At 40.0% G+C, this 223937-nt stretch overlaps 10 protein-coding genes across 17 annotated transcripts; 5 read left to right on the top strand and 5 right to left on the bottom strand.

The window, feature by feature from the left end:
- Positions 1-18384: 18384 nt before the first annotated feature.
- pde9ac (phosphodiesterase 9ac) lies at positions 18385-33356 on the bottom strand. Of its 4 annotated transcripts, none has more exons than XM_074679933.1 (20): positions 33107-33338; positions 32605-32774; positions 30973-31043; positions 30406-30483; positions 30016-30059; positions 29518-29572; positions 29206-29276; positions 28976-29063; positions 28816-28897; positions 28636-28710; positions 28454-28540; positions 28263-28367; positions 27079-27161; positions 26660-26816; positions 26440-26553; positions 25075-25179; positions 24814-24942; positions 24632-24727; positions 21685-21761; positions 18385-20904 (listed from the first exon to the last, which is right to left on the bottom strand). In XM_074679933.1, exons 2-19 carry the CDS (start codon positions 32671-32673, stop codon positions 21717-21719), a joined length of 1554 nt encoding a protein of 517 aa, XP_074536034.1. In that variant the 5' UTR covers positions 32674-32774; positions 33107-33338; the 3' UTR covers positions 18385-20904; positions 21685-21716. The 4 variants fall into 4 exon arrangements, with proteins under 4 accessions (XP_074536034.1, XP_074536032.1, XP_074536033.1 ...); XM_074679931.1 differs by having other exon boundaries at positions 21685-21767; positions 33107-33335; XM_074679932.1 differs by lacking the exon at positions 21685-21761 and having other exon boundaries at positions 33107-33336.
- Positions 33357-35666: 2310 nt separating this feature from the next.
- On the bottom strand, positions 35667-48923 carry hepacama (hepatic and glial cell adhesion molecule a). The gene is made up of 7 exons (XM_074678641.1): positions 48650-48923; positions 45063-45410; positions 44249-44530; positions 39798-39888; positions 39457-39524; positions 39247-39317; positions 35667-38315 (listed from the first exon to the last, which is right to left on the bottom strand). The coding sequence occupies exons 1-7, from the start codon at positions 48747-48749 to the stop codon at positions 37953-37955; spliced, it is 1323 nt and encodes a 440-aa protein (XP_074534742.1). The 5' UTR covers positions 48750-48923; the 3' UTR covers positions 35667-37952.
- A 3151-nt stretch (positions 48924-52074) lies between these two features.
- On the bottom strand, positions 52075-56380 carry LOC141798302 (neurogranin-like). Of its 2 annotated transcripts, none has more exons than XM_074680181.1 (3): positions 56164-56380; positions 54435-54636; positions 52075-53054 (listed from the first exon to the last, which is right to left on the bottom strand). In XM_074680181.1, the coding sequence occupies exons 1-3, from the start codon at positions 56176-56178 to the stop codon at positions 52999-53001; spliced, it is 273 nt and encodes a 90-aa protein (XP_074536282.1). In that variant the 5' UTR covers positions 56179-56380; the 3' UTR covers positions 52075-52998. The 2 variants fall into 2 exon arrangements, with proteins under 2 accessions (XP_074536282.1, XP_074536281.1); XM_074680180.1 differs by having other exon boundaries at positions 54481-54636; positions 56164-56368.
- A 1327-nt stretch (positions 56381-57707) lies between these two features.
- LOC141798301 (uncharacterized) lies at positions 57708-61297 on the bottom strand. The gene is made up of 4 exons (XM_074680179.1): positions 60840-61297; positions 60673-60752; positions 60528-60565; positions 57708-59957 (listed from the first exon to the last, which is right to left on the bottom strand). The coding sequence occupies exons 1-4, from the start codon at positions 60991-60993 to the stop codon at positions 58175-58177; spliced, it is 2055 nt and encodes a 684-aa protein (XP_074536280.1). The 5' UTR covers positions 60994-61297; the 3' UTR covers positions 57708-58174.
- Positions 61298-61520: 223 nt separating this feature from the next.
- On the bottom strand, positions 61521-63703 carry LOC141797846 (uncharacterized). Its single transcript, XM_074679530.1, has 9 exons — positions 63424-63703; positions 63238-63291; positions 63063-63098; positions 62861-62977; positions 62716-62740; positions 62587-62627; positions 62439-62489; positions 62197-62309; positions 61521-61661 (listed from the first exon to the last, which is right to left on the bottom strand). Exons 1-9 carry the CDS (start codon positions 63701-63703, stop codon positions 61521-61523), a joined length of 858 nt encoding a protein of 285 aa, XP_074535631.1.
- Positions 63704-72978: 9275 nt separating this feature from the next.
- Positions 72979-81480, top strand: LOC141797845 (uncharacterized). Its single transcript, XM_074679529.1, has 14 exons — positions 72979-73123; positions 73272-73412; positions 73513-73698; positions 73979-74050; positions 74161-74287; positions 74376-74509; positions 74909-75106; positions 76763-76912; positions 77447-77626; positions 77961-78077; positions 78637-78786; positions 78913-79065; positions 79345-79554; positions 81467-81480. The coding sequence occupies exons 1-14, from the start codon at positions 72979-72981 to the stop codon at positions 81478-81480; spliced, it is 1977 nt and encodes a 658-aa protein (XP_074535630.1).
- A 1107-nt stretch (positions 81481-82587) lies between these two features.
- On the top strand, positions 82588-91877 carry LOC141797844 (uncharacterized). The gene is made up of 13 exons (XM_074679527.1): positions 82588-82609; positions 82928-83026; positions 83424-83523; positions 83744-83916; positions 84127-84363; positions 84485-84672; positions 85106-85226; positions 85562-85712; positions 87697-87836; positions 88076-88210; positions 88551-88679; positions 89111-89266; positions 91732-91877. The coding sequence occupies exons 1-13, from the start codon at positions 82588-82590 to the stop codon at positions 91875-91877; spliced, it is 1797 nt and encodes a 598-aa protein (XP_074535628.1).
- Positions 91878-91990: 113 nt separating this feature from the next.
- Positions 91991-123618, top strand: LOC141798463 (uncharacterized). Its single transcript, XM_074680425.1, has 51 exons — positions 91991-92085; positions 92259-92477; positions 92782-92952; positions 93296-93430; positions 94878-95093; positions 95749-95927; positions 96200-96302; positions 96390-96548; positions 96720-96882; positions 97234-97337; positions 97443-97622; positions 97717-97938; positions 98289-98468; positions 98579-98770; positions 99939-100088; positions 100219-100322; positions 100552-100754; positions 103408-103628; positions 103727-103873; positions 104024-104188; positions 104336-104487; positions 105877-106045; positions 106203-106311; positions 106781-106917; positions 107097-107222; positions 107776-107955; positions 108573-108797; positions 108952-109078; positions 109226-109425; positions 109523-109738; positions 109858-110003; positions 110610-110737; positions 110891-111035; positions 112854-112986; positions 113120-113287; positions 113379-113505; positions 113617-113828; positions 113896-114058; positions 114132-114220; positions 116369-116529; positions 116650-116764; positions 117289-117470; positions 117557-117605; positions 117691-117837; positions 117960-118295; positions 118449-118546; positions 118632-118738; positions 118829-118908; positions 120773-120801; positions 120899-121030; positions 121447-123618. The coding sequence occupies exons 1-51, from the start codon at positions 91995-91997 to the stop codon at positions 121942-121944; spliced, it is 8190 nt and encodes a 2729-aa protein (XP_074536526.1). The 5' UTR covers positions 91991-91994; the 3' UTR covers positions 121945-123618.
- Positions 123619-125528: 1910 nt separating this feature from the next.
- Positions 125529-137351, top strand: scn3b (sodium channel, voltage-gated, type III, beta). Of its 4 annotated transcripts, none has more exons than XR_012599113.1 (6): positions 125529-126281; positions 127704-127870; positions 127970-128198; positions 129088-129133; positions 132246-132384; positions 136388-137351. XR_012599113.1 is itself a non-coding variant. In XM_074679571.1 (6 exons), the coding sequence occupies exons 1-5, from the start codon at positions 126227-126229 to the stop codon at positions 134682-134684; spliced, it is 654 nt and encodes a 217-aa protein (XP_074535672.1). In that variant the 5' UTR covers positions 125529-126226; the 3' UTR covers positions 134685-134704; positions 136388-137351. The 4 variants fall into 4 exon arrangements, 2 of the variants coding, with proteins under 2 accessions (XP_074535672.1, XP_074535673.1); XR_012599114.1 differs by lacking the exon at positions 136388-137351 and adding an exon at positions 134621-134704; XM_074679571.1 differs by lacking the exon at positions 129088-129133 and adding an exon at positions 134621-134704.
- Positions 137352-164721: 27370 nt separating this feature from the next.
- Positions 164722-216525, top strand: drd2a (dopamine receptor D2a). Its single transcript, XM_074680281.1, has 8 exons — positions 164722-165121; positions 188829-189133; positions 202677-202786; positions 209190-209326; positions 211595-211800; positions 213025-213111; positions 213572-213962; positions 214995-216525. The coding sequence occupies exons 2-8, from the start codon at positions 188861-188863 to the stop codon at positions 215189-215191; spliced, it is 1401 nt and encodes a 466-aa protein (XP_074536382.1). The 5' UTR covers positions 164722-165121; positions 188829-188860; the 3' UTR covers positions 215192-216525.
- Positions 216526-223937: the final 7412 nt, after the last annotated feature.

Here is a 223937-nt window from a genome sequence, read left to right as displayed (position 1 = left end):
ATATTTGATTTTTGTAGCTGATGTGTGAAATTTCGACTTGTAATATGAAAACCAAAACATCAGCCTCCTTCCACAACCAAATAAACCTATTAAAAATCTGCTATCATTGCAGCATTTTATTTTTGTTGTTCCACTTAACTCTTTCTTATTTAGACACCCACATTTTTTTTCATTAGTCTTACTAATGGATTTAAACTTTCTGTCACATTTTTGGTCCCATACCTTCAGAAATAAGTATCTGATAATTGTTCCCTTTGATGAGAACATACTGTTGATGAACCGGTTCCAACTCTTCATAAAAAAAAGATACAGTCACTGCTTTGTACTCCTGACACATGCTATTTATGATGTCCTCGAGGGAAAGCTTGATAAACCTGAGTAAGAGAAGAGGCGCTGCCTATCAGACAGAAGATCTATGAGCCAAATTAGATGGTAGATTGTCACTCCATGTGTGTGTGTGTGTGTGTGTGTGTGTGTGTGTGTGTGTGTGTGTGTGTGTGTGTGTGTGTGTGTGTGTGTGTGTGTGTGCGTTGAGAGTGCAGTAAACCACCTGAGAAGGTGTGTTGTTAGCTCTGGAGGCTGACACACTCTTTTCCTGGTGGGTGGGCTCACAAGTGACCCCAAATGTGGCAGGACGTCTTGAGTGCAGCGGAGACAGAGGGAGAGAGCGGTGGTCGCTCCAGTGAAGGGGAAAACAAACAGAGGAGCTGTAAAGCAGAGTAAACATTGTTTTGCCAAGGCCTGGCAAAACTAAACCAAGCCCTGCACCCTGATAGACAGGAGGAGTGGAGGAGGTCAGGCAAACACTGCTCTTTGTGATGGAGTTTAGTCCTTGAGTATTCTCAGTCTACATCTTAGTTACAGCATTTAGAGATCTGCAGATTAACGCTGGAGGTGATGAGATGAGATCTGCCAATGTCAACTTCATTTAAACCCTCCTGGGCTGACTGCAAACATGTAAACCTAACTCCTTGCTTCACTCTTATAATCAGCAGCAACAGCAGTTGTGGAGCTTGGTTAAAAAATCATGCGCTCACTTGCTGCCCTGGCTTCTGCATCCACACGCAGGTACACACACAGCAGTCCAAAGTGCAGTAGCTCTATGGGATTATTTGCTAACGGTAACTCAGGAAGATAGCAAAGACAGGCACAAGCTTTAGTGTACTTGGGGTGTTTATGATTAACTAGCTATTGTGCTGTCCTGCAGTAATCCCTGACACAATGAGCAGTGTACTGCTAGCTGTGTCAACACCTCATCACTGGTGTTTAATGACACACTGGGCCAGACGAAGGCACAAACTGTTTTATACCACTAAAGAAAAGAAGAACAGCATCTTTCTGTGTATGTATCAGTTAGCCGCCATCCCTAGTTTCTGGTGAATTTGCTGGATTTCTTGTTGTGGTGACCACATGTTGTCAACTTTCTCTGTCCCTCCTTCTTTTATTTAACATTTCTTCAGGAAAAACATGGTCTGTGTTTGCATTCCTAAAGCAAAAACCTGTGAAAAAGACACCACAGTCCTGTCTGCTCAGCCTCCTGTATGTGTCTGCTTTTCAGTCAGACAACACAGCTGCAGAGGTCTTCTTATCTGAACCCATGTAGCCTTGAAGAGTAATGCACCTACTTCATATAAAAAATATAAAAAAGGAAAGTATTTTACTTTTTATACTGATTTAACTTAAAACACTTATGATTTTTGTCAAATGTAGAGAGAACCATTTCTGCAGTACGATGCTACAAGAACTATTTCAGCAGCGATGTAGAACTTAGTTTTAAGATTTAAACCACAGCACACGGCCAAATGTCGGTTAAAAGAAACCCTTGGTGTGCTCTTGAACTTTAACTGCTAAAAATGTGAAGTATTTGCACCTTTCATGAGGCAGAATCATGCTTATTTGTGAGGCATTCATCTTTGACTAGAGCACAGGGTGCTAAAGCTGCATTCCAGTCATGTGTGTGTTTATGTGTGCGCATGTGTACAGACTTGCACAGCATTAGCTTAAAACTGGTACATTTGCATGGGATTTGTGCCACCCATATTGAGCTTCTCACCAAAACAGTAATTTTCTGCTGCTGAACTGAACAAATAACCTTACTCTCTGTGTCTCTCATCATCAGATAAGTCATGTTTTGAAAAAAATCAGTGCTGGATTAGGAGGATATTCCTTAAACTGGAACACATTGCTTTCATAGCAGGGATTGGATACATCAGATACAGTAAAACAATATTTGCATTGTGGGCTGATCGCCATCACATGCTGCCGATCTCTAATACTCCTAATACTCTTGAAAAGATGTAATATTTGTGCCCGTAATGGTTTGCTTGAACAAAGAAGTCAGGAGCAATCAGAGGACCTCCAAAACCAACAAGCTGGTGATGTTTCACCTCTGCAGGGCTGCAAAATGAGGATAGAAAGTCAGAGAGAGCCAAGCGCTGTGGTTGTTCTAGTTGATTCCTCCTCCAGACATATGCAAGAAGTGTCTGTGTGTATATGTATGTGTGTTCCTGGAGAATGCGTAGACTATTTACACAAGGATTTTAGGAGCTGGAATCAAGCAGCTTTCCAGTGCTCTGATGATATTTTCATATCTTTACTCTCCGTATTTTCTTCCCTCTAACTGCTTTCCCTGCATAGTGTTGTGGCAGCAACAACATCTCTGGGTTAGCTCCCTGCTGTAGGCTGACCGAGGAGAGGAGATATCCCCTTACACATGTGGAGCTCTAGGGCCTAAGTAACTCTATGGAGCGCAGGCTCACATGGAGGAAGAGAGGGTAAGGAGGAAAAAAGTTGGACAATGGAGGGGAGACGAAGAACATGTAGAATCTGAGAAAGAGTCTTTTGAAAAATGCTTTTCAAATTAAGGGTTAATAACAGAATTAAAATTCAAAGAATTTGGATACAAGAGAAAATCAGTAGTTCTACTTTATGTGAGTATAACCTTGTCACTTTTCTAATGACAAGTAATGCTCTCCATTGCCTAACAAAAAGCTAATGCTCAATAAGCTAATTCTGCTAAAGATTTTCAAGAGTCTTCATCAAAAAAGCGTTTAGAGCTGAAAACCAGTCATAGCACTGAAACACATGGCAGATCTGGTCCCTAGTAGACTGAGGCCCCGTTTACATGACGCCGAAAACGGTCGATTCCGCTAACATTTTGTTGCATTTTGGCCTTCCGTTTAGACGAGACCACGTTGCGTTTTCAGTGAAAACGCAAACTTTTGAAAACGCTCCCCAGAGTGGAAAGATCTGAATCCGCTCCTCCATCCAGCTTCGTGTAAACACAGAGCGGAGCGTCTCAGGGTGAAACGCTGACGTCACCGCATGCGCACTCGCAGTTTCAGGTGAAGGTTCCGTGCTCAGCCACATTTCCAGTTGAGCCAGTAGGTGGCGGTAATGCGCGCTATGGTTGGATTGCCGACTGTCTCACACAACAAAACGGCAGAAAAGAAAGAACAGAAGAGGAGACTTGTCCTCCTGGAGTCGTATGAACGCGGATCATTTTCACGCCGTCCTCATGTAAACGCGGGTGGCTTTTGAAAACGCAAAGGAAGAATCGTTGCGGGAGTCTCAGTGTAAACGGGGCCTGAGAAACTAGTTTTAGACTTTATGTGAAAAGTAGGACTAGCCTCCTGGTTTCAAATGAGATATGAAGTACTTTGCCCTGCCTGTAATCTTGAGGTATATGTAAATTAGGACTAAATACTCTGCAGAATATGAACACAGTCTCAATGACATTTTCTGTTTTCCTGAATAGTTGTTTTAAGGCCATGTGAAGGCGGACTCCATGTTGGAAATGTTGACCCTACCAAACAGAAACAAACAAAGACGTTGAGCTGAAGTAGGCATTCGGCCTACTCATAAACAACTACACTGTGCTTGCCTGTTAGTCAATTTAGCTCGTAATTACATACATTAATGCGTTTTTCTTGGTCTTACTGTCTCAAAAGGAGGTCGGTTGTAAAAAAGTAAGAAACAAAAGGAACCATGTTTTCTCAACATTTTGAACCAAACTGTAAAGGCCCATTTAAGCTGCGTTTCCACCAAGCAGTCCGGGTCGGTTCAGTACGGTTTGGGACGGTTTGGTACAGTTAAGCCTGATCCTGTTTGTGTTTCCACAGCAAACTGTGCCCTCTTGTGGTGAGCAGCGTGTAAGCCAGATGCCGGAAACCGCAGCTGTCAAACAATAGCGCGACGCCGTGGCAGCTTACCCCGCTATTAAATCCAACAAAGAAGAAAAACGTGACTCAGTAAACAAAGAGCAACGATGGAAGACATGCAGCATTTTGTCCTCTGTGATTAGCATGTAACTCTCTGTTACAAAGTGCAATCAAGCTTCATTTCTGAGAAGTCTGTGAGCCACCAGGAGAAATACAGCTGCTGTCGGGGTAAGTGACGATTCTTTTGACCAATCAACGGTCTGTAGTGTGTTGCTCCACCTTCTGAGAGCAGATCGGTTCAGTCTGACACCCATACGAAAGGGTCCCAAAAAAGTAGGTCGGCTCGTCTCGGTTTTTAGGGATCCGTCCCGGGATAAGTCAGTGGAAACGCCGCAAAAAGCGCGCCGTACCGAGATGAACCGAACCGGTCTGCTTGGTGGAAACGCGGCTTTATACTTCCTTTACGTGCAAAAAATGTATCTGTCCTCATCAAACAATGTTACCTTCTCTGCTCTCAAATTTCTGTGCATCCTTTACGTTGGTGTTACTGTCAACCAATACATCCACCAGGTGGGGCAGCCCAGAATCATAAGTTTACGACAACAACAAACTCAAAAACAAACATGGCGTCATGGTGGAGGAGGTATTGCTAATGTACTCCTTGCATAAAAGAAAAAAAAAAACTGAGGCAGCACTGAAGGAGGTGGGGGTCGGTGAGGCTGTTAGATACCACAGACTGTATAAAACATGGACGTAGTCTCTCGACGTCACCCGTCTGTGTCTGAAATGGTAAATTAAGCACATTGGCTATAGCGGCCATATTGGTAGTGGCAAGGGCCTGTCGATCACGTGACTATGAGCTGTGCCTCTGATTGGACGGTCTTAATATTCTCTGGCTGGCCGAATTAAAAAAAAAAAAATTCACCCCCCTACAGTGTGTGCTGATAGTAAACTTAGCGACTCAGACAGGAGACGTTTTTTGAACCAGGCTGTAAACAGGTTAATTTCTGCTGTGAAAATGGCTTTTTTTGGCTTGGTATGTATGTGACTTCTGGTTCTTCTGGAGCCAGCCTCAAGCGAACACTCGATGAACAGCAGATTTTTGCACGTCCGCATTGTGTCATATTCTTAGACCAGAGCTTGCCGCTTGCTGAATACAAAGGGAAAGTTCTGCCATTGTTATTTCTTCTTCGTGTCTCACTAAGCTTTACAATATATTAGGCAGTAACAGCCACACTGCCCCCAAGGTTTCTGGTGGTACTGCTCCGTTTGATCCGTAACTGTAAGCTTTGTGGAAACACGCAGAAACACAGACGAAATGAACACAGGTCACGGACAGGGGGCTCCGTCTGAATACGGGACCATAGGTAATGTTGAGCAGAAACGGGCCTTAGAAGTGTTGTTACCAAAGTGGACATTTAAACATAAGTGTTTGGAAGGTCTACTTTCGGAGCCAGCTCATATCAAAATCCAAGAAACTGTAGTCTGAACTTCTGCCCTTCCTGTACTTTTTAACATCAGGAGTTTCTCCTGGGGTATGATTGGTGCATATGCTGATTGTGGTCCCATCAACACTGAAACAAGGGAGGCTCAAGGATAAGAGGCCACGCGATGAATGTCCCTGCAAGTCATGAGGTGGAGTTGCACCCACTTTCTTCAACACAATTTTCATCTTCATGCTGTTTCACATATAAATTCACAAAAGAAAGTTTAAAGACACTGTGCTTCTGAGTTTTTCAAATTTGTTACACCTCACCCGTGTTTTTTCCTGTTTTACAAGAGGGGGGGAGTTTTTTACGAGACAGGACATAGCACATGTATTTAGATGTATCCTTAATCAATCTGAGAGTGGAAAAGAACATGTTTTGGAAAGGAAAAGAGTATGGAAGAGGAAGCATTATGTGCACAATCCAACAATACTGCAGAACACTCCCTCACAGTGAGTTTTCCGGCTATTTACCTGCTGTGTTTAAACATCAGCTAACCCCAACTTCTTGCAAAACCAGCAATGTATATGTATGGATATAATTTGTTTTACTTATTTCATTATTTTTTTGTACATTACTCACTCTAAAAAAGTTCAAAACATTGTGGAATTTAATGCACCTAATGCATTAAAACAGTCATTGACAGGAATTAAGAGGTTAACACTCAGCATTACAGTAAAGTGAAACTCATTGTCTTAAACTCAACTTGGTTTGTTTACATCTTTACTTTAATGAAAGCAATAGATCTGTCTGACTTTTTTCAACACTGTAGATCAGGCACATGTCCTGACCTTTTCCTTCTAGAAAATCCAGACCAGTTTCATTGACCCTTTGTACAGACTGAGGAGCGACAGAAAAGCTTGCCAGGAATTTTATTCACGGCCTTTGTTTGTTGATCTTTGTTACATAATCTCGTGTACACAAATGTTTGAATGCTGTTAAACGATTCCACATTATTCAGAAACATGCACAGGGAGAGTGGCATCCAGATGTGCAGATGTCATTACTAGTAGGGCACAGTTCAAAGAAAAAAACATGGTCAAATAACGGAGCAGGGATCATTTAACCCCTACCTTTCCAGGAAATGCATTGCAGCAACACACACAAATTCCTTGTTCTACACAATTACTTACATTACAAAAGCATTTCATGGAAATTCCCATAAAGTTAATGACAGAGAGCCAGAAAAAGATACACAAGTGGAAAAAGGGTTCTTTTGAATTGTTAAAATAAATAAACAGGTTTGGGCTTATGGCTCCGAGCGTTAAACTCCACAGAGGGAATCTTTCCTGGCAGCGTCCCAGCAAGAGATGAAAGACAATCCTACTTTAAACACATACACAGGAACGTACCATTTATCTTTCCTCCATTATAGGAGATCCAGACTGTTGTGATCTAATAGCTGAGGTGGAGCTACCTCTCTCTTTCTTTCTAGAAGCTTCATGTACAAATACTGTAAGCATTTACATTAGGGTGATAATTAAAGAACACACGAAACTTGCTTCATGCTACCTGTGTGTATGAATCTGACAGCCATGATGGCACGTAAACAAAAACATAATACATACATACACAAAATCCTTAACTTGAAATGTAATCTATCGTCTGTGTAGACTGATAAGTAGGGCTTGAAGTTAGATGATACTCTACCATTGAGCCCTAGAAACTCTCCATTCATCAGATGGTGTTGATTAAAGTCCTGGTTCTGAGGGAGCGCATGACTCAGGAAACATCTGTTCGGGATACAGGGAAGATCTCCTCGGTATTTAATTAATCAAATTCTCGGCCTGCTGGGGTTAAACCAGAAATTACGGCTAATTCTCTGTGGGGGAGGGGGAATTTAATAAGGTCGCTGGGAGTCATTCAGAGGTAAATCAGTTCTACAGTTTTCTTTGCGATTAGACCTCCTTTTACAGGCACAATAACTCATTGTGTACAAGTACTGCATTTCTGAGTACAGCTGTGGTTACATTACTTTAAGTTTTCTGGTGTTTGCTGCTGCACTGGAATAGAGCCTTTTCTTTGTGTAACATGTGTATCTGCATGATCTTACAGTTTGTCATTTCATGTAACTACAGGATACCTGTTCACATGCTACCCTACACATACTGTTCGGGTTTAGTCAGAGCTGTTTTGTGCAGTAATCAATTATTTATAATGCACATTTTCATTGCACAAATTAAGACTAGAGTGGGTAACTAATGAGACTATCTCAAAATCTGTGGGTATAAATTTATTGTCTAAGTGTGTATTTCCTTTTTTTAAAGTAACATGTGTCAGTACAAACTGGAAAAGTACAAAAAAGATAAGTTTAACTGTGCACATCATGGTGCGTCATTTAGTGTCTGGAGTGTTGTTTTCAGCCTCAAAAAAAAAAAAAAAACTGGCTGTTGTCCAGAAATGGAGTCCAACATATACATCATGCTACTATCACACAAATATTGAGCCAGTGTTGCTTACTTTCTAGAGGTTTTCTCCAAAACTAATAACAGCCCTCCCAACATGCAACAGATTAAGATTTCTTTCATTAGTTCACAGAGTGGGCTGTTCAAACCTACTTGCCCTCAGATGAATGGAAGAAGTTACCTATATGTTGAAATATACACGAATCTTGAAAAAGCCTCCCTTCTTGATATATGCCCAGTCAAAATCCACACTTTAAAAGTCTTTAAAGGTCCCAAATTATGCTCCTTTTCTGCAGATTAATATGGATCATTAATGTCTTCATGAAATGGTAGTAATGTGTTTTGGTCCAAAAAGCCAATAAATCAAGCACAGCAGCATTGTTTCCAGGCTCTCATAGCCCCTTTGTTCAGAACACTCTGATTTAGTGGGCGTGACCTTCATATGTAAATGAGCTACCACTGATACCGCCCCACTCTTCAGCGTCACTGAGAGCGGCCCCACGAGCTCCGAGTGCACAATGTTTAGAAAACAGCGAAGCTCGTTTACTGTGACATTACAGGCTAAAACAACAGGCTAACCGCAGCTACAGTTAGCATCCTGAAGCTAACACAGAGACAGGGGGCACTGAGGAAAAGCTCTTACATCTGCTCCACAGCACACAGTGCTGGGGGGTGAGTATCTGCTCCGGTGGACCAATCAGGTCAGACTCGCTCCTGATTGGTCAAAAAAGGGACTGGTTGACGGCGGCAAATCCCCAAAATCCAAACAGCTCGTTTTAGGTCGGGATTTTATATTCACAAGCACTACTAAATGCAGGTTTTGTTATTAAATATCACATTTTGTGGGCTGGGAGAAAAGCCAAAGACCCACAAATTTCACTAATAGACTTAAAGTGATTTTTTCATAATATGGGACCTTTAAAAGTCAGGTCTTCACAAAAGTGGCGAGGCAGTCCAATCAAAAAACAGATCCTCTTCCCTTATCTTTAATGGGAGAGAAATGAAATTACCTCAGTTCTGTTTAACTTGTTCATTAAAAAAAGGGAGAAAAACAGGCAAAATGTTCACAAAAGAGGCAGCTGTTCTGACACAACACTAGCATGGCATTATCTTAGTTTGTAGAAAATTTTTGGTGTACGAAAGTCACACGTTTCAGTTCTAAGACTAAGAAAAGTAATAAAGAAACACACAGAAATATCATGAGTGTCTTTAAGCCTGTTTGTGACATAAGTGTAGAGGGGATCTGAGATGGTCCATGTCAACTAATAAACTAGAAGATGTCAGACATAAATTCAGAAGAAACAAATTAAATAAGAGTACTGATCTCTCTCAGGTTTTGCTCTGATATCATTGAGTTTAGGACACAGCAACTGTGTCCAACAAAAACCTCTGAAAACAAACTGCACACTACCTGGTTTGCATCAAATGTCAAATGGGAGGAGTAAGCAGCTCACTGGGAACATAGTGAAACATTTAGCAGATTAAGAGCCAGATAATCCCTGCAGTTCAGATTGGACACCAAACATTTAAATGAAAAGTCATTTCTGGACTCAGGTTTGTAAAGCAGCCAGACTCATAATTCATGATAAAAAAAAAATAAATAAATAAATAAAAAATTGTTGGTTCAGTGTCCCACTATGTTTGATCCACGGACATAAATGTGACAATAAATCAATGCTGTTTGTAGCTTGTTTCAGCTGGCCACAACAGCAAATCAAAAGGCTGATGAAGATTACTTTCAGACTTGTACTTTTACCCTATCGATCTATGAGTATTTTGAGGCACAACCAAAGAGCAGTTTTCACTGCCATGCAAAGCTGAGAAAAGCAGCTTTTTAACCATGATTAGCATTACTTAAAGCAAACTACCGCTAACCCAATTCCACTCCAGCACCACACTATAACCCAGCCAGAGATTAGCGAGAGAGCAGGTACTTTCTTTTGGTGGATGTAGCGGCGAATCCTTCCAAAGCATTTCAAAAGCCACCTGAATGGTAGGAGCTTTTACTGCTGTCCTGACGTGTGCCCACTTTGGTTTCAAAAAATAACTCCATGACTGACCTAATAAATAAAAAATCCACCCATAACCAAGCATTTTTCACACAGATCTAGATAAATCTGTAAATTAACATAAACCACCTGCTTAATTATTTTGAAATCAATACATTTGCAGGAATTTGATCTAAACAATAAATCATATCTTAAAATGTTAGTAAGTTTGCTTAAATGTTAAATTTGAAATGGCCTCTACAGGTGGCCTTTTTTGTATTTTTCTTTTCTCCTTTTTTTTTATTTTTGTAGCCTTACTCCATACGTCCATCTGTCATTAAACCCGCTATTCACCCAGATAAGAGGCCAGCGTAATTGCCATGTGGCCCCGGCAGTCACGGCACGGCCGCTGATGTTCTGCCAGCACACAATCAAGATGCCTGCTTCAGATTATCACGCTGTAAACAAACTGATGCGGGCCTCTCCCTTAGAGAGCTGTCAGGCCTCTTTCATGCGCTGGGATTAGCATTTAAAACTGTCAGCTGCCACACCGAGCTCCTTGCTTCCCGCCTAACATACTGAATAGATGAGAGTGGCAGAAAAGACTCAGATAAACAAATAAACAAACTCAAGCCAAACAGCTCTCCATATGTGTACATATTTAGAGCATTTTACATTGCTCATTTTGTCTGGACAAACCATTAGTTTGACGTCTTCACTTAAGAAAAACGGGCACAGCAGTTAATGTCTGTTTTTGGAAAAGCTGTTAAAACTAAATGAGGGGAAACAGGCTGTTTTTTTTATGTGTGCTTCGTTTAATGAACCAAAAGAGGCTGCAACACCGTAAAGAGTAGACACAGGATAATTGCTCCTGTTTCAACACATGAAAAATGTTTAAGAGTGAAGAAATAACCAAAGGGAGTGTGCCTCTAATACAAGTTTGCAGCGAAAAAAATGTGTTCAGAGAAGATAAAACTGGAGTTGAATATGCTCTCAAAATTGCACAAAAACCATGACAGATTGTGGAAAAAACATCTTTCTATACCCTGGTTTTTGTTGTTTGCATGCATCAAATATTTGTCTGAGACAAGAGAACTCCAAGCTGTTTTCTATCAAAAAATAAACAAGTGTGTTGGAATAGAAGTATATTATTCACAGCAATACCCCCTTTTTAGAAAATAGACTTAGCCCTCTAAGTATTTAATGTCTTACTCGTTGACTGAGCATGGTTGACCTTTGCAACCCGAAGAACAAAATCTGTTCACCTTTTTTTACCGACACATTTTAGGCACATTTTGGGTCAAACACAGTCCAACTGAGCGTGCAGGCTGATGTAAAGCTTTTCACTGACTGTATGGGCTGTCAGATCAGAAGTAACCTATAGGGGTCAAGCCTGCATGAGGCAGCAAAGACAGCCGAGGAAACAAGCGAAACAATGCTGGTATTCAGGAAATGGATACTCGAGCTGAGATAGTCTTTATGTGCTCAGCTCTTTAGAAATCAGATCTTTCAATATTTACTTTAGCCGACGATTCCTTTGATAGTTCAACCCTGCAGTGAGTGACCTGAAAGAGAACAAACTGTACAGATGCTGGATAAACTCATGTCACACGAAGAGAAGGGTGGAAGCTCTAATACAAAATGTGAAGAAGGTTTTTTTCTCTTTTTTTTTCAGGTAGGTCAAAGTTTAATAGAGAGTTTGATCTTTGTACACTGTTAAAAAGTTTAAAGTAATAGGTTTATTTTTGGTTGCTCTTCTTTTTTCCAGTTGGAGGGAGGCCAGAAAAGGTCTGTGTGGAGAAAACAGAAAACTATCCATCAAAGTGAAAAACTGAGAAACACAAAACAACTTTGAAACTTTGAAACACTTTGCAATACTTGTATAAATCAGAATTATTTAAAGCATGAACTGATGTAGGATGTGCCATTCATTCCTATTGCTCAACATAGCTAATACTTAAGTCCTTGTTTGTAATATTCAGTTATAATAAAAGGATAATAAAAAAAAGTGAAGTTATAGTGGTTGCATCAATGCTATATCCACTGTACTTTAACATTAACAATCATAAGAGCCATAAACCAATTTGTACAGCTCCTTTTATGGATAAAAACAGCCCAATGGGATGTACAAAACACAGCAGAAAATCATAAAGATACTGCAAGGAGGCTCTGTTTTAATTGGACTCGCCACATTTTGGCCTGTAGTGTCACATACACTGTCCTAAAGATGTGACTTTTAACAAGGCGTGTGTTTGTTTTGGAATTAAATGGAGATCTGAATGAAACAAATTTTCTTTGTTCAGTACAACTTTTTACTGTGTGTGTGTGTGTGTGTGTTAAGGTAAGGCATTTATTAGTAAAGTTACGTAGCACTGTTGTTTAAAATGAGACAAGAAGCAAATGTAAGCTTGTACTGTACGTCAGTGGCCAGCTATGTGTAGCCCTACTAGCAGTCCAGTGCTGTGAGTTGTGTCAGTAATGTGTTATGTTAATGAATCCTGGTCATGTCCTGCAGGTCATCTACCAATCAGAGCAAGGTTAAAATAGTTTTGGATTTGTCATTATAGTTTAGTTTTAGTTAGTTTTGGCATTTATTTTTCCATTACAGTTTAGTATTAATTAGTTTTAGAGTGGGCATTCTATTTTTTAGTTAGTTTTGATTTTTGTAACAAGGCTTAGTTTTAGTTTAGTTTTAGTTTTTTTCATACCTTATTTGCAGGTGCAGGATTCAAAAAGGTCAGAGTAAATATTTTGTAATACTGTTTATTTTCAAGTCTATCATAATTCTCACAGCTCAGTCAATGCTGATGCTGAACTGTTGGCTGCTGCCTTCAACACAAAGAATGATATAAACTTAGATAAACAAATGTACACATAAATTATGTAAAACAATAAAATATGAGCTTTAATAATTAGAAACTTGGACTCTGTAACAATAAAGTCAGACTCACATGCAATGAAACTATTACAGATGCTCTAATTCATTGCTCCTCTACGTTTTGTCATAGCACAGCCAGTCAGTGCAGTAAACAAGCACGTCCCAGTACGTCACTATGATGGTGCCGTACGGCGCTGACAACTGCCGAAAACTGTCTTAAAATTGGTTGGGAAAATGTGTCGGACTAATTGAAATTCTAAATGCTATTAATATTGTCAGAAACTATAACTAAGGGAATTTTGTCAATAATTTTAGTTAGTTTCAGTTAGTTTTTTGAACACGAAATACAGTTATAGTTTACTTATCTTTTTTGTTTCCTTTTCTAGTTTTTATTAGTTTGAGTTAACTGCAATGGATTTTTAAGTTTCAGTTTTCGTTTTTAGGTTCGTTTTAATTAACTATTATAACCTTGCTACCAAGCACAGCTAACGTAACCTCACTCTTCACTTTATTGATAGACTCAAGTTTGAACAGACCACTGCAGAATAACTGCTGACTGTGAGTTGGAATGAACATTAGCAAAAACAGTTTAGCCCTGTGATAGCTTTTAGCTCGGGCTGTATCACTCTCCTGTTTAGCTTTCTTTTGCTCTTTTGTCCCTTTTCTGCCAGATAGTTAGGCTCCAGTGTCCACCATTACTATGAAATTGATTGAAGAAATTGTTTTCAGCAGAGAAAAACACAGATCTCTCTTCTTGCTCCTAAACTTCATCAGCTGACGTGGCGTTGTCATAGGGACCTAGACGTGTGGTAAATTAATCTGCTTGACCCAATTAGGAAGCTAAGACGCAGCATTTAAAAAAAACCTATACTGGCTCTGATAATCTAATTTTAAAGTGTGGATTACGATCAGGCAGATATCATGGAGATTTTTGTAAGATCACTCAGAAACTCCTCACATCCCCTTCAAATAAAGATACATACCCCAGTTTACAGTTTCTGCAACTTTTCAGAACAGGCATCTTTATGCTTTTTTGTGAAGACATTTCCCCATTAGTCATTTAATGTATGTCATTTTAACAAACAGTGTATTGTGTTCTATCAGAGAGCAGAGTTGGATTGGTTTGGCTTTATGCAGGCCATCAAATGAACAAGAGGTTTGAATACGGATGATGGTATTTTACATAACTGGTTCCTTTGTGTCGAAATCGAAACAAGATGCCAATAAAGAGTAAAGACAAGAAGTCTTAAAGACTTTTAATAGAAGGCAAAGTTATAAACCACTGCCAGTTTTAAAAGGTCAGGCAATTAAGACATTATTTACCCTGTAGCTTCACCTCTCAAGAGTGAGACCAAGTCTACATAAAAAACAAACTGCTAAAAATACTATTGTACAAAATAGTTTGTGCTCATATTTTTCCTGCAGCGCTGGGAGCCATCTTTTTATTGCTCACCCAGTTGAGTCATAGTCTGCGGTTAGCACCTTACAGAAACAAAAAGTTTAAGACCTGTTTTCTCTCTCAGGTGTCTCTGTCAGCCCTGTGGCTGAGTGTGTGAGGTCTACTCACCTTGTAAAATGTAGCTTTTAAACCAACTTGAGACCGATAGTGAAGAAGACACTAAAGCCAGTGTTGGTGCTTCTGAAGGCAGACATGAAAGAAAAACTAGTTTGTTTTGGTTACTTGATTTACACCGGCTTCTCTTTGTTCCCTCTGTTGCGAAACGCTCCCTGACACAAAAATGCAGGAGCAGAATTCAGGGTTAACTCTCTTGTCTGACCTTTGGCCCCTCACCATTCTTTCCAGGGATGTAACTGTCCTCGGTAAATCTAACTCGTGTTCTCACAGTCCAGTCATCAAACAACAACGGGCATTCTTGAATGTGGGAGTCGGGGAGAATGGGACATCCGTGATGATTTAACTGCCTCTCCTACAAGCGTGGCTTTGTCTGTGTGCGTGTTTGCTTACATGAACCAGGTCTGGGGTTGTTACTGTGGTCTGGTCAGCAGAGAAAAGCTGCGTTTGGCTGAAACATTGTCCTACATACAGTCTGATCTTCAGTCAGAGAAAAGATAAATGTAAACTTTCCTGTGTCGTCATCCCCTTTGAGAACCCTAAAACACACATATTTGATTCAAAGTGGCGTAGAGGCTGGGTGTACATAATGAAGAACAGACTAACAGACAGTGAGGCCATAAAAGAGCCACGCAGTACTACACAGACAGACTTTATTGAGTTCCATGTGTTTCATATTTTATCTGGCTCCATGTGTAGCTGGGCCATATATCATCCTCGGCTTCCTGCTGCAAGGCTTACATTTTGGAGAACCTGTTGACAGCATACACACACCCACACAATGACCCACACATACAGAGAATGCCCTTTTACTCTCACCCCTGCAAGAGTGCATGCTGGGAGGAATTCTTCATGGCATCCTCTAAACTGGAAGTCGAGCACAATACTGTGAAAAAATACAGTGGCCAGTGTTAACAGAACCCCTACGTGCTTCTTATTTCTAACAGGAGTTCTTCATGACGTTTTGAAGCTTTCAGAGTTTAATTCCCACAAACTACAGTGAATGATTGTCTTTACTGACGCTGAGCTATAACAGACTCACATTTACAGAGACACCTCAGGCACTGGATGTTTCCTCACTTCTCTGTGCTGCTTTGCTATCTGAATATTTTATCATTGTTGATCAACATTCCTCTGACGTCTTTCTCACAGCTTTTTATCTGATAAGCTGCAATCGCTGTAGATGGAAAGACTTAAGTCGGATCAAATTACCTCTCACAGGGTTTTAAACTTTCCCCTGGCCCACACTCAGGGTTTGTTGGACCACCTGTGCAGTAAAAGCTATGGGAGGTGCCCGCTTAGTTCATTACTTTTGACAGTTGCAAACAATGTTGAGGGAATTTGCAGGGATTGTACGTATTGATGATAAAATAACTCAAACAAACATAATTCGACTCTTAGTTAAACCCCAGAAAAACTGCAGAAAGTAATCATGAAAGAAGAAAGAACATAGAAAGGATACTAGAAAAAACAAAAGCATTTTGTCAGTCTCCTGCCCAGGGGCTGCAGATGTAAATTAACTTATAGCTAACCATGGAAAAGCCTAACAGCGTTACACTGTCCCTGACAAAATAGACCATGAGTCTGCAACCCTCACATTCAAAGGAGCCATTTTGACTCATCTTACCTGGATTAAAGTCATTCTGGAGCCACAAAATTTACTTTTGGCCAACACTGTGTATAAAATTCAATGCATAGTTCAGATAATACTAAATAATTATTTGAACAAGATTTTTGGGAGGTTTTATGGAATTTTAGAACTACAAAGAAGACTTAAATTTGATAACATATTCTTGTTTAACTCATCTTTTTTTTTTGTTTAATAATTTTTGTCACATATCAGGCATGTGTATTGAGCCAGCACGTTGGCAGTTAAATGAATCCATTCACACAATTAAAATCTCTATTTTCTTCCAGATTTGCCCTTTTTGTAGATTTTACCAAGGTGGTAAAACTTGAGGTTAGCAACAGGTGCATGGGAAGTTGGTGGGCTGTTGATGTTGGAGGAGGTGAAGTAGAGCGGTGGCAGGCTCTACTGGCAGATGTAATATAGATTAAGTTCAAGAAAATGTTAACTCGTGATTTTATTCAGTGTCCGCGTCATAACTGTCAATATCCTCTGTAAGAAAAAGAAGGAAAAAAAAAACTTTGTTTCAGTATTTCTTTAAAGCTACAAGGAGCCACTGCAAATGAGTCAAAGAGCCGCATGAGGCTCCAGAGCCGCAGGTTGCAGACCCCTGAAATAGACCAATGAATATTGAAAAAATAAATAAAAAAGTGAAGCTTCTTTGTGTTGGGTTTGATTGCTTTTAACTTTGTCACCCCCAAGTGGAAAGAAAAAGACCAAAGAAATGAATACCTACCTGCTTTGAACTTGAATCTCCTACAACACAATTTTATTTCTACTTAACAGAATACTTCTTATTTTAAGAGTTTATTTCACCCTTAAACTCCTACATTATAGTCAGGGGAACTTAAGAAAATCTGCCAAATAAATTGTTACCAAACAAGTTCTTCACCAATATGTTTGTAAAGGTGTGTACTAACATGTTTGAAATGTTGAAATCTAATTCCCGTGGGAAACACTGAAGAAACCTGCTCAAGTTAGGCCTTCGATAAGTGATTGTTGATTTTTTTTTTTTTTTTTTTAACTGAGCCTTCAGTAACTTCTGAGGGGTCAAATCAGTTTTTTTTCACTCTTAGTTTTACTACAAACACTACTTTGTGGAAAAATAATTTCTAAATATGTCTCATATTATATTTTGGAGTCTATTAATAGGCTATGGATGAAGATGTAACTGCCTACGTTCAATTGCTTTATCTGTGAAGGCCTGGACACACCAGCTCACAGGCTCTTTCAGGCAAAGGGATTTTTAGCTGGTTGTGAAAAATACTGAAATTAACAGGGATGCTTTTTTTGGTCAAAAAAAGTCCATTAAGAAATCAAGAAAAGTTTTTTTTTTAAATTGCAAACACATCTTATTCATGTTCAAGAGAAGATCAGCAGATTCTAGAGAAACAGCCTAGTCTACAGGGGGCGCCAAAACTAACACAGAGAGTTCCTTGTCAAGCATTCAAATATTATACTCAAAGTATGTTCTATAACATCTGCTGTCACTGTTTACTTCACAATAACTCTGAGTCTTTAAATTGTGTTGGAGTGTGAAATCCTGGGAAGTGGAGTACACTTTTGTGTTATCTTGAAAGAAAATGTGTGAGGCCAACTCTGTTTCTCTAACACATCCATAATTTCTTCAACAAGCTGGTGAAACATTAATGTTTTTCTTTGGCAATCGTCCAGAATCAAGGAAATAACATCAACATAAAAAAAAAACTAAAATTTATGACAACTGTAAATTGTAAATGAAGAGAACTACCATGGAGTATCAGTAAGGCAAGATATATGAAGACAAAAATAGTTATGCAATATGTCCAGTATGAAACCTCAAAATCAAAGACTCTTGAAACTACTCTCATTTTTAAATCTATCTTTGATTTCTGTCAAAAGTGTTTTCTAACACCCCTATTTTGGCGCTCAACTTGTTTGGAAATGTAAAACCCCTGGGATCAAATGTCACTTCAAACGTGCCACACCTTTCTTTGCATGCTAAAGTTCAATCTCGTGCAAAGAGTGGATGAAAAATTAAACACTTTCTTGTTTAACAACCATCAAGGCACTTTTAGGAGAGATACAGTATTTAATTTCACATCAACAAACAGGCCTATTGAAGTTCTGTGACAGTTAAATGCTACGTGACACCAAGCCTCAAGGCAAGGAAAGACTGTGAGTATCAGGCATCACATTTGTGTTGCACTCATGAATGTAGAAGCTGAAAGGTAAGGAGATTTTGAGCTATAAATGAGCTCAAAGAGAATTTAAAAAAAAAAAAAAAAAACTGTACTGTGTACCAAACTGTCAGTCATATCTAGGGAAGGTAACACTTCTGAACAAACCCCATGCATTATGTTTTCATAGACAAGAAAGAGAGAGATGAAATTTAATGAAAGTCTCGCACATTGTCTCAACTTGTCACTGAAAGCTCCTTTTATTTATGGTCTGCTGTGCTTTAATCTCTGAGTGCTGTGCAGAATCCCTCCATGATAAGACAATGTGTTTTTCAATCAGAGCAAAACAGTGTCAATACACTCTGTCACGCTATGTGGAGACTGTGACGGGTAATTACAGTCATTCAAACGCTCAAATCTGTTTACTGACTTTCTCCCCTATCTCATGTGCTCTGCTGTGTTCTTTTTTTATTGTGCTCAGGTCATTAAAGTACATGTAAGATTAAAGAGGTGAGCTCACAAAAGGGTCTGATTTCATCAAAACAAACTACTAGACCAAGAAAATGTGAAAGGACAGTGAGATTGAACACGTTAAGCTACATATTTAAGGTAAATTGCGAGTTGAAGTTTATTGGTTCTCCTACTTGAGTTTTTGGAATGCACAAACAAACCCAAACAAAAAGTGAGGTACGAGTGGAGCCTTTGGCGATTCAGACTGTTCATTCTGTGTTATTAAAATGGTTTCATCAGCGTTATCTCTGTGGCTGCGTAGGTGGTTTTTTCATCCTGTGAAAAGAGGCCAACAGGGGAGGTGATAGTTGTGCTAAAGTAATTGGCAACATATTGCCAAAAGACACAAATAAACACTGTGGAGTAGCTTCAGGACAACCACCCAGATCTGACAGGGAAGGTGGGGCGAGAGAGTTGGTGGGTGTGGTGCAAGATGAGGTAAGTGGCACCCTTGGGTGGTACACAGCAGGATAAAAAGTCATATTTCAACACATGGCGACTGGATACTAGCCTGTGAGTCTGAAATGTTGCAATAAAACTCCTCTCAATCAGAGTGAAAGGTGACAGGAGTGTCTGCAGAACAGCTGAAACATGAAATTCATGCAGACTTACAGGGTGGAAAAAAAAGATGCAGGAGGTGTTATGAAAAAAGAGGAGACATTTGAATGTTAGCGCTACATCTACATGCTACATCTTAACTGCAAGTACAAACAAATCATCAGCAAGAAATGTCAGTCTTAGTAAATATGTGTACAAAAAGTAGTTCACACAAGTGTTTGATATGAGTAGACAGACTGTTTTGCAAAGTTTGTCAAGTTAGAAAGTAAAACTGAACAAGGTGTTGATTTCATTCACACAACCTGAAGATGCTTTCATTGATTAGTTGACACCAATTGTGCGACAAAATGTAAAATTGTCTGTAGTATAACACCTGAAACACACTTCCTGTAAGTTGTTATGGTATCATAACATGATTTTATGGTACAGATGCAGTGATGAAGGAAATTAGAACTGAAAACTCAGCAAACTCTAGCTGCTGATGAAGAAAGATTGTTGGGAAAAAGTAAGAAAATTAAAGTTTTTAAAGTCAAGGTTTTCAGTAGGACAGAGGATATGACCAGGTTAAAATGATAATAATAATTTAGGAGGATCGTTATAGTCATAAATTTACTAGATTAATTCCATAAATTTACAAGAACAGGTCATAAATGTTCCTTTTTTGTATAAATTTATGACTTTACTTTCATAAGTTAAAGAGATTAATCTTATAAATCATTTTTTTCTTCAACATGGCCCCAATCCTCTGTTTTTTTTTAGCCTCTGTTCACAAATTATTCTTTGTTTCTTCATTTAAAGCAGAAATGTCAATGTAGTTTATATCTCAGGCCGTCTCATGGTTTCTATTTAGCAGTTATAAAAGCTCACAAATCAAATGGAGCCAACTTTATTTAGTGTTTTCAAACCAGGTCAGCATGTCAAACTTTGTAACACTTCAGGCAGTTCACTACTCAAATGGTGAAAAGTGAAGGGCACAGACTCATGGTGTTTTACTTACTGCTTATCATGGGTGATCAAATGAAAATAAAAGGTGAAAACCATCACTTAGAACACACTCAGTGCATCATGTCGATCACACATGTATTGCTACGTTGAAGTGAGAGTATAACTATGGTACTTTTTTTTTCTACCATAGTAAAATGGAAACAAATCAATAAAATTCTTCATTATCCTGAATATGTGAGACATGACGCCTCATCTGCTGCCATCTTATACTTTCAAAATGCTTTGATGTAAAAGTTAAAATTGTTTAATTTTTTGAGAAAGTGGTCCTTCGTACTTTTGAGACACAAAAAATACAAAAGTAGACAGTAACATAAACCCCATAAATAAGCAGAGAGGTCACAGGGCCCCTCTCTGTTACATTCAGTGCAAAAGTCTAAGTCAAAGTTCAAGATCTGCCACATTGACGCCTAAGTTTAGCTCAGTATGTAGCCATGAAGTCTCTTTCCTTTTCCCCCGTTCCATCTGTCATCTGGGTACGGCGCACATTGTCGTCACCAAAGGCCTCAGTCAAGTTTTTTTAAGTCTGTCCTTAATCTGAACACGAAAGAAGACCCCTGGAGAAAAAAACAAGAGATGGGATTAGGGAGAGAATGAAACAATAGCATGTTGAGGAGGAAAGCTGGAGCTAAAACTAGGTTTACACATCAACCCATTGATTAAGAGTCGGCCTAGATCAACACAAACCAAACCCAACCACCGCAAGATGGGTGGTTATCACCAATGACAGCCAAACAAGTTTTTGATCTGAAGCAGTCTCTCATTGGATCTGTGAGTGAGAAATGGCTTTCCTGATCACTGAAAGTCAAAATGTACACAGAGCCTAGTGGCTGCTTTGTTTCGTATCTGTGGAAAAGTTTTACGTACAAAGACAAAAAGAAGGTTAAAGTGTCTTAGAACTGTGACAAAAGAAAACAAGTTGTTTAACATGAAAAAAAAATCAGCAGCAATTTCATCACTTTAGCTCCAGACTTCAAATCATCAAAGTTTTAGCCATTTTTAATTGATACATAGTTTTTTTTTTTTTTTTTCATAATTTGCTTGCTTATGCAGTTTGGTTTAGGTTTTCTTTAAGTTAAGATGGATTTTTTTTTTCATCCACTGCAAAGGTCACCCAGTTTGGTTTTCCCTTTCTTCCAGTGAAATGATCTAAATTTCTTATTATAAGCTCAGATAGGATACCAAAGTGATGAAAGTGTTGCTCATTCATAAAGTTTTGGCTTTAAGAGAGGAAAGAGTTTCTGTGGAGAGCTCAGAGAGAGGCAGAGACAGAGTGCACTCATGACACTAACACTAAACACTAAAGCACAACTAAGGAGTCATTTGCTTTTACTTACACAGACACCACTGCACTCACTCACTGCAGAGCTTACTTCTTCTTCCCGCCTAATGACATATTTTCAGTTTTTTTCTTCTGTGCCTCATTGAACAAAAGACACACCTTTATGTTAGCAAGTGGTTTGATGCATGTGCGACCCCACCCAGCTGTAAAGAAATTACATGACTGAAAATATGTAGTGTTTGGTAAGGGTGAAAAGCATAAAAGACTATCCACACATACACTTCACTCCTGGAAATTTACCCAGGATTTTGTGAGGAGGAAGGACATTCTCAAAATCAATTACATTTTTTTTTACTCTAACTGTACAGAGGCTTTTTCCCATCAGCTCCCAAACAAAATTTCTGCAAGAAGTTGGGGTAAGCTGATGTGTGAACGCAGCAGGTCAAGTTGTGAAAGTTTACCATGGGCAAGAGGGAGAGGGTACTGCATGTAGCCTACATCACACAACCAGTTAATGTGAATGTACAACCAGCTTTATAGTATTTTCTTTTTATATTGAATACATTCTACACATAGCGTTTCTACAAAGGCAAATAAAGTGATGAAAGTTTTTGCCTTTGTTTCGCCTGTCATCTAATATACATTTGGCCGTGACTACTGCTTCTATTTCACGTCATATTCTCCCTTCAGACATTTATCTGATAAGAAGAAACTTTATGATGTTCGGAAGATATGTGAATTGAAAACTCGCCTGATGTCACAAAAGAAAATTGTAACCTCTGCAAATACAAATATTGAAATTGAAATTGTTGTTTATATTATTTTATGTTCACCACATCCCAAAAGTAACAAATGTGCTTGATAATTATTACGTGTAAGTAATTTTTTTCTTCTCAGAACTGATTGGATGTCTCTGCATTCTGTCTCAGAGCATGGGTGTACCTCAGGGTTCAGTTTTAGGCCCCCTACAGTCAATGCTACATTTATAACAAAAAACATGTTTGTCTACAAAACAAATTGTACATTTAGATCCCTCTTCATCATCTACACTGCTCATCTTAAACCACAGTTCTTACACAGGACAAGCTGTTACATGTTATTCAGTCAGGGTAGCCTTACAGTTTTTCCCAGTTGCCTTGGTACATTTCTTGAATTATCCTTGTTGTTGGAGCCATAATTTAGTTTTGTTTTCTTCTAGGTTTCTTTTGTTTGTTTGTATTTTCAAGAACATTTTTGTATGCATTTTTTTTGTTTTGCCAGTAGGTGGTGTTTTAAATGGATTTAAGAAGCCTGGGTTAATGAGCCAGGTGTGGAATGGGAGGCATACAGTTTCAACCATGGTTTGATGTAACGGGCGGTGAACGTTTTGGTTATTTGTTTTATCGTGGATTATCTGTTGTTTTGGGGTTAATAATAAACACACATCCAAAGCTCTAAGGACAATGGTATCATTTTTTTTCTTGTTTTTATTTTCTTTACTACTTAAACGTGCGTCTGAGAAGTTCTTCCCTTCACACCGAAAAAATGTAGTCTTATTGGAAGACTCTATACTCGGCATTTGCAAAACAGTAAGTGCATTTCTCAAAACAGTTCGTACATATAGCAAAACACCGTGGGTTACCTGCAAAATCTTTCTCAAAATCCTTAGTTCATCTCTCAAATGTAAATACCTGTGGAAGTGAACATGACAGAGAACAGCAGGCTGGACAAAATTCATGTTTTACGCTTTCATTGTGCTGTAATTTGTTGACTGGCCCCATCATTGTGATACAGAAAGGAAAAGAAGGCACTGCATTGCACAAAGTAAAAACTAAAAAAACAAAAGTAGAAATGTGAACATAGAACAGTCTCTTTAGGGAAAACTGTACATGCAGTGCTGTGGGAATTACAGGTCAGTGCAGTCCTCCTACTCCTCCTTATGTTCCTGTATGTTGGACCACAAATTCTCATCCACATCGTAACAAATATCTGCTCTGTCCACAAAACATCTGAATGATAAAGGACACAGCTGTTATCCCAGCTTTTAGCTGTATCCTTCAACCAACCTGGGCCATCGTAAGTTTATGATTGAGAACATGGGCCAAAAGTGTGACAGATCTTTATTGTCCTTTCACAGGAAATGCGTTGCCACTGTCTGTACAGAGGAAAGTACACATCAACTTGCCAGTTTATGGTTCGTGAGATGAACCTTTGAACAGTTTCAGAAAACGGGTTGATCATTGGTTGATCTGATGCTTCACACGTCTCCATTTGTTAGAGTTAGTCAAGATTGAGCATGGAGCAATTTACCAATCCAGACAGATTTAGAAAAAAGAAGCTAATGGAATTGTGTGGAAAGATGCTTGACATATCATGATAACTTGTTCAACTTTTTTTTGTATTTAAAGACTTACGCAGTGAACTCATGACAAAATGGTGTGTGGGGGTGACACTATTTAACAGAGACCAACGATAATCCATCTTGATTAACACGACATTAGCAATTGTTAAAGTAGGGAAGGGCAGAGAATTGTCCACAATCATTTGCATGGATGTCCTAAAGCATTTGCAATTTGTTCAAAGAAATGAGAAACTGCTTTTTTAATGTTCACATGTGACACAATGATGTGAAGATTGAACAAGTAGCTTTGAGAATTTAAATTCTGATCTGAGAAATGAACCAAAGCAACTGAGAAAAACTGTATATTTGATGATTACTTATTTTCGTGGCATGGATTTTCTTACTTTTACATAAAGGTTCAAGGTTTAAACAAAAATTCATAAAATCATATTTACATTATTTTCTTATTTATATTTCTCATTTTTATATTTTGTTGGAATATTTGAGCTAATGAACATGCAAAAACATGAAGAATGTCAAGTTACGGATGTATGGATTAGTGAATGGATAGATAGATAGATAGATAGATAGATAGATAGATAGATAGATAGATAGATAGATAGATAGATAGATAGATAGATAGATAGATAGATAGATAGATAGATAGATAGATAGATCCTACCTCTGTCATGGCATCATCAATCTGTTTCAGCTCCTCGTAGTGGTCTCGTGAGTCCCTCAAGGGTTGAACCATGATCTCCTCAATCTGAGGGAAAAGCTGGAAACACCCAAGAAAGATTTTTATGGGTTACTCAACGAGTGATTTTTTATTTTTTGATGACGCTGTTACGAACAATAACCTACCTTCATGACGGTCTCAAACATGGGAATGAGCACAAACTTGATGAATCCGATCTGAGCAGTGGGTTTAGTGACTTTATCTCTGTCCATGAAGGGAGCCACAGGGAGGCCCTCGGACTTCTCCCTGTCACTCTGGAAAGCCCAGAAGTGAAAACATTGATGTGATGCAGCCAGCTTCAGGTTCATGGTTCCTTTTTTCTCTTATCTGAGCTGTCTTGACTGATTTGATTGTGGGTTTTCCAGTGAGGAAAAGAATGAGGTCACCTGCATGAAGTACTCCTCCAGTAGACAGTCCACCCATGGCTCTGCGACCTCAGTTGGCCTCACTTCATTGGAAATATCGCAGCACTTGATCAAAACCATCTTCAGCTGTGATCACATGAACACATGCAGTCGTTAAACCACTTGAAAGAAACTGATTCAACACCAGTGTAAGTGACCTTTCCTAAGGGCATTGAATGTTTTGCTTCTACAACTTTTCCAATTCTGCTAGTACAATCGGATTAGAAGAGTCAACAGATAAAGGCCTGCTTATGTCAAGAGAACAGCTTTATGGGTCCCATATTATGCAAAAATCACTCTATTTAGTCTTTTAGTGAAAATTGGGGGTCTTTGGCTTTCCTCCCAGCCCACAATTAGTGATATTTAACGACAAAACCTGTTCTTAGTAGTGCTTGTGAATGTAAAATCCTAACCTAAAATGAGCTGTTTGGATTTTGGGGATTTGCAGCAATTCCCTTTTTTGACCAATCAGGAGCAAGTCTGAGCTGATTGGTCCACCGGAGAAGATACCCCTGAACCTCCTCCCCACCCGCCCCACTGCTGAAGAGAAATCTCTCCAGCAGCGGGGAGGAGAATGCCGAAGATGAAGAGCCATCACTGCGCTATTTTTGGCTGTAAACAGCCATATAGTTCCACGCACAAACTTCCCATCTCAGGAAAAAGACAAGACTAAGTGGCTTGAGTTCATTTATTAAGGAAATGTTCCAGCTACACCCAGTAAAACTGTGCATGTGTGTGCTAGTCACTTCACGGCCGACTGCTTTTCCAACTTTGGACAGTACAACAGAGGGCTAGCGAATAGACTGGTCCTGAATCCAGGCGCATTACCAACCATCCACCAACAAACCTCGGACCCTGGAATGTGAGTATTTTAAATGCTGTGTGCTGTGGAGCAGATGTAAGAGCTTTTCCTCAGTGGCCCCCCTGTCTCTGTGTTAATTTCAGGATGCTAACTTTAATTGTGGTTAGCCTGTTGTTTTAGCCTGTAATTTTTCAGCAAACGAGCTTCGCTGTTTTCTAAACATTGTGCACTCGGAGCTCGTGGCGCCACTCTCAGTGACGCGGAAGAGCGGGGCGGTATCAGCGGTGGCTCATTTACATATGAAGGTCACGCCCACTAAATCAGACTGTTCTGAACAGAGAGGCTATGAGAGCCTGGAAACAATGCTGCTGTGCTTGATTTTTTGGCTTTTTGGACCAAAACATGTGACTACCATTTCATGAATCAATGATCCATTTTGACTGCAGAAAATGAGCATAATGTGGGACCTTTAATATGTATGACAGTAATCAGGTGATGTCAGGTAGAGAAGCAGTGTAATTTCATCAGGCACCGTGTATACATACACATGTAACATGCTCTTCGTTGGTGAAATCAAAGTTGTCCACTTTGTGCTTGAAGGAGTCTAGTATCTCACCATGTCTGGCCATGTCTGTGGCCAGAATGAGGGTGATGATTGCCTGGAAATACCATAACACAACAGTTTGAAGCCCTTATGTAATGAAATCCAAAGAGTCTTTAGAATTTTACGTAAATATTTTTGTCTCGTGAGGGTTTATCACTCACCTGTCGGATCTGTTTGAATGCCTCAGGATCCACATTTGCAAAGATGTTGCACTCTGGCAGAGAGAGGATTTGGAAGGCCACAGCACAGTGGTGGTTCTCCAGCGGTGAAATGTCGTTGTAGCGCACTGCCAGATCTGTGCGAGCATTGATTTGGTACCTGATGAACAGATAACTTAGGTTGAATGCATGGATGGGAAGCTTATCCTCACAAAGTCTCCTCGATAAGGGAAGTCCTTGCCTGCCTGAACCTCGATGTGATAATCTGAGTGTTTTCATACCTTAACTCGCTTCAGGCAGAACTAGTGTCACTGTTCATTGGCAGCAGTGTTGTGCAGAAGATGTCAAAATATACTGGGGTCACTGGGCACCTGTAATTCAAATTCTGTCAACACCTCTACAGACGGCACAGTGAGTCTTACGTGTTATTGTAGCCAGGGTGGTCCAGGTCGTGACACACGGCTGCTGTCATCAGAATACCCATGTCTGTAAGAGTCAGCTTCTCCTGGACAAGACAAGAAAAAGTTTTTAAAGAAATTGTTATGTTATTAACCTGGAAACATAATAATTCAGAGTATGACAGGAGCAGTGTTAATTTTGACAGCAGATTCTGATTTAATCTCAATCTTGGTCTTTTGATAAACACAACACTTGGTTTTAGTCTTACTTTAATCATCTGAAACCTTTTAGCCTTAGTTTAGTTTTAGTGGGCCAAATATTAGCAGATTTTAGTCAAATATCATGTTAACAACCCAACTGTTGTGAAAACATCTTTTAAACTGTGTGAAGTCTGCAAACTCATCTGAGTTCTCCTGTGTAACTGCTTCTGAGGGGCTATAGACAAAGACTTTTGCCTGTTAAGTTATCTGCATCACATCATACCATTATTCAAATTACTTGTTAAAACGATACACAATTCATAAACTTGGATTGTAGTTGCCAGTTACAAATTGTTTTTTACATCTAGTCCAGGGGTTTGCAACCTGCTACTTTGAAGCCTCCCTTTGACTCCTTTGCAGTTGCTCCTTGCAGCATTTAAATATATTTCAAAGAAATGTGTTTTTTTTTTTTTTTTTGACAGTGAATATTATTTCTAACGACACAGACACTAAGTAAAATCATAATATAACATTTTGTACTAAAAATGCATCACCTGTTGAAATAAAGCTATTAATTTTTGTAATTTTTTGCCATTTTTTATTTTGGGATTTTTTTATTTTCATTTTTTTGTAATTTTTGCTTTTGCAAACTAAGAAAAAGAACTCCACATTTTTTAAAGATTAAGAAAATTTTAAATTTTTTGATGTAAACCCCCCCCCCCCCACACACACACACACACACACACACACACACACACCTTTTTTTTTTTTTTTTTTTTTTTTTTTTACAATTTTAGGAAATTGAGCAAAACTTTGTAATTGCATTATTTAGGTTTTTTTTTTTTTTTTTGCAAATATATGACATTTCAGAATTTTTGGGGAAATTTTTCACGTTTTGATTTAATCTTTTATTTTGCATTTTTTTTTTCCAACTTATTGAAATTTCATAAATTTTGTCAATTTATAAAATCTATGACATTACAAATACCAAAGCACATCCTCCTCACCTGTAGGTTGCAGAGATGGATCATGCCATACATCATCTGACTCACACAGAAGCAGTGACGGAAGTTGTGGAAAGGGTTGTTACGATAGTTCTCTTGAATCGCCAGCTAGAAGAAAGGGGATTTTAGATAAGCGACTAAAAACTGTTGAACAGAAATACTTTCATCCTTGTTTAAGATAGTTTGCGCTTTACCAGCCAGCGTTTGAGCGTAATAGGGTTCATGTTGAATTCCTTCACCAGTCCCAAGTCATGGTACATGTACTCCAAACAGCTCAGCATCTTCAGCCACAAAGAAAGGGTAGGGAAACGCTGGCTTCACTTGTTTGTTTTTATAGAAGGTAAACAGCATTTAGTGAGACACAATATCAACAAACCTCATTATGTTCCCAGTGCCAAACATCAAATGTTGGCTTCTTGAGTGCCTCCACAGTCTCCTGAGACAGTGTATACTGCACATGACAAACAGAGGAAGTTGTTCAAACTTCTAAAACCGTGTGAAGGTGAATGTGGTGAACTTCATTCAGCCATGGTAAAGATAATGCTTGTGGACATACCTTTGGATAATTTGGGACGTCTCGTCGAGGAGTGACTTTTTTACCATCGTCTGAGAAGTTGTATTTGCAAGGGCAGTTGACTCTAAATTAAAAAAGAAAACAGTATTTCTTTCAGTTGACTTGTTTTCTGATTAAACAGAAGTATGTCTGCTTTACTAACCTGCCACCACCTCTTGAAGTCATCTCATCTCGGAGCTTCTTCAGGTCATTTTTACACTTTTCGATCTCCACCACCTTCAGCCCTTCCACTGAAAAGATGAAACAACAACATTTACTTTAGCTTGAGGAGTCTGTTTTCCCTTGTTGTGTTTCATAATCTTAGACACGTCACATTGACATCCACCAGGAACGCCTGCTCATGAACTATGAACGTCAAGAAGTAACACTAACGTTCCACTCTTTTCTCCAGCATTGCCAGCCTGTTGGTAACTTCAGTCTTCAACTCATTGATGCGAAATGCTCTGTAAACAAAGAACAAGTTAGAAATGGAGTCAAAGTTTACTGTCTAAGTTGAGGACAAACTGTGATCAGGTGTAAATTATGGTGACAGAACTTGTTTTCTAAATTAAACCAGCCTTTGTGGGTTTCATCATGTTTTATCATTGAAAGTCACTGCTGTCAGGTATGTGTGTGTGAGGTATGTGTGGGAGCGACAGATAGCTGGCTTTAGCTGTTACATAACATGAATGACTGAGGTGTTACCTGCTGAACTGATCTGCCACCTGGGACAAAACATTCTGAAACATGTCCTCCTTCTCTGTAGACATAAATAAATCATTGTGAAAGTCAGCCTAATTTTCACATTTGTTATTTTCAGGCTAACTGTCACTTCTATGGTGGCTACAGTATGCCGTTGATGCATGACTGTACTTATAGTGGACATGAGATAAAATAACTTTTTTTCTGTTTTCTTTTCTTCTTCTTCTTCTTATTTTTTAAGTCTCTTTTTACGCTGGTCAGCATCTTTTTTCAAAGTCCTACATTTTATTGCAGACACTGATACCATCCTTTGTTTCTAATGGTTGCAATATCTTGGATTGAACACTGAAACTTCTGTTTCAATTTTAGAAGCATAACGAGGGACAAGGGTTACAAATTCGTCATACATGGCATCGGCTTTGTGGACTTCATGTTTTATATTTTTTCCCCTTCAAATGAATGAGTTCATAGAATAAATACAATCATAAATAAAGCTGTTACCTCCAAGTTGACCAGTAGACAAAGGGACAACTTTATACAAGGAGCTGTGGGGAAATCAGAGGTAAGTTGTTGCTTCTCATCTGGGATATCAGCTAAATAGTTTCAAAACATTTATTTAAAAAAAAAAAAAAATAAATAAAAAAAAGGTACTACAGAAATAAATTGAAATAGAAATTGTTTTTTTTTTCTGTGTTGTTTGCAGTTACAGTGGAAGGCTTTACAGCTAAATAGATATGAGAGTGTTATGCTCGCTAAGAAATCTTGACCTCAATGTGTTAAAGTTATTCAGAAGAAACTTTAGATGTGTTGAAGCTTTTGTGGAGCTAACATACAAGGAATGAAATGTGATGATTACAACACAAATACAACATCAAATTGATTTTGCGTTACTTCGGAGAGTTGGTGGGCATGGTGGGATCTATGGAGACCAAGGCACCGTCTGGATCCACCATCATGATGGCCGTGTTCCTGGATTGGATGATGAGAAAAAATAACTATCAGAACAACACAGATTTTTTTTTTTAATTCCTGAGTTCAATGCTTTAGACTTTTCCTCTGTGGAGTCTTTGGGAAATATTTTTAATGCTTTCTTGTAAGCTTGAAGCTATGTACAAGAACTAATAAGAAATTATGGAAATTTGGCCAAAAAAGTTTTTCAGCTATGGCAAATCAAACAAATTAACTACAAATCAAACTTTATAGGTGTATTATATTAGAAATCTCATAAGGAATTCTTTCTTTTTAAATGATATGTTATTGGGGCAAAGACAAAAACATTTTAAAGTGTTTTTTTATACATACAAGCAAATGAAAAATTACCCATTTAATTTTTTTGCATTTGTTTGCACAGTCGATATATATACCTATATCGCTATGGCAATGAAATGTTCTAACTGGAAAATTTCCGGATCACAGAAAGGGGAAAAATTTCCCGTAAAAAAAGTCATAAAAACAAACCTGGGAATATTGGATGAGGAACACAGCAGCTCCTTGATGTCACATGGGCTGCAGTGCCGACTGAACACCACCTGTGAGGTAAAATAGTTTTTAATCAACCTTCTGTCAGAGCACACTTTTTTTATCGTTCTTTTTACTATGTGACTGAGATGAAGGCCAAAGTCTATAGATTCATACTGATGACAAAAGCTTTTCTTTGACTCAAGAACTTGACACTGTGCCATATGTATCTGTGTTTTTTAGAAGCACACCTGCACACTAACAGCAGCTGTGCCTCTGATTCAAGGCGACAGAGCTCTTTAAGGAGGGTTATCAAGTTTCATGTTTTCAAGACAATAATGTAACATGGGAATGCAGAGTACAAGTCAGTTTGTTTTATGGTTGAATAAGGCTGAAAAAGGAGGATGAGCAACATTATCTGTGTCTGTCATGCAATCCGCCTGGTCAAAAAGCCTTATTACTGTTCATTTTCAGAGAGCGCATTGCCTATCCATAGAGGCTGTGATAACAAAATCATTGTGCAGATCAACGTGCAAAAATCTCCAATCTCAGAGCGAGCAGGTGTCGCAGACAAACATTCAGACACAGGCTCTGGGCTTTGGGCTCTTGAAAAGACATGTGTCATCTCCAGCTCTGTACTTGAACCACTCTACTTCACCAGAACAGCAAGTGCTCCATCCATTTGAATGTCAGTATGTTTGGAACGCTGAAATGTGAGCCTGAAGTCTTGAACCATCTGTCACGACTGTAAAAATGCTCCCAAAGCTGTTACTCCACTGCAATTATGACGAATCAGTCTAAATGAAAAAACAAAAAGTGTTGTCCTGTCCATATGTTTTTCTTTCTGTTTCATCTTTGATTTACATCTTGACTTATGGAAATTTGCATGTAAGAAGAAAAGTAAACCTTGTTTCATATTTTAACACATATACTTAAGAGCTTTAAAGCAGCAGTTAAGACTGTTGATAACAGGTGTTTGATTCTGTCAGTAACACCTGCGAGGCAAACTGCTTTGCGTCAGCAGCTAATTTTAGCTGCAGGTGAGGTTAGTCCACTGGGAAAACCTGCCATGTAAGTGAAGAGGGGGGATTAGAAACAGAATAAGTTACCTGCTCATAGTAGAAATGTATTATGTCCGTATTTTTAAATAAACCATTTTTGTTTTTGTTGTTTGTTTTTTGTTTGTTTCTTGAACTAGAGCAATTGAAATCCAAACAGATGAATTACAATTTGATGATGATGGTAAAAGTGATGAGTTTTAGCAGCTTGTGGGTTTTAATTAAAAGATAATCTGATCTCTCTGGTTTCATGCCTATTGGGCCATTCTCTGTTTTAATACTGTGAATATGATCTGAAATTATTTAGGTTATTTTTGAGGTCCTGTTAGTGCCTAAAGCAAAGTAAAGATACTGTATATGTAAAAAAAAAAATGTATTAAATATAAAAAATCAATACTTGATCAAAGCCTGACTTTTTTTGTTCAACATATTTCATACAAGAGGAAATATTGTTTAATAAAATATTGTTTGTTTCATTACTGTACTTACAAGGGCTGAAAACAGAGTTTAACATGAAAAACTTTTGAAGTAAAAGAAAATAATATTTCTGCATATTTACAGGAGCTGCGCCCACCTTTTGCACCTTCCCGTCCACATCCAGGTAAATGATTTTGGGAGCATAGGAGGAGGAGCTGGAGCCCATGATGACCTCCCTCTCCTCTCTTATGCACCTGCAAAGATTTGGATAAGCCCACCGAGCAGCAAACCTGAAGAACCAACAGCTGGTGTTTTCACAAGGAGCAACTGAAGAAACAAGTGAGGGGAGAGCATACACTTTTCAGTTTCATATTCATGAAGGGGTGTACAAAATCACTTTGAAAACAAAGTCACGAGAGAAAACTATCAGTTCATTATCTGAAGTGCAAATAATAATAATAGTAATAATACTAATAATAATAATAATAATAATAATAATAATAATAATAATAATAATAATAATAATAATAATAATAATAATAACAGTTTCCATGATGCAACAAAAACTAATAACAAAAAAACTCAAGCACAGCCAAGTGACAGTCAAAGATATGGCTAAATTGATCAATAAACTGCAACAACAGATCAGTAACACTCACAGTCAGTGATGCAGGTTGTCCGGTGCAAACTGGAGGTTAATGTCCCAGGTGCTGAGGATGAAACTGACTCACATGCAGACACGCTCAGGTACAAACTCTAATGCACAAAGGAGAGCTATGAGGAGAGAGGGAGGGAGGAAGTGAGTGATGGAGATGGTGAGGAAGGGTGTGTATGAGGACGCTGAGGGGGCATGAATACAACTGGCACTCTTAATGGTTGCCAGGGGATGGTTACTATGGAGAGAGAGAGGAAAAAAAGACCTTTAATATCTTAAGTGGTGCAAGGCTTTACCTGTGCTGATCCTTATCTCTGTAGCCTGGTTTACTGTGTCTCAAAGAAAACATGTAATTATCTTATTTTATCTCAAACACACTTAAAACCTGAAACCTGACCAGAAAGTGATATTATACTGTCTGTTAAAAAGGGTTATTTTTGTTATTCAAAAAGATAATAATGCATAAATAAACAAACAAACAAAAATAAATATATAAATAAATGAATAAATAATAGTATTCAGTCTTACTCACTCTTTTCTTGTTTTCTATGCATGTGTATGCGCGTGTGTGTCTGCATGTGTTACACTCATCTACATCACTGTTAAGAACAGGTCCAGCAGCTGGTTTGGTCAGCTGAGTTCAGTAGAGCTCTTAAGGAGTGCAATTTATTTTTAGCAACAAGCATTACATAAAAATAGATCAAAACACATGGTGGGAGAACAGTTTAAGACGAGTCAGACCAGCTCCAACACTGGGCAAAGGTCTGATCTGTCTTGTCCTGATGCCTTCAGTTTCTCCTCCAAAATATTTTTCATGACACAACCTTAGAAAGACACCCTTCCTCTTTTCAGATCCTCAGCTCTGTATCAATACTCTGACATATGCTCCAAGAAGACACCTGAAAAGGACTAAAATGTATTTGTTGATAAAATTAAAAGACTGCATCCAAAGGAATAAACAACATTTAAAAAGAAATTTATTTAAGTGTCAGACTTGTATTTTCATCCAGCGCTCACCAACCCAGGGTTGCCCATGTCCCATGAATTGCAAATCATTATTATACTACCTGAGTGGTGTTAAGTTTGGTCTAGAAACAACCCCAAATACATTATGTTTGTAGAGTGAGAAAAGCCTGAAGTTGCCTAAACAATTCTCAGTGTCACCCTCGAATTAGATGCTACATAGAGGATCTGTTTTAACTGCACTGCATAGCCAACTGTTGGCCCAGAGTCTCACACACACTCATGTGAAGATGTGACTTTTAAAAAGGCCTGTTTGTTTGGGAATTAAACAGATAAAAAAAAAAAAAAAAACATAATTCAGGACAACTTTTAACCGGGCACAACGTGCTGAGGCATGGTAGTTATAAACAGTTATGTAGCATTCTTGTTCAAAACGCAACAACAAGCAAACATAAGTTCATACTATAGTAGCAAACTATATTAGGCGTTGCTGTCGACCTGGTGCTCTAAGTGAATCCTGATGCAGAGCTACTGTAACTTCACTCTTCATTTTATTGATAGACTCTCAAGTTTGAAGAGATCACTGTAGAATAACTGCTGACTGTGGGTTGGAATAAACATTATCACAAAAACTTAGCCTGAGTTTTAGCCTTTAACTCGGGCTGTATCTCCCTCCCATACAGCTTACTTCTGCTCTTCTGTCCTTTTTCTGTCTGACAGTTAGGCACCTGTGTCCACCATTAATCACAGAAATCATTTTCAGCAGAGAAAAACACAGATCTCTCTTTTCACTATTAAACTTTGGCAGACTGCATGGTGTTGTCATAGAGACCTAGACATGCTGTAAATCAGGGGTGGCCAACCAGCCAGAGACCAAGAGCCACAAAAACTACCGTGTTACTACAAAGAGCCACACACCACACACACACCTCCTCTCACACATAAACGAAAGGACATACACTAAAAGTAAATACATTTCCAATTTTCAAAGCAATATTCAATTGTGTTTTTAAATGTGTTTAAATTCATACTTGGAGCCGTGTCAAAGACAAGTTTCTGTTTTTACTGCTGAAGACATTAAGTTCCAACTATCTAGATAGCTATGAGCACGATAGCGATGTAGAGAAAAGAAACTGAAACTAAAGTATCAATCAATCTCATCACCCAAGTATTGATAAATACTGATCACAATGTTGGCATCAATATGATTGCTTGGCACACCACTACTCATAACAATATATATATATATATATATATATATATATATATACATATATATATATATATATATATATATATATATATATATATATATATATATATATATATGAATGGACCAAAGAGCCGCACACCAAAAGGCAAAGAGCCGCATGTGGCTTATGAACCACAGGTTGGCCACCCCGGCTGTAAATCAATCCAACCCTGCCCGACCTGGTTTGGAAACTAAGAAGTAATATTTAGAAATAACCCAAACTGCTGCTGATAAGTATGGGTTAAGATAGAAGGGAGTCTTTTTTAAGATCACTTTAAAACTCTTCATAGTCTCTTCAAGGAATAAAAAGTGTTAAGTTCAATATTGATCTTGGATTAGATGAGTATGGTTACTGAAGAACACTAGGTATCTTTATTGGTAATGGAACTTTAACTTAGTGCATCAATAAAGTAGTGAATAGTTGAGGTAAATTTTAAGCTCCTTTGGGTTATATATGCCCCTATATAAGCCCCTATGCCACTTCTGACCGCTCTGACCGTTTCCACTGGACACTAAGTGCCAGTCAAAAACTATGCTTGAACTCTCCAGGAAGATGCCATTGTCATCACTGGCACTCAGTTCCTCGATACAATGCAGAAAACACTTTGTTTACCCAAATGATGTGCAGAATAAAATGCTCTTTTTTGCCTTTCAAATAGTGCATCTAAATGTCTGAAATCAAAAATCTTGGAAATTAGGCCAAAGAGCCTGTTTTTTGGGGGGCTGCCACTTTATTCACTGTTCTTTCAGCGGGCTGGAATACATCAAGACCAGACCACTCTAACCAGCCACCTACCCATTAAGGACTTCAGCAGGTTATGACCAGGCAAACATAAAAAGCCAGATAATAGCTTTCTAACAATACTGTCACCCCCTTCTACTGGGAATTTCACATCAACAAGTTGGTGTGAACAAGGGCATTAGTGCAAACGCTCGACCAGTCAGGAGAAATGAGGTAATTAATTAGAGCTGGAGAGCTTCATACATCATCTCTGCTCTCACAGGATCTCATAGACACCCACTTAAGCACACAGATGTGGTCCTGTTCCCAAGAGTCTAATTAGAACCTGGGCTTCCAAGCTCCACTCCCACCCCGGTGGTAAGGTGAGCCAGACAAACAAAAAATGTGAAACACAAATGGATTATAAAAGCTTTTTCCAAACACATCAAGAATGGACCCAGTTCATTAGCTGAGGACATTTAATTTTTCCACTTAGTGTTAACCACAGGTGATTATGTGATGCTCTATGTGTATTCATGAGCCTGTGTGCCAATGAATAAATTTAGTTTCAAAAAGAACAAAGACAGAAAAGCCCAGATCAAAACAGGCGGATCTCTTATGCTTATGCAACCGCAAGACTCATTGCACCTACAGCAACAGAAGATATATCTCAGGATAAAAGCAAATAAATGATATCCAGCAGATTTTCATGACAAAAGAGGGCCAGCTGGACCTCCAAAGGGAGCACATTACCCTGATAATAGTGACAGAACAGGTCGCTTTGTGTTTATGTACATAAACCCTGATGCCGTCTTCTAAAAGCTTGTACCCCACACCTGAATACAGTTTTTATCTTAAACCCTTTCCGTTCTTTATTCTGTGCTCCCTCAAAGCAACGTACAGGGTGTTGGGGGGTAATCAGGCCCTACATCAAGTACTTGTCTCTGTTATTTATGGAAACAGTTTTTTACATACTGTGGAGCCACTTGTTTTCCCTTAATCAAGATGAGATGAGACGGAAAATCAAATGACGACGACCAAACTGCACGGCTTATGATAATCTAAGACTGATTGCAATAACATTAAGTCCTGTGCAAACAACCTGATCCTTAGTGACCTCTGACTGTCATTTGCTGAGCAACATGCATTATTTGTATTATCTAACAGGTTGCAATCCTGTAAATCCCGTAAATTACCCGTAAAGTGATATAAAAGCACAGTGCAAACACAACATTATAAAACCTGCAAAAGTGTCATATTAACTGCTGTCATAGCTTAAAAAAAGATAAAGTTAAAGGTAATATGTGTATACCGCTCCCTTGTATGCTTTAAAAAAATGTATGGGCACCATCTAATGGACAGAGATGGTATTACAGGAGTTATGAGTTAGACATGGAGAAGATTAAAAACATGCTAGGGTTGTTGTTTAAAATTGATGACAGACCACAAACTACCTTGACAGCTTTTATTACTCTTGACCTATGCTGTAAATGAATACTTTTGTAGTTGATCTTTTTTTTATAAAGACAACACCCCTTGACAAGGGAATAAAAGAGAAAACACCAGACCATAGAGAATAAACTGACATATGTACAGGGTCTTATCAAAAGTTCTGATCCAAAATATATACCAGAGTTGGACATCTTCGCTCTCTCAGCCTCATATTCATGATAAACTACATGCTGTTGGAAAAAAATAACATAGAAATTATGAAGAGACTAAATAATTGTGCATAGCTTTAGAGAAATAGATGATAAATAATGGAAAGTAAAGAAAAGAGTTAGCTGGATGTGAATTTATCGTTTATCCTAGCTCATGAAATCCATTATCCCAGTGGCAGGATGCAACAGAAAACCAACAAACTATACATGTGCTTTACATTTCACAGAAAATAAACATACATCCAAGCAGCTGTCACTGCTGTGGTGGACACTGAGTCTGATCACTTGGTTCCTGACACTCTGCCTCTACGGGCAGGTGGCTGGTCGGGATGCCTGCTGGAGGACGGATTTTTCTAATGGGGCTGAAACTGCGTGGAGATGAACCTGGGGACTGGGCAGGTGAGCGCACAGGGCGTAGAGGAGGACCTGGGAGTGGCTGTGGGAGAGGCTGTGCCAGTGGAGAGGGGCTGCGGGGGTATCTGCGTGGGGCAGACCAGATGGGTCGGTCAGTCCTGTTGGAGGACGGAGGGAGGACCGGAGCATAGGTAGCAGGGATATTTATTTCTGATTGGCTGACAGTGATGCCAGAACATTCTTCCAAACGCTCCAAAGTCTCCTGAAAAGATAAGAAACTTGTGTTAAAACCAACAGCAGCTGCCATGTTTGTCTTTGATTCTTAATGTAGTGACGCCACAACTATAGTACCAAACCATCAACTGGATGTTTTCAGAAAAAGTAGCATACCGTCAAACTCTAGGGTCCCAAGTGCAACATGTCTATGTTTCTAACAGGCATAGGACAGAGATGTTGTTTTTTGTGTATGTAAAAATTTAATAAAATAATAATACAAGATTATTATACAATAAGATAAAATACAAGAATAAATCAAGGAAACGTTTAACAAGACACTGAACACGTAGGAAAAAACAGATAGAAAAATGACAAATAAAATTTGAAAAAATAAAACAAAACAAAACAAAAAATATGGAAAATAGATGACAGTGAAATGTTGCTCTTTGAATAAATAAGTAGTCATTGGAAAATTAACTGTGTATACTTTAGGGGTACAGTGACAGTGATGGAATAAAGTTACATGGAGCGTCAGGCATAGTCCAGCATAGTGCCAACAACTAGATTTTTTTGATCGTTTATGACTGTGTTTCTAGTTGTAGCAGTCTGAAAACAGTTGGGTGGCATGAAAGTGTGTTGAAACTTCAGCCTTAGAGATTTTTTTTTTTTTGTTAAAAAATAGTTTTATATGACAAAAAAAAAAAAAAAAACATCTCCCCCCCCCCTTTTTTTTTAAAAAAATGTTATTTTTCAAGAACATGCAAATAAAAGCTTATTTTTCTGCTCTTAACTTTCTTCACTAGCCCCCTACTGTATCATATGATTTTGCATAAAATGCTTATTTAAAATTTGTAACATAAAAACAGCACTTTAACCCAGTTTACCATTAACATGTTGGCAGCAAACATTTACTTTTTGTTAAGTTACATAGCTCAGAGATGCTAAATTAAAATATAAAAACAGTTTGAGTGACTTACATCTTCATTGAGAACATAAAGAGGCATGGGGCTCCTCCTGCCCAGAGTAGATGGTTTGGGAACAACATCAACTGAAAAAAAGAAATATTTATGTACATGCTTCTATTAGTTTCCATTCACTTTGAGGGCTATGTGAGTTTATACTAAATTATTCTCAAGTTTGCAAACATGTTGCACATATTCAAGACAATCAGCTGTTACTGTTCTTACCATCATGACCGTTTTCACTTTGCTCCACATAGACTGGAGCTCTTTGGGGGACAGGTCGATGTTTCTTTCTAGAGCAGAGGGAAAAGATAAAGCCTGTAACATTTATAAATCTTCTGCTTCACAGCTTAAAGCAACAGGCGTCTGCTCACTGCTGTTACCTCTGAATATACAAGGAAAGGTGGCACTGTTGAGCTATTTAGGATTCCAGGCACACCCAACGGTGAGTTGTAAAAGCCATTTATAAAGAGAGTTAGTGAGTTAGTGAGAGGGAGAAGGGGGGAGAAACTGGCAGTCTGAGAAAGAAAAGGTAAAGGAGGAATAAGAGAAAGAGCAAGTCTCACTTGGATGGTTTCCAACAGGCACACACCGTCACCAGGGTGATCAGGAGGAATATGCCGCCGGTGGACAGGATGATGTATAGCGAGCTCCGTCCTAAACCAGATACAGTGAGGCAAACAAGAAGCACAAAGAAAGAAAGACAGATTTGTCAGCAACAGCAGGGAATTGCTTATTTTCTTTACTGAACTACTGACTTGCACTTTTCCTTCTGATATAGCACTGAGGATTGACCTGCTCTTTCATTATTTTTACACTAATGGACTGTGGAAAATGAAGATTTAAAATTCAGATGAAAATCTGTCCCCAAGAGACACACTGTTGGTTTGGATCATCTCTTTCCACAAGGCTCTTAATGAAACATGACCAGGACGTGGAACATGCTGAGTACTTTCTTGTTTTAATGTTGCTGCCAACTCTTTTGGTTGTGCATGTGAAGAAGCACATTAGTCACTTTGGGAGCCTGTGACATCCCGCCATGTATGCAGTGGGAACAGAGTGCAGTTTAAAGTCCCTGTTGCTGTGTTTTCATGCAGCACATCACAGTACAGCAATAATGAAGTGAGGATTACTGAGGTCCACTGAGGCGGAGCGTTCTCCCCACCTGACTCCTTTTCTGCTCCCTCCCCATAAATATCTGTCCATTCATTGGATTAGAGAACCTCTCCCTCTCTCTCAGCCTGACATGTGGTGATTTACTGGCACCCACTAACAGCCACTGTGGGCCAGTTCGGTTGCACTCGGCCTGGATTTTCACTTGTTGTAAACAACATTGTTGGGAGGCAGGCATGCCTGTGTATGGGTCCATATGAGATGATAATTGCTTCAGCTCGCTCCTGAGAATGAATGGCTGCTGTGAACAATGAGCTGAAATATGCACAGCTTTCATAATTAGATTCTCAGGTTATCTATACATAGTTGAAAAGAATCAGCCATAAAAGCCAGATACTTAATCACATTTACCGAACTGAATTTCCTTACCATTCATTATATATCTTGGCAGGTCACCATTCAAGCCTATGCAGCAGGGGCGGCGTTATGGATGGGCCTAAGGGGCCCAGGCCCACCCTAAACTTTTCTTATAATTTTTATACATATATTCTTAACCGGTTTAAAAAGAGCACGGTATAATTTTGTCACTTCATATTCATTTTGTTAGCATCATATGCTCTGTCTTTGTACAGTGAGCCACGTTTTTTAGCCTGTTGAAAAAAAAAAGTTTTGAAACATTCATCTTCATGTGGGCAGGATCAGAACATTATTTTGGAAAAGACTGATTTTATTTATTTATTTTATTTAACTGTGATCAATGTCTTTGCCCTTATAGCTTATAATCAAACATAGCACTGCAGCCTCCTGGTGCGTTGAGCTGCGTTTCCACCAAGCAGTCCGGGTCGGTTCAGTACGGTTTGAGACAGTTTGGGACAGTTAAGCCTGATCCTGTTTGCGTTTCCACAGCAAACTGTGCCCTCTCGTGGTGGGCGGCGTGTAAGCCAGATGCCGGAAGCCGCAGCTGTTTAACAATAGCGCAAAGCCATAGCAGCTTACCCCGCTATTAAATCCAACAAAGAAGAAAAACGCAACACAGTAAACAAAGAGCATAGATGGAAGACATGCAGCATTTCGTCTTCTTTGTGACTGACATGCAGCTCTCTGTTACAAAGTGCAATCAAGCTTGGTTTCAGAGAAGTCTGTGTGCCGCCAGGAGGAATGCAGCCGCTGTCAAGGTAAGTGACGATTCTTTTGACCAATCAACGGTCTGCAGTGTGTTGCTCCACCTTCCGAGAGCAGATCGCTTCAGTATGGCACCCATACGAAAGGGTCCCAAAAAAGTAGGTCGGCTCGTCTTGGTTTTTAGGGATCTGTCCCGGGATGAGTCAGTGGAAACGCTGCAAAAAGCGCGTCGTACCGAGACAAACCGAACCGGTCTGCTTGGTGGAAACGCGGCATTAGAGGGCCACTCCTTGGTCAGTACCATTCAGATCTGTCTGATGCAGAAAAGATTCATAAAAACACAAATAGAAGTGAAAAAAGCAAACAAATCCATTGTTTTTATTAATCAAATAAACAATATACAAACTTTTATAATTTAAGGCCCAGCCAAAAGTTGTCTGGCCCACCCAAAACTGAAATCCTGGCTCTGCCCCTGCTATGCAGTGGCAATTTCAGCTGTTTGCAACATGCCTTAGCTATGTTTTAAATAAGGTATTCAATTCAATTGCAAAGACATCACTAATTCAGCCTCTGAGGGGGATTTACAGCCGCTCACTTTCTAACCTCATGATCTTTACAGTGATATGTTGACACGAGTGGGCGAGATGCGATGGTATTCAGGCGCTGCATTGATTTTCTGCCTGAGGTTTGTCAGAGAGAAAGGGTGCAGACCACTGGTGCATCTAGACCCAGAGGTAGAAAACCCCCAAAACAAACATGGCAGGCCCTCCTGAAGAAAACCCATCGGCACACCACACACATGATCTGAAGTCTGATCCCAAACAGGAGGAGGGAACTCTAGAGTTGCAGCCACAGCTATAGTGGTATGTTGATATTTGATTCCTATTCCTACTACATTGACAATATCTACTGAGTATCCATTTTCTGCTCTGTCAGTTCGTATAACCTACAACAGAGCTATTGGCAGGTCTGGCTCTAACCTTCAAGATCTTGACTTTGCAACCCTGAAGCAAAACGACAATGGCGTAGGAGGAATAAGAATTGCTTGAAGAGAGGGAGCGGTTTTGCATGCATGCCTATGAAAAATATTCCTGTCATTACGTCACAAAGTAGCAAATTTAAATCATCTCATACTTTCCTAGTTGTTGGGCTTCAGAAGAAATGTAGAGGTTTTACCCCTTCACATTCTCAAAAGCTAGGTACAAGGGTGAAGGTAAGAGAGGAAGGATAGAAAACACGTTTTTTTTTTTTTTGTATGAGACCCATAAAACAAATTACATTGTTATTTTTGTTAAAGGTCCCGTATTTCTTTATCAAGTCTTTTAGTGAAATTTGTGGGTCTTTGGCTTTCCTCCCAGCCCAAAAAATGTGATATTTAATGACAAAACCTGTACTAAGTAGTGCTTGTGAATGTAAAATCCTGACCTAGAACGAGCTGTTTGGATTTTAGGGATTTGCTGATGTCAGCGATTCCCTTTTTTGACCAATCAGGAGCAAGTCTGACCTGACTGGTCCACTGTAGCAGATACCCCTGAACCAGATACCCACCCACTCCTCTCCCCTCCGCTGTAAACGGCCACATAGTTCCATCATGCACAAGCTTCCCATCTCGAAAGAAGACAAGACTAAGTGGCTAGAGTTCATTTATCAAGGAAATGTGCCAGCTACACTCAGTAAAACTGTGCATGTGTGTGCTAGTCACTTCACAATCGACTGCTTTTCCAACTTTGGACAGTACAACAGAGGGCTAGTGCATAGACTGGTCCTGAATCCAGGCGCATTACCAACCATCCACCAACAAACCTCGGACCCTGGAAATGTGAGTATTTTAAATGCTGTGTGCTGTGGAGCAGATGTAAGAGCTTTTCTCAGTGTCCCACCTGTCTCTGTGTTAGCTTCAGGATGCTAACTTTAGCTGCAGTTAGCCTGTTGTTTTAGCCTGTAATGTTACGGTAAACAAGCTTTTCTGTTTTCTAAACATTGTGCACTCGGAGCTTGTGGCGCCACTCTCAGTGACGCTGAAGAGCGGGGCGGTATCAGCGGTGGCTAGTTTACATATGAAGGTCACGCCCACTAAATCGGACCGTTCTGAACAGAGGGGCTATGAGAGCCTGGAAACAATGCTGCTGTGCTTGGTTTATTGGCTTTTTGGACCAAAACATGTTACTACCAATTCATGAAGACATCAATGATACATATTAAACTGTAGAAAAGGAGCAGAATATGGGACCTTTGAGTTTTTATAACTGAAACTTTTTTCACACACTAGTGTACATTTCATGCATCTACAATTTAATTCAGCTTATACACCATTGCATCATGATTATTACCTAGACAAAGTCACCTAAACAGGTGACTTTAACTTTCTGTGACTATTTTCTTCTTTTTACTTACTTTAAAAAATGGATGAATGCTAATATTCTTATTTGAAATGTCTCAATAGGAAGATGGGAACTCATGTAACACAGGCAAATCATTGGTAAAATACTGTCACAAGCTGTTGGCTGATGGTTGCTTTAGAGACGGATTTAGCTGTGTTTATGCAATGTGGCTGGAGGTGCCTTCTGAATTGAACCATCCATTGATTTTTTAACAAAACTTCAATCTTGAAAAAGTGGTGCAACATTACAGCAACCTTTTTGTTTCCCAAACTGAGCGTATTAGAAAATGAGCACCATATAAATACTGCTGGATCTGAATTATTGTTTATGTCTCATATCAACTAGTCTGAAGTATCTACACCGTATAACTTGAGATCCTACCCGTGTTACATGCCACCTACTGTAGACGGTGAGCCTGACGGGTATGCTCCTCATGCTGCTGATGGGGTTCTCCACGGTGCATATGTAAATGTCATCATCTGACATCAGAACACGAGCGATGGTCAGCACCTTTTGGTCATGTGAAAGCAGCAGGCGAGTGTCATTGGTTAGCACCTTGCCTCCTTTCAGCCAACCATAGATGGGCTTTGTGCCATTATCATGGGAACAGCGAAGGTTGAAGAACTCACTGTACTCCAGGACAGATGAGGCCATCATCTGGATGTAAGGTTTTGACACAGGGACTGAGGAGGAGAGAAGACAGACATGACCTTAGACTAGGATTCAAAGAACAGTATGAGTGAGTTGTTGAACTCTGGAAGAAAAATCAATGAAAAAAAAAGATCCTAGTTAGTTACTTAAAAGAACACCACCAACACAATGAATCACTCTGAATCATGTTACAATTACACTCTCTGGGGTAAGATGATTCTCTTTCAACTTGTATTGATTTTCTTTTAACTCATACTCCTCTTCAGAGTCCTGCTCAGACTGCTCAGATCTTCAAGTCTTTCAGAGCTACTGTGAGGAACATTGTTTTTCTTTGTGATTCTTATAAAAAAGGGGGTTATGACTCTTTACTAATGGCACAGTGCCTTGTACGGGGGTGGGTCAGGAGTGTTTCCTAATTAGCAATTTGATTCTGCCTTCTTTTGCAATAAATCCTGACGTGAAAACATTCCATGCAAAATGTAAGCATGGCTGTTTTGACCTGTATCAACTTCAGAGTGTCTCATGATCAGCTCCCACAGGGGACCAAAGGGGATTCACGCTCACCATCCACAGTCAACTCGATGTAGTGCTCCCCAGTGAAGGTGTCATCTGTGATGGAGATCTCCACCTCATATGCTCCTTCGTCTGTCAGCTGTAAGTTGTGGAGCAGCAGCGAGCCATTTTCGAACACCAGGATACGGTTGCGGTACTCTGGCCTCAGGTTACCTATGATGTCCGTACCAATGGACTGCACAACAGTGATGGGCTTCTCTTTGTCCCTCTTTATCTGCCACTTGATCACAGGCTTGTCTGAGCTGCTGCTGGAGTAGCTGACTGACAGGAGAGCCTCTCTGCCCACAGTGCCCCTAACCAGCTGGGTTTGGCTGGTCACGTTCACCGCTGACACTTTACCTTAGGGAAAAAAGAAAGAGGTGAGGGCTTGAAATGGGAAGCAGAAAGAGGAATGCAAGGATATTAGGAGTGAGAAATGACAGGCTCTCTGCAGCCTCTCATGCTCTGCCAGGCAACATGGAGGAATCAATGGTTCAGAGAAACAATAGAGGGCTTATGCAAAAACACACTAATTACTGCGACACTAATTACTACTATTACTACAAGAGCAAGCATAAAGAAAAACCAGCCAGCGTGCATGAATACAAAGGTCTGAAAAATAACACTTTACTTCTATGCAGGTACAACACATGTAACAACATATGTCAAATAATAGTAGTGAAGCTTCTGTTTTCTACAATTACTGATATAAATTGTGATTACAGGAAAAGGAAATATTCATATAAGTTTTGAACGTGTGATCTTACCCTAATCTTATACAATTTGTCTATTTGGCCATGTAAAATGTTTTTAACTGAATTTTGCTCTGATGACAGAAAGTTTTTTTCTTTTCTTTTTTAGGTTATTTTTAGGACTTTTAATGCCTTTAATAAGATAGAAAAACACCGTGAACATAGCCGGAAAAGGGGTGATAGTGAGGAGTGACATGTGGGAAACAGGCCACAGGCTGGATTCAAACCCGGGCCACCCACTCAAGAGCAAACCTCAAGGAACGCAACCTAGACCACTAGGACACTAGGCCATCTGTGCCCTAATTACAGAAGTTTAAAGGTGGAGTCTCCAGGATTTTCCTAAAAAAGAGAGGAGTAATCCTGCCTAATTCTCTCCCACAGGCCTCTATACATGTGTGTCAGTGTCTGTGTCTGCCTCGAACCCTCCCCTGCTGCTTATGTGTTGATATTTTAGTTGTGCCAGGATGCTTCTGGGTAGAGAATGGACGTGGTTTCCTCATCCAATCACAGAGCTTTCAGCTCACAAGTGACTTTGTGTGTTGATGATTGTGAGTGGAAGAAGCTATCCTGAGTGGCCATAGTGGATGTAGCATGCAGGAAGAAAAACACAACCAAAGTGCAACAAAACGCGAAATGGATAAATAGTTTTACAAAACAAGGGTGGAGCTTGGCTCAACTTTACTTGCTTTCAGGAACTTGGAGAGCAGCTTAGGATGAAGGGCGACGCTACTTGGATTTCTGCTGAGCAGGTAACCCAGTGGTTAGCTTGTGCTAACATGCCAAGTCAGGTGCACGGCTTCCTGGTCTCACCCACGTAGACACGTGATTCCGCAGGTGATTGCTTGGCTAGTGAATGTGTTCACGTAGCTTCGGTTTGAGGCAGTGGGTGTGCGCTGCTGCTGGCACTGAGCCAAAGAGAAGGAGCCCAGTTTGAATGTTGTGTTTACTAACTTGTAATGAAAATTCTTGCAGACTCTACCTTTAAATTTGGAAATAACATTTGTTCTATAAACCATTTACATAAAAGGAATAAATTTGGTTTCTTCACTTTCCTAGCTGCCTAAAATCACTCAGTGAGAATAAAAAGAATAAATCAGTTATTGTTGTGTTCAAGTTGTTTTTAGAATAAAACTCTTTTTTTTTAATGTTATAAAAAGCTTTGATCGTAAAGAGGGAATATTGTTTTTGGGTTTTTTTCCTTTTAGTGTCATTGGTCTGGTTCCCCCCTTGTAGCTTTAAATAACGTAAAGCTAAAACAAAAATCATTTTTTTCTCACACTGGTATTTTGTAAAAACCATCATTTCAGCTTCTCTCTGTAACACTTCTTTTTAACTGCTGTCTCTTTAAGGGTCTCAGCTGCACAAACCCCTCCCCTCTGATTGGTCGGCCCTCTGGAGGCCTGTCAGGGACAGAACTTGGGGTTTAAGGGTTCCCCTACAAAGTTTCACATGCCAGTTAGATCCTGTGCTGTTCTTAGAACTGACTGTTTCCAGCAGATTACAAACAGATTCAGGGATTTCTACAACATATGATTATGTGGTGGTTTGTGTTGACATCCAGCATATGTGTAAAACATTAGAAAGCCTAATACCCCCTCCTTGATCTTCGGTCGATTATGTAATTTTCGAAGTTATAGGCATTATTTGTGAAAATGTTATGCTTTCTTTTAACTATTTTAAACAGTTGGTGTCCTCTGCAGACATGCACATCATTGTTTGACTCCAGCCCATGATGGCTAATCTTGTTTTAATCACTAATCTGTTTCGCAGGAATCCCCCATGACCCCTTGTTGTGAACAAGTAATACACTCGTTTTGATTTGTGTTCCCCAATTATCCTGCACCTCCCCTGGGAGTAAGGTATGACAGTGTGAGCCACATTTCATCCTTTATGGAAGAGCCCTGTCGGGGAAACCAAACACAGCAGAGTTATTATGTTCACAGTGGAGGTTCCTATAACTCAGCTGTAGCTGAACACATGGAGGTTCAAACACTGGCTGCGTGCCTGAGAGGGGCTTCCTACTGTTAGGGCCCAGTGATGGAAAGATCAACCTACAAGAGAGGGAGGAGAGGGGAAGCCGGCACTGTTCACTATTCTCTTCAGTGAGGCAACTAGCAGGGCATCGCCTCATTACCGTGGCAACCATTTGGTCCGCCTGACAGAGGTTGCCAAGGCGATAAGACAAAGGGCACGATTGTTGGAACTAGTTTTCTCGCTCAGAAAGAGTGAGAGAGGGTTATTGAGAGAGAAAGTCTTTGTCACTGGTGAAGTTGGAGATTGACACAGGACCCAGTGACTCTACCTAAACTGGCCTTGCTGGGTAAACTTGGTCCATGGCACAAAATCCAACTACACATGAACTACAACAATAGCATTTCCTTAACTTTTAACACCCTTTCTGTAGCTACTGAAGCTGAAGCTACTGATACAAAAAAATCAGGAAGCAAATCCTGCTGAGAAGTAACTCTCCACAAAAGTTTGTATCGACACACTTAACTTTCACATGCCTTCTTCACACACCTACAATAGCCACTCCATGTTCTTTTAAGGAGCAAATACAAAGCAACACCCATGAACGAATCCATTGTGCGTCAGACGGTGGATCACAAGGACAAGAAATGACATCTACGACTAATTCAACCTGGATTAACTTTGCTGAGTGAACAAAAGTAAACGGAAGAAAAGTCTCACAAAACATGTGCAAAAAAGTGTGGTAAATTACCAATTCAAATCTTAATGACCTGTAATGGATCCATTTTGTTTCTATGATTGAACTGAATTAGAAAAGAATCTACTTTTTTGTCATCTTTTAAAAAAAGAAAAGCTTCAATGAGGTCCTCGACTTACCTGTGAGCAAAAGGAGGAGGAGGAGGCCAAAGAGCGTCAGTAGAGGAGGAATGTCAGTAAAACTGTTGCCTGTAGAGGAGGTCTTCCTCTCTGCCTTCATCTTGTGTCCTGGGCAGAGTCTTTCTCCCACTTAGTGAGCATGATTTATCCAACCCGAGCACGTTTCTACTGCTCAACACTCTCTCCTCTGCCTGCCTGCCTGCAACACTGGCCTCTGCCTGGTCACACTGAGCCCCACTCTCCTCACAGCACCCCAGTCACTGCCAACAACGGCCAACTGTGTATGTGTGCAACTATGTGTGTGTGTGTGTATGTGTGTGTGACACAGAGACAGTGTGGATGAGCTCCTCTCTTCCAGTTCACTTTGCCCTTTCAGAGGGGAACTCAAAGAAAATAGTGTTTTTTGTTCCCTCAACGATTGTTGTGATCTGTGGGGGAAAAAAGTAGGCAAAAAGGTTAATCCAAGTAAGACATCAAAAAGCTGGGTCCATTACTGAATCAAGCTTTGCAGGAATTCCTGCTGTGAGTGACTGACTGTGCTTGAACTAAAGCAGCAGCTCAAAGAGGAGCCGGTAAAAGTCCTGAAATTAAAGGCACTATTGGGAAAAAAACATCCCACTTCCCCCTCTTTGGCCCACTTTTGTGCATTGTGAAAACTCCTCTCTGGACTGTAGCCTCAATAAACTCAACAATTTGTCACTTGGCAACCGACCCTGCTGTTGGGTCCCCCCCCCCCAACACACACAGACACACACTCACAAGATAAAGGAAAAAAGGGAGCCTCAAAGCATCTTACTGCAGCTCCTGTCAGGGACATGATTTATGATACTGTCTATCTGAGGGCTACATACTTAAAGATGAGTAACAACGTAGGCATGAAACATGAAAAAGTTAGTGTATTACTCACTTTTCCCTCAAGGTGGCGTAGAAGACACATTTTGGTGTTGAAAAAAAAAACAGCTGAAAGAAAATGCTTTGAGATGAACTGCAAACAGCAACCCCGTTGTAATGTTAAAGTCGTACTAATACTGTTTTCAATACCTATTATGCACATGGCAAGCCACAAAGTTTTGAAACCACAGAGGAACAGGTGGCAATCAATAAAAGACAAGAAGCACAAGAGTGAAAAGCATTTTCTCAGATCAAAAATAGAAATTATGAAAGCACAAATGTTAATGCCCGGCTGCTTATTTTCTGTTTTTTTCTAAGTCTCCTGTCAGCCTGGCTGTCACTTTGTATATTTTCGGACATGCTGTCATGTTTAAAACCCCCATATGTTGCATCAGATGTCCTCTCTGTGTCTGCGAGATTAAGGCATTAGCTTGTATGCACTGATGACTCAATTGCTTCATAAGTAGTTCGCCCACTTTGGAAGCTGTCTTTGTTAAGATATTTTTAAGAGCATTTTTGTTTGACAACAAAGGCAGGTTTTATGCAGAGGAGGAAGCACGGCGCACAGAAAGAAAAAAAAAAAAAAGGCTGCAAGAATGTGGGAACAGCTGCTCTTCAGCAGCACTCTCCCAGGGCCCAGACCCTCTTTGGAGAGGGCCATCAAAGCCGAACCTCTCCCCTCCACCTCTGCCCTTGGTAAAAGCTGTGCCCCCCTCTTCCTCTCATCCTTTAACATGCTCTAAATCAAGAGGGGACTCTTTCCAGCAAAGTCCATAAAAGAGGTGGAGAAAGAGAGCACAGACAGACAGGGTTTGTGCAACTGAGTCAGTTTGTGTGTGAAAGTAAAAGGAGAAACCTTTGCCACGCTTCAACCACATCAACACTGCTGTCATCCTGTGTGACTTCAACAACAGCAGTAGAATTATGCATCATGTCTTTTGTTTTTTATTCTTGCAGTGTAACTGATGGCTGTTCTGCAGCTGTGGCATTAAAGTGCGCTCATTGTGTCCCCTCATTACAGGGAAGTTGTGTAATCCACTTAGTATTAAAGATAAATTACCTCCTAAGGTGGTGAGGCCACTGGCAGAACCATTGGAAGACAGATAATTGCACCCCCTGCTGGTCGTTCTGGCTTTTTTCATCTCTAATTATCACCCAGGAGACCACATAATTTTTTCTCTCACTGACAAGCTGTCTGAGAAAGTGAACAAACCAACCAAGCAGATCTTTCACATGATCAACACCTAAAATAGTCCTCTTTCAGCCTGAAATTCGTTTAAAGGGAAAGGACGGAGCTGGATGTCTTCTTTCCTCAGCACAAGTTTATCATGCGTTTTGAATTTGCTTTGTGAAGACCCCCCAGTTGACATTTTCAAACATTTTTTCAAGCCTGTCTTTCCCTCCCTCTCAGAACTCAATCTACAGCACCAAGTGGGTGTTGTGCTATGTTTGGAGGTGTGCAAAATATTGATTGCTCACCCACAGTCATTAAAGAGACAGGAGAACGTGGCCATGGCACCTTTGGGACTGAGTAGGAGAAAAGAGAGAATTGGTATGTATAAAACCCATAGAGGATATTTATGAGAGCGCGGTGGAGGAGGACAAGGAACGTCAGCCTGAGAAGGAAGTGCTTGCACTCTCGCTCTGCAAAAAACCACTAAGAGGGAAGATTCATATTCGTTGTTCTGTCTCTACAGCTGGTGACACAGCCGACAAACTCCCTCCCTCTTTGTGTGTGTGTGTGTGAGTGTGTCTGTGTGTGCGTGCCTGACTTAGCATGTAAGTGCAAGAGAGTGACTTGAGTGGGATTTGCATATTAAAGTATGAGTTGTGTTTTTTTTTTTCTGCCTGCAAATGCATGTGCAGTTTGAGTGTGTGCAGAGAGCAGTATGGCTCAGATGTGTGTAGGTGGACTGAGTGGGAGCACCAGGAGACTGAAGATGCTCTAGTCTGTTTCTCATAAAGTGCAAAGACTGCCTGGACAAATGAGGCAAAAATTGTGTTGTTCTTTTGTGATTAAAGCAGCCTTATTGAAATAAAGGTCAGCGAGTATTTTAGAATATCCAAACAGCGCATAAGAAAAGAGCGTGGGTGTCTTTGACAACGCACCTGGACATAGAACATCCTCTTGCTTTTATGCTCCCATGATCTGCAAATGCAGACGGTTTTATACATAAAAAAAAGTCTCCGTCTGATCGCTGTAAGACTTGGTAAATACTCAGCTCATTGGTCTTATGTAACTTTCTCTTATGAATATAAGAGATGCAGTTCAATGTCATGAGTTATTCATGAGTGTTCCTGTGCAAAAGAACCACACTTGAGACAAAACATCATTTCAGCTTCATGGAGACTGCTCCCTCTGATTAGCAGCCCTGCACATGTTACAATGACGAGAGAGAGAAAGAAAAAAGAGCAGCTCTGCCTGCTGCAAAACACCAAGACCTCATGTGACAGTGAAAAATGACATTAGAGCATGCTGCAGGACATAAACAGGTCTCTAAATTTAATAAATAAAGCTTAAACAGACATTTCAGTAAGTGTGGGGTGGATTTATTAGTGTAATGTCATGACTCTACAGCAAAGTTCAGCGATGTACTACTCCATTTGTCTTAAAGCATGATGGCTCTACAAACTCTGACAATAGATTTTTTTTTCACACCTGGATTAACATGTCAAACCCTGCAACACAACAACAGAGCATACTGAACCACTGCCTCATTAGGTAAAGCTGCACCAAATGCATCTGGAAAAAAAAAGTGTATTTACTGCATGCTTACTGTCGTGGAAGATCAGATTTATAGAAAATGTGAAAACTTACTGTCATGTGATCAAAAAGATAATCAAGGCAGTTCTAATCTGAATGAAGTAAAGAAGAATAAATAGATCATACATAGCTACGTCTTTTCTGATGCTTTAATCATTTTTGTAAGCAATTCAAATAGATTATGATAATGGTTAAGATACAAGCACTTCAGTGAACGATGCAAAATAACAAATAATTTCAAGCCACTAATTACGCAAAGTCTAACGCTGATGCATACAAGGTTTATACACAGATGGTTGGAACAGTTCAATCCAAAATAAGCCCTGTTTAGCATTATGAGGACATTCATTTTCACATTCACGGATCATCATCTAAAAACTAGCACACTACCAGAAGTTTCACAAGTACATGCAGTGAGTTGCAAATTCTGGGTCAAAGACATCCGCACTGATGGGACTGCTGGGGAAGCAGCGACGGAGTGTTAAAGTTCACGAAATTCACACAAAACACACACCCTCAAAACTTCATTTTCTACTGCTAATCTGTGTCAAAATCAAATGAAAAGAAAAGACCAAAAAAAAAAGGACTTCTGGGGTAAAAAGGTGTGCCTGATAGCCCGCCCAGCCAGCTTTATACCAGCCATCTCTCGCTACCTTGCTTCAAATTTATCTTCATCCAGGTCAGGACTGGGACATCACTGCTCTGGCACAGATGTGTCGTCCCTCTCTACTGCCCCCGATCCTCCTGTCTCTAAAAACAGAAACAGGCAAGGCGGAGTCAAGCACTGCAGAGTTTGGAGAAACGGTTCTTTTATTCTTTCTTTTCATCAAGGCAAGGTCTAAGGCTGCAGTGCATAACCATGAGGGCACTTGTACGTGGACAAAAACAGAAACATACAAGTAAGATGCTGCTCATTTCAAGTATTAAGGCAAAATAGTTGGGATAGCATCAAGGCCTGAATACTGTAACAAGAAAGGGGGTCTTCCCCGATGGGAGGTGCCTGTAATACTTGGTTCCAGTTGGACAGGCTCATTAATTCTACCCGGCCTTCTGACACACACACCGTATCTTGAACCTAATGCACCTGGATCTATAAATACATCTCCTACATAGGTGTGCAAGGAGCTAGCCTAACTGGGTTAGGAAGATTCAGTAATGAGGTTCCCATGTGCTAGCCACATCCCTAAAGAAAATGCAGTAGAGGTGACATTTTGAAGGAACTGAAAGCAGGTTCTTACTTCTCAAAGGATGTTGTTTACAAAAAAAGAACACTATATATAGAAGACATTTTATTTAGATATGTAATTATAAGTTCCTGGGTTGATTTTGCATTCATTCAAAGCGGAATAACTTTGTTTTCTATAAGTACAGTTCTGTTGAGCGAGGTCAAATGTGCATTCAAATCTCAAGGCAGCCTTAAACTTGTTCACACCCTGAGGAGAAAAGAGCAAATCCATCTTAACGCCAACGAAAAGTTTCCTGATTATCAGTGTTATACAATGAAAACATGTTTACTGCCACGAGGCGGTTGCTTGATATTCCCCCAGTTAAGAGAAGCTATAAAATATATTTTCTGTCTTGCAATTCACAGCACAGAATAATCATTTATAACCCCTTTAAACAGAAGAAATAATTGGAGGAGTCAATCATCTCTAGCTAGAGACCCTATGGTGTAATTAAATGAGTCACTCAGTTATGTAGTGCATTAATCACACTTGGGGTAACCCATAAGGGGCTTTAATAGCTTTATTTAATTATGTATAGCTTTTAAATGGGTTCTTTATTTTCTAGTTTGGAGATGGCAAATTGGTTTGTGTTGAGGAATTATGCTCAAATGTTTGTCTCTGAGAACAAGCTTAGCCTGCTACCATTTCTAAAAGTAACAGGTGTAAAGCCAAATAAGATAAATCCTTAACTAATAACATGCAGAGAATCCTTATAACATCAAACTTTTTCTAACTTATTGTAATGTACCATGGTAGATAACAAGTTAAGCTCTCCATCTCTTACCTTCTGTAGTCACAGCTCCAGATGGGAGCTTCTGTTAGCATCCTTACTCTCACTATCCATAATGCCCTCTGTCGCGGCATTATGCGGCCTACTCTTACCCCATGGTCCTACACCACTGACCTGTGTCCCCCTGGCTGCCGTTGAGCACATCCCCAGTGCTGCTCACCTCCTCCCCCTCTGTTTTGTCCTCCGGCTTCATCTTCTTACGGGTCATGTGACCACGAAAACCAGCCTGGATCTTTGCAGCAGCTCTGTTGGCCTCAGGGTCATCCAGGGGGATGTCCATGATGTCCTCCTCTTCCTGGGGTCGGCTGCACTCCTCCTTAAGAGACAACCAAAACAGTATCAGTAAGAAACAGTAGAGGCATGTTGTATGATCATATGAGAAGGTTTTGTTGTGTTCGTTGGTGGGAGAATTGAACGCTCCTCAACGCTATCTTTCAGACAGCAAAGGATGTGTGCAAGCTGCAGAGTGGCTCATCCTTATTATTACATGACTTCAATGATGCTCTCAGAAGGTCAATAACCCACACTGCCACCTTTTTCTCTCTACTTCTCCTCTTGTCATAGACTGTGTAATACTCTGATGGCGAGAACATGTCTGAGTCAGTCTATTTCATAATGAATTTTCACAGCCTGCTCTGTGTGTGTGTGTGTGTGTGTGTGTGTGTGTGTGTGAGAGAGAGAGAGAGAGAGAGTGAGCGAGAGACAGAGAGAGAGAGAGAGAAAGAAAAGAAGAGGGAGTGTATGTTTTTTCTTCTAATTTTTTTGGCATGCAGGTAATCAGGACATTTAGAAATTCTGAATTTAATGGGTTTTTTTTTTATTTAAAAGGCGACTAACTGTTGGTGATTAAACAAACTTGATTAATTCTGATAAAAAAAAAGTTAATGTAAACATCTGCTAAAAATGTAACTCAGATTTAGTGTAAATCTTCATCCAATTTCAAAGTATGAACACAAACTTTGAGGTTTAACAATTCTTTGAAGAAGCATTATAGCTCCTTGCCCTGCAGCCTGGTGCCAAAAAAAAGATGACCCTGCAAAAACGCTGCTGTCATCAACACCATCAGCTCTTTCAGCGTCTGAGAGAACAGCATCCGCTGTCCCGGAGGAAACGTTGGGGTGGGTGGGTGGAAGAGAAATTCTGGCTTGTCATAGTGTCGGTGGAAGAGCGCCAAGGCTGTCGACAAGTTATGTAAACAGCATTTCAGTTCTGAGTCAAACACATATCGGCTACTCCCTGTGCTTTGCTTATAGAAAACAGATTGACATTTCATACAAAGGCAGCCCACAGAACGAGCCCACCGCCGTCCCACCACCTCGATGAAGCTGTGCATCATGTCTCCAGTGAAACCCCTCCAGTGTAGGAGTGTGACCACCCACCTGTTCAGCCAGCATTCATTAGCCTCTCTGTCTGACTACTCTCAGAGCAGCCAAAATCTGCTCTTTTACAGCAGCAATAATGCCTGGCTGGTGCACTGGATTGTGCTGGCTGCACACCTTCTCTGGGATCGTTTATTGCCTCAGGGATAAAAGACTTGATCTGATAAAAAGTTATTTTATAACATTTTGATGCAAAACTCATCTACAGATATTCTCTCAAAAGCTGTGTAAAATATGTTAAACCATCTGGGCTACCTGAACGGTTAATTTACCTTTCAAAATAATCAATTCTACACCCTAAATGTACAAATTCAACTCCACAGGTACGGCAATATGCAGATCGAGGACCATAAAACAGCAGTTAATGACATGGGAAAGTGAAATCATCTACTTTCTGGACTAATCAATGACGAAAGTAAAATATCAGTATCTTCTGGAAAAGTTGAGGTGAAGCTTCTACTTACATTGTGACAGTCCATGTCTCACTCTCTCGGATGACTTCTGTCCTCAGGTGAGCTCACCTAGTATGACTTCAGTGCCTCAATTTCTATGCAGACCCAGCAAAGCGCTCTTTAAGAGTGTCTCCGGTATAATACAAATGCCTCACTAGCTCTTACTAACAATCCCTGTATGTTCAGTAACACCCGCTCACGCACAGAGTGAGAGAGAGACATACAGTCACAGAGAGAATGGAGGAGAGAAAGAGGGAGGGAGGGAAAGAGAGACCTCCTACAAACATGACAGCATGTGTTCCATCTTTTCAGGCTCATTAAGGCTGCTGACCTACTGTGTTCACATTACTGCTACAGATCCTGAACGCACAGCGACATCCACCAAGCTCAGGCTGGAGTAAATACAAAGGAATGAATATTACGACTGCATTAGCTCATGTTAGAAAGTTTAAACTCGGAGTCATGATGAACAACACAGCCCTTATGTAACCCAGTACAAAACACAAACACAGGCACAGAGCATCACACAAATTCACAAGTTTCAGTGTTACTAATCAATGTAAACAACAAAACTCCACAGAGAACAGATGACCGACACAGAAATACTATGTAAAAGCCAGATGGTCATAAAACAATAATTGCTGACTTTCAAATTCTACTAATAGCGTGAAAACAAAACAGTGGAAGCATCTTGGACTGCTTTACACCAGGAGGTGTTATAAATTTATTAGAGGCAGAGTGAGCTAACAGCCCTCTCCATCCCTCTGATCCCAGCTGGTATGGCCGCCCACACTCCTCTGCCAGCCTCAGAGACAAGACGGAGAGGGAGTGAAACACAGAACGTCAATTCAACTGAGTTATATCTCTGACATTAACACCCTCCTGCTGTTTTGCTAACTAGAACTCATGATGACGAATTTCACTGGGCAGATGTGCTTTATCAAGTGGTTCTCTTTATTCATTTATAAGAATCTCAACTACTGTGTAGTAATTTCACATAATGTAATCAATCATGCCTGTCCACTCCTAACCGTATGTGTCCACAACACACAATAAAGATATTTAAGTTAAAAGTGTGATCCTCTCCTTAAACATCTTAAGAGACAGAGTTTTAGTGCAACACTTTGGCAGCAAAGAAGGCAAAAAATAAAATATTAAGAAGCTTCTGAGGGATGACAGCTGGCTCACTGTAAGAGTGGCTGGCTGTGATACTGAGCAGTTTTGTTGTAGCTGAAATCATTTCAGCTTTTAAGCAAGAGTACAAAAACAAAAGTGCCGTTCTCTCGTCTAATCAGTCAGATAGAAACTGCTATTAAAGGTTGATGACTGATACAGATGGTGCATAGCAACTATCAGCATCACCATCTCTTATTAATTCCATGACGACACTAAGAGAGCAGGATGGTGAGGGGTTACCATGGTAACATTCTTAGTACCCCTTCCCACACTCCCTCCTTTGCGTGTTCAGAGCCCTGACGGTTCAGACAAATCAGACAGGGATAACTGTGACAGCAGTAAAAACGTTAGAGGCCTTATTCACAAGACAAATTGTTGGGTCTGTTTTTTACGATGATGGATTACGGAGTCTGGTTTCAATCTGTGGAGGCTGCAGCTGGCTGCAGCGGCCCCTCCAGTGGAGTGTGGTTCTGGCACTAACAAAGCCAAAAACTTGACACAGTCAAATCATTTTTGATTATGACCCTACTGATGACACTCAAAGTTTATCAGAGCAACCACCATTCGTCACACTGACAATGAGCTATTTCAGAGATATTCTCAATCACCTGCCCCTGGAGAGTCCAGGCAGGGAAGAATAAGGGGCCCTGTTGATCAGAGCTGCCCTTGAAAGGTTTATTTATATAGGCTACCTCAGATAAGAATGGGAGCAGAGCAGGTTGTTGCTCAGCTAAACTCTGACTTGGAGTGAACATTTCACCTCAGCATGCTTATAAGAGCAGCGGTGTGAAACCCATGATAGCTAAACTATAAGTGCTATTTTCTTTTACTCACTTATAAAAATGCATTAAAAATGTGCAGAATAAGCAGCACCACTTTGTACCTTGTCACTATTGTTGCCTTCAGGCTCTGAGGTGTCCTTTTCAGACCCAAGCGGCATTTCGTCTCTTGCGTGGTCATCAGGGAGCTGCTCTGCACTCTGAGTATGGCTGGTGCTGTCCTCTTTACAAACTTCATCACTCCTCTCTTGTACACAAGAATCCATCTTTCCTTCCTCCTCAAGTTTCTCCGTGTGTGATGTTTCCTCCCTCAATGTGACCTCTTTTTCTGCCGCTGTATCTTCTGGCTGAGACTCTGTAAGTTTTCTTGGACTGTCATCGATCTCTTTTAGTAGAAGTTGTTGACTTGTTTCCAAAGTTTCACTCTCTGCATCAAGTGTTGGAGTTGATGCATTTGACAGCAGTACTTGTGATGAAAGAGTTTCCTCTCCGCCATTTTTAATTTCTTGATCCTCTTCACAATTCTTTGTCTGTGTGCTCTCCTCCTCCTCACCTTCTAGTGGGTCTGTTTTTTCCTTGATTCTAAAATCAGGATCATCTAAGTTTTCTGCCTTTTCCTCATTTTCATGATAGTTTCCATCCTCCAGCTTCCCTTCATCTTTCTCTGGGGTGAACTGAAGAGATGACATAGTTTCATCACTTTCTTTCTCCCTGTCAGCATCACTTTCATGATTTGTCTTCACTTTCATTATATCAGATATCTCCTGCATTTCCATGTCATCTTTTCCAGAATTGTCTTCTGTCTTAACAACCACCATCTCAGGTTCACTACAGCCCTCTGCACCAGGTATATTTTTGTCTATCTCCACAGCAGTAACCTTCTCAGATTCCTCCTCCTGTTGCATTTCTGAAAATGCAGTATCTAAGACCCCTGCTGAATCCTCTTCCTCTGGCTGTTTCTCCCCATCCTCTTTAGTCTGCTGAGCTACTGGAACATCTTCAAAGCTAATCTCAACTAAGGAATTCTCCTTTGGTGCAGCATTACCATTTAAACCCCCCTCTATAGAAGCTAAACTTTCATGTATTTCCCCTGAAGATTCCCCAGTATCTTCGTCTTCCTCTCTTTCTATCTCCACCCGATCTTCTGCTTTTGTCTGATTGTCCTCAGGAGTTTCGGGTTCAGACAATAATGTTTCTTTACGAGTTATCTCAAGTTGGGGTTCTGAGGTTTTTGCTTCAAGGAAAAGTGCATCATCTTCTTCAGTGTCTCCCTGTATTCCTTCAAGCTCTGTAGCACAAATATCCACATTAGCAAGCCCTGAATATGGATAGATCTCCACTGGATCATCCACCTCAGATTTTTCCTCTCTTTCTCCAGTCTCCTTTGTGACGGTCTCATTTTTATCACCCTGCTCATCTTCTGCTGTTCCTAACTCTTGAGCACACACATCTACGCTTGTAGCCCCTCTGAACAAGTCTGTGGGGTCTAACTGAGATTGACATGTATCATGAGCAAGATGAAAGCTGCTACCTTTTTCATTAGCCACACTGTCAACTTTATCAATTGGAGTGGTTGTTTGGGCTTCTTCCTCCTCGGCCCCACTCAGGTCATCTGGTTGTTTGTCTTCATCCAGGGGCCTGTTGACTGATTCCTCTTGTTGTTTTTGTGAAGAAGTGATGGGTTTCTTTGTAATTTCATTTTCTTCATGCTCTTCTTGGTCTTGTTCTTCTTCTTCTGTGTTCTCAGTTGAACCTGTCTCTTTAGGGACAGCAGGTTGTGAAGATAAAAGATTTGAAACATCTGCTGAATCACTGGATTCATCCTCAGTTTGGGATTCACAAGAAATGTCTCTGAAGGGCAACAAAATGAAAGATTTGTGTTGAAAAGTGGCAAGGAGAAATGTTTAGAATAGCAATTTAAGAGAAAAAAACTGACTCTCCTCTATAACTCATCCCTGGACTCTTGCTGTCTCTTTGCAGATCTTGTCTAGCCAATTTTCTACCTTTACCAGTGCACACTTTAAATCTCTATAACACACCTTTAGACTGTTATTGGCCTATTTCTGACTATCATCAAATTGTTTCAAGATAAAGCAGGAAATAAACTAATTAATTCATTTCACTGTATTATCTTTGCTTTGTCATTCTGCAATGCAGGTACACTAAAATCATTCAGCAGGTGGTAGCTACTGCTGTGAGGAAGTTAGGTATGTGCTTTGGGTGAAAAAATAAAATAAAATCTCTGCAGAAAACCTGAAACAAAAAATAGTAATTACAGTAACAGAAAAAAAAACATTTTATTTGTGTTTCCTCTTTCCCTGCCACTTTTTTCCTGTTTTTCTTTTTCATTCCTTTTTTTCTTCTCCCTCTCTCATGATGATCCTCCTGGCAGCTGATCACAGCCCATAAGATGAGACTCACTTGGAAAGGGTCTTCCCTGGGTCTTTCTCTTGGCTGGCCTGTTAAAGGGAAAAAGTGTGATAGTAAATAACGTGTTAAAAAAAAGGGAAGACATTAACATACATTGTGAAAGCTGAGGATTTAAAACTGTGTGTTCATTTTGTACCCCAGAAGCTTTGAATGCGTGGTTGTTGTAGAATCTATCTTCCAGTTTTGCAGCCCACTCAGCAGGGTCCGTACCACTTTCTACACGTAAATACAAACAGGAGCCTAATAAGACAGCAGTTTACTGCCTCATTGTAACACTTAACTCTGATTTAAGTTCATTTTTACCTTCTCGTTGTCTCAGAAGTGCCTCAAAGTATTGTGCAGCATATTTAGGGATGTCTTCAGGCTGGTCTCGCAGGACTTCTCTGGTCAGTCCCTCCAGAAGGGTACCAAATCCTCGCGGGACTCGTAGGTGGGTGTTGGAGAAAGGCACTGACATTTCTTCTTTTAGCGTACTGTGCAGGTACCCTAATTTTCCACACACTAATGTTTTAAAGTCAAATTTTTCGTTATATTTCACTTACACTGGCTTACACTGGGAACTTGCAAGTTTAAATTGGTTAACTAACGTTTAACTGAAAGCAAGTCGCCAAAAACCTTTAGTATTTCAGCGTCACTCACAATTATTAATCTAATAATATTAATAATAAGTTTCAGTTGAATGATTACTTCTAGTTTCATAAAATGTATATTTACCTTGCTGTTGAATTTTGTTGGTAAGCGTTTCTAAGCAACGGGTTTACTACGGATACTGAGGAGGCTCAAACGTCACAGAACGCAGAAGGAAAACTGGCTTTATTTGACATCAACACGAGGTCAGAGCATACAACAAATAGTTACAAAACAAGTCATAAATGAGGCATATAAATCTAAAATTTTAGCATACAGAATCAAGAAAAGATAAAGTTTCCCAGTAAGAACGAATATGAAACATAAAGCACTGTTTTGTCTTTGCAGCTACACACATCAGGCATACGTGATGACGGCATATTCAGAGTTGGTGCTGATTTTGCGGCTGACCTCCCTCGGAGGAACGTGCAGTGGAAGGTGCAGTCTGTCAGCTGAACGAGAGGTCTGAAGGTGAGGTCTTGATTCATCTCCCCACCACTAGAAAAGACAGAGAGGTGTGTGCTAACTAATTTAAGTCCATCAGCAGCAGTAGTAAAGTAGGCTACACATTTGACCTGCAAGCATTAATAGTGTGGTCATGTAAACTTAAAAGGCCTAGAATTTATTTCAACACCTGTCATCTTCATGTAAATAATCTCTTTTAAACATTTTCCAGAGGTGTTTAATCAAGCTAACATCTTCAGGTTAGCTTCCGTTGCTATTTGCTAAGTTCAGCATTATGCAAAATGTATCTTAAGTTCAGGTTTTTTTTTGATAACCATGCTGAACTGGATACTTATTGTGAAAATAGTCAAACTCAAATGTCATACCAACATAATGTATAAAACTGTACAAACAGGCTATGATCACACTGAGTTGGAGACTAAACTAGGGTTTGTAAGTCCTTCAAATCCTCACTTTGTGCAACAGCCCCTCACTGTAGGGTAAAGTGCTGCTTAATTGAAAACACACTGATCACACACACTGAACATTTGGGAAAAATGACAGACTTTGGACCTGTATTTTTGCTCACCTCTTTCTGATCTCCAGGAGACAGGTAACCAACCTGAGTGAGCTCTGGTGTACTGACTCCTCGCACAGTTATCATTATATCAGCATATGGAACCTCAGTGTCGCTCTCATGATCTGAGCAAAGAAATCATTGAGGAAAAACCATAAATTGTGTGTTGTAGTCATTGTGATTTGGACAATGATGCTGTGTGTTAAGTGTAGTGGTACTTCTGATCCAAATGTCTGATCCAAATGTCAGCAAACCTGGTGCTGGGATCCTCAGAGTCACTCTCTCACTTTGTGTGGACTGTGGCCCTAGAGAGGAGTTTCACAGGTGTGAATAATAGAGCTCTATTTTTGTTTCATCTTTATTTTTTTCATTTTAGTAGTTTAGTTAGTTATTTTGGTGTACCTTTGACTGGTGGATGGACAGCGTGAGGAGGTAATGGTGAGCTAAAACAGAGACACCCAGTAGCAAATGTATCCAACTGATAGTTGTTACAACATAAATTTACCCTTAGACTTATTCTACTGTACTCACCCTGGCCTGGACCCAAGAGGCTCCCCTAGGGAATGTGACAATAACAAAAAAAGAATGCAGAATGAGTCTTATTTATTTATTCCAACACAGAGTTGTTTGCTGTTCACAGCAAGTGTATGTTCATAGTGTAATATTTGATAAGCACCTTTACAGTTCCAGCTCTGTCTGTTCCTTTTCAGACATAGGTAAGCTGCCAAGGCTGCAAGCACCGTGGCAACAGCAACAGTTACTGTTGCTAATACCTTAATGCCAGTAAGCTCTACTGTTACATAGAGATAACATTTCAAAGTTAGTTCATAGACGGCACTTTTAATGTATGGGTACAAATAAAAAATTCACAAACTCACCTTCAGCTGAATTTTTTTGTTCGACAGGAAGTGATGCTGGAAAATAATGAACAAAAAATAAATAAATAAATTCAAGACATTTCAGAGAATATTGATGATTTGCTGTTTTGAAACATGACCTAAAATATTACAGAACAAATCCTGTGATAATTTTTCAAAACTTTGAGGTCCTCACCATTTTTAGTAATGGTCCTTTGGGTGACAGTCCAGTTTGGTTCACTAATTCGACCTTCAATATAATACAAGTATAGCAAACATTTAGTTTTAATCATTGCTTGGTGACATACATCCACATCCTCTTCAAAAGTATATCGAATCAAATCAATTCTTAAAAAGCTTCCAATGTGTATTTTCTTACTACCTTTAAGCTGCAGTGAAATGATTCGCCTGATTTTTCTTCGCAGCTGAGGGTCATCTGTAGCTGTTGTGTGGCAGGTGTAGTTTGTTTTAAGGTCCTCGGCTGACACATTTGACAGAAGAAGAAACACTGAGCACTGTGTTTCGTCTTCTACTGTCCCAAGACAGCTAGAGTCATCTGATGATTTAGTCCAGCAGCCACGAACAAATCCAGAGGAGCAATTGTAAGAGCAGTTCAGCACAAGAGAATCTCCTAATCCCACAGTTATGAAATCTACTGGCATCTTAACACAGGTCACAAAATCTGCAATGAGAGAGCATTTTTATCTTCTTTACAGGAAAAAAAACAATATATCTTATCGGACTGAGAGCCCTTTTTTAATGTTGGTGAATTGTTGAGCTAGAGTTTATATACTCTACCTTGTGTCGTCCATAAAAAGATCAAAGTCAAGCCAACTGAAATCATCATAATGCTTCTTGTTTCTCTGATTCCTCCAGCAAAATGTGAAATCAAATATACTGTGCCTGTGTTCTTTAGGTATGCTTGCACCTGCAGAAAGTAATGCAGGAAAACCACAAAATGCTCCTACTCATAAGTGTTGGCACAGGAAGTGGCTTACAACAGTTCTTAGAGCTATGTAAAAATAAATCAGAAATTTCCATTTATGACACCTCACTTCCTGCTAAGTGTATTTATGTTGACAATGTAAAGAAAAGTGTTCTTGAATATGATAGCCAAACAACATTATAATCTTTAAAGTAAACAACACATTACTTCTGAAATAACCCACAGATCATATGTTTGCACCTTGCTGCAACTGCAACACTGCAGCTCATGCACATTCAAACAGGGGAAGTCTTTTGCTTTCTTTTTCAACTGAAATTGAATAATTCATCTCAAAAATCTTTTTCTTTTGAGGACAAAAGACATCTTTTGCGATAAAACATTCAACTGTAGCTTTTTCTTTGACTGATTTAATCCTCTAATCCATCTGATTCCATCATCTCTATGTTTTATTCTCTGTGTTTTCCCTAAATGAATTACACCCGTAATATAAATAGTTAAAGAGATCTATTCACTGAGACAATATCTAGGTTAGCTTTAGCACATACTCATGCATTATGAAAGCAGAAGGTACAGTTACAGAGCATCATTGCACACCATTATCAGTGAGTGCAGTCACAGGGGAATCATATTCCGTGCTCTTGTTTCACTCTCACTGACTAAAGGCCTATAACGTTGATGCCTTTAAACCTTCGGTCATGAGGGCTAAGACTAAAGAACTATAATTGAAAAATACAAACAAGCTAATTTTTTAAAGACCTGAATAGAGAGTTACAGATGATTAACTCTCAGAAAATGATGCATCTTTTGGAGTTTACATCTTTAGGGATTATTCTGCTGCTCAAACACTCTGGACTTGCCTCAGGTAAGAAACATTCTGAAAGTTTTTAAGCTGTTCAGGTATATTGATCAACTTAAGCCAAATAAGGATGAGCTTGATAATCAAAAAATGTGAACTTGTGGTTGTCTTTTTAATTTCTTTACATGTAAATTCTTATATAAGAGTCACCTGAAGGGAGTGCAGACTTGTGCCTCTGCAGAGAGATAGATCTGTGCCCAGAAGGAACATACTTCTCCCACCAACTTTGCTTGGAGTGTCCGTCTGGTCATTTGTAAGTTATCCACTAACTTAAGTTCTAGTTTTAAAAAATGATAATGATATATAAGGATTTCCATGACTACATATCTGACTACATTCAATGATGTTTGGACACAAGAGATAAGCCTGCACTTAAAATAACACTTATATTTTTTAGCTGTCCAGGCAATGTATCTGCACCTCATATATGTCCTGCAGGAACATTCAACCTCTACACAGGGAAAAGCAGTATCAGTGACTGCAAGGTAACCGACAGCTGTCCAAAAAATAAAATAATCTTTATTGCAATAATTTGGTGTCTCCTTGCTGTCTTTGGTAAAACTGCATAATCCACTTGGTGTAATTCTAATTTTGACACCCAGATTAATATCTCTTATTAACACAAACATTTTAAAGTAATAAAATCAGGTTATATGTGTCAAATTTTGTTATGTTTAAAGCCGTAAAGTTGCTTTCTTTTCTTCTTTCCACCCCTTTAATGTCTGTGTATTCCTCACGCTTATGGATGTTTTGTTATCTCCTGTTTTAACTTGTATGCATATGTTGCAGCCATGTTTCCCTGGTCTGATCAGTTCTGAGGACAGAGCAGACTGTAGGCTGTGTCCTGCAGGTTTCACATGTGATCCAGTCCTCGGGACGCTCTCCTTATGCCCAGCTGGACAACATTCACCTGAGGGGGTCTTACTGTGTCTGTCATGCCCTGTAGACTCCATCTGCACCTCTGGATTTCCACTTAAGGTAACAAAATTACTTCAAAAATGAGTGGAATTTGAAAGGAGGAAAATTACTGGAATATATCAAAGCCTCGTTTTTTCTCATCTCCTTTGATTCATCTCTAAATTGTGTCTTTTAGTGTGAGCCTGGCAAGGAGCCCAGTGCAGATCAAACTGTGTGTAATGACTGTCCTCCAGGCTTCTATTCCAATATGTGTACCATCCAGTGTCTGCTGTGTCCCGCAGGTAGTGCAGTGATAAAAGGCCAATTACTCAACCAATCTGCTCTCACTACCATTATGTATACATGAGTAGTTGGAGAATAAATTGATATTAAATGGCCTGCATAAGGATTAGATTTGTCTCCTGCCTGGCATAGGGAGTTATTGTCCCGTCAATGGGATGTCACAACCGCTCCCCTGTCCTCCTGGTTGGTCATCCACACCTGGACAGACACTGTGCCTCAGCTGTAATGATACATCTTCACTGTGTGGGGGAGCTGTGAGCCCCCGCTTGAGCCAACCAATCCACAGGTCCAGTCACACAATCAGCTGTCGACCAGGAATGTACAAGGATTCGAGAGATGAGTCATCGTGTGTGGTCTGTCCAGTAGGTAAGTGTTTAATATAGCTGTCACAGTCTCTATCCCTCCTGTAAGAAGTGTTATATGTTATTCTACTTTTTCTTCCTTTTCCCCCAGGTTATTACTGCGTGGGAGGTGTGGCTGTACCTTGTCCTGCAGGGACCTATGGCTCAAAAGAAGGCCTGCAAAGGCTGACTGACTGTTCAATCTGTCATGCAGGTGGAGTATCATTTGAAGAAATTGTTTTTTATTCTAAGATTCAAGGTTTTATTCCCAAATACTACTCTACATGCTATCACTTAACCTATAAAGATACCAGATGAATCACAGTTTTCCAGGGTCAATTGGCCTTAAAGCTTTGCCCTATTACCAACAATATGTATGAGACTATTCAGTAAAAACAAGCATTCTAAAGAACTCTATTAATAACTTCCTCTAGGGTTTTACTGTCTGGAAGGCAGCTCAAGGAGACCCACCTCTCAGTTCCTGTGTCCACAGGGCTATTACTGTGAAGAGGGCACTGCCACCCCACATGGGTCACCTTGCCCTGCTGGTACAGCAGGGGAACAACTGGGTCAGACAAGTAGGGCAGCTTGCAGGAGATGCAGAGAAGGACGCTTTTGTCCTGCAGGTAAGTCTCAGCCCTGATCAACTGACTTAAATGGGGAAACAAGTGTACAAATACTAAAACTAGAGGTATCAGAATTAACCAATAATAGAAAGTAGCTGAAGAAAAACCCTTACTGAAGGAGGCATTGTATTACTTCGGTTTGTGATGTGCTCACTTTCCCATGTTGTATGCTATTTGTGTGAGTGTGTTTTTGCGCATGCCCCACAGGCTCATCTGGGCCAGGTTTGCCTTGTGCACGGGGAAGATACTGTCCTGCTGGTACCTTGGAAGAAGTTATATGTCCTCAAGGCACCTTCACCCCTCATCAAGGAGCAATAAGTGATTTTACAATCAATTTTATAACTTTTTCTTCACCCCCACTACTTATTAAGCTACATTTTCTACTCACATTAACAATTTTCTAACAGCATTCCAGGTATGAGTCTTCTCCTTGCAACCTCTTTAGCTCTGAAGTTATTATCTGAGAGCAGCCCTACAGTCCCTGTGCAGCTTGGTCTAGCTAATATGATGCTCTTGCAGTCTATCATACATGTCTTTTTTTTAACAGAAAGTGTTGTTTGGTTCCCACGATGAACTTGAATATACATATAAATGAAAAACTGCAACAGATGGAGGCCAGAAAGGCAAAGAGAGAAAGCGTCTGATCTTGCAATAAAAAAACAACTGTTAATGGAAATCTGGAGCTGTGAAGCCAGTTTGATTAAAAAAAAACAATAACTGTGAAGAGAAACCTAACTCTGTGCTACATAAGGACTATTCAGCAAAGGAAGACTGCATAAAACTCTCACTGATAATTGAATTAATAAATCTGAATGAGAAAAACTAGCTTTGTATCCTTAACATATGAATACAATATATTCCTTTTAGGTGTGAAGGACTGTCTCAAATGCCCAGCCGGTTTTTATTGTCCTGAAGGGACGAGTGACCCTGTGCCCTGTCCACCAGGCTCCTTCAACCCCTTAGAGGGCCAAGATGAGTTGGCTGGTTGTAGGGAGTGCTATGCAGGGATGGCCTGCACACAAGTAGCTCTGAAAGCCCCTGATGTGGACTGTATGCAAGGGTGAGTGACCTCTTCAGCTCCTCTTCAGAGAGCAGTCATCTCTGATGCTGCTCACTGGTGTTATCCACACTGAATATCTGATTTGAATGCATTTATACAAAGTGGTTTGTAAAATGTTGCTCTAATCAAATCTTTTTTTTATTTTTTATGTTTGTTTTTTACACATTTTACACAAATCTTGATAGGTTTGTGTGTCCCCCTGGTTCCTCAAAACCTAATGCGCCAACAAACGCCTGCCCACCAGGGACCCTCAGTAATCGCACTGACCTCACAGACCGCTCTCAGTGTCAGCGCTGCCCGGCACGATACGCTTGTCTTCGAGGTACCATTCATCTTCCTCACATGTACATGTACAGTTGCCTTTTTGAAGCCCTGCCACATTGAAAGAAATTTTCTTGAGAGACATAAAAGATGTGAGAATAATGTGTATTTGATGTCTTGAGCTAACCTGATGTTAGCTCAAGACATCAAGGCATAGCTAAATGGTGCACTCTTGGAATACACATTATGTCAAATAATAACTCACACTGCTACCAATTTGATAATTTCATCAAAATTAGTAAGAAAATTGCTTTTTTATATTACTACTTTCAAAGACGCTCAAGTTTTTTTCACATGAAGTCTAGTGCATGTGCTCCGTCTTCTTCCCCTGATTCCCTACCATTTATGTTTTATTAGGAACTGGAGGTGTTCAGAGACCTCCCCTCTCCTGCTTTGCGGGACATTATTGTCCCCCAGGGACTATGTTCCCCACCCAATACAAGTGTCCTGTTGGGACATGGAGTGGTCAGAGTGGTCTGGAAGCTGAAAGTGAGTGTCTGCCATGCCCACAGGGCTGGTACTGCTTGGCTGGATCTGGAGCTCCATCAGGGCGATGCAACTCTGGGCACTACTGTCCTCAAGGTACACACCATGAGTGTTGCAGAAAGATTTTATTCAGGAAGTTTGAGACATGTTATGGCAGCCAGAACGCAAAGCATAAAGTATTCAAAATATCTGTAAATATAAGACTAAATATAGTGTATGAAGATTTGTTGAGCCATGTTTTCCTGTAACCGTGATGCATTCAAGTGCATGTAACTGTTTTGATGTTGCATCACCAGGGACTGCATATGGCACCCAGTTTCCTTGCCCTGCAGGCACTTTCAGCATCCAAATGGGTAACAGGCGCAGAGAAGACTGTCTGATTTGTCCTCAGGGCTCCTTCTGTCAACAGGGAACCTCAAAACCTTCCCCCTGTCCACCGTAAGCAGTAGTTGTGTGTTTAATAACACAAGGTAGATGCGAGAATGATGGTGTAGGAAGTTATATCACAGAGAATGTTTGTCAGAGTGAATTAAAAAGTATCTACCTGCTGTTATGAAAATGGTTCAGTATTTCCTCTCCCATTTTTCTGCAGCTCCACATTTCGTCGTCTGAAAGGAGGTCAGAGGCTGGAGGACTGCTCTGTTTGCCCTGCTGGCTATTTTTGTCCCCACTCAGCCACTGTCAACCCCAGAGTGTGTGGAGCCGGCAGCTTCTCTGTAAGGCCTCATCGATAACACTGTCCGCTGTGTCTGGTCAACTGACTGAACCAGCTAAGGCAGAGAAGTTGTATCAGCAGTGTCGTTCCATAAGCTGTTCTGATTGTGCTATTTTTAGATTAGCGTTTTACGCCTACAGTTATACTGTCTTATATTACTCACCGTGCATCTACATCTGCAAATGTCAGCAAGAGAAGTAGTTTCAGTCAAATTTTATTATAGCTCATCTTTTGCTCTCAGTATCGAAGCAGTATCAGTGCATCTTACAAGTTCGATCCCTCCTCTCCCTGGAGTTTTTCAAGTCTGTATTTTGCTCCGTCCCTCCCCCATACTGGTAGGTATCTTTAACTTCAGGCCTTCAGCTCTGTGAATCTTTCTTCATGTTCTCTGGTGTGTAGGATGAGGGCTCTTTGGAGTGTTCTCCGTGCCTGCAGGGCCACTACTGCAGTAATGAGACCACTAGTGAGGAAGCCATGTTGAGCATCATGGTGTGCCCCCCAGGCTTTCTCTGCTCTCAGGGTCTGGCTAGAGACCCCCAACGCTCAGCCACCCTCTGTCCTCGAGGCTTTTACTGTCCTGGGGGAGGCATTGTGAGTCAGAGATCCATGCATACATCTAAACCTAGCAAAATATTTTTAAATGTTGTCTTCTTTGTCTGAGACACTCATTGTTCCTATACTACCTATATGTTTTCAACTTAGGATCCTAACCCAGTTCCCTGCCCTAATGGTACCTTTGGTGAATCTCCTGGTCTGCGTGATGCCAGCGAGTGTGCGCAGTGCCCTGAGGGAAAGTACTGTTACTCTCTGCAGCCTCAGGAGCAGCCTATTACTGTGCCTGTAAGATTATAGATTAATTTAAAATACAACATTCAGGATGAACTAACACTATAATTTTTTAAAGCATTGTCATAAACTGACCATGAAACTTATACTCAGTCACTTAGAACTTCCAATATAAAGAAACAATTGTTATTTGCGCTGTAATATTTCAGACAGGAGTGTGTCCTCATGGGCACTATTGCCCTCCAGGGACTGGCTACCCCTACACTTACCCCTGTCAGGTTGGCTGGTATCGCAATAACACCCTTGGCCACAGTGGAGAGGTGTGTGTTTTGTGCCCATCAAGGCATTACTGTAACAAGCCGGGGACTCACCTGCCACAAGTCTGCCCCAAGGTAGGAATATTTTTGATTTTTTTTCTTTTGCATGAGTGTGACAGTTTAAATTGATTTTAAAGTGTGCTGCCACTGTGTTTTTGAAATATGTGTTATGTCTGTTTCTGTTCCAAAAGGGTCTCTACTGTCCAGAGGGAACTTCTACTCCTGATCCTTGTCCTGAGGGGACCTACAGTTCTCGAACAGCTCTCAGTGAAGTGTCCGAGTGCACTCCTTGTGGTGGAGGACGGTACTGCAGTGGTGTGGGCCTCACAGAGCCCTCTGGAGACTGCCAGGAGCGCTTTTACTGCCGAGAGGGAGCCAAGTCTGCTGTACAAAGACAACATTTTGAAATCTTTTCAAATAGATGTTGGAATCATCCACTAGCTCACATAATTTGCTTCCGTTTAACATTTTTTGAGTAATTGCTCCTTCTTGTGGGCTTCTCGAGTAAATTACACAAAATGTACAATAACAATATGCTTTTTTTATCTGGATACTTATGGGATTATGCTCTGTCATTGACTTATGTTACATGACTAAAGCCATTCCAATGGCATTTTTTTTGTCATAAATCTCTCAAATGAAATATCAAGACCTTTTGTATAGTCTTTCAATATTTAGATATAGTATTTGAAATAGATAATTTCTTATACTACTATAACTAGTAATAATAATAATAATCATAATTATAATCATGATTACATTCAGTAATGTTGTCTTAACATATATGTGCTATGTCTTTATCCAGACTCCTGCTGATGGACCAACAGGAGGTTTGTGTCCAGCTGGAAGTTACTGTCCTCTGGCTTCATCCTCTCCCCTCCCCTGCCCTCCTGGCACCTTCAGTAACAGCACAGGCCTCAGCCGTCCTGAGCAGTGTGTGAGCTGTCCACCAGGGTAAAGTCACTTACAATCAATGAAGACATGATTTGTATTAAAAAGGATTGTGAAGTATATAAACTGATGATTTCTCTGTCTGTCAGTTCCTATTGTTCAGGTTCAAACAACACCTCCCCATCAGGTCTTTGTTTTCCTGGTTTCTACTGCACTGGTGGCTCAGCTTCCCCTATTCAGTACGAGGCAGACGAGGGCTATTTTACTTTGAAGGGGGCAGTCAGGGCACAACCGTGTCCTCTTGGTACTTTTCAGCCGGTATGAAATAATCCCCACAGAATACAGAGTGCTGCACTTTTGAAAGTGCACTGATGAAATGACACAATGAGATAAAGCTATGTTCAAGGTTGTCTATAAATACTCCACAGCATCGAGCTGCACACTCATGTGTTGAGTGTCAGGGAGGCAGATTGTGTAACCAGACAGGCTTGTCCCAGCCACCGCTGTGTCCCACAGGACACTACTGTCCTCCAGGGTCATCTGCTGCTCAACCCTGTCCTCCAGTCAGTATTGTGTGTTGTAGTTTGTGTGTATATATAGTAAGTGTGAATATGAATGTGACTATCACTCTTGGCAGATCAACTCAATAATATCCTTTTACTTGCACCACAGCTCCTTTATTTGCTTCGACTCTCATTTATATTGTCGTCAACAAGTTTGCTCTATCTTTAAAACATGTCTGATCAAACAGGGCTCCTACTCAGACCAGACTGGAGGAGATGCTGAGCGACACTGTCGCCCGTGTGAAGCTGGGAGGTTCTGCAGCAGAGCTGGTCTTACCAAGCCCCAGGGTCTCTGCAACCCAGGGCATTACTGCACCTCTGGAGCCTCCACTGCCTCTCCAGTAAGACATATTAAATAACAACACTGATATCTTACCCTCAGCAGCTTATAGGAAAGAACTTCTGCGTTTTAGAAATAAACTAAAAATACAAAAACAAATGTTGTCTAGGATGTGTATTTTTGCGTTCTAAGTCATAGCTGTTTAGTTGATTAGATGGCAGCCATTAATTTCCTCACACACTTTGACTGCTAAAGTGTTTTCTGTCATGTTTTATGAATAGTAATTGTAAGGCAAGTTTTACTCAAAGTTATTATTTGGAAAGCAAATGTTTTTAATTTTTTTTTCAAGTTTCTGTATGTGCGTGGGAAATGAATGGCACCTCATGCTTCCCACAGCTTTTACTTGGAAAAAGTTTTGATTACATCTGAAAGCCAAAATGTCAAACGTATCCCTTATGTTCCTCTGATGACTTTAAATCACCATTCCCACAGGTAGCTTTGGTGTCTGGAGGGATATGTTCTGCAGGCTACATTTGTCCAGAAGGGACCATGTTCCCTCAGCAGCACCCCTGTCCTGTTGGCACCTGGAGCAGCATTGTGGGAGCCCATAACCTGTCTTCCTGCTGGCCCTGCCCTCCAGGACTTCACTGCAACAGTACGGGACTCAGTCAGCCCTCGGGGGTCTGTGACACAGGTAAACTTTAGTTCATAATCAAAATTTCTTACACTCAGTACATATGATAATCAGTGATGAATAAGGGTGAAAAAAGAGAACTGTTTGATAATAATGAGAAACTGAGAGAGCATCATCACCCAGTGAATGCTGTATCCTCTGTTTAAAGGGTATTACTGCACAGGAGGAGCCTTTTCTTCAATGCCTTTAGATGGTCAAACAGGAGACATTTGTCCTGTGGGACACTACTGTCCGATGGGCTCAGCTTCACCTGTACTTTGCCCTGATGGGACATATTCAAACACTACAGGTGTAGAAAACTCGCTCTGTGCTTATATAAAAGTTACATAATTTCAAATGATGGCTGCAGACACTGCTCCTTAATCTTCATTTTTCTTGTTCGACTACAGGGGCAGAGGCTTGTGATGACTGCCCCTCAGGGACCTACTGTCTGTCAGGGGAAGGTGTCCAGCCCTGTCCTGCAGGACACTACTGTCTTGGTGGGGGTGTTGAGGGCATCCTACCCTGTCCTCCTGGCACATATAGCCCTCATATTGGTCTCAGCCAGGTAGAGCAGTGCCTCATCTGTCCAGCAGGTGAGAGTGTTGTCTCACATTTATCCTCACTGCTCTCCAAATCCAAAGAAAGCCCTTCTTAATATGGTTTGCAAGTTGAATTGATTTCTTTGTATTAGCTTATTGATTTTTTTTTATGTTGGGGATCAAAATGATATTAAGGCAATGATGGAATGTGCTTTTAAAATTTAATGCAGTAGAAAAAGAAAATCATTTCATGAAAGCCTTTTTGATCTGTGATAATATCTTTGCCTTAGTCCAACTGCAGTGGTGATTTCTATTATTTATGCTGTGCTGACAGGACTGTACTGTGAAGACTGGGGTCTGTTTGAACCTACTGGACTCTGTCAAGCTGGTTATTACTGCATAGCAGGTGAACTCCAAGTTTTAGACTAGAAGAGACCATTTCTATGAGCTATGGGAAGCTTTATATCAAACTGAATCATGCAACCTAACTCATCTCATTTATGCAACTTTTTACAGGTGTAAACTTTCAGAATCCAGATGGTAATTTCAGCACAGGAGTAGGAGGGGCATGTCCAAAGGGGAGATACTGTCCTGAGGGCACCAGTCTCCCAGTGCCCTGTCCACAAGGAACCTACTCCAATAGGTTAGCGATTTGATAAGAAACACAGTCTAAGCAATTTTTGCGGTACTTTTTAACATACTTGTTTGTATTTCCATGTCTGTTGTTTCAGTCTTCATCTGCTGGACATGTTTGGCTGTAGTCCATGTCCAGCGGGTCACTTCTGTGGCACTGTGGGTCTCACACGTCCATCTGGACTGTGCCAGGCTGGATTTTTCTGCCCAGGTGGAGAAACAGCAGCCACAGGTATACTGCAAAATCTTTGTGTTTTAATAAGCATTTCATTTTAGTGGTGTTTTGACCGTTGCAAAGACATCAGCTTTATTTTTTTATATTACTGCAAGATAAACAAACCTACTTATGACTGTTAATTAATAAATGATAGATAATGAATACACTTTATACACAGATTAAAAAAGATGAGAACAGAGCTAATGTATAATGTGTAGACAGAAATCTTATGAATAGGCATCGCCTAAATGAGAAACAGATGTTGATAAGCCCAAGGACTCTGAATGTGTGAGGGTGTTTTGTAATGACTGATTACTGAATGAATCAGGGTTTAATCACAGCACTCATCACATTAAAGGCTTAGCAGTAATAATCCTCATAATTTACCACATCTAATTGGTTTCTCCTCTCCAGGTTCAGAAGGAGGTCTTTGCCCACCCGCTCATTATTGCCCACAGGGTAGTGGGAGGCCAGTATCTTGCCCAGCTGGGACCTACACAAACCTGACAGGGCAGTCTGTGTGTTCCCGCTGCCCAGCTGGATACTACTGTCCAGAAAAGACTGGCAACTTCACCAAGTTTCCCTGCCCACCGGGTTTCTACTGCCCTGATGGTAGACTCATTCTTAACGCTCTCAGCAATGGTTGTGTGTTTCACGAAGTAATGGAAATATGCATTCTTTCACTACTGAAAACACTTATTTTAAAAATGTGTAGCAATTTAGATGTTAATCTTACTACAACTTCTTGAAAAATAGCAATGAATTTCTTGAAAACAAAAAAAAAAACAATGTGTGGATGATTTCATGAGAGCAGCCATTTTTGAAAAGGGCCGAAAAACAACTTCAGCTGCCTGTAGTAGAATGATAATTCTCAAGGTGTAGAATATATTTTTAAAGAAAAAAATTAACGAATTTTCTAAGGTAACTATATATCAAGTTAATGAGATGGAAGTCTTTAAAACACATATAATAGATATACAGTATCAATTTTAATTGGGTGTTAGAGGGTTAAAATGATGGAACATGATGTATGGCTATGTTCTGGAGTTATAAATTATCTAAATGTAACAGTGGTTATTTCCACCTCTCAAATAAGAAGCAGTTAATATAACATATTACAGGTAAATCTGGAAGGAAACTGCTCAACATAGATGATAGCATTAAAGGTACGGTCTGCAGGAATTTTCATGACTTGTTAGTAAACACAACATACAAACTGGTCTCCTCTTCCTTGCCAGCGACAGCGTACACCCACACCTTCTGATCGTGACTACATAAACACAACATGTTTCCACATTGGGGACACTCAAGAGCTGTGCACCTGATTTGGCATGTTGGCACAAGCTAATGACTCGGATATTTGACACATACCTGGTCAGCAGACTTGCGTCACTCCGCACTCCTTGGGAGCCAAATTTGAGCCAAGCTTCACCCTCATTTAGGAAAAAGCTTTACCTGTTTAGCATTTTGTTTCACTTTGGTTGTGTTTTCCTTTCTCCGTTCTGCATCCACTATCATAGCTGCTTGGGATTCTTCTACTCCTCATCAACATGCAAAGTCACTTGCGCACCGGGTGCGCAGTGATTGGCTGATGTAACCACATTTACTCTCCACCCAGAAAAGTCCCAATATAACCAAAACATTAAAGTACAGGCAGAGGAGAGGGTTCGAGGCAGACACAGGCACTGACACACATTTATGGAGGCCCAGAAGTGACGATAGAGCAGGATTATTCCTGTTCAAGTTGACTTTTTATTTTTTTGGGAAACCCTGCAGACTCTACTATTAAACCACTTGCTTCTTAACATTAAACTAGAAGAGGCGTAAAGCACTACTAATATAGCAGTTGCTCAGAATTTCATCTGTATTAATATTGGCTTTTTAGCACCCTTGCTTACATTTTTGTTAACAAAGAAGTTACTGAATTCTGTGCTAGCATTGGTCAGATTGTGGCAAATGAGTCTACCAACACATTGTTTGAATTGTTTAAGTATAGCCTGATATTTGTGGGATTTTATTGGAAAGTTCAGTTGATGATCAAACCAGAAAGCAACAAGGTGTAAAAGGTTTTTTTTTTTTTTTTTGAAAGCCTCAATTTTCCCGGCATAGCACTTAAACCACTGTTGTGCAACCGCATTTGAAGTTAAGCATCCTTTTTTGAGTAATACAGAAAAAGAAATTAGCTGCAGGGTTAACATGGCTCATGACCAAATAACACATGGGTAGAAACATCTCACTGTAACTTATCTGGCGGCACTCTTTACACAGGAACCAGGCACGCCACCCAGTATCCCTGTCCTCGTGGTTACTACAATCCAGAGCCAATGACTCAAAGTCTGGACAGCTGCCTGCCCTGTCCACCAGGACACTACTGTGAGAAGGAGAGGCTAACCAAAGTGTCTGGAAAATGCAAAGCTGGTCAGTGATATAGCTTTAGAGGACTCCTGCTTGTTTTGTCCTCTGTGCTAGCATGTGTGTCTCAAGGAGGGGCCAAACCAAGGTAATAGGAAGCAAATAACAATAATTGTTAAACATTTTTCTTCGAATGATATATTTCTTTCTCACATTGTTTTTATGCACTTGACCCTCACATATTTTCCTTGTTTGAACCACAGCAAAAGATTTTTGAATATGCCATTTTATATTGATGTTTCAGGTGCAGACTTTTCTGGATGGAGACCACTAAACAAAAACAGAAGAGTGTCTGCATGCTTTTTTTAACGTCTTTTTCCTCACAGGTGACTCATCTCTCTCACCTTCCTCTGTATCACCATCTTCCTGCAATTTTGGCACATTTGGTTTCACAGTCTCCTCAGAAAGTCATCCTGTGAATCTTCAGAGATGTTTCTCAGTGTCAGCATGGAGAGTGTTTGTATATCACACATAAACACAGTGTTCGGAACAACACCTTCATTGTTTCCCACTTTTTCTCCTGCTGTGTTTCCCTTTTAGGTTGGTTCTGTGTGTCAGCAGCTTGGAACTCCCAGCCCTTTGACCTGGACAATTACACAAATGCCAACTGTCTATGTCCAGCCACATCCACAGGGGGGCGCTGCCAGGTCGGCTTTTACTGCCCCTTGGGGAGCTCAGAGCCGCTGCCTTGTCCACCTGGAGCCTTTTGTAATATCTCAGGTAGATGGACAAGGTTAATCTGGAATCATGTTGCTTCTATGTATTCCATGTTATTTATTGGAAACATACTCGTGTACACAATGTTACAAAACTCATCATGATGATAGATTATGTTAGGTTTATATATTGTTTGGATATTATTTTTCCAGCACTCATTGGAATCGCCACTGTATAAAGTACAATACTGAAGTCAAGAATAGAACACATCATATAGGAAACCTTTGTACTTAAACTATGATGTTTTGAAACTTTTGCACATCTAAGTCTTCTCTTTAGAGACATGCTGCTCATATATTTTTAAACTGCTATGAATAACGTTGTGCTTGCTCTAAAGGTTTGGCTCTTCCGATGGGTCCCTGCTCCTCAGGGTACTACTGTGTAGGAGGAGCCACCGAGGCCAGACCAACAGATGGCGAAAAAGGGAACATCTGTCCACCTGGGACATACTGTGGTATGTACATATTGTAGCCTTTGAACTTTTTATTTTAACTTTACCAACAATGAAGCCTGTGAAAAGTCATCTTATTTAGTGCTTGATGATGCAGATACCACAAATGGTCCAAAGAAGTTTATTATTGAGTATGAATGTAAAATAAGACGTTTATATTGGTTAGGTGTTATCATATCTGACTCTGTATTCAAAGAGCTGCACTTTAGTATTGATTAGAATATTTTTATAGCAACACAGCCCCAGGGGTTTCCTCATGTCTTTTTAGAGCTCAGACATGCAAAATAGGTGGACTAGAGACTCTTGAGTAGCTGGAGCTATGACTCAGGTGGACTAGGCACCTTAAATAACCCCTGGTTATGAATATGAGTCATCTTGTGTCTATTTGTGTAAACTTGCTGACAATCTGTTGGCCTGCGTAGGGTGTTTTCACACTTTCTGCTCATTCCTGTGTCCTGATACGAGCTCACACACCCTACAGCTCAGGACAGAGATTTGCATGTCAGGGCAAATAATAAAAGCATGAATGAATATCTTATACAACTTTTTTTTTACTCTACAGTTGAAGGTTCAGGACAGCCAGAGGTTTGTCCGGTGGGTACTTTCTCCCCAGTAACAGGTCTGACCAATGAGGCTGGCTGTCAGCTCTGTACCCCAGGTTTCTACTGCAGAGGAGCAGGACTCATGGTTCCTACCGGACCCTGCAGTGAAGGTCTGCTCATACACAGCATCACAAAGTGGAATCATGCTAGTTAGGCACTTCCTTTGGGAGTTAATTTTTTCACAACAATGAATTTATCTTTACTCAATTACACCATGTTCCTTGTTTCCAAAATAGGATACTGGTGTCCCCATGGTAAGACCGTAGCTACAGCTTTGCCTTGTCCTCCAGGCCACTTCTGTCCACAAGGTAGTGCAGCTCCAGAGCCCTGCCCATCAGGAACCTACCAGGACAGAGGAAAGCAGGCAGCCTGCACTGTCTGTGAGGCAGGTAAAGGCTCTGTCTCTCTTTGGACCTTGTGAGCACAAATCATACATTCTTTCCCTCTTGTAGCGTTTTGTCTTGCTGAGCAGGCTGTGACAGAAACAACTCTGAGACAATGTTTCTAATTTGTAAAAGCTGACAATTTGTTTTTGTTCATGCACATGCTCTATTTGTTGTACTGCCCTCTGCAAGTTTGCTGAAGCAAATTTTCTTCAAGATTTTGTGTTTGATATTCTGTCATGTTTCTTGGAGTCAAATCCAACCATTTGTTTTTCCTCTTTGAAGGTTACTACTGTGATAGGAGAGTAGTTAATGCCTCATCACCGAGACCCTGTCCCAAAGGCCACTTTTGCCCTGAAGGTACAGCCCTGCCCAACCAACACCCCTGCCCCACAGGCACATTCAACCCCAGACTTGGCATGGACAGCCTTGTGGGCTGCGTGCCATGTGTTGCTGGACAGTACTGTCCATCTGTGGGACTATCAGAACCTGCAGGCAAGAGAGAGACGCTTGTCTTCTTTTTCTATTTTTTCAGTCTTTTTATGCCCTTGATAACATGGCGTTTAGTTTGTCAGTTTAGATTTAGTTAATACGAGGGTCATTTAAATTTCAGAATAAGCGGCCAAGTGTCTGAAAAATTAAAATAAGTTTTCCACCCAACCTAGAAAGACACATGTTTTTGTAACTTAATTTATAGAGACAGCTTCAGGTTTACTATATTCACCCTGGGTTGTTTGTGTCTGACACTCATATCATTTCATATACTGATCATGTTATCATTAAACCAAGAGCTATTAGCTTTAGCATGCTTGGTTGGGCTGTAGATTTGTTAAAAATGAGAAATGTTGATGTGTTTCCTTGTCCTAGGTCCATGTGCTGCTGGTTATTGGTGCAAACAGGGTGCATCATCTCCCAGCCCAGTGGATGGACTCTCCGGTTCCCTGTGTCCACCTGGTTATTACTGCTCTTCAGGTTACTGTTTTTTTTCCCTCATAACAAGTAATCAGCCATTTGCAGCTGCTCCAGTTCTGACGTACTGCTGATTGATGTCGACAATGTATCAAACTACAAGGGATCCACATTTAAAATGCAATGTTGTTTTCTGCAATCAAATGCTGACAAACTGCCTGTAATATTGGCTAGTGTCACTAAAATGGCACTATGGGAGGCTATCATCATGCCGACCTATTATGTTCAGGAGCCAAATGTTTTATTCATGTTAATTATCAGTCAGGGGCCTACAGGAGGCTCTGACAACATCTTTCTTGTTACTTGGAGGCTGTTTTCTCCAATTTAATTTGTACACTTTGTTGTTCCTGACTGGACCCATGCTTAAAAATTCTGCTGTAGGGTAAACCCTGTCTTATCATGAGTTTGCACAACGCTGACTGTACATATGAGTGTGTCACTTGTTTATTTATGCCCATATTTTACTTACAGTGCATAAAAAGTTGTAGAAGTTGTCATCTTTTAATAAGTCTTGCTATTTTTTCTGCATACTCCTCTGTTTACTATGACAAACAATTTGAGATGGTGTTTGTGACATCTTTGCAGGCACTACAGCTCCTGTAGCCTGCCCTGAGGGAAGCTGGTCAAACAGCTTAGGCCTGCATATCCAAGAGGACTGCAAATCTTGTCCTGGGGGATTTTACTGTGACTCTACTGGTCTCTCAAAACCAAGTGGACTGTGCAGTGCAGGGTACACCAGTCTGTGATGAACTTAGAAACGAACCCTTCTTACATTTTGCAAAGACTTTGTTCTAAACCATGAAAAAAGCTCTCTCATCATTGTATTTAAAACTCTTACCTCTTAGTGATGCTGTTGCGTTTAAGATTATCAGCCCTATAAATTCAGGGCATCTGATGAAAGCATAATGTCATTGCTTTCTAATTGTTAAACAAATTAATGTCAAATGATAGTGAAAGAACTGAGGGGAGAGAGTTTGGGCCATGTTAGAAATAATAAAAATGTATTGAATAGCCAGTGAGCTAACATTACTAAAACCACTTATTACACTTAGCAACTTCTGAGCTAGCTTTTTTGATAAGAAATGAAGTGGCTTCCATGCTTATAATTTTGATGTTTGCTATTGTATATGGAACTAACCAAGTCTTAGCTAGCTTCAGTATCACCTAGCTAGCTGGTTAGTTAGTGGACCGATTTCACTTTTAACTGATTATAGTAAATCTGAAAGCACTGAACAGATGATGAATACTCTTAAGGCATTAATTCATAAGACTTACTACATGAAAAAAACAGCTGTATTGAAGTGTTACAGCATTCAAGCTTTCCATGCTTGCCAAGTGGCTGCTTTGTGAGTGTGGCCAATTGTCAAAGCGATTAACTGCAGATCAGCTCTGACCTCTGTTTACACAATTTGTGCATGCTTTTGTGATTTTTATGCAGGTATTACTGTGTAGAAGGAGCCATCACTTCTATCCCTAGTGATGGAATAACAGGTGGACCCTGTCCTGAAGGTCATTATTGCCCGGAGGGAAGTGTTCAACCAGTGCCTTGTGATCCAGGGACTTATGTTGCTGTTACACACGCAACTCACTGTGAGCCCTGTGTGCCTGGCTGGCACTGTGTGTCTGGTGCTCTGTACCTTTGTCCTGAAGGTTGGCCGATTTATAATCCTTTCAACTATATTTGAATATTTTTATACATACAGAGGAGAAGCTAAATAAGGAAATAAATAATTTTTGAAAATCTGACAGAGTTAATCATTCATCTTTTTATATTTATGAATTTCCCTACATGTGTTTTCTGGCCTGAAGGCTTTTACTGCCCTGAACATACTGGATTTGACCTGAAAGCCTGTCCAGAGGGAACTTACGGTCCTGACCCTGGTTACTGGTCTGTATCTCAGTGCAGGCAGTGTGACAGTGGCCATTACTGCTCTGCCAGAAATGCTACAGCTGTCACTGGACCATGTCAGGAAGGATATTACTGCTCATATGGCAACATCTCCCCAAAACCACTGTTAGTGACAGCAGGTAAACACCTTAACAGGCTTCTTTTTCACATATTCAGAAAATACCGTACAGCTCAGTCTCACATTTCTTCTTGCTACCATGTGACTTGCTGTTCCCCATCAATATTCCTGTTTGAGTCTGTTGACAAACCGCAGCATGTTCTCTGTGTCTCTCACCAGGAGAGGGAGGGCCATGTCCTTCTGGTCATTACTGCCCCCAGGCCTCCATCCATCCTCTGCCCTGTCCTCGTGGCACATTCTCTAACCTCACCAAATTAGTCTCCCAGGTCATTTTGACTCTGTGTTGCACTCACATGTCTTCCTGACAATGATTGAGAGGGAAGACTCTCTCCTCAAAATTAAACCATGAAGAAATCCTTTTTAATGAATTTAAACGACTATATATTCCAATCTTTCTAACTTCAGAGGTTCTGCAGTTCAATAGACATCAAATACATAGTTGCACAAATTGAAAAAATACAATTTATCTGTTTGGATCATTGCAAAAGCCAGCTGAATAATCAGCTCCAGTTAATTTCATTTGTTTTTGTATATGACAGCTGCATTGAACAATGGCTCTGCAGACAGCATCATATTGATGTCTATCGTTCTATTCTCAAAACACATTAATAATCAGCAGTGCTGCTACATCAGCTCAGAGCACAACACACAGTAACATATAGTGTTCTGTTGTGGCAGCCAATCAATACCTAATCCCAAATCAATGCTGAAACAAAGAGTGGTCTCTGTTTCCAACATCTTATGCCCTCTTCATTCCCTTCTCTGTCCCTCTCTGTATTGCTCTGTTTTTCTCTCTTCCTCTTCTTTAATATCTCAGAAGGATTGTCAGCCATGCCTCCCTGGTTTCTATTGTGATTCTGTTGGTCTCTCAGCACCTTCAGGAGAATGCCAGGGCGGTTTCTTCTGTGTGGAGGGTGCAGATCGTCCTGATCCTCCTCTGAGGGACAGCCGAGGAGGACCTTGCCCTAAAGGTTTATCGTTTCCCCAGAATGCAGACATTTTAATTTCTAAATTACAGTGTTCCAGTGATAGAGAAATGTATCTATAGAAAGAAATGTAAAGGCAAGTTTCAGGAAAAATAACAATGAGGTATTCAAACAGGCAGCTTTTGATGAAGAAGAAATGTTACTTGGCATTGAAAGATAATTGTATTTTTGAAACAGAGAGCTGAGTTGAAAGTGTACATTAACAGAGAGATACCTCAGTGAGCAGGTGAACATATTATTGTTTCCACTTAATGGGGCTAAACATTAGTAGCTGCTCTTTTCACACTGGAAATCGAACCCTCCTCCCATGTGGTTCATGCATGTCTCTATGCGTGTGCTTGAGTGTGCATCCCTTTCATGACTCTTGTCTTTGCCCAACCAGGTTATTACTGTTCCAAGGGTTCGGTGGCTCCTCAGCAATGCCCCCTGGGAACCATCAGCACAGACGACGGCCAAGCCAGCTGCAGCGACTGTCCCCCAGGGTAACGAGCTTATCAGCCATGCACAGTCACTTTGCACTGTAAACAAATGCACATTTTCACATACTGTATAACCAGGATTGATTGCCTAAGAAGTAATAATTATGCACATTTTCCTCTGCCTTACAGACATATAACCACTCACAAACACAAGTGCTTTCATGCTTCATTGCCACCAGCAGCAGCCAAGAGCTAATTTATTCCTTCCTTGTTGTCTGTGTAGTTATTACTGCCCTGGCAAGAGTAATGGCTCTCTATCTGGAAGTTACGAGTGTCCAGTGGGTTATTACTGCCCGTCTGGGACATGGTCCAAGCACCAGTTCCCGTGTCCAGTCGGATCCATCAACCCCTACACACGGATGGCAAAACCCCAGGACTGCATGCCCTGCCCTCCAGGTCACACACCATTTTTAGCTAACAATGTTATTACAAGCTTACAAGGTTAAGTAGCTGAGTGAGTGTCTGAAACAGCCTTGATGTTAAAAGCAAACATATTCTTCATCTTTGCTTGGATTAATATTGGTCCCAGGTATGTTTCTTGTTAATTGCTCTGTGGGGTAATTCTACATTCATCTTAGTTTCACTCTCCTGTCATCTTCAAACCAGGCTTCTTCTGTGCAGCCCCTGGAAAGGGTGTTGCATCAGGTCAGTGTGATGCAGGGTACTACTGCCTCTCTGGGGCCTGGTCTCCCACACCACAGGACAAAGGGAAGACAGGTGAAAGATGTCCTTCAGGTCATTACTGTACCCAGGGTTCCTCGGCGCCCCTGCCCTGCCCCGTTGGATATTACAGCAACAAAACCCTCAACACTAAACTTCTTGACTGCCTCCTTTGTCTTCCAGGTTGGGACCTTTTTTCTTCTTGTGTAAATATTACATCTTACAATTCTTTCCATAACTTGACCCAACAGGAGATAATCTGTCCACACAACAGCTGCTTAACATTGTTCTTTTTGAATTGTAGGATTCCTGTGTACCACCAGAGGGCTCTCTTTCCCTTCTTATATGTGCCCAGCTGGCTCATACTGCCCTGGCAAAGGTAACGGCAGCAAGGAGGCATCCATACCCTGCCCGCCTGGAAGCATGTGTCCACCTGGAACTCATAGACAGGTGCCCTGCCTGCCAGGGACTTATCAAGATTTACCTGGACAGGTGGGGAAGATGATGCAAAAGAGTGTACTGCTAATGTCATTTGTCTAACTGTCCCAATGCAAAGATGAAGGCACCATTTAATGCTACACAAATAACCTTTAGTAACTGTTTGGCTATCTAATAACTTAAAGTTTGATACACTGGATACAGAAAAATATTCTCAGGAGCTGAAATGAAGCTATTGACTAACTGTAGATGGGATGTGAATGTATCGTGAAGCTGAGTAATATCAGCATCCAGGAGAAAGTTAAAGCCCTCCTGCAAGCAGAGAAATAATGCTCCAGCTGTCCCACAGTTTTTAACACCAGTGCAAACTGTGTTCATAAACATCTAAAGTGCTCATGTCAGCTGATGTAAGTGGACATCTGTATTTATAATTGAGCTTTTGTACTGTGCAGAAACAAATTTATGTCTTTAATTTACTCCTCCACAGGCAGAGTGTGTTAAATGCCCAGCAGGATTTTACTGTGCTGGATCTGTGGATGCAGTGACAGGGTATTTGTCTGGGACTCATACTCCCACGCTATGTCCCAAAGGACACTACTGCCCACCAGGTAGGATAGCAAAGGCTAACACGCCATACACACATTGTGCTTAAGTGTAATCACATCATGTTCAATCACGCAGAAACATGTTGTATACCAGCGATGCTGCAGGCTCAGTGAGATTGATTTATTAGCTAATACTGGTCCAGTATTGGATCGCATGTTGTTTGATGTGGCTGTTGTTCTGTGTGTACTCCAGAATAAGTGGCTGTTACAGTAAATGGCTTTCTAATTATACAAATGGACATTATGGAGCATAATCACAATAAGGCTGGTCCTCACAACCTGCTCTGTGATGTTTAGTCCTCCACCATCTGTAGATATTGCATGCCATTTATCTACAGGAACACAGTCTGGTGTAGCGTTCCCATGCCCAGCTGGTGCCTTCAGCCGGCAGATGGGGTTGTCCAGTAAGTCTGGCTGTGAGCTCTGCCCTCCGGGGAGATACTGCAGTTCCTCTGGACTCGCTGCCCCAACTGGGCTATGCTCCCCTGGGTAAACACTTTATAATATACGACAGCCTGGTGATGTCTGTCTCCTTTGACCATATTTGAACACCCTTATCTCTTCCTCTGTCTCCATCAGTGATGGCCAAAACTGTTAGAACACCTGGCAGATCTGAAAGTATTGATTTTTTTTTCCCCTCAGAAATATGATCATGAATCATGTGTGTATAGAGCCCAATGACATAATTTTTAACTTTGTAAATGGGTGATTCTATAATAAGGATTACATTTCATGTATAGGGCTGCACGGTGGTGCAACGGGTAGCGCTGCAGCCTCACAGCAAGGAGGTCACCGGTTTGATTCCCAGCTTGGCTGGTGGGCCTTTCTGTGTGGAGTTTGCATGTTCTCCCTGTGCATGCATGGGCTTCCTCCAACAGTCCAAAAACATGCTCATCAGGTTAATTAAACACTCTAAATTGTCCCTGGGTGTGAGTATGTGAGTGAATGGTTGTCTGTCTATGTGTCAGTCCTGCGATTTGGCTGGCGACCAGTCCAGGGTGTACCCCGCCTCTCACCCAACAACAACTGGGAAAGGCTCCAGCCACCCGTGACCCTGAACAGGATAAACGGTTTAGAAAATGGATGGATGGCATTTCATGTAAACAAAAAAGTGAAAAAAATGCTTTTTTGCTTAATATTCTATTTGTATTTTTGCAAAGTATGTACCTGGAATGTACTCAATTCATTTAATAGCAAGCACAAGCTCTGATGAATTCTTAGATATTTAGGTATTAAAAAAATGTGCATTATTTTATCAACTGTTATGGACGAAAGTTGTGATTATTTTTTCAAAATAAATCCACATTATACTGAATTAGAGTAATTCAACACTGTAATGTAAGACTATGCTCCCTAGAAACGCTCCCCATCATTTATCTCACAGTTTAGCCAAAATCTAAAAGAATTAGGGCACAAAAATCACATATAACACAGTTGACAGCAGATAGTACCACTGTCGACATGGTAGCACATTTGACCGGACAAGAAGAGAGGAACCCGTCTCCACAACACTAAATTTTGTGGTGGCTAACACAGTTGTCATTCTCCATTTTTGGGCCTTTGTGCTGACTACAGATCTTGAAAATGCCACAACCTGACCTCCATCACCTCATATTTCAGTGCATTTTCTTTACATTTTGGTCTTTATAACATCTATTGTAAGTGCACCAGAAAATATTGATAACACAGTTGACCAAAAAATTAATGTGCACCATGTACAGACAATCATTCTGATGAAATATTAATGAGGAGGGATTAAAACATGCCACACTTTGTGATGTGATTTCGAATAATTTGGGTCATGTGACTCTGGAGAAAAACATTTCTTATATATATACTATAATTTTTTTTTTTTTAATGGGTAACACAGGTGACACAGATTTCTCGGACACACACAAAATTAATTATTTGATCAATATAAATTATCTAAATAGGTTTTTAAAACAAACTATTATTATATTACAACTATTATTTTGAAAAAAAAATGCTGAAAATGATATACACAAACTATTGTAGTGTTAATTTTGGGGAGAAAACTTAACAATTGAGAAATCAGACAGCATAAAAACTGCAAATTCCAATACATGATTTGCATTTTATGCTAAATTAATTATAGAACCTGTTAACTTTCTGTATTATAAAAGGTGAAATATCACCCAAATGACCCATTGTAAAAATGTTCATTGCTTGAAATCAAAAAAACTGATATGTATACTCCATGGACTTAAAATGTACACTCATTTATAGAATCACTCAAATATGTCGTTTTTTTATGGGTATTTCAATTCAATAAAAAAAAATAATAATAATAATAACAATAATTCCCTTACGGGTAATTAGATTTTAATCATCAAAACAACAGAAACCTCTTAAATATGATTAGTTTTCTATCAGTTTTGGCCACCACTGTATATCTCTTTACATCCTGCATCCTCTTCCTCTCACTCTGTTCTCATCATCTCTCCTTTCCTAGTTACCTCTGTATCCATGGTTCTGAATCTGCCCAGCCAGAGGAGGGCCCGACAGGAGGCAGATGCTCTCCAGGGTCTTACTGCCCCCAGGGTACCAGCTACATGGTTCCCTGCCCTGCAGGCACCTTCAGCTCCATCAACGGTGACACATAACACTGAACAATTACACAGATACACTGCTGGTGACATTTACACATAATAGGCTGACTTAAGTGGACTTATTAATTGTGTAAAGTGTGAACTTTTGTAACCATTGATGAAATCCCCTCTTTTGCTACATCAGAAAACACTCGCTAGAAGTGAGTGAAGTGGAAATATTTCACTTGATCCTGATTTTGTGCTTCTGCATCAAAGAAATGAGTAACTGTTTGGGTTTTTCAGGGGCAGTTTCAAAGGAAGTGTGTCAGCCCTGCTTGACTGGCCATTACTGTGCTGGTATTGGCCTCTCAGCTCCATCTGGGCTCTGCAAACCAGGTTTCTACTGCACACAGGGATCAAACACAGCGACACCACGGGGTAATGTCACTCAGAAAGTGTAATTTTTTAATAGTTTTTGGCCATGATTTGGGGTTTGTAAATGGTTTACAGAATCTACAGCTAGTTAATTTACAGTAAGTCCTGTGTAAAAAAAAATCTGTGTTATACACCATTTTATCTTCATGCTCTGCTGTTTTTATATACCATTTTATGGCCTTTGCCTTCATAGCTGAGAGGGTCTCTACAGAACATTTACCAGTCCCAATCACTTTTACTTGGTAGATTTCTTCCTCCCTGAGATGGCGGAGATGCCTCCGGCCTTTCAGTCCACTTCCTAACCTAATAAGTAATGACATCAAATAAAGGTCTATCGTCTCAGTTACAGGAGATACCACATCACCGTCCCCACTTCCTGATGATTCAACCCAGGGTCAGTTCCACGGTGATGTTTGTCCTGCAGGCCACTATTGTCCTGAAGGGAGTGCAAAGCCAAGCCCCTGTCCTCCAGGTAGAAAACTAACATGTCAGCATAAAGCCATGAAAGGAGGAGAAATTGTTTCTGTTTCTATTTGACATGATCTTGAAGTGAAAGTGTTTCCTTTCATTTTTTGGTTTGAGCTATGCCTCTGACCTCTTACATTTTTATTACACTGCTTCTTAAGATATTGTTCAGTGCCACAAGGCCCTCAGAGGTACAGTATAATAGCTTAATGTATCCAGAACTCCAAAGGCGGTTGTAAAACCTAATGGCACTCCAATAAAACTGTCATAATGGTCAGCTAGCTACTTAACCAAGCGGACAAATGGAGCTATCTACAGCTCCTGAACATGCCATGATACTTCTCCCTTTTCTCTGTCTGTGTGAGAAAAAGAAAACAAAAAAAGAAGTCAAGTGGTTGTTGTTTTTTACACCCATGATAATTTGTCTTCTTTAAATAGGTACTTTCTCTGGGAGGTCTGCAGCTGAGTCTGAGGCTGACTGTGAAGCTTGCTACGCCGGTACTTACTGCCCAATGTGGGCTCAGACCTCTGCTGACCTCCTCTGTCCCCCGGGGTGGTACTGTCCACAGGGATCAGTGTCTGGACATCAGCCAGGTAGAGTACACATCATCAGGGGTCACCCCGGGTTTATCCACTGTAGTCTGTGCACTTCAACATGCTCTTTTTTTTCAAAGCAGTGTCTGGTCACGTACAGTGAGTCTGCTTTCTGCAGATTGTTACTTACATGATAAGGCTGGCTGAGGTGACCAAGCCTCTGCTCTTCATTATAAAGATGGTGTCAAGCGTGATTGAGATTGTGTACTTTCACATAAACAAAGAACCTCAAAAATACCTTAAAAAGATTACAACAATGACATTACATTTCTTGACAACTAGCAGTTTCAGCAAACTCAATATGTACTTCTTTTACGTTTAAAAAATCAAGTAGCCCTTTAATGTCAGTCTTTCAAGAGCATAGAAATTCACGAATAAAGTTAGTGACACAATACATTTATAAAAATAAAACTGTTTTCCAAAGTCTTTATTTGGCTCAAGAATGTGGGAAGTTTTCACACCTGTTTAGCTCACTGGGCAAAACATCCTCATAGCTGAGAGCTTTGATGATATTAAACATATAGTTGTACTGTGTAGTCTGATCAAGAGAAAGAAAGAAAGAAAGAAAGAAAGAAAGAAAGAAAGAAAGAAAGAAAGAAAGAAAGAAAGAAAGAAAGAAAGAAAGAAAGAAAGAAAGAAAGAAAGAAAGAAAGAAAGAAAGAAAGAAAGAAAGAAAGAAAGAAAGAAAGAAAGAAAGAAAGAAAGAAAGAAAGTAGTCAAAACCTTGCGTAACCCATAAAGGAATCCTTTAAGTTAAAAAAAAAAAAACATCGGGACAGCTTTATTCCCCTAAAAAATGTTGTCACAATTTGTAGTTTTCTCCTGCCACATTTGATGTCTTTCCTTTTTTTTGCCTCTTAACCTGCCTGTAAACTTTGACCCATCTTCTTTGCAGTGATGATAACTGTAATCTGATATCATTCAATAGGACTTTAAATATAAGCACTGGGTGCTTCACTTGGACAGAAAAGAACTGACACTTTTATCCCATATTCATGCATATTGCTGAAATAAAACAAAATGTTTAGGAAACACTGTCACATATTTTTTTAGATTGCAAAAAAGACAAGAAATAAATGAGAGAAATAAGTAACGTTTTCAACTCTGGTGTATTATAGAAAAATAAAGCAGAATAAGGTAGTACAACACTTAAAGGTTATCCAATCAAAAAGAAAATTAAAAGATAAAAAAAAAACTTAAGGATAATACATAAGCCTTCTTATTATTTAATTCGATCCTTTAAGTGTGTTGATCGTTTAAGTTTACAGAGGTCTCTGAGGGCTCAATGGAGGTAGTTCATGGGAGGAAAAAAAAGTTTGGCACCAAAAACCTAACAACAAAAAATGAAACTGAGGGTTTTCTTGGTAGAAGTAGGATGGAGAGAGTTTATAACATGATCAACGATCCTATTACTGGGGGAACTGGCAGTGCGTGTACAGAGTTTGTGGAAGATGGAAAAGGCGATGTCAGATAGTGTAGTTAAAATAAGTCTGTGGCTTTGGATGAGGAGAAATGACAGCGGATGAGAGCCAAAGCAAAGTTAAGAGAAAACGCTCCATCTGCCTTTGTCCTGCCCAACTTTCCCTCAGGAGGTTGGAGGAGAAGGGGGCATGCAGAGCTTCTAGCCAAGCCTGGCACCTTTGAGCTCCAGCCCAAACAGACTTTTTGCCCTGACCCTGTGTTGCCTCTTATAATTCTTTCCCTCACAGGTAGGCAGGATGGACAGAGCCAGTTTGTTCAGCTTTCAAACATGACCTGCATCTGTTGCAGGTAGCAATGATGTTTGACCACAATAGCCACTAAGAGCTATTTGGTAGACCATGCAGCTAATCAGAAGTGCAAAAGCACTAGAAAAAGGGAGCTGAAGGGGTTCCTCAGTTCTTATCCTTTCTATTTGTGCACAAGTGTATGCATTTATTTCAAGATATCTAAGTGTAGTTAGCCTTAAACTATCCCTGTTTATGTATATTAACACACTGTCAGTTCATGCTTATGTGCAGCATATGGGGGTATTTTATACCTCAAACAGGCTTTCCCCCTCCTCTCCTGTACGTGCTCACCCACTAATTCTATAAAGGTCGCCCATTTTCTCTTTTATAGCGTAGATCTTAAGCTAATTTGAGCGTAAAATGGCTCAGAACCCATAAAGCGTCTGCAGCTCGTAGCTGTCAGAGTCAGAGTACCTGCTGCTAGGCCTTTCTGCTCTTCTCGCCTCCCACGGGATCGTCTCACAGGGCTAATACTGCTCAGCGTCACACACTCTCTCATTTCCTTTCCTTTCCCAGCCCCATACTGGGCATGGAGAAGCACAACAATCATGCTTTCAAAGCACGATTTACCTCAAAAATGTCTTGAAATTGATCAATATTATGAGTGATATACCTATTTGATGTGCACAGGTTTTTTTTGTCATTGGAAACAAAGAGGCATCAGATGACAGGTCTTTTTTTCTCTGACTACTTCAGAATATCAGTGCCCATCTGGCTTTGCATGCCCAATTGGTAGTGCCGAGCCGACCATCTGTGGCCCTGGAACTTTTCAGCCTTCATCTGGACAGTCTACTTGTAACACCTGCCCACCAGGTAATCAGAAAATACAAGACAGACTCTAAATAAAGAAGAAAGGTGAACTAAAGCTAATCACACCATCCTGCTTAGGTTTTTACTGTATGGAGGGATCATCTGTTCCAAACCCGTGTCCAATGGGCAGTGTAGGGCCATCAGCAGGCATGACCTCCCTGATGGACTGCTCCCCCTGCCCCTCTGGCTTCTTCTGTAACAGCAGCGCTCTGATGGAGCCAACTGGACCCTGCAGTCAAGGTCTGTCATTTTTTCATCGCCACAGGAAATGATTTCAGACATTAAAGCTTTAGAAGTAGATTTAGCCTTACTGCTTAAGCCGAACTTCTCTTTACATACCATGGTTTTCTTACCATTCAGCAGCAAATGTGCACTGATCTCAGTGAAATGACTAACTCTACTGTCTGCTACAGGACATTTTTGTACCCTGGGTTCCACCGAGCCCTCTCCTGTCATGAAGCTTTTTGGAGATGTGTGTCCAGTGGGGTACTTCTGTCCTACAAGTAGTGGGTCACCCAAACCCTGTCCTGTTGGCAGCTTCCTCCCAATGCCTGGAGCTTCCTCCCCCTCTGACTGCCAAATGTGCCCCCCTGGGAAATACTGCCTGAGTCCTGGTAGCTCACAGCCCACAGGTGGGGGATTTCACCAGGTTTCCAGTTAGTCAGGGTCAGTCAGATCTAGCATTGCCGGATGAGTATAGGTAGCCAATTGTACAATCCAAAACATTTAATTTTTCATGCAACAAACTGCATCTAATTACATGTTTTTAGTTATGCACATCTCATTACAAGGGTTACACATTTTGAATTTCAGCCCAAACCACCTTTTCTGGGGATCTGAATTATGAATATGAATAAACAAAATGATAATTCATGTTTGATTAGAGGGCCAACATCCCATGCTTGCAACTTTTGAGCTAATATTTTCATTTGCCAGGTTTGTGTTTTGCTGGGTACTTTTGTTCTGGTGGAGCTGACAGCCCCACTCCTCGGGCCAACTCCTCCCTGTTCAGCTGTCTCTGTGAAATACTGGAGGTTTATGCCACTAAGACAAGCACCGCCTTCTGGTTGCACAATCTGCCCTGCTTCAACAGCTCCAGTAATTCTGGTAAAATATGACTTTCTTGACTCTGTAATAACACAATAAATGCTTCCCCTGAAAGGGCAGTACATCAATTTCTTCAAACCCTTTAACTCGCATTCAGAGCCTTACATGTCGTGATAAATGTCTCACAAGAAAGCAGCTATTCAGTTTGACCTTCTCTGTAAGTATTCTACGATTAATCATTGCCTCACAGAGCTACATCGCAAAAGATGTCGTTTCATGTGCAGTCAAAACTGTGAAATCAGCTTGTAGAAAGATTAAATGGCTCCTTTTTTGTTTCCTGTCTGCAAGACAAAGATATTAAGCGAGACATCTTTTATGCTTTATCTGCCATGTTCTATAATAGGGAGCGATGTTAGCTGCAGTGAGGAGGTAACATCGCCAAAGGGAGATTCAGACCATATCGTGACTCACTTATCACCATGTTTCGGGAGCCCACATTATGCGTGTTCCACCTACAGTGGAGATATATGCCCCAGAGGTGGGTAGACACCCTGACAGTGAACTTCTGTGTATGATGTGATACTCTGTTCATCCCCTCAGGCAAATTGTCTTTCCTGCTTTTGACATGGAGGGCCTACTCACTTGAGTTTGCTCTGACATGTGATTGATTCATTTTGATCTGTCCAGTGTGTCTGGTAGACTCCGGCTTAAACACACATCCAGAATAAGGCTGTGAAGGGTTGATAGAATGAGCAGAAGTTTCCTTTATGTTTTCCTTTTGTTACATTGGTTCATGTAAAAGAGTAAGAATTTCACTGGGGAACAATTTGAAAAAAAATTGTTGAGTTAGATTTTTATGCTGATTAAAACTAAAATTGTCATGGTGATTCCAAAATTGCACAAGTTTTTTCTCCACAGCTTATTCTCCAGATCAGCAAAATTCCACTGATTAGCTGCAGTAAGACTTGCCAGCTGATTACGATTGCACTCATCTACAGCTAGCTAGTGGTAGCTTGTTTGTGCAGTCACAATTGAGACAGTGCAGTGAGAAGTGTGTGCAGCTCCCAGTAGGTCAGTACTATCAATATCTGCAAACAGAAAGCTTGCATAGTAAGAATTAAGAGGATTTGAACTGGCTTTTCTCTTAACCTGTAACCATGGGCACACCATTTAAAATTTTGTTTTATGCTGTTTTTCAGTTTTCAAAAGCTTGTAACTACTCCCTCTTAGTATTTCATTTACATATGTATTTCTTTTGTTCCAGACCATGTCTACTCCTGTAGATCCTCCAGTAGCCATACCCTTTGTAAAAACATAACAGTGTTAAATCAACATTGAAGTCATGCCTGTTTCTTTCATATTTCAGTGTATGTCAAAATTTTAAGACTTTTATAAAACAAGCACATATCTGTTAAGTAAAGTATTTTTCTCTCTTTTTAAGACAACAGGGATTTTATAGTTTAAAAACTTGACGCGATAGAGAAAAACTGAGATCAGTTTTGGATTCCGCACCCAAAAATTAGTTAAGTAAAAGCCGTCAGACATGACTCAACAAAAATTGTGTCCCCCAGTGTTATACATAAAAGCGTTGAAGTTTGAAGTACAACAAAGTCAGGGCAGCACACTGTATAAGCAGATGGAGTGAAGCTCTCCCTGCAAATGAGCATGTTTCAAAAAATAAATCCCACTATTTTAAGAACTTAATCATGAAATTTTGAGTTGGAAACCCCTTCGAGTAGCTTTAGATGTTTGCTTGTTACTGTAGTTTAAAAAAAGTAGTAATAAAAAACAACACCCCAAGGGAATGATTTAAATCACTGCCCCTGAAACATAAAACAACTGATGAGTTAGCAGTAACGAGAAGAGATGAAACTAAAAGTGTGTGAAGAAAGTTTGAGAAAATCCTCTTTCTCTGGGGGGAGTCTGTGTACTTCTTTTGCTGATGTTGATTATTGTAGTGATACTTTTGTTTTTGCTATTTTCAGGGTTTTATTGTCCCGTGGGCTCTGCCCATCCACAGCCCTGTGAGGCTGGCTCTTATTGTAACCAAACTGGTCTGGATGCCCCAGCAGGGCCCTGTGCTGCAGGATATTACTGCCCTAAAGGCTCTCTAGACCCTCATGCTAGCCCTTGCCCCACTGGACATTACTGCCCTCTTGGAGCTCTTCTTCCTCAGCCTTGCCCCGTTGGAACCATAAAGAGTGAGAAACTGTTTTTTCTTTTTTTTCTTTTTTTGAATATGACTTCTTTTTTAGTGTTCTTTTATGATTATACCTTTTTATGATTCTAATGTGTAAACATTAAGGTTATAAACAGAAAACAGTGTGGTGCATGTATTTTCTTCCTTTCATAAGAGAGATGAGTCAGTGATCCCCTCGCCTGTTTTTGTTCATGAATTAATGATGAACTGGTAATCAGACACAATACTAAGCGAGCAGTACAACACCTAATCCTCAATGTTGCTCACCCTGTCAGTTTTTCTCCCTTATGTCCTCGTTGGAACTCGTGTATATCTTTGCAGCTCAGTCATGCAAAGAAATGTGAGAAGGCCTTTTCCCTCCCTTGGGCGCCTATGAATAATTTCAGTTACAAAGTAGCTTAATCGTGTAATTGTATTCTTGTCTTGCGGCTGACAACTTGAATCCTATTAAAATGTACTATTGCTCCTTTGTATGGTTATGAATTAGAAACTGATGAGGGAATAGGTATTGACTCAGCTTGTAGAGAGGTGTGTTGATTTTTTTCATTCCTGGCCAACACATGTGAACACGTAGGTTCAAAGATAATACATAAAACAAGTTTGGAAAATATTACAGTTTATGCAATAATGTTGTATTCATGTTTAACTTTAAACAGGTTTCATTGGTGGGTCTACAGTCGAGTCTTGCCAGCTGTGTCCTGCAGGTCACTACTGCGACCAGAGAGGAAAGGCTGAGCCAAGTGGCCGGTGTGCAGAAGGTTACTACTGTCCTGAAGGACAGGGCTCAGAGACACCACAACAACATTTGTGCTCTGTAGGACATAGTTGTGAGAAGGTCAGTGATCTAGTACTAGTCCTAAAGCTATTGTCAGTCATCCTCACAGAATAGTGTACGTGAGGCCCCCTCTCAGCTGAGAGTTCGCTCTGTCATGGCAAATGCATTACTGAAGACAATCAGCCAATAGTTGTGTGCGTCCTGCTTTCTCGTCCATCTCCCTCCTCTCCCCTTACTGAGTCGTCCTCAGTCCCCACTGTTTTTGTTGTTTCATAATAAAACGTGTTATTATTCTGAAATTAAGTCTGACAAATACGACTTTAACGCTTCAGGGCAGTGTCAACCAGACATCCTGCCTCCCAGGCAGCTACCAGCACAGACAAGGCCAGGGCAGCTGTGAGACATGTCCTGCTGGTTCCTATTGTCAGCATCGAGGTAAAACAGGGTTGACAAATCAGTGAATTACAAGAAAATATAGCAGTTCTGCACATAAATGTACTTTGTGTTTCATCTACACACCAGGAATGACCCTTCCGCATCTATGTGGGAGAGGGTTTTATTGTCCTGAAGGATCAGCAAATCAACGTCCCTGTCCAGCCGGGACATACGGAAACGTGTCAGGACTTTTTGAGGAATGGCAGTGCTCACAATGTGACCCTGGGATGTACTGTAAAGGAAAAGGTGCTGTTCATTTTCTTCTCTTCCCCTTACTTTTAATGCATTTCCCACAGATATATACGATAGAGACAGCTGCTGTATATGTCTGGTCATAAATTACAGAAACTATTAATATGAATGTCTTCTTTGTTGATGGGGTGATAAAATTCTTGCTCGAATGCTATTTGTTTGAAGGGAGGACCTCCCCAAGTGGGCCGTGTGTCGCAGGGTTTGTTTGCGTTGGGGGAGCCTTCACACCATCTCCACTCGACAGTGTGACAGGATTTCTCTGTCCTCCTGGCTTCTCCTGCTCTGTGGGGACTTCTGTACCTGAGCCATGCCCTAAAGGAACATTCAGGTTGACACACTAAACTTGTCTACATCTGCAGACCACAATATTAACGAGATAATGCAGCAATTGAACTCTTGGTTAAGAATTGTTCTCTATGCAGCCATTTGTCTAATTTCTTTTTAAAATACGTTTCAAATTCAAGGAGGCAGTGAACTATATTCACCTTAATGTTAATTAGTATGAAACAGTTGGATGAAACATGAGCTGTAATGTTGGTTGTTATCCTTTAGATTATTTGACACAGTGGCATGGAGGTGTCCTCAGTGTAGTAGTACTGAGCAATTAACGTCTAAATGACATGAAGCACTTGACAACTACTGCTGCTTAGTCTGTTTAAAGCCTCACATGTTTTGACAGTGAGAAGAGTGGGCTTGTGGATAAGTCTCAGTGTCATAGCTGCAGTCCAGGCTTCTACTGCTCAGAAAGTGGCCTCTCTGCTGTCTCTGGACCATGTCTCCCAGGTCAGATGCTAAACTGAGGATTTAATTATGCTTCTCTGGAGCCCGTCCCTTTTTCATTTGAGAGTGCAGCTTTATAAACATTTCATTGAAGTGTTGCTCCCTCAGGTTTCTACTGTCTAGAAGGGTCTCAGTCTTCCACTCCAATATCAAACGTGTCTGGAGGAGTTTGTCCTACAGGCCACTTCTGCACAGAGGGGACTTATGTCCCCTCCCCCTGCCCAGCTGGCTCCTTCCGAAATGAGACTGGAGGAAAAAGCATAGATGACTGCAAACCATGCCAACATGGTAAACAACAAGTGCTGAGCTCCGGTCAGCAAACCAACTTTAATTTCTCATGCCCTTTCTGAAGACGTTTTCCCTCTTTATGTGTCTTTGCCAGGATGGTTCCAGGATTTATCAGGACAGAAAGAATGTCATCCTTGTCCTCCTGGGTTCCTCTGCAGGTCCCTGGGTCCCACTTTCACCAGGGGGGGCTCTGCAGGGGACTCCAGTCCAGTGCCTTGCCCTGCTGGCTATGTTTGTCCCAGAGAGAGTCTCGGGAGTCAGCCTGTGCCCTGCCCCAGAGGCACCTACAGCCTGAGACAAGGTCTCACTACCATAGGTAATAAATAAGAGCATTTTATAGCCTTCAAGAAGTAATGAATAAATTCATTTTTATGATGGTTTTTAGAACTCCAAAGGGCCTTATGAAACCAGAAATTGTTTAAATCTGGTTCTACTTCAAACATGAAAAATAATTAATGTGCAATAATCTCATCTGCCTACACACAATCAAATAAAAAAAAAATCTACTCACCTAATATTTGCTTTGACATAATCATTATTTCACTTAAATTTCCAAAGACCACTGCAGTGTGTGAGTGTTCCAGAGACACAGTGATTGATCTCACCTGGCAGGTAGCTTGTTTTGCTGTTTGGACTGAGGTCAAAGTTGTCAATCTGTGTTTGCAGGTGAGTGCCTCCTGTGTCCAGCGGGTCAGTTTTGTGGGTCTGAAGGTCTGGTTGAGCCTTCAGGAGCTTGTGCAGCTGGCTTCCTCTGTCTGATGGGTGCCACCGTGCCAAACCCAACTGACAACAGAACCGGATCTTTGTGCCCACCTGGAGTTTTCTGCCAACAAGGCTTAAGAGCAGGTGGCTAGAAGATAATGTTAAGTCTTTGGATGAGTTTCTCAATTGATAAATTTTTTTGTTCTTACTGAAACAACACATTTTGATCGTGCGGTTTTCCTTCTTTCCTCCAGGTGACTGCTGGGCCGGGTTTCACTGCAGCTGGGGCTCAAGCAGACCGGACGAGGTTTTGTGCCCAGCTGGTTTCTTCTGCCCTTCTGGAACACCGTTCCCTGTGCCGTGTCCTTTAGGAACATTTAGCTCAGAAACAGGCAGCACACACCAAGAAAACTGCGCCACCTGTACGCCTGGATACTACTGTCCAGGTGTAGTGATATTTCCTGCTAAAAGAGCAAGGCAATTTTCCACGACAGCCACACAGAGAGGATACACCTGGAAGGTAGTAGTTGTAATTTGTTTTCCAGCTGTAGTCACAGCCAGGACAGGTTGTTTTTACAGCCATGGTCACAGTAGTGTCAGAAGGACATGGGTTCAAGCAGAAGAGCTGACTAGAGCAAGGATATTAGCCACTAAACGTTTGCTTTTTCTTAAGGGCAGCAAATAACTGTTTTTCAGAGGAGATTGTCCAAAGTTATTCAGGAGAGGACAGTTTTTCTAGTCAAAGCAAAGCTGATCAATCAATCAAAGTTTATTTATATAGTACAGTTCATACAAAGTCAATTGGAGCTCAAAGTGCTTTACATAAAGACAAAAGATTGACAAATAATAAATATATATATTTGTATATATATATAAATACATATACACACACACACACACACACTCACACTTACATAAATAATGACAATAATACCACTAAGTAGTATACCACTGTAGCTGTAACGAATGGTTAGTAGGATGTCAAAAGGATTTGGAGACAAATGCACATCACAGAAGCTCAATTAAATGATAAAATTTATACCAACAGATACATTTGAGAGAAAAGCAACAAAACTAAAAGACATCCAAGAGAGTAAAGAATACAGAAAAACATCTAAATAAGACACTTAAATTATATTCAAACCAAATAAAAGTATATTAAAAGGTTAAAATTAAACCTAAAATAATTCAATTTAAAATGATCAGAACTATATCAAAATGTATAGGCAAATAATAAAAATGGAATCAATTATCAGACAATAAAATACTCAACTAAAAATGTAATGATAAGAGTTGATACTCAAAAATAAATAATTGTAATAAAACTCTACATAAAAGCAAGACGAAGTGAGCTTATAAGTCACGTTTAAAAATTTCTACATTTGCAGCAACACTTGCAGCTTGATGTACCTTTATATAAATTGGGAACAGCTTATTGAAGTTGCACCTGTTTCTGTCTCTGCCAATCTAATTGATAACTGATTTCATATTGTCAGAATCCACTTCTTCAATTATGCAGCTCAAGCCTATCTCTTCAGAGTTAATGACCTTCTAACGTTGTGAAAATGCTGTCTATTTTATCTGCATTAAACATTTCTCTGTGAAATTGCTCAGTTGAAGGTGCCGTGCAGCCCACACTGTGCCCCGTCGGATACTATTGCCCTGCAGGACTGACTCAGGGACTCCAGTTTCCCTGCCCACCTGGTACTTTGCAGAACCAGCTGGGAGCCTCTGGTCCTGAGGCCTGTCTGCTGTGCCCTGCCGGTACCAGAAGGATAAATTCATTGTTCTACATTAACAGAATTTACCTGAATTATACCTATAAAACCACTGTGACACATTAAAAACACTGAAATGTAACCATTAAACAATTTATCCACTCTTCTCTCTGCAGGGACCTTCTGCTCTCAGTCTGGTCTGTCAACACCGACAGGAGTTTGTGAGGCAGGATACTTCTGTCCTGCTGGATCCACAAGTCCAAACTCCACCGAATATCAGGTGTGCTTTAATCATAAATAGTCCTTGTTGGTGTGTTTATGCATTATGCTGGCTGCTCAGTAGTTGGTAAGTAGGCCTGACCATTTTTTCCTGTCCTCTCTCATCAGTTAGCCTTTGAGATTACAGTGTTTCCACTGCGATAAACATTTCAGTCTCTGGTGTCCTGAAGGTTTTTAATTACTTTTTTTCACTAATGTCATCATGTTTATATTTTCTTACATGGTTTTAGGGAAATTCCACCAGAAGTCATCTTTGTCCTTCTGGACACTTTTGCCCCCCTGGCACAGGCTACCCACTCCCCTGTCCCACAGGCTCCCTGTCCATCTCCAGAGGCCTGAAGAAAGAGGACGACTGTCCACCCTGCCCTCCTGGATTGTTTTGTGACATGCCTGCAATGAAAGAGCCCTCAGATGCTCTCCCATGCCATGCTGGGTAAGCACTTATGTGCTTTTGCAGTTTTTAATCACTGGGTTTAAACTTCTACTCTTTTTGCTTTCACACTGTGTTGTTTACATTGTTCACTTGACTGTTTTGGTCTCGCTAGAAGGACAGACATCAGGATTTTTTTTTTCTTTCAAACCAAAGAGAGAATGTTTCTTTCACGTCACTACTCCACTCTTTTAAGCAGCTCTCACCTTGTTGTATCAAGCAACTATTTCGATGCTCAAAATCAGTCAAAAGCAATTTCGCACACCCCCACACACACACAAACACACACACACAAACACACACACACACACACACACACACATGCTACAAAATGAGACACATGATTAAAGACAGCAGATGCTTTTACTGGAGTGTCTCTTGAGTCTCAGCAGGAGAAGGAGCAGGTGCGTTCAGCTGGACAAAATTTATAATTAAAGCACTTTGCTTACTCGTACATCAAGTTACAGATACGCTCTGCAATAAAATGACAGAGCAAAACCCATTTAAAAGCACCTGTGGCACCTAAGTGTCTGGCAATAGTTCAGAGTTTGCATATACTCCATTGAGAAAATAAAAGTAAGAACGTCTTTGAAGAATTTAATCATAGAGGACAGACTTTTTACTTGAAAAATGTTTTATTTATCTCATATTAAGGATGCAATGAGGAGGATCTGTTTCAATTGGACTGCCTCGCTCTCATGCACGCTGTCGTAAATTACTTTTAACAAGGCGTGTGTTTTGGAATTAAATGAAGATCGGATCCAAACAAATTTACTTTGTTAGAGGCAACTTTTCACTTGATATAACGTGATGAGGTGAGGTACTTATCAGTACAGTTATGTATCAATACAGTTTGAAACATGACATTAAGCAAACATTGTAGTAGCTGGCTATTTGTAGCAACATTGGCGGCAGGTGCTCTGACGTATCTGTAAGCTAACGTGACAAGAAGTAAATGCTGTCAGTTTGTAAGTAGTTTTTATGTCTCTATTCAGCGCTGCTCATAGGGCTGTTGTGGACATTATCACAAACAGATTAGTTCTGTGTTTTAAACTTTAGCTTGGGCTGTATCATTCTCCTTTTTAGCTTTCTTCTGCTCTTCTGTTCTTTTTCTGTCTGACAGTCCAGCTCCTGTGCCCACCATCACTAAAAAGTTAATCATAGAAATTGTTTTTAGCAAAAAAAACACAGATCTCTCCTCTCACTAATAGGGACGTCCCGATTTAATCACGTGATTGGAATCAGGGCTGATCACATCATTTTTTAACGGTCGTAGATCGGGGAGGGGGAATCCCAAACAGCCTGGAGCCTAAGTTCTTGTTTTTAATTAAAACATGTACAATAGCACATCATCATTCATTTTAGAATATAACTTTATTTGTCATTATAAAAAGTACAGCGAAATTGCAAACAAGGAAATTGCAACCTCATTGTCACACACATACAAGGTAATCTTGTGGTGCACCACTGAGAAGCTTTATTTTTATTTTGTTGATCCAATGCTGCACTAAGTGGAGAAAAAAAGCTATATCCATGTTGGATAGAATGATACCTTCATCTAAATGAAATTTAAAAAAATCAAAGGACAACTTGTAGGAGTTTTTTTTCTTTTCTTTTTTCTTAATGCTTTGCTGAAAGATCGGATCGGGAAATATTGGGATTGGCAGATACTCATAATAAAAAAAATCAGAATCAGATTGGGAGCAAAAAAACATGATCGCGACATCCCTACTCACTAATAAACTTTGTCAGCTGGCGCAATGTTGCAATAGAGACCTAGGCATGCCGTGAATAAATCCTGTCCTGTTCAACCCACTCAGGAGGCTATGAAGTAAAATTTCAAATAACCTGCAACCAGTAAAATTAGCACTGATCATCTTATTTTAGAGTGTGGATTACAATCAGGCATATATATAGAAGGGAGACTTTTTCAAGATCACTTAGAAACCCCCCCCCAGCCCCTTTAATCATTGGTATTTGTAATAGAACTAAAATTTTGAACTTAATTATCTGACTGTCAACATCATTGGATTATTATCTCCGTAATGGTTTCTAATTTCTTAAGTTAAAGTTTACAGTAGCAAAGCCTGATCTGATGAGACATCGACAAGACTTAAATCCTTTCATAGATTATTTGAGTTCTTCAGGTTGTGAAGTGTTTTTTTTGTCTTGCACATCTCACAGGTAGTCGATTAAATTAACAGTGGGGGCTCCTGAAGTCTTGATCCATAACCTCATTCCTGGTTCATCAACTTTCCTTTCTTTTTTAACTCTTGGTTAGTACTACTGACCAGTACAAACAGGGAATAATCCTCAAGAGCTGGAGTATTGAGGATTCTTTAAGTTCAGTTATCTGACCATCATAGTTTGGCTTTTTTCAATGTGTCTCACATCCCCACCCTCTCTAATTTTCCTGCTTTTAATACATCAACTTAAGGCACAACATGCCCTCCCCTGACACGTGCTATTGTGCCAAGAAAATGAGTGTTATTTACTCCATATGCTTGATACAATTTTACAGCTGAACGGTGCATGCATGTGAAAATACAGTCAGTGTAAACATATTTTTGTTAGCGACAAATTTTTCGACCTCTCTTCTAGCAGTTTCTGGTAAGTTCTGTGACATGAAATCAGCTTTCACTGTTTTTGCCCAAAGGTATGTTTGCTCGGGTGGCAGCTCCAGTCCTACTCCAACTGCTGGTTCCCATGGCTACCTCTGCCCTGCCGGCCATAGTTGTCTTGTTGGCTCAGCAAATGAGCTGCCCTGTGAGCCTGGCACTTACAATCCTGCTCCAGGAGCTGCTCACTGCTTATCATGCCCCAAAGGGAGCATGTGTCCCTCCTCAGCCACTCAAGAGCCCTTGATTTGCCCAGCCGGTGAGAGTAAAAAAATAAACTTAGTGTTTTCAGCATGAGTCACGTCTGTTTTAAACTATCCTGTGGTGATAAAATTGATTTATGGACACTCTTTCCAGGTCATTTTTGTCCTATTGGAACAGCCCTGCCTCAGCCCTGTCCTTCTGGGGCTTTCAGCAACCAAACAGGAGGTCACTCACCGTCTGTCTGCAGGCCCTGTCCCTCTGGAGTCTACTGCAGTTCATATGGAGCCTCAGCGCCACAAGGTGTCCTCACTCATAGATGCTTTTTGGAAACAACCTTTAAAGCTAAATGTACAGCCTATTTAGCACAATGAAATATAAAAAAAAACAGTTTGTTTGATGTTAAAATTTTATTGTGCAAAAAAACTATTTGTCTCTTTGATTATTCTCCAGGCCCCTGTTTCCAGGGTTATCTTTGCCAAGGTGGCGCTGTGGAGCCCACACCACAGAGCTCTGAAAATTACCCCAGGAATGGGCCTTGCCCTGTGGGCCACTACTGTTCAGCAGGGAGCCTCTCACCAGTTCCCTGCCCTCTTGGCAGCATTCGCAACAGCACTGGTACACTGCTGTCAGAACTGATCATGTTATGGATTGTTTTTACTCTCATGTCTTGACATTGTAAAAATTCCTGATTATTATTATCATTATTAAATGTTGGGTCTGCATCGCTGCATCTGTACAATCACTATTGTTATGTTGTCGTAGGAGGTGTGTCCATAGAGAGCTGCTCTGCCTGTCCTGCTGGTCACTACTGCTCCACCGAGGGTCTGTCCAGCCCCAGTGGCCCCTGTGCTGCTGGTTTCTACTGCCCTTATGACTTCTCTTCAACCACTCCATATGCCTTTCTCTGTCCAAAGGCAAGGGTTGTTTGGATACTCTTTGTTCTGAGTCTTTTATGGTCATTAAAGGGGCTGTGAGGAGTTTCTAAGTGATCTTGCAAAAGTCTCTCTTCTAGATATATGCCTGATTGTAATCCACACTTTAAGATGATATTATCAGCGCCAGTATTATAGGCTAAAGGTTATTTAAAAATGCTACTTCTTAGCTTCTCAATCAGGTGATGATTTACGGCACGTCTAGGTCTCTATGGCAACATCGCGCCGGCTGATGAAGTTTATTAGTGAGAAGAGAGATCTGTTTTTTTCTCTGCTGAAAACGATTTCTGTGATCAATTTTGTAGTAATGGTGGAAACAGGAGCCTAAGTGTTTGACAGAAAAAGGACAGAAGAGCAGAAGAAAGCTCAATGGGAGAATGACGGGAGGCTAAAACAGGGACTAAACAACCCACATGCAGCAGTTATTCTGCAGTGGTCTGTCAAGAGTATCAATAAAATGAAGAGTGAGATTACGTTAACTCTGCTTGGTTGATGACTGGCAGGACATAACCAGGATTCACCAATACACATTATGAGCATAACTTGGAGCACCGGGCTGCCAGCTGTGCTAAATATAGACAGCTACTAAACTAAGTAAAAACTGACATTGTTTTTTTTGTTGTCACATTAGCCTACAGATACGTTGGAGCACTGGGCTGCCGATAGCGCTACATATAGCTGACTACTTCAACGCTTTCTTTTTTTTGGAACTTAATTTTTATTTGACACCTATATTCTCATACATAACTGTCATTTAGAAGATGCTTTCACACTCAACAGCAATAATACAGACAATACACAAAATCATTTCTAGATTTTCCATAATATTCCTTAGTTTTTTTTCCAGAAGTTCATCTTACAGTTCTCAGTTTGACCTACTTAATAATCATTTCATTACATGATGAACCTAAGTAGTCATCCCAATCTGAACAAGTGTATTTAAGACTAATGTCAGTAAATGAAAATGAATGAGATAATACCTGAAAATAAATACATACATAAACTAAAATTGAGGGGGGGAAAAAAGAAAAAAAAAAGAGGAAAGAAATAAAAAATAATTATAGAGGTATCTAGAATCCATATATTGTTTGAATTACTGAAGACCATTTGTCATAAAACCTTTCAGTTTTCCCCTGTAGCTTTGCTGTATTCAACGCTTTCTTGATGTCACGTTTCAAACAGGAGTGCTCCGTAACTGTACTGATAAATACTTTAGCTTGGCGCGTTGTATCCAGTAAAAAGTTGCCTTGAACAAAGAAAATTTGTATTGATCTGATCTCCATTTAATTCCAAAAAACACACACTTTTTTAATCCTATATTGTGTTCTTCAAGTATCCTGAAGCTCTATATCTATATCTTCCCTATTGTAGGGACACTACTGTCCACAGAGCTCTGCCCTGGCTCTGCCTTGTCCAACAGGGGAATACCAGCCAAACGCAGGCTCAGATAGCTGCATACCATGTCGCCCTGGATTCTACTGTGAGGAGGCCATAGTGGGAGAGCCATGGCCCTGCCCCCCACACTCATTCTGTCCTGCAGGTACTCTTAAAAGTTACAACTCTGACTACTGGTAGTGACAACTTTAATTTAATTTACTCATTACCATATGAAAGAAAAAAGGTATTGAATTATTATCCTTTTGGTACTTTATTCAATAGAGTGTAAACAGTCTGTGTTCTGCTGCATCTCTTCACAGGTACAATGGTGCCTCAGCCTTGCCCCAATGGGACTTATACTCATTCAAATCAGGGAGGGCTTCAAGAAGAGAGAGAGTGTTTACCCTGCCCTCCAGGGAGGTTCTGCAGGTATTCTGTATGCTTTCAAAAGCTTTTATATTTGTTATTTTATATTTCTCTCCCACACTAAGCATGCACTGATATACAAAGCAATGCAAATTAGCCCAAGTGCATCCTGCATGAGTGTTTACACATACAGGCTCATGCTCAGAGGCAAACACACACACCTCTGTTTTAATTATATTCATAATTAGTGGGTGCAGGCGTGTTTCATGTTGAGGAGCTACGGTTCATCAAGCAGCCAAATTAACACCTTTATATGCATGAATATAATGAATGAAGATATGAGGTGAAAATGTTGGGAATTATGTAATCATTGTCCTGTTTATCTAATGAACCGAGCATTTTAGTGTCTTCTGTGGTCTAACAGTTTTGTGTGTGTGTGTGTGTGTAAAAGTGTTGCTTGTGTGTAAGGTGTGTGCTGTGGTCTTGTGGAAAATCATACAATCTTTTTTTTTTTTTTTTTTTTGTTACAAAGGGCTGGAAGGATCAAGGGTCTGTGTGCTGCAGGGTATCTTTGCATGTCTGGGAGTGCAGAGTACACCCCTCAGACACCAGTGTTTAACCTCACAGAGTGCGAGTGGGGCATGCAGTGTGCTGGACCATGTCCTCCAGGTACAGGTTATTAAGCAACCACAGAAAAATATGAAAATCAAAAACATTCACTTTGTAACTCTTTTCTTAAAGTCTTTGACTCTTGAGATAAGCTCTCTTAAACTTTTTAACAAGCACACTTATTATTATCTTTTAAGTAAAGAATGTTTTTTTTATGCCAAGAAGTATTTCTCTTGCAGGTTTTTTCTGCCCTGAGGGTGCAGAGGAGGCTCAGTCGTGTCCTGTAAACACTATCAGAGTCTCCCCAGGTGGTGCCAGCCTGCAGGACTGCTTATTCTGCCCACCTCAGCATTGGTGTAGACCTGGTATGATCCGATAATGGACTTGAAAGTTGGAAGCAGCGACTGTCAGGCTTTTGAGGTCAAAGATATTTGTGAGAGGTGATGAAAAGGAATAGCCAAGTTTTAGATAACCAAGTTAGCTCAAAATGTTTTTTGAGATTCAAAGAGAAAATCAAAAAGAGAGAGAAACCTTCTTCTGGAGCCTTAATGAGGAATTTAAGACCCATCCACATGAAATATTTAGCTTTTATGGCTTTTACTTGCTGCCTCACAAAGTAGTTAAATGCGCTCATATCAAGTCTAATGTGTTTTTTGGTATTTGCCGAAAGTAGTGAGAACAGACTTGAAACCACCAGCAGAAAATATGAAATATTTTTTTATTCATTTAAGCCCAGGCTTATGTAAGGTTAGGGTGTCAAAAATGTAGCCAGAGGGTTGTACTCATTAAGCCCCTCAGTAATCAATAAAGTATCAAATTAAATGGCTGAACAGATACGCAAGAAATTTGTTAATTGCAGCATGAATCTTGCTTCAGTCTCCTCTTTCCTCTAAAGTTTGAGCATGTGTCTGTTCACAGGAGACCCACTGCTTCATCTGTGTCCTGCTGGTCATTACTGTGATAGTCTGCCGGGCAGTGATTTCACCAGAGGGTCAGGACCCAGGCCTTGTCCTCTGTACAGCTATCGAGCCTCCCCTGGAGCAGGCAGCAAGGGTGACTGCTTACCATGCCCTCCTGGTTCCTTCTGTAACAGCACAGGTCTGATAATCTGCAGCTCTCAGTCACACCACAGAAAACTCATTACAAGGGTTATTCATGAAAATCTAACTGTAACTCTGTTAGATTTCCCTGCTAATGCCTCTCTGGTGGTTTGAAAATTAAATTCACAAGGACTGTTTGGAGAAAAATGTCCTGCTAGGTTGTATTAATTTCAGTTTGTATGAGACTATTATAATAGTGCCTGAGTCTGGGGCTGTGATAAGAGTGAAGGAGGTGATAAAAAGAACTTTTGATGCCTCAGGCTGTGGTGGAGATTGAAAAGAAAGTCACATTGTATGCTTTAAAAAGTTTTAAAATGATCATCGTCTTACTGTATCTGGTGGTTTGATCTCAGCAGATGGTTTTTACTCCTCTTCTTTGTCTGGTTCTTTGTGAACAACAACTAAAGCTTAGACGTTAAATTAAATATTTATACACATAACATAATATTTTATGTGTTGAAATAATTTCAGTTGGTTTTATGGCTCCGACATTTTTATGTAATGTTTCTCAAGTGTGTGTAAGTGTGTGAATGATGACGCAGCATATTTATTCCTCCTTGGGTTGCAGTTTGGGAAGAAATTAATCAGTTTCTTGATAAGCTGTTACATTTCCAGGACTCACAGACTACTCCAGCAGCCCCTGCCCACCTGGTTTCTGGTGCACTGGAACAGGACCTCCCATCCTCTGCCCTGCAGGCACCAAGAGGCCCCTACCTGGAGCTGCTGCACTTAATCAGTGTGAGCCATGCACAGGAGGGACTTTCTGCCCAGATCCTCGGCTTACAGGAAAGCCCAACGTGGAGGGGATCCCCTGCAGGGCTTCATATCAGTGTCCTACGGGTGGGTTCTCTAAGCACTTTTCACAGTGGTGGTAGCTTAGTAGATTAAATATGGCATGAGATTACTTCTTCGCTCTACTCTAATATACAGTATGCTTCTCTCCCTGAGGGTGGTAATGAAGTTCTGCTGTAATGAGTTTTTGGTCATGCTCCAGGTGCAGTCTCAGAGATGCCGTGCAAAGCGGGCTCATACTGTGGACCTCAGACAGCTGAGCCTCCTGTCTGTCCTGAGGGCTATTTTTGTCCAGAGAGATCCCTGTCCTATCATGACCCAAAACAGCTGTAAGTTCATAAAGATCCAATACACTCAAACAAGGCATAAAAACACACATGTAGTTATTCAATGTGAGGCTAGCATTGTAATAATAGGATGTAACTGATCCATTGTTGGTAAAGCTCTATAAATAACCATGTAACTCTGCCGCACAGTTGCCCATTCCCTTACTACTGCCCAGCAAACAGCTCGGGTATGAAGTCTTGTGAGGGGGGATCTATGCCTGTCAATACCAGTGGGCTCAGGGGATCTGAAAGCAGCAGCTGTCGGATATGTGAGGGGGGCACGTATCGTCCTTACCTCTCCCCCATCCTACACTGCTCTAAATGTCCTGCAGGATACTTTTGCCCATCAGGTACATGACTGACCACCAAGTTTCAGCTCATGAGTCAGTATTTATCATTTCATGTCACATGGATCCATATAAAAAAGAACTGATGTTAACAACACAGGTACAAACCACTACGAGGGTAATGCTTGCCCTGTTGGTTACGTCTGTCCCACTGGGACCACCCAACCAATCGCCTGCCCACCTGGATTCTTTGGTAACGTCACTCATGCTGAAACAGTAATGGGTGGCTGTCACCCATGCCCAGCTGGCACCTTTAGCCACCTACCTGCTCAGAAGGCCTGCTTCCCCTGTGGCAGCTCCTCAACCTCAGAAACAGGTTTCTTCCTTGAAGTTATCAGCTATTCTGATGATTTGATTTTTTTAATCTGAGAATTTTATAAAGATTTATTTTCATATTAACAGGAAAACTTCTCTGTTGTTCTGTTTGTTCCTCAGGTTCATCATCTTGTACCTGCATTGGTAAAAACCGTGCATTCCAGCACTCTGATGGTTCATGTTTGTGCAGAACTGGTTTTATCTTCTACAATGAACTAGATTTCAAAAGCTCCACCTCTGACAGTGAGTTTGACTGCCAGCCTGAGGTGAGGAGAAGATAAAAAAAAATCTCTTCTTTTTATGACTGAATTTGTAATTATTTTGGTCTAGAAACATTTCATAGGCTTACAGTATTCAACATGTTCTAGCTGATCAAAGTTTTGCAAGTATGATGCTTTTGTGTGCAATTGCATGGCTTATGATTGCTTTCCTTCAAAGTAAAAATTTGAACATAGAAGTTGTGTTCAACCGCCAGCTGTAAAAAATATCTGATGTTGAAGTTTGCATAAAAATGTGGACAAACCCTTGCAGCCCTGAGGGTTGACCACCGCACACAGACCATCAATCATTAGAAAACCTGGTCTCCCAACAACCTGTAAAAAAATGTTTCCTTCATTTTTTGAAGGCTTTTGAAATGTGACACACAGTGAAGTACCCTGGTGCATGTTTTCAATCATGTATGATGTAATTATCTGCAAGGACTGAGTGTTTGAACTATTTCTTATATGTTAGATTGATATCTGTGTGTATGTGTGTGTGTGTGTGTGTGTGTGTGTGTGTGTGTGTGTGTGTGTGTGTGTGTGTGTGTGTGTGTGTGTGTGTGTGTGTGTGTGTGTGTGTGTGTGTGTGTGTGTGTGTGTGTGTGTCTTAAGGTAAACAAACGATGTTCCACAGGACAGGTACGTTTGGCAGCATCCAGAGACTGTGTAACACCCTCCCTCCACTCCTGTAACGTCACCTGTGGATCACATGGAGGAACTCTGGATGTGGAGATGGGCATGTAAATATCACTTATAATTATCAGGTCAACTTTAAAACACATCTTTAATCCTTTTTTTTTCTAAATTAAAACCCTCTGTAGCAGAATGTGGAGAAGAGTCTGACATGCCGTCTTTGTTTGTCTTGTCTGCTCTGCCTGATTTGGATGCCAAAGCTGTCAGTGTGAGCGATATGTGTCAGCTGAGGAGCTTTGCAACACTTCCTGCCTTTCCCGGCTGCCTCAGCTCTCTGCTGAGATATTGACAGATGGAAACCTGGAGCTCAGCCTCAAAGAGAGAGACAGCATGGTGTGGGTCCGGGTAAGTGAGGATTGACTGGGTCTTGGGAAACTGAGGCTTTGCTGAACCTTACAAAATTATTGATTGTTGACAAAAAACTGACTTCGTTTCCAGAATAAATATGCATGCAAGTAAAAATAAACTGCAGCCTTATGATGAAAATAGGCTATACTCTTACATCTGTATGGCCCTGAATTATTACTTTGAAACGAGTAACTGAAATGAACAGGCACAGATGAAGAAATAAAGGTAATTTATTTAAACAACGTAAATGAAAACACACATCTACTAAACTGAAAAAAAATCCCAAAGCAGAGAAATTAAAAAACTTGTTTTTGCAAGCAAAATAAATAATTTTAGTACTATGTGAAATAATTAACACAGCAGTTTTACGTCAGTTGAAAACTATAAATGTATCTTTCGAGTATTTTTCGATTAATCACCCAGCACTACTCACTAGTTGTTTGCAGTTTGTTGAGTTTTTGTCATTTGGAAAATATAGTGGCTTTTTTTGTAGAGTTAACCTGTACTTATCTGTCAATTTCCTCAAAATATTCTTGTTTTTTACAATTTTGGTAACACTTTACTGTTGAGCTAAGCAAATTTCATATCACTTAGGTAATAATTAGGCAAAGTTTTTTCTTATTTCTTTGAAATTACCCCCGAAAGTTCATGAGAATTTGGTGAAAATAAGCACATAACTTTTGGACAGATTCTGTTTTGCAATGCGCCTGTACTATCAGTGTCTATCACTATCAGGTAAGGCCAATTTACAACCCCATTCTTGGTAAATTTCACATCTGAAGCCTTCAGTTGTATCATGTAAAACATTATAGGCCTAATCATAAAGATATATCATTTTGCATGTGATCTCAATCATGCATATCAACAAACTCTGTACTTAAGAACTTGTTGAAATTAGATAACAAATAGCTAACTATCGACTGCTTATTGGGGAATTCAATTATTCACTTAACATTTCAAAGGTAGTTATCAGCGAAAACAATTAACCTAACTTCTGTATGTCCTACTTCTCTGGAAATAGCAGAAATGTTAGGATACCTCTAAAAACATTTTGTGGTGGGTTGGGATTTAATTTCAAATAAATTATTTGTTAATCATCACCTTCTTACTTCGAAATATGAAGTAAATTTCAAAGAAACTGGAAAGAAAACCCTACCAATTGTGATTTTCATCCATCCATTTTCTTAACCGCTTATCCCGTTCAGGGTCGTGGGTGGCTGGAGCCTATCCCAGCTGTCAGTGGATGAGAGGCGTGGTACACCCCAGACTGGTCGCCAGCCAATCACAGGGCTGACACAGAGACAGACAACCATTCACGCACACACTCACACCTAGGGACAATTTAGAGTGCTCAATTAACCTGGTGAGCATGGTTTTGGACTGTGGGAGGAGAGAACATGCAAACTCCACACAGAAAAGCCCACCGGCCAAGCTGGGAATCGAACCGGTGACCTTCTTTCTGTGAGGCTGCAGTGCTGCCCGTTGTGCCCAAATTGTGACCTGCGACAATAAATTTGGACATTATTTTAAAGAAGTTATGTGCTAATTTCAAAGAAATGGGGAAAAAACTTTGTCTAATTATTAGTTGTTAGGACCAGAAAGGCGCAACTAACTAATCAGGAATGATCTTAACGTGTGTAATTTATGTATAACTATAATGAAAGTAAATCCATCATTACTGATCTGCTTTGGACTGTGTTGTCAGTTTTATTGAGGGGATCTCAAACAAATCTCAAACTTGTTTTAAATTTCTGTCATTTTGGCTTTAATTCATGCATGGCACTTTTAATTGAGCTTATGTCTGTTTATTTCCAGACTGTCATGAATGTTTTAGGGCCAGATATCCATGCCAAGAATATTGGTAAAATTTATTTGGTCCAGTTTGAGCCTGAAGGTGTGTTTGGTTGGATACCCACGCAGAAAGAACTTGTCTATCAGTTCCTGTCAGGTAATTTTCTTGTTCTTGTCACACTCTTTCATTTCAGCTGTGGTTTTCTTCTGTATCGAGTAACATTTCAAGAAATGAGTTTTTTGTTGCGTCTGAAACAGAAGTATGTTGACACCACTTTCTCTTGATTCAGAGCCATTACAGCTCCATAACATAAGACCTCGAGGGAAGAGAGAAACAAACCACGATGATGATAAGGATGCTGCGGCAGACTCAGGTGTCCTCCCTCGTATCCCCAACCCCATTGCCTGTCTGACCGCTGGCGACATGCTGATTTTCCATCTCACCATCAACCATACTGGTACCACAGATTATACAGACTTTTTACTGAATTTTGTTCAGCCATGACAGATTTATGTTGTTGAAATACTCATTTTGCTTCAATCACTCAGACCGCCACCAAAGCCACTTTCCAGTGTATCAAAAAGACCATCTGTTTAACAGCAACCCCAGCTGGGATTTTGGTGCCTTCAGGCGTCTGGGCATTCTCATGAAACAGACAAACTTCAACTCCACAAAGTAGTGTTGAGTCTACCCAACAAGAAGAAAATGTTTCATCATTTGAACTTCATCTTGTGACATTTAGTTCTCTTTTTCACACATCCTTTTCCTTCTTGTTTCTTCTCTCAGATTTGCCCATGTGTTTGCAGAGACAGGGAAGTATGTGTTTGCGGACAGTGCTGTTCCAGAGAGGAGTTTGGTGGTGGTGGTCAGTGAGGAAGGGACAGAGTGTGACCCACGGGTGTCTGTCTTCCAGCCTATGACACCTGCTCAGCTTGTGAAGCAGGGAGTCGTAAAGCAGCACAAGCTCAACCTGCTTCCTGACTGGGGAGTGATAGCAGGTGAGTATTTTATCAGCAGCACCGTAACAAGTCACCTCTTACTTTTAATCATGCAAGCTGTTTTTAGGGATCCTGAGCCTCCTGCTGGTCGTCGTAGTGGTTGTGACCACCACAGTGCTGGTTCTGCGGCCTGGTAAAGCAAAACTTGTCTCTCATTGGAAGATTAAACCAAAGTGGCGCAGTCTTGGGGAGCCCATCTGTCCAGTGGACTGTGTTTGCAGTGCAGAGAGGTATATACTGTCTATGTCCCAGCCCCTGCAGACTTATTTTTTTAATCATTTTGAATATGAATCTGTTTTTCAGCATTGCTGTCCCAAGCCAAGGTGGCTTCCTCGGTAGTAGAGGTGTAGGAGAGGGGGCAGAATCTGAGGAGCCCACTGTGACTAAAGGAGGTAAGAGGATATGCTCAAGCCAAACTTCAGAGCATGATTTTCTCCTTTGAAAAATGCAGAAAAAGTGATAATGACGGGACATTTTTCTTTAAAAAGTGCACATTAAAACCTCCAGGTGAGCCTCATGAGTGATTTTTCACATTTTATTCTGTTATACGCTGAAATAACCACAGTATCCCTGTGGTTATTTCAGCGTTTGTTTTACAGGGACAATGCATATTAATGGACATTTACAGTAAATATGCCAGAGTTAGCCAAAAGGCTAATTTTCATCTGTAGTCCCCGGCCAGATGTTAAAATGGGCAACCTAAAAAGCACAAGATGAAATAAAACAGAGCAGAATAAAAGAATGCAGAGTTAGTTATTAAAAAAAAAAAAAATACACCCTAAAGTTAAACAGTACTAGGATCTGAGAGAGAAGAAGAGAGAGACAGAGAGGGAGAGAAAGAGAAATAAAATAAAATAAAATAATTATAACACATAAGGGTAAATAACCACATATATGAAAGAGAGAGGAAGCTGCATAAAGTAAATTTCCAAATTATTCAAAGCATATAAAGAAACAACACAAAAACACAAAATACAAGGCCATGCAAGTAAGACATAAGGTATACAAAGGTACTGTTAACACAAGACAGATCTATATAAAAGTATATGATTATTAAAATAAAGCATGCATGACTGGGTTGAGCAGCAGAGGAAAGAGAAACAAAACCAAAAGTGCAACATAGCTCAGAAAAAAAAAAAAAAACACATACAGTCAGCTCTTGCATGCACAAGACAAATTTGTAGAAGGCAGACACGAGGTGGCAGGGACAGGGGTTTTAGTGCTGGCAGCTTTGATTTTTTATAAGCCACTGTTTTAAATAAGACCTGAATGACTGATATGTGTTGAGCTCTCTGACAATAGATGGTATGCTATTCCATTCTCGAGAGGCTTGGACAGAGAAAACTGACTGACTAAAAGTACTTTTTCGAAGAGGGATAATGCAGTCTCCTCTTGTGACTCCTCTTGTGTGATGGGAATTTGTTCTAAGACTGACAAAATCAGAAAGTGGTGGGGGAGCCATACCATGTGTGATTTTATAGACGAGACATGCATTTATGTGTTTTACCAAGTTTTCCCAGCTTAGAAGCTGCTTTTTCAGAATCTCACAATGATTAAATTGTTTTTGTTGTTTGTCAAAGACTTGAGTTACGACCCTGTAGCTGCAGGAGGAGCTCTTAAGGGCTGTATTAAGGTCAAGTTTTAACTTTATCATGTTTAACTTTTAAAAATGATCATGCACCAGCACAATCACTGGCAATATTCAAAATCATGGTTTTGTTTGGTGACATCATGTGGAAATAGCCGAAAGAAGCACAACAGAAAGTAGCATTATAAGTTTTGCAGGTTGATGTTTTGGTTGAATTGGTTTTAAAGTCTGATGATTTTGTCAAAATGTGTCCCATAGATGTAGAAAAAATGGACCAGGTTTCTTGACAAACAGCATGACCAACAATCTGACAGTAAAATCCACAGATGCTTTGTTGTTCTTCTAGCATAGATTTACATTTAATCAGTTATAATTGTCATTATTACAGTAACGAGTTAATATATCTGTCAAAACTTAATGCAAGCATGCGTTGGAAAAATCTTTCACTCAAACACTCTGTCAGTCTGATTGTTTTCCAGTGAACTATTTATTTTTCTAATGGGTGATGCTGAGAATAACTGTGAGGTAGAGCTGTCCCTAATGATTCTCACTTCATGCATTTGTTGCATTATTCATGCAGCCTGATAGGGAGCTTAAACGTCCATTGGCCTTCTCATTATGAAAGCATCACGCATGACCAGGTAGCAGTTAACAGACCTTCCCCAATATGATTGATGATAAAGAAAATAATGGCTCATATTACACTCTAATGACTTGTGCTGTTATCTCAAGCTCCCCCCGTTTGCCTACAAAATTCTAATCCAAGCACTTGTCATCCTCTGCATGCTGCATCCTTGTCTGTCATGGGTACTAAGGAGTAAAGTAAAAGAAGATTCTGGTTTCAACATGCAGCCCTTCATTTTAGTATTCATCTATCTGTAGGTTGGCGTGCTGACACGGCCCCTGTAGAATATTCTAAATGTGCATTATTGATAGCTTCTGCTTCCTGTAGGTCGTCTGTCAGGGCGCTGTGATTTGGAGGAGTTCAATGTGAAGACTCTGTATGACAAACTGGAGGATCAGAACCTCCACATAGCCTCACAACTTGCCCGCCACCGCAAGGACACGCAGGAATTTTACAGAAATATTTGTCAGCAGGCTGAAACCCTGAAGGTTGGTTTTGCTGCAGTGGAGTAAAGGCACACGATAACTGTCTCAATAAAAAACAAGGCCAAAGCCTGTATGCTCTGGTACTATGGGAAAGTTATTCTGTTTGCTTGTTTTTTCTCATAGAATATCTTTGAGAACATGGACATTAAAAAACTGAACCTGCTTAAGGAGCTGCTAGTACAACATGCTATCATGGAGAAACGGTCACACAGCACTGCTGGAGGAAGAGATGAGCAAGGTAAAGTTAACAATTATGATCTTTAATAGTTGGGAAGAAGCAAATCTTTCCAAAGCAATGATCACTGGACAGAGATAGTCAAGATTTAAAAACAACCAAACTGTTCATCAAAACCACGGCCAATAACAGGTTGCTTTGGATTTTCATATTAAGGGTTAAACGCGATGCTTTCTCTGGGTTCACAGCCCACATTAGGCCAAATAAGATGCAATACCCTGGCCGATGTTTTGAGCTTACAAGCTCTTTGCCCTTGATGTCAGTGCACAAAGCTAAGCTTAAGCTAACTAGCTGCTGGCTCCAGCTTGAAAGTGCCAGCACAGATATAAAAGAGGTCTTCATCTTACCCTCTGACACTCAGCTAGAAGATCAACAAATTACACTTCAGATACAGGACTACTCTCTCAACAGCATTATCCAGTTTTTCTTTTGTATTTATTTGGATTAAGTCTAAAGTTCCTGTCTCTGTAACATCACTGAAAGCTTTTTTTCCTCTGTTTCTTTTATCTCTTCATGCCATCACCCAGCTGAGGCTTTTGTAGAATTGCTTGGATCTGTTCTGAGGTCAGTGGAGGCTCTTTTATTCAGGCTGGGAGGGGACACTTGGCAGAACCAGGACTCGTCTGGTATGGCTTTCTGCCACACTAGTGCTGCAGAGGCAAGAGAGTGTGAGAGTCAAGCTAATGACACCAGCACCTGCTACACACAGGTAATGAGGTCTCACTTATTCTTTTTTGTGGAATTTCTTGAACCAATAAGGAGGGGACACGTTGTCTTTTTCAAAACTTTTCACAGTTTTTACCAACAAGTTTGACCAAAGCAGGAGTTCTTCCCAGTGTGTCAGGTAAAAAAATAATTCATGAAATTTTGTCATATTTTGAAGGAAATCTATATTTTATGCCATCCTGCTGAAGGTTTTTTTTTCCTAGTCCCTTTACAGAGCACAGCTCCTTGTCTGAGTGACCACGACCTGTGCAAGATGGTCAGCATATCGCCACTATTTAAGACCCTGCAGGAGATCCAACAGTCCTTACAGACCTTGACTGCTACTGAGCCTCCCCAGCATCTCCACAGTGGTGCAGAAATTTGATTTAAAGCCTCAAATATAACATCTCACAAGGAGAAATGCAAGGAATGTGACTTTAGGCTTTATTGAATATGATTCCCAAATGAAGAACTTTTTTTTTTATTTTTTCAGCAGCAGCAGAGCATTCTGTCCAGGACAACCATGATGGTCAACTTGTCCCCACTGCACTGGACAGCCTCTCACCTCAACACTCTGTGGTTTTCCTGTTTGGTTGCCAAGTGATGCAACTGCTTGAAAACTGTCCCCTATTCCCTTCTGTGCTTCTGCTCCTGGCCAAGTCTCTCCCTGTTTCTCCAGCTCGGTCTAACAAGACCCTGCTGGCCCATTGCTCAAGGGACTTTTATTTTGACGGAAACAATCAAATCCTTTATTTGTCAGAGGCAAAGCTGAAGCACGCGGGGCATTTTATCGCTACTATCCTGCAGTCCATGGCCCACATAGCATCGGGTAATCATAGAGAACTGTGCCATCCAGTTGTGCCATGCTTTTACTACAACTGTGCAGTGTAGTAAAGTAGAATAGCTCTGACAATCATCTTCAAAAGCACTGAGTGTGTAATCTTCTTTGGGAACAACATATCTGTTCTCTTTTTTTGTCTAGAATCCAAACCACAGAGCTTTATGCAAGCTCTCCACGAGGCCATTTCAGCTTTAAGCCTACAGCTGTTCAACTCTTCTTTCAAATGGAGCACAGCAGAGGTGTGTAAGTGCTATTTAAGCCTCACACATCCTCCTCATACTGCCCTGGTAGAGGTGGATAATTTTTTCTGCTTTATTTCTACAGTCAAAATTTGATGCTTCAGGGGGCCGGTGTGGTGCATTAGCTGAGGAATTTCTCAACATCAGATTTCCTAGCGAGCAACATTTCACTGAACATCTACTAGCCAAAAGGTTGGTGTGAAAGATTTAAAAAAAACAAACAGGATTTATAAAGTGTTAACTTTAAAATTTTATAACCGCAAGCCCTTTTCTTCAATGTAGACTTGAAAAATACAGATATTTCAAGTTCGAGCAGCTGATCTGGAACCTACAACAGAATTCAAATGAGGACACAAACAAAGGTAAGATTCATGCAACTGTTCTCCCCACGTCTATGATACGCAGTTTGACGGTCAACTAGACTCCGAATTAAAATGATGGAGTCAGGTTTCAGTTGATCTTTGATTTCAGGAGTGACAAACTATAACAAAGGAAATAATACATCAATTAGCAAGGTGCTATACCTGATGTCAAATAGTAAATCAACTTGCAAACAAATGTAGCATTAATGCTAAGCTAATGTAATAAAATCTACCCAGTTCTTCAGTCAAACAACTCCCAAAGATCACAAGAAGAGGATCCATTTCTCAGCTCAGCATTTATTCTGGTCACAGGTAAGGTTTACAGCGCTGGTCCCAAAACAATGAGCCCCGATATCTCGAAGCAATACAGTTTTATAACAATCATTGCTACGCCTACCAGAGGTTGAGTTAAACTAAACACCCAAGAGTAATTGGCCAAAAAATATGACTGACACCACTGTCTCAACCCACAGCTAGTGTCAGTTTTCAGAGAGATGTGCTATCAAAGTGTGTGACTGTTGAATCAGAGCATGGAGCTAGGAGACTGGGTGGAAGGTTACACAGGATCAAAGAGACCTCACAGACACATGCTGGAGACAAAAGCTAACCTTTTAGCTGCCAGAGAAACATACATCAACCCTGAACATAGCATGTGCCTAGATTAAAATGCTAAATTACATCAATTATTCTAAAAATATAAAACACTAATGCTAATTGTTAAGCTAGGTGCTAAAACCCATGCTAATTTAAGCTATTAATGAAAGTAAGTGGCATGCTAAGCTACATGCTAAATGCTAGCTAAATATATTAACTACGTACAACAATATGCAAGACAACCAAGCTGCAGGCCAACCAAGCTAAATGCTACATGCTAACCTAGACACAAGGCTAAACAGAACGCTCCAGAATAATACAACAATAAACTCACCTAACAGAACGTCTAACTAGCCACCTTGCAATCGTACAGATTAACAGACCCACAGTCTATGCGGTCTTGAGTGACATAAGTCACAGTTCAGCTTCACTAAAGAGTAGGCAGATGTGCTCTGAAGATGACAAAAGAGGAGAACCTCCAACTTCCTGGGGTTTTTTTTGTTTTTTTGTTTTTTATGGCGGTTACAACTTCATATTTACCGGAAAAATGTAACAGGAGTGTACAATGTTGTAAATCAATGAAAAAAAGAGAGGAAAAAAAGAAAATGTGACATTCTATTACTTCAAAGTCCTCAAGTGAAACTTTTCAGCCTCTAAAAACCTTTCAATGGGACACTATGTAGGACAACACAGTGTCTATATGGGAATGGTTACACATGCAACTGAAATGCAAGTTGATTTCCACTGCATGAAAAGAGCTAATGGAAAGAGATTACTATTGATTTTTTACAAAGAAAAATCTAATGAGGTCTAAGTAACCGTTTAATGTGAGAACTGTGTAATGCTTTCAAATCACAGCACCAGAGCCACTGATCTATACCAGTGTTTGTAAACCATCTTGTGAAACCCACTTTGCTAATGTCTCAGCGTACACTAATGAACAGATTGAAATGGGTTGTCAGACGCAAGATGAACATGTTTCCTGCTCTTTTCCAGTACAAGGATCCCAGTATGATTAAAGCGTTGGGAAAATCAATATTTCGCTTCTATTTTTCACCTTAAGAGCTTTTGTTTCACTGAGAATGAGGTTCAATATACACAGTGCATGACTTCAATAAGCACATATCAATGAGCACAGAGGTTACTCTAATCTCAGGGTGGTAGTGCTCTAACTTGATGCTTAATAATTCTCTTGTAGCATAGGCAGAGCTTCAGTTATACCATGTTTTTTTTATTCTGACTGATCAAAAGTCTTGTGTAAATCCTGCAGGTTTACCACCAAAAGGCACCCCAGTGCAGGTATCACTCAGTTACTCATTCAAAAATCTCCTTTATATCCTTTATATCAGTGAAATAGTTAACTTCCCCTCATTATTGTACCATTTCTCCCTCACAGATCTCCTGTGTTGAGGAAGAAATTGACCGTTTGAATGAGTCCTTCCTTCAGCTGAGCCTGCAGCTACAAAAGAGAGCCCAAATGAGCATGTGTCTGAAGGAGCGAGAGAACAGCACAGCCAGCCATCCTGAGGTAATACGCTGAAATATTACATTATACTTGTAATTACATAATAGAAGACCTATGTCAGAATGATAATGTAATTGTTTTGTGACAGCTTAAAAATGATCTCATTTTATGAGAATATCTACATACTGAGCTGTTTAGCTTGACTATTTCAGCAGCCAGGGTTTCATACATATAAATAACATATTACAAAAGAACATGCAGGCAATCAATCATTGTAATGTGTGTCCTTTATGATGATTTTTATTGTCCCATTCAGCTTTGACTGAAGAGGAAAATGTGCAAATAAGTATGCATGGATATAATGCCAGCTTTATTTGCATATTTACTGCATTGCCTTGGACTATGAGCATGAATTCATTCATTTCCATTACCGCACATCATCTACAATACATTCCCTCTCTGAATGACTCTTTCTGCAGAGCGCAACACCAACAAGCATGCCAAGCCTCAGTCGTAACGGAACAATCCTGCTGGAACTGAAGAGGCAATATGTATCCCAACGCCTCGACGAGCTCCAAGCCACATTAGGCCACATCAGACAGTGCCAGCAGCGTGACAGCAAGTCAGAAGATGGGACAAGAGGCTGGACACAAACAGACAGCAGCAGCACTCTGCAAGAGCCGAGACAGCAATATCCTGGCATCGATGGCTTCAGTCCTGCTGACAGTCAGCCACAGGGCAGTAGTCAGAGCCAACACATCATTGAGAGCAGAGGTCTTGGCCCATATACAACAGAGAGTCAGCTTTCTGAACAGCAGAGGAGTGAATCTTTACTAGATTGCAAAATGCTAGAGAGCCAGGATCAGCAGCGTCTGAAAGTCCCAGGAGGACAGTCTGCCGGTAGTCACATCACAATAGAAAACACAACTGAACACACCGACACTGACAGCAATGATCAGAAACTGAAACTAATGTAGACAAACACTGAGAAAGTTTATTTTACCATTATTGTTCAGTTTCTCTCCTTTGCCTTTAATCTACCATGTTCAAAAGCTTTGTTGAAAACATTTCTTCTTGTATGTTGAGGGACAACCTGAGCAGCCTCTGCCTTCATTTGAATATTTTTGAAACACATTGCTGTGTTCTGTCTAATTAGCTCTACTCTCAAATATGAGTCATTTCTGGCAAAAAGACCAACCTTGTCAGAATCTGTCGTGTTTTTTCCCACAGTTTTCTGGTCAGAAGTTAAAGCTCAGACCTCTTGTGCAGGCGCTGCTCATTAGCATATTCTAATGAAGACAATAAACTTTAGCTGAATGAACACAAGGTGACCCCTGTCTGTGGTACTCCACATTTACGGCAACCACTCATTTGTGTAGGGTGATGACCCTCACATCTTTATGAATATTTAGTATTAAACTGCAATTATTATTCTCCCTTTTTTCCGTCTTGCACACATGCAGGTTACAAGTTTTCCGTCTTCTGTCTTTTCATTTTAGGGAGTAATTACAAGCTAACAGGTGCCAAAGTCAAACTAAAAGTAGCTTCTTAACTTGAATTTCTGCTCATAAGAAGTCTACACTTCATGGCTTTGCTTTTATTGTGCTACAATGCTTCACCTGAAGCACTAGGTCCCAGGTCTTATAATAGAAAGTGAGTATTTCTACAGGGGGGCGATGAGCCAAATCAGAAGGTCAGACGGAACAAGTTTTCACTTACTATCAGTGTTAGCTCTGAGCTCTGTGCCAAGCCCCTCCGGCATTGAATCTGGCACAGCCCTGAAGCAGTGTGTGTTTGTTCACATGAGGGGTGTGGTTCAGTGGCTCCCTTAGATTATATGCCTTATCAATTAGATTAGCTGCTATGTGCCTGTGATCTGGCCTGTCACAGTGGGAGACAGCATCAAATTGCTCCATGCAGAGCTGCTCTGTTTGTGTGTAAACTTGTATATGGAGTCTCAGTGGTACTGCATTATGCTTGCTCTAGTTGTTTCAATCAACACAAGGTTTTTTTTTTTTTTTGGAACATGCCATGACAGAAAACACACATACTATGTGTTTGCAATGCTTGAACTCATCTGACAGTAGCCATTTTTGTTCTTGTTGGGATGGAACAGTTGCTTGCTACAGATGACTCAACCTTTTGCAACTCTTTGTTTTTCTTGCACACATTTCTGGACATGGCATAATCCTTTGTTACTGTACACTGCATCAGGAAAGCAGAGCCCAGGATATTCAGATCTACTCGGATCAAATGCAAGAGTTAATATAGATCATAGATGTAAAGAGAGATAAGTAGAGGCCACCCCATCTTTCCACTCTACAGCGTTTGTTGCTTTTACATCAAGCTGTACATGAGATTTACATCCCCCGGAGAGTCGCCAGCTCTCTGCATCCATAGCTGTATATTATCATGTTATAATCTTGAAATCCTCTCAAATCCTTGGAAATCTGCTCTCTACAGACACTTGTGCATATAACATAGGAGTAAACATACTCGCTCTGACCCACTTTTTTATACACACATGCATTAAACTGACACAGCCTCTTATATAAACAACTTGTTAACTCTGTGGATATGACCCCTGGAAGTCCTGACGTGAACACAGAAGACAGATGGAAATATATAATTTATAAACTCCTCCTTTGAAACGCATGATATTTTTAGTGCATAGGATAAGTCAAAAAACATTAGATGTCTTCATAGAAAGATGTGGGTTTGATGCTTCCTGTTGTCTCACAGAATCTGCGGGCTGTCTCTTAGCAGGCCTCCTGTAGTCACCATGGCACTACATTGCCGTTGCTATGGTTTCCCTATCTGCAGGATGTGGTTCAACCAGGCCTGCCATATTTAGTCTGCTCCTCTGAGCGCCAGCCTACTGCTGATGCTGACAGCAACACAAGAGTGCACTCAGCTGCCTCTGTGCTGTTCTTTTTTCCCCTTTAAATCTGCTCCAACAACCGAACATATCTGCTAAAAACCTGTTGACTCACTCCTCCGACAGTTTCTGGGGTTCTGCAGCGCTAACAGGCACATGTATTGATGTTACATACTGATAGATACAAAAGAGGAAAGAGAAAAAAAAGACAACAGAAACCTTTATTTGCTCCTCCTTTTGGGTAATCCTCTCTCTACTACAGAAACAATTGCTGCAGGATTAAATCGGGGAATGTTAACGTTAGATTATCGTGGGTCTTTCAGGTCTAAGGATGCTGTGCCAAGAATTCAGAACATGACTTATTTTTATAAAATCACTAGGAGAAAAAGAAAATCCTTGAAAATTTAGAAAAAAAAAGTTTAGATGGTGAAATATTGCGATATTTTCCAAAGAAAAGTCATGATTGCCTGCATGTATCCACAAAATAATTGCAAAAGTGATATTATGTTCTGAAAATCAGATGATGACCATATATTTCATCAACTAAACAGCTACAGCTGTTTAGCATTAAATCCATAATGTGTATTTGAAAAGGAGCCAACTTTTGCAATCAAAAAGGAAATACAAAAAAAGAAAGAAAGAAAACTGAAACAGGTCTTAGATTTGTTATAGATAAGAAGTAGTGGCATGTATGTTGACATGCATACATAATAGGTTTACTGCATATATATAGAATAGGAAATGCAGACAAAAATGAGTCTGTTTGCTCTTTCTGCTTCATCATCGCATTGTTCAGCTTCAGAAGATTCAAACCATTGCAGCTTTCAGCGGGAGAGGGAAAAAAGGTGACATAATTACACTGCTTAACAGTCACTTCATTCCTCTCTGCTGCAGCTTGTATTGGTGTGATGGAGAAAAACAAGGCCCCAGTCTTTTACCACTCTCGGAAAGTGCATCTTTTTAACAGCAATCAGATACAGAATTTCTTTCTTTTTTACCTTTTATTTAGAATCTTTCAAACCTTAATTGGCCAAATACGAGGAATTAAATGAAGAGGCTACTAGTGTGTGAATTGAGACTCACGCATAGATCAAGTATGCAGGAAAGGTCAGGCGCTTTTAAGGCTGAACCCCATAGGATAGTAAATCACTAGATTAGTGAGCTGTGAGCTGCTGTGGTCCTGCACTGGTTTTCCTCTACTTCACTGCTCCCATACATACACAAAAATAAATAAATAAATATATATATATATATATATATATATATATATATATATATATATATATATATATATATATATATATATATATATATATATATATATATATATATATATAAGCTTTTGCTTAAACAGTTACAAAAGTTACACGGAATTCACCCTTGAATTTTTGAAAGATGGAAAGTGAAAGACCTGATTCAAAACACATAACAAATAAAAATGAGTGACAGCAGCTGTCAAACAAGATTCCATAACACATGCCAGGGTGGTTATTTTTGTTTTATTTGTGCTTTTATTTTATCAATAATGTTTCTTAAATGTATACTATGCACAATGATGTGCACCGTTTCTTTGTGTATTTCTTATTGAACATGCACTGACCCCATTAGGCCTTCCATGATGACAGTAATATGGTCAAGCACATTGTAGTGTGGGAGGGAGTGTTTTACGCATGCGCTCCAAAGCCTTTGCTCCTCGCCAGTGGAAAGTGAGTGCTGGAAAACAAAGGCAGTGATCCGCGGAGGGGATATCTCATCTTTCATCCTTAATGAAGGGAGCAGACTCATGACATTCAGTATTTATGTGCTCCGAGAAGTGAGACAGCACATCTGTTTCTTTGTTTTCGTTGTTTGTGAGTGAATGAGACTCCACGAATCGCCGACTGCAAGTGACTACATCTGCCTTTGAGAGAATCCACAGGTCTCTTCCCGTCGTTTTGATTCTTGTCCAACCCCATTTTTTTCCTGAAATTACCTGGACCGGAGGACTTAAGTTGTGACGGATGACCTGTTTTTTTCTATCGAGTTGCTGTCACGGAGTTGTGGGCCTCACCGATGGGAGGAAGCGATGAAGTTAGTTCTCTGTAGATAGACTGGAAACTGTGACTCATTGGGCCCCAGTGAATACCAAGTCGAAGGGTTTTTTTCTCTTTTATGCTGCAGTTTTAATCAGTCAGAGGTCTGAAATCCTGCCTTTAAGCTGAGAGTTTGTTGTAGATTTGGAGTCGTGAGGAGTGAAGTTTGACCTGCGCGCGCATCTTTCTGGGAGAGGCGCTGTCCGTGGTCCTGAAGTCATTTTAACAACTTACTTTGGCTTGGTAAGGTTTCTCCAAACACCAACGTTAGGGGACACTTGGCACCACTGGCTCCAGAAAGAGTCTAATATGGTAACTCAAACCAGAGTTCATCTGCAAACTTTGGTATTTTTGGTTTTTGTTGGTAAGTATAACTGTGCAAGATGCCCTAATATTTTGTTTGCTTTTGGGTTGCATAAGTGTCTTTTCTGTTAGTTGTTTCTTTCTCTTTTTTTTCTTTTATCTCTGAGAGAGCGTGTGTTGAGAAGGGGCCTTGTTAATAGATTTTGACCCATCCAGATGGTCGTGAACCCAATGACGTCTGCACAGTGCAAAACAGTGTCAGCACTAAAGCCAAATTAATCTATGCATTGAACAGATGACTCAAGAGTTAAGCCCTTTTTCTTTTTCTCCTCCACTAGCTACTCTCCCTCTGCTTCCCTTCTTCTCTGCCTTATTTCCATGTGTTTCCATGGGTTTGTACAGGGCCTGAAAAAACATGAGATTGAATCAATGTTGTCACTGTCTGCCCAGAGGGGCCTTTAGGTTATATAAGTGCGTGAGACCCGGCACAGAAACAGTCACACAAAGACATCCATGTGGCAAGTGAAAGTGATGCTTCAATGCACTCTTAAGGGAATCTGTGTTTGTAACTCCTCTTTGTAACCAGCTGTCTCCTGTCTCCCTCTAATTATTCTGCATCCATTTGTTCATTTATTTTTCAGTCATTTCTTCCCCTTAGCCGTCCTCCTTTTAGTTTCTTCACTCCCACCCCTCATTTATTCCTCCCTCTGCCAGCTAATACTAATGAGTAGAGGCCATTATTAGTGCTTCCTGGTGTGGATGATCTTGGACTTGCCTTCAGTATTGTGACTCAAGTCTCTCCAGTGCTCACAGAGCTGGATAATTGAATTCATGTCTTTGTAACGCCTACTGAGTCTTGCATCTGGCTCAGTGTGGGCCTTAATGGAAGAGCAGTGGCAGAGCAGATGAACTTTATAAGATTTGTCTGTATTGTGCACTAGAGCTCTGACAAGGTCCTATTACAGACTGATTTCAATGATTGTCTTCATGATTTCTTTACTATTATTGTTACTTTTTTTTTAAATTAGGCAAATGTTAATCCCTCATTTGGTGCTATGGTACTAAAACATGGTCTTTAAGGGGGGTGATTACAATGCATACTCTTCTAAATGGATAACAATACTTTTTATTACTTGGGTTTGTATGTATATGGTGGTTGGTGTATTGCTGTTTGTATTTTTTATGTCTCAAAATCAAAATCAGAAATAGTTTGGGGAAATCACCCTGTTGTTATCATCACAATAAATGTGTTGCAACATTTAATCTGATATTTAATTCTACCAAATTACCAGATGAATGCTAGTTTGCAGCTTTCTACACATTTTTAGATTAATGACAGAACAGATCAGCTCTCTCCATTCAGCATTTGAAGCACAAGTAGAAACTACATCACTGCACCAAAGTGAAAAAAAGATCCAAATACAGAGTGGTTTAGAGTTTTTCAGCCCAAGAATTTCATTTTAACCGTTCTTTGCTCTTTTAGCCCACCTGTGCGAGCCGGTATGTGTGGATGTCCCATCAGGAACAGAAGCAGTCCTGGGAAAACCCATGAAGTTGACTTGTATCTCCTGTTTAAAGCGAGAGGAGATCAAAGCAAAGACTCGTGTGGATTGGTACTACATGCCAGACGATGACGAATACAAAACTCATGTAATTCACTGTTACTTATTTGTCAATGGTTTTACACTTTGTTTTCAACATTTACAGTGCAGACTAAATTCATGTCTGTTGACTTTCTTCATCTTCTAGATATTAAGGTTTGAAGATGAAAATCCAAAATACATGGATGGGCAATTTTATGACCGACTGGTTTGGAACGGAAGCCAGGACCTGCAGGATGTTTCTATTCGGATAAAAAATGTCACCTACAACGACACGGGCGTCTATGAGTGCCATGTGTTTCGAAAGTTTGAGTTTGACTTCTTTACTCCATCTATCTTCCACATCAAGGAAATCAAGCTCAAGGTGATAAAGCAAGGTGGGGTTGATGTTTTTTCTCTCTTTCTTATATGTTATTCTGCCAAATGCTTGTCACTGGTATGTCAGTATATCTCAGACTGTGTGTAGTGATGAATCTGTTTGGCATCCCAGAGATGAACATGAAGTACACAGAATTTTCCGTTGAGCCCTGTCAGGCAAATTGTGTGACACTGCCAAAATTAGACATCAGTCATGGGAGATCTACAACCCTAAAAGGAGCCTTAGGCTTTTTGCTCACCATTCATCAAAATCTGTTGCATCACAAATTTGTTTAGCTAAAGACAAACAAGACCAGCAAAGTTGAAACAGCCTCTTAGCAGTTGTGAAGTTTATATTTGGTTTTAAAAATATGAGCCCTGACAGTTGTTAAAGCTGTGTCTAAACAGGAGCAGAGCTAATGAAAAGCAACTGAAAAGCAAAAGTATCCCTCCAGTGTTAGCCTGGAATAAATCATTTCCCTGCATTCTTACAGGAACTGTATAAGGGGTTCATGTTTACACCTCATTATTTTTACAGTGTGTGGACTGGGTGCGATGCTAAATGTGAAGATTGGTGCATTTTTTACATGCTGTAGAGGTTCAGCACATTTACATACGTCCTTGGTAGAAAATTTTTGACTGTGCTGTTTTGACTCCATGTTCTGAGTGCTCTCATTTTACTGCACATGCTCTTCTTTCATTGTTTCATAGCGTGGTTATATATGAGTGCTTTAAGTGGCTTTTTAATCCTACATTTGTTTCCTACTAAGTGATGCATTAGGGTGAGGCCAGTCCACCACTAACACCACTCTCCCTCTCTCCCCCTTGTTCTGGCTGCACTGAAGAGAAATAATTGTGTGTTTTGTTTTGTCTTCTTTATATTTCATTGAAGCTTTCTTCTGTTGTCAGTGAAGGGGTTAATTCAGTCCAACTTCTTTTCTGTCTATTATAAGGGGTAAAGTATTCTGCTTCCCGAATGCTTGGCTTGCTGAACGTGTCATTTTCCATCTAGGTTGAATATACAAAATGTATATTTGGAACAACTACTTAAACCCATTTTCAACTTGACATGATTTCTCTCTTCTTGCACGTGGTATATAGTTCACTGTCAGAGGTTATAAAGATAGGCTGTTGTTACGTGAGGGGTTTGGTTCACATCCTGTAAAAGAGGACCAATAAGTAGATCTGACTATCCTCCGAAGTGCAACTTTTCAAAATATACTACTCATTTTATGTAGAAAAACTCTCCTTCATGTTTCATGCATGTAGTATCAAGTTTCATTAAGCCGTCTGTGAGAGTACTGTACATGACAATGGGGGAATCATGTTACAGTAATGCTGTCCGTAGTAGTATGGATGGATTAGTTTACAGCAAACATATCTGTGCTTTCCCATCTGAGGGATTACTTTACACTAATAGCCTCTATTTGCAGTGAAAGCTGTCATCCGTCAGCTCAGTCGGCTTTCTGGAATTTGGTACATGCTCACTGTCACAGTGGTTCACAGTGGCTCATAATGATCCCAAGCTTATTGATATTAAAGGGTCAGTTCAGAGTCTGGATCTGTCTCAAAATAATTATACCTTCTCTTATGCACATTGAAACTGTTTGCTTCTCGTAAATTGTCCTCTAAATTGGCAAAGAAAAACTAAACTAAAAATTAAGCATTCCTTTTTTTATGCGAAAGTAGGGTTTATCAAGTGAAAAGGAGTCTTTTAAAAGTCTGTATTAAGGCAACAGCTTCATCTCATAAAAAAGTTTATCTCAATCTACAGTTATTAGAATTGGATACATTTCTACTTTACCCGCTATATTTTCAGAGAATGTTTTCCTTTTACCTGCTAAAATTTTCCTTGACAGCTTAGAGAAGGAAACTGAACAAAAAGGAAAATACCTCTGAAAGTTGTCTGTTATTATGTTAGCCTCATGTGTGTTTCCAGACTGAATACCAAACACATTTTAACAAACATATGAAAAACCAATGTCTGACTAGGGTGACAAATTCACTGCAACCAGATTGCACTATGATGTACTGCATTACATGAGTGATTGGACAGCTAAGCTAGGACAAGCAAATGTTAAGTGAATGTTAGAGTACTCAAAAGCTGCATCGTGTAGCTTTTGATTAGTTTGACATTTACTTAGCCTCTGCAGCTTCTCAATGCAGCTTGCCTGTCCAGTTATTCATGAAATATAGTTTGTTGTAGTGAAGTCTGTTTGCTGTGAATTTGTCACTCTGCTCTAACATTGGGTTAGCTATGCAGCTGTTGCTATGTAGCTGTCGCTAAAGCAGCGCTAGCTAGATTGTTATAACCAGTGATTTTAAAATAAAACCAACAAATCTGAACATAGCTAATATTTACATAGAGCTGCAAAGGATTGGATATCTGGTAAAAAAAAAAAAAAAGAAGAAGAATATGAATATCAACAGTCACAGTGTATGAAGGGGAACTCTTCTTCTTCTTCTGTTTTATTTCCAGCAGTTTTGATACAAACATAACAACAAACAGAAATATATTTTGATATTGTGGGGGATTCATCTTACCCCAAGGTTTCAAGTGACGTCCTGGTTTGTCTTAATTTTAAGGGCTGTGTAGTCCTTCCCCTTGATCTTAGGTAGAAGTGGAACACCCTTTCACTAGACATGCACGCACAAAACCAAGGACTTCAGGTTTAAACCAAGCAGCACCCTCCGGTCTAAGAATATGAGACAATGCGGAAGTGCTAAAATCTGCTGTTTCTCGAGTGTTCGCTTGAGGCTGGCTCTGGAAGTACCGGAAGTCACATACACACCAAGCCAAAAAAAAAGCCATTTTCAAAGCAGAAATTTACCTATTTACAGCCTGGTTCAAAAAACGTCACCTGTCTGATTCGCTAATTTTACTATCGGCACCCACTGTATGGGGGGTGGATTTTTTTCTAACTCGGCCGTTCAGAGGATATTAAGATCCCAAGCTCCCCCAATAAGAGGCACAGCTGAGGGTCACGTGACCAACAGGCACCCTATGGCTGTAGGTGAAGCCCTTGCCACTACCAGTATGGCCGCTATAGCTGCGCTTCATTTTCTGTTTCAGAAACAGACGGGTGACATCGGCAAGACTTCGTCCATGTTTTATACAGTCTATGGTTAAAACAAGGGCTAAGGGTTATCTATTATTCCAAATATCATTCAGATTTTGGCTTATCTACCAGATTTAATATAAGCCAGACAAGTTTTAAAAAGTATCTTTGCCATTGCCCCTTCTCTGAACTGTTTCAATGTTTACATGATGCGTGCTTTTGGTATTCTCAAATCTTAAATATGGCCTAAAATTGAAAGCTTAGATGCACTTTGGAAGAGATGGGTCAGGCACTGAGAACCACTGTATCTTGACATAACGTTTCATTTTTAAAATTTAAAGTTGTTCTGTGGAGATTTTGACTTCTAGTTAAACACTGCGACTAAAACATTTCTCTTTTGTTTTTTTGACTGCTCATTGGTGGATTGTGTTGTGCCTGCACCATCATGTCTTGCTAAGCATCCACAGCAGTTAGGACAAAGACTGCTTATGCTGCTAAGATGGATGCAAAGATTGCAACATCTAAAATAGTTGAACAAGTTTATGGAAAATTTCACATGTAATTTGAAAACACTTGAAGCAGACATACCTTTTATTTTGAGGAAAACTCCACAGAGCATCTTTAACTCTCTGGGCTCTACTATCATTGAATTTAAATCTAAGTCGTAATGCTCTGTAGGCTTTATGGTTTGTGCATGATTTAAAGTTTGTGTTCCTACAGGAAGTAAACAAGAAAAAGTTTCTTTTTTGCATAAAGTTTGGCTGCATAGTACCACAGCAACTATTAAAAGAAGCTGTGGAAGTATTAAATTATGGCTCTGTCTTTCATGTTTGATGGTTGATTGCAGGTCATCAGTGTTGCACATGAACCAAGCTAGGCATACTTTCTTAAATCTGGGAAAGAATGATTTCCTTGTGCTTTCTTCAACATACACAAAAAAAGAAAGCATTCAGAGGAAGGACACATACTGAATAAAACATGCTCCGTCCTGTTGTTTTTGCTCCACAGCGAGTCAAGACACCACAGCGCTCTACTCTGAGATCATGATGTATGTGCTGCTGGTGTTCTTGACCTTATGGCTGCTGGTGGAAATGGTCTACTGCTACCGGAAGATCTCCAAATCGGATGAGCAGGGACAGGACACAGCGTGAGTCTCTCACAATGACACAAACTTACAGATGAACAAAACAGATCAGTGTGAATGAGAGTCCAGAAAAAACACACACACCATGCACATTGTATTTATGTTATCTTTCTCTTTTCTTTGACTCAAAACCTCCAAAAGTGTGTGTGTCAAAAAGTTAAACTTGTACTCGTGTGCACCTGGGTTTCTTAACATGAAATGGTTTTTAATTTAAAATCTCAGAAACTCGCCAGACAAGGGCAATTTAGGAGGAATCAAGAGGCAGAGAGAGCAGCTTAGAGATGCAGAGATAGAGGTGAACAGGTAAACAGAGAAAGATGGACAGAGAGGTAATTGAGTCTAAACTGCATCAAACTGTAACCCCCCTGCAACAGTGATCCGTCCTTTCACTTAAATTGCCTGGCAGCTCTGAATAATTATAAGCTCTGCTGACCCCCCCTCAGCAATCTTTTTACATCTGGGCTGAATCTGCAGCTGCATCTGAAAACACCTTTTCTTGTGTGTTACATTGTCAGCATTGACAAAGCCCTGAATGCTGTGCAGTCAGCTCCCTCAGGATTGTGGTGTTATTGTTGATGAGGGCAGTCGATCCAGGTTGACAACTTTTGAGCAGCCAATTTTTGTCGTAGACAGAACAATCACACTCAGAGCTCATGGGCTGAAACAATTGTTATGGTGCTAGAGATGATTAAGCCTGATTCCAATTATAAAACCTGCAGTGACATACAAACAAAGAGTGTTTACCACAAAATGTTTCCAAAATATATCATATATAATATATACCGTATATATAGTTGACGCAAACAAAAACAAGCCCAAACTTTCTTCAAATACATTTTACAGACACTAGGATTAAACAATTAGCCAATGTCTGGAAAATAAAGTGTCAGCTGTTTTCATGGGTAACTGATGATTTTACATACCTAAAAACATGCCAGACCATCATTTTTATTTTTGCTTTTTCAAGCCTTTTCTAAATACCACTTCATTAAGCAAATAAAGAAAAAGACGCCTGGTGCTCCCAGCCCAGTGTGGCTCTAAATCTTTAGCCAGACTCTTCTCCTCTGTTGTTCCCAAATGTTGCAAATTGCCTAACTTTATACAACCAACAGAGTCCCTTTCTACTTTCAAGAGATGTCTGAAGACTCATTTGTTCGGGGAACACTTAGGCACTTAATCTGACCCTTCTCCTGTTTGTCCCCGGGGGTAGAATGAGTCAGGTCTCAGACCCAGCTCTTAGTGAAAATTTAGCACTGATTATTGAATATTGTGGAAGGTTGAACAATATTGTTACAGTGATTTTAATTGTTAGCATAAAAAGAAAAAAAGGCTCTTCTGTGAAATGCCTTTGTTTTTGAGAACCAACCTTATTTGAATGCATTCTGCAACACAGGTTTAACTATATGAATATAGTTTGCTTAAACACTAAAATGAAGCCCCATTAACTTAAAATGCCTCTTTATATCACTGTATAAAGACCAAGCAGCTAGAACCTTTAAATCAGACATCATTTAGTTCATTTAAGGGTAAAGGAAGCAGCTGGCTGTTTTTTTTTTTAAGTGGGAGTGATTATAATCCAATTTGCCTGAGGCCTCATGGTAAAGTTCACTGATCCGCAGATCAAGAAAACATTTAGTTCAGCAGGAAGTGATCAAATTTGTATAATCCTTTACACTTCATTTCTTTCTGCAGCTTAAAGAGTTAATGGGTTGTAGCCACAGGCATTATTGACCAGTCTGAAAACACATCAGTGCTTACTGTCAGAGACTTTTGTGGCCGTCCTTTTATCAGGCCGGATGTAAATGTACCACTCCTACACTATGTTAAGGACAGAGTTTGTTATCAGGGAAAAGATAAAGTGCAGCAACAAAAATGATAATGTCAAGGATACAGGATGAGGCAGTGTTTCAAATGTGCTGACAATTACAACAATCTCCTCCCTGTAATGAATTTGGCGATGCTAACAGAGTTTCTCTGCAGCTCTTTAAAAATTCAGTGTACTTTTGATGAGGGTTTTATTGTTTAACAATTAAAGTGAGACTCTTGCGTCCTGGTGTGCAGGAATGGTGGCATCACATCAATTAGGAGCAAATAGTCTCACAGTCTGTCCATCCAACAGTCAGGATAGAAGTGAACTCACGGAGCAGTGACTGCTGCTCTGGTCTTGATCAGCATGTTGTGGTGTATCTGCTGGTGAGAAAGCCTCTTAGATACTTCTCTGCTTTCTACTAATCTGCAGGACAAACTACCTAGCCGTTCCCTCTGAGCAGAAAGCAAATCCAGTCGCTCCTGTTTCCAAATGAAAGTGGTTGTCAGTTACACGGTATTTTATATGTGACTCTGTCAGTCTCACACGGATCATTGAAATCATCCCACCCATTGTTAGCTCGTTGTTTGTACTTCTATGTCTTGTCTGTACAAAGTCATGTTGCCTGGTATCCATTCCCACTAATGAGGCTCTCATTCTGGCCATTTCTAGAGATACTTGCCTAAAACGAAACTCACTCTTTTTTAAAATCTCATTTTTCAACTGCTCTCTCTAGCCAACAGAAATGATGACTATTGAGGGCTGTTAATGGGTGTTAGGTTCATTACGATTTAAAGCTCCTGTGAGAAGCTTTCGGTTTGTGCTCATTTTGGTACATTGGACAAAGAAGTACGTAGTGTATCTTGTTTGTATATGTATGAATCATTGACTGCCTAGCAAATGGACAGCTTTCATGTCTGTGAGTCCCTGTGTTCCTTTTTTTGTTGTTGTTGTATGACAGAACAACTCAGATAGGTAACCGTAAATCTACTGGCTTCACCCTGATCCCAAAATGACAAAAGCCATTTTAGTTTACAGTCTTGGGTGAACTTGTTATTTATTTATTTATTTATTTATTTATTTATTTATTGATGGAAAATGTTATCCTGTATGAAAGCATATTGCTGCCATGCCAGAAAAAATTCTCAAGTTATAACATGATAATTTTTCTGTTATTCATGATACTAAATTATGACATTAACGTAGTAAAAAGCAAATACTGTTCACTGCTGCTGTCTTGGCTAAAACACTCTTGAAAACAAGATTTTTTTCAATGTCAATAAGGTTTTCTCCTGGTTAAATAAATGTTAAATAAATTGAAAAACAAGAGATATCCATATAGGAACTTTTGTGTGTTAGTAGTTGCTTGGGAGCCAGTTAATGAAGATGGAGTTAACCTGCAAAAGCGTCTGTTGCTATGGTCTGTTCTCCATTCATATTTTGAATTTCCAATGTTCCTCTATGCTACAAATTAAAAATCCTGACAGCTTTAATGAGACTAGTTTTTGGCGGCATTGGACTCTAGCTTGTATTTATGGAGCCTTCCATGCCCTTCCAGCTCGTGGATGATGAATGAAACTACCTCCAGAGGGTCGGACTTATTCCTACTAATGTAGAGAGCCATGCATTTCAAAATCTGTCTCAGTGTATGCATCATTATATCATCCACAGTGCTCAGTAACAGCAAAATCTCATCCTATCTTCACCCAAGCATGACGTAGAATAAAATCAAATCAGCAGTATATGATTAACCATAAGGTACCATATTTTTGTTTATTTCTAGCATGACAGCAATATGCATCCGTAATCCTGAAATTTAGAAACTAAAGTAACTTTTCTGTCAACTTTTTGACCATCTCAAAATACTCCTCACAAGAGCTTTAAATCAAAAGCAGTCAGTTGAGCTTGATCAGTGTCATATCCACCTGTGACTGGAGTTTAAAGCCATGACGTGTTATGATTCAGCTGTTCAGTATCAGCATGACAGATCTAGTTACACAACAGCTGTGACAGTAGATGATGGCAAATTAAACTGTATGGCATTTGCATGCATATGAAGGTTCCCTGGGTTGTAATAATCCTGAAGGACACACTTGTTTATTGACTTATGGTGAATGTGTTTATTGTTTTATATTCCACCCATGATGTTTGGCTGATAAATTATTCCATGATGATGGGAGTGATCTCTTCTCTTTTCAGGTACTAACCAATCAGGATGGATCTCTTCTCGCCTCTTTTAAAGGAATCATTCTCCCAGTCTGACATGGAAATCCTGATGACCAACCACACCTGTGTATTGACTGAATCTTGTGAAGAGCCAGTCAAAAATGTCCAAGTGCTCAATATTCTTCCCCTTCTTTTCCTGTCTTTCTTTTGTTTTACCTTTGTGCCAGGCATCTGATACCAAGTGCTTTCACAAATACAGCAGATTAAAGGATAAAGTGTCACTGTTTTGCACTTATTTTCAGATAAATACCGTCTCTGCTTCATATAGACCTGCCAGTGTTTGGAGTTCCCGAAAAAAAAAAAACATCCTGAGTAGTTAGTGGTGCCCTGTGACTCCTTTTTTTCATAACCCATAAACAAACAAAATCACAAAAAGACACTGTCCTCCTTCTATTACAACTTATATACTGTCTCTGTAGTACTGCTTGTTTTATTTTATTAAAATTTTATAGACAATGCCAAAATTTTGACATGATTTTAATAGTATTGGGCAATATCTTTTTTGATGCATTTTTATGAGAACAATTTGAAAGCTTTTATACCACGTGGATGTGAATTCCTTTCTGTTTTCCTGTGGGCAGCATGTAAACCTCTTTGCAATGGACAAATCAGACTACATTGTACCAAGTCACTTTACTCCAGTTGTTCTGACTCACCTTGAGATTTTTCCTATACTCTTCTGTGTTGAGCTCAAACAGAGTTCAGGTCCGGTCTCTCAGTGCATATGGTAACTCTAAACTTTAATCCTAATCTTTGACTGTTGCTGGTGTTCTACAGTAGCATTGCTATTGGGAATAAATGTGTGCCTATTTCTATAATACAACATTGTAGAAATGTTTATACTCTGTGATTCAGTCATACCATGCAGTTCTTCGCCTATTAGATATCTCTCTGTGTGAGTGGGCTGCTTTTGAACTATTAAATGCGTTGTATTTCACTGTATGTGTTGGTGCTTTTTTGTTCCCTAGACAGTTTTTACTTTGGAGATTAAATTGCTCAAGGAATGAGTCCACTTTCAATTCTTTGCAGGATGCTGAAAAGAAAATGCAGCACCAGCTCTCTGCAACTTTTTTTTTTTTTTTTTTTTTTCAAATCTATGACTGTGGTGGTGTTGAAAGGGAAAAAGGGCATCTCAGGCTTTATGGCTTTCATTAGCACTCCTGAAAAGCAGCGACTGACAAGAAACGTTTCTTCTTTTACTGCTTGAAGAGAACTGTGTGTATGTGAATCATTAGTCCAAAAGAGGTCTGTATAGTGTGTGGTGGAGAAAGAGAGAGCTGTGTTCAGTGGAAGTAGAGCTGTTTCTGATAAGGCAGCCAGACCAGAGAGGTTGAGGAAGACAAAGAAAGGCAGCAAAAAGTGAAGGTACTCGAAGAGTGACAGGAAGACAAAGCCAGGCAGTAAGAGCGAGGAGTGATTTTCATTGCTCTTTTAGCTAGCCGTGACCCACAGCCATGACAGATATAGCAGCAGCTGTTGTTATAGCAACCAGGCCATGCCTGTTTCAAGGCAGATTGCTTAGTGAAGATATTACCCTGCAAGAGTTGGGACTCATTCAGTTTTGCTCAGTTATAGAAAAAACAACAGGCTGGTTGTTTTTTGAAGTGCTCTCCAACAAGGGCAATGTTTAGTTCTCCAGGAGCAGAAGTAAAGCCTCCACAAACCTATAGTGAGGTCACGTGGGTAGTCAAACAGTGCCGTGTAACAAGTGTACCCTTATATCCTTCCATCAAGTTCAAATAAATTGGTTATTGATTGAGCAACACATCCCATAAACTTCCCAACAATACGGTATTATGGCTTTGAAAGCTGACGCATTTAGAGTCTCCCTCCCCCCTCTTTCCCTTCCTGTCTTTCTCTCTCCTTCTCCCATCTCCATTGTTACAACATGCCTCCCTGAGGATACAACCCAGTAATATGGCCCACATTCTACAAATATATGTTTCAATTAAACCACCAGGCACCACCTGCTTCTGTGCTGCGGTGAACATTTTAAGTCACATTACATTAAGGCACAAAGTGAGCCATAAACACTGCTCAATTGAAGCTAGTTTTCTTTGCTTGGAATTGGAAATAGCTAATTGCATTGAGTGTCACTAGGAAAAAATGTGGATCAAATAGACTCATATCCAACTGAAAAAGCAACCTTGAATAGATGCACACTCATTTTGTGGAATGTAACCATGTCTTGCTAAATGCTACCCAAGAGCTACTGATGGAAACTGCTCCTTTTCTGAATTAAGTTTATAAAATCTGGCTTTAAATAATAATGCAATCTGCAACACATCATACTTGTCCATTTATGCAGGGTCTTTGTCTCCCCCTAGTGTAAAGCATTTTATGTCATCTGTGACATAATATCAAAGACGGTTTATGAATATCAAAGTCACTGTCTCATAATCAAAGACTGACTCTTTTTATAATGAGGAAAGCAGTTTTTTGCAGGATGCTGATAGCAGTAACATATTCAGTAAATCTTTACCTCAGATATTTATGATATTGATTTATTGATCCTTCCTGTTTTGAAGGCTGAGTTGATGAGAAACACTTGGCTCTGGGCCATGTGTTTTAATAATTGTGTATGATGCCATTGCATTCACAAAGAAACACGTTATTGATCACTATTGGTCAATAGGCACTTTGCTGGGGCTGAATTAGATCTGTTAGAGCATCCAAGAATAATGGCAGGTAGAGACATAAAGATGAAATCCAAAGTGAGTGATTATTATGCTGTCTTGTAACTTGAATAGCATGTGACCTGTTAACCATGAAGCCCGATTTCTTGCTTCACAGTTACCTTCTCTCCTCTCCTCTCCCCTCCTCTCTTTTCCCCTCCCCTCCTCTCCTGAGGGGTCCATCCACTGTGTGGTAACAGTCTCCAAGGGGATTTTCAAAGCATTGTGTCAGACCAAGCTAGAGCTAAGAGGGTGTTTCCATAGCCATGCCCCTGCCTTCCCATTTCCAGTTCTCCGTGCTGGCTGAGGCTGAAAGCACACATTTCAGATGCAGAAATCCAATCACTTCTATCCGAGGGCAGCCTGCTTAAATTCCAATCTACACACATTTCGTACTGCATACCTCTTTACAGGGCAGGGTTGTGACTTAGACACACACACACTCACACATGCACACACACATTCAAGTATGTGCACGGTAAGGCTCCAAGCTAATTAACTCATGTTTTGAACGTCTTTCTTCTCATCTGATGAAGACACGTCCAGCCAAGGTCACGCGGACTATTTGGAAAAAAATATCCATTTTTGTAGGCATAAGCTGGAATTCAGAATCAAAGTCCATAAATAGACCTTGAGCTCTATTATTTTAAACAGGATTTGTTTTATCAGTCTCACAATTTTATAAACAAACTACGTAGCCTAGTAGAGAAACTGTGGCTCAATGAAAAAGAAACGTGGCTTATTCACTCATCATTACAATGTGTTTCCATTTATTGAAATGGGATAAATATTTCTACAGATACCCCACATTAGATTTCAATCATCACTTTAAAGGTCATTAACTCTGAATATGATTGGGATTTATTTTTTGAAGTGCAACATAATTACAACATGACATTTAAAAGAACAGTAAGACTATGGGTTGCGTTGGAGTTAGTGAAATATTTCTAAGGTCACCATTAATCCCTGGAACTCTGAGGAAAAAACTGAAAAAACAGTCACACCTTCATGTCAAATTTTTGTAGCTTTTCAGCAAATTTCCATCAAGAAGACGCCTGTGTTTCATCCCTATAATTTGTTAAACTTTATTTTACTGTCTTAATTTACATACCCTTGCCCTCTGGCCCATGCAGTCTCCTACGTCAAAGATCATCACAGGAATAGAATGTGCTGGCACAAACACATCATCATCAAGCAGTTTCTCATTTCTTTGAAGAAGCTGCAAATGCTTTGGGACATCCGTGCAAATGGTTATGTGCAATTCTCTACTGTTCCCCATCTCCTGTTGATCAAGATGTATCATCACAGGTCTCTGTTGAATAGTCTCACCCCCTCAACATTTAGTACTGACTTCATCACATAAGAGTTAACATGCAAAAAGGTTGAAAAAGTTACCATATGTCAAGCATCTTTCCACACAATTCCATCAGACTTTTTTTTCTAAATCTTTCTGAATTGATAAATTGCTCCCTGGTCAGTCTTGACTTTCTCAACCAAATGGAAATGTATGAAGCACGAGATCAACCAATGATCAACCAGTTTTCTGAAACAGCTCAAAGGTTCATCTCATGAACCATCAGCTGGAAAGTTGATGTGTACTTTCCTCTGTACAGACAGTAGCAACAAATTTCCTGTAAAGGACAATAAAGATCTGTCACACTTGTGGACCATGTTCTCAACCATAAGCTTACAATGGCCCAGGTTGGTTGAAGGACGCAGTCAATATAAGGCAGTGTAGGAAGACTGCACTGCATGCAGCGCCTTCTTCTCCTTTCTTGTTTGCAATGATGAGGTCAGTCAAAAAATTACATCACAATCAGTGAAAGCCTATACGTGAATTTTGTCCGGTCTCTTGAAATCTATCTCCCACATACACTAAGATGTCACTTACAATTCACAATAACTGTCATCAAAACTTTAGCCATAGTTTTCATGAGGACGTCCTTCCAGAGTTCACTGTTATACTGACAACATGACTCAGCACTTTGACTGTCCTATCCATACACAATGACACAAGGACTCCTCATTTTGAGGCACTGACACAGATATTTACATTGAGAGATGAACTAAGGATTTTGAGAAAGAGACTGGCTTTTGCAGGTCATCCATGCTGTTTTGCTATTTGTATGAGCTATTTTGAGAACTGCACTTACTGTTTTGCAAATGTCGAGAATGATTCAAGAAATGTACCAAAGCAACTGAGAAAAACTGTAAAAGCACCCTGGAGAACCTCCCACTTAAGTTTAACATTATCATACATTATACAATGCACACAGTGTCTGGGAATTATTACTGTGTGTGTGTATAATTATGTCAACCTTGCTGTTTTGTAGTTGTTATTCTTCCCCTGTGGTGATATTGGCACCAAGGACAGCAAAGAGGTGTTGACACAAAGAGAGCAGCACCTGAATACAGAACAAGGCACCGTTTTTTACCTTGCATATTCATTCACTGTCATGTCTCTCATCAAAGTTAATTTCTAACTGGAGAGGCCCTTTGGGGACTTCAATTTAAGTCACCTGTAGTAGATATTTATCAAGCACGATTCTCACAACAATCTTTGTTTTACTCCACACAGATGGTTGATATTTGTAGAGTTATATTCCACTGTAAAAAGGAAAAAAAAAAAATAATCTTTTCATTTTAGTCATTGCAACAAAGGCTTTATGCTAATACAGCGTTAAATCAAGTGACAGATCCAGTGGACTTGTGGAATCAATAACAGAAGCATATTGAAGACTGATGAAAGAAAACATCATCATTTTACAAACACATTTCAAAAATAACTCTCCTCACCTGCTGTACGCTTTAAGAACCCTGGAGACATGTTTATTTTTTTATTTTTTTATTTTTTAGAAAAGATGATGGTGGAAAAATAAATAGCTGATACAGAATGCTAGCTTTATCTATAATGTATTTTTCCTGAAGTCACCTCACCAAAGTCATTTTTGTTGTTTTTGTTATTTTTCATATAATGTGGTTGTATAATGTGGAAAAAAAGACAATATACCCCCAGTCAGTTTGATGCTCCTCCTCAAAACTAAATCCATGAATTAAACAGAGACCCTTTACAGTATAACTCAACCTGCACACCCTCAAACCAATTCCTCCTATCCATCATCTCCATCCCCTGTGTTTCATTCATTCGCATTTCAAACAAGAGCCATCTTTGATTAGCAAGACAAAGGAGGAAGCCTTAAATAAAAAGAGCATTTACAAGTGAGACTGTGGAGCGAGCCAGTGACTGGGCCCTGCTTTCCACTCCGTGATGAGAGGATGGAGCTGGCTTGTAGCACAATGACGTTGTAGTTCTATTGTTAGTGAAATGAACACCTGGCTGCCAGAGAAGTGCTAAATCACTGCTGTGTGTGTTTAGACACACCTGAGGCCCTCAACACACACAGTGAAACAAAGCAGAACATTTTGTTGCGGTCTGGCTAAACTCAGAGGTAACTTTGCCTGAGAAATTAAGGGTTTTTAGCAAATTAATCCCAAAAAAGGAAGCGACATTACTAAACCAGATTTTTCTTTTTTTCTTTTTTTTATGGGAGAGAGGTGCATGTAGCTTCCTAAAAATTATTTTTCTTTTTTTTTTTTTTTTTAAGTTTGTTGTGTTAAGAGAAAAATGATAGTTTTCAAACACTGTCAGACTTCTGACAAGCTCTGTGCTGTATGACTTTTATTATAGCCACAGTCTGCTGATATCTTTCTTGACACGTAGTTAGGGAGAGCCCCACATCATTTGATGAATGTTATTTTACCTCCATGGTTACAAATGCATCCACACACTCCATTTACACAACCATAGCTTCAAAACAGTTGGATGTCTTAATTGCAGGAAAAGGGTATCTTGGACAAGGGATTAACTTTTATCTTCGTTTACTTTTGGGGAATGCAATTTACAGTCATACGCTCTGTGGAACGCTTTAACTCCAGCATAGACAAACTTATCAAGTCCACACCAGAGCAAGCGAGTGAATGACAAATCCTCATGTCATTGTGTATGGATAAGACAGTCAAATTTCTTAGTTATGTTGTCAGTATAACAATGGACTCTGGAGGGATCCTCTGATGTAAACTATGCCTCAAGTTTTGATGAGAGTTATTGTATTCTGTAATTTACATCTTAGTGTATGTGTGAGATTGATTTTAGAAGCTCCAGCAGCAGTGAACCACAGGTCCATCACCATCTAGTTCAGGGGTTGATGGAAATAGAATAGAATAGAATAGAATAGAATAGAATAGAATAGAATAGAATAGAATAGAACTTTATTGTCATTGTAACAAGTACAACGGAATTGAAGTCACAGCAGCAATCAAGAAAACAAAAGTAAGAAAGTGTACAGAAAGTGCAAAAAGGTCCATAAGAAAATAGATGATGACAGCTTGTCCATCATTGTCCAGTTCAGCCTCCACCTCCACAGGGTCCAGGACTGAGCTTCTTCAGTCATGCTCCATCTCTGTCTCCTGGATCCTGTCTGCTCACAAGGATAATCTTCCAATGTGGCGTTGGTGTCTGATATTAGCTTCATTAGCCATGTCTGTGAATAGCATGATGCTACTCTGCCCTCTGTTGCTGGGTTAGCACAGCTAGCTCGTCCATCTTATTGGAGATAAATCTTACGTTCCCAATAACGATGGATGGAAGGACAGGTCAATGTCGTCACTTCTTGGCTCACACCTGAGAACCAACACGTCGCCCTCACCTCCTTCTCCTCACCTTGTGGGAAGACATTAGGCCTTACACCAGTTAGCATTGACATGCTACAGGCTGCTAACAGCTGAGTTCACATGTAAACAATGCAGCCATGGTTACATGTAGGATCTCTAGACAAACACAGGAGAAGAAGTAGTAAAAATATCACTGAAGCCACAAAAAGTTTGGTGTCCATGACCAACAAATGAGCCATACAAAGTAATGATCCACTCCAAATACAAAGATTACGAAAAAGAGAAGAAAGAAGAGAAAGACAAAAAAAAGAAAAGAAAAAAAATGAGGTGCATGTATCTCCAAACTACCTTAAAATTTATTAACCTGGCTCCATACTTCTCTCACCTCTTTCTGTGCTGATCTTTTGATGAGGGAGGAAGAGCAAGCGGCATCCTTGTTCTCAGTTAATCACCAACTTATTAACAATACATCAAGAATGCGCATTTTATATAGTCTCTGGGTGCAGCTGTGCTTCTCTGGCCACAACATGTGCTGGGGCAGTTCATGAAGTCTGACCCCATCTATCTATCTGAGCACCTATATAAAGGCTAACAGCGTTTTCTCTGAGCATGGTTGTGTCATCTTCAGGTGGTGTCTCTAGTGATTGGACGTTGACCTCTTCTCTGCCATGCAATCTGAGACATGCATTCCTAAAGTGTGTATTTGGCCCCCCTCCTTCACAATCTGCAGAGAAACTGTTACACCATACATTTTACTGTGTTCCATTAATTGATCTTAATTGCTTTAAATGAAACGTATTCCTGAACTCTACAAAAGTAAATTCCTAAATTGAGTTATTAGAATTACACACACAATTGTTTCTATTTATTATTGAGCATAAGCATTGCCTTCAATTGTGGTCACCTCTCATCCTTCTTCCTAGGTATCTATAACCTCCCAGGAGCTTTTCGCCTTCCTTCAAGTCTCCCACATTGTATATTACTGTAATGAGCACATTCATGTAATATCATTAGTAAAGCACAAGCTATGTATTTGTACAGGGTCTTCAATGTTTTTCAGATCAAGAGCCCCCCAACTGGTGGTATCAGGATTGAAACTATAGTATCAATCCTAATACTAATGTCAATGCTGATAATGACACTAAAGCAGATACTCACTTGTAGGCTGAAAAGAAAATAGAAAGTCTGCGAACTCTCCAACAAGAAAATAAATAAATAAAATGAGCCAGGTTCAATATTAAAGACAGAGAGAAGTGGAGAGAGGGAAACAGACAGCACCATTACCTGGAGTCTCCAGACAAAACACACTGCATTTCCCCTAACAGCACCTTTCTCCTGTACCTCTCAGCAGCTTAGATCAAATTTGCTTCCCCTAGTGAATTTGACCTACACTACACCATAAAAATCACTTAGCCCATTGAATGCGATCTAGGTTGAATTGGCTCGGGTTACACGATGTGCAGCTGGGAAACCACCAAAGAAAAGGTTTAATTGAATACTGGAGGAGACCTTGACTGAAGTGTGTTTCTTCCAGCAGCTGAAGACAAATTGCTTCTCAGCAGCTGTCCACACTCAATTAACCTGCAGACGGTTGCATATATGAGTTTTGTACTTTTAGGATAACCTGAAAAAAACCCATGCATTTATGACCGTCATTATAGCTAGATTCTTTTTTTTTTTAAATGTTAAAAATAAAAAAAAAATCTGGAAAAAAATTTAAATCATATCCTTGAGGTCTTCTTAAAGGGTGGGTAAGTCTGTCTCTGCTCATTGGCTGCAAATGATCTTAAGGGGGGAAAACTGAGTTTCCTACTCTATCCCTGCTTCCTCCTGGTTTATTTCTATTGAAACATAATTGAAATTGAAACAAACACAACATATCCACATATTTGTGAGAAATTATTTTTCCTCAGAGAAAAAAAAAGGATATTCTAAAGCTTTTCTTGTTTCAATTTTGTCATAACAAGCACAATGAATAAATTAGTGTTCCAAGTCCCATAATGAATTATGCTGTACATATTATCCTCTCTGTCTTTGAAAAGCTGGAGACTATAAAGGTAGAAAAAAAATAATGTCCATGAACTAAATACCTCTTGGAAAGCCAACTCTTTGTTGATGTGTCCAGTGTTTTTTTTTTTTTTTTTTTTTTTTTTTCTAACATAGGGTAATGTAATGGAAATATTCTGGGTTCACTGATATAGTGATTTAGTGTCTGTGTGTGATCATGTATTACATCCCCTTGTTACATATTATATTATATATAAATTATCAGTGATATATTTGGCATGATACTCATCTTTTGTTTCAAACCATTTAAAAAAAAATTGAATAACTTGAGGAATTTGGTGGCATGTCTTAAAATCCCAGCTGACCCACTCGCGGTGACCATTTGGCTCTTTTTTCATTGACAAACCTCAAATCCTCCAACATCCCATAGGTACGTAGTCAAAAAAAACTATCACCATGAGAAATGGAGAGCTTCAAGGGATATTTATCTTCAAATGGTTTGTGCAAGTATATTGTAATACTGACTTAAGAAATGAAATTTCCCTCTGGAATTGTGGAAAGCTTGAGATTAACAAATACCATAAATAGTAAAAAAAAAAAAAAAAGAAAAGAAAAAAAAAACTAAACTGAATTTAGATCCATGTGCCTGAGGTTTTTAAGTACACAAAAGGTCACAGCTGTGAATAACGAAGACAAGGCTTGGTGAGGATGCATAGAGCTGGGGGGTTGTGCCCTTAATGGACTTGTCTAAACAGCTCTGAAGCATTACCTGGGGTTGGTGGAATTCTTAATGTTGGAAGCAGGAGTGAGTATAAGTGAAGCTGTGGATTGGCTCAAAATCACTGATGCTCAACAGGAATAAATGGGGTGGGGGGTTTGGTGACTCTTTTGGACACTCTCCTGTTGCCAAGCAACATATATCCAGGTACCCATGAGCAAAGCGTCCCTCCTCTAACACTAGCTGCTTTAATGAAGCATTTTCAAAAGCCTGCCCAATGGGACTAAGAATACATCAACTTATCGTTTGCTGTACAGTTTGTGATTCAAGGGGCTTTTTATCCAGTTGTTGGTTAAACATCAATTCATTTCATGCTCCCCCAGTAGAAACTCCATCCAGTTTTTGAGTGAAAGGCTGAAGGTGAAAAGAAAATACTTGAAAAGTAAGATGAAAATAACAACATAAAAAAATCAAACAATAAATGTCAAACTCTTTTAAGCTCATCCATGTTTGATGTCATGTCCATAAACTGTGTAACTTGTCTCCATGATGTCACCCATTTGCTTCCACAGCAGAGTTCTGCAGCCTACCATTGGTAGTTACCATGCTGAAAATGCTGAATCAACCCAACATTTCAGTCTTGTTTTTTGTTATTGTTTTCTTAAAGCAAGAGACATGATGCCAGAGTTGACGCTGGGCCTCTAGTTTCCTTTCTAATCGCTACAGCATGCACAAGGGCTTTTCTCCTCAGGTCAGTCATGCCATTAATAGAGAAAAATTGTAAGTTTAATGTATGTAAGAATATTAAGTTATTTCTTTTTCTGAAAAATTTTGTGTATGGTTTCCAGTGCTTCTTCTGCCAGCCTCAAGGTGTCAAATGAGCAGCAACAACTAAAAAGAAGAATGAATGCCGAGGTGTGTAACCAACTTGCATCCACAAACCCATCACACCACTGCTGGTGGCTTATCTGCATTTGGAAGCATTCAGATTTCCATTTGATATGATAAATTCAACATTCATTGTAGGGTTTTGGCTTGTCAGTATCTCATTAACAGTGTAATGATTCACTGGCCTGAACACATTCAACAATTATCCTCATGGCCCTCAAATGTCTTTTAGTTGTAATTTAAAGCATTACTCTCCCTTGATTGATTGCATCTCAAGCCAAAAAAAGGCCTTACTGCTACTAAAATATAAGTGGATATGGGAAAAAGGGAACATCCATGTGACCCAGCAACAAATAAGAAGGGAGGATAACAGATGATTGAAGAATCACCTTTTAGGAAAATGCTTGTCTAGGAGGTAGCCTTCGACTAGTGTGACAAGGAATTTGTTTTAACCTGGTTGTAATGCGGCTGAGCAGAAGTCAAACGGGGAAATTCTGAAACTCCTTGTGGTTTTTGAACTTGTTCACAGTTGCATTGACTTGGCTATTGATGCGCCTCTCACAAAGTAAAACTGCAATTGATTGTGGTTTGTTTTGGCGTAATTATTGTACATGGGGAAAAAAAAAAGTCTTCTTGCACTTAATGGCCTCACCTGAAGCCACTTGTTGCACTTTGTCGCACTAACTAAAGTTTTCCCTTCTGTCTAAATTCTGGCTTGTGCTGTACGTCACTTTGGGCTAAAGGTTTCTGCTAAATGAAACTGTAGAACTGTAGAACTGAGGAATCGTGTTTAATACATTTTTTTTGTCCTATCTGTCTTGGAATGACAACCTTCATGGGTGTTTTTATTAGGGATGGGTACCGAATTAGGTACTTCAATAGGTACCGACTGAATTCTGTCAAAAGTACCAGGCACTGATTCACGTAAAGATCAAAAGGTACCATGTTTAGGTACCTAAATGCATCCTTGTGACTGTGAGGGAGTGAAAGAGTAGGCAGTTTTCCATGCTGGGCATGAACACAGCACTGCAAGGTTATATATTGAAGAATAAACATGTAAGATAATAATAATAATAATAATAATAATAATAATAATAATAATTGTAATCAAACAAATTGATATTTTTTACCACATAAACACGAAAAAAGTATTGAAAATTGGTACCGTTGAGTACCGGTACCGATTGCCAGGTATCGGGCATTGGTACCGTATCGTTTCAAATGTAAAAGGTTCCCATCCCTAGTTTTTATAATGTACAGTCTCTGCACATGAAGGTATGACTTTAACCAGCCAAAAGAAACTTAACCTTTTCATGGCAGAGTTTTCAGTCCAGCCACTATCCAGGTCTCTGTTTCAGAAGAGTGGCACAAGTCAAACTTTCCTCCAAACTACATATAAATCCACTGTCATAACTCTAACACCAATTAAAATTATATATAGTTTTATCAGTTTAATCTATAGACAAAGTAATCATGACCATAGATACTTCAGTCAGATCAAATATAACTTTGAATTTGGACAGTGTCTTCACAGTACTTCAGCTCATTAGTGGGTAAACTTTAGTATGCTGTGTGTGGTGTTTAGCTAGAGGAGAGAAAGATACAGAGCTAATGAGCAGTGAATCTGAAAGGTAGCTACATACACTTTGCCATGGATGAAATGTCCCCAAATAATCTGCTTGTCTTTGTGTGAGAAAAAGGGCAGTCTTTGTCTTTTAGTGAGCATGTTTTGTCTGAAGAACAATGGTAGTTAGAGTAAAATATGGATTTCCAACATGTTTATTTCTCCCTTTTTGGTTTTTATATGTGATAAAATGATCATACAGCAGTTGTATTGACCTTGTTTGACCTTAGACTCCTTTTATTTCTTCACTCTGCTGATGATTTGCCATAATAATAGTAATGACTGTCAGTGAATGGCAACATGTACCAATCTCTGTTGCCCTTGAATTCAACCCACACAGACAAACATTAATTGATTGTGATGGTTGTGAAGGTCCCGCTGAGTGACAGTCAATAACACATTATGTAGTAAGGACTTCTGTCACCAGTCATAACAGCATTCACACTATCTCACATTCAAGCACACACTCACTGAGAGATGGTGCTTCACACACACACAGAGAGATACACACCGATACGGACAGATGCCAGTCACAAAGGGGGACAGCAGAAAGAGAACTGACACTGCTACAGCTCTGCAGCCTTGCAAGGTCACACTTCTCTGTAAATCTTTTTCACTACAGATTTCAAACATCCAATCATTGCCTGGCTCCACACATTGAACTTGGTTCTAAAACATGAACTTTTGTTAAAGTTGCTTCATACACAACAGAAGTATTTAAAGAAAACCACTTGTACTCTGAAAACTCAGTGGTGCATACTGGGGCTTGATTATGTCTGGGAACATGCCTGAATAAAATTGCATGTTTAAATCTGGTACTTTTTTTCAGCGTGTCCCCTGTAGCTCTGTGACAGCAGGATACTTCAGATCTTTCCTCTGTGGTGTCATTTCGTATTATTCATGGCCTCCACAGCCTCCATATGTGCCTCTTTTTATTCCTCCCCTGTCTTCCATACATTTCGCCACATCTCCTTATCTCCTTTCTCTTCTCCTCTGATCTGTACCCATTTTCTGAATCCTTCTCCCCATTCTCTCCTGCCCTTCGGCAATCATGTGGCAGGATCGGAGCTGCGCCTGTTTGCTGCAGTTGAAAACACACTCAGGATTCATTAACACACAGGCTCATAAACAAACAAGTTTAGATGGAAAATGAATTTATGACACAAGCAAACAATAGATACAACAAATCTAAATAGGTTGTTTTCAGAGTTTTCTCAGTGGATGGACTGTCTTTGGAGTAAAATTAAACTTTTCTCAAAACAAAGCTGATTTTAGAAGTTATAAAACAGGCGATTGAGAAAGAAAGAGCAGGGATGGCTTCAGGAATGAAAGAATAGAGGGGGAAATGTGACACAAAGAATCCCAGGAGGTACTATATGAGGCAAAGAGGAGGCAGAAAGACTGATAAAAAAAAGGACAAGAAAGAGACTGAGAGCGAGAAGGGGAGGCACAGCATGATACTTTGAAGTTGACAAGCTCTCTGGACGAAAAGGAGTACATGGGTTGCCTGAGGATGACTGTCAGGAGTTAGAGGAAACAGTGCTTGGACACACCCACACACTCTGGGCAAGGAGACCTCCACATTTTCTGTCGTTGTTTGAGGGAAAAAAATGTCCTAAAATGTGGATTAGGAAATATTATTCATAGTCTTGCTGTAAGGCGGCACATGACTGCCGTCCTATCCTGGACATGAAAGGCATTAGGCCAATACTAAACAATGTTGCAATGCAAGCATGTAAGTCTAAACCAGGGTGTGCAGCCATTACATGTCATAAAAATCAATGTGTGGCCTTTGACTCTGACTGTGCATGCTTCAGTTACACTCCCTGCGATGGAGGTAGAACGCGCTGGTTTAACTGTGTACAAGGCACGTTTTAGTCAAGGTTCATTTCTTCATCTGTCATGTGTCTCATATTTGCAGAGATCTGTGCTCCCAGGTCATTACTTTCACTTTTTTCTAAGAGAAATGTAAAATGAGACCTGTTTTGGTCACACTGCCTGGCTTTGATAATTGCAGACATTAATTAGAACATTTTCTCAAATAACAACTCAAGCGTAGCTCCACCGTGACCTTCACTACCAAATAAAATATTTAGCCTGAGCAGTGGATCCATTTTTAACTAATTAAAGAAGGGCAGTGCGGTCAGATCTGACAGTCTGTTGGTCTGCTCATCAGTAAAGGGCAAAGACCCTTCATGTGCCAGACAGGTGGCAATAAAACAGGTGGGTAGGAGTTACTGGGTTTTTCTGGTTCAGTATCAGACATAATGCTGTCAAGGTTACTTGAAATGCACAATAGATAATTACAGAGAATAACCAACAGCCAACTTTGTTCAGTATTTTCAGAAAAAGATATTAGAAAAATAGCAGTTACTTAGTATTAATAGTATTTTTAATCAAGCCTGGTGATGCAAAATGTATACAAATGTAGAGAAGTAATGTCACAGTTTCCATAACCATTTTTGACATTTAAAACGGAAAATAACAGAAGCACACAGATAGGCTTCAAAAACAGTTGGCCAAGGTTAGCAGGATGCCAAAGCCCAGTGAAATTCAGCTCAAAATTACCCTGGTGCACAAACAATAAATCAAAGTCTCATTAAGCAACCTCACACAAAATCTGTTAGAAAGTGTGGTGCTGCTTTAAACAGCACATCCAAGTTTGTATCAGATTCAACAAGAAGCAGAAGATTTGCCTGCTACTGAAACTATTTCCAAAATGTGTCTGAGTTGTGTATCAACAAAAAAAAGAAATAAATTAAAAAATTAAAAAATGATGCTTTTTTTTTTTTTGCTTACATTAGCATAAACAGCCAATCAAAGCAGATAAGCCTAATGCCAGCAACATGATGACTCTTCTGTGCCATCAAACACTACATATAATACCTAGTTTTGACAATCTGATTGATTTTTTTATGGATAGATCTACTCGTCATATAGGGAAAATATGAAAAACTTACAAAAAACATTAAATGGTTCAACCCTGCCCTGAAAGATGCTGCAGGCAATTGTGTCATGATAATAATACACTTTAGTTTACAGCACCTTCTTAACATTTAAGGTCACTTTACAATCAGTTAAAGCACATATTACATAAAGTTAAAATGAGCATATGACAGTGAAAGCAGGGTGCCAGTGTGCAGTCATTTTTCCAGATTCCAGAAAAGAAAGGGAATAAGACAAAAGAAGGCAAGGAAAGGTCAACAGTTTTTCATCTAGTTTCAAACAAAGAAAGATGAGTTTTGTCCAAGAACGTTGGTAATGAAACTGGTCCAATAGAAAAGTACTCCATTGCTCCTGTGATGCAACACTGTATCTTAAAGAAACACTCTAAACACTGATGTTGTTAAGGTTTTATTTGTTAAATTTAAAAATGATGTCAGGCCTTTTAGAGGTGCCACACATCTCTCATCTGTTCTGGTCTATCTGTGTGTCTCTGTGGATGTATTGTTTTCAACTTTTCAAAATTAAGAGTGTTTAATCTAAACATACCTAAGCAACCTTTATACAGAGAAAAGGTAACAAAGTGTACACAAAAAAAGCACAATTGCATGGGGGGATTTCTTCTTTACATATAAACACAGTTAAATTCATTGTATATTATTTACACAAAGCTCCATGCTCCACTTATGGTATTGGATATTTAATCAATGCAGCCTGCACTAATTATACAAAGCCTGTCAATACTGATATTTCACAAATAATTAAGAGAAATCATGTGACTTCGTAATCTTTTCATTAATGATAAAGCTAATTTGTTCTAATAAAAGAAGTGAATGAATATATGTTGTTCTTTATATCATGGAACAGTATTCACTGCCAAAAAATGCATGCTCACCGGCATATACTTAACGGGACTGCCAGAGCAGGGAATGTTCTAAAAAAGTATACACACACACACACACACACACACACACACACACACACACACACACACACACACACACACACATATATCTATATATATATATATATATATATATATATATATATATATATATATATATATATATATATATATATATATATATATATATATATACTTTTACACATTTTCTCATAAAAGACAATGTTAAAACTGAGAAAAGGGCCTACAGCAAAATGTTCGTTACTCCTGTATCTAATAATCAAAAACCATTTGAAAAAAAACAACAACTATTTTTTATTTGTTACTATGCAATAATTACTGAATAGCAACGGTATTACATTACCCTCCTTGTTCTTTTGAATTCAAGCATCAAAGGTTTCCTTGGACACTTATGATTAGAGCTATTTAAACTGCCATCAGATCAAGTTGACTCAGTGAATAACATGCAGTTGCTGTAAAAGTTTCAGTATCCATTCCCATCTATAACCCACCCCAGATCTAATGTAGACTCAAGCCTGGCCTGCCATATGCACATTTTCTGCCAGTAATTATTCTATTTCAAAGGCAGCCTAAATGTGCCGTCTTCATAGACAATTTCTGAGCATAAAAAGCTTTTAAATGTAACGAATGATTGGCAGTTTGGTATGAGTCTTTCTGTTGTGGTGTCAAAGCTGACACTGCTCATCCGACAAATTAAGTTGGCACACTGTGAAAGCACATCCCTTTGATCTGCACTCAGGCGTCCAACTCTGAAACAGTATCCAGCTACTTCCCTCAGCAGGTAAAGCAGCAGAGCACCAATGGCCCCATTCCTCCTGCTACCGGATGGTCCAGCACAGAAAACAGCAGATGCTCCCCACAGCTCTTTCTGACATAGATGCATTGTTTCACTGTGGCTGAACTCATTGTAGCTAAGTCGATGGAGTAAGAGTGTTTGACCTGACTGAATCTGATTATTCTCTTATTCCCCAACAACCTTATTTCCTACCAGAGATCCTCTACTTGCTCTCCTTCAGACACTAGAGCTTTTGAGCCTTAGTGCTCTTCTAAAAGTGTGCAGCAAAGGCCAGCTGTCCTGAGTTAAAACTGCCTGTGACTGCGTTAAAACCATAGACTGTATATAGAGTGGACAGCAAGGCTCTGCCATTTATCATTGTACAGTTTTTAAGCTAAAATACCACCATCACAGGCGAAGCCATTGTAGCAGTTTTACCGCCAGAGCCTGTGCAGTAGAGACTGTGAGGGATTCTGGGAGAATCTGAGTAGAGCTGGGTGACTTAAAAAATATTTTTTTCTTTTATGAGTCTAATCGCTTTCTGACTCTACCTCCCAACATATTTTACAGTCCCAGAGAAAAATACGGAAGAACGCCAGCTGTCAATCATCGTTAAAGGTGATGTAAAACCTTGTTTCCTCTTATAGCTAGTGAAAATGAAACTTTTCCGAAAAAAGAGGACTTCAAAACAAGACAGCCGAATGATATCTTCAAATCACCACAACAATTGGACGTGAGAAACATTTCTACGAGGTGTATACATTTTTTAATGTTTGATCACAGCCCATCTGGAATGACTGGAGAGCTGAATTTTTTGACTTATACTGCAGTCAGCCACCAGGGGGAGCAGTTTTCCTGGTGACCTCACTTCCAGCTGAGCAAGATGACGTCCATTGTTTTTTTTTGTTTTTTTTTTACAGTCTATGGTTAGAACTGCTCCTCTTGCTCCTCCTGATGAAATGCAACCAACACCTCATCCACACACCCATCTCCAGCTTGGCTGACCTTTCACAGAAATGTTGTGACATCTGTCAAAGGGAAAAGAGAAGCAAATCCAGAGTGAATGATCAATTAGGTTTTTGTCACATGACCCGAGCTGCTCTTTCATAATTTAAAAAAGCCAAAAGGTTTTCTTCTCAGTGTACAAAAACACTCATCAGGCTCGGTTTTGATAGTGATTTTCTTTTGTCTCCACTGAAAATAACACATTTCTGTTTACAAAAAGACAACATTTCAATACCCCTTGTGTCAACATCAAATATCTTTTCCTCTTGGGCTTACTTGTTTTGCTTTCTGTTTATTGTCCAGTCCTCATTTCTTCCCTCAGAAGGGACCTCAACACTTGGGCTAATGATCATATCATGGAGTCACTTCTCTGCCCTCACCAGCTTCCAATTACAGTCAAGGGTGGGCTTGTTTAAAATAAAGATCCTTATCCTCCTGCTACTGAGGGCACTTCTGCTCCTGCTGCCTTCATTACCTGAGGACAGAGCAGTCTCTGTCCCATCTGCCTCTCGTTTCATGTTTCTTTATGTTGTTTACATTTTGCAGACTTTTCTAATGGACCAAACTTTTTCTAAAAACTACAGAAGTCCTGATTCAAACTTAACCGTCTTAATCAAGCACAAAAGCTTAGGCCCATAACTTTAGTTGATGCAGTCTGCTACCACAAAAAGGTTTTGCCATGCTGAACAGAAGAAAAACGACTTCTTTTAGATTTTACTGAGGTCTCTACCAGGAGGGATGATGGTTTGTATCACTGAGCAGGGTTTACTGCAGCAAAGGGTGCACACCTGACTGTTAATAAAGACAACCACAGCTGGGGAAGACACATTTGGAAGAATTAACAAGCTTTTTAGTCAGAAGCTTCATAACTTAATTATTGTTGTCAGGCTTGTATAATAAACTGCATTTTGGCGCTCAGACCATTGCAAAAGACTAACCAGCTTGTACACCTCAATCTGTGCAGCTGCAGAACAAAATGAGACTCTTTCAGTGAGAGGTCAGAAATAACTGAGAGGCCAGCTTTAAGCAGCTCACAACTGGGGTTAAAGCATCTGTTTTAAATATTTAGAAGTCCTGCATGTGCACACTTTTCCTTCAAATTTTAGAAACATCATGCCGAACACCTCCTGGATCGTTTTTACTCAAACTGCCCTGCCCTTTGTGCACTAGGCAAGACACCTCAGGATTTCCTAAGTGCTGCATTTGTCTTCCACTGACACACACAATCATTCACTTGACACAACTGATGCAGTTGACCACAGAGAAAAAGACCAACACTGAATGTTAAAACGCCTCTTTCTTTCTTCACACTGTCACTTTGTATCCATTCAGCTGTTTTCTCCCGTTGTTCCTCGCAGTCTTTGGACTGAAGAGAGTGAGCGTGTATGAGAGCAGTTTAAGAATCAGGCTCTTTGACTCGAGGCAATGCTCTCTCAGCTCAACAGAAGTGAAACAAAGATAACAGCAAAAAAGGTGAGCCCATCACTGCCTGTGCTGTTTTTTAAAGTGTGGGCAAAAGCATCAGCATTTAGCTGAATAAAGGAAAAAAGCTTTGACATAAGCAGATTATTGACGCAGCCAAGATGGACAAGCAGAAGCAGAAGCAGTGGTCTCTGAATGTGAGGAGGTTTGAAAAATCCTGTAATGTGTGCCAGCCTTTACATATAGGGACAAATAAAACCCCCTCTTTAAGCTTCAGTATGACTGTGGTCCCATTTTAATATTTTTACATACATTTTAGCCAAGTGCCCTGTATGTTTAGTGGCTTATAAGTATCAAATAACATGTAGTTTTACTCTGTTTTCATGTAACATTGTAGAGCACAAAGATGTATTTAATAGGAATTATAATTTCAGTAGTGAGAAGAGGTTGGTAACCAGAAGTCATGTGATACAATATGACAGGCAGCCCACATGGAGCTAATTAAACCACCTTTGAACCACTTAATGAAAGCTGCATCGCAATCTGCATGCAGAGAGCCAATAAGACAGTCACATGCCTCAAACAATAAAAAAACAAGGTCTCTTGTGACTTTATGTAGCATACTACTTGTGAAGATGAAAGCAACGAAGCTAAAAAAAAAGAACAGAGCTTTAAAGAGATTTATCAATGAAGTGTCTCTTGCAGCATTGTCAGAAGGTTACCTTATGACAATTTAAGACTTAATTATATTAATCTGTCATTTCGATATGGACCTCACTTTATACTTGTGTAAAATGTCATGTGATATTTTGCCCCAAAAAATAAACATAGAAACTGGGTTATTATTATTTATTTTTAAGTTTTTGTTTTTGCCGTAAATCTAAGGTACTGTGTATGATTACAGAAGCAAATTGCTGCCACACTGGAAAAAAAAATAAGAAGAAGAAGAAGAAAAACACACACCATAATGTGATAATTTTCACATTGAAACATGAGTGGCTAACCTGTGGCTCTTTGCCTTTTGGAGTGCGGCTCTTCAGTCTATTCATCTATATATTAGGGGTCATGTATATATATATATATATATATATATATATATATATATATATATATATATATATATATATATATATATATATATATATATATATATATATATAAATATATAGATATATCTATATCTATATCTATATATATATATATATATAGAGAGAGAGAGAGAGAGAGAGAGAGAGAGAGAGAGAGAGAGAGAGAGAGAGAGAGTGTGCGTGTGTGTGTGTGTGTGGGTGTGTGTGTGTGTGTGTATTGCGATCAGTATTAACCAGTACTTGGGTGACAAGATTGATACTTAAGTTTCAGTCTCTCTTCTCTACGTGTTCCTTTCATCGCTCATTTGCTCATAGCTATTGGGATAGATAGATAGATAGATAGATAGATAGATAGATAGATAGATAGATAGATAGATAGATAGATAGATAGATAGATAGATAGATAGAACTTTGTCGCTTCTGTGGTAAAAACAGAAATTCGTCTTTGATACCGCTCCAAGTAAAAATTCAAGCAAATAAAATCGCGCTTTGAAAATTGGAAATGTATTAGTTTTCATGTTATGTCATTTTGTTTATGTGTGAGAGGAAGTAAGTTTGTAAGACCACGTGTTTGATGTGGCTGTTTGTAGTGCTACGTTAATTTTTGTGGCTCTCGGTCTCTGACTGGTTGGCCACCCCTACATTAAAACATGATACTGTATTTTCAAGTTATTTAATGAATGGAATTATGACATAAAAAGCAATTACCGTTCACTGCTGCTGTGTTGACAGAAAACTCTTCAAAATAAGATTTTGATCACCATAAGATGTTCTCCTGGTTAAATCAAGGTTAAATAAATTTGAAAATAAGAAATATATAGAAACATCCGTGTAGGAACCTTTATGCATTAGTGGCTGCTTGGGATGGTTTAACGTGATACTGATGAGATTCCTTTATTTTTTTATTTTTTTATTTCTGGCGTGGCAGCAACATGCTTCCGGACATGATCAACACACTCAACACACACCAAGGAAAAAGCTTTTCAATTTTGCTTCGGTCAGCAATCAGTTTCGAGTTGAGGGAACAAGATACATGAAAGCATCTTCACAAATTCAGGCGAGCAGACGAACACTCTTTGTACTCTGTCATGAGCAGCCATAAAGCTAACAAGGTTGTTTGTGAATGCAAAAGCTACACCACAGTGCCCCCACCATACCCTCCACATGCTGCTCAGCTTGGCAGCTGCAGCTGTGAGTGACCTTGAAGCTTCACAATTATCAGACTGTGTTCTTTTCTCTGCTCTATCTCCCTGCTCGGACAAATTTACTATCTGCATCTGAATCCTCGTGGACAATGGCTCATGCCCCGGCCATCATGACGCAACAGAGCTGGAAGTGATAAGATTTTAAAGTTCTCAGCATAAATAATTTACCTCACAATTTTTGTACTTCCTTCACTTATATTTCATTCAGGACATCTCTTTCTCTTGCTCTCTTCTACTTATCCCTACCTGCCTGGCTAAATCAAATGCAACAATAGAACTAGATGGAAAGTTGCTGCTGCTGCTGTTTAAGATGCACTCTGTGATGAGTTCATTCTTGCACATCTTGGAGAAGGATATAGTACAATTAAACAGGCTTATGAAATAAACATAAATGTTGCCAGCAGAAAGCAGCTTCTGCTTTGTGCTGACACTGGTGCTATCTTTTTTAATCTGTAATGCCCTTTAAGTAACATGGCTTCTCTGCACGAGCAGTGAGCTCAGAGGTTAAGTTAGTTCCTGTTACGCCAAAGGAAGAAAGTCAAGCAGCTCTCCAATTATTCCTTCTGCTTGCGGTGGTTTTACATATTTACCATCTCCATATCACAGATGAGACTATTTTCCCCTTTACTATCATCTCACACTATATACTGTTTGTCCATGGGGGACCAAATGTCTTCTGAAAATTTGACAGAGTGGCCCACAAAGTTTCATGTTCTGAGAACCATACATCAGCACAAACTTCCCTGGCACCCAAGTTAATAGTTTCTGAAATATTCAGTCTGGACTATAATCCTGAAACATCCCCACTGCCTGACTGACTGACTCTGACATCACTAAACTCAAATATAGTTGCTTTAATTAAGGATTATTCTAAGCCAAGGATTAATACACATTTAGTATGCTAGTGGGACAGCGTCAAAGCAAAGTGAAGTGCCCATGTTAATCATAATGGAGTGTATCAAATAGTGCAAACATCTGGCTCTCTCATGTGTTTCCAAAAAGTATTTGTAAAATCATAAAGCTGAGCAGCACAGAGGAAGAAGCTCTAACAGGCTGTAGCTGTACTTTACACCAGGATTGGCATTCGGAGAATATTGGCAGCCTTATCCTTCAAATACCCAACTTACCCTGGAGGAAATAGAGCTGCTAGTAAATATCTGGTATCCCAATATCTCCTCTGTGGAGTCCTCTTCTCTCTCCTTTCCAGCTCTTTCCTGAACCCTCCTCTGTGGTACCTCTGCTGCCAGCATCACCTTCAGAGTGTAGAATGTCAGGCCAAAGTGCCAACGCCAGCGAGGGAGCAAGTCTAAGTGTCAAAGAAAGTGTGAGACACATCATTCCTATCCAGAGCAGTGGTTAAAAGAATTCACTTGAACTAAAATAAAAGATAATGTCCTTCATCATTTTTTTGACGCTAAAATATATGACTCATTAAAATGTTATCAGTGTGAGATGAAATCAATATAAATCAGCCTTATGTTGAGGGGCTGCTGGTGACTGGTGTTGCCGGGGGGGGGGGGCTGAGTCAAAGTCAAGGGCTGTTTTCAGTCCAACCAACCAACCAACCAACCATCCATCCTTCCATCCATCCATACATACATCAATCTATCATCCATCCATCCGTCCATCCATCCATCCATCCATCCATCCATCCATCCATCCATCCATCCATCCATCCATCCATCCAACCATTCATCCATCCAACCAACCAACCAACCATCCAACCATTCATCCATCCATCCAACCATTCATCCATCCATCAATCCATCCATCCATCCATCCATCCATCCATCCATCCATCCATCCATCCATCCATTCATCCATCCATCCATCCAACCAACCAAACATCCATCCATTCATCCATCCATCCATCCATCCATCCATCCATCTATCCAACCATCCATCCATCTATCCATCCAACCATCCATCCATCTATTCATCCAACCAACCAACCAACCAACCAACCAACCAACCAACCAACCAACCAACCAACCAACCAACCATCCATCCATCCAACAAACCAACCAACCAACCAACCAACCATCCATCCATCCATCCATCCATCCATCCATCCATCCAACCAACCATCCAACCATACATCCAACCATACATCCAACCAACCAACCAACCAACCAACCACTAGGACTTGAACAATATACTTTTCTCCTGATTTAATGCTTTTATGAATTGTGGGGTAATTATTCAATTTAAACTGAGATTCTTCAATAGTTCAGTTTTTAAGGATTTTTAGTTTGCTTTTTTTAACACCAGACATGAAAAGTTGAATGACAATGATGATAATGATATCCACACACTTTATAATTTTCCCCCAAAATGTACATCACATGTGAGTCAGTTTTTAGGATTTATTCAGTGGATCTGACATATCTTTTTTTCCCACCCAGTTTGTAAACAAAGACTAAACTGAAGGATTTAGATTAAAAAAAAATTGAAAAACAACAATAAAATAATTATTTAGGATTGTCAAAAAATCTTGATACTACGAAACATCATTTTTTCCCCACCTCTAATAGTAACCCTATGCAGTTCCACTTTGTTGAGGACATTCAAAAGTCAAAAACTGTATTTAGAGTTGTGAAATGTATCTTAATTTCTACAGTGTTCTTTAAAGACTGAAACATGTTTGTTGATAACCTCTGAGTTAATCCGCTAAGATATTAACCAGTTAGTTACATGTGTTTGCTATTTGGTTTCCACATTATGGGTGGGTATTTTTGCAGACGGTGGATGTTGTTTTTCGTGTGACTTATTAATAATGCAGTCATGATGTTCTCTCTTCTTTCCACAAATGTGGAGCTGTGGAAGTGAAAGTTGCATAATGGCCGGACTAGAAGTTTGCTGCTTGACTGTACAGAAGTAGATAGAGTAGGACCTTAGGGTGTCACACTGGTATTCTCCTTCCTGCCAGGTCTGTGTTTACCTCAGCTTACCTCAAGTCAAGTCACAGTGGTGCCTTGGCCGGGGTTACTGCAGACTGTGCATGTGTCTTTCTCTCAAATCTACAATCTGTCATTCCAAGCCCTGCTCAGGATGAGACTGAAAATGAATGCCAATTACCTGGCTACCCTCTGGCATTACGATCATATGCAGAGTTGTGGATCTCAGCCCTGACTGAAATCCTTGGTGGTTTGCAAAACATTTGATTAACACCTTACAAGAGAGAGACCACTGTAAGAAACAGCATGTGCTTAACACCATCATCTGTGTTGCTGTGATTTATTTAGCAGTCTGCCAACATCTACCCATCAAGTGGAGGTAATAGAGGCCGTATCAGGCGGCACCAGGCTGCAGCCTTATGTCAGCGCTAAGACATGTTTGTGCCTCCCACAACAAGCCTGGGGACTGTGCATGTTTGTGTATGCACTGTATGAGCGTATGCATCTAAGTGTGTGTTAGTGTGTACACTGATGTGTGAATGAGAGAAAAAATCTGAAGTGGGATTTGGCTCAGTGCTGGAGTACAGAGTGACGTCCCCACACGAGCAGAGAAGTGAGAAAACACAGCAAACTCTGGTGCAAAACATCACAGGTAGGTTGGCTCATTGACTAGCTAATTAGAAGTCAAACTTTCATCCATCATGAGGGTTCGAGTTGTTGCACTTCATTTATATATGGGTGCGTGTTTGTGTGTGCGTGTGTGTTTAAGAATGCCTCCAGTGACTTCATTGAACACTGGGATCACATGCCTGGTTTAGTTTATTCTTGTAGATCTTTTGGTATAGCAATTGGTAGTTCACAATCAACACATGCAAAGTTGACCTGTGAGGTCCCCTGGGGGTCAGTCCACTCCTCTTTCCAATTCATATTACTTTTATGTGGATAATACCTAAGTGTATCCATCTTTCATTCCCAATGATAGGTTAAAGAATTTTTTTGTAACTTTTTATTTGTGAAGTTCTTTAAAATTATCCTTTAATGTGTTTCCTGTCATGCAATCAAGAATTATTTTTAACCGCATATAGAAATATCAAAATAAATAGCCTCATGAAATTTAACTCAAGAGTACCTTTTCTTTGTTTGCATTTCAGCAAGTAATTTTTTTCTTGATTTTCCTCAAGGTATTCATTCATTAATTCATTTTCTGAACAACTTATCCCGTTAGGGTCATGGGTGGCTGGAGCCTATCCCAGCTGTCATTGGGGGAGAGGCGGGGTGGCCAGCCAATCACAGGGCTGACAGAAAGACAGACAACCATTCACGCACACACTCACACCTACGGACAATTTAGAGTGACCAATTAATCTGATGGGCATGTTTTTGGACTGTGGGAGTAAGCTGGGGGACCCACGCATGCCCAAGGAGAACGTGCCCACTGACCAAGCAGGGAATCAAACCAGTGACCTTCTTGCTGTGAGGCTGCAGCTCTAACCGTTGCACTCCAATGCAGCCGTTAAGGTATTCATTTATGACATAATTTTTTTAACAGAGGATACCCTTTTTTTCCAGTGATGCTGATGTTTGTGTTCAGGCTAAGTATCAGGTCAGCTAGTTTTGTTGAAAGGTCCATGGAAAATACCAGACTGAGGTACACCAGCTCTTTCTGCCTTCCTGTAATGAATAAAAGTAACTCACTGATTGATTTCACTGAGCCGGGTCATGCTTCAGCAGACATCCTTAAACGTTTCATCGGAGGAGTAATACTGGGGACTAAAAAACATTAAAACTACTAAGAGATGTGAGCACAGAATTTACAAGGCAATACTGAAAGGATTTGATATGCTGTAGAATAATCCTTGGATTTCTGATGAGACCTGGTGTCAGTCTAAATTCCTAAACTATGCTTGGCTTCCTCAGAGCAGGACTTGTGTTTGAGCATTCTTTGCTTTCAGAAGTTGATCTTGTAACGTTGTGAGTACTAAACAATGGAACATTAAAAAAATCTACACACTAGCGATCACATATGTTTTTATGTATATGTATTGGCAACGTTTGGGCACTGACAGGTTAAAGTGTTAATGTGACATTTAGACAGTTTGACAGTGCGGCGGAATTGCAAGGTCTTTGGTTGTGGCTTTGGACAAACTTTTTAGTTTTAAAACTAAGCTAGGAGGTTTGTTATGAAACTTTTGAGTTCCTTCCTCAAGTTAAAAATGTGTACACAGAAAAATAACATCTACATTATAACTTTATGCAAGCAGGTTAAAAAGATACAATTGGTGGCAAAAGCATTGGTAAATCAATGATATTCGTTGGTGCAAGTGTGCACTTGCCTTTATAAGTCAAAGCCCCAGTTGGGCCACCCCATAGTTCCGCCCATGCTCGATGCTGATCATAGGAGTGAATTTTATAATTTATCACTGAAAATTTGGACACACTAATGGATCATGTTTCTTTCTAGGATAAAGAGCAAACAATACTCATCCAACTCATCCAAAAAAGCATGTTTGAACAGAGAACACTGCCGTGCTATCCCTGACATATTCCTCACATATTTTAACAACTTCTTTTTTCTTGTGATCTTGTTTCCTGATAGGAAAACCTCTTGTACCACCAATTCAAATGCAACAAAGAACAATCAAAGAAAAACAGTCCTGGGTTGAGACTGTGAGGCAAGCAGTCAAACTGGGGTAAATTTGTCTTTAGGTCTTTAAGGTAGGCTGTCTCTTTATATGAGCTGGGTGCGTCTCGGAATCTTAAGGCTTAAATCAATCTCACTTCGTGTGAAATTCACTCTACATTGTTCCTCAACGCTTGCCCTCGGGGCACCGGGAAACAACTGGATTTCTATCTCTTCAGCTAGTTAATTGCATTCACAGAGCATCCCCTGTGTAAACTGGTTTCTGATTGGATGGCGAGGATGAGAGCCAGCAGAGATCGGAGGACTTGAAAATCACTTCCAGTGTAATTTTATCAGCGGAGAAAAGGGACAGAATATCACTTTGGTTAATTAACATGGAAAACTAAAATCTCCAATTGTGGAAGGTTTCTAGAATAAAATACATAAATCAATACCAACGTATCCCCCATCACAGTCTGATTATATCAGTTTTTTGCCACTTAATCACCATTTCTCACGGGTTTCTCTCAGAGTTAGTCTGACACACTCCCAAACACGACTGTGTGGTCCACTGAACATTAAGATGTTTCATTTTCAAATTCCGTCCTGCTCCACACTAGAGGGAAAGGGAACACTCCATGTCCCCATGTTTGTGCCTTGCAATTATTTTCTTCCAAGTATAACGCGCTGCTTGTTTCACAAAGTGTCGTACGAAAAAAAAAACACGGGTTGATATAAGGTCTCAGCCATTACCGTGGCACTATAGGAGACATACGTTCCTCTGAGCGTTTAAGCAGATGTAACCCCGCCTTGAATCTTCACTTCTTTACAGTCGCCGCGCTCCTTCCTTCGTCACTGCTGAAGGTAGCTCCGTGCGTAAAGCTCTGGATCGCCACACAGTCACCGCGCAGTTTAAACCTCTTTTCAAATTCTTTTGAGGAAAAATAATCTGATGAAAACAATTCCTCACATTATTTGCTTAATGCACTTGATGATTTAAATCTTTTATATATTCAATTTTTATTTTTTATTTTCTTATTTTGGCTCCGACTTCGGTACTTATCCATCTGTCAGCCTGTGCCGATGACTCGCACCTGGGCCACAGCACCAACTCGTTTTATCCTCAAAAAGTAAACAATGTGAGAAGCAAATGAAGGATACTGTGAGAGATCACTGTTGGAGCTTTTGGATTTAACAGCCGGTGTCTGTTGAAACAAAGATTCAATCAAACTTATGGCGTGAAGGTAAGACCATTTCTTTTCCTCTGAACGCACTGAAAAAAAAAGATTACCTTAAGTTTCAGTCTGCTTAAGTCCTACAATAATGTGCGAGGCTGTTAGAGTAGAGTATGACTTCCGAGCAGAGACAGGCGCACCACTTCAGCCGCCCTAACGGGAGATTTAGGATGATACAAAGTGATTTATTGGCCGTGATTCCTGGGGAATTAATTTTCAAGGTGATTTTGAAGCGGCTGGTGACAGGCTGTGCCTCACCTTTTATCCGATATTTATTCACTCCCGAATGAACACCACTAGTCTGACCGTGATGTAGTACTGAGTCCGCGCGCCTTAGCGCAGGGACTATGAATATGTCACAAACACTCCTATGCATCACAGTGGGGGTTTATGTTCACGTCGATTGTTTAAAATGCAATATTGATCCGGGCTGGTCTTCGACGTAAAACAACTGAAAGCAAATATTTACTCCCTTGTCTCTAGTCTATTTCAGGGAAGTGCCCTGCGTTGTGTGTTTCCGAGCAGTGGCAGTGTGCCTGTGTCATGCTGTTTGTCCCAGCCCACGGAGCGCTGATTTTAGACCTGTTTGTGCTTTCCAGTTTGTTATTAATGCCTGGTTCTCCAGAGGCAGTGTGCGCTCCACACAGGTTTGAGTGCAGGACAGGTGATGGCTGTTTCAGGCTGAACAGCCCGTCCTGTATCCAGCTCTGACAACTTGAAGACAGCTGTTATTATGGCTGACCTAAACGTGATTTACGGAAATCTAACTTTGCATACTATTTTTTTTTTTTTACATTTTGACCTCTCTCTTCTAACTCTGGGCTGCAAACTTACAGTTTTAAACCGTTTCATTTATTTTGGAAGTATGTATTTTGAGCCATTTGCCTTGTATAACATGGGACAGAGAAGAGCCAAATGATAATGATGCTGGTGCAGTGAATATTCTGCTATACGACTTTCTTCATGAATCAGTAAATACAGACAGAAAGAACTAAGGTGAAAGGGGAACAGAATGTGATGCTTTATTATCTCTTGTCTGGTCAAAACATACAAGCTGTTTGCTTTGCACAAGAGGAACTCTTAGATTCTATTTGCAAGCATGTCAACTCTCCTTGGGTATAAAGACCTATAGAATAAAGGCAGGTTAAACAACTAATCCAGTGAATGCATCTTCAGATAAATACAAAGAAATTGACTTGAATGAGATGTTTTCTGTATTTTCTGCCCACATTGCCTGTACTACTACAATCGTGAGATAATGTTCATCCATATGGATTCTTCAGCTTACTGTCCCTGATCTGTCACTCTTTGAGGGGAAAACAGCTTTAGCAAAGCTGCCTGGTGGTGTGCTTGTCAGCTCCAGCTGTTTGACAAAGACAGATTTATTATTGGATCAAATCTTCTGGACGCCCCCAGACTAAACAGACATGTCTCTGAGCATGGTTGTATTGAAATGGTACCAGAAAAAGACAACATTCACAAGGATTTTTGAGCATATCTTGAGGATATCTGCCATTATTTAACATTGTCAAAGCTAAACTTACATGAGGATTATTTACATTGAGATGGTCTTAAGCAGGATCCGGCTTATTATTAGCGCAATAATTACAGTGTTTAGAGCCAAGTCACTGGATGCAGCTGGTCAGTCCACAGTGACATTTGGATTCAACACGCAGCTCCCAGGAGAGATGACAGGGATTGGACAAAATCAACAGCGTGAAGCTGCCTGTGCTTATTAAAGCCAGATACAAACCAAAACAAATGTTTGTTGACGTGGCTCTGATGCCCACATTTGATGCAGCCTGTAAAATCACAATCTCATTTATAACACAGAAACACCTGGAAGCCAGATGACATTCTAATCTCTGATAAAAACAGTAAGAGTATTTTGTAAAATATGCACCTAAAGCATTGAGGGTAATCAGCCCAAGATCTAACATTTGTGGGAATATGTGTAATGGGTGGTTCACAAAAAAAAAATGTTGTTGCTATTTAATTTTAAGCACTTGAAGTGTTTGGTTTAAATGGATCAAAGTAAGAACACACAACATTTTTGGAGCAAACACCAACAACTAGTAACATATAACCTATTCAATTTACAACCTGTCCCTGGTGGCCTATACCAGAAAGGGTAAGCCATTAATTTTTCAGATTATACTAAAATTATTATATTATGTAAAAAAAAATACATAAAGGAAAATATCTAGAACATGAAGAAACATACATTAATATTTTTCACTCAGGCTAACTAAATCAACATTTTTTATGAAAAAAAAAAAGAAGAGATGCTGGGTTTGGGTTGCCAGAAACTCAAAGTGAAACCAATGTCACTTCCACTGTCCTCAGTCAAACTATAAAAATGTGTATGGGGATTCATCCGTTAAGTAAAGAAACTTGGCCCCAAAAGTCTAGTTTTCTAACCCTAACCCTACACCTACATGACGCAATGCTTACTCTGACCATAACTTACCTTATCTCACCTAACCTTAGCCCTACAGGCCTAACCCTAACACAAAAAGAGCTGGGTCGGCAAGTGTGACCCAACTTTGCAGGTGACCTAAAACTTGTTTTGGCCTTTTCCTTCTCACAGAGCGGCGTCATATGGGTGATGTCTTATTGCTGTCTTGTTGCTGCTGTGCTGCTTCTTCTCCGCTTGTGATTGCAGAATGGGTGAGGTGGGAGGGCAGAGAATCTGAGGTGTTTAAGGTCCAGGGATTTGATTCTGTTCCTGTGTTTCTCTGTTCTGTTTCTTTGTATCTTTGTCTTTGATGATGCTGTGGCACACAGCTGTATGACAGGAAGTTTTAGTGCACCTTGTGCTTTGATCTGCTGACAAGCTGTCTGAAGGTACTGATTGTATTTTCCAGCTAAACTTATGCCGGACTTTCACCTAATCATTGACGTCAAACGTCAACGATTTGACCTCATCCTTCCTCATCCATCAACACCCACCCACAGGGTAGCTGGAACCACGTGGCCAAGGATTCCTAACAGTCTGTGTAGTATCTGTCAATAAGAAAATGAGAAAAACCCAATTCCAACATAGCCCTGCAGGTGGCCATTACCAAAGCAGCTTGAGCTTCTAAAACAGTTTAGCAGAGCCAAAGGCATTTTTCCTCTGGGCATGCAGCACTGTACTGAGTGTACAAGTATTGGGGAAAAGAAAAAGTTGAACATTTTTGTATTTCAAACCTTCTGAATGAAAATTTTTCAACATTTCCAGTTATGAGATTTCTAACTTTTCCATAAGCTTCAAAACATTGTTATCGAAATTCAAATGAAAAAATTCAGTAATATTCTAATGTTGACATCCACTAAAAACAGGCTAAAAAATAATTTTGATTTGATTATGAAACTTCTTTAATGAGCCTCAACTCAATGTCACATATGTTTTCAGATAAAGCGACTTGGTCAAATTTTGAAATGGCAAACAAACCAGAATTTGGTCTGTTGCCTCTGTATAAGCTAGAGAGGGATAAAAACCCCGGTTAGGGTAGAGGGTATGGGGTCCGAGGGATGGGGTCTGGGGTTTTGGAGGTTAGGGGCTCACCTTACAGTGGTGAGTTCTGTCCTGGAAGTTATCTTAGGCTTGTGGTGTTATTTGGGGCCCAGGAAGTGTCTCTCCTCTTAAACCAGATCCACTGACTAGCCTGTTCAGCTTGACCTGAGAAAGCATTGATGGCTTGGGGTTGGGCTAGGCTGCAAATTCCTAAATCCTTAAGCACCCTGGTTGCTGATCTGCCCAGAAAGCCTCTGCAGCTGACTTCCACTGAGCAAGCTTTAGTTTACCAGCTTCACTGCACAGCATCAGTTGCCAGCTCGCTATGCCTAAGGCTCTTGCTTTCATAGTCCTCCTCCACTGCATCTTCCCAGGGCATGGTGAGCTCTATGATAAATACAGTATGAAGAAATATAGATCAAAGCACAAGGTCTAGTCTGAGGTTCGTAGCGGCTATCTCTGCAAGGCAGAATACCCTTCAGTTCAGATCTTCCACCAACCTCCAGTCTTGTGCCCATCCTAGTTGGCCATAGTCAGGATATGCTTTTGGTTTGCCGGGGATGGGGGCAGAGGGGGCATGTAGGGTCTACTCTGTACCTTGGTTGAGGTTATTGGGGGATGGTAGGACATGGTACCATGCCCCACAACTCTTTCCAGGAGAACTTCCTCTTCTCAACTCCCTCCCATCTCATCCACTGCCCTTGTTCTGTCTGCAAGAAGACCTTCCCGCATCCAGTTGCCTGCTCTTGGCGGTGCACCTCCTCAACAACCAGACCTAAACACTGAGCTGGAGTTGCCTTGTGTCAGGCCAACCCCTGTTGCGTGTTGCCAACAATGTCCCAGTGTACAAGGGCTGATTTTGCCATCACTGTCATGGTGAGAAAATATGGCATGAAGACGCTAATGCTAGAAAGCTTTTTTGGTGTGGTCATTCTCTAAGAATTACAAGGTTTTCTTCTTCTTCATCTTGCTGACTTTCTACATTGCCTGTTATTTGTCATGCTTTTCAAAATAGTTAACCCCCTAAATGTCAACATCCACAGACACTTTCTTAATACAAAGCAAAGAAGGCCCATGATGCACTGAAGCAGCAGTTGTGTCGCACAATTCTGTCAATTTAAGCTAAAGAAATAAAACCCAGAGGGTGCATTGTTTGGACCAGAATAAACAGCAAAGGCAGAGGAATGAACACTGGAGCTGCAGTGACCTTTGCGTGTGGGTCTGCTGGAAACCAAAGTGAGTTAAGATAAAGAAAAAAAAAATAGTTTTGCTTTTTGGCTGAAGCGTACTATCTGGAAGCTCAGAATGGCCTCCAAGGCCAAGATATTGTAAAGATAGGCTTCTCTAAGTAGCAGAGGTATGGCTGTGTGGTTTTGTCATACTTCTTGGTTAGTCCACCAGCTCCGTAGCATCAACACTACTGCTCCTGCATGCCTTGTTGTGTGTATTCATGCTTTAAAAGCCCCAAAGTGTTTTGAAAAGTAAATAATATAACTATATTAGATCTGTGTGACTGTTTCCTGGCCTAGGTCCTCTCTTAATTTCCTCTCCGTTCCCCTGCATGTCATAATGTCAGCACTCAGGGGACCTGAGCCATCACTGAAGGGTGGAGGAGCCAATTAGGTCAGGAGTCATATAGGAGATCCATCAAGATCTGGTTATGCTCCAGGATACAGTTATATGCTGACAAAGTTATGTCAGAAAGCGTGTGTGTTTGTGCGTTAATGGTGTGTCCATGTTATATCGATTTGTGTGATGTATAAAGTGGTGTGTTGTGTGCCTAGGAAACCTCACTTTGGAGTTTAATGCAGAAACAATGGAGACTGTCTGTTAATGGAAAGTATTTTTTATATGACACCCAATGTGTGCACACATATGACTTTATTACCATAAATGCACATGCAAATGTAGAAGGTGCTAAAAAGACGTCTTTGCAGTTTAAAAGCAGCCCATTGGCCTTGATCCTTTGAGATATGAACAACAGGCAGACAGAACCCAGGCTGTGTGCAAAGAACCATTACTTGCTTTGCTTGGAACTACGCAGTATTCCCCTGAGACGCATGTGAGTGTGTTTGCAACAGTTAGGTAACAGTCAGGTTGGCAGGTGATTTGTTGTGCACAATCATACTGCATGTCTGAGTTCAGACACACGTGCTTGATGGGAGTCATTGAACAGAGAGTCTCCTAACTGGTTTTGGCTCCCGCAGAACCTTTCAGGTTAGAGAGAAGCTCTTTGAACATTACAATAAACAATCTGGATCACTAGAATGACAGACAATATGTAAGGATTGACAGGGGACTATGGGAAGTAGGAATGAGGATTAAGAGCAACAGGATTTCCCAGGAGAAGAGAAATTTCCTTCCAATGATCTGTCTGTGTGGTGTGTTGAGTCTGGAACAACATGTGGATGTGGGTGTGTGGTCTCCCCATAGCCCTTAAATTAACAGCACTACTTTAAGATCATTCATACTCCAGCAGATGGTGCCTGACACACACACACACACACACACACACACACACACACACACACACACACACACACACACACACACACACACACACACACACACACACACACCCTTAAGGTTTGCAAAGAAAAACTAACAGCACCATTCTCTAAAGATTTTCTTTTCACTTAAGTGAAAATGAGAAAAAAGAGGGGTGAGAACTCATTTCTCACCTTTTTCAATCTCACATCAATAGCTAAATGAAGGCAAGGGGTGGAACCACACAGCCTTTTAGCTGCAGCCTCCTTGACATTTTCTAATACAGCCTTGGTATGTTAAACAAAGCAAGCATGGATCCAGCTGTCAGTGTCAGTACTTTTTGCACCAAATGGTCAAAGAAACATTTCTTTTTTCCAAGGCTATTACTGAAAATAGAAAAACCTAAAGACACATCTTTGAAATAATAAACAGCAAAACTTACAATAGAAAAAGCTGGAACACTTAACATGAGAACAAAATATGTCCATAGTTTAAAAAAGTATGGGACCTGTCAACTAATGGTTTCATAAATCAAATGGCATTGGTTTCTTTGCAGGGTTGCTGACTGAAGTATATGTCTATAAAAAATGTTTTTGTAACACTAATGGCTACTGTCACCATGTCTTTCAATGAATTCTACCAACCCCCTTCAACACAAAATGAAAGGTAGCCATTTCAAGCTGACCATTTCAGAAAAGCAAACAGTACACTTCCTGCCCAGCATGATATGGCAGAGAGATATGGAGAATCAAAGGCTGGTGAAGGAGGTCAGCGAGCATTAATATCTTGGGATGGTCAGGAAAAAAAAAGATACAGGTTGAAACAGGGACACCTTGTTGTAAAAAAAAATGACTTTGACTTTGTGTTTTTCGACATGAAATCACCAAGTGTTGCTGGTCAAAGTTGTATACAACACTCTCAGGCCCACACTGTGGAATTGTCTTTAAAGGTCCCATATTATTCAAAAATCACTTTATTGAGTCTTTTAGTGAAATTTGTGGGTCTTTGGCTTTCCTCCCAGCCCACAAATGTGATATTTAATGACAAAACCTGTACTTAGTAGTGCTTGTGAATGTAAAATCCTGACCTTAAATGAGCTGTTAAGATTTGAAGACCTGATTGGTCCACCGGAGCAGATACCCCCAAACCCCCTCCACGTCCAATCTCCTCCTTGCGGGAGGAGAATGCCAAAGTCAAAGAGCAATCACTGCTTTGTTTTTGGCTGTTAACAGCCACATACTTCCATGCTCAAGCTTCCCATCTCATCATCATCTCTAAGACAAGACTAAGTGGCTAGAGTTCATTTATGAGGGAAATGTGCCAGCTACACTCAGTAAAACTGTGCATGTGTGTGCTAGTCACTTCACGGCCGACTGCTTTTCTAACTTTGGACAGTACAACAGAGGGCTAGCGAATAGACTGGTCCTGAATCCAGGTCCCCCTGTCTTTGTGTTAGCTTCAGGATGCTAACTTTAGCTGCGGTTATCCTGTTGTTTTAGCCTGTAAAGTTACGGTAAACGAGCTTCGCTGTTTTCTTAACATTGTGCATTCTGAGCTTGTGGCACCGCTCTCAGTGACGTGGAAGAGCGGGGCGGTATCAGCGGTGGCTCATTTACATATGAAGGTCACGCCCACTAAATCAGAGCGTTCTGAACAGAGGGGCTATGAGAGCCTGGAAACAATGCTGCTGTGCTTGATTTATTGGCTTTTTGGAAACAAAACATGTTACTACCATTTCATGAAGACATCAATGATCCATATTAAACTGCAGAAAAGGAGCAGAATATGAGACCTTTAAGTGCTTTTACACCTGAATAGGATGGAGGTTATTCCAAAAAAGAAAGCTCATTATTGACCCTTATTGACCTGGGTCACTTGGACATACTGCATGTAATAACAGCAATCCCACTCTGAGGCAGAACAAAAGAAGTGACTGAGGACTGTATAGATGTGGTGGTCTCTGATCACTTCCAATTGTACGGTGGAGCAGTGCAGTTGTGGTGAGAAGATAATCAATTCAACCAGAGCAGCTGATGATCAGCCACTTCTGCAGTGCTTGAACCTTTGTATACTGCTGTTGGAGAATCTTGTCCACCCTGTGGCACTGGAAAAGGGGGCCATGACATAAAACCATAAGGACAGCCTCACAATCATGTGTGCCAAATACAGTGCCATTAAAAATACAAAATTATCCATAGCTTCATGTAAAAATACTTTAGTCAAAATGGAGCGAACAATTTACAGGGTGTGTTTACACTCATAAAACAGAAGTGGAAAGTCAAACTATCCTGTAGCAGAGAGAGGCTGAAGAGGCACAAAGACGACCAGTCAAGGTTAGCTGACAGGGCCATGATTGGCTCTTGTGCCCCTGCGCATCATCAAGCCAAAAAAAATTTAGCCTGACTTTAAAATTGTCGATGTGATTCAAGAAATCAGTATCTACCCAGCCTTAACAAAGATCCCATCATTCATAAACAGCAGCATTATAAGCTTAGTCACTTGCTATTTATCACAGTCTTCAGCATTAGGGGTGAATATTGGCGAAAACCTCATGATACAATATGCATTGCGATACTTGGGCCAAGATCAAGCAGAGGCCTTCGGTCTAAGAATATGTGTGGAAGACACAATGTGGGAGTGCTAAATTCTGCTGTTCCTCCAGTGTCCACTTGAGGCTGGCTCCGGAAGTACCATAAGTCACAGACATACCAATCCAAAAAAAGCCATTTTCAAAGCAGTAATTAAACTATTTACAGCATGGTACAAAAAATGTCTCCTATCTGAATCGCTAAGTTAACTATCGGCACACACTGTACAGGGGATGCATTTTTTTTCCAAGTCGGCAGTTCAGAGGATATTAAGGTCAGGAGCTCACCAAATCATAGGCATAGCTCAGGTCACATGACTGACGGGCACCTCATAGCTGTCTTTGAAGCCTTTGCCACTACCAATGTGGCCATGATAGCCAATTTGCTTCAAAATCTGTTTCAGAAACAGATGGATGACGTCGGGGAGACTACATCCAAGATAGTGGATGTATTGCGATGTATCACAATACCGCAATATTGTGATATATTTTGATATTCTGCAGTTAACCAACAACCAAACTAAAGATGAAATTTATGTAAATCACACAGTATTACTCAAAATCAAACAACTTCTACTACATTTTTGTAAAAGAAAGTAAACTAGGAGATATTATTGCATTTTTTTAAAAGGCTGCAGAACTGCGGGCAGCTACTGCTCCAAATCAGATCCTATCCACACAGGCAAGAAAACTCATAAAAACATGTTTCCAGTTGTCTCTTGGAAACAGAGAACATTTTGTTAAGCCTTTGCAGCGTGTAGCATGTGACAGGGCACACATCGACATGAGCCGAGTTGTGAGTCTCAAACTTTTAATTAAAAGGAAAAAGAAGACATATACAACATGAAGTTAGTCAGCAGAGCATTTAGGTTTCAGCTGGGGTTACAAGATCTGACTAAAAATAACTTACTTATGACTGAAATTTCTCTGGGTCACACTCCTCTCCCTCTGCTTTGAAGGCAGCCCTGTATTTGTCGAATTAATTAAAGCCACCAGCTATGCTTCACATATTTCTACCGGCCACGGTCTCATGAAGCGAAGAGAAAAGCAGCCAAATCATGCGACATGCTCAGTGACTGTGTGTCTGAGAGCTGGAATGCTTGCTCTATTGACAATGCTCAGTTTATATTTAGCTAATATCAATACTAAAGCCATGGATCTGCACATCAGTATTGCAATTAATCTGCTAGCTTCATTGCATATCCAGTGCCTCTGTGGCCAATGGTCAGTGTGTGAATTCTTAATTATGATCTGAGGTGTCAGGACATGAAGCTTAAGTATGGTCCAGGTGGTAGAAACCCTGACCTAAACATTTTATTTAATAAAAAAAAGGGAAGAAAAAAACAGCTGAGTAGTTGCTTACCAGTTGCAGCAGGGCATGTGACTTGGTTTACCTGGGGCTTACTGTGTTGAGCAGGCAGGGTGTGTCAGGAAAAAGCAGGAGCTGATACTGTACATTGTGTGCACCTGAATCCATTCCTATGTGAGTGTGTTTCGGGAGTTTGTAATGGAAAAGAAACCACAGATGGATGTCTCTCTCTCTCTCTCTCTCTCCCGCACACACACACACACATACAGGGTAGTATGCAGCCTCACAAGAGACAAGTCTGGTTGTTAGGTTGGAGCTTCCCTACGACCTAATGAGGTCGATGGAGGCTTGTTACCAGCCTCCACTCTTCTCTGCTTGCTGTGGGCAGGTGCTTTACCATTTTCACTCGTTTGGCTTGATATGAGTGGGTAATGGCTGAAATCAACCTCACAGTAACCTTAAGGCTTCTACAACCACCTATGTATAGGTTGCATCCTCAACCTGAGGGCTTTCTCTCCGTGCATGCTGCTGTACATCAGTAGCCTTTGTTTGGCCCTTTGAGCTCGCTTTTCTTGTCTTTAAATCTGATTTAGCTTGATGCTTTCTGTGCGACAATATCTGTATTGTTTTTTTCTGCCACTTTCTGGCAACACCTCCATAATGAGAAGTCCCATGTCAGTGCTAAAATTTGCACCCTGGACGCCTTTTCTAGTGAAACCGGTTATTGAACATGTCAATCAAATAAATGACTGAGTGGCCCAGATTGTATTTTTCCATAGCAAGTCAGGGAGAAATGCTGAAACAACACATCTTTCTATTATTCTATTTTTAGCTGTTGAAGGAGATGAATCAGGAGTATGCAATTAAAGAGTATTTGTTTAGCAACCAACCTGAAAATCTTAATTTTTGATATTCTAAGGTTGAACTGTAAAAGCAATTCATTTCCTACCACAACCTACAGTCTTTTCAAGGCATACCAAATTGAATACACCTTTATACATTGAGGCTGCAGTGAGAAAGGGGGCCATAATTGCAATGCCACCATAATGACAACGTAATTGCTACCCTGGATGAGCAGGTTTATTTTAAGCACAGTAAAAGTCATACCAGCAACCACCTACACAGCCGGTCTGCATAGAGGGGCTGTACAATTTGCCTCCTGACTCATTCAGCAACAAAACAAGCTATTTTCTCAGGAGGGGAATTCAGGAGATAGTCATTGACTTTACAAGCATCAATGATTTGGACCTGACTTCTAAGAGGGCCAGGCTGGATAGAAAACTAATCAGGATGAAGGCTATCACAGGCTGGAATCAAACACTTGACAAGTATTGACAGGGTGCTATCAGCTCAAGGTTTTGCATCCTTTTGTGCTGGAGCTAAAACTGGGAAACAGGACAGGATTAAATGCAGCAAAACTGGAGATGTGAAACTGTAACCATATGCACATATAGCTTATGTGAAATTCCTCAAATTAATTAATGAGGAAAAGTAAATGCAATAATTTGCACTGATGCAAAGACAATTGCGTAGTGATTATTTGTGTTAATTTGACTCATTAACTCATTTTTGTCAGGTGAATCTCTTAAGAAGGCCCGATAATGTAGATAGGACACGGAGAAGAGTTCAAACCAGCAGTGAAATGATGTATTGTAGAAGGTACTGGGGCAAATGTTGTTTTTCTTTAATGATCTGTTTCACAAAGGATTTTGTGTCTGCGGTAAGTGTGTATGTGTATTGACTGATTCAGCCAATTGCTGATTGCATGGGGCTTATTTTCAGATTAGCAGTGCAGTTTGTTGCCAGGATTAACAAACTGACACCTGTGTGGCGGCTTCATGATTGGATGACATTAGTGTTTAACATGGGAAAAGCCTGATTATTAGTTCTCCTCCGCCTGATGTGAGGTTCAGACATCGTTCAAATGTCTGAATGAAGATTTGATTGCATATCAAAACAGTCCCTGGGGGAAAAAAGCAATATAATACCAGCTAATTTCAGAATACCAGCATTAGTGTCTGGTTAGATCTAGGTTTACACCCTAAAATCAAGCTGCAACCATTGATGAAATAATACCACAATACCAACAGTTATAGGAAAAATAACAAGAACAGTTTTGTGTGAAGGAAAAAAAGATCAAGCTTAAACTGCCCTACAAGGAAATGCTTTTAAATACTGGGTACAACTAAGCAAACTCAACTCCCACTTCATTCGCTCATGTAATTATAATGTATTGTGAAATAATTATACTTACTTTGCAAGCTAAAAAAAAAAATACAGCTGGTAAACTGAAACCCACAAGTGCACAAAAATTCTGTTTGTAGCAGTATGCATGTTTTTAGATTAAACAAAAAATCATTGTAGGTGGGTACGAGAAAATTTGGGACAGATATTGGAATAAAAAGAGCTTTAAACAGATTTCTTTATCTGATGATGACATAAAGCAGCAAAACCCTTCACGAAGGGCTCTTCTGCTTGTGCGTTTTATCTCTTTCTGTTGGTCAGTGGAGGCCCTGCAGCTCGCCAGTCCAGAGAGAAAAGCCTTGTCACTATTGTGGAAATCCACAGTGGACAGATAAGGCCTCCTGCTTTCATAGATCAGTACTGGGGTCACCTGGGAATGAGAGGATGCGGTTAGATGCAAGACTGAGGGATTGTGGGTAGAAACTGAGGTCAGGCTATTTAAGGATCATATCCAAGACAGGTCAACAGCTCACAGTACTGAGGTCAGCTGGTCAGCTCGGCACTGTTTAACCTATTTAATGAAGAGCAGTTTGTTTGCTGCAGCCGCTCTATGATTGTTAAATTATTTAAACCTGCATGTGGATAAAAGAGTTTGTGTTGTGCTGCATATGTAAGAATAATATGATGTTTTTTTTAAAAATAACTGCTCTTTAACAAATCTGATAAGAATATTTAAACATGTAGGATTTTGTTCTCTATAATAATGGTTTAATTATCTGTGCAAGAGATTTAATCAAGTTAAAGACTGTATGTGACTGGGTTGACTTCTCAAACCAGTCAATTTAAGTGTCATAAACTCATTCAATGATCCTCATTTGCAGTCTTTGCAGTTTCAAAATGAAATAATCTGGCTCTGCTCTGCCACTTCAGTCAGTTTGTAACTTTTTTTCAATTACTAAAGGTTTAGAAAACTTTGTTTATGAGTGCAGGATCCATGAAGGTGCAGCAAATGAGGGCTGCTATTAATGTGCAGCATTAAAATGTTTTAAAGCTGCTTTCTCCGTATGATGTGTGTTGACTGTGGCACTTTACTTTGGTTGTGGTCTCTTAGCTGAACCTAGACAAACTACTTTTGCTCTAAGTACCTCAGTTCTGGACATGTCAGTAAAACTGATTAATGTTTTCATCCAGCTTTGAGTAAAACAGCAAACCAACATACTTCCAAAAGCAGATGTCTGTGAAAATGTCGAGCATTATCTATGCTACACGCAATGTCCTGAAATGGCATTATCTTTATTATCCACCCCCAGTGGACTTTCCACTTTATGTACTGTGCTGACTTATATTACAGTATTGATAGGTGGGTGGTAAAAAAGTGTAATGGCTGAGTCTTATGGCATCTTTGGACAGTTTATCCAATAATAATACGTCAGGATAGCTTGAAGCGCAGACTGCTCTGTTTTTATGGCTGAACATTTCACAGGTCAATAGTTTTGAATATTCTCTGCAGTTTTAGTACAAGAGGATGTTTTATAAAACTTTGCTGCACTGGACAAAATAAACAGTCTGAGCTGAGAAAGGGAAACTCCAGTCCCAAAGATCTTTGCAGCTTTATATATTTGCCAATGAAAAACTGTAAAATATGTGTGGCCCCAGGCAGATATAAGGCTTGAATTAACAGTTAGTGCATACTGGATAAAAGAAAATGCCCACTTCCATGTGCCCTCACATTTGTACTTATATTTTATATTCTTGACCTGTTAATTAAATATCGGACTGATTTAACTGCCAAGTGGTCAGAAACCATTGCTTACTCAGTGGCCTACCGGAACCACTGTTTATGAGATGCTGTCACCAGCAAATGCAACATGCACCATGTTTAAGCATTAGATGTATGACATTTCTAAAGACACCAGAGAGCCCTGCACAAGCCAAACTGAGGCAAAGTGTGACCCACAAAGACACATTTAAAGATTTAAGTCACAGGGTTGTTCAGCACATTTAAAGGCAGGGTCTGCAGGTATTTCTATTACTTGTTGGTAAACACAAATTCAAACTTGGCTCCTCCTCCTTGGCTCAGTGCCAGCAGCAGCATACACCCACTGCCCCCGACCATGACTGCATGACCTCTTTGCGGAGGAGACTTGAGAGCAGTGCATCTGACTTCACATATTTGCACAAGCTAATCACTGGGTTATTTGTTTGCTTCACTTTGTCATCGTCCGTGCTCTTAGGATAGCTTCTTTTATTCGCTAATCAGCATGCAAAGTCACTTGTGCAGTAGGCATGCTGTGATTGGCTGATGTAACCACGCTTACTTTCTGCCCAAAAACTTCCCATTACGACAAAAACATCAACAAACAGGCAGAGGAGAGGGCTGAGGCAGACACAGATGCTGACACATGCCTATTAAGGCCCAGAAGTGATGATTGAGCAAGGTTATTCCTGTAAAAGTTGACATTTTATTTTCAGGAAAATCCTGCTGACTTAACCTTTAAGCAGTTGGTTGGGAGAAAAATGTTACAACAACAAGGCCACCAAAGTTCCAACAGCTGAATTAACTGCAGAACACAGGAAATAAAAAATGAAACTATTTTACACACTAAGAGCAACAGTAGATTTTTACACATTACTTTCACACTTTTTTCCAAGTTGCTGTCTGCCAGATTTTTTTGACACAAAAGTGTCAGTTGTGCTACTTCAGTTCCCATCTGTGTTTGTGAGCATGGTTTTAAAGCAAAAGTCCTGTTGAATTCTGCCACTCCAGGTATATATAATTACTTATGGGAGACTTTTCTGAACCAGATACTTTTTTGGCCTCTCCACTCAACACACTGCTGAGAGGACATTGGTGGATTACAAAACTGCTGACAGGTGTCTGGCACTGCTCGCTGCAGGCCCGAAGAGTCGTAAACAATAGACGCAAATTTTCAAAGAGTCACATTTCCAAAGAGGTCCAGTGATTGATTGCCAAACACTGGAGAGCTTCAAAAGACCAGAATGCATAATGGACTTTAAAAATAATATGGGTTGTGGCAGTGTTTGTTTGTTTTGAGCTTTGTCTTCTTTGCTGTAGAATTTAAAAGGACGTTTGTTTGGACAACAGAGACAACAGGTTTAGAAGTGTCTTGTCGAAGCAGGAAATCACAGCACCAGACAAATAATTACAGAAAAACGGGTATTGATTAGCAATACAGTTAAACCCTTGCAGATATGGAAAGGCCATTTCGGGCTTTGAGAGAGCCAGCCTTCTATCCATTACAGCTGAGGCTATTTTCTTTTGACAAGTGAATACGTTTATCAGAGTGTGACTGCCTTTATTAATTTGTCTTGCATATGAAAAAAAAGCTCACATCAACAAACCACTGTTTATATTGGGTCCAAGCAGAAACAAGTTCAATGCTCTATAGGGTTCCAGTATATCTTGAAGACTTTGTTTTCCTGATGTTAAAATGTGCATTAAATAGATAGTAAAAACTCATCAAGATATATTCAAACTACAGTCATACCAAGTTTCAAGTTAAGATGTTTCACAGTTTTAAATAGAAAAGTTATTAAGCCTTAAGTTTGTAACCTCTGTCCTGGTCCACAATTTGGTATAGATTGGATCAAATAGCAATAAAAAACAAACCTATTTATACTGATGTTGTGTTTTTCATAAGGTGGCAGGCAAAGAGGCTAGTAAGTTTTCTGCCACTGTAAGTATATGATATTCTCTCAAATGAGACCTACTTAAGCCAAAATTGCTGTTCTTGTCTGCTGAGTTTGTTCTTGTAATTTGAGTTTCATGCTTGGTTCATTTGCTAAATTGCATGAACTAATCACTCAGGCTAAATGACAACACACTAGATAGAGAGAGCGTTTCCCAACCATCTCCCCTCCAAGAATTTCAATTTCCTGGTCATGTCTATTTGAAAACCTTTATTATTGGGTACAGAAAAAAGAAGCCTAAGAGTTTACCTGACTTCCTCCTAATCTCTAAACACATCATAATCCTTACTTAACCTTGTCTTGTCTGGTTTGATAAATATAGACATATAGAATTATGGTAGACAAAACTGTAGCTGAAGGAATGCATCAGTTTTAATCACAGCCAGACTTTCATCAATCCAGGACCAACTCAGCAGAGCACCTCATTTGCATATGACTGAAGACTCTATGACCTTCTTACTCATTCTGGAGATATTTTAATTACCGTTTATTTCAACCGACTAGGGTCCTAATATTTTTATTGCTGCAAATAATGTTAGAAAAAGCAAGATGAGATTTAATAAAAGTCTCACTTTGGGTCACGGGGGTAAAAATGGAAATCATTATAAAACAAAATTGTGAAAAAGAAATCTTAGGGTGGGGGCTGGGTGCTGCACCCAATACACTTGCGCTGTAACGGACAGAGAGGTGAACAGAGGTGAAGAGGGATCACTTCTGTTTGGTGCAGCAGGCAGGGCAAAAAGGCTCAATCTGTGTGTGTGTCTACATGTCTGAGGATGTGAAACTCTTACTGTGTGTTTGCCTCTTGTACTTTGCCGTGAGGAAATGTGGAATCACACAATGCGACACCATTAATATACTCTCCTGGGATCAATATGAAAGTGCAAAGGTGGAGCTGTGTTACTGCACTGCTGCAGACTCAACCTTTCCTGTGGAGAAGGGAGATTTATTGCTTGGGTCTTCTATGGTTTCAATCTAAAATAATAGTTAGAAAACACTGTGTTACCTGCATTTATAGTTCCTTTAAAATGTTAAAATGTTGTGTAAGAAATGGAGTATCTCAGGGTTCTGTTCTAGGTCCTTTGCCTTTCACCTTGGCTAAATAACAAGCATTCGTGGATTACAGTGATAATACTCTAATGATGATCATCACGTCAGGCTTGTAAAGGTAGATGATAACACCCAAATAACAAACTAATGGCCTGTGTGTGTGGTCTAAAGATTGATACTGCATTTCTGTATGAGGAAGCCATTCAGCTCTTTGACACGTCAAACTGAATGATTTTTTCATTCACCTTATTCAATCACAGTTAAGACCCTGTAAAAGACTCTATTCACAAGCCAAGACAACATTAAAGTATTGTTTTGACCCAAACAGAACTACAGTTTGGGCTTCTGTAAAGATGACATTTCCTCTCTACCCAGACCAGGTCAAACTTCTGCCTCTGGTGACGTTGTTTGATTACTTCTCTCTGTGTCAACAAATCTTTTAATTCTGACATTTGGCCCAGTGAATTCCCTGAGGATAATAACACTACAAACTTATTTGAAAAACGACTGCCACTCTCTCAGCCTTTGCTTGTTTATTATCCTCAAAGCATATGAGCATCAAAGCTTTGTGCTTATTTCACTCTTATTCAAACTGCCTCTTCTTGCCCTTAGCTTTCCTCCTGGCTCCTTTATTCTGGACCAGAGGCTGTTGTGGGACCTCTCTCTGTCTCCCCTGGCTGTCAGTGTCTAGTTCCAGATGTTTCAGATCTGGATCTTTTGTCTCTGTCTCTACTTTGAGCATTTGTCTCCTTCGTCCCAGTTGGGTGAATTGTGCTTCAGTTTGTATTCTTGTTGGTTTGCCCAAAATATCCTCTTGTTAGTCTCCCTGGACTATGTCACCAACTTTATGTTTTGTTCCCCTCTTTTTATCCATATAGTTTGTTCCTCAAAAGCATTTGGGATAGTGACTTTTGTGTTATGTTTATTTTGCAAAGCCTGCTATATGGGTCTATTTGGCTATAATACAACTGATAATGCATTAACTGAACTTTTTTTTAACATTTAAACAGGAGTCACGGATGAACTGGTTAGAAGTAGTAAGTCTGGGATAAGGGTTTTATTTTGTGCATAATGTTTAAAAGCTTTCCAGGGGAAAAAAATGGTTGTTTAGTCCTGACAGAGCACAACAGGCTGTGTGACTGTAATGCTAAGCTTCTTTGTGTCTTTTCTTTAATGCTCTATCGTGTTTATCAAAGGAGACACAGGAATGAGCTTTGAATCAAGCACCATGGTGTGCGTTTTATAAAGTAAACTTTTAACATCTATGACATGGTTGTAAAAATCATTTTCTTAAAAAGATGGCAGAAAAGACAGCTTTGGTGTCACTGTTAGTTTTCTGTTTGTATCACTTTGTCAGTGAATGACAGCCTTAATACATCAATCATGTAGATGATTTGTTCACCTTTGGTTGTTGGTTTTTGCACAGATTTCTTTGAACCCTCAGCTAGGGATGGGTACCAAATTAGGTACTCTAATAGGTACCGACTGGATTCCATCTATAGCACCAATAACCACTTTACATAAAATCAAACAGTACCATGTTTCAATACCTGAAAGCACCTTTGTGACTGTGAGGGAATGGAAGAGTGGGGGATCTTTCTACTGGACATGAACACAGCATTGTATGTGTTTATATTGAGAAATAAATACGTAAAATTGGAAAACTTTGAGATTTTATAATCAAAAAAATTATTATTTATTACAACACACAAAGGTAAAGAAAATTGGTACCGTTGAGTACTGATATCGATTGCCAGGTATTGGTACCATTTTAGATGTAAAAGGTACCCACCCCAGCCTTGGCCAGAAGTCAGTAAATGAAATGCCTTGTTCGGCTGATGGCAAAATCAGATCAACAGTCATTCTTAAAGGAAACATAATGAAGAAAACAGAATGAAAGCAGCACCTCACCCTACACTGGGGAACCCCTCAACTAACAGGCATGGCTTTAGATAACAGTTTTAGCATACTAACTTTAACCAGCATTTCAAAAATACATCTAAAATACTGTCCAAATAATAAATACTTTTGAATTTAAATTGCACTGGTCGGGTAGACAGCTTAGTGTAAAGCTTTAAAAGAAAAAAAAAGAGCTGTTAGTAGAGACGCAATTCTCACAACCAGAACATATTTAGCCATTTAATCATATTTGCACACTTAGTGTGCCCATGATGTCTATTTACAGATCCTGCAGTGGAGGAGCACAGTTCTTTTCTATGCTTTCCTAGAACCCATCAAACAACAACACAGCAAGTTTTTTAGTCTTCAGACAGGTTTCCGCATGAAAGCACAGCTAACAAGCTGCTCTTGGACATCACCTTCCAGCTCCATTCTGGCTTCTGAAGTTGTTACTTTGGCTGTAAACAATAGCTATTCCCTGAGGATTAACTATTCACAGTGTGTATCAGTGACGCTAAAATTTACACTTGCAGTATTTGAGACTTGCTGTCAAGAAAAGAACTAAACACGATCACTTGGCTTTTGAATATCTCCCTTTTGCTACAGCTGAAATTGCCATTCAGTGTTAAATTATATCAACAGTCCACACATTTGCTTAATCAGACACAGGACCTAATTAAATGTACTTTGGGATTTGCCACAAGCACAAGCGAGCTTGAGAATTGATTGGGTGAGGCCAAATCATTTATGTAAATTTGCACAAGCACTGTTAATCATAGAGTGCTGCACCCCCAGGTCTGCTCAGTACAAAATGAATACTGAAGTATTAAAAAAAGAAGGTTCAGAAGAGACGGTCCACAAAGGTTAAAAGACATCTGTGTTTGATCCTTTAGAGGACAGGAAGCTTGTAAGGGATCAAACACAGTCCTTCTGTGTAGGCTTGGCTTAATTGGTTAGAACAGCAAAGTGTTCAAAAAAAAGTAAAAACTAACTCCTTTCCATTATTGCAAAGTATCATGAGGATTATGAAAAAGTGACCTTTTTTTTTTTTAACAAAACAATCTTCAGATTGTCACTCCCATCATCCTCTTAACGTCACTAGCTCTGATCTTTTGGACAGAGACATGGTTCAGACCCAGGTAACAGGACATAATTTACGACCAGGAGATGAAGACAACAGAAAGAGAGCAGGGGATTGTTTTTTAAGCCAGCACCAGCTGTCAGGCCAGTGGTGAAAACAGTCTCAAGAACTTTAATTAAGGATGTATGGTGGACAAATAATTAAGATTAGACAGCACAGGGATCTGCAGCGTACACCCACACAGAGACCCTGAGCTGTGCTCCCTCATCTTTCCAGGGGTGCACCCCCCTCGCTCCCTTTCTTTTATCCTCTCACAGCTTCTCTCCAAACCCTGCTTCTTCTGCACAGGGGCTTTGCTCTGCCCTCCTCTGGTTGCTTTTCTTATTAATTTAGTTGTCTGCTGGGTGCAAAAACACCAAATCCCCAGTCCTTGTGAGTCAGTGCTGGTCGCTCAAACACACACACCATAGATGGAAAGCTGCTCACTCTTCACAAATCCAAAGTTTGATTAATGTTATCGACCAATCTACTTTTTTTAATGAGTGACTACCAGGTTGCTGTTCCTGCAGGATGAAGTAACACTTTGGTTTGCCCTTTTTAACATTCACAGCCTTGCTGGAGTGAGTGTGTGAACCTTTGTGAAGTGGGTAAGATAATCTTATCAGTGCAGTGACTTTCTAATGCAGCACAGGTTGAGATTAGCATGACCCTGTTAAACAATTAGCAAATTGTTTAGAAAAGGAAAGCATGCTGAGTAGTCTGAGGTCTTGAAAATGATCAACACTGAATATGAGAGCCTGGAATAAAAACACTTTATGCTTGTGTAAGGCTTAGAGGGATTACACTTATACATCTAGTTGGCAAAAAGCAAAGCAGGTGTTCCCTTTAAACTGCTCTAGCCTGCCTGCCCTGGCTGCATCCCCTGCAAACCACTTTGCAGCCCACCTCCTCCTTTCATCCTTCCAGGTCAGGGGTGGGAAATGTATTTTTACATGAGGAACCTGAATAGTGTCAGAGGGCCACACCAACAATAATATGAACTTAATTCTGCTCAAAATGATCGTTTCCCACTATAAAATGCATTTACTTGTATAGGTCTATTTGACAAGATGCTACTGGTAACCACAAGAATAAGTCTATTCTGTAAATAAGTGTGTAAATGTGAAATTGTGGTGTAGCACGGAAACTCATGTGTATAAGAAGCATGTCTCAGCTTTCAAAAAAAAATTTTATTCCAACCTCCTGATTTTGTAATTCTTTTTTTTTTTTTTTATCACAAAATGTCTTTTTTTATTGTCATTTCTTAGTTTTTGTCAACACTGTCCTACACAATAAAAAAAATAGTTAATTCCATTTATTTATTTGTATATTGGTATAGTGTTATTTGATCAGTCTGTTTCCATCATAGGAACACATATAGAAATGTCAAATGTTAAACTTTCTAAATATTTTATAGCATCTTATTTATTCTCTTTTAGAAAAAAGTCATACTTGCAACCTTTAGCAATTACATTAAATATTCAAAATAACAGTTTTGGACTTCAAAAACATTCATTTTCTTAAACAAAAGATTAGATTATTGAAATAAATTAACTGTGGAAAAAAAAGAGCAAATTTATCTAAAACAGAAAAGTTAACTCTAATGGTGGTGACAGACAGACAAGTGCTAATCTGATTTTCTTGCTTTTGACACTTTTTTTTTCTGCCTTAACAGTAAGTTGTACTTGCTTTCTAGAGTCAAAGTGGTTCTTGTCAGTTTCAGTATATGTCACGAACAAATGAGCATTTACGCTCATCATTTTGATGAAACAAAGGCCCATCTGATGTCTGCTCTGATGGCGTGTTAGTTCAGCCCAACACCACTAATTAACGTTTTCAGCATCACTGTGAGCTGGCTGTTGAGAGACGGAGAGCCTGGCTGTTAATTTCAAACACTGACACATCCAGCTCATGAAAAAGCACAACTGTTTGCATGATTGTTTTTAAAAACACAGTAATTGAATTTGCTACACCTCTCGAAGATACTTTACACAGTGATTCCAACCTGTGGGCTGCGGCCCCCTGGTAGGCTGTGTAGGTATTGCAAGTGGGCCAAATTGTTTCCAAAATAGCTTGAGTTTTGCTAAGGTGGGGATATAATTATATAAAAATAAAAGTGTTGCTTCATGTAACAGATGCTGTTTTAGTGACTATGGAGCCTCCAACATGTTCCTCCTTTATTCAGTTCAGTCTTCCGAGTTCAACTTGATAAAAGAAAAAAGTGCCCTCAGAATGCATTGTATGTCAGGGGATCCTCTACATGCATTGATTCGTGGTGCACCGCCACACCAAAATAAAAGCTGCCATTCCTCCTATTTTATGCTCTTCTCTTTATCAGATGTTTCAAATGCAAATTATATTGAGAATGCCACAAACAAGTTTTGATGCTGCAAATAGCTTTCTTTCACAAGTGCATAATTTCTCTGAGTTCTTGTGTGACTGAACTCACAATCATGGTAGGATCATATCATTGTCTAAACCAATAAGAGACAAAGCTTGGACTGGTACTTGACGGTACTTCAGCTCTCTATATAATGCACTGCAGAGTTATGCTTCAATGTGCACAAGACGCACAGTTACTGGAGAAAATGATTCCACGTTACCTTTGACCATTCATCGCTGTTTACAGAGTGCCCCCATCACTCTGTGTGGTTTATATGTGCTTTAAACTTGCACACATACAAATTATTTCCATGTGTCTTCACTCTCTACTTAAATAACTATGAGTAACCATTGTATAAATATTATATTCCAGTGTTTAATTTTAGTATTAAAATGTATTATACATTAATGTGCATCAGCCAGATTTGAAGTTGTATTTAAACCCCCCCACCAAAAAAGACAGATCTCAGCCTGGCTGTAAACAACGCCATTAGATAAAAATAATTATGTTTGTGTTAATTAAAAAAAAAAAAGAAATTTTTAGGTTGTAGTAATGTTTTTATGGGGTTTTTACATGTTTACTGGGTCAGAGGTAGGCCTCGCAAGTGAGCCCTGAGTTGGAAAAGGTTAGCAACCACTGCTTTAGCACACCTCTGAAACTGCAGGCTTAACCTTGGCTTTACCCTGTAAAGCAGCCCTATAAGGTGGTACTGGGTCTTTCTGTGTACACAGATGCATGTGTGCACCCACAGGCCCAACCCAATACCTGCCAACCGGACAAAAGGGCAAGACAAATGTTTCGTGAACGCAAGAATAACTTTTCCACCGATCATAAGCCGGTGGAGGTAATGGGCCAAGAAATGCAGCAGAGCACCCCCCCTGAAAGGAGGGAAATAAGGACACAGCGACAATCTGAATATAACAGTTCACACGTACTTAATACTGTGATTTGTACGTTTCATCTGGAGGGAAAAGACTGGAGTGTTTGCTCTTGTGTTTTAATGTGTTTTCTGATGTAAAGTACAAAGGCTCCATCTATGTTCACAAAGAACGCTAACCATCAATCCTTTCGACAAAGACTGTATTTTTCTTGACATCTGTTTGGTTACACCTCTTCTATGTCTAACAACAAGCAGAATTGTTCAGAGTGTTAGCTGATTCTGATTAGTGCTTTTGAAGGAAAACTTTCCCTGCTTGGGGAAAAATAATGTTAAAACATTACAATATGTTGTGTAGATTGCAGACTTCTGGCTTTCTAGTTGCTACAAACACAAGGCAGCTTGCCAGAAGCACTAAGATGTGACTGAGTTTTTGCCAGTTCCCTGAATGAACTGCTTGCTTTGAATTTCTCCCCTATTAGCAGTCATACATTTATGGAAAGGACATGAAAGTAGTCATTTAGAAAGAATGCAACAAATTGGCGTTTTTTTTGGTTAAACTGTGTGCAGATTATCTTAAAATTGTTCTTTATCTTTTCTCTTTCCTCAGGGCCCACTCCTGGCCTTTGTCACTCACAGCTAATGGATGTCTTTACCCAGTATGCCTACAACAACAGTTTCTTTGACAATGGAACATTCAACGAAACAGACCAGGAGCAGAAGCACCCATATAACTACTACGCCATGCTACTCACTCTGCTCATCTTCGTCATCGTCTTTGGCAATGTGCTGGTGTGCATGGCTGTGTCAAGAGAGAAGGCTCTGCAGACCACCACCAACTACCTGATCGTCAGCCTGGCTGTTGCAGACCTCCTGGTGGCCACTCTGGTCATGCCATGGGTCGTCTATTTAGAGGTAGGAAAGCTCAGACGCACATGTTCGACACGTATGTCTGGTACACAGTAGAAAAATGTTTTGTGAGGGAAATTGATTCCACTCACCATGTCTGGATTGTCATTTGCACAACAGTTCTGCTCACTGTCCCTTTCATAGCACACAGTTATGGTTGGTGGCATGTTTGCTCTATTAAATGTGGGTCACTAAGATTCACAGGAACTAATAGTTCCTCTGTGTAGATCTAATTAGCAGTTTTTGCATAACTAAAATATTGATAGGTACAGAGTAGCTGACTCCTTATGCCAAGTGCTGTGGTCCAAGGGTCAATTCCAATTCTACCCCTTAGCCTTTGTTTTTGTGTGTGCACGTGTAGTGAAGGGGTGTCTCAATTATCCGTAAGGGGGAAGGGCTACACAGCCCTTGAAACGAAGACAAACTGAGACCTCACTTGAAACCAAAGGGAATGACAAATTTCCAATGAAATCTATATTTTTTTCTTTTATCAGATGTCCAATACTTTGTTACTTCACATTAATGTTTTTTAATTTTTTGTCTAATTTTGAAAGTGCTCGTTAAAACAATCTACCTAACGATGCTATATCAACAGCCACAGCTCTCACTAATAATAGCTATACCAATGTCAGACCATGGCGACGGGTTCATTGCATTGTGCTGCGTTTTTGTGACTGATTGGACAGACAATCTACATAAGTATTCAGAAGCTACATGTTATAGCTTCTGAATACTGTGATGTTTGCTTAACGTTTGCTTTTCATGCTTTAGCTGTCTCTTTACTGCGGATGGGAATTGATAAGATTTTGTCAATACCGATGCCCTTATTGATTCTGCCTATTGATCTGATTCTTTATCAATTCCCTTATTAATTCCTATTGTGAATTTTCTTGGTACAAAAAGTAGCTTTGCAGGTTTTCTGTGTCAACAACATTTAATTGAGTTTATACTGTAAGTGAATAAAATGTAATTGGTCCCTGAGTCTGGATATTTCTGGGCATAATTATACAGAAACAGGTGAAAATTGCACACAATGTGACGTTGATGTGCTGGGTTGTAATATATTAATCATTCATTTAAGCCATCTAGTGTCTCAAAGTGGTTATAGCAATGGTTTAAGTTGTTTGGAAGCTTTCCGTAGTTATGAAGTCAGCCATGAGCCTTTCAATTGCCTGTTAGCTTCTGACATTTGAAATTCTCAGTATCTTTTTTTTTTTTACAAAGAGTTGATGTGATATGTTTCTGTGATGAAAGTTGAAATTCAATTCTGAAGCTGAAGTTATACTGATGTATGCTAACTGCTAGCATTGCGCTATTTTGTTATTTTGGTAAATGAGGTGATTTATTCCATTTCAAATGGACTGAACATGAATCTCCTGAGAGAGAGTGATGTACATTTCTTTATGAAGTCAGTTCTTCAGTAAAACTTCAAGCTGAAAATCCTGATTCAGAGTTTTGTTGGGAAACATAATCTAACTGCTTAGCTAAGATAGCTACAGCAGACTAGTTGGCGTAAGGCCAGGCGGCTACGGCACAATGTAAAGAACTGATAAGGGAATCGTTAAGCACAAAGGCTAACAATATCGATGGATTGAAAATATTTCTTATCGATTCTCAAAAGGAACCTGTTTTCTATTCCCATCCCTACTCTTTACTTATATGATGTGGTGCATCGTGTGGTGTCTGTTTGCTGTGAGTTTGTCACCCTAATCTGACATCATTAGTTTTTTTTTTAAGTTTTTTTTTTTTTTTTTAAGTGAATAAACAGTCACTCTGCCTACGCCAGCAAGCATCTAGAGGTGATGATATAGCCGGGATCGAGTGACATCTTGTTTCTAAGAAATGTTTTTTGCCCTTCCCCTTGGCTCTTCAAACAGAGGGCCAAGGGGAAGGGGTGAGAACAACAAGTAGGATTGGCCCTAAGTTATCAAATAGGATATTAAAAGAAAAAAAAATCTACTCTTCTTTTCCTCAGGAAGGAAAATAATGTAAATCTACTACACAATTTAGTGCAGAAGCAAGGCAGGACTAGAAAGGATTTAATTCCAAGAAAGCTGGCAGCAGGTCAGAGGCACAAGGTGAAACTGGGGTAAAGGCTTAAATGTTCATATCAGCATTGTAAATATCAGCTCAGCAGTGCTTGGAGACCTGTAATGTAGCAACAGCATGTAACAACATCAAAATGTCAGACCTGTCTAGTCAGTTGAGGTCAAACAGTCATGAATAATTCCTCCTAATTTTGGGATAAGTCATATTTTGCATTCAGCGCTGTGTTGGATAACGCAGAGTTGTTTTATTTAAAAGGCAGTCATGACACAGGAAAAGCCATGGACCAGTCTCGGCGTAAATATCATCTCCAATCTTCCAAATCAGTTGTGAGCAGGATGTGGGCTATCTTTCAGAAAACTCTCTACTCTCCCCCTCTCTGGACTGCTTCTCATTTCTTCCGTCTTCCTTCCCAGGTCTTGGAGTTATTTCTGACCAACAGCCTTTAGGTCAAGCTGTGTGATGTAGAGAAAGGCAATCTAACACTACAGGGACTCTAATCCTCCCTGTGAGTGAGTCATGATGATTATCACTGATCAGATTACAGAGTTGAAATCCATAAGATGTTGCGGTCTCTTGCCGCCTACAAGCATGCTTGTTTAAAAATGCAGCACAGAGTGTCAAGAAACGTGTCATTTATTTACTATACTTATATACTGTAGTATGTACTGTTCTTTAAACCACACACATACATCACAGACAGAAATAAAACAAAATCACTGACACAATCTACAGACTTGGTGTTTATATTTTGGAGATCAAAGCTCTTGGTTATAATTTGGCAGCTGTGCAGTGTGAAAGAATATCCTCTAGAGTATGTTCACCAACTGGAGCTTGAATAATTTAGACACCTGAAAACTAAAAGTGTGAATTAATAGGCCATGATTTGTGATGGTCAGTTTGATCTGGTACTGTAGTTGAATAACTGATTCAGGGGAGCATGAACAGAGAGGGAAAAATAAGATTTGTACAATGATTTACTGATCTTTGAGGAAACGGTTGAGGAGGGCAAATGATTGATACATAGGATTTAATTGCTTCAGTGTGTATGAAATCAACTTTAGGTGACAGAGAAACAATATTACACTCAATATACTATAAGAGCAAAATAAACATAAAGCTAGTGCTGCATGTATAAAAATAGATGAGGTGTATTTGTGTGTTAAGAGTTGAGGTCAGTAATTACACAGGAAAATGATGTACGGAAGACAATAGTGATTTGCGGTGTCAGAGCAGCTTGGCTGCTTATTTTGTTTCTGGATGAAAAATATGATCCATAGCAGGAAAATTTACTGATTCTCAGTCAACATAATCTGCAGTTTTTACTGACCTGTAGCGCTTGCAGGAGGGTGGTGACCACTCAATGAGACCCTAGTGCTGTGCCCTAAATCACATACTCCTGAACTTAAACTTACTATTTTGAGTGCATAAGTGCTTTCACACTGACAGTAGGGGTGGGCAGTATCAGAATCAGAACCAGAACATTTTATTGATCCCTGAGGGGAAATTTTATTTCAGTTACATCTCTTTCAAGACATATATGAAAACAAGCATAGGGGAACACAGAAACGGGATGAACCCAGGAGCAGCCAGCTACCCAGTGCCTCTTTGCAATAGATCTGAAAAAAACAACAACACTTGGGGGAGGAGAGGGAAAAAAAAGGTAAATTCCAGACTATTCCCAACAGGGGTGTAGTTTGAGATCAAGAAAAAAACACCTCAGCATATAAACACATGATAACAACACACAAAAAACTCAAAAACTAGCGGAAGTGTCACTGCTCAGCCACGGGGGTTTCATCACTGTCACCAGTATCATATGTTGTCACGAAATGAATTTTGCAATACTGTTATTACTGTGTTAAAGCATTGTTACACATAATTTAGTCCAAGTAGTGGTTAATTTATGTGGGAGATTTATTTCTCCCGACATGAGAAGACACGTTTCTGCCACAGCCATTCTGAAAATACACCTTTAAGGCCAGGAGCAATGAGTCAGTGACGTGAAGTAAACATTTACCATGTGCAGAAAGCGAAACAGCTGGTGTGCATGATGATGGCTGCCCTATTTTATACACAGGCTGTACATCGCTATAGGTAAGTGGCTATGGTCAAATCTCAAAACCTAAATTGTGATACAACCATTCTTAAACAAATGTAATGGCATGAAAATAAATATTTTAAAGCAAACTGAATACCATAGTTTGCGGACTCTAAATCGCTACATTTTTCACACGCTTCGAACCCTGTGACTTAAACAATAGTGTGGCTAAATTATGGATTTTTACGGTTTAACGAGCTTCATAGCCTCGAGGCATTAAAACCAATACATTTCTGTATTATTTTCATTATCAATAAAATATAAACCAGAGAAAAATATGAGTTTTGTGGAGCTTTGGAGTTGAGGCATAAATAGTCAGCCTGCTCCGGTGCATCCCGACGGAGTAGGCACTGTCATGTCAGCAGGTGTTTCTGCTGATGCGAAAAGGACAACAGGCTTTGTGCTAGTTTGCTATAAGTTTGTTTTCACTTTTTTTGACCAATAAAGATGTAGCTAAAAATGGCTTTGATAGACTTGCACTTTAAGCTTGAAATGGGACAAGCTTCTCTTCCAAAAGCTCATTTTGGGCATAGGTCTTTTTCTAACTCAGTATTAGAGACTTCTAGGTAGGATGTGTGCACTTATAACACAGAACAGAGTCAGAATTGGGTTTTGAAAGGACTTCACTCTTTACATGTTGGAAAACCGTGATATAATACCGTTATCGCAATATGTAGGAAAAATACTGTGATATAAATTTTGGGCCATATCGCCCACCCCTAACTGACAGTATGGAAACATAAAGTGCACTTTGATTTCTCAAATCACTTTGATCACTCAAAATGGTCAAAAAGTTGAGTCTGGAACAGTGGACACTTCTCGCACTCTATGGTCGCCACATTGGCCACATAGAGGAAGGGGCAGGAAGGGATCAAACAATGGTTGATGGATGTAATCAATGAAAAGCTGATGAAAAATGTTCGTGAAATGTGATGGTAGTTTCCGGTAAGTGTGAAGCCACAGTGTTTGATTGCAGTGCACTTCATGTAAGTGTACTTACAGAAGTATGCAATTTGAGACTCAGCATCGATGTGATTGTGAACATTGGTATATACGATGTTGGGCTCAGCAATCTTGCTGGGCAGGTACTGCTGAGCCTGAGGATGTAGGAAAAACTTAAAGGGAAGTTTGTGACACTTTTTCATCAAGGTATGTATGTGGATTGCAACTTAGGTGATCTGAATAGAAGGTACGATGGTCTTGAATTCTGTATACATCCCCCATGTGTTCTGGTTGGTTGAGTGTCATGTGAAAAGCTGTGGCAGTGTCACCCTTTGTGGATCTGTTAGCCCTATTTGTGAATTTATGAAGGTCAGAGATATAAGGGATGCTAGCTTAAATGTGCCTCAGTATATGAAGACATTTCATCTCAATGAGGGTAAATGCAACAGGTTGAGGTAATTTAGACAAACAGCTACTTTTGAATTACATCGGCTGGCCTTGGGCAAAGATAGATAATAGCATGTGCTAGGGCAAAACGATAGATGTTTGCATTGACAGCTTGCACACCCCTCAAGTACCTTGCCATGTTTGCACCATCCTGGGGTTCTCATCTGAGTATTCACTTCATTGTTGCTGCTGTTTATCTTGCCTCCCCTTTCTTGGCTTTGGTGTCCAGTGAAGTCATTGTCTATTATACACAGATTGTTCATCTCAAATTTGGCCAAAAAAAATACAGTTAAGCCCCTGAAGAATGTGTGTTGTTGTGTTACTCCAAGTTTCTTGTTGGGGAAACCTGGATGTGTTTGTTTATGACAGATAACAGTCAGAGGGGCTTCTAAATATTTGTGTCACTGATGACTGTAGATAATTACTCTGATACTTTGTGGTGTTTCTTCTGTATCATCAGCATGAATCATCACACTTTGTTTGAGCATCCATTCTGCATGCAACCTGCATACTGTGTGCTTTAATCTGAATCATCTACTTGCTGTGGGTAGCTGAGTGCACACCGCAGGAGCTCACATCAAAGCCTCTTTGGTGGGGGTTGAATCATAATCAGCAACATAGCAGAGCTCCCATTTGTAGCAGAAAACTCTTAAAACATTCATTGTGTTTTAACAAAGAAAGCGAGTCTCAAGTGGCGTTAACTGCTTTGGCTGGTCAGGTGTGCTTGCTGAGATTGAAACCACTTTTGTTTTGATCAAATGTTTGTAAAACTTTGGAGTTGGCAGCTGCATTTTCTGTTAGTTTTTATTGGTGGTAATTGCAAACACAGCAGGTGATTATGAGGACACAAAAAGTAGTTTGTTGCTCTCTGGTTTCTTTTGGAGTTTACTTTCTCCTGAGGGATTCCTTTAAGGCACTCACAACCATCAAGTCAGTGATGAGTCAGGACAGAGACACTAAATAAGTTTTGTGATCCTGTAGGAATGGGAATTAAAATGGTAATTGACTTATTTTTGCTGTTCCACTCAGCTGTCCTGCATCGCTTCATTTGCCTGTTCATTGCCTGGCTCTTCACCATCAATCTGCCCAGCTTTAAAATGGTGTCACCCCATACTGCTGAGATGTCATCAACTAAATGCAACTTTGTGCCTAATCTCTGAAAGGTTTGAGTGTATAAAAACATGTGCAAACTTGATAGCCCGCTCAAAGCTGATTTACTATCTGGTAGGGATGGGTGAGTACCGATACCAGGTACTAGCCTTATTTCAAGGTATAGGTACTCGTGAAGGCTGCCAAAACCAGCAGCCGATACTCAAAGCGAAAAGGTCTTGGGTTAAAGGATAAGTTGGGTTAATACAGCTTTTACATTGTTTATAGAATGAAGTTGAACAAAATACTTACCCAGAAGGCTTTCCTGATCCAAGCAGTGCTTCAGGAGATATCTAGATCCAAAATCGTGCAGGGGACGTCCGTATAATGGGATCCATCGGGGCATAGACAGCGCCGCTCCTAAAACTGCATTAATCATCCAAAGACTCATGTTTTCCACCAATATTCTATCATGGTCGGCTCCGAGATAGTCCTCTGCTGCAGTCTGTGTCACTCCAGACAGCGCTGTGTGGCTGTAATGACCTCTGAACCGACGAAGACTTTGTTTACGTTTGCCCCGTCCGCGCATGCGCAGTACTCTCTGGAGAGCTGACTCCACTTCCTCCTTTCTTTGAGGGGCAAACGTAAACAAAGTCTTAGTCAGTTCAGAGGTCAATACAGCCACACAGTGCTGTCTGGAGTGACACAGACTGCAGCAGAGGACTAACCCGGAGCGGACCATGATGGAATATTGATGAAAAACATGAGTTTTTGGATGATTAATGCAGTTTTAGGAGCGGCGTTGTCTATGCCCCGATGGATCCCATTATACGGACGTCCCCTGCACGATTTTGGATCTAAATATCTCCCGAAGCACTGCTTGGATCAGGAAAGCCTTTTGGGTGAGTATTTTGTTCTACTTCATTCTATAAACAATGTAAAAGCTGTATTAACCAAACTTATCTTTTAAGTTCTTCTCGCCAGTAGTTGGCGCTACATTGCTGCAGTTTGACACCATGGCAAATGTGCGGCAGGTCTTGTTCAGCCAGCATGAATGAACCAGGTATTTAACAGTTAAACTTTTTTATTTTACACTTTAGTTTATTTGAAAAAAACAAAAAAAAGAAAATTATAAAACCCTTACATTTGTTAATTGAAATTTTAGGTATTAAAAGTACACGTGGTATTGGTACTCAGTAGTGTTGAGTACTCAAGAGGGAGTATCAGTCTGAAAATAAGTGGTATTGAGCATCCCTACTACCCAGGTGCACCAAGGATTGCATCTGTCAAATGAATAAATTAGCATGTGCGATGCATTTAACATGTTTGCCTTACGTGTCGAACATATGCAGATCATCTGAACACCCCAAATTCTGGGAGAAGATGCAAATGTGATCATTTAGCGTCCACAGAGTGACTTATCAAACCTGGAACTGTTGGCGGCCACTGTATTTTGTCTGGTGGACAGCAAGCGCCACATTGGACACAGCTCTCACTTCCTGTGCAGTAGCCTGTAACCCAACTGTCTGACTTCTCCAACTACATGGCGTCTCAATTCAATTTTAGTTTGTCGCCACTCTGCTCTCTCAAACTCTTCATGATGACAGCTGGTAGCCCGCACTACGTCCTCATTTACATGGGGAGTGCTGCACCTGTGATCAACTGCACACACAATCTAAGTAGATCACCTGCAACACTTCCACTGATAGCAATTTTTTAGTTTGTACACCAAGAGGCAACCTCCGGTCTAAGAATATGAGACAATGCTGAAGTGCTAAAATCTGCTGTTTCCGGACTGTCTACTTGAGGCTGGCTCCGGAAGTACCAGAAGTCACAAACACACCAAGCCAAAAAAAAGCCATTTCCAAAGCAGAAATTAACCTATTTACAGCCTGGTTCAAAAAACGTCTCCTGTCTTAGTTGCTAATTTCACTATACGCACACACTGTACACGGGGGGAATTTTTTACGAACTCAGCAGTTTAGAAGATATCAACATTGCGAGCTCGCCCAATCAGAGGCACAGCTCAGGGTCACATGACTGACAGGCGCCCTATAGGTGTATGTGAAGCCCTTGCCACTACCAATATGGCCGCGATGGCCGATGTGCTTCATCTTTCGTTTCAGAAAGAGACGGGTGACATCAGGGAGACTACATGCACGTTTTATAGAGTCTGTGTTGAACACACAATTATAGCTCGTTATTTGGGATTTAGTAGATTATGCCATTAGTATATCTGAAGTGCTCTTCCAATAGATGGCCTCTCTGACTGTTTGAAATGAGAATCATTCAAATCATCTGTGAAAGTTACCCTACAAGGGAGGGTTTTGCATTTTCAGTAACACAATAATGTGGTGTGTGTATTGTTAGAAAGAGTTATATGACTAATTATTTCACAATATTATCAGAACAAGCTACGGGACTTTAACTACAGATGAAAGACTTTCATAATTATTAATTCATCTGTGTTAGCAATTCATGGCGGATTCAAAAATCTCTGTTACACTTCACTGCTTGCTTGTTCTTTCCCATCCCAGCCGGCATGTCCAACCAGTTTCTGATAGAAGGCAAGAATAACCATCCAGCCTCCTTTCCTTTTATATTTGTTACACCAACATGTACTCCCTGCGCACCTATAATGACAGTTTCACTGAGGCCCTCCTTAGATTGTATACAAATAGAAAAACTAAAACCTGATTCAAAATGCATTCCCCAGTGAGTGTTTGGAGTGGGATACGAAACTGGTTTTGGCATTTTCTTCTAAGGCTGTCAGCTCTGATGTGAATGTGGAGAGGGATAAACTGAGGCAGCAGCATTTGGAGTGGTATAAATCCCTATAAATCAGAAAGTACATCCGTGGGAGAAGTAGGAGTGATGGTACCAATGATTGCCTGCATTTGATCTTCCCAGTTTCTAATCCTTTGAGGTTTAATCAAGCCAGTATGAAGAAATCGCTACGTTTAGTTTGATGTTTTCAAGGTAGGATCACCTCAAGCTTTTGGAAGAAATCACAGCTGACAGCTTTGGTAGGGAGGATTTCTTTCAGTTTACATATTTTACAATCTGCAGGACAAGCTTCTTCTATCATAGACACCATTGAGTTCTATGAGCAACAGCAGAGAAGGTTTGGGGGGTTTTCCCTTTGGTTTTCTTATCAGACCTCATTTTATTGTGTTGTGCACAGCGTAAATTCCAGTCCCATTGCATAAAATCTTTTGATCTAGTTTATCTTTGTTCATACATTGCATGGTTATGTTTTCAGTGCCAGATTATGGGTGCTGATAATGCGTTGCTATGAACTACAATGAGAGCTTAGTCACAGAGTGTGGGCAAGCCATTCAGTTTGCCCTTTAGTATTAAATGCTGGATTAACATCAATTAGCATAGCTTTTTGCTTTCTGCTATGTGTGACTAATTTAGAGAACATATGGAGGGAATTAAGCAGAGCTCCAGGTCTAGAGTTGTTAAAAATAAAATGAATAAAAAGTCACCGGTCTCTTACAAAGGTATTGGAGTTTTATGCTGTACGTCATCCTTAGAAAGCCAGTTAATAAATCACAAAGGGACACAAGAACAACACAAATGAGGCACTTTCATCACAACCTACACAAAAAAGATCTGAACTGTAACTTTCATTTCAAAAACAAATCAAACAAAAAGGCATAGAGGTTCTGGATTTTTGAAAGTGAAAAATTGCTCCATTCTTGCTCAAGACAGTTTTTCTGGGGTTCAGGGGTTTTCACCTTTTATTGTTTCACAAAGCATTAGAGGTCCCATTTTATGCTCCTTTTCTGCAGTTTAATATGTATCATTGTTGTCTTCATGAAATGCTCCGGTGGACCAATCAGCTCAGACTTGCTCCTGATTGGTCAAAACAGGGAATCACTGACATCGGCAAATCCTGGAAATTCCATACAGCTCGTTTTAGGTCAGGATTTTACATTCACGAACACTACTAATTACAGGTTTTGTCTTTAAATATCACATTTTGTGGGCTGGGAGGGAAGCCAAAGACCCACAAATTTCACTAAAAGACTTAATAAAGTTATTTTTGCATAATATGGGACCTTTAAATGTTTTCAGTGGATGAAAAATGGGACTGCAGGTAGCTGAGCATCCTGACTAAAGTAGTTTGCATTAAATGGCGTTGGTTAGCTTAAATATGCAAGGTCTTCCTTTGAAAACACATTGCTTGATTGGCAGAGCATGTTGCTCTAAAACCTGTTAGTACATTATTCTGCATGAATGATTCTTGTGCATTATATAAATTATAGATGAGCATCTACACATTTCTGTAGCATCACAGGTGCTGACTTGTGCAGATAACAAACTGAGCAGTCCCTCACCTCTTAAGAGCAGAGGAGGCTACATCCATAATTTCCATTAAGAATTTCAGATTTTGATTTATCTATCTGAAATAGGCTCAGGCCCAGAGAAGTCACCAATATTTCTGGATCAATGTGGTATACAATTATTATAGAGGATGCAGGTTAAAAAAAATAACTTATATTTGTTAGTTTGTAATCATAGCCATGCATTACTGTTTTTTTTTTTTTTTGTTTAAATTAATTTTCAGACAGTGGTCTCTTTAGATTTTCAGTCTTTAAACTATTTTAATTATGTCACTATTCTTTGCTATTTTAATTCTGCAATTGTTAACTTTTGCACACATTTTCTTAATAATAAAAGCTAAGCATGCATGAATCACCCTCTGCCAAGTTTGGTGTTTCATTGGTGCATTTATCACTTTTATCAATATGTCATCACATAGTCAGTTCAGTCTCAAAATTTACAAATGCACAGCAAAATTATTAGTATGTGTATCATGTGTAAATACATTCACAAATACATGAACTGATCCACAAATGTGTAAGTTGATCCTCAAATGTGGAAACATGCAAATGTTAACAAAATTTACAAATGTATGCACAAATCCTGTGTGAGGTGGGTTAGTTTGCCCTGAGCTCTGGCTTGGAGGTGCAAATTTCTGGATTTGCGTGCATGTCTGTGAATATTTAACACATTTGCTAATCAGTTTACACATTTCTGGATTGACTCACACATTTGTGGATCAGTTCACATGTTTGTGGATACATTTACAAACACACATACACAGAATATTGAGGAGCATTTGTAAATTTTGAGACTGGCAGACTGTTGTAGTAGGTTATAACAGTTTCACATTGCTGAGTAAGATTTGCCAGTTTCCAGGGGAAGTTTTGTGTCATGGAGCATCTTATTCTTCATCTTCTAGGCTCTGAAGGGCCCACTGCATGCCTGATACCATTAGTATTCTTGTGGGTTCAGTGCTCAGTCTTTAAAGTGGACATTGAGAATGAGTTATGGTCAAAGTTTAGACCTTGGCACCTCTGTAAGTTTAAGACACTTAAACTGCGATACTGCTGCACCCAGCTTCAGTGAACCTTACTGGACATCAGAACAATTCTTACTTTAAAGCCATAAGAAGTATGTTTCAACAACTGCAAAATACCTGTTATAAATTTAGACCTGAAACTATGTAACAGGAAAACAAAGCGTAGAAATAGAGTACTGGATAAATAAAGAGAAGGCTATTTTATAGCATGGTAATTCTAAGTGACACCTTAAAGTGCATTCTCTAACCACTTTGTCAGATTCCTAGTCCCTGTTACTGCGTTTTCAATTTTCTTACATCTTACCTTTGCAAATTAAATTAAAGTGCTGACAGATTCTAAATTAAGATATTCTATGCACATATGCACAGCAAGAAGTGTGAATTAAGTCTAACTGGGTAGAGAAAGTATGCATATCCTGCAGTCAGTATTTCACAGCAAGTATCCTTTTTGAGCGTTGTTTTAATTTCACAAGACACGGTGCTGTAAAAAGCCACGAGGATCTGTTATGGCTTTCAGCTCTTTCAGCCCTTTTTAAACGTGTTGTTATGGTTATGACGAGCATGTAAGAAGGGCTGTGTTGGTGCAGCTGGTGTCAGATAAAGGAGAGTGAGACACTTAGATATGGTAGCAGAGAGGAACGGAAACACAGGATCGCAGAGATAAAGATGTTACAGGGAAGAAAAGAAGAAAAATGTCAGGAGCAAAAGGTTGGGAAATGCTGAATTGAAAAAAAAAGAACAGTGGAGAAGAGGAGAAGTGGATGGGTTGGGGGGCACACATTAGGTTGTCAGTTCTTACTCCAATCACTGCTATTGATGTAGACACCAGTAACAACATATGGCTCTTTAAACTGGAGCTTAATTTTATGAAGACGAGCCCCGCAGGCAAAGATTAATCATCCACGGAGATGTAGGTGGTGCCCGCCTACCCCCACCCCCACACATTAACATCTCTTTCACCCCCTTTTGAGGCGTGGGAGGAATGTAGTGTCAGGCGAGGTGGTTGACATGAGTTTGCCCAGACATGTCAGACAATCGCTGATTATGTTAAGTCTATCATGGGGTCTGATCATCAGAGGGAGGGATTCAGAAGGTTTCAATCAGGGTTTTGATTGAAGGCCACTTGTGAGGATGGTTGTCACATGATTTGGGATAATCTCCAGTGTTTAAAACATTGTTTTGAAAAAAAGTCATGAATTCACTGAATATTCAAACTGGAAACTGTTTGTCTTCCTACTATGTTTCACTTCACCTCTGAGACACCTCACACCTCTGTGATCTGTTTCTTGATCATACCCTTTTAACAACTCCGAGCCCTTCTTCACACAGTTTCATTCTCTCCACAAGTTTTTTCATTTTAGCCCTGTTTTTTTTTCCCTCTGTTTTGGCTACTTGTTATTTCATATGAAGAGTACACTACAAGTCTTGACTGTCAGGATTGTCTTGTTGCAGGAGGAAAAAAACAAACACCAAGTCTCCCATGCGCAGCGGCTTTCTCTGTTGACTGTTTCTTGTAATATGTCATTTGTTGACATTTTTCTCTCTTCCAGGTAGTGGGAGAGTGGCGCTTTAGCAAGATCCACTGCGACATCTTTGTCACTCTGGATGTGATGATGTGCACGGCTAGCATCCTCAATCTCTGCGCCATCAGCATTGATCGGTGAGTTAGTCTTTGCAAAGATTTTTTCATCCTGCCTCCTGTGCTTCCTGCATTGATTTTCAGTGAAAATTTTGTCCCTGGTGAATAACAAAGGAGTGCTGCAGCCTTGTGTTTATAATCAGAGCACCTATGTCTATAAACCAACAAAATGCCTCTTCCTGACGTGGATTTCGCACAAACATCTTTCTGTAAATGTAGATTTATGAGTAAGTGCATGCCTGACCGTGTTATGGGCTGACAGATGTATCTCCAGCAATTGAAACAACAATATACAGAGTGCATGTTTAATTAATACCTCTTGGAGAAGTGTTTGAGGGGAAAAAAAAGTATGGCAAGGTTTTTAACTGTAGCTCATTAGAAGAAAAATACATGAAAGACTTAGGGATGTCTCAAGCAGACCATTTTTGTGAACATAGATGACACATTGTATTTTAGGAGTCCTACTGTCGAATAAGGGCACCGTCACACTGGCCATCCTAACTGTGCCTTTCTTAAGCACTATTGCCCCTCTACAGCAGCATTCCCTTGCTGGAGAGTATGGCCAGCACTCACACTACTCCAATATGAACCTGACTTGAGGCGCACACATGACCCGCCTACGTCATCATGAAACATCTAACATGAAGTGAAATCTAAACAATCATTACAATGATACACAGAGAGCACTGCTACAACTTTAGAGACTTTTTGGCTTATGTTAAGTTGTTCTGGTCAGACACCACCCTTTAACACCCCACTGTTATTTAAAATGATTGTTGAGAGGAGCGGTCGCAGTGATCATACTTCATGGAGGGATAACCTTTGCTAAAGTTGGAAGATATTCTGCAAGCATAAAAACAGTAGTAAAAAAATATGTTCTGGCTATGAGCAATGGAGCCACATGCAAATGCAAAAAATGCAGTTCTTCAAAGTACCTTTTGAGGATATCACAGGTTTAACCAACCAGAGGCAGAGCTCAGCTGACTGACAGGTAGGCTTCCTTTAGCTGTCAGTGAGGAGGCACAAACCCTACCTCATTTCATTCTTTCCTCAATCCAACCTTACTTTTATTGCCCAGTCACTGGCCACTTAGAAATAAGGATTTTACATTTATTATTATCCCAATGTTTTGTAATTGCTGATATTCCTGAAAAAAACATTGGTCTTGATCTTTGGCTTCTGAATACTGAAGCTTTTGTCATGGTTTGTTTTTTTTGGTTTATGTATTTCCGGTTGTTTTGTCTAATCCGTGTTTATGTGTATCTTGAGTTCTTTTGTGTTTATTCTTTGTGTTTCTGGTCCTGTGTTCCTTTTCTTTATCTTAGTAGCTCTTGTGTGTTATCTGTGTTTTCTGTGTTTGTGTTAAGTTCTTGTTCCTTGTGGTTCTGGTTTGGTTCTTGCCATGTGTGACCAGTCTGCTTCACCTACTGTTACCCACAATGCAACGCGCCTGGTCCCATATCAGAAGTGAAAATGGCAGAGAGCAGAGCAACAACAACCGGAGTAGCAGAGGAATATAAAAATAAGAGCCATTTCTTTTTTTATCTTTAAATCCTCATCATCTCCACCACTAAAAGTTAATATAAAATGCTCTCTCTGGCAATATATTTGCATATAAGTTACTCGTGGTTTGTTTATTTTCTACATTTTCAATAAAGTTTTTTGGGGAAAAAAAAGTCAGCCGTAGCCAACTTCCGTTTTCTTCGAACTGAAGACCAGCGTAGTATTCTACAAAAATTAACCCAACTGAACCGTCATACTACATACTACATGTGAAAGTAGTATGTAGTAGGCACTACATACTACCTACTGCGTTTTCTTGTAGTATGTAGTACGACAGTTCCGTTGGGTCTGTTTTGTAGTATACTACTCTGGTTTCCAGTCTCGGAAGGCGGAGCTACAGATGATGTTGGGTTTTTTGCCTTTATTTTAAATATGCAAAACAAACAATTGGCAGATCTTGGTATTTGGTTGTTTTGTTAATCATATCATAGCAGAATAATCTTACTTGATTTTTAATCTTACTCCAAAAGTTATATTGTTTGCTGAAAATTAATCTGAAAGGGATTTTTATTTTTTTTTACAGCTGATGTAAAAACCACTTCTATATAATCAACGTATGGTTTAAAAAGTGAAATAGTTATTCATACGAGCTTATGAATTTGTAGAAGTAAACACCTCTTTTATGACTGGAAGTGACAAGATTTACGGGTGTTTCTCACCTGTGTGTGACTGCTCCCCTCTCTATATGGTCTGTGTTTCTTGTGTTCCTTTGTCAGTTTATTGTATGCTGTCACTGTCTTCTGTTGTGTCCCCATGCTTCTCGTGCTTCCTAGGTTGCTCGTGAGTTTTTCCAGTGTGTTTTTTTGTCTTTGTTAGAGTTTCTTAGGTTTGAGTTTGGGGATTTTTGAGTCTAGTTAAATAAAATCTTTTAAGTAATATCTGCAACTGGGTCCTCCTCTTCCTCCTTTTTGTTTCCTGCTCTGGATTCCCTGACAGCTTTATCTGTTCCCCAGTCACTGTGTGTACTCTGTGCTTGATGCCCTTTATGATGCATTGTGGCTTTGCAACAGCTGCTTACTGTGGCTGAAAAATATGCAATTTGCTCTGTAATAATGAGTCATAATGTTCATGCATAGAGTTCTTTAAACAGAACATGTAGTGCTTTTTGAAACTGCAGCTTAAGACAGTGTGTACTTGTCGTGACGCTTGGATAAACAATTTTCTAGTATATGTATTTATGTATATAACTAATTTAAAAGTGTTTTTTATCACAGGAATCAAACACTGAAGAACTTTTCTTCTAAAGGACATGAAAAGCCCAAGCTCTTGATAAAGAACTTCAGGATGTGACGATAAAATCTTGAAAGTAGAATATCTAGTTTATCAAAGTACGAGCAGGGTCCAGTGCACATCTGACGCTCAGATGTGTCTGAGGAGTAGTGAGATGAAACATCCCTCTTATGATCGAATTCCATTCATCAAAGAATTAAGATGAAATTAGCATAATTCTTTACTCGGCTGCATTCTTATCTTAACTCTGTATGGGAAACAAATAGAAACAGTGACACGTTGACACATTTGAATGCTTTTGTCTCTTATGTGAAGGAAAAGCTTATTAGTATGAATGATCCTGGGTATTTGAGTGGTATTTTTTTCTTCCTCATGTTATTTCTGAAAGCAGACAAGAAAAGCATCAGAATTAACATTTAAATGTAATATATCCAACTTAGGCCAGCTTTTGTGCACTTTTGAAAATAAATCACTGAAATGATGAGACAGAATAAAAAAACTACTTCCCTTAGTGATTCATTTCAGGGTCTGGGCTGATTTGTAAAATTTTAGACAAGAGTTACAGACAAATTTATTTATTCCTTTTTAGAAACACGATGGCCCCAGAATTGTTTCATAAATACATCAAAAGATGTGTCCTTGTCTGCTTGTTAAATAAAGTGGAGATACAGAGGGAGGATCACACGAAGAGCGCTACACACACATATATACACACACTTATTGTGACTGTGACAAGAAGCCTGAAAAGAGGTTGGCTGGTTAAACTCTTGTTCCGAGACAAACACATTTTTAAGGAGAAGGAGTTTTTCTTTTTTTTTTTTTTTTCGAACTCCAACAATGGCCATTCAAACCAGAAACTCACATCCTCTTCATAGCAGACGGCTAATGATCCTGAGAAACTGAGTTTGTGTAGGAGGTGGTATGAATACACACATGCCAATAAGCAGAACTCCAACTGTGTTGCCAAAAAAGAAAACTGAATAACAACACACTTCTTCCCCAAGTCCCAAGGGAGTCATTATGTGCTGTAAAATGTTTAATAAGACAATTAGGTCTGAGCGGTATGCTTTGTAACTCAGACACAAAATGATGAGAGTTATCTTTTGGGCAATATTTACATCTTTCCATCATTTTTGTTGACTCAGAGAGTACATCTGGATGTGTTAGTATAAATATGCTTTGAGGAAAGTCTTTGTATGTTCCTTACATAATTAAAAAGACACAGTTTTCCAAAAAACACTGTTGGTGATGAGATTATGATGATTCTTCTTTGAGAAAGGATGTGCTCAAGTCTCTTTCATCCCTGCTGAGTTTCAAATCTGGTCGTCAAAAATTAATTTGGTACGACCTATTTGCATTTAACAGCACTAATTAAGTGGGAGTGTAATTTTAGCTATTTTTCATGGTACAAATTTATTAATCATGGCTGCTTTGGTTTAATCATGTCAGAACAAAGGCCTTTTGATATTATTCAAACACAACAAAGATTCTTATTTGAGTCATGAATCTTGATGTGATTATATTTCTGGGTATAAGCATCCAACCCTGCACAGTTTTGTGGTTAAGTCTGCATTCGAAGTCACAAACACATTGTTTGTTCATCCTTGGGGCCTTACAAATGTCTTTAATGCTCTGTGTTCTTCATTAAGATATTCAAAAAGTCAACTTCAAAGTACATTGTTTTCTTTTTGAGCTTGTTAAGTGTGGTTCACTGTTCTTTCGTTGCTATTGTTGGTGTGTTGCATCATTTTTACTTCTCTGTAATGGTTGTAAGAGTTGCTGCAGGATTCATCCAAATGAGGACCTGGTGTGAAAATAGTTACAGGGCAACTGATGAACTTTCTTCAAAGAGTATAGTTCTGTTAAAAATAAATTAAACCAAGCTCCTTCCCCTGTATTTTTCTGCAAGTTTTTCAATAAAATGTCCTGGACAAAAACATGGTAAGGCAAGAAATACGTAAGCAAGAAGGTGAGGGTTATCCATCAGGTAAAAATATTGAGCATAGGCCAGCATTCAGTCAGCAGGAAAAGACAAATGCAGGATGTAAAGCTACACTCACAGGGAGATAATTAATAAAACAGAAACAGACTGGACATCAAAATCAATTACAAACATAACTCTACTCAGAGATGAGGCGTTGTGCATGAATGTGTGGTTCAACACAGACCTAATATACTAAAATAAAAAATAAATATAAGCTCATAAGCCCCCGAGCTCCATGTCGTTGAGTTTTCAAAAAAGATTACACTAGCTTCTTATTCTGATACAAAAAGATCAGCAGTAAGATAATTAAACATAAATTTAAATATAGCAAATTTTAACATAGGTGATCTGAATACCTAAGTAAATTTTAATGGGTGGTATTGTTCTTTCCCATATTTTAAGCATATATAAAGCAAAAAAATTAAAATAAAATAAAAATTGAACGTCCAAATTAAACCCTGTACCACGTACGACTTATTCAGATGTTATAGTAATCTCTGAATTTGTTTGTAAACCACTCAAAATGGTCTGTTCTACTGCATGAGATGTACGTGAGATCCTCACAAGACGAGCTGAAATTATGAGGTCACACTTGCCCTTAGACACAACACCATTTCACTCCAAAATGCAAAAAAAAAAAACGCAGTGGAAGAAAGCTGCATTTGCATGGAGACAGTGAGAGACTGAAAATGCTGTAGTATTCATGCCAGGCCTGTAGTTGGAGCTATAACTGTCTTGTACAGAAGCAGCTGAAAACTCTGGCTCATTGTTCACACGACAACGGTGGCCACAGCATTAGAGAAAAATCCCACTCTAGAGGCTGCTTTCAAGAGTTTCAAGAGTTTCAATATCAGGCTGGCTAAAAGGCCATCTCTGTGTAAACAGGAGGTTGAAAGGCAACAACTTTTAGTGTAATTGGTCCTTTAAATCCCCTATGACACATTCAGGTGGGCCTCAAACACAAAGGTTGAACATGATTGTACCCTTGACAGGCTTCTGGGGCAGTCCTGTCAAAAAGCTCTAAACTATTGTTCCATGAATTCACCCCTCAAAGAAAGTTGTTCAGTCTTGCAAACCCTCTAAAGAAGTCAGTCAAGAGGAGAAAGCCTCACACCACTACAAGCTTGTCTCTGAAATGTTCAATGTGCCTTCGTATATATTTTTCTTTTTTTATTGGGCCATGAAAAGGGTTTTAAATTAAGTCTAGTGGGAGTTGGACATGATTTCTTTTTATAAACCTGAAACTACGTTGCTTTTTGTTGTCCTGTAGAGTTCTCATGTGATTTGGTGATCCTGTGAGACCGCAGGCTTCAGAGTCCTTTCTATTGTGACATTGGTACAACATGTCACACATGCTTGTTCAAGCAGTGACGTTTACCTTAAATTTTGGAACAAAGTAACCAGGAGCTGTCACGGCTGGCTGCAGCCTTTTAACTCTGAAAGTCACCTTGAGGTCTGATTAGCAGCGCTGTAGTGTCTGTTGGTAAAAGTCATACTGTGTGAAACAAAATAAATCCCTTCTGCTTCTGACAGTAATGTTTTATCTTCAGCTTGTCATTTTTCTCCAGATAGTGAGTAAAAAAATAAAAAAAATCATGTTTTCATACCGTCAAACTAAAATTGCTGTTTTTCCTTTACCCCTTACAGTTACACAGCAGTTGCAATGCCAATGTTGTACAACACTCGCTACAGTTCCAGGAGACGGGTCACAGTAATGATCTCGGTGGTGTGGGTGCTGTCTTTTGCCATATCATGTCCCCTGTTGTTCGGCCTGAATAACACAGGTAAGAACGAGGATGAGTTTCACATCTACTCCTTGGCTCTGGTACAGAAATGTTTGACACATTGTGTGACTAGATTTGTAAACCAGTAGTGCTGCTGCACTGTTTTATTCATGAGTATTTCTGCTGCAAAGTGCATTGTGAAAATCCTTGTATTGGCATGTAACCACTGGTTCTTGGAGTGAGCCTTGCCCCTTAAGTTGTGCTTTTCACAGACCAAGAGGCTAAAGGAAGATCAAAGTCAAAAGAGGCTCTGATAAGAAGCTTTTTGAGCTTGTTGCTGACCTTCTCCTGTGGCTCACATCCTCTATCTTTGAAGTCTTACTCATTCCTTTGAGTGTCTCGAGCTGATATCAATTCTGACGGGACACAGACAGTTCTATATTTGAGCCACACAAATGCTCTCAAGCGAGCAGTGGCAGCAGAGCAAAGCCAGTGTAAGCCCATGGAAAACATATAGCAAAGACAGCCAGCTGGAACAACTGGAACTGGAGCAGTCAAGATTTGTTTTGAAGCTAAAGCAGCTCACATTTACATTTTTTCTTGTAATTTTTTGTTGTAAATCAAAGTTTTAAACTATGGAGGAGGAGAGTTTGTCAGAAGCGTGCATTCGTTTCAGTCATAGATCACAACAACTTCAGATTTAAGTAGTTAATGGACTGTATTGAATAAAATGCTCTGTAAGTGCACCACAGTGCACCTCTCTTCAAGCATGCAAACACACTGTCACATGTTTGTGTGCAGGCATTTGTGGCGGTTAAGGGTTCAGTGACGTGCTCAAGGACAGTTCAGCTTAAGGACAGTGGCTCAAAATTAAAGGCGTGTTAGTATGCACCCTTCATGAAGTGACAGAAAGGTTGGAGACGGATTAAAGGTATTAATTGTATTAAGTGACAAAGCAGAGGTCTCAACGTCTAAAAAGATTTGATCGATTCCTACTATGTAAACTGTGATCAAACTCAAAGGCAGTGTTGTAGTAGCTACAAAATGAGAGTGTTCTACCTTTTTGGGGGGTTGCAAAGCATTCTGGTCAGCATTTTTAAAATGTCCCATGCAAAAAAAAAATTAAAAAAAATGTACGAATGACAGTTTTTCGAAGATTGACGCAATTCTGTGCTGGTTTGGCACTGGTTTAGCTTTGTTGGCAGAACAAACATCCCATTCGAGGAGGTTGCAATGATCACTGGATTACTTCCAGGTCTTGACATGGTTTGCGGCACACCTTTAACCTTGCAGAGCAGACGGACCTGCCTGATTCAGTTTCTGAACTCCTGCAGGTCCATCTTATCAGGCTCCAATGACCAACAATTTCACTCAGCTAAATTCTAACCGGCCCAATCAGGGAAGAGAGGCGGGAGCAGACGTGACGTCAGCAGACTTTCGTACTTGTCAGCGTCCCTTTGATTCTTAAGTTAAATTTATAAAAACGGAAGCTGTCGTCTAACGCCTTTTTCACAGCTGTTTCTCGTGATGTTGATGTTGTTCATCTATTGTTTCTTAGAAGCATCGGCTCACATAAGCTACGTCATACCGTGGCTTGATGTGGATTGGTCCGTGGTGAGTGTGTTAATCAGAATGGTCGTCCAATCACCAGCTGCTGATGTTTTTTTAAAGACCCGCCTCTGAAAAACAAATCTGAAGAGCTGCTTCCCAGATGGACTAGTGAAATAATTTTGTGGTGGATATATGAAACTGTTCATCTGGCGTGTCAGGTTAGCACACCTTCCCCTACTTTTAAATCTTATTCCCTGTCTCTGATGAGTTGTTCATTTATTGAAGGATGATAGCTTAGGAGATGATGTTTTCAGAAGTGTTTATGTGTGCATTCTAGTGCAAAAGCACTTGTGTTGAACATGAATCTGTAAGATCTGAAATAAATAAGCAACAAGTTTAGAGTCAAAACCTGGAATGATAGAGTGTCTACACCTGGCACCAGATACACGCTGGTATTTTGAACTGGCTTAAAGGCTGGTTCAAATGAAGTGGGTGGTAATAAAAAATGACTGAACTGGGCTTTATGAGATGTCAGAGGAGTGACCTCCAAAATCCGTGGTGCAGAGCTGGTCACATTTCTAGATTTCTCTTTAAAGACTGACATGACAAACTGAGCTCAAACAGCTGCAAGTTTAGTCCGTCTTTTCTGTTTCAAAGTGAAAAGTTCACACAGAGTCACATTGTCAAATGCAACACAACAAGCCCATAAAAAGAAAAGCGTTTGGAATGAAACTCATCAGTCTGATGTTCGTACTCCACCTGTGCTTGCCTCCACAGCTACTCGTGATGAGTCTCTCTGTGTCATCGCCAACCCAGCCTTTGTGGTGTACTCCTCCATCGTGTCCTTCTACGTCCCCTTCATCATCACTCTGCTGGTTTATGTGCAGATTTATGTGGTTCTGAGGAAGCGCAGGAAACGAGTCAACACCAAACCAAAGCAGCGCGCATGTCAGGCCGCCGACCCTGTGGCCACTTCTCTGAAGGTGAGCTGGAACAGCAATTTCATACAGCAGCATTTTACCACCACACTTTTATAGCTTTGATGTGAAACTGAGGTTGATTTACATCTTTACGAAACCAAATACTGTCATAAAAACCTGTATTTTTTCAGCCATTGTGTGATAAAAAAACATTAGAACATAAGACCTGTGCCCTTTGTGCTCACTTTTTTCTTTATGAAACAACAATCAATGATTCCCCAACCCAATTATACGTGATGGTTTTGTGGACAGGAATTGTATTACGTAACAACAAACCATAAAGGAAGAAAAAACTAAGACTAGAAGAGAATTGATTTTCTTAAAGAAAACAATGGAGAGCAGAGATTATAAAGGGAAGTTCTTTTCTCCCACTTGAACATCAAGGAAATAACTGGTTTCAATAAAGAGACCAGGTCTAATCTCATCATTACAATTACTGGCACGTTCAGTGTCAAAAGCTGTCACGCAGCTTTAACAACTCTAGCCCCCAAATGACCTTTTGCTATTCTAGTTATTGATTTTACTGACAGTGAAACTCAATGGGCCCAGCACAGGAAGCCAAGTAATGCTTTTGATCTAGTGCACTACATCACTCATGTTCATGCATGGCTTTACAAAACTGTGTTTGAGTATGTGTGAGTGGTGTGTGTGTGTGTGTGTGTGTGTGTGTGTGTGTGTGTGTGTGTGTGTGTGTGTGTGTGTGTGTGTGTGTGTGTGTATGTGTGTGTGTGTGTGTGTGTGTGTGTGTGTGTGTGTGTGTGTGTGTGTGTGTGTGTGTGTGTGTGTGTGTGTGGTGTAGTGCTGGTTGGAGGGTAGGGCGTGTTGAATGAGGTCAGGAAAAATATTTATAACAAACAGAAGCTCAAAGGGAATACAGGCTGCACATTACTCTGGACCTTAATGATCTATGAAATGGTTTATTTCATATTACAGCATATTGAAGGATTATGTACGTAAGCCATATGGAGTAGAGGAAACTTATTTGAATAAAGATTCACTTATCCTGACAAGATTATGTCATCTCAGTGAACTAAAGTTACACTATCAGGTTAATGAAGCTGCAGCTAGACAACATTAAAGCTCAGGTCCTGTTAAAGGCACATTAGTGCCCCATGAGGCCTTATTCGACCCGGTCAGTAGAGGGACTTGTGCTTATATCTCCTTTTTTGCTGTTATGCAGTGACATTGTACCATCTCCTTGCCTGACAGAGCTGTCTCTCCTTTCAGGATAAGTGCACTCATCCAGAGGATGTGAGGTTGTGCACCATGATTGTTAAATCTAATGGGAGTTTCCCTGTCAACAAGAAGAAAGTGGTGTGTACTCTATTTATTCATCATTTGCAACACTTTTTCTAACTTGATGAAAACATAAATATGTGTCTTTTTTTCCCCAAAGAATATGTATCTGAAAATGTCACCCCTGTGCCTCTAAAGCAGGGGTCTCAAACTCGTGCCATGGAGGGCCAAGAGGCTGCAGGTTTTCTTTCCAACCAGAAACTCAACCAGCGGATTTCACTGATTACCTCACCTTCAAGCAGAGGGCAGGGACTAATCAGTGAATTCAGCTGGTGGAGTTTCTGGTTGGAAAGAAAACCTGCAGCCTCTTGGCCCTCCATGGCACGAGTTTGAGACCCCTGCTCTAAAGGCACAACAAACTGATAATAAGCATGATAACCTCTTTTTTTATGCTTATTATTTCAAAACTACCCGTGGTGCGCAATGAATAGTGACCATCTGATTCCATGTTTTCTACTGCTCATCCTTTACCCCTTAGATATTCATCAAAGATGGAGTCCAGGAGGGGGAAGATCTGGAGCTAGATGAACTAAACAGCGGCTGCAGTCAGAAGCAGAAGCAGCCTCAGTGCGCTCTCGGAGACACTCCGGCCACCAGCCACCAGCTGCTCATGCCGAACAAGGCCAACACCAGCCCCACCTCCACTCCCCCTTCTCCTCCCACTCCGCCTGAGGAAAGCCAGAAAGCAGAAAAAAATGGAGATCCCAGCAAAGAGGCACTCGGGGATCCGGCACCTGTTGTGACAAAAGCCTTTCAGACGCAGGCGTTACCTAACGGCAAGACCCAGACATCTGTGAGGAGCATGAGCAAGAGGAAGATCTCACAGCAGAAGGAGAAGAAGGCCACGCAGATGTTAGCCATTGTCCTCGGTAGGTATGGCTTAATGAGACTTTAGATGAGCTTAGACTACAAACTTAAACTATGAAGGTTAAAATGTGTATTTCTTTACAAAAATCACTTTTACTCTTGCTGATTTTCAGTGCATCAAGCAAGACTAATTAGACACCAACTCAATCAAAAAAGGAAAAGTCTCTCAGATTTAACTTCTGAAGGCCTCAATCAGGAGTATGACATGCGGTTTTCTAAAAACCTCAGCTCATTGGTTTAAATATTGAGGCTAGAATTCAATATGGGAGTAAAAGTCTTAAGAAGTCTTTCTGCTGTTTCATTTTTACTTTTTATTTTTTATTTTTTAAGTAAAATATTTGGGACAGCACCGGAGGGATTTATGGATTTGGATGTTTCCTTGCTAATGAAAGATTACCTGCTGTGGTGCTGTGGTGGAGTAGTAGCATTACCATAATGCATTAGTTATATGTTAGTCAGGACAGTTTGCATATTACACCATACTGCGTCATGGTACTTACCACCTTATCAGAGTAAATGTATGATGTTGCTGCCAGGGCACTCTGAGAGAGGAAAGTTTGGACAATTTTTATGGGCCATAACTGTCAGGGCTGCACAAGATATTGGAACATTTTCAACAGTTGATGTGCTGAGTCCCAAAATCCCTGAAGTTGGCAAGGTAAAGCCACAATTTTCTGAAACTTTCACTTGATGGTCAGTTTATGATGGTAAAATTACTGAAACCAAATGTTTTCTCCCTGTTACAATGGAACACAAACTCAACCTGTAAAATACAGTTTAAAAAACTGCCTCACATTGCACAAGCTCCTAGTCATCCAAAGTTCTCAGATGCTCCTGCAAGTGTTTTTATTTTGGTGTCAAAATTTGTCCTCTAGAGTCTGAAAGCGAAACAGGTAGTGATGCAATGTAAAGAAATGGTTCGGATTTTTGTGTTCTCTGTGCTTAACTTCTCCAAGTCCTCACTATAGATGTGTTCATCACCAGAACATCATTCTCATAACTATGTTGTTTTTTTTTTATTTGTTTTCCTCCAGGTGTGTTCATCATATGCTGGCTCCCGTTTTTCATCACACACATCCTCAACACCCACTGCACAAAATGCAAAGTCCCCGCTGAGATGTATAATGCTTTCACGTGGCTGGGCTACGTGAACAGTGCCGTAAACCCGATTATCTACACCACTTTCAATGTGGAGTTCAGAAAGGCTTTCATTAAGATCTTGCACTGCTAAACTGCATCATCGCCTGTCTGTTCAGACGGAAGGAGGAGTGATGAATAAAAGCATCTCTTCTGGCTAATACCTCATCCTGTTAAAGGAAAAGAAAAGTGCACCACAGGAGGAAGCAGCCATCTGTTTTTCTCAAGTTACAGAGCTGAGTGACTGAAAAACTGACGGTGTCTTATTAGAAGGCGTGTTGGCTCTTAATGTGAATTGTTTGTGGAGTAAATGTTCTCCAAATTGCTGAATGTAAAACAAGAAATGTCTGTAACAATGAGCTGTTTTATTGAGAAAAAAGAATATTGTAACGTTGTTCTATGAAATCATTGTGCTTGTTAAGTGAGGGGCCATCTGTGTATACCACACACATACAAAATGCTTTTTATTGTGTGTGCACTTTATTTTTTGATGATGGACGTTTTATTTAAATCTTATGGAAACCAAGTCAGTGTTCATAGCAGTGTTAAAACTGATTCATGAGCTCTTAATCTAAAACCTATCAACGATTGGAATGTGTGTTAGAGAGATGATGCTGTATTATGTTGCTATGCCAACATCCAAATATTTGCAATTTTATAAATTGTAAAATCCTACATTATTATTATTATTATTATTATTATTATTATTATTATTATTATTATTATTATGGGCTGTATATAGATTTCCAGAAACATTTACTGTGATTATATGCCTGCAATTAAAATGTGATGCATGCTACACTGCTCCTCTACTTGACTTTTCATGACATGTACATTAAACAAAAAATTCAGAAGATGTCCAATAAATTAAGTAATGTCGCACTGTATGTTGCCACATGATTATCAGTGTTCAGAGTGTGTACAAAGATACACCTGTTAATCTGTCATTCTTTCGCTGCCTTTCTCTTACTTCCAGCTCTGGTTTGCAGTGTGAGTAATGTTGTGTACAGGCAATCACTCTCTGCAGTGGAGTTGATTTTGGCCAAACTAATGACTGGTCTATGGACTCTGCAGCTTCCGGGTATAATCGTTTGGATTTTTTTGTGCAACCCCCAAAGCTACCCCCAGGGGTCCTTTTGTAAAAATCGAAACAAACTTGGCAAAACTGAATTGATAGTTGGAGCAATGCATCCATATATGTGTCTTGTTTTATTTTATCTTTATTTATTTATTTTCTGCAAATGACACAACTTCTGGTTAAGTAGTAAGGACAATATTTTTCATGACGATGTGTTAATGTTCTAATGAATATCAGCCATAGAGTACTAGAAAAGTAAAATCACTAAACTCTGTCATTGTCAAGTCCTACAGTCAAGTCTAGACAAAAATAATAAAGTCTATTAAAGAATAAAGATGCTTTATTTATGACCAGAATTTTGTGAGAGTCCATTTTGCATAGCTTTTTTTTTTTTTTTAAGATCCAGGGAACAAAAAATGTCTGTGAAATTAGTTATTTTTCCAGCACTGGCTGAAAAAAAAGAAAAAAAAAGATGTTTTCTTATAGAGGAAAAAGTGTTTTAAGCCTCTGTTGTCTATCGGCTGTTGTCAAGCCACTGAGCCAGGCTTTACAGTGGCAGAGGTTTGGCCTTGCAGTGAGGGTACACACCTCATGTGCAGAGTGTAGACTCTGTAACATCAGTTGATGGTTTGACCCCAGGCCATGACCCTTGACTGCATCTCTACTCTTGTTCTTCTTCAGATGTCCTATCCAATAAAGGCAAAAATGCCCAAGAATCAACTTTTTTTAAAAAGTGTGTGTGATGGAAAATAGTCTCTGGCTCCTCCATGGCAGCTGTGATGCAAGTCAGAGAAGACACCAGAGACAAACGGAAATAACAGTGTGAAATCCGGCGAAGACCAAGATGAAACATTTATGAACTTTAATCAGCATCTTGGTTTTACAGAAAAACAAACATGTTTACAGTCTGGTACAAAAAGTGACTTCAGTCTGAAAAGCTCATTGCTCCAACAGCACACACTGTAGGGTGTAAATTTTCTTATAACTCAGTAGTTTAAGGTGGCTAAAAATTTGTATCTTATTCTCAAGAATAAGGTTCAGTCTCTGTTGTTTTTGAAACAGTTAAAAAAAATATATAAACTGGCAGATAAAATTAACAGCAGCAGTGTTACTCTAAGATGTGGAATGAAGGCCATGCATAAACTTACTCACAGGCAGAACTGTCAGTGGATTTATGGGAGGAATGAAATATGCCTTTGCTGGATGAGGAATTGCACTTTTTCATGTGTAGTTGACATCACTGTTGCTTTTTCAGTCAACATAACATCAGTCTTTGTTATGACTGCAGTCAGAGAAAACAGCCAGGCATTGCAACATTTTGAGGAAGAACAATATTTACTACACAAAGCTAACATGCAGGGCAAGAGCCAACAACAGCATGATATTGAAGTTCCTGTAATGCCGTTAGCAATCACCGGCTCCAACCCCTGTGAAAAGGGTAACAAAAACAAGAGTTCTTACTCCTCACTGCAATTTATCACTCCTGGCAGAGGGGAGTCTCAGGAAATGCACAGTTCACCTGTTTTTGTTGCCATGGTGTGATTTGAAGTGAAGGAAACTAAACTGTGTGCTATATTGATGAATGGATGTCTGGGGTCTTCTAATTCCTCTGCAATGTAATAAAAGTAAACTGCAAGCTTCAGTGCAGAAAACAATGCTGGTGATAGTGAAAAAAATACTGGAGATGTTCTCTCTTTAGAAATGGAAATGAGTTACCTATTGTCCTGTTTTTAAAATAGCAGCTTTTAAAAAATGAATTGTCGTGTACTTTGCCTTGCATTTATTTTACAGAATAGCTCCAACCTGGAGACTTTAGACATCAGCTCTGTTTGGTGTAAACAACAGACACTGGACGCAGCTTTCCCGGCTGGTTCAAGTTTACATTTTCAAGAATATCTGGGGGAAATGGGGTTAAAAAAAGTACATGGCTTAGTATGAAAAACACTTTCTTGGTCAGGAAGAAAAAAAGAGTAAGCTAAGAGTGGTTAGCTCACTGAATTTGACTATTTTGGAAAGAGCTGCACTTGCTGTTTTGCCTCCTTTTTAGTAATGGGTAATGAAACTGTTCAGTCTAGCTAATGTGATGACACTCCAACTGATTTCTCAATAAAGGGGCTAAGCTGACCAGGATGTCCTGTTGGGCATACATTTAAATATTGATGGTGGCAGGGGGGTACCTTTAAAACCCCCCGCCCCCCCTTTTTTTTTTTGTTTGGATAGTCTCCAAACCATTTTTTGCTGATTAATGATTAAAGCATTACAAAAAATTACAATTAGCTTGGCTGTTACCTTATTTGTCATGTCTAACAAAAAGAAATAAGGTATTTGGATCTTCACCTACACATTGACAGTGAGAAAGGTATATATTCAAATATCGTCCCTCTCTTTCATCTTAACATTGGTTTTTCTTTTCAGTATTTCAGTGATGAAGATTATTAGATTTCACGCAGCATGGGGGACAGCTACATTTTCACTTCCAGTCAGTAAGGAAACACATGGAATACAAAAAGGCTGATCCTTCCTGATTACTGCATATACTACTCTGATCTTGTTTCATTTTCTCTTCCAGGAAGAGAATAGTATCAGTAGAAGGCGAGTTTTGTCAGTTTCTCCGAGTCCCTCCAGGCAGCAGCTGACTGATGTGATGTACCTGATCACACAGCTTAATGGACTTCCACTCAGCGCGAGGACATCTGGATCCTGTTTGCCCTCTAGCTAAGACTATCAGAGACAAGATTTCAGGAAAAAGCATGGACAAAGGTTTTCTGATGAAAATTACAAGAAAAAAGCTATAATTTCTGTTAGCACAGCAGTTAAAACTGTAATGCCTTTGAGTGGACGCTTCCACTGGGAGGACAGCATCATTTTGCTGTCTGCAACACAAAAAGGTAACAAGCTTGGAAGCTTGTCTTTAGTCAGACACATGATTAACCTGACTAGTCGAATGAACAAATAGTTTTTTGTTTTTTGTTTTTTTTTATCATGTTGATCTGAAACACTGGTTACATGTTGTGTCTGTTTTGCCTCATGAGTTGAGCTGTAGCTAATGCCCACTACCTGAATGCTGTTTACTCAACAACCACAATGTATCAAGCACAGATGATGGGTGGTAGTTTGCAGTGTGTGTTGGTTTGGTTGTGTTGATCATGATCAGTTTTGCATCAAACACACCAGATATGTCTGCAGTCCAGCTCTGCTTCATTGCATATTGACTGTGTTTGTCGGTGCACACAGGCTGCGTGTTCAGTCTGACAAGCCGCATGACTGACGGTTAAAATACACCGGATGCGGTGCGTCTGCGTTCCCATTCGGATCAAATAGGTTCCATTCAAGTCAATGTGTCAACTCACACTGGATCCGTTCTGTTGCAGTACGTCTGTGTGGCTGGTCTGTCATCTTGCAAGTAAACAGATGTGGACCTGTTTCAGTCTGTCAGTCATACAGCTTGTCAGACTGAACATGTACCAAGTGTAAGTTGACAAACGAGACAAGATGCAACACAACAGAGTAGCACTGCAGACGCACCTGGTGTATTTCAGGCGTGACAGACAGCAGGAGTTGTGAGACTGAGAACTTCCCGTGCTTCCCACTCTGTTGATAAGTCTCTTTTCATTCAAGTAAACAGGTGATTTTAGGCAGTTACCAGTCATGATTTCCTGTCCCGCTGAATTTTTGCATCACAGCTCCAGTGTCTGAAAAAAAAAAAAAAAGCATGGCTGCATATTTCTCAAAGGGCAACATCTGGTTAAGAAAAATGAAGCCTATGCAGGAGTGCTAAAAGTTGCTGTTGATCAGGGATCCGTTTGAGGATGGCTGCAGTAAGACCTGAAGTCATGTACGCACCAACCCACAATAACAGACTTTAAAAAGCATTAAAAAAGCCAATACACAGCCTGGTTCAAAAACCTGCCACACAGTTTGCTAGCATGAATTTGTGTGTGTGTGTGAGTGTGGTGGTGGTGGTGGGTGGGGGTCTTAAGTCTGCGGTTTTAAAGACACTAGGATCTTTTCATTGTCCAATCAGGGACACAGCTTAGCTCACATAACCAATGGGCGCCCTGCACCTATAGGTGTAAAAGAAAAAAGCTGGCGCCATATCAAATGAGGCTGTGTACGCAGATAGGTTTCATTTCACGGTATCAGAAAGATACCAGTATTACCTGCGTCCTACCAGACCAGCCAAGAAGCGGGACGCAATGGAGCAGATCCAGTGTAAGTTGACAGATTGACCTGAATGGCAACCTATATGATCTGGTGCCATGATGGTGCGGAGATGGACTGGAGACGCATCTGGTGTATTTCAGCTGTTATGCAGTCAGAAGGATACACAGGTATGTAGATATTAACCTGAAAGCAGGGCTGAAACCTGCTGGTGCTAGCTCAGTCAAATGTTGCCACAGAGCAATTGTACATGGATTACCAACAGACTTTGTTACCCCATGTGTTCAGCCATAGTAAAAAATTAAGTAAATGAATAAATACAGGAAAAGGGGAGGGGGTGGAGGTGTTGTATGGTAAAACTAATATACTTAAATTTCTGTTGAAATCAAATGAGCCACTTGGGAATTTCCTGAGAAGAAACCGGTCATCTAATGATGTAGATGTCACAGTCACATGCTCTTTTCTTTCAGTCTGGTTTGTGAGCAGGTTTTCCCGGCACAAATCCACATATGAGCCACATGAACTCTGCTATTTATAGATCTTTCATACACATGTGTGACATGTGTATATATGGTATCCCTATCCCCAGGAGTTTCCCTTGCTGCAATAGGACCTGCACCAATCATGTCTGACAAGCACAATGTTGCTCAGTCTGTTGAGCTACTGAACAGCTACCAGCTACTGAATCATTTTAATTAGCAGCTGCACATGTGAATTTTCTTTTTTCTCTCCTTTTTTAATTTATTCTGTTTGTTTGTTTTTCAGGTAAGTGCTATTGTTTACCAATGCTTCTGTTACTTATGGTAAAGCCTACCACAGTTACAATACTGTAGTATCATTTTTCTTCACAGTTTAGATTCTTGATAAGCTCTTTCCTAACGGGTTGTGGCTCTTTTTAGGTATCTATTAAACAGTGTGTGGCATTTGAACAAAGGTTTAACATCATTAATGCATCAAAGGTAAAGATACGTGTCTCAAGGTAAATATAAAACCCCACTAATAATCACAGTCCCGCAGACAAAGACCACAAAATTGCTAGCATGTTAAGTGTTCATTTCTCATAATGCTAATGTAGTCTTTTTGTACCCATTCATTCATGTGTACTCAGTCTATTAACAGCTGTGGTTTTGATCCCTCTTTTATCAATGCTGCTGAGAGGCGGCTCTGTGTTTCTGATTAAATTTCTGATTACACCAGGGGAAGTCTCTGAGCGCTGGCCAGCCTGCTCCCCTCACTACCTTCTGTGTCACTCTTAACTGAGCGCCCCAGGGCTCCAATTCCAGCATCATGGATACACTCCAGCTCTGATCTTTAAAATAGGACGACTCTCTTGGACCATGCATCTCCACACTCTCCAGTCCTCTTCGATCTCCAGCCTGTTTCTTAATGACGCATGACGAAACCATGGCACTCATCTCTGATTAATGTGTTTCAGGCCACACTGTTGACTCCGCAGTGAGGGATGTCAAAGATTACGTCAAGAACAGGGAAGGTAACCTTGGAAGTTGACTGTGCATGACAGAAGACTCAAACTCAAGGCCTCTGAGGACAGGTTTCCTTGCTCTTCCTTTTGTCCTCCCACTTTAATCTCCAGTGGGTGTGTTCTCTCATCACCCTTGTGTTGTTTGTACCACTGCAGACCTTGCTGACAGGCATGTCCAAAAATAGTCCCACAGGATGAAGAAGAATAGTTCGAACAGAGGTTGAGCTCTGGTGATTGTATGCTAAGGCATTTAGGGCACTCTAAATTAACTGGATCTGTGAATTATTAAACCCTCCTCTGATAGCAAGAGCTGAGTCTATGAGTTTGATTACTGCTGGACAATCAACAAACAGCTTTACTCTGTGCTTTGGACTGCTTAGCTCTGTCCTCAGTAAGTAAAGTGGGAACAAAATAGAAATACCTTTGGGAGGTATGGTAGTTACCCTTGTAAGTTCAGTTTGAATGCATTATGTTATTTGCAGAGAATATATACAGATATGGTCAAAATTTTATGACCAGTTGAAAATTTGCATGAATTCACATTTTGAACTGTTAGATCGTAAACAGTTTTTGAGTAGAGTTTCAAAATGCAAAAAGAAGGGATGGAGGTGAGACAAAAGCAACAAAAAGGTTAGCAATTTTCAACCGGAAATCAACAATTAAACTGAAATAGGTTGATCATTATTTGATCAAAAGTTCAAGACCACAACCTCTAAAAGCCAAAATCTGCACAAAAGTGATGATTTAATGTCACTCTCTGTTAGATATTCTTACTGTCATGACCTCCTGATGGCAGAGGCTAAAAAGCTGTCTCTCTTTGAATGCGGGTGAGCTGTTAAGCTACTAAGGTTGGACGTAGAATGACAATCACCCTGAGAGTTATTGCAACAAAAAAGTCAAGTGGTAGACCCAAAAAATTTCACTGGCGCAGAGCCGGATGATTTGATTAGCTGTCTGTCAAGACCAGTGGCTGCTGCTGGTCAGTCAAGGAGGGGAAGCCCATTTTTTTCCGGCCTACATCATAAATTTGTTTATTCATTTAAACGTATATTCTACCCTCCGGTTCTTTTCAAGAAAATGATCTGTGACCCTGTCGTACCAACCAGGTGTTTTTTCCAGGGATTTTACCAGTGTTCTCTCAATGGCCAGCAGAGCTAGACTGCTTAAACGGCCTTGGCCCATTGCAGGTGTAAGACTTGAGCCGCTCAAAACAGGAGAAGCTCCTCTCTACAGAAGATGCTCCAGTGAAGGGTAATACTACAAGACCGCTGACTGGCTCATTTCACTGTCAATCAAAAAGCGATTTGACCTTAGACAGATGATCCAATCATCAGAAGCCTGGCGTCCAGGCCAGCCCACTGCCTCATAGACCCCCAGAGACGCTGAGCGTCTGATGGGCGGGGCAAAGCCCAAAGTTTATCCAATGACCGTCCAGTTTCTACAGTGGAACAACCCACTCTACGCTTCCCGGCTGAAGTCAGAAAATGCTGAGCGCCCCACTGCGGGGATGAATGAGAAGGAGGTCGAGCCAGTCACCTGTGATAGGTAGCTGATTCTGAACAAAAGATGAAGGAATTCCAGCGCATATTTTGTCAATGAAATGTACACACAGCAGTACATATCACCACTTTTTAGGGGACATTTTAGTAGAAGCTGAGCTTCCCTTGCAGTCTTAGAGCAATTGCCACTAGTCGAGACACAGGACGATCCTCGACCCAAGTTAAGGCTGTTACTGGTGCCGACTGCAGCCCAGTAACCATCAGACAGCAGAAGGGCTTGAAGAACAAGAGATGTCTTTAAAGGCTCCTTCAACACCACAGAAACACGTTTGGTCTTAGCCAGAAGCACCAAACATGGGACATTAAAAGGTGCAAGAAAGTTTTATTCTCTGACGAGGAAAAATTGACCCTGACAGTCCCAATGGCTTCCAACATTACTGGCATGACGAGGAGATCCCACTCCAGATGTTTTCTAATTGGCATTGGGGATACTTTTTCCTTCAATGTAACAATTAGGTCCAGGTTGTGCAGGGGCGTCAAATGGCGGCTGGCAATTTGACGATGTTGCAGGGAGCATCCCCCATGATTGAGCGCCCTGGTCTGTGTAGTAATGACTGGG

The sequence above is a fragment of the Halichoeres trimaculatus genome, unplaced genomic scaffold (assembly GCF_033239565.1).
Source record: "Halichoeres trimaculatus isolate MK-OKI-2021-1 unplaced genomic scaffold, fHalTri1.1 fHalTri1_scaffold_9, whole genome shotgun sequence".
NCBI classification, from domain to species: domain Eukaryota; kingdom Metazoa; phylum Chordata; class Actinopteri; order Labriformes; family Labridae; genus Halichoeres; species Halichoeres trimaculatus.
This window is presented reverse-complemented; position numbering and strand designations above follow the sequence as displayed.

Coding starts and splice junctions, on each gene's coding strand:
- pde9ac (XM_074679932.1), bottom strand. CDS start 32,673: ATGGGCTCCAGCTCCTCCTCCTATGCTCCCAAAATCATTTACCTGGAT. Junction 29,573..30,015: donor GTCTACTGGTCAACTTGGAG/GTAACAGCTTTA, acceptor TTATGTCTACAG/AGAAGGAGGACATGTTTCAG. Junction 28,541..28,635: donor GGCACTGGGAACATAATGAG/GTTTGTTGATAT, acceptor TTGTGGCTGAAG/ATGCTGAGCTGTTTGGAGTA.
- drd2a (XM_074680281.1), top strand. CDS start 188,861: ATGGATGTCTTTACCCAGTATGCCTACAACAACAGTTTCTTTGACAAT. Junction 202,787..209,189: donor TGCGCCATCAGCATTGATCG/GTGAGTTAGTCT, acceptor TACCCCTTACAG/TTACACAGCAGTTGCAATGC. Junction 211,801..213,024: donor CTGTGGCCACTTCTCTGAAG/GTGAGCTGGAAC, acceptor CTCTCCTTTCAG/GATAAGTGCACTCATCCAGA.
- hepacama (XM_074678641.1), bottom strand. CDS start 48,749: ATGAAGGCAGAGAGGAAGACCTCCTCTACAGGCAACAGTTTTACTGAC. Junction 39,889..44,248: donor CGTCAGGCTCACCGTCTACA/GTAGGTGGCATG, acceptor TATCTGGTTTAG/GACGGAGCTCGCTATACATC. Junction 39,525..39,797: donor GCCTGTTGGAAACCATCCAA/GTGAGACTTGCT, acceptor CCTCTGCTCTAG/AAAGAAACATCGACCTGTCC.
- scn3b (XM_074679571.1), top strand. CDS start 126,227: ATGGTAACTCAAACCAGAGTTCATCTGCAAACTTTGGTATTTTTGGTT. Junction 127,871..127,969: donor ATGACGAATACAAAACTCAT/GTAATTCACTGT, acceptor TTCATCTTCTAG/ATATTAAGGTTTGAAGATGA. Junction 128,199..132,245: donor GCTCAAGGTGATAAAGCAAG/GTGGGGTTGATG, acceptor TTTGCTCCACAG/CGAGTCAAGACACCACAGCG.
- LOC141798463 (XM_074680425.1), top strand. CDS start 91,995: ATGACCTCCCTGATGGACTGCTCCCCCTGCCCCTCTGGCTTCTTCTGT. Junction 100,089..100,218: donor CTGTCTGCTGTGCCCTGCCG/GTACCAGAAGGA, acceptor TTCTCTCTGCAG/GGACCTTCTGCTCTCAGTCT. Junction 107,956..108,572: donor TTCCTTCTGTAACAGCACAG/GTCTGATAATCT, acceptor TTACATTTCCAG/GACTCACAGACTACTCCAGC.
- LOC141797846 (XM_074679530.1), bottom strand. CDS start 63,703: ATGCCAGTAGATTTCATAACTGTGGGATTAGGAGATTCTCTTGTGCTG. Junction 62,628..62,715: donor CCTCTTGGGTCCAGGCCAGG/GTGAGTACAGTA, acceptor TCTCTGTTTTAG/CTCACCATTACCTCCTCACG. Junction 62,310..62,438: donor TCTGAGGATCCCAGCACCAG/GTTTGCTGACAT, acceptor TTCTTTGCTCAG/ATCATGAGAGCGACACTGAG.
- LOC141798302 (XM_074680181.1), bottom strand. Junction 53,055..54,434: donor CGGCAGCCAGGGGGACACAG/GTCAGTGGTGTA, acceptor TTCTGTTTTTAG/AGACAGGAGGATCGGGGGCA.
- LOC141797845 (XM_074679529.1), top strand. CDS start 72,979: ATGTTCCCTCAGCAGCACCCCTGTCCTGTTGGCACCTGGAGCAGCATT. Junction 73,124..73,271: donor CTCGGGGGTCTGTGACACAG/GTAAACTTTAGT, acceptor CTCTGTTTAAAG/GGTATTACTGCACAGGAGGA. Junction 78,078..78,636: donor TCCACCTGGGACATACTGTG/GTATGTACATAT, acceptor TTTACTCTACAG/TTGAAGGTTCAGGACAGCCA.
- LOC141798301 (XM_074680179.1), bottom strand. CDS start 60,993: ATGTCAGTGCCTTTCTCCAACACCCACCTACGAGTCCCGCGAGGATTT. Junction 60,753..60,839: donor ACTTCTGAGACAACGAGAAG/GTAAAAATGAAC, acceptor ATTTACGTGTAG/AAAGTGGTACGGACCCTGCT. Junction 59,958..60,527: donor CCAGGGAAGACCCTTTCCAA/GTGAGTCTCATC, acceptor GTTGCCCTTCAG/AGACATTTCTTGTGAATCCC.
- LOC141797844 (XM_074679527.1), top strand. CDS start 82,588: ATGACAGCTGCATTGAACAATG. Junction 83,917..84,126: donor CTGCATGCCCTGCCCTCCAG/GTCACACACCAT, acceptor TCTTCAAACCAG/GCTTCTTCTGTGCAGCCCCT. Junction 88,211..88,550: donor AAACACAGCGACACCACGGG/GTAATGTCACTC, acceptor CTATCGTCTCAG/TTACAGGAGATACCACATCA.